Here is a 288,358-nt window from a genome sequence, read left to right on the forward strand (position 1 = left end):
CCTCCTTTGACAGTATCACAGTATCAGCTTAAAGCACTTGTTGCAGGCTGCTGAGTTTGCATATTTTGCTATGAAGTACAGCCAGACTTTTAACCGCTTCGCCTTGGACATTTTTAATCTGTAGCTCTGCTCTAAAAGAACGTACGTACCTGGCCCCGCCTACTATCCTCGGAAACGTAAAATGATTGGCTAGAATCTAAAGTGTATCACAGCTCAGGAAAAAAAAGCACCGAAATAAAGCACCGAAATGTGCGCTGCTTTTCGGTCTGGTTACTACCGTTTATGTCAGAACCGGTGCCATCATGGCACCGGACACCGGTACCCATCCCTATATATGACTGACATAAAATGGTGCTTACAAACCAAAAAAATCTAACAGCTGAAAATAATGACAAAAATTAGTTGGAGAAGAGTTCAGAGTCTTTTATAGTATGTTGGCCTCACAGGAGTTATGCTTGAAGACCTGCAGAGTGACAATAAGTTTAACAGCATTTCTAAACCAGGGGTAAAACAAGGCATAGATCAAAGGGTTTAGACAAGAGTTAATGTAAAAAATAATGATAACAGTAGATGCAGATGGATCATTGACCACATTTTCTTCAGCAAGATAATAGCAGTAAAATGGAGAGTAACATAATAGAAACACAACTACAAGAACCCCCAGAGTCCTGGCTGCTTTCAGCTCAGATTTCTTTGCTTGATTGCTTGAATGCTGAAGTGTGACAGATGTAACATGAGAGCGCATGGCACGAGCTTGGGACACAGCCGCCACAAATACTCTCATATAAAGAACTATGATGACAGAAAGTGGAACAATAAAAGCTAAAATAAGGTCAATAATCCCTGCAATATCACTGCTGACAAACATACACTCTCCGTAGCAGGAATTATACCTGCCCGGTTCAATCAGGATATTCTTTATATAAAGACTCCAGTAGAAAATAGCATAAAACCAACATAAGCACACACTGAGTTTGGTTCGTTTCACAGTAATTCTGGTGCGGTAATGCAAGGGGTCACAAATAGCCACATAACGATCAACTGATATTAGAACTATGTTCCCTATTGAAGCACAGATAATGTTGCCCATCAGATACCAATAAACAGAACACATAAGATCACCAAGTACCCAGCAGGTCGTGCTTCTTAATATTTCTGCTGGCATCAACAGAAGACCCACAAGAAAGTCTGAGACAGCCAGAGAGAGGAGGACGATGTTACTTGGTGTGTGAAGTTTCCTACAAAGAGAAAAAAAAAAGTAATTCATCATTTCAAAAGGTCTTCAGTAAAAATTCCATCAGTGAAAAAGTCCTATTAATAAGGCATGATTCAATCGAGGCAAATAAAATATTTCAGTTGTGATTAAAATACACCAAGAACATGCAAAATTGATTCCACTCATCACTAAGCAATTTCAGTTTGAAGTGTCTGAAGTGTAAGATTAGGATGAAAATAAGACTGCTGACAGCTGCACTGAAAATGTTTTGTCAATCATGTTAAAACCATCTTAGTGAAAATGTTTCATTATTAAGACATGAAGAAGCCTATTCAACTTAACAGTGATAACTGAGACAAAGATATTTATTTATCTAACAAAACGAAAGTAAAAATTAAAAACAGAGATATTTATCAGTTGCATTTCATTATTGTCAATAAAAAAAATCATCTGTGCCTGAAGTGGGAGACTGAAATGATGACGAGAAGGTTTAGAGCAGCAGTGAGCAGAGAGATACAGGAGAACACAATGTTCAGCAGCACGGCTTTCGACCAATGAAGTGTCGGCTTTCTGCAGGAGCTGTTGAGAAATTGTGGAAAACAAAGCGCGGGCACTTTCTGTATCTCCATTAGGCATGTCCAGCTCCTGCTGCTCTGTGATCAGAGCCGTAGGGTGGATTTATCAACCCCCACTCCAATCCCCTCGTCTTCACTCACGTACACACACGCGCACACAAACACACTGTCCCTCCTATTTCTTTGCGCACAATCGGCACTTCCACTTTGTCAGACTCACTATGTCACGCAAAGCGTATTAATGTCTTCTTTATTTGAACTATTAAAACCAGTCCTACAGCTTGTCACTACAGAAGTTGTCATGGTTTAATATCTTCTTAATACACAAGGGTCACAATTATTAATCAGCTTCAAACCATATTCTTTTTTAATAATACTAATCGGAGGTAATTCTCTCTTTTTTTTTTAAGTGTATTTACCACAGATGCTGATGGTACAGGGCTAGAACAGCAACTTTGTTAACCAACTATTTCTTCATATCCATTTGCTTTAACTTTTCTGGTAAAAATGACTGTATTGGGTCCAATGATGAAATGGGAAAACAAGTCCAACAACATGCAATCAGTCTGCTATTAGTTTTTTGACAAGACAAGGTTTCATTGGCACTTTCATGCAGTCTGTTTGCTATGATACTGTACTTATTTCTGATAAATCTTAAATCTTTTGACGTTTGCATCAGATGTGTAGTGCTCGAAAGAGCCAGGGGCTGAAGCAACACCAGCATGAAAACCATACATTGGGAGGAACTCTCTCACCCACGGACTAGGGCGGAATAAATGGAACAAATTTGTAATTTATAAAGTTTGTTAGTTAGTTCTAGTTAGTTCATTATATTAAGCTGATCTAATGTAGTGTTAGTCTATATTACAAATACCAGTTAATTGGGTATTATGGCACCTGTGGTTGGCAGTGTCATTGCCAGTGTTTCTGCAGGTGTCTGTATTTGTGGTCTTTTTCTGTGTGACCTGTATCGCTGATTTTTGATGAGATTGCAACTTCCTTTGTTTTTGACTGACCAACACCGAACAAAAACAAGCTCCAGCGAACCAAGTGAATTGTCCAAAACACAAACACACATGCTGGAGTTCAATAACAAAACACAGTTCAGGAGGCCGGCCTGGAGGCTGACAACTCAGAAGTCCAGGACAATTCATCGTCTGAGGCCGGCCGCGTTGGCGACACAGATCCAAAAGCAGACTGCACGGAAGGCAGCGGTGGCGAAGTGGAAACAGTTCAGGGGGCCGACCGTGCACACGACAGCGGCGGCGACGGGGAAACCGTTCAGGCGGCCGACCGTGCGGACAGCAATGGCGGCGACAAGGAAACAGTTCAGGCGGCCGACCGTGCGGACAGCAACGGCGGCAGTGACACAAGTCTGGAGGCCGGCCACGCGGAAGGCAGCGGCGGCGTCTGGAAGGTCGTCCATATCGACGATGACGCCCAACTAGCGGCCTGGCAGATGACCGCCGATGTCGAGGCGGCGGTTCGGGACCCAAAGGCTGCGTGGCCCCTGCAGAAGCAGAGGCCGGACCAGGCGAGGCAGAAGCAGAGGCCGGACAAGGCGAGGCAGAAGCAGAGGCCGGACCAGGCGACGCTGAGGATGCTGAAGCCGGACCGGGCGACGCTGAGGATGCAGATGCCGGACCAGGCGAGGCAGAAGCAGAGGCCGGACCAGGCGAGGCAGAAGCAGAGGCCGGACCAGGCGACGCTGAGGATGCAGATGCCGGACCAGGCGAGGCAGAAGCAGAGGCCGGACCAGGCGAGGCAGAAGCAGAGGCTGGACCAGGCGACGCTGAGGATGCTGAAGCCGGACCAGGCGACGCTGAGGATGCTGAAGCCGGACCAGGCGACGCTGAGGATGCAGATGCCGGACCAGGCGAAGATGAAGCTGAAGCCGGCGAGGATGATGAGGCTGCAGCTGGCAGCTGGACGGGCTCCTCGGGCCCTCCAGCTGACGAGGCAGGAGGCTGGACGGGCTCCTCGGGCCCTCCAGCTGACGAGACAGGCGGCTGAACCGGCCCCTCGGACCCTCCAGCGGAGACAGGCGGCTGAATGGGCCCCTCGGACCCTCCAGCGGAGACAGGAAAGTGCTGGCCGGGCTCTCCAGAACCCCCAGCGGAAATAGTCACTGAACCAGCGGGCACAGGGGCCCCTGGCACACGCAGGGCTGAACCAGCAGGCACACAGGCCTCTGGCAGGAACGGATCAGAGCCAGTAGGCGCACGGGCCTCTGGCAGGGACGGATCAGAGCCAGCAGGCGCACGGGCCTCTGGCAGGGATGGATCAGAGCCAGCAGGCGCACGGGCCTCTGGCAAACACAAAGCAGCCTGCAGCTGCACAGAGCATTGACTCAGCTCAGGCAGCGACAGCCGGGTGCAGTCCTCAGCTGGCTTCTTAACCTCCAGGGGTCCAGAGTCACACTCACAGTCTCTGAACTGGCCAGCTTTTGAGGACTGATTACAATATTGGGTGGTTTGTCTCTCTGCTTGGAATGAACAGTTGAAAAATACACTGAACAAAAATATAAACGCAACACTTTTGTTTTTGCTCCCATTCCCCATGGGATGGACGTAGAGACCTAAAATTCATTCCAGATACACAGTATAACCATCCCTCCCAAACAGTGGTCACAAATCAGTCCAAATGTGTGGTAGTGGGCACATCTGCTATATTGAGATAATCCATCCCACCTCACAGGTGTGCCACATCAGGATGCTGATCTGACATCATGAGTAGTGCACAGGTGTACCTCAGACTGCCCACAACAAAAGGCCACCCTGGAATGTGCAGTTTTGTCTCACAGCAAAATGCCACAGATGCCACAAGCAATGAGGGAGCGTGCAATTGGCATGCTGACAGCAGGAATGTCAACCAGATCTGTCGCCCGCGCATTGAATGTTCATTTCTCAACCATAAGCCGTCTCCACAGGCGTTTCAGAGAATATGGCAGCACATCCAACCGGCCTCACAACCGCAGACCTCGTGTAACCACACCAGCCCAGGACCTCCACATCCAGCAGGTTCACCTCCAAGATCGTCTGAGACCAGCCACCCAGACAGCTGCTGGAACAATTGGTTTGCACAACCAAACAATTTCTGCACAAACTGTCAGAAACCGTCTCAGGGACGCTCAACTGCATGCCCGTCGTCCTCATCGGGGTCTTGACCTGACTCCAGCTCGTCGCCGTAACAGACTTGTGTGGGCAAATGCTCACATTCGATGGCATCTGGCACGTTGGAGAGGTGTGCGCTTCACGGATGAATCATGGTTCACATTGTTCAGGGCAGATGGCAGCTGAGAATGTCTCAGTTCTTGCATGGCCAGCATACTCACCGGACATGTCACCCTTTGAGCATGTTCCGGATGTGCTTGACCGGCATATACGACAGCGTGTACCAGTTCCCACGAATATCCAACAACCTCGCACAGCCATTGAAGTGGAGTGGACCAACATTCCACAGGCCACAATTGACAATCTGATAGACTCCATGCGACGATGTGTTGCACTGCATGAGGCAAATGGTGGTCACACCAGATACTGACCGCTTCTGGGTCCCCAGACCCCCAATAGCGCAAAAAACTGCACATTCCAGGGTGGCCTTTTGTTGTGGGCAGTCTGAGGTACACCTGTGCACTACTCATGATGTCAGATCAGCATCCTGATGTGGCACACCTGTGAGGTGGGATGGATTATCTCAATATAGCAGATGTGCCCACTACTACTACACATTTGGACTGATTTGTGACCACTGTTTGGGAGGGATGGTTATATTGTGTATCTGGAATGGATTTTAGGTCTCTACGTCCATCCCATGGGGAATGGGAGCAAAAACAAAAGTGTTGCGTTTATATTTTTGTTCAGTGTAGTTCTTTTCGGGTTGGATTGACTCAACTTGTTGTACAGGAGGAGTTGGTGAAGACGATGGCTGAGCTGATAATAAGGCTGATGAGTCTCCTACCAACTGAGCTATTGACTGGGCTATGGACTGTAACATGGTGTCTAATAAGTCTGACTGTGACTGTAACTGGGCTATGGGTAGTGAGGCTGAATGAGATGGAGGTGACGGCTGGGCAGTTAACTGAGCTTCTGGCTGGGAAGCTAACTGGGGTAAAGACAGCTGAGCAGGAGAATGAACAGGCAACAAACAGTTCTCCTTGTCATCTGCTGCACAAAACAAGGCCCCTGAATAAACTGTCCCACAGTCCAAAAAAGGGTCCTTCTCACTCACCACAGCCGGCAGTTCTGAAGTCCTAATATCCGGCTGTGGGGTGACGCGCTGACGGCGTGATCGTCACTTCCTCCCTGCCGACTGCTCCGGCGGGCCGGGCAAAACCTCCGGCGGGCCGGGCAAAACCTTCACCGCCGGGCTGGGTTGGGAAGCGGTAGCGGCTGGAGGTGAAGCTCGTTAAGAATGAAGTCTTGTGCGAGCGGGTGAAGAGAGTCCAGTAGCCAGGAGTGAGAAGAAATTAGCTACTGTAGCCTGGCTTCTACAGCGCGGTGAAACTCCTCTCCCTCTCCACGTTCGAGCCACAGGTTGACCAACCTTGAAACGGAGTCGATTACTTCCTCCCGAAACTCCTGGGAAGGTGCGGATGCTGCTGGGTCCATGTTTGGTCGGCTTGTACTGTCACGGCTGGCGGGGTGAGCCGTGTGGTGTTGGAGGAAAGGAGGACCCAAAATGCAGGCAGCCGACTGATGATATGAGTGAGGGTTTATTTACAGGTGACAGTGGCAGAACAGACAACGAAGCATGAGAAAACAACTGAAGAAACCTAAACTGGCAGAACTAAATGACAAACCTGAGAGCATACAAAAGGGGTGTGGGGCAGAGACAGGAACGGAACACCATAGAACGCAGACGAGCCGACAATGAACACAGACCGACACCCACTAAATATACACACACAAGGTAATCGGGTAATCACACACAGGAGGGAAGAACAGCTGAACCCAATACACATGAGGACCGGAGGAGACAAGCTGAACACAATGACAACAGACACAGACTTTCAGAACAAAACAGGAAATCTAGAACCTGAACCGGACACAAGGGGGGAGGGCACCGAAGAACTAGAACAGAGGAAAATGATCACAAAACACAAAACGCTGGGTCAACGACCCAGGACCATGACAGTGGGTTGATGATGATGAGGTCTTTTGATTACTTACATACTAGTGTAACAAGATGGTTATGGCAGAACCCCCCACAGGACTCCATACACTCAGTTTAACTCTACCTAGTCAGGTAGACTTTCCTAGAGTAATATTGAGACAAATTAAGGGAGATGTGTTTAATTGATAATAGGCAGCATGACCTGGCACTTCCGCTGAACCCTCCACACCTCCCCTGCAGCTCAGCCATAAATCACACCGTGCCACACACACACACACACACACACACCCACTGATCACCTTGAACTTGAACAATTGCAGAGCTGGATACCAATGCAATTAAGGCAGTGACATTATTAATGCACTGGAATGGTCTGAGCAGAGGTTTGAAAGGCCATCTGGTACAGAGACATCAGTATCCACCAGCCTATGGACACAAACACCCATATGCATACACACTCAAACACACTGTCCCTTCTAACTAATAGGAGGTAACAATACTAATAGGAGGTAACTCTCTCTCTATCTTGAACTTGAATGTTGGTCACCCCCTGGATCGCCAAGCACTCTTTCGCTCAGACAACTTCTTGCTGTACACAGTTGATGTCACGGTTCGGCATGGCAAACCGTGGGGGGTGTGGAGAAGGAGGACCCAGGCGCGGTGCTCTATGTACAAGCAGTGCGTTTATTTACAGTGATGGAACTGATACACAACAATAATACATCCCCGTGTGCTCCCGACTTCCACTCCGTGTCTTCTCCCAGTGTTTGTGCCCATGTGCCTGCTCCCTAGTGCCAGTGCACTCTGTGTCTGCTGCCCTCTCATCCAGCAATCCTTCCTGGGAAAATAGAGGCAGTAGTTAGTACCCTCAGTTCACTTGGTAAGCTCACACTCACAAACAGACCAGCTCGGGTGTGGCCAGTCCGCCAGCAAGGCCACACCCACCAGGCCTGAAGGCGCCCGCAGAAACACATACACACACACACATACAAGCAGGGATAACGAGGGACAGCAATACAAAATATATATTATAATATTAGTCCATAACTGATCAGGGATCCTGGGTCGCTCAGACCCAGGACCCTGACAGTTGATCCTTTTGCTGACAAAACAGGTAGGTAAGGGGGCTGGTCAGTAAATAAAGTGATAGCAGCTGACCAGCCCCCCAAAACCGCCTCACCTCTGTTTTTGGTTTTGGGGGTCTGGCAGGATTCGATTGCCGCTGTCTTTCCTGTTTGAGGGTGCACCTGCCCATCCCCAAGTGGTACACCAAATACTGTACCTCCGTATGTCCAAAGCACACTTTTTGGGGGCAGCCAAGAGCCCCGCTTGCCTCAGAGACTCCTGCATCATGGCCATCATCTGTACATGCGCCGACCAGGTGTCATTGTCTTTGATAATGTCATACAAGTAGGCAGCAGCACATGCATGTGCGGTTGCAGCACCCTGTACATGAGAAAGTGGAAAGTGGCCTGGCTCTGAACAAGCAGAGCTGAAAATGAATTGGCAAAAGCCATACAAGATGTAGAAGGTCATTTTTTCCTTAGACTCTGGAGACTAGTTAATTTGCCAGTATCCCTTGGTCAAATCTAGTGTTGTGAAAAAAGAGCAGTGCCCAATCAGTCCCGGAGCTCGTCAATTCAGGGCATAGGATAAGCATTAAACTGTGTGTAGGCCGCACAGAACCATATAGACCCATTCGTAGGATATTCGTAAATTTCACCATGAATACATTTTAACTCCACAATTCTCCGGGCTGAACCAGGGTCTGAGCTCCTTCACCATCCCTCACCAAGTCTCGATGCACATACGAGAAAAAAAAAAAACTGCCTGCAAACTCAGCAACTGGATAGTCATATGGAAAAAGAAGTTTTCATGAGTGTAAATAATCCTTTGAGATCTTATTTCAAAGGTTGCAATAGCTTAGTCAGAACATAAATTAATTTGTTGTACAAACTTAAAGTCACATTACCAAATCATCTTTACTCATGTTTTAGATAAAGCATATCATCTTCCATGAATTTATCCATTTGTAATTTTTATAACAACTCATTCAACTTTTCATAAACTATAGTCTTAAGTTTCATCATACTGGTGTTCCATGGTCAGTATGGGCAGATAATTATGAATAATTTATGGCAGTTGACAATAATTTTGTGACTGATTCAGGTATTTACATTTAATGGAAAAAGGTCAAAGCATGTCCTGTGACTGTTGGTGTGACGCTGTAAAATCTATTTTTATCATTTGATATAAGTCTTTACACATTACATTATATATGATTATATATTGTGTTTAAATGCCATTGTACATCTAAGGTCTATTTTTGCAAACCATGGTATTTTGGAAGTCATTTGGAAGATAATGGCCCTCAGTTTTCATGACATCTCTTTGGCATTTTTGCAGTTACATATGGGTCATGGATCATATAGATTGAAGCATCTCACCAGCAGTCCAAGGTTCCCAAAGAGTATTGGTACTGGCTGTTCAAACTGTTAAAAAAGCCAGGGATTCCTATCTGGCTCTTCTTGACTATAGATCTATCCCCCTTCAGAGTGGTTACAGAACAGCTCAGCTCAGCTTTGCACCACAGTGCTAATACTTCCTTCTCTTCTGGATCCTACCTGGCCCGACATCATTATGTTCACTAAGGTAGAAAAGTTGAAGAGGATGTTAGATGCTAAGGAGTACAACAGGCATCACACTGGCATAGATGGTCTTCCTGTCGAATTTTACAGATCTTTTTGGTCGGTGATGGATGAGGATTTGCTGGAGGTTATCACGAATAGTCTGCATAGAGGCTTTCTGCCTCTGAGCTGTAGAAGAGTGGTCATTACTCTGCTACCAAAGAAGGGAGCTCTATGCAATTTGAAAAACTGGCAACCAGTCTCTTTTCTGTGTTCAGACTGTGAGATTCTTTCCAAAGCCTTGGGGACTAAACTTTGGGATATGATGGCTTCTGTCATTCATGGAGACCAAACAAGCAGACTAATAAGTGATAATATCACTTTAATTCAAGATATTTTGAAAATCTCTAGCTCTTTGGACATAGATATTGGTCTCATTTTTATAGACCAACAAAAAACTTTTGACCGGGTTAAACACCAATATTTGTGGTAAACTTTGAGTGCTTTTTGCTTTCAGCCCAGGTTTTAAAGCAATGATTCAGGTTCTGTACCATGACATTATGAGTGTACTGAAAATTAATGGAGTCTGTTAAGGGTTCAATATTGAGGAGGAGAGTAAAAACGACCAAGCTCTTCTGGACCATGGTTGTTTTTACTCTCCTCCTCAATATTCTTAAGTGGTCCATTCAATTTTCTAATGGGGATGAGGCATGGATATTCTTTGTCAGTGTGATGGCTGCAGTTTCAGCCACACAGTGGCAATATCAGTGTAGAGGCTTATACATAACACTGGATTCACATTTGTCTGTCTTTAAATATAGGAATTAATTTAAAGGACAGTGAATAACTGGTTTTGGTTTAGAATTAGTTTGTTATGTTAGTTTCAGTTAGGCTTTGTGTGTTTTTACCCCTTTTTGTGTTTTTGTGGGCTAATCAGCCACTATTTAAGTTTCCCCTTCATCGTGTTTAGTTAGGTCAGTGTCAGAGTTTTACCCCTGATACTGCTGGATAAAACAGAAACTCACTCAGGAACAAGGTCACACAGAGCTCAAGTTTTCACTCGCGAGGGGGAAGCAGCTGTCTCCAACCCACTTCAACTTGCTTTCCCCCTGCAGGTTGTTTTTATTGGTTATACACATGAATATTCATAAAGCTTGTTGCTGTATTACCTATGAGAAATTACTATAACTAGATACAAAGTGTGATTGTGCTGTGCAAGCGTGATTATACATTGTGTGTGGTTATATGATGGGAGTGCAGCTCTCCCAGATTGTTGTTGGTAGAATCTGTTCTTCTCAAGGCTGCTTGTTCCCCTTATCAAAGTCATGTACGTAGTCATATGCTTAGGTTACCGAGATAGCAAACAGAAGCATTCTAGCTTTCTAAATGGCAACCTACAATACATACATTAAACCTAACAGTCAGCTTGTTTGAGTTATCAGTATAGTTTTTTTGTCAACCTTGAGTAGAGTTCTGTTACTTTGACCTCTTTTATGGGCTCAAGATTTAGATTTTTTTGGTCTTTGGTCAGTGGGTTTTGGTCAGTGGTTGTTGATCAGTGGTCATGAGAATTTGCATAATTATGATGAAGGAACTGACCTCCCAGCCCATTGTCCCTTCAGTGGGCTGGTTTCAGTCATTATGCAAATGTACTCTTAATAAGATTGGGGAAACCTGCAGTCAGCTGAAGAAGTCACTTGGGTGAGTGACGAAACGTTTCTCTCACAAAACGCTACGTCCAGATGAACAGAATCAACTTTTGGAGATTTACTTTTCTGGATGATTGAGAATGCATCAAGACTTTATTCAAGTAATTAAATCGAATGTTTTCTTCTTGTTTATGGAATAATAAATCACCTCACACAGGAAAAGAATTTATGGAAAGACCAACACATAGGTGGGCTTTCACTGCCAAACTTGCACACGTATTATTGGGCGGCAAATCTTAATGCCATCCCTTTATGGCTAAAGGACTGGAATGATAAACTATCAAAACTTGGTACGACAGGGGCATTCACAGCATTGAAGATTTGTATATTATTGATACTGTCACAGCCTGGGGGATCAGCAGGGCGCTCATCAGCTGTTTCTCTCTCTCTCTCTCTCTCTCTCTCTCTCTCTCTCTCTCTCTCGCCTCCTCTCTTTCTCTCTCTTCCTGTATCTCGCCGGGGTTCACGCCCTCGGCCCACGCCCCTTGGAGGAGGAAGCACCTGAGGCTTATTAACGCAACCAGCATTTAAACCAGACGATGACTGCTGTTCTTCACTTGATCATTGTGTTTGACTCGCGTTAGTGTCATCAAGTTGCCAGCTAAGTTTTCCCTTCGTGTTTCTGAGCATTGAACTACCGAACATTTCCCTGTGTACAGACTCCCAGGACTGTTTTCCCGTTTCCCGTGTGGTGAGTGTCGGAGAAAGAGAGCCTGATCATGTGTGTGGATTGTTGCAAGAAGAGCGAAAGTCTGTTTCCCTGGATTTCCCTGGAGCCCCATCACCCCACTTTTGTACATAGCACTATTTCTGCAGATTTGTGTATACGCTCGGTGAACTGTGTAAATAAATTGCTTGTGAAGCTTCCTAATTCAGAGTCCTGCATGTGAGTCCTCATGGCCTTCTCCACCTTCTCACCAAGCTCTTTCAGTTTTCAAGATGAGGAGCCTCCTCTTTCTCTCAACCAAACCTGTTAACGCAACACAACTTTTTTTTATACTCACTGTCTCACACACAATTGGTAAATAGTTTTGTCATTAACCTGGTATTAATATTGCTCATTATAGTTAGATTATTGTCTTGTTATGGTGACCTCAATTAACATCAGGTTTCATCCACACTCTGCAATGAGCAAACAACTTTAACAAGCTGTTTCCCCCACAGTTTGCAGAGGTTCAATTCTTCGTAAGAGGACACAGACATGCCCATCGCACAAATTGTTGATTCCAGTGGCTTGTAGTGAAGTTAGCTTCCAGACATGACAGCCAACTGTGGCCACAGATGGCAGCAGTCTACAGGATGGAGGCAACTGTAGGACATCCTTTGTGTGGCAGAACACTGTTTGAACAGGAACTGTAAACAAAAACAGCGGATCATACTGGAAACCACTACTAAGGTCTTACTGAAACTTAGCATGTTATTCATTTATAATTCCTAATTTTATATCTCTTGGAGATATATCCTTTATATATTTATAAATGCACCATGCGGCTTAGAGTGAAACAGCATTTTGGTACACTGTATACTGCAGGGGTCTCAAACTCGCGGCCCGCGGGCCATTTGCGGCCCACGTCACCTCTACTTGCGGCCCGCATATTGATGTGAAGAAATAGTTGTAAAAAAATATGAAAAATATATTTAATATGAAGGCAGAGTGTTACAAGCACAGCCCTTTAAGACTGTAGCCTTTTTAAATGCACATAGACACTAAGGGTTTTCGGGAGGAGCCGGGCTGCTCTCTGAGAGGAAGCAGGAACCATGCTCTCCTGTGTTTTAAATGCACTTTAGAACAGCACACAGCAACACTACATATGAGCGGGCGTAGGGAGGTTTGGGGTCTTCACTCACCCCGGTTCTGTTAGCCGTCAGATTGGGGTCTGGGATGCGGGGCCTCCCTGCTACTGCAGATAAGGAGGTGGTCCGCTTGCCTCCACCCCAGAGAGAAGGGTTACATCTCCTGGGTCTAGGTGCGGCTTGCCCCTCTGGGGGCGAGGGTACCTGGACCCGGGATATAGAGTATGATTGGGGAGTGCGACTGTCTGTGCAGTGTCTATTTGTGTCTGTCTACACGTTGGGTGAGTGCCGAGTATTTGGTTGTGTATATGGGGGTGGGAACGCACGTTTGTGTCCGCGTGCGCCTGTTTGTCTGTGTCTATATGTCAGGTTGGGTCTTAGACTCAACCTCTCTGGGTACATCGCAGGCCCTCCAAAGTACGGAGGCCTATCTCCCCTCACCACACCCCTTTGGTGGTCCTCCTCGGGTCCTTGTACTCTGGGGCCTCTGGATATCTGGGGCCTGGATCTCCTCCATACCTGCTTAATGCCCTGGGGGACGGGGCTATGGCTCCCCACACTCCCTAGCAGATCGCTACATAGAGAAACCTTTGGAATACAAGCATGCTGATCCACGCAGGTGTACACACAGGTGTACACACGGGTGTTCACAGACGCGACTACACCTTTCTTGGCTGCTGCCTCAAAGCACATTGTGCACTGTCGATCTTGCGTGCTGCACAATATCGTTTATTTTCAGTATCTACTGTTATCTACTGCTAGCTAGTTTATTGTGATGGTGCTGTGTTTATTATGCTGCTCTTTTTTTGTTTGCTTTCTCTTCTGTTTTTTTTTCTCCATACAGGTGATCCAGGTGTTTTGTTTGTTTTTCTTTCTTTCTTCCCCCCTTTCTCACCGTCTCTTCTCCCCTCTGTCATGGTGCTGGGTCGTTGGCCCAGCGTTTTGTGTTTTATGATTATGTCCTTCTGTTCTAGTTATTCTGTGTCCTCCCCCCTTGTGTCCGGTTTAGGTTCTAGATTTCCTGTTTTGTTCTGAAAGTCTGTGTCTGTTGTCATTGTGTTCAGATTGTCTCCTCCGGACCTCATGTGTATTGGGTTCAGCTGTTCTTCCCTCCTGTGTGTGATTACCCGATTACCTTGTGTGTGTATATTTAGTGGGTGTCGGTCTGTGTTCATTGTCGGCTCGTCTGCGTTCATCTGTGTATCTCTGCGTTTTTGGTATCCTCCGTCAGTCTGCATCTCTCTGCTTTTCACCCCGTGCCCTGAGGATTTCTAGTTGCTCTTTAGTTTTCCCAGTTTAGGTTTCCGTTAGTATGTCTCATGATTCGTTGCCTGTTCCTGCCACTGTCACCTGTAAATAAAACCTCACTCATATCATCAGTCGGCTGCCTGCATTTTGGGTCCTCCTTTCATTCCACAACATGACTGCTGCCCCAGCCGTGACAGTACGAGCCGACCAAACATGGACCCAGCATTATCCGCACCTTCCCAGGAGTTTCGGGAGGAAGTGATTGACTCTGTTTCGAGGTTGGTTAACCTGTGGCTTGAACGTGAGGGAGAGGAATTTCACCGCGCTGTAGAAGCCAGGCTACAGCAGCTAATTTCTGCTCACCCCTGGCTACTGGACTCTCTTCACCCGCTTGCACAGGACTTCCTTCTGAAAGAACTGCACCTTCACCTCCAGCCGCTACTGCTTCCCGACCCAGCCCGGTGGTGAATGTTTTGCACTGCCCGCCGGGCAATCTGCGGCCCGGCCCGCCGGATGTGGAATTACCCGGCCGGTCGGAGCTATCCCCGAGAAGGAAGCGACGTTCACGCCGCCGACGCCCATCGCCACAGCCGGGTCCCGAGACTTCTGAGTTGCTGTGGTGAGTGGAAAAGACACTCTGTCTGTTTCGCCAGACCTTGTGACTGTTTATACCGGGGCTGTGTTTTTTGAGTCAGCTGCCCAGCCGTCACCTCCATCGCATTCAGCCTCACAATCCATAGCCCAGTCAATAGCTCAGTTGGTAGACGACTCATCAGCCTTATCATCAGCTCAGCCACCTATTCAGCCATCATCTTCACCAACTCCTCCGGTACAGCAAGCAATGACAGTTCAGCCCATAAAGGACAGGTCAACAACTTCCTATTCTATTTTATTTTTCTATATATTACTTTGGTTGTAACTATCTTTCTCTATAAAATTTAATTGACTTCTACGGTGGCCTGCTTTTGTTAATAGTAACATGAGTAACGTCCAACATTTTCTCCCCTTTAGCATTTGGCATCTTCCCAACTATATAATGTACTACCATAATCTAAACCCAGTCAATAAAACAGAATTTTCTTAAAGCAGACATCAGCGACCCAAAAAAGTCTGCAGCTCCAAACTCTCATGTGAACCTTTCAGTCTCCCCTCCGTTCTCTCTTCTCCTCCTGCTCATGGCAAAGCAAAACAAAGCAAAGCATTCCCCCTTCGCATCCTAACCTTGGTCCCGTCTTTGTCTCAGTGTCAGGTCACATTTCAGTCACACATTCAGTCATTCACTCAAGATATTTGCTGACAGTGGAGACTAATAATCAAATTCTCCACCCTCAGCAACATGAGCTCATTCATTTGTTTTATTTTGTTTTGTTTTTTGTTTTTGGAAAAGAGTTCTTTATTATCTTACAACCTGATCAGATCGACACAGATGGCCTTCTCCTCAGCCAGTTGTAATCTGGAAAAGGTCATCTTAAATTTGTTCTCCCAAAACTTTTACAGCGCTGTTAATTCAATCTTGCAGGCCTGCTTAGAACAAAAATGAGAAAAAGAGAGCTGATTATTAGCTCATCAAAACACAAAACATAATCACCTGCCACGATTTCCCTAAGTGCACTGTTACAATTATAAAGGCCCATTATAGACATGTCCATGTTTAATAAAACTCCCTCTATTGAAATAAGAAAACAAGCCAAACCTAACTGACAGAATCAACCCATCAATAAAACAACAACCCCAAAAATCTTAATCAGAGAAAACTTTTGCTTACTAATCTAACAATATGTTGGCCTCAGGTTCTTCAGCATCCTGACACTCTGAGGTCAACTGACATAATTTCACCTGCTAAATACACAGAAAATCTTGTTAAAAGCCACACAGTTTTGCACAACATTAACATTAATTCCCATTAAGCCCTTTCTAAAAACATTATAACAATCGATCATCACTAAATTCTAAATTTCTTTTCCAAATCTGGAATACTGCACTTAGTCACAGACCTGACCACTTTATTTAATTATCCTGTATTTTACCATTATATATTTTACCAAGCAATTCTTCTCATTCACAGACATGTTGTCAGGCTCAGGAGGGACTCGGAGGCAGACCGTCACTTAAGTTCGTGATTTATTTACACACACAGACACCAGGTGCGAATATATACGGGTGAGGGGGCACAGGAAGAGGGTCTCCGGGGAACACAGGCACGGGAAGAAGAGGGCTAGGTACAAAATCCACTGAAGCTCAGGTAGCTCGGACTCCGGCTTTAGCTCACCAACGGCGGTCCTCAGGCTGGCGAGAATTCTAGCACAGAGAGGAAAGGCAGGTAAGTAGTGGCACGACAGAAACTCGAAAAACGGCTCAGATAGGTGATGACACTGACGAGTGTTACACAATAATCCAGCGAGGAAGCACTCTCAGCAGCCGCCTTAAGAAGTGGGTGAGATGATTGCTTGCAGGTGTCCGAGCCAGGGGCTGGAGCCGTCACGACTCCGCCCCGGTAGAGCGCAGTGCGCGGGAGGGGAGAGAGAGAGATGCAGCACAACAAAAACACTTGTAGCCATACAGAGTCAGCCGAGAAGGCACAGGGTCATGACACATGTTTCTTTCACAGCCAGAAAGGAAGCTTCAGTTCTTTTTTTTTTTTGTCGCCACACATTCAGCTAATTTTCATACTCTCTCCTCTCATAAGAAGTTGCCTTGACAAGAGAAATGCATATTTAAAACATTACCACATAATTAAATTATTATTTTATTTTCTTTCTAGAGTAATAACTTGTTTTGCTCAATTGGCACAAAAGCACTTCTAATTCACTATTCTAAAACTACTTTACACTTCCAATCACTGGTTTATCCTTTTTCCTTTTCACAAAAATCCCTCTATTTTCATGGAACTCCCTGAGTTATTCCTCAACTTCAAACTTAAGTGTGTTAAATCTCCACCATTTAGCATTTATGTCATGTATTCGCATTCATGAATGTAAGCATGTCTTCATTGCGTGTATGTATTTGTATTCAGATTAATATTGAGTGTAAGCTGGTCTTCATTGCCTTGATGTGTTTTTATAATCAGGTTTAATTCATGCATCTTTGCACTGAGCTGTGGATTCAAACTGTCTCACTTCTGATTCTTTCTTAAAAATAATTTCACATGTAACAATTTGTATATGTGTCTTTTCTATTCAATTGTTCAATTCAATAATTGTTAGTTTATTTATTTCTTTATCTCTCTCTCTCTCTTTTTTTTATTTTTTTATTTTTTACCTCTCTGTTGTGATGTTCTGGACATTTCTAAACCTCCATGAGTTCAGTCTCAATCTTCAATCCAATTTCCCACATGCTTTCACTGCATCATGTCTCGGTTCACCTCTCACTGATCCTCGTCCCTGTTCTCACAGTTTTCTGTGTGGCCTCGCAGATCAACACAGGCCCAAATCAGCTGTTTCCTCTCTCCATTCCTTCTCTCTTGATCTTTTCAGTCTTTTCTTGGAGGATATCTCCCAGCATGGCAAATATGAAACTCAGTATCCAGTACTGTCCAGTGCTTTTGCACAGTCATCCCACTGTTCAACTTCCCAGCTTGTAATTCAGAGTGCATGTTCCATCAAGTGTTTCCTTACATGCTGCTGCTGGAGTCTTCAGTGTTATAGGTCAGTTGCACTGTCTTTTTGCCTGCTGTTAATTCTTCGAGTACACGGTGTTCTGTCTGTCTTCTGTCTTCATCAGGAGACTGACTGTCCTTTAAGCTTCTTCTCAGGATGAGGACAGAATGAGAGGTGAAGCTGTCAAATCTTTAAGCCAAAGCCTGGCCTGTTTTCGTCCCAATTCTGTTAATCTATCATTTTGCCGCTGTACTCACGTTTTCAAGTTGAGAAGAGTCCACCTGTATTGACACACTAAAACATTTATTTAATATCATTTTCATTACCATTTCTTAACACTACCTAGATTTTTAACACGTCTCTCTCTCTCTGATTGCACACTCCACATATCAGCCAGTTTCCTTTTATGGGCATGCAAGCTTGTTCACTTCCTGCCAGACACACACACACACACACACACACACACACACACACACACACACACACACACACACACACACACACACACTCTTCTCTTCAGTAAATTTTCATCTACAACCTAACCGAACTCTTATTTTATATTTACAGTCTATAGACCCTATGTAACTCTGCTACGTGTTAATATAAAAAGAATGGACCCTCAGTACACACACACATGCACACACTTTTTTTTTTTCTTTTTTTTTTTTGCCTGTCCCGTTTGGCTCTTTTGCCATCAGAATTGTTGTCTAAAGGCAAAGAAAGATGCCCAACGGATTTACTTTACCAAATTGACCATCCCAGCCTTGCCATAATGGTCCATTTGATTCACCTTTTATTGTTTATTTTATTTTCACTTACTGAACATGGGACAGACTTGACTGGGGGAAAGAAGGGGAGAAAGAAAGAGGGAAAGAGAAACAGCTGAGAAGAGGGACGGGGGAGAAGGGCAAAAACCAAAAACCAACAGAATGAGCAGAAAAAGAAAAAAAAGAAGAAAAACAGAAAAAAAATGCATATATCAATCACCTGGGTCACCTGCTGAGAAAGAAAAAAGAAAACAAGCAGAACAGAACAAGAGTAATAGAATAAACAACATCACAATGATATATGGGAATATGACAGTAAATACTAAATGTTAAACATTATTGTGCAGCACATAAGATCAACAGAACACAGTGTGCTTTGAGGTAGGAGCCAAAAAGGGTGTAGTTTGTGGGTGTGATCACCCGTGTGTACACCTGTGAGCATGGACGCGCTTGTTTTTTGTTTTTTAAAAGGTTCCTTCATGTAATAATCTGCTAGAGGGTGTGGGGGGGCCACAGCCCCGTCCTCCAGGGCATGAAGCAGGTATGGAGGAGATCAAAACTCCAGACATCCAGAGGCCCCCAGAACACAAGAGACCAAGGAAGACCAACAGAGGGGCAGCTGCGCCACTGTCCCAGAAAGAGCTGAGGAGAGTCCCAGATGAGGGCTCACTCAGCAGCCGCGGAGCAGAAGCCAGGGGGAGTTGCAGTGACGCGCCCGTGAGCTCCGCCGGCAGCCAGCCGTGCCTGAGTGACCGAGCCCCAGGCCGAGAGGCCGGGGGCACCCCACCTCCGAAGTGGCCCGAGCGAGCCCCAGGCTCCAGGCCCCGATAAGCGGCCGCCAAGGAGTGAGCCGGTGTGTACCTGGACGCCCATCCCCGGACACAAAGAACCACCAACGCACCGACGTCTGAGGGAGTCCGCCACTGGCAGGGGAAGTGGTGGTAGGGGGAGATAGGCCTCCATACCTTGGAGGCCCATCCCCGGACACAAAGAACCACCAACGCACCGACGTCTGAGGGAGTCCGCCACTGGCAGGGGAAGTGGTGGTAGGGGGAGATAGGCCTCCATACCTTGGAGGGCCTAAGATGTCCCCAGAGAGGTGGCGCCTGACACCCAACCTGACATATAGACACAGAAATACAGGCACACACAGATACAAACATCCATTCCCACCCTCATGCTCTCATATACACTTACTCCACACTCACCCAACGTGGAGACAGACATAAAGAGACGCTGTACACACGATCACACTCCCCAAGCGTACTCTACAAACCGGGTCTAGGTACCCTTGCCCCTAGAGGGGGGGGAACTGCACCCAGACCCAGGTGGTGTTACCCTTTTCCCTGCGGTGGGGGGAGGCAGACCGCCCCGACTCCGCAGCAGCAGGGAGGCCCCACACTCCAGACCGCAGTCGGACGGCCAACTCCTCCTCCTAGCCCCCCCGCTCCAGCAGGTCGCAGAGAATGGGGGTGAGAGAAGACTCCAAACCTCCCTCCACCCGCTCATTGTAGTGTTGATGCATGTGTGTTCTAAGGTGCATTTAAAACCCAGGAGGGCATGGAGCTACCTGCCAGAGAGCAGCAGGTAAGCGCATGGTCCCTCCTGCTGGCCCTCAATGTCTACGTGTATTTAACATTGAGAGGTGGGCAATGACGCCAGGGGTGGGGTGTGCACCCTGATGGTACTTTGGATTCCGTGTACACATGCACACACTTAAATATACTCAGCTCTTTGCATTTGCAAGCACTCACATCAAAATCTTCAATGTGCTTATCAGAGCTCTTTTGGCACAAATCCTGAGGACAATTAACAGTTTTTCCACACATATCACCATTCTTTCAGCTCAGTTTTGTAGCATCATTCACACAATACTTTCATCAGCATTTTGCACACTTCCCTGAGCTTCCTTAAAAGATAATCGTCTCACACACACACACACATACCACACCCTTTTCTCTCAAAACAATGTGCACCTTTAATCATTCATCCAAATAACAATTTTACACTTCATTTATACATTCACACATTTATAAAGACACCGACTGCCAAGATAAATAATTTTCCTTTCCAAATCACAACTTCACATCATCTTCCTTTAGTACTAGTCATCCTACCATTTTGACTTAATTTAAAAGCCTCTAAGCCCAGGTTTGCCCACCTTGCTGGTCAATACACCCTTCTCTGTCCGGGACAAAGGGGCCAGATTTCTGAGTCCTATGTTAATTTAAAAGCGCTCCCCGCAGCTTGACCAATAACTCCACTTAACTAGCGTCCAGTATTTAACTGCGGCCTGAAGCTTTACTTAAAGTTTTACCGGTCAATCCACGTTGAAGTGGTCACGCCTGAAGCCCCGCTTCTTCAACCAAACAGCGCACTAAAGTGGTCCCTGACCACTGACAATTAACCAAGGTCCCAAGTCTTGGCAGTGTGGTCAACTGAGATACCGGAGCGAAGGGGGAGGTTCTCACCTCTGAACTTGTGTGCACTCCTGGGGGTCACACCGCCGTCCTAGATTAATTTAAATAACTTTAAAAACATTACTGGGGACTCTAACACCCAGTTTACTGATGTCCAGGCCCAGCCTTCTGACCAAAAGGGACTCCTACCCTGAAACCAATGTCCAATTACCTACTCTCTAATCTCTTTTCACTTGGCTGAAAAGATTACACTCAACACATCAACTTTAAACTTCACTTTATCATTAACAACAATAAGCTTTTATCAAATATTCCTAGACTTTACTTTACTTCACTCAAAATTACCATGGACATGTCACCCGAAATCTACTTAACAGATTTTATAATTGACTTTAATTTCGCCACTACTGAGCCAATTTGACGGTGACGATCATCAACTCGGTGAACAGATAATTTAGATTTCATCCAATATGCACAATTTTGCTTTTACTTTGAACAGGCTTGTGCCTACCTTTAAATCTTTTTAGACTGGTCTGTTGTCCGCCTCATATCAGATTGTACCTTAAGCTCCGAATTAGTCCTCTCAGCCGCAAAAGAATCCGGGTCACTGCACCAATTATTAAATTCAGTTCTTTGCATTCTTTTGGTGGCAAAGAAAAACATGGCTCAAAGTGGTCTAACTCAAAAAATGATCTTTAATTTTACATTTCCAAAAAAGGAGACTGAGCACACACAGCTCTGAAGCAGCAGCAGCCTGCCTGATGTACATATATACTTCCTCTAGACGTCACGCACACTTTAAGTTTCGATCCAACACTTAGTTTCACTTTCTTTCTGCACCTCATATGCTCTGCAAAAGCATGCAGTTTCCTGTCAGTACGTTTTGGCTCAGACTCTAGTCAGAGCTGGCCCTTTTAGACTACATTAAAAACAAGTAACAATATGCACTAAATAAGCACTAACAATATATTAATTTCGTGACAGCGTGAGGGAGGGAGAAAAAGGAAAGTGAAAAGTACAGGTGCTACCGAGCAGAAACGGGAGATGGAAGCATGTAAATATAAAAATAACCACTGCAGCCAAAAAGAGTGCCTGACGAGCCCAGTAAGCTATTAAGACTCGACTTTACACTGTGTTCGTGTTTTCCTGCGAAACAAAAAAGTTCTGCTGCAGCAGCCTTTCAAAGCCTCTTTCTGTCTCTCGCTTGCAACGTAGACAGTAAAGCTAGTTCCCGGCTACGAGCCCGACACGGAACCCAAAGTAATAGCCAGAGGTCTCCTTACCACGGTTCGGAGCCGCGGACCTGGCCGAGGTAAGAAGAGAGTGCAAACATGTTGAGGCCTGTGTTAGTTCAGTGAGAGATTTATTTGGAAAGAAAACAATTTTCACTTGCAGTCGAAAACTAATGTGTACACTTATGCCTGCATTTTTATTTTGTTAAATACAAACAAAATTGTAGCAAAAGTGCTGCCACGTGTCTGGCCAGAAAGAGCTGTTTATTTGGTAGTTCAATGAAACTACTGTACTATACTGTACTATACTGCTGAGTGACTGTCTTCTGGTCAAATACATTTCATTGCAATGTTGACCCTGCGCTAACTTGCGTATGACAAATGAAACTGAAACTGAAAGGCTTCAGATAGTTAAGAGTGAGGAAAAAAATTGCATTCATGTTTGCAATTTTGTCTTGTTACACAATATTTGGAATTAAATTTTTTAAAAAAAAACCCACTACGTTTTAAGAAATATTAGTGGGTGTTTTCGTTTTTGTTTTTTTGTACTACTTGGACACTAAAGTGGCCCTCCAATGAGATGACGGTGCCAGAAGTGGCCCGCGGCTCATTTGAGTTTGAGACCCCTGGTATACTGTGTAGACCACTGTACTGATAGTAAAGCTCTTGAATCTTTAATCTTGAATCTTATAAGCATCAGGGTTTCTGGAGCTCTGGCATTAGGCTTTTCACTCTGCCTCACATTTTGACTCCAAACCAACTCTGACATCACTGACTGTGAGGTGGGGGCAATAAATCCAGCTGTGGCTGTCAAGCCTATAGTGTTATTTTACCCTAAAAAACTTTTTTTGCTATTTGACATTGTTCTCAAGCTCTCATTATGTCAAGCTTATCTGAGAAGCTTATCTAGTTTTAGCTATCGTCTTTTTATCTTGGTTCTAAAATGTAGTTTGTGGTTCTTTGTAAAGCTGTTCTGGTTTTTTATTCTTTGTATATTGTTGTTATTTTAGTTTTTATGTATTTCCCTTTCCATTTCTGCTGACAGTGTCAGCCAGATCATGACTATGAACCCTGTGTGAAGCAGTTGTTTCTCCCGCTCTATAATACACAAATGGTACATTAAGGACAATAACCACCTGGCGAAATTCTATTTTAATTAGACCCTAAATAGAACTTTTTTTTCTCATGCCAAAAGCACCGCTTGATCTCTGATATTCCAAAATAATCCCCCTGTAGTCATTTTTTACTGTTAATGCCATTGTTTTAGTTTTAGCCTTTATCTAAGCTGAAGTCTTTCAATGTCTTGAGGACCATCAAAATGTATATGAATGTGGTTGGTGTGATGGAAAATTTGTCTTTCCAGTCATCTAACCTCTGTCAATTATTGGTATGTAATTTGAACTGTCTTGTACAAAAATGTATTTGCAAAGATGGGAAAACAACTGACTCTAAGTTGTGTTGATGGCCACAGCACAGTTCATGATCAGGCTGGTGCTCACATGATGTTGAGAATTTAACTCCCAACTGCTGAACAGACAAAGATTGTATCCACACAAAGGGTATAAAGGAACTGCTATGATTGTGCTTTTTGCTGAAACCCTACTTGGTTCAAGTATGTGGATGACACCTGGGTGAAAATCAAATCTGGACATATCAAGGGATGAACCAACACATCAAGTTCACCAGAGAGGATAAGAAAAATTACAGGTTAGGCTTCTTAGACTGTGAGACTTTCATCAGTAATGGGGGACAGTTAAAAGTCAATGTGTACCCTAAACCAATACATACGGATCAGTTTTTAAGGTTTGACTCTCAGAGCAAACACCATCACCAGACATACAGTGGCCAGCAGAAGAACGTCATATCATGGAGGCCCTGAGTAAATGTGGTTATCCCAGTGAGACATTTGTCAAAGCTGGGAAGGCACCTAAAGAAAGCTCCAGGCGATCCAGGAGAGAAAGACAACTGCTGTCTAAGCGAAAACCCTTAGTGATCCTTTATGTGTCAGGATTATCGAAACAGTTGAGAAACATTATCTCTAAACACCGCGTCTCTGTGGCTTTTAAACCTCAACACAAGCTGTGCCAAAAAGTGGTGCACCCCAAGGTTCGAATCCCCTGACACGAACAGAGTAATACAGTGTACGCTGTCAAGAGCCAAGAGGATCGCCATGATTTATACATTGTGAAAACCAAACAACCGCTGCCTAAGTGGATTGTACAACAGGAGAGATAGACAGTGGACACTCTTTCAATGATGAGGATGTACACATCCTGAACAGGAAGAAAGTGAGGAGTCAAGGAGGCCATATACATGAAAAAGGAAAAGACCTTCTTTGAATTGAGGTGGACAGATCTTGTAATGCTGTGATTGCAACCATTCCCCAACTCTCTGAGAATAGTACTCATGGCCATTGTCACTGATCAGTGATGAATGATCAATATCATTGTCTTTGATCTGTGGTTGTTGGGGCGACCGTGGCTCAGGGGGTTGGGAAGCGTATCTGTAACCGGAAGGTTGCCGGTTCGATCCCTGGGCTCTCTGTCCTGGTCATTGTGTCCTTGGGCAAGACACTTCACCTACCACCTACTGGTGTTGGCCAGAGGGGCCGATGGCGCGATATGGCAGCCTCGCTTCTGTCAGTCTGCCCCAGGGCAGCTGTGGCTACAACCGTAGCTTGCCTCCACCAGTGCGTGAATGCGAGAGTGAATGAATAGTGGCATTGTAAAGCACTTTGGGTGCCTTGAAAAGCGCTATATAAATCCAATCCATTATTATTATTATTATTATTATTATTATTAATGGTCATAACAATTACCATATTAATGATGAAGAAACTGACCTCAAAGCTCATTTTTTGCCAGTGGCGCTAGATTGAGTTATTATGCAAAATGTACTTTTTATAAGAATGGGGAAACGTGCAGTCAGCTGAGACTGAAGAAGTCATTTGGATGAGTGACGAAATGTTTCTCTCACTGAAAATACTACGTCCAGACGAACAGAATCAGCATTTTGGGATTTTCTTACCTGGATGATTGAGCATGCATTAATACATTATTACACAATGTAATAAAATTGTTGTGTAACGCTTCTCAAAGTTTTAGCTATAAAACATCTTGTTTAATTTGCATTTATTTATACCTTATTTTGCTGGAATAGGCAGCCAGTCTGTCTATGATGACATCATACACACTGTGTGAGGAGTTGTCGTTATAGGAGTATAATTATACAAATATTGGTGTCGGGACAACAAACACCTAACAAAACTATGACCACTAAGCCCTAAACAGTCTTTTCAATGGCAAAAATGTATTTTTAAAACACAGCTATTGTTACATTTCTTACATTACATTTTATTATTGTTGTATATAGATAATTATATAAAATGAGTAATAAAAGCTTAAGCCTGCTTATACATCTGTCTTATTTTCATTACTTGTCATTTCCAGTTAATGTTAACATAATTTTGGAAAACCTTTAAATTTGGATAGAAAGTTATTTTTATGGTATGACCTATTTCTGTAGGCCCCTTTAAAAATAAAATACATGGTAATATGGTACTTATGAAACCAGTATAACAGTGGTAAATGATAATAGCAACAGACAGAGAGACAATACTAAAGTTAACATTTGTCCCGATTCGTGATTGAGGTGAGAGACAAACGACCACAAGTCCAAGTGCGTCAAAACAATGATTTTATGTGGAGGAAATACACCATCACAATCCTCAGCATGAATCCCCCAAAGAAAGCTTACTCAGAATGTTTTATGTATTATTATGCCCCTTCATGCGTCAAAGCAGATACATAACATGCATAAACTACAATAACCACAACCTTTGACACATTCAAAAAGAGCATTTTCTCCGTCTTGACGCCAGGTGCTTCCTGTTGATCTTCTTACTCTCGCTTATCTCTGGAACATCAGAACCACATCCTACAAAAAACTGTCACTTATGCAGGCACAAAATGCAGTTACAAGCAAAATATGAGTCTATATACTATGTGTGTGTGTGCAGGCAAACTGTGTGTGTCTCGCACTGAGGTCGAGACATCTCAGTGCACTCTGTCTCATGTCTCACCTCGCCAACTAAAGCTTATAACCTCTTACTAGACAGAAAGCCAACTCCTCTGTAACTGAAACTATATGTGTAATATATTGAATAAATGTTTTAATCAAATGCCGCTACTCAAAGCTTAATAAAAAGGATATAAACGAATAAAAAGGATATGAATGAATAAACATGATATTAAAATGATATAATCCCCACACATTCTTAATCACACTGAGCCAAAAGCTGGATAAAGTCTATGTAAAAAGTATTAGTACCTTTAAAAAAGTACTTCATGAAATTTTACTGGCAATTTCCTTCTCGGAAGTGGCATATAATATAAATAATCAAATAAAAATAAGAAATAATAAAATACATTGCCGCAACACTATCATACTTTAATGACATTTTCTATATTTCCTCATTTGTGACAAGGTCAAAATTTTCATTTTCAGATTTCTGAATTTATTGATTTATTGATTTCAATTGTTAGTAGAGTGGATTTCCTTATCTTTTTAAAACATGTTTGCTTCACTAGTGTCATGCTTAAAAATCTGCAGAGTGATAATAAGTTTAACAGCATTTCTAAACCAAGAGTAAAAAAGGGCATACATCAGTGGGTTTAGACACGAGTTAATGTAAAACACAATGATCAGAAAAAATGTAGATGAGTCATTGATCACATTTACTTCAATAAGAGAGTAACAGTAAAACGGAAGGTAACATGCGAGAAACACAACTACAAGAACTCCAAGGTTCCTGGCTGCTTTCAGTTCAGATTTGTTTGCTTGATTGCTTGAACGCTGAAGTGTGACAGCTGTAACATGAGAGCGCATGGAACGAGCTTGAGACACAGCCACCACAAACACTCTCATATAAAGAACTATGATAACAGATACTGGAAAAATAAAAGATAACACAAGATCAATAAACCTTGCAATATCATTAATGACAAACACACACTCTCCATAACAGGAATTATACCTGGCCGGCTTAATTAGAACATCCTTTGTTAAAAGACTGCCGTAGAAGGTTGAACAAAACCAACACAAACAAACACAGAGTTTGACTCTTGCCACGGTAATTCTGGTGGGGTAATGAAGAGGGTGACAAATAGCTACATAGCGGTCAACTGAAATGAGAACTATGTTCCAAGTTGAAGCACAGAAAAGACCGGCTGTCAGATAAGTATAAACAGAACACATAAGATCACCAAGTACCCAGCAGGCCGTGTTTCTAATTATTTCTAGTGGCAGCATAAGGAGACCAGTGAGAAAGTCTGAGACAGCCAGAGAAAGGAGGAGGATGTTAGTGGGTGTGTGAAGCTGCCTAAGGAGAGAGAAAAAAAGAATATATTACACATTAATAATGTAAAAATGTCTTCACTAATTCCATTGGTTTTTAAGACTTAAACTACAATTTCAGCTGAGAAGTTAATTTCTGCCTGAAGTAAGAGACTGAGATGATGACGAGAAGGTTTAGAGCAGCAGTGAGCAGAGAGATGCAGCACAGCACAGTGTTCAGCAGCACAGCTTTGGACCAGTGAAATGTTGGCTTCCTGCAGGAGCTGTTGAGGAGTTGTGGAAAACAAAGCTCGGCTTCTTTCTGCATCTCCAAAATCATACAGCTGCAGCTCTCTGATCAGAGCTTCTTGTCACATAGGGGATTTATCTCGCCACACCTCCACACCCCCTTCACCTCTCCTTCTTCTCTTCCCTACCAACAGAACCTCATACACAATCAACAGATTGTGGTTCTGTTTTATTGTGTCCTCCAGCAACGTACTGATCACTTTCAGTCGTCAAGAACTGAATGACAGTGGCCTCAGCCTGAACGCACACTTTACAGCATCCCACCCGAGACTGCAAGATGATCAAGCACTCTGTGGGTTATTTTTGGGCACAGGAAGCAATGCAGATGATAAAAGAAACACTGCAAAATCTCCAGTGTTAAATTGACACTAGAAAGTGTCTATAGTTGTCCACTCTTTTGAGTGTTAAATTAACACTTTTGACAGTATTAGATTTCTAATAGTAACCTAGTCAGTATTAAAGATTAACAATGACTAACATTAGCAGTGTGTTTTTTCTAACACTGAAATGTTACCAGCATTTTTAGTTATTTTCCAGTGATAGAAAATCAGCACTACTCAGTGTTAGTCATTGTTAATCTTTAACACTGACTAGGTTACTGTTAGAAATCTAACACTGTCAAAAGCATTAATTTAACACTCAGGAGAGTGGACACATAGACACTTTCTAGTGTCAATTTAACACTGGAGATTTTGCAGTGTGGGCTGCAACCAACTCTCTCTTATCCATGTGCATATGCTGACCATCAACATAAACCTGACCAGCAACGGGCTTTAAAGAAGCTTTACTGAAGCCTTTGACAAAGCAAGGGCAGCTGTCGAGCAGGACCACTATGACAGTGTGATTGAGGTTCAGGGCTTTAGCAGCAAGGACCTGTTTAGTGAGGAGTTGTAATACTGTAGTGGCAAAGATGAACAGCTGGAGGCAAGAGACGAGGCAGGATGCTATGGTGTGGAGTCCAGAGCAGTTGTTGGGGGAGGATGAAGTGTGAAATCAGGTTCATTCGCCTGGGATTCTTGAAGGCTACTGATCTAATCCACCCATTCACAGCCTCACTGTGGTCCAGATACATGTCAGTAAGAATCTCATGGAAATAAAGAATTATTTCTCAAAGAGCTTATACTCCTCTTCCAGGCTGACATCGTTATGTGGTTGTGGGGCGGTTGTCACCACTCATCTTGAGGAGTTTGCCCCCTCACATATACTAATGTGCCACAAACATGACTTTAATATCACCAATCATTCCCATTTTATTACGGTGTATCCATATAAATGGCCCACCCTGTACTATGACCACAGAATATGTAGATGAATGTGGCGGTCTGTGGCGTGGGGAGGCAGACACACCTGAGTGGCATGAGTAAACATGCCACACCTGTACTAAAAGAATGAACTAGGTCCTCACTGTTGTTGTTATTAGCGTCTGTGGCTGTGAGCTGCAAAGCTGCAACCAGTGTGTAAACAGTAACAATAAGAAATAAAGTTTGTGAAAAGCGTAAAAGTGGGTGTGATTCCTGTCACAATGAATTACTGTCTACATATTCTACAACAAATGCAGTATCTGTAAAGTGACAATTAGTTTCAAAGCTTTTATGAAAAAAAGGATAGAACAAGGCATAGATCACTGGGTTTAAACAGGAGTTTGAAAAGAACAGACTGATCACAATGAGCGCTGTGATGTTTACAGAGATTTTATTTTGAAAGGTCGAATGTTAGGCGGAAGGAGAGGATAGAAAAGAGGGACAATGAAAAACGGTAGATGAACAAGTTAGCGCTGCAGACTGTGTTGCCGCTGCAAGCCTGCGAATTAAAGAATGGAACTGAGAAATACTGAAGGTGTCATCATTAATGTTTGAGGCATGCAAACATTACAGGAGCTACTGAGCTAAAGTCCTCCCTTATAAGAGAGACACAGTAATATGGGCAGAAACACAGTAGAAACACAACTACAAGAACTCCAAGTGTCCTGGCTGCTTTCAACTCTGATTTGTTTGCTTGATTCAGAGAACACTGAATTGTGACAGCTGTAACCTGAGAGCGCATGGCATGAGCCTGAGACACAGCCACCACAAATACTCTCATATACAGAACTATGATGACAGTAATTGGAAATATAAAGGATAAAACAAGGTCAATAGTCCTTGCAATATCATTAATGACACACTCTCCATAACAGGAATTATACCTGCCTGGTTCAATCAGGTAGTCTTTTGCATAAAGACTAATGCTGGAAATAGCATAAAACCAACACAGACAAACACTGAGTTTAACTTTTGCCACAGTAATTCTGGTGGAGTAATGTAAAGGGTCACAAATAGCCACATAGCGACTGATATTAGAACTATGTTCCCTATTGAAGCACACGTAATGTTGCCAGTCAGATACCAATAAAGAAAACAATTAAAATCACCAAGTATCCAGCAGGTGGTGCTTTTTAAAATTCGTAACGGCATCAACAGGAGACCCACGAGAAAGTCTGAAACAGCCAGTGAGAGGAGGAGTATGTTGCTGGGTGTGCGAAGCTGCCTGCAGGGTAACAGAAAAAATAAATAATACACATTAAAAATGTTACATTGTTTTTAGTGAAAATTCCATTAGTAGAAATGATTTATTAGTAAGGCATGATTCAATTCTTGTTTAAAATACACAGAATGTGCCAAACTAACTTAACTCATCACTAAATTAAATTACAGTCTAAAGATAAACCTCACCTTTCAGCTGAGGTTTATCTATGCCCAAGGTGGGGCAGCGAAATGATAGTGATAAGATAGTTGAGATTATGTCATATGTTAATTATGTCAAAATGTATTTAGTGAAATTGTTTCCTTATTAAGACACGGTGAACCTTACACAACTTAACAGTCATGGTTGAGCCAAAGACATTTATTAGTTTCACTTAATGTATTCTTTGCTAATTCCAATGATGCAAATCTCACTTTTCATATATCTAAACCTTAATCTAAGTTAATTTAAAAGTTGGTCTCTGCCTGAAGTGGGAGACTGAGATGATGGCCAGAAGGTTTAGAGCAGCAGTGATAGAGCAGCAGTGATCAGAGAGATGCATGACATCACAATATACAGCAGCATAGTTGTGGAATAGTGAAGTGTTGGCTTTCTGCAGGAATCGTTGAGGAGTTGTGGAAAACAGAGCTCTAGTCCTTCGTGTATCTCCATCATCAGGCTGCTGCATCTCATCAAAGCTTTTCCTCACAGAGCTCATTTATCTATTTTGTCCTTCACCCACCAGTCCCATCCCTCCTCTTTCTAATGACACAACCTTTGGAGCTTTCTTTTTTTCAAACTCGCTCTCTCCCACAGTCAACTTATAAACCTTTATTTTTCTGGACTCAATGTTGAACATTTCTATACAAGCAGACACTTGGGTCATAATTGTTAACCATCTTCATCTTTTTTTTAACAGTACTAAAATGGGATGACTATTTTATTTTCAACTTATGTCTGCAGATGATACTACAGGCAACTTGAGCAGACAAGCCTCATCTTCCTATTGAAATCTGAACCAGGATAACCAAAGGGGATCACTCAGTATCCAGGAAATCACAGAACTGTGTTACGGAATAAATATATATTCTTAGTGCTTATTTTCTATTTATATTGTTTTATAGAGGCCAGTGTAGAAAAAACGCCACTTTGAGTTAGAATGTGTGCTAAAGGTCACAGAGTACTGTGTAAGACAGGAAACTGCAGAAGACGCTTTGTGCAGGCCTGCAGAGTACAGGAAGTGAAACTAGAGTGCAGCGCAGCAGTTGTTTTGATCAAAACCATGTGTGACGTATGACTGATTATGTTATGCTCATTTGGCTTGTAATGCTTCAGATCTGCTCAGGATTTAGCCTGTGCACATCTACTTTTCCAGAAATGTAGACTAAAGAGGATTTTTGAGCTTTGACCACACTGAGTCGGGTTTTTTCTTGGTCAGTAAAAGAATATAAAGGAACTGGATTTGATCATTGGTGCCGTGAACCCGGATTCTTTGACGGCTGAGAGGACCAATTTGGCCATGAGGCAAACAGAGGACAGGTCCAAATTTAAAGTTAAGCACCACCTGTTAAAAAAGCAAAGTGTGCTTATTGGATGAATTCTAAATTATCTGTTCGCCGAGTTGATGATCTTCACAGTTAAATTGGCTCAGTTGTAGTAAAATTAAGCTAAATTACAAAATTTGTTCAGTGGATTTCTGGTGAAATATCCGTGGTGATTTTGGGAAATTTGTGATAATAACAGTAAAGTCTGGGGAAATATCTGATGAAAATGTATTACTGTTAATGTTGGGTTGAATTTTAATGTTCATGTGTTGTGTGCAATGTTAACTGTGTTGTGTCAGCCAAGAGAAAAGAGATTAGAGTTGGTAATTAGGCACTTGTTTAAGGGATTTGAGTTCCCATTTTGGGCAGAAGGCTGGGCCTGGACATCAGTAAACTGGTGGTTAGAGTCCCCAGTGGTGTTTGAAAATTTATTTAAATTGATTTAGGACGGGGAGGGCGATCCCTAGGAGTGCACACAAGTTCAGGGGTGAGAACCCCCTCCTTGCTTCGGACGTGTGGCAAGACCCTGCGGCGTCAGGATTATCTCAGTTGGCCACTGCCAAGACTTGGGACCTTGGTTAACGGCCAGTGGTCAGGGACCACTTTTGGTGCATTGTTTGAGTGAAGAGGCCGGGCCTCGAGCATGACCACCTCAACATAGAGTGGCTGGTAAAGTTTTAGGCGAGAGATGCTGGTAAAGTAAAGCTTCCGGTAAAGCTGCGGGTGGGGGAAACACTTTTAAATTAAAATAAGACTTAGAAATCAGGCCTCTGTCCGGGACAGAAACGGTTTAATTGATTAATTAATTTGGACCTGGGCTCATAGGCTTTTAAAGTTGTCAAAATTGTGTAGGGAAAACTGGTACCAGTACAGGATGATGTAAAGTGTGGTAAGGAAATGGAAATAATGTATCTTGGCATTTGGTGTTATTTTGTTATACGTATAAACGTGTGAATATATAGGAAAGTGTAAAATTGTTCTTTGGATGCATGATCAAAAGTGCATATTGTTTTGAAAGTGTGATAGAAAAAGGGTGTGGCTTGTGTAAGAGAAGATCTGCTAAAGGAGCTGAGTGAATTGTGCCGCAGAGCTGAGCTAAAAGAATTGTTATGTGTGTGGAAAAACTGTTAATTGTGCTGAAGATATCCGCTTGGCATCTTTCTTGGCCTTAAGACAACAATTCTGATGGCTAAAGATCCAAACGGGACACAAAAAAAGAAAAAAAAAATTGTGCTGAAGGAATTCTGATAAACACGTTGAAGACTTTGATGTGAAGGATTTCGTTTGGTTAATGCTTGCAAATGTAAAGACCTGAGTATATATTTGTGTGAAGCTGCTCAATTTGTGTGTGTGTGGCTGAGGGTGCATTCTTAAAATGAGTACATTAAAAATGAGTAGAGTTACAGAGGGTACAGTATATAGAGAGTGAACATAAAACAAGAGTTCGATTAGGTTGCAGAAATTGATGAAATGGAGTGAGGTGAGGAGTGTGTGTGAAAACCGCTGTGTGTGTGTGTGTCTGTGACAGGAAGTGAAATGTTTGCAGGCAGTTTGGAGGAAATTGCCTGATGTGTGTGCAACGTGAGAGAGAGAAAGATGTCTTAAAATCTAGATAGAAGAATTAGACAATGAATGTGTTGATAACTAGGAAAATTATATTAAAGAAATGTCTTAGTGTGTTGATACAGGTGCCCATGGACTTAGCTCAACCTCGTGGATGAGTACAGCGGCAAAATGATAGATTAACTTAATTGGGACGACAAACAGGCCAGGTTTTGGCTCAAAATTTCATAGGTTCACCTCTCATCCTGTCCTTATCCTGAGGAGAAGCTTAAAGGACAGTCAATCTCTTCATGAAGACATACAGAGCAACACTGTGGACTTGAAGAATTAACAGCAGGCAAAAGCAAAAGACAGCACAACTGAGCTAAAACTCTGAAGGGTCCAGCAGCATGTACGAATACCATCATTGATGGAAACATGTGCTCTAATCACCAGCTGGGAAGTGTACCAGTGACATTATTGTGTGAAAGCACTTGATGGGACTGTCTGAGGTTTATGTTTGCCATGCTGGGAGTTAAGCGGCAAAAGAGACTGAAAAGAGGAAGAGAGAATAACAGAGAGAAAGAAACAGCTGATTTGGGCCTGTGTTTGCTGGAGATTTGGGAGGACACACAGGCAACTGTGAGAATAGGGGACGAGGACGGGTGAGAGGTGAAGGCTGGTCTTGTTAAAGTGAGAGCATATGAAAATTGATGCTGAACTTGTGGAGGTTTAGAAATGTCCAGAGCATCGCCACAGAAAGGTAAATAAATAAATTATAATTTAGTGATGTCCCATAACATATTGTTACACTAGTAAGCAAAACTTTTCTGTGATTAATCTGGCAGATTTTCGGGGTTTTGTTTTAGTAAGAGTTTTTCTATACATGGACATGTCCAGAACTGGGCCCATTATTTTTGTAACAGTGCACTTAGCGAAAACCTGTCAGGTGTCACCCTTATGGTGATGATGTTTTCTGTTTTGATGACTTAGAAAAAAAAGAGCTGATTATTATTTTTTGTTCTAAGCAGGCCTGCAAGATTGAATTAACATTTTTGTGAGAGCAAATATAAGGTGAGCTTTTCCAGATTACAATGGGCTGAGGAGACAGCTACCTATGGGGACCCGATCAGTCCAAAATCATAAACACTTGTTATTCTTTTTAAAATGATGACGTCATCTTCCTGGTGATGGACACTGGAAAAGGTTGCGCGCAGGACTCTATTATCAGTAATATCTCGTGTGAATGCGGGTGAGTGTGTGTGCATGAATGTGTGTGACTGGGCTGTGATGGACTGACGATGGGGACTAAAGTGTTGACTGACTTGACACTGAGACAAAGACTGGACCAACGTTAGGATGAGTAAATGTTGACAAATATTCACAGAAAAGGGTGGATGCTGTTAGGTTTTGTATTGTTGATTGTCATTTATGCTTAGAAATATTTAACCATATATGCTTAGAGGTGTATAATCAATTGTGTAGTGATAGGATGTGTGATCTTTAGCAGGCTACAAAGGCTTGGTGTGCATTCCAGAATGCACACCTACATCCTGGGAGCATGGGAAGAGGTCGTACCTTGTTTTATTGTTTTATGGTAGGATTAACGTAGTTGAGTCTAAGTGCCTTTTACATATAGATGAACTGTTGGATTTTCCAGACCAGCAGGTTAAGGGAAGTTGTTTATGGGGTCACACTCTGACCCCACACACACACACACACACACACACACACACACACACACACACACACACACACACACACACGCACGCACGGTACTCTTTGTTGGTATGTAGACGTCGTATGTTAATGAACCTATGCATATTCATGTAACCTCAATAAAAGAGCAGTGTTACGGGGGAGCGGACGAGAGCAACTGGGGTCAAGCGAAGGAACGGACTTTTGTCCGGTTCTCTCCCGTGCACGAGAAACATGAAGAACTTTGCCTACTTCGTGTCTTGCTTGCTGTGTAATTATATTGTCTTCAACGTTCCAGCGAATAGGTTCAAGCTACAAACCTATCAGATGCTTTGCTTTGTTTTGTTTTTGCTTTTGGCAGGAGCAGGGGGATAAGAGAGAGAGGGGGAGACTGTAGATTCACATGAGAGTGTGGAACTTCAGATTAATTTTGGGGGGCTGATGTTTGCTTTAAGAAAATTTTTGATATCACTCATGTAACCATTAACCATAGCAGGCCACTGTAGAAGTCAGTTAAATGTTATAGAGGAAAATAGTCAGAACCAAAACAATATTCATGAATTACATAGGGGAAGGATAGATTTGTCACATTCAAAGTACAGTTATGGAATAACAAACACTGGTCCAAGTGACCCAGGTTTTTCCCTTTAAAATAGTAAATTATTAAAAAAGAGAGCACAACCGGTAGGGGCATGCGATCTGTCAGGGTTCCTGGGTTGTTGACCCAGTGTTTTCCGTTTTGTCATCTTCAGTTTATTTTCACATCTGTTTTCTGTGGCAGCATACCGCCTGCGTATTGTGTTCCAGTTATTCCCACGTATCATTAGTCAGATTATGTTCAGCTGTGTACTCACCGGTCTTTCATTATCATCCTCACCAGTCTGTGTATTTAAGCCCTCTGTTTCTATTCGTTCACTGTCGTGTCATTGATGTTACGTTGTCCTTCCCGTGTGTTCCCTCAGTTCAGTCAGCCGTTCAGTTGTCTAGCCAGTCAGTGTCCGTTCACCCTCTGTTCACCCACTCCCTATAATAAACCTTCACCTACCTGCCAGTCCTGCGTTTGGGTTCCTTCTTCCTCGCCTCCACACAACGCCTGACACGATCGGACATGGTACAGCAGGAAAACAAGAGCAAAGTAAGAGAAAAAAATAAAAACGGGGTTCTCAAATGTGAAGTTCATGTTAACACACAGGTTTTGTTTCTAGGTAGTTCTGTGGATGTAGGCTCTGGGTGGAGCCAGGAGTTCAAAAGATTTGACATGATAATTAAACTGATTTCATTTTTTAACACAGGTTTGCAGGCCCGGAGCAAATATACTCGAGAGGGGAATCGCTGAGGTGTTCTGAGGAATAATATGACTAACCTTTTTCTTTTAATTTCGTAGATGTGGTGAAGCCTTTTCATTCTGTGTGACACATAAAATGTGTTGGCATCTTAACCTGCTGCTCCAGCATGCAACAGCATAGAGGATGGCAATGGGGTGAACAGACTCACAGAAAATCATAAGCATTGTCCGACAAATTAAAACACCCTCTATGAGCAATTATTTGACGACAACGGGAAGGAAAAACTCCCTTAAAGTGGTATTTAAACAAAAAAGTAACAAAAGGCAAGTGAAGAAGAAACCCTCAGTGCATCATGGGAATCCTCCAGCAGCCTAGTCCTATTGCAGTGAGGGTTCAAGGTCACCTGATTCAGCCCTAAGCTTTCAGCTTTATTAAAAAGGTCGCTTTTAAATGTAATAGAGTGTGTCTGTCTCTCCTATATATTTGTTTAATATCCACATTGAAGGACATATCCTGTTTAAAAATGACTCCAAGACTCCTTACAGAATTATTGAAGGCCAAGGTAATCCCAGAGTAAGTATCTGGTTTGCCACTATTTTCCTCAGATTTTCAAGACCGAGTACAATAAGTTCAGATTTATCTGAATATAGAAACAGAAAATTAGAGGTAACCACGTCTTTATGTCTTCAAGACATTCCTGTACTTTAACCTGGTGTGCTATCTGATTCATGGCTAGATGATGCTAGGGGTCATCTACATAGAACTGAAAATGTACGCTATGACTTTCAAAGATACTGCCTAAGGCAAGCATACATAAGCAGAATGCATAAAGTAAACAGCGTTCATCCTGGCACAGGACTTTGTGGTACTCTGTAATTAATCCTACCGAGTGAAGAAGACTCCCCATTTACATGAACAAATTGGAGTCTATTTGCCGCGTTCTGATATAATTCATATCACTGAATAGCGATGACTAGAAATAGAGAATCGAGACAGAAGCACAAAATGGACCACTTTGGAGAACCTGTCAATTATGGAAAATATGACAAAGTTGCTAGAGCAGTACGGCAAGCCGGTGACAAAATCTAAGGCAATGTGAGACCAGGGCTGACTTAAAACCGTTAAGGGGCGTAAAAAATGCCAAAACATATTTGCATGCATCACCTTCTAAAGAGAGTCACTAAAAGCATTTTAACAAGGAAATTGTCCTTGCGATCAAAGTGCGCTGTGTGGAGCCAGTGCAGCACATGGGAGTGTGCGGTAGGTGGAGCAAATAGCCTGTGAGGTGGGCCGCAGCTGGATCAGGCTCTTCTGGCTGTGCACAGCGCACCAATGTCTTGATTTCCCAGGTAACAGCGCCCACTACACAGGATGCAAGTAAGATATGCACTGGTTTCGATGATTCAGAGGGTTCTTCACAGTTAATTCATTCAGTCCTCCAAAATCTATACAAGGCCTGAGTTTATCATCCTTTTTGCTCAAAAGAAAGAAACTGGTGGCGAGAGGTATGGACCAAGGTAGATTGTCGAAGTGGCTTGAAGTGGCCAGTACCAGCTGTGGCTGCCAAGCCTGTAGTGTCTTGTTGCACTAAAAAACTTTTTTGTCATTTGACGTTGTCCTCAAGCTCTCATTATGTCAAGCTTATCTAAGAAGCTAATCTAAGTTTTAGCTAATCTAAGTCTTTTTATCTTGGTTCTAAAATGTAGGTTGTGATTCTTTGTAAAGCTGTTCTGTTTTTGTTTGTATTGTTGTTATTTTATTTTCATTTATTTCCCTTTCCATTCCTGCTGGCACTGGTAGCCAGGCTCTTTGTCATAACTTTATGAACACTGTGTGAAGCAGTTCTTTGTCCACCTCTATATTATACAAATGGTAGACTAAGGACAATAGCCACCTGGCAAAATTGGGATATGCGAAAAGTTGACCCTGAATAGACCTTTTGACCTCTAAATAATCCCCCCGTAGTCCCCCTGTACCGTTAATAACATTGTTTTAGTTTTAGCCTTTATCTAGGCTGAAGTCGTTCAATGTCTTGAGGACTATGCTGCCTGTTCTCAATGGTGGCAAGTTCAGTATTCTATGTGGCAGTGCCACAGCACTCTATCACTCTCCTTCTTGGTAAAATACCCCTACGCCATACACAGCCTGGAGGTGTGTTTGAGGTCACCAAAAGATGCTGTGGTACCCACACTGGTTCAATGTGCCTTCAGTTTTGAATTAATCCCCAACAGTGTATTAGTGTATTTTAATGTTAAGACTAATATCTCATAATTAGCATCATATATTTGTGTTTTGTCTTTTACTGCACACAGTGCATTGTAGAATAGTTTTGAACTCACACGGATACTAACAGAAACAACACTTCCTCACAACTTCCTCACAGGAATGTGGCCTCGATCATAAATCTGCTGTTATAGTATGCACTATAGGGCTTTGGAGTTGACGTCACGCCGCAATGCATTATGGGAGCGCAGCGCCATTTTCGGGGTCTACGAATCAACACAAACACACTGTGTTGGAACGACGACTACAAGAAAGATGCTTAAAAGCAGCTCAAAAGAGAATGAACTGTTTAGAGACCGATTGCGTCCAGAGGCGAAGCAGCGGTACTTGCAGAAAATAGCGTGCATTGGAAATGTGGACCCGTATGAAATACGGCCGTGGAGTAGAAACCCTGAAGACCAACCGCTATTGACGTAGCCTGACCTTGTCTGTGGAGTCAGCGCGTACAAGTCGTCATTCAAACAAAGGTAAGTCAGCTCGAGTACTGCGAGTGAAATGCTTTTGATTTCCCTGCAAACATTCACATTAGTGCAGCATAAATTCATTCATGAGGGGAAATTACAGTGAGAACATGTGAAGGCTGTTAGAGGGATAACATAGTGAGTTCAGTGCATTGATGAGACATTGTCCTGAAGGATTGTTGTTCTTTATGGTTAAAGAAATTGCACCAATTTATTCATATTTATTATAAATAATTCTAATTATACATCTTGCTTCCATGTTTGTATCCTGTGTCACTAAAAATACATTGTATTTTAGTTTTATACATTGATCAATGACCTGCAGAATCTCCTTATCATATTAAGTGATTCATAATTGTCACTTTATGCTTTCTCCATCTCTAAAGTGATGACATCCTTGCATTACATACTTTAGGTTCATTTTCTGCAGGCAGGTTTCTGACAGAGAACAGGCAGATTTAGAATATAACATGCAGCGTTCTATAGATGGATACATAAAAAAATGAAAAATTACATGTATGTGCTAACTTTCTAAACACTTTGTTACATTTATGATAAAGTAGATTAAAGGCATTTATGTCGGCCTTGGCTCATTAGTTCTTGTCTTTAAATGAACTTTGTCTGTGTGTGTTTCAGGTCCTGCACTCTCAAAGACTGAATGAACCAGCATTGCAGCCATGGGTCACTGTGAGCATCACAGGGAAGGTTGAAGCCGCCCACTGCACCTGTAAGGCCGGAGTCGCGGAGACCTGCACCCACGTCACTGCTCTTCTGTTTAATGTAGAAGCAACAGTGTTGATCCGTGGCACAAGGACTGTTACAGATGAACCTGCATACTGGGTTTTGCTGGGTAATATGACCAAGATACAGCCAGAGGTTGGCCATAAGATAGACTTCTCCTCTTCAGCTGCCCAAAAAAAAGGCTCTCAATCAAAACATAAACAGACCATCTGTAGTGACAGGGAAAAGGAGCCGTCCTCAAAACAGAAAAATCCCACCTGCTACTGTGGAGGAGTTGTCACTGCTATTGGATACTTTGCTGGAACACAGTAAAGCTGTGGGTTGTGGGAATGACCCATAATGTTTTATCTAGGGGTCTAGATTTATGCCCGTAGTGCACTGCTGTGTAAATAATTAGCATTTACTGAATATGTACTGACTGAGTACCACTGTTCAAAAGTTGAATAAAGAAACAAACTAATTTTTGCCTCTTTTTTTTTTTATTAAAACCACCTTATAGAACATCACATCAGTTACAATGTAGAATCCATGTCATTTATAGTTTACAAATGACAAAATGTTTACATAAAATCATGACAGTGTTTACATGATATCACCCACTACTAACATTACTTTATTTACTGTATCTTTTGAAAAAATACAGCAATTTTAACAGCACAAGACTTAAGAATATTTAACAGGAGCAGGTTTCATTTTTCCCTGGTTTTATTATCACACTGTTCACCAAACGCAGCAAACCTTCACCATCTTATCCACCTCTTCACCCTCACATGGAAGAAGTAATCTGATTGGCATGGTGGTATGTTTGAAGCAGAACCCAGTCACGATGTTTCATCCATTTCATAGGCTGGTTTGCTGCAATAATGCCAAATAATTAGCAACTCTATAAATAGAAGGTAGTTCTGCAAAATTACTCAGTAGGATGTTTGTTCTAATTTGCTATGAGCTCAGAGCGCATTGAAAATAAAACTAATAGACTATAAAGAGTGATATGAACATATTTAGAACTTACCGGAATGAAAATGTCAGGAGCACCGACAGATATTTGGAGATGGAAGAGAACTGGATATCAGCTCGTCTCACAGCTGCTATCCAGACTAGACACCTTCGTTTGGTAACATCGATACACGAGCTGCCTCATGTTGCTTCCAGGTTGGGAAAGAATGAAAAGATAAACCATTTTCAAGCTTATTCTCTTGCCGGTCGTGTGATCGAGCATTGCAGCCGACCACACAGCAAATACGAACCATGGCTGTTGTGTGTTACTTTGCTCCCTTTTCACTTGCGCTAGACCCCCAAAATGGCGGATCGGGCCAAAATCCTTTCCACGCCCACCCCTGTGACATCACGCTCCAAAGCCCTATACCCCCCTTTTTAATTCTACAGACCTGGGGGAGGAAAGAGGTGGTTATCATGGTAATAGGAGTGTTGCCTATAGAAGGGTCATCTCCATATAAGGAGATGTCCAGAAAGTTGAAGAAGAAGAAACGTGAGCCCATATCAGACCTAAGGCTACATTGAACTGTTTCAACCAATCATGTTCACGTTCACCTTTTTTGCAATGCAAAAACACACGGAGGGTGGAAACAGGATCCCAAATGTGGACTTATCAGTCCAAAGCACAGATTTCCACTGGTCTAACATCCATTCTTTGTGGTTCATGCCCCCCCTGATGAACCCTGACAAGGCACACCTGTGAAGTGAAAACCATTTCAGGTGACTAAATCATGAAGCTCATTGAGAGAGGGCCAAGGGTTTGCAGTATTGTCAACAAAGCAAATGGTGGCTACTTTCAGGAATCTAAAATATAACACATGTTTACAGTTATTTTTAAGCTTTTTCTTTGCGACATGATTCCATATATTGCTTCATATATTTGATGTCTTTATTATGTATCTACAATTTAGAAAGTAGTAGAAATAACGAAGAAAACATTAAATGAGAAGGAGCTTGGAAAGAAAAGCTTCTGGACTTCTTATGTTTCTTGAAGACATTTTGCCTGTCATCTGAGAGGTTCTAAGAGCAATTAGTGGAGAGTCCCAGATCATTAAATTCTATTGAGAGTGTCCTGATAAGGTCCTGAGCCTCCTATTATTCCTCTGTCTTATCACACGAGCCAAGGTGTGAAAAGTGGTATCTACAAAGTGGTAATAGCTTTGAAATTACTATATTGTTATATTATTTTTTTCTGCCTTGTTACCCTAGTATTACCCCTTTGTTACTGAACTGTATTTTTCTACACCCCCACTTATTATCCAATTATATACATTTCAGTGTATTATGACTCAACTGTAATCAATCGTGCTACCATGATTTTACCTGGATATTAAGTGGTTATTACTTTGAAAACTGAGTGGTAATAACTTAGAAATTACCACATTATTAAGGTCTTATTTTTGCCCTGTTATCCTAATGTTTCCACTTTATTACTGAGCTGTAACAGAAAGTAAGTCATTATTTGTATTATTATTATTGTTTGTAATTTAGTTTTAGTTAACAATTGTTGCACTTGCTAGAAGCATTAACATTATTATCATTACTGTGACACTTTCTGTCATCTTGCACTACTGGTCATACTCATATTTATGTTTTATACAATTCTTCTTATCTTTTTCATTAGCTGTTTAACTTTCTGTTCTTAAATTTATTCCAGCTGTTACATTTATTACTCTCTCTGATTCTGAACACAGTGTTTCTTTTTGTGTATGTAAAAGGCACAATAATTTATCCCAGGATTAATAAAGTTCTTATCTAATCTTAATTTTATTGTACACTATGTTTGACAACACAGTATTTATAAAATACAAATATAACAACAGTGTATAATAACCAGAGAAAACAAGAAAACACGAACCACTGAAGTGAACATTATTGGAGCCAAAAGGTGAATACACTGAAAAAGAAATGGAGTGAGATTTACTAGGTAATAATTAACACATAAAAAACATAAGAAGAATTAAAAATACTTACATATATTTTTCTCGTAATTTTCATTTAGAATATGCACCACAGTCACAACTGTGACAGCAATAGTGATGTTTTTTCTATCACTGTTTAGAACCATAATTCAGTAAGTCAGTCCATTCTCTTCTATTTGCCCATATCATGGTCCAAGGGGGCAGACACATACTATAAACCCTGGGCAGGTGGTCAGTATGTCAAAGGTCAAAAAGTAGAGACAGACAGCCATTCACACCTAGTCAATTTAGAATCACCATGCAAGTCTTTTGATTCTGAGCAGAAGCTGTGTAACCCCACATAGACAAGGGAACATTAAAACTATGCACCAGCTGGATTCAAATCCAGGGCTTCCTTGCTGTGGTGTGTCAGTGCTAACCATTGCACAAGCAGGTTTCGTACTCTTTTTACAGTATGTTGGCACCACTTGTGTCATACTTGAAGATCTCCAACGTGATGATAAGTTTAACAGCATTTCTAAACCAGGGGTAAAACAAGGCATAGATCAAAGGGTTTAGACAAGAGTTAATGTAAAAGATAATGACCGCAAAAGATGCAGCTGGATTATTGATTGCATTTTCATCAACAAGAGAGTAGCAGTAGAGTGGAGAGAAGCATGCTAGAAACACAACTACAAGAATCCCCAGAGTCCTGGCTGCTTTCAGCTCAGATTTGTTTGTTTGATTCAGTGAACGCTGAAGTGTGACCAATGTAACATGAGAGCGCATGGCACGAGCTTGAGACACAGCCACCACAAATACTCTCATATACAAGGCTATGATAACAGTTACTGGAACAAAAAAGAATAAAATAAGGTCAGCAACAATAGCAATATTGCTGCTAAAAAATACACACTCTCCAAAGCAAGAATTATACCTGCCTGGTTCAATCATGATATTCTTTGTATAAAGATTGCTGTAGAAAAAAGCATAAAACCAACAGAGACAAACACTGAGTTTGACTTTCGCCAAAGTAATTCTGCTGGGATAATGCAGAGGGTCACAAATAGCCACATAGCGGTCAACTGATATTAGAACAATGTTCCCTATTGAAGCACAGATAATGTTGCTGGTCAAATACCAATAAGCAGAACACATACGATCACCAAGTACCCAGCAGCTTGTGTTTCTAAAAATTTCCAAAGGCAACAACAGGAGACCCACAAAAAAGTCTGAGACGGCCAGAGAGAGGAGGAGGATATTACTGGGTGTGTGCAGCTGCCTGCAGGGAGACAGAAAAGAATATAATGCACATCGTTAATGTCAACATGTCTTCAGTGAAAATGCTGCACTACTAAGGCATGATTCAATTCAAGCAAATAAGACATTATGACCATGGTTAAAATTCATTCTTTAATCACTAAGTCATATAATGTAAATGGAAGCTTTCACACATCTAAAACTTAAACTGTAGTTTCAGTTGAAAAGTTAATCTCTGCCTGAAGTGGGAGACTGAGATGATGACGAGAAGGTTTAGAGCAGCAGTGAGCAGAGAGATACATGAGAGCACAATGTTCAGGAGCACAGCTTTGGACCAGTGAAGTGTCGGCTTCCTGCAGGAGCTGTTGAGGAGTTGTGGGAAACAGAGCTCGACTCCTTTCGGTATCTCCATCATCAGACACCTGCAGCTCTCTAATTAGAAATTCTTCTCATACAGCTAATTTATCTCACTCCTCCCACCAATCTCTTTCAGTCTAAAACATGACCCTCCTTTTCTCTTCTTCCTTTCCTTCACAATTTCATTTTTTTAACACTGACTGTCTCATTCACGCTTGGTTAATAGATTTTCTTAGATTATGGTCAGTTTTTTGGTATTCTCTGTTTGGTTCTTAGTTTTATTTTCCATGTATTTCATGTATTTTACATTTTCAGCTTTATATATTTTCTTTCACATTTTGAACCTTAGTTATTGTCTCTGACCAGCATGGTGATGTTGTGGTTTGCACTGTTGCCTCATAGCAAAACTGTCCTGAGTATGAACCCAGCCTGGTGCTGATAATCAAATGGATTTGATTAACTGATCAGCATTAATGTGACCACATCTATAAACCCAGGAATGGCAGTTTACTGGTCAACATTCTGGTGTCTGTTAAAATATTGCCAGGCAGAAAAAACATCAGCAGTTATATTAGAGACTGAACCTTTGATGGACATCAGTCTGGGAAAGGCTGTAACAACTTTTTAAACAGTGTGACACCCATCATTTTACAAATGTTATTTACAAGTGGAAAACCTTCAAGACACCTGCCAATCCACCTAGAAGTGGACAGCTCAGCAATTTGCTCCAAGGTCAGACTATGCAACACTCAGTTAAACTGAAAAACACCAAAGACCTACATCACCAAAGACCTACTGTTTTTCTGCTTTTGTTTTCACTTTTTGTGAAAACCAGACATCTAATACCTATCCAACAGCTAAAGCTTGGCTAAAATTCAACCATGCAACAGGTTGTGCTTTAAAATATGCAATTTTCACACGCGTGAAGCAGAAATGTGGGAGGAAGTACTGCCAGACGGTATGTTTCCAAGACGGCAGGTGTCGATCTAGCGTTTGAAGAGAGAGTCTCCCTTCTCTTGGGAACGCAGGCATCTGTTTAAAGCAAATGGATTTATTTTTAACAAGTCAGGGGTGAAACTGTTCACCTCCAACTTGTTTTATTCCATACGTCATCCATCTGTGCTTGGTGCCAAGGCTGAGATAAACGAGGAGTTATCTCATAAAGAGGAACAAACAGTACTCCAAGAACAGACAAAGCCCAGCAGAAACCTTGAGGAGGAGCTCCATCTGCCCCCACCCGGGAAGAGCCTCAGAAAGGAGAGACATCTGAGGCAAGAAGAGGGGTCCCTATTTGCCTCCAACTCTCTCAACAACACCAACGACCAGGACCAGGACCAGGGACCACGATCTTCCCCGGTCCCCCAGGAACTGTACTAAACTGGTTCAAAACATACTTAGAAAACAGGAAATACTTTGTATCAATAGGTAACTTCACATCTGAGCAGACAAGTATCACATGTGGAGTTCCACAAGGTTCCATCTTGGGACCCCCTCTGTTTAACATTTACATGCTCCCACTGGCACAGATTATAAAGAACAACAAAATAAACTACCACAGCTATGCAGATGATACACAAATATATATCACAATGTCACCAGGAGACCAAGGCCCTGTACAGGCTCTTCGTAAATGCATTGAGGAAATTAATGACTGGTTGTGCCAAAATTTTCTCCAGCTAAACAAAAACAAAACTGAGGTAATAGTCTTTGGCGCCAAAGAAAAACGATTACAGGTCACCAGAGAACTTCAATCTATACATCTAAAAACCACAAACCAGGCGAGAAATTTGGGTGTAGTGATGGATGCAGACCTAAACTTAGAAAAACACATTAAGACAATAACAAAGTCAGCTTACTATCACCTCAAGAATATTTCAAGGATAAAAGATCTGATGTCTCAACAGGACCTGGAAAAACTAGTCCACGCATTCATCTTTAGTAGGCTTGATTACTGTAACAGCATCTTTACAGGTCTACCTAAAAAATCAGTCAGACAACTACAGCTCATTCAGAACTCTGCTGCTCGAGTCCTCACTAAGACCAAAAAAGTGGACCACATCAGTCCAGCTCTGAGGTCTTTACACTGGCTGCCTGTCCGTCAGAGGATAGACTTTAAAGTTCTGATGCTGGTCTATAAAGCTCTGAATGGTTTAGGACCAAAATACATCAGTGACCTCCTGACCCAGTATGAACCTTCCAGATCCCTCAGGTCATCTGGATCCAGTCTTTTATCAGTTCCCAGAGTCAGAACCAGACACGGAGAAGCTGCATTCAGCTTTTATGCTCCTTATATCTGGAACAAACTCCCAGAAAGCCTCAGATCAGCTGAAACACTCAGTTTATTTAAATCCAGGTTGAAGACTCACCTGTTCTCAGCTGCATTTGAATAAAGCACCAAATCCACACTTTTAAGCTTAAACTTCAAAAAGTTACATTTTAACTACTGATTTTATCTATTGTTCTGATTTTATCTGTTTTGATTTTTTTTTTTTACATACTGTTTTGTTTGTTTGTTTGTTTGTTATTTAGTTAGTTTGTTTGTTTGCTTGTTTTAATCAATTTTAAATCATGCTTTTTATTTGTTTTTGTTTCTAATGTCTCTGTAAAGCACTTTGAACCACCTTGTTGTTGAATTGTGCTATACAAATAAACTTGCCTTGCTTTGCCTCTATTCACTGTGGAGAGCAGAGCAGCGTCGTAAAGGACGCTGTACACATTAGTCATTACAAAAATGTATTTGACATAATATTAAAATTAGGGATGGGTATCGTTTAGGTTTTATCCGATACCGGTGCCAAATCGGTACTTTTGAAACGGTGCCGGTGCTTAAACGGTGCTCGAACCGGTGCTTAAAGAATGGAGAACACAAACTTTGTCCAAAAACCTCTCATGTTCAGCTGGGTTTTTTTGTAAAAAGATAACAATGTCAGCCTTTTCTGCAGCTATGTGGCATATATGGTATCACTCTTGGCTGGAAGCAGTGCTTAAACAATGGAAAAAACATAAACTTTGTCCAAAAACCTCTCATGTTTAACTGTTTTCCACTTTTTCTTTGGTCATTTTAGCCTTTTTGGCAGGGTGAAGGGAGTATCTGCCATCAAACAAGAAGACAGCCGCATGTAGCTATGATGATGTTTGCTAGTTCACCTTACCTGCATTAATGTAATAACGTGGTTAGCCTACTCAACGTAAATTACACACTAACAACATTAAGCTACTCACGCAGAGAAGAACGGCTGCTGCTGCATCATCATCCTCATCATTTCTGCTACACTGGCAGGGCTAGGGGCCAGGACTCTATTCTTCGGGTTTTTGGGGGATGTTGCTCCGGGTCCGATAACTGGCAATCCACCCGACGTGCACGGTGTGAGGTCTCGCAGCAAGCTATCAAATACGGCGCATTTCTCGGCTTTTAAAAAAAACCCGCTATGCGTCGCCAGCTGTTTAATCGGATTCTTGGTGTTACCTCCTTTGACAGTATCACAGTATCAGCTTAAAGCACTTGTTGCAGGCTGCTGAGTTTGCATATTTTGCTGTGAAGTACAGCCAGACTTTTGACCGCTTCGCCTTGGGCATTTTTAATCTGTAGCTCTGCTCTAACAGAACGTACGTACCTGGCCCCGCCTACTATCCTCAGAAACGTAAAATGATTGGCTAGAAGTGTATCACAGCTCAGGAAAAAAAACCACCGAAATAAAGCACCGAAATGTGCGCTGCTTTTCGGTCTGGTTACTACCGTTTATGTCAGAACCGGTGCCATCATGGCACCGGACACCGGTACCCATCCCTAATTAAAATGCTCAAACAGAAAAACATTAAACATAAATATATAAAATATAACTATTTACAGAGAGACAGGAATAAAAAGGACCCAGCTTAAAGTGGAAGAGCCTCAGGGAGAAGGAGGAGAAAAATAAGAACACTGTTTCTGCCCTGGAGAGCCTGCTGACTCATCACAAAAACACTGATTGCTAGAATGAATGGCTTTGGCTGGACCTGCCCCTTTGAACTAGGTCAGAGTATCACATCACAAGGCTCCTGTTTGTTTGTTGCAGCACGACTTGACGCTGGAGTTCAGATTTTTTCAACTCGAGCGGTAGACGCGATAAGCGTGAATGCACAAAATGCACCACACAAACTGCAGCACGTATTTTACTTCGCACTTCAAACGTGTCAGTCGTGCTACTTGGATGCGCGAATCAGGCAGAAAAGCATTTTTGCGACGCAAATCTGCTTCTTACAGAGCCCCGCAGGGGACATGGGAGAAAAAAAAATTAAGACAGACTTTTGCAAGGTCTCGCAAAACTAACTCGGGATCTCGCAAAAGTTTTGCAAGATCTTGCAAAACAAACTCGGGATCTCGCAAAAGTTTTAGCCGCATTCTTCGGCCTTCGACCTCCCGTTAGCTCGAAGCTAACGGGAGGTCGAGACCTACTACAGCCGGGAGGAACACCATTTTCCTGGCACATCGTGCCTCGACCTCCTGGTCGGCTTCGAGCCGGCGTCCGAAGAATGCAGCTAAAACTTTTGCGAGATCTCGCAAAAGTTTTGCGAGATCCCGAGTTTGTTTTGCGAGATCCCGAGTTAGTTTTGCGAGATCCTCCCATGTCCCCTGCAGGGCTCCGTAGCTTCTGAAATCATCCCCCACTCGCGCTTCATCGCGCTGCTCCATTGACTTTACATGTAAACCTGAAGCTCTGGTCGCGTCTATCGCGTTCGGTGTGAACGCACTGTAAGGACACACCCAGAAACATTGTTTTCTCCATCAAATGGCAATTTTATAAAAGAAGTTTTACTCATGGCAAGGTTTGATCCCATGATGCAAGAGCACATTAACCGTGTCCAGCAGCCACACCAGCTATCTTGGTCACCATGTACAAAACTCGTGAATTTGTTTAGTAGTTTTAGTTAGTAGTTTAGTATTAGCCACACTGGCCAGCTGTCAGTTGTGATTCGGATTGTGTCATTACAAGAGAAGCCCCATGTTGAGGAGTATTTTATGTTTTTGATGAAAGCTGACTGTAATGTTATGTGCACATTGAGAATTTTAGCATCTCCTAGTGGTTAGCTTGGAGACTGCGGTCAAGTGAATTTTTATGTGGTTTGGCTTGTATTCCTATTGGATGTTTAGAGTCACATGAGTGGGGTGATACAGGAAGAGTTTCCTATTGGATGTTTAGAGTCACATGAGTGGGGTAATGCAGGAAGCCATTTTAGTATTGGGATTTGCACAATGAGGCGTACCAGAAGTCTCCCTGTTTAATCCTTAAGCATCCACCTGTGTTATGCCATGGAGAAGCTTTGTTTGTAAGTTTGAATTGTGTTTCATCTTTATAAGTAGTGAGTGTTGTATATTTTATTGATTTTATGCATATTTGGAGAGATGTATATATAAATGCCTAGATCTGTTCACCATGTGAAGCAAATGCATAATTCTTTATTGAGCATATTTCTTTTTGTATTTTTTGTAGTTTCACAAGTTCTGGGAAATCACTGTAAGTTGTACGTTGATGAAGACAAACAAGTAAACAGCCCTCAACTTTACTTTCACGCCTGACTCATCATTCAACGCTTTCAGTGCTTACGGCATATGTTTAGCTATCTGTCACTTCGTGTACCAGAACCACGCACGCAGGGGACAGAATAGTGAAAAAACAGCATCACACCTTGGATAATACAGTAAGTCTGGATAGCAGAGACCGCTAACGCTCATTAGTCTTCCTGCCTCGTTTAGTTTTACCTTGCATGCCGAATAGTCATCATGGACAATAAGCCAGATACAGAAGATCAACAGAAGACTAGATCTCCAGGAACATCTGTGAAATCATATGTGACCAGATCTGTTGCTAGTTCTTCTAACAGCTCCTGCAAGTCTTCAGCAAGCCTAGCAGCTGCTAAAGCACGCGCAAGAGCTGAAGCAGTGCGTGCTCGCTCCACCTTTGTCAAAAAAGAAACTGAACTCATGGTGGAAAAAGCCCAGTTGAGAGTAGAAGAGGCACGCATGGAGGCTGCTCTGGCCACACTGAAGCAAGAGAAAGAAGTTGCAGCGGCTTTAGCTGAGGCGGAGGTTTTGGAATCAGCCGTAGCAGAACTCGGCTCTAAACAAGATCTCAGGGCAGCGGACATCATAGGAATTCCCCCTGACTCCACAGAAAAAAGAACAAATGATTATGTTGAGTGTCACTCAAGAATGCACTCTAGTCAGCTGTCGTTGCCCGGCCTTGAGTCCCATAAGGGGCAGGGATAGCTCAGTAGGTAAAGTGGTCGCCCCATGATCGGAAGGTCGGCGGTTCGAATCCACTTAACGGCTACCCTGAGGTACCCCTGAGCAAGGTACCGTCCCTACACACTGCTCCCCGGGCGCCTGCTTAGTGGGCTGCCCACTGCTTCACTGAGTGAATGGGTCAAATGCAGAGAAAAACAAGTAATTTCCCCATGGGGATCAATAAAAGTATCCGTTATTATTATTATTATTATTATTATTATCACCTCCAGTCGGCCACGCGATTTCTCTCATGCTCCACCACTCCAGGACAACGAACTGAATCCCATTCGTACAGCCATTGATGGACTGAGCTCCACTCCAGCTCGTGTCAAGAGCCATACTACCTTTGAAGAAAATGGTATGAAGCATCCATCTGCTCAGAATTACCCTGGGATTTATCCATGTAGTGTCACCCCCCTGCAGGAACCTCAACCACACACACATCCTCTTAGAATGCAAGCAGCGCAGCCCTCTGCTCTGAACCATACCGGCATTAATGACTTTGCTGTATACATGGCTCGCCGGGAACTTGTGACAAAGTTGATGACAAAGTTTGATGATTGTCCAGAGAATTATTGGGGCTGGAAGTCTACCTTCATGAACATCATTGAAGGGCTAAAACTCACCTGCAATGAAGAGCTCGACCTTCTCACTAGATGGTTAGGTCCTCAATCATCTGAGCAAGTCAGGAGAATCAGAGCTGTTCATGTCAATGACCCCGCTGCAGGGCTCAGGATGGCGTGGATGCGACTTGAAGAGAACTACGGGTCTCCTGAAATAATTGAGAAAGCTCTGCTGGACAAACTGGAGAGATTTCCTAAGATCAGCAACAGGGACCCTCTCAACCTGAGAGAGCTTGGTGACTTGTTAAGGGAGTTGGGGTCAGCAAAGTTAGAAGGTTGTTTGCCTGGGCTCGCCTATCTGGATACCTCTCGCGGCATTAACCCAATAGTGGAGAAACTGCCGTATGGCCTTCAAGAAAAATGGATGACACAAGGCAGTGCGTACAAGCTGCAAAACCAAGGCCAGTTTCCACCATTCTCATTCTTCACTGACTTTGTCTGCAAAGAAGCCTGCACTCGTAATGATCCAAGTTTTGCATTTAGCTCATTTGGGATGACGACAGTGAAACCAGAAAACTCACCTAGAAGGTACACGCATTCCAGGAATCACGTCTCATCCAGCAAAACAGAGATTACATCAACATCTGCCATCAAGCCCACAGAGTCAGCTAGCAGTAAGTTGGATGTGGACAGTGTCCGATTCACAAAAAACCCCACCCTCTAAAGCGGTGTAGGGGCTTCCGAGCTAAGACACTGGATGAACGCAAAACGTTCCTGCGAGATAGTGGAGTTTGTTTCAGATGCTGCTCCTCAACTGAACACGTTGCTAAAGACTGCAAAACAATTATTCACTGTAAAGAGTGTAACAGTGACAAGCACGTCACAGCACTTCATCCAGGACCAGCTCCATGGGCTGTCAAAGACCCTGAGGATGAGCATGGCGGGGAGGAAGATGAAGCGGCTTCTCCTGACATAATCTCCAAATGCACAGAAGTGTGTGGAATTGCCAATAACTCCCGCTCTTGCTCTAAAATCTGTCTCATAAAAGTGCATCGTAGAGGACAACCAGAAAGATCTATAAAAGTCTATGCCGTACTTGATGACCAGAGCAATAGGTCTCTTGCTCGGTCCAAATTCTTCGACCTGTTTGGCCTCAAGGGTAGCGATTCTCCCTACACGCTGCGTACATGTGCGGGAGTCACTGAGTTATCTGGCCGAAGAGGAGTTGGATTTGTTGCTCAGCCATTGGATGGACGTCTCAGCATTCCTCTTCCCACACTTATTGAGTGTAGCCATATCCCAGATGATAGATCGGAGATACCTACTCCTGATGTAGTCAAACACCACCCACACCTAAAGTCTATCACTCATCTCATCCCTGAACTTGATCCAAATGCGCAAATTCTCCTTCTGCTGGGTCGGGATGTGTTACAAGTCCATAAAGTGAGAGACCAACGCAACGGGCCCAATAATGCACCCTATGCCCAAAGACTGGACCTTGGCTGGGTCGTAGTTGGAGACGTCTGTTTGGGTGTAGCTCACAAGCCGAAAGCAGTTAATGTCTACCGCACTAACGTTCTGGAGAATGGGCGTCACTCTCATTTCAGTCCATGTCCCAACCACCTAGTTGTGAAAGAGAAGCTTACAACAAGGACAGGCATAAGACCTCTCAACTCTCAAACCCTGTCACACTTTCATCCTCTGGACAGCCTGTTTCAGAACTCTGATGATCATTTACTTGGCAACAAAATCTTCGAAAGAACAGAGAATGACAATGAAGTTGCCCCATCTATTGAGGACAAACGGTTCATTCAGTTGATGAATAATGAGATGTTCATAGATGATGCTAACAGTTGGGTAGCTCCCCTTCCCTTTCGCATGCCAAGACCACGGCTGCCTAACAACAGAGGACAAGCTCTGACTCGTTTCACCAGTCTCTGCAAAACTCTAGAAAGGAAACCTGAGATGAGGAGACATTTTCTGGCTTTCATGCAGAATATCTTTGATCGAGATCATGCTGAACCAGCTCCAGCACTCAACGATGGAGATGAATGCTGGTACCTTCCCAGTTTTGGCGTCTATCATCCACGCAAGCCTGGCCAGATCCGAGTTGTGTTTGATTCAAGCGCTCCTTATCTTGGCATCTCCTTGAACGATGTGCTGTTGACAGGGCCAGACTTAAATAACACTCTGCTGGGAGTCCTAATGCGGTTTAGGCATGAACAGGTAGCCATCACAGCAGATATTGAGCAGATGTTTCACAGCTTTGTTGTCAGGGAAGACCACAGGAACTTCCTCAGATTTCTGTGGTTTAAAGACAATGACATCACGAAGGAAGTTGTGGAATATCGTATGAGAGTCCATGTGTTTGGCAACCGCCCCTCTCCAGCTGTGGCTACTTATGGGCTTCGGAGAGCAGCTTTACATGGAGAGGGCGAGTTTGGGGAGGGGGCAAAGGAGTTCATACACAGGAACTTCTACGTTGATGATGCACTCAAGTCACTGCCATCTGCAACAGCAGCTATCAGTCTTCTCAAGGCAGCCCAAGGCATGCTTGCCATCTCCAACTTGAGACTTCATAAAATAGCATCCAATTGCCTAACTGTCATGCAGGCTTTCCCATCAACAGATCATGCAAAAGACTTGAAAAATCTCGACCTGGACAAAGATTCACCTCCTTTGCAGCGAAGTCTTGGATTAAGCTGGGACCTTGTGAATGACACTTTTACATTCCGTGTTGCCAGGAGCGAGAAGCCATTCACCCGAAGAGGAGTTCTTGCAACTATCAATAGTTTGTTTGATCCACTTGGTCTCGTAGCTCCCGTTAACTATTCAAGGAAAGCTCTTGTTGCAGCAGCTCACTCGTGACAGCAGTGACTGGGATGCTCCCCTCCCGTCTGAAAAGGCAACAGAGTGGATTACCTGGAGGGATTCACTGCAGGATTTGGAACAGTTTGCAATCTCCCGAGCCTACATTGCTACGTCCCTGTCCACTGCACAACGTACAGAGATCCATATCTTCTCGGATGCTTCCACCAAGGCCATTGCGGCTGTGGCATATCTCAAAGTGGAAGATGTGGAAGGTAAATGTCATGTAGGTTTCATAATGGGGAAAGCCAAGTTAGCCCCCGTGCCATTCCACACTATTCCCAGGTTGGAATTAGGTGCTGCTGTTCTGGCAGTGGAAATTGCTGAGCTGCTTGTGAAAGAGCTGGACATTAGTCTTGATAGTCTGAAGTTCTATACTGACAGCAAGGTGGTGCTGGGGTATATTTACAATGAAAGCAGGAGATTTTATGTGTATGTCAGCAACAGAGTGGAACGGATAAAGAAGTTCTCATGCCCTGAACAGTGGCAATATGTCCACACTGATGAAAACCCTGCAGATGTTGCCACCAGGTCAGTGCATCCAGCTCGTCTCTTAAGCACCAACTGGCTTACAGGTCCACGTTTTCTGAGACGTTCTGGGGACATAGACTCAGGTAAAGAAACATCCTATGACCTCATTGATCCAGACTCTGATACAGAGGTCAGAAGCCACATTACTACTGTTGCAAACCCCCATAGGAGTATGGGGTCGCATCGATTTGAAAGATTCTCCATGTGGCAACCCCTTGTCAGAGCTGTGGCCTCCCTAATCCACATCGTCCAATCCTTCAGGTCTGAGAAGGATAGCAATGGGCAAGACTGCAAAGGTTGGCATCACTGTTTGAAGCCACACAAAATGGATACACTGTCGCAAGCAAGGCATACCATTATTGGATGTGTACAAAAGGAGACATACCAAGTGGAAGTGTCTTGTTTGGAGAAAGGCGAAGTAATTCCCAAAAGCAGTCCTCTGAGGAAGCTCAGCCCAATTCTTGATGATAGCAAACTTTTAAGAGTTGGTGGGCGGCTCCAGCATGCTTCAATCGAGACACATGAAAAGCATCCTCTCATCATTCCTGGCCGCAGCCACATAGCTACTCTACTTGTAAACTACTACCATGAGCGGGTTCACCATCAAGGCAGAGTTTTTACTGAGGGAGCTATCCGCACGGCTGGCATCTGGATTGTAGGGGCAAAGAAATGTATCTCCAGAAACCTGCACAAGTGTGTTACATGCAACAGACTTCGTGGTAGACCCGCAGAGCAAAAGATGGCAAATCTTCCACCTGATCGTCTTAGCACTGAACCTCCATTTACAAATGTGGGCCTGGATGTATTCGGCCCCTGGAATGTCTCCACCCGTCGCACCCGAGGTGGTGCCGCAAACTCTAAAAGGTGGGCAGTACTCTTCACGTGTTTAAGTGTTCGTGCTGTACATATCGAGCTCATAGAGTCAATGGACACATCGAGCTTCATTAATGCTCTACGGCGGTTCTTTGCTATGCGTGGTCCTGTGAAGATGATCCGCTCTGACTGTGGCACAAACTTTAAGGGGGCTTGCAGAGAACTTCAAATTCTCCTACGGGATGAAACCGATATCTCAAGGTACCTCAGTGAGGAAGGATGCACATGGCTGTTCAACCCACCTCATTCTTCCCATATGGGAGGAGTATGGGAAAGAATGATTGGGGTTTCGAGACGGATTCTTGACTCTATGCTTTCTCAGATCAGTCCCTCGCATCTCACTCATGAAGTGCTTTCGACCCTTATGGCTGAAGTAGGAGCGATAATAAATGCAAGGCCTCTTGCTCCCATCTCAAGTGATCCAGATTCACCGTTTCTTCTGACTCCAGCAATGATCTTGACACAGAAGGTCTGCACCCCTCTTGCTCCTCCAGGATCATTTGAAGCTACAGATATGTATCGTCAGCAGTGGAAACGTGTTCAGCACTTGGCGAATACATTTTGGGAGAGATGGAGGCGAGAATATCTCTCTACTCTTCAAAATCGAAGCAAGTGGCAAAATAGTCAGCCCAATGTCAAGGAAGGGGACTTGGTGTTGCTCAAAGACCCTCAGGTAAAAAGAAATCAGTGGCCAATGGCTCTTGTCACCAAGGCTTACCCAGACAGCGATGGAAAGGTCAGGAAACTCGAACTGAGGGTCACGAAAGGAGGTACCATTAAGACCTTCTTTAGACCAGTAACCGAAGTAGTGGTACTTTTGTCTATCTGATTATCTACCATGGACAGTCAATGTGTTATTTTCTTTAGCTGATTGAACTGCTAAGAAATTGATAGTGGTATTGTGTTCAATACCAGGCGGGGAGTGTAATGTTATGTGCACATTGAGAATTTTAGCATCTCCTAGCGGTTAGCTTGGAGACTGCAGTCAAGTGAATTTTTATGTGGTTTGGCTTGTATTCCTATTGGATGTTTAGAGTCACATGAGTGGGGTGATACAGGAAGAGTTTCCTATTGGATGTTTAGAGTCACATGAGTGGGGTAATGCAGGAAGCCATTTTAGTATTGGGATTTGCACAATGAGGCGTACCAGAAGTCTCCCTGTTTAATCCTTAAGCATCCACCTGTGTTATGCCATGGAGAAGCTTTGTTTGTAAGTTTGAATTGTGTTTCATCTTTATAAGTAGTGAGTGTTGTATATTTTATTGATTTTATGCATATTTGGAGAGATGTATATATAAATGCCTAGATCTGTTCACCATGTGAAGCAAATGCATAATTCTTTATTGAGCATATTTCTTTTTGTATTTTTTGTAGTTTCACAAGTTCTGGGAAATCACTGTAAGTTGTACGTTGATGAAGACAAACAAGTAAACAGCCCTCAACTTTACTTTCACGCCTGACTCATCATTCAACGCTTTCAGTGCTTACGGCATATGTTTAGCTATCTGTCACTTCGTGTACCAGAACCACGCACGCAGGGGACAGAATAGTGAAAAAACAGCATCATACCTTGGATAATACAGTAAGTCTGGATAGCAGAGACCGCTAACGCTCATTAGTCTTCCTGCCTCGTTTAGTTTTACCTTGCATGCCGAATAGTCATCATGGACAATAAGCCAGATACAGAAGATCAACAGAAGACTAGATCTCCAGGAACATCTGTGAAATCATATGTGACCAGATCTGTTGCTAGTTCTTCTAACAGCTCCTGCAAGTCTTCAGCAAGCCTAGCAGCTGCTAAAGCACGCGCAAGAGCTGAAGCAGTGCGTGCTCGCTCCACCTTTGTCAAAAAAGAAACTGAACTCATGGTGGAAAAAGCCCAGTTGAGAGTAGAAGAGGCACGCATGGAGGCTGCTCTGGCCACACTGAAGCAAGAGAAAGAAGTTGCAGCGGCTTTAGCTGAGGCGGAGGTTTTGGAATCAGCCGTAGCAGAACTCGGCTCTAAACAAGATCTCAGGGCAGCGGACATCATAGGAATTCCCCCTGACTCCACAGAAAAAAGAACAAATGATTATGTTGAGTGTCACTCAAGAATGCACTCTAGTCAGCTGTCGTTGCCCGGCCTTGAGTCCCATAAGGGGCAGGGATAGCTCAGTAGGTAAAGTGGTCGCCCCATGATCGGAAGGTCGGCGGTTCGAATCCACTTAACGGCTACCCTGAGGTACCCCTGAGCAAGGTACCGTCCCTACACACTGCTCCCCGGGCGCCTGCTTAGTGGGCTGCCCACTGCTTCACTGAGTGAATGGGTCAAATGCAGAGAAAAACAAGTAATTTCCCCATGGGGATCAATAAAAGTATCCATTATTATTATTATTATTATTATTATTATCACCTCCAGTCGGCCACGCGATTTCTCTCATGCTCCACCACTCCAGGACAACGAACTGAATCCCATTCGTACAGCCATTGATGGACTGAGCTCCACTCCAGCTCGTGTCAAGAGCCATACTACCTTTGAAGAAAATGGTATGAAGCATCCATCTGCTCAGAATTACCCTGGGATTTATCCATGTAGTGTCACCCCCCTGCAGGAACCTCAACCACACACACATCCTCTTAGAATGCAAGCAGCGCAGCCCTCTGCTCTGAACCATACCGGCATTAATGACTTTGCTGTATACATGGCTCGCCGGGAACTTGTGACATCCGGGATGACAAAGTTTGATGATTGTCCAGAGAATTATTGGGGCTGGAAGTCTACCTTCATGAACATCATTGAAGGGCTAAAACTCACCTGCAATGAAGAGCTCGACCTTCTCACTAGATGGTTAGGTCCTCAATCATCTGAGCAAGTCAGGAGAATCAGAGCTGTTCATGTCAATGACCCCGCTGCAGGGCTCAGGATGGCGTGGATGCGACTTGAAGAGAACTACGGGTCTCCTGAAATAATTGAGAAAGCTCTGCTGGACAAACTGGAGAGATTTCCTAAGATCAGCAACAGGGACCCTCTCAACCTGAGAGAGCTTGGTGACTTGTTAAGGGAGTTGGGGTCAGCAAAGTTAGAAGGTTGTTTGCCTGGGCTCGCCTATCTGGATACCTCTCGCGGCATTAACCCAATAGTGGAGAAACTGCCGTATGGCCTTCAAGAAAAATGGATGACACAAGGCAGTGCGTACAAGCTGCAAAACCAAGGCCAGTTTCCACCATTCTCATTCTTCACTGACTTTGTCTGCAAAGAAGCCCGCACTCGTAATGATCCAAGTTTTGCATTTAGCTCATTTGGGATGACGACAGTGAAACCAGAAAACTCACCTAGAAGGTACACGCATTCCAGGAATCACGTCTCATCCAGCAAAACAGAGATTACATCAACATCTGCCATCAAGCCCACAGAGTCAGCTAGCAGTAAGTTGGATGTGGACAGTGTCCGATTCACAAAAAACCCCACCCTCTAAAGCGGTGTAGGGGCTTCCGAGCTAAGACACTGGATGAACGCAAAACGTTCCTGCGAGATAGTGGAGTTTGTTTCAGATGCTGCTCCTCAACTGAACACGTTGCTAAAGACTGCAAAACAATTATTCACTGTAAAGAGTGTAACAGTGACAAGCACGTCACAGCACTTCATCCAGGACCAGCTCCATGGGCTGTCAAAGACCCTGAGGATGAGCATGGCGGGGAGGAAGATGAAGCGGCTTCTCCTGACATAATCTCCAAATGCACAGAAGTGTGTGGAATTGCCAATAACTCCCGCTCTTGCTCTAAAATCTGTCTCATAAAAGTGCATCGTAGAGGACAACCAGAAAGATCTATAAAAGTCTATGCCGTACTTGATGACCAGAGCAATAGGTCTCTTGCTCGGTCCAAATTCTTCGACCTGTTTGGCCTCAAGGGTAGCGATTCTCCCTACACGCTGCGTACATGTGCGGGAGTCACTGAGTTATCTGGCCGAAGAGGAGTTGGATTTGTTGCTCAGCCATTGGATGGACGTCTCAGCATTCCTCTTCCCACACTTATTGAGTGTAGCCATATCCCAGATGATAGATCGGAGATACCTACTCCTGATGTAGTCAAACACCACCCACACCTAAAGTCTATCACTCATCTCATCCCTGAACTTGATCCAAATGCGCAAATTCTCCTTCTGCTGGGTCGGGATGTGTTACAAGTCCATAAAGTGAGAGACCAACGCAACGGGCCCAATAATGCACCCTATGCCCAAAGACTGGACCTTGGCTGGGTCGTAGTTGGAGACGTCTGTTTGGGTGTAGCTCACAAGCCGAAAGCAGTTAATGTCTACCGCACTAACGTTCTGGAGAATGGGCGTCACTCTCATTTCAGTCCATGTCCCAACCACCTAGTTGTGAAAGAGAAGCTTACAACAAGGACAGGCATAAGACCTCTCAACTCTCAAACCCTGTCACACTTTCATCCTCTGGACAGCCTGTTTCAGAACTCTGATGATCATTTACTTGGCAACAAAATCTTCGAAAGAACAGAGAATGACAATGAAGTTGCCCCATCTATTGAGGACAAACGGTTCATTCAGTTGATGAATAATGAGATGTTCATAGATGATGCTAACAGTTGGGTAGCTCCCCTTCCCTTTCGCATGCCAAGACCACGGCTGCCTAACAACAGAGGACAAGCTCTGACTCGTTTCACCAGTCTCTGCAAAACTCTAGAAAGGAAACCTGAGATGAGGAGACATTTTCTGGCTTTCATGCAGAATATCTTTGATCGAGATCATGCTGAACCAGCTCCAGCACTCAACGATGGAGATGAATGCTGGTACCTTCCCAGTTTTGGCGTCTATCATCCACGCAAGCCTGGCCAGATCCGAGTTGTGTTTGATTCAAGCGCTCCTTATCTTGGCATCTCCTTGAACGATGTGCTGTTGACAGGGCCAGACTTAAATAACACTCTGCTGGGAGTCCTAATGCGGTTTAGGCATGAACAGGTAGCCATCACAGCAGATATTGAGCAGATGTTTCACAGCTTTGTTGTCAGGGAAGACCACAGGAACTTCCTCAGATTTCTGTGGTTTAAAGACAATGACATCACGAAGGAAGTTGTGGAATATCGTATGAGAGTCCATGTGTTTGGCAACCGCCCCTCTCCAGCTGTGGCTACTTATGGGCTTCGGAGAGCAGCTTTACATGGAGAGGGTGAGTTTGGGGAGGGGGCAAAGGAGTTCATACACAGGAACTTCTACGTTGATGATGCACTCAAGTCACTGCCATCTGCAACAGCAGCTATCAGTCTTCTCAAGGCAGCCCAAGGCATGCTTGCCATCTCCAACTTGAGACTTCATAAAATAGCATCCAATTGCCTAACTGTCATGCAGGCTTTCCCATCAACAGATCATGCAAAAGACTTGAAAAATCTCGACCTGGACAAAGATTCACCTCCTTTGCAGCGAAGTCTTGGATTAAGCTGGGACCTTGTGAATGACACTTTTACATTCCGTGTTGCCAGGAGCGAGAAGCCATTCACCCGAAGAGGAGTTCTTGCAACTATCAATAGTTTGTTTGATCCACTTGGTCTCGTAGCTCCCGTTAACTATTCAAGGAAAGCTCTTGTTGCAGCAGCTCACTCGTGACAGCAGTGACTGGGATGCTCCCCTCCCGTCTGAAAAGGCAACAGAGTGGATTACCTGGAGGGATTCACTGCAGGATTTGGAACAGTTTGCAATCTCCCGAGCCTACATTGCTACGTCCCTGTCCACTGCACAACGTACAGAGATCCATATCTTCTCGGATGCTTCCACCAAGGCCATTGCGGCTGTGGCATATCTCAAAGTGGAAGATGTGGAAGGTAAATGTCATGTAGGTTTCATAATGGGGAAAGCCAAGTTAGCCCCCGTGCCATTCCACACTATTCCCAGGTTGGAATTAGGTGCTGCTGTTCTGGCAGTGGAAATTGCTGAGCTGCTTGTGAAAGAGCTGGACATTAGTCTTGATAGTCTGAAGTTCTATACTGACAGCAAGGTGGTGCTGGGGTATATTTACAATGAAAGCAGGAGATTTTATGTGTATGTCAGCAACAGAGTGGAACGGATAAAGAAGTTCTCATGCCCTGAACAGTGGCAATATGTCCACACTGATGAAAACCCTGCAGATGTTGCCACCAGGTCAGTGCATCCAGCTCGTCTCTTAAGCACCAACTGGCTTACAGGTCCACGTTTTCTGAGACGTTCTGGGGACATAGACTCAGGTAAAGAAACATCCTATGACCTCATTGATCCAGACTCTGATACAGAGGTCAGAAGCCACATTACTACTGTTGCAAACCCCCATAGGAGTATGGGGTCGCATCGATTTGAAAGATTCTCCATGTGGCAACCCCTTGTCAGAGCTGTGGCCTCCCTAATCCACATCGTCCAATCCTTCAGGTCTGAGAAGGATAGCAATGGGCAAGACTGCAAAGGTTGGCATCACTGTTTGAAGCCACACAAAATGGATACACTGTCGCAAGCAAGGCATACCATTATTGGATGTGTACAAAAGGAGACATACCAAGTGGAAGTGTCTTGTTTGGAGAAAGGCGAAGTAATTCCCAAAAGCAGTCCTCTGAGGAAGCTCAGCCCAATTCTTGATGATAGCAAACTTTTAAGAGTTGGTGGGCGGCTCCAGCATGCTTCAATCGAGACACATGAAAAGCATCCTCTCATCATTCCTGGCCGCAGCCACATAGCTACTCTACTTGTAAACTACTACCATGAGCGGGTTCACCATCAAGGCAGAGTTTTTACTGAGGGAGCTATCCGCACGGCTGGCATCTGGATTGTAGGGGCAAAGAAATGTATCTCCAGAAACCTGCACAAGTGTGTTACATGCAACAGACTTCGTGGTAGACCCGCAGAGCAAAAGATGGCAAATCTTCCACCTGATCGTCTTAGCACTGAACCTCCATTTACAAATGTGGGCCTGGATGTATTCGGCCCCTGGAATGTCTCCACCCGTCGCACCCGAGGTGGTGCCGCAAACTCTAAAAGGTGGGCAGTACTCTTCACGTGTTTAAGTGTTCGTGCTGTACATATCGAGCTCATAGAGTCAATGGACACATCGAGCTTCATTAATGCTCTACGGCGGTTCTTTGCTATGCGTGGTCCTGTGAAGATGATCCGCTCTGACTGTGGCACAAACTTTAAGGGGGCTTGCAGAGAACTTCAAATTCTCCTACGGGATGAAACCGATATCTCAAGGTACCTCAGTGAGGAAGGATGCACATGGCTGTTCAACCCACCTCATTCTTCCCATATGGGAGGAGTATGGGAAAGAATGATTGGGGTTTCGAGACGGATTCTTGACTCTATGCTTTCTCAGATCAGTCCCTCGCATCTCACTCATGAAGTGCTTTCGACCCTTATGGCTGAAGTAGGAGCGATAATAAATGCAAGGCCTCTTGCTCCCATCTCAAGTGATCCAGATTCACCGTTTCTTCTGACTCCAGCAATGATCTTGACACAGAAGGTCTGCACCCCTCTTGCTCCTCCAGGATCATTTGAAGCTACAGATATGTATCGTCAGCAGTGGAAACGTGTTCAGCACTTGGCGAATACATTTTGGGAGAGATGGAGGCGAGAATATCTCTCTACTCTTCAAAATCGAAGCAAGTGGCAAAATAGTCAGCCCAATGTCAAGGAAGGGGACTTGGTGTTGCTCAAAGACCCTCAGGTAAAAAGAAATCAGTGGCCAATGGCTCTTGTCACCAAGGCTTACCCAGACAGCGATGGAAAGGTCAGGAAACTCGAACTGAGGGTCACGAAAGGAGGTACCATTAAGACCTTCTTTAGACCAGTAACCGAAGTAGTGGTACTTTTGTCTATCTGATTATCTACCATGGACAGTCAATGTGTTATTTTCTTTAGCTGATTGAACTGCTAAGAAATTGATAGTGGTATTGTGTTCAATACCAGGCGGGGAGTGTAATGTTATGTGCACATTGAGAATTTTAGCATCTCCTAGCGGTTAGCTTGGAGACTGCAGTCAAGTGAATTTTTATGTGGTTTGGCTTGTATTCCTATTGGATGTTTAGAGTCACATGAGTGGGGTGATACAGGAAGAGTTTCCTATTGGATGTTTAGAGTCACATGAGTGGGGTAATGCAGGAAGCCATTTTAGTATTGGGATTTGCACAATGAGGCGTACCAGAAGTCTCCCTGTTTAATCCTTAAGCATCCACCTGTGTTATGCCATGGAGAAGCTTTGTTTGTAAGTTTGAATTGTGTTTCATCTTTATAAGTAGTGAGTGTTGTATATTTTATTGATTTTATGCATATTTGGAGAGATGTATATATAAATGCCTAGATCTGTTCACCATGTGAAGCAAATGCATAATTCTTTATTGAGCATATTTCTTTTTGTATTTTTTGTAGTTTCACAAATTCTGGGAAATCACTGTAAGTTGTACGTTGATGAAGACAAACAAGTAAACAGCCCTCAACTTTACTTTCACGCCTGACTCATCATTCAACGCTTTCAGTGCTTACGGCATATGTTTAGCTATCTGTCACTTCGTGTACCAGAACCACGCACGCAGGGGACAGAATACTGACGAATCCACAGGGAAGCATCTCACATCCATGATTTTAAACAGTCTGGAAGAGCTGAAAATTCCCTTTCAGGACTGAAGAGGTCATTCATATGACAATGGGGCTAACATGAGAGGAAAAAAACAAGGGCATTCAAGCCAGGCTGCTGGAACTGAATCCTAGAGCTCTTTTGTTCCCTGTGGAGCTCATACACTGAATTTGGTTGCGGCTGATGCTTCAAAGGGATCTATTGATGCCACAAGTTAATTTGGGATTTTTCAAAAACTTTACAATTTATTTTAAGACTCCACTCAGAGATGGGCCATCCTGAAAAACATGCTAACATTAGACTAAAGATGTTGTCTGAAACAAGGTGGGAAAGTAAGATCAACAGTGTTGAGCCCCTGAGGTACCAAGCATCTGCAGTGAGAGAGGCTTTAATGGAGGTGAGAGACCACACCAAACCCTCAGTTATAAATATTGAGGCCCAGTCTTTGTCTGAGGAGGTGGGATCATACAGATTCAGCATTTGTTCAGTGGTGTGGTATGACATCCACCATGTGAGCAAGCTCATGCAGTCTCCCAACATACATGTGCATGTAGCAGTCAATCTCCTCAAAAAGACAGAAAGAGGTCTCCGCAATTACAGAGCAACAGGCTAATCAGCTGCACAAATGTCAGCCAATGATATGTGTCAGGACATGAACATAGAGGCTGTTCTGCAACAGAAAAGACTGAGATCTACAAAGCAGCACTTCTCTTACGAGTCATTTGGTGAGCCATTGAGTGATGCCCCAAAGAGCTGGAGGTGACCTTTTTTTAATGTTGTTGTTGATGCTGCAGTATCTTCCATCCAAGAGAGATTCACCACTATGGAAAACATGGGAGAGAAATTTGGAGTACAGACACATTTTTCCAGAAGAGGGAGTGTTTGCACAGGGCACCAAACAGACTAGGACCGCCCCTGCATCTTTTAAGTACATTTATAACTCTGTGTTATTGTAACTACGTTAAAACTAATCCAGTCCTTTTGGGCCACTTAAAATATGTTTGCAGAATGATTATTATATTTGTTGCAATTTCTACTGTCCTCTTGGACAGATTACTCTTTAAAAGTAATTTTAATGTCAAATGAATAAATGAGAAATAAACATCACTGCCAAAAACTGATTGCAGTTTCTACCTTGTTACAGGAATGTTGTTTGTGGCACAAGATGACTCGATGTCACCCGAGAGGGATACATTTGACATATGTTTCACATATTATAGACCAAAAAGTTGTCTATAGCAGTTTTTGACAAATACCGGAAATTAGTTTATGGAAGACATGACTTTTTGACACAACACTGGCTAACTGACAACACAGTTATAAGCTAATATTACGGTTGAGTATTATTGCACCTAACCTTAGGCTCCAGTATAATAAAATTCTCACTTCTCCTCTGATAATGTGATGTGATGTCCAAGATGGCGCCGAGTATGGCAGCCTCGTCGCGAGCTCCCCCAAGCAACAGCTTTTTTCTGTGTTTAATTTTACTTTTCCTTCATTTTTTCGCGAGTAGCACATGTCTCCTTGTGTACGACCGACAAACCTTACTGGACATAAAAGACGGTCTTTCTTATAACTTTCCGGAATTCAAGTTTTGCAACACGGACGCTCCGTTTGCAGACCCCCCATTCATCTCACCTGAGACGCCTTTGTTCTCTGGCCCTGGAGGCCGCAAACGCCGACGCAGAGGGAGAAGATCTGGCGTTCTGGTTCGACTGAGACGGCGCACTAACAGACCACCGTTACCCAGTTTATTACTGGCTAATGTGCAGTCTCTGGAGAACAAGCTGTGCGAGCTTCGGGCACGGATCTCATTCCAGCGAGAGATGCGGGACTGCTGCGTGATCTGCCTCACAGAAACCTGGCTATCGGACAAGGTACCGGACTCCGCAATACAACTACCGGGGTTCTCCGTGCATCGCGCGGACAGGTCACAGGATCTTACTGGGAAAAGCAGAGGCAGTGGTGTGTGTTTCATGATCAACAACAGCTGGTGTGATTATGCGAACGTGCACCCGGTCAAATCCTTCTGCTCACCGGACCTGGAGTACCTGATGATTAAGTGCCGGCCATTCTGGCTACCGAGGGAATTTACAGCAGTGATTATTACGGCTGTTTACATTCCCCCACAAGCCGACACTGACCGAGCACTCAGGGAACTGTACAGCGCGATCAGCAGCAAGGAAACCGCACACCCAGAGGCAGCGTTTATCATGACCGGGGACTTTAATAAGGGAAACCTGAAGAAAGTCTCACCCAAACTCCACCAACGCATCCATTTTAACACTCGTGGAGACCGGCTACTCGACCACTGCTACACCTCTTTCCGGGATGCGTACAAAGCCCTCCCCCGCGCCCCATTCGGCCAATCAGATCACCGCTCCATCCTGCTCCTGCCCGCCTACACGCAGAAGCTGAAACAGGAAGCTCCAACCCGGAGGGCGGTGCACTGTTGGACGGACCAATCGGAGTCTGCGCTGCGGGACTGTTTTGATCACGCGGACTGGGAAATGTTTCACGTGGCTGCTAGGGACATTGATGAGTACACAGACTCAGTCTGCGGATTTATCAGGAAATGCGTGGAAGATGTCGTCCCATCCAGAACAGTTAAATCCTTCCCAAATCAAAAACCCTGGATTAACGGAGATGTTCACGCGGCACGGAGCACCGCCTTTGCCTCCGCGAACACATCGGACTGAAAACACGCACATTACCAACTCCGGAAGACGATCAAAGCAGCCAAACGTGAGTACAGGGACAGGGTGGAGCAACAGTTTGACAACCCTCGGAGTATGTGGCAGGAACTAAACACGATCACAGACTTTAGAGGGAAAACCAGCACACCGCAGACCACGGCCTCTCTGTGTGAGGATCTAAACGTATTCTACGCTAGATTCGACACAGCAAACACCATGAGACCGGACAGTGTGCGCACCGCGGATGACATCAGTGCGCACACTGTGTCTGAGGAGGATGTGCGGAGGTGCTTCAGGAAGGTGAACGCACGCAAAGCTACTGGTCCGGACGGGATTCCCGGCCGCGTCCTCAAGTCATGCGTGGCTCAGCTGGCTGGAGTGTTCACACACATCTTCAACCTTTCCCTCTCTCTGTATGTAGTCCCAGCCTGCTTCAAAATGGCCACCATCGTCCCTGTACCCAAATCCTCCACCATCTCCTCATTGAACGACTGGCGACCTGTAGCCCTGACCCCCATCGTAAGCAAATGCTTCGAGAAGCTGGTCAGGGACTTCATCTGCTCTGCACTACCCGACTCACTGGACCCTCTACAGTTCGCATACCGCCACAACAGGTCCACTGATGATGCCATAGCCCTGACACTACATACTGCCCTGTCACACCTGGAGAAGAGAGACACGTATGTGAGAATGCTGTTTGTAGATTACAGCTCAGCATTCAATACCATCGTTCCCTCGAAGCTGGACAGGAAACTGCAGGATCTAGGACTGAGCAGCTCCCTCTGCAGCTGGATCCTTAGCTTCCTGTCTGACTGACAAGTGGTCAGACTGGGCAGCATCACCTCATCCCCCATCACACTGAACACTGGTGCTCCACAGGGGTGTGTACTGAGCCCTCTCCTGTACTCACTCTACACCTACGACTGCACAGCCACTAACAACTCCAACATCATTGTGAAGTTTGCGGACGACACTACAGTGGTGGGTCTTATCACCAATGGTGATGAGACGGCTTACAGGGAGGAGGTCAGTGCCCTGACCCACTGGTGTCAAGACAACCATCTCACACTCAACGTCGCAAAGACAAAGGTGTTGATAGTGGACTTCCGGAGGTGCAGAGAAGTACACACCCCCATCACCATCAACGGCGCTGCTGTGGAGAGAGTGAGCAGCTTCCAGTTCCTTGGTGTACATCTGGCTGAGGATCTTACGTGGTCAGTACACACAAACAAAACAGTGAAGAAGGCGCAGCAGCGCCTCTTCTTTCTCAGGAGACTGAAAAGATTCGGCATGAGCCCCCGCATCCTCAGGACCTTCTATCACTGTGCCATTGAGAGCATCCTCACTGGATGCATCACCACCTGGTATGGCAACAGCACCGCCTACAACTGCAAAGCTCTCCAGCGAGTAGTGCGGTGCTCTGAACGGATAATTGGAGGTGAGCTTCCCTCCCTCCAAGACATCTACAGGAGGCGGTGCCTGAGGAAAGCGGGGAGGATCATCAAGGACTCCAGTCACCCCAGCCATAAACTGTTCAGACTACTTCCATCAGGAAGGAGGTTCTGCAGCATCCGGTCCCGAACCAGCAGACTGGGAGACAGCTTCTTCCATCAGGCCATCAGACTGCTGAACACGTCATAGACACCTCAGCTTCACTACTGGAACTTTAACATTATGCACTCCATACTGTACAGTAATGCCACTGTTTTGCACATGTCTCAACTCTGTATATTTTTATATATTTTATTTATTGTTTACTCTATTTAATTTGTAAAATATGTGTACACACACACACACACACACACGTAGAAAAATATTTAGTATACACATCCAGAAATGCATATACTATTATATATTGTACATATATTTATTAGTTTCAGATGTAGCCATTCTTGTATTTTGCTTGTTTACATTATTGTATTTTGCACAACTCTGTTGCTTGTGAAGCTCGCACACAAGAATTTCACTCACATGTGCTGTACCAATGTGATGTGACAATAAAAGTGATTTAATTTGATTTGATTTGATAAACAATATGATTATGTAACCAATATGTCAGCTAACCAAAGAATAACTGAAACAATATCTGTAACAACAGAGGACAATTTATTCAGGGTGTGACAGCACTTTACCACCTGTGTCCAATATCTCATACAAATTTCTGGACCGGAGCACATACGTCCTTTAAGAACTCTTGGACTTCATCACAGCCTCTCTCACATCCGCATTACATGTGTAGTTTAAAGGAAACCTGTTACATCCTGTGAGGCTGTGGAAGTGTGTGGGCATGGTGTTGTCCTCTCCCTCTCCCCCCCCCCTTCTTTCTTGCCCCTCCCCTTGTTTCTCTCTGCTGCTCATCTGCCCTCGTTTATCACCAATTACCCTCCAGAGGTGATATAAGCTGGAGGAGAGCAGTGTGGGTGTGTGAGAGGCTTAAACACAAGTGAGTCTCAATTTGATATTAAGTGAACATATTGAGTCTTGGTCCATGGGTTGTAAAACCGCAACATCCTCCATCCGTAGTAAGAGAATGAGTCTGTGGCAATAACCAAAATGTCTCCATATAACCTTTGTGAATAAGAAAATAGTTGGCCAACAAACAAAAAAACCATTGTATAGAGTTAAATATGAAGCATGTCTGTGAGTCGTCTTGATGCATCCTCAATCGTCCAGGTAAGTAAATCTCCAAAAGTTGATTCTGTTCATCTGTACGTAGTGTTTTCAGTGGGAGAAACGTTTCATCACTCATCCAAGTGACTTCTTCAGTCTCAGCTGACTGCAGGTTTCCCCAATCTTATCAACAGTACATTTGCATAATGACTGAAACAAGCCCACTGAAGGAACAATGGGCTGTGAGGTCAGTTCCTTCATCATAATTATGTAAATTCTCATGACCATTGATCAACAACCACTGATCAAAGACCACTGATCAATTCCCAACAGAATTAGTTTTCCCTACATCAGGAGCACGCACTGGGCTGCCCAAATCACGGACAAACAGTATCCCACATTCTTGATTTTTAGTTCACAAACACTTCTTACTTCTTGACTAACTTCTCCTGACACTTTGGAGATGTTGGTTCTTTATACAGTAAAGTCACAGTGGGATACTAACAATATCAGGCTGATCCTGTCACGATTTGTTCCCTCTGTCCAAATCACAGCAACAGTATCCCACAGTTGTTTGTTTTTGAACCCATTTTGCACAGAGAGGCATTTTTTGAAAAATGTATTGATAGCAATGTTGAATATTATTACACAGAAAAAAAGCAACTACACCTAAAATAATTACACCATGACGCCTCTGCCTTTCTAAATGGAGGGACAGTAACTGCATGTGTATATGTAAGCGTGTAAAACCTGCAGATAGTAAGATTAACAGTAACAGTATTTTGTCTGTATCCGCCATTGTAGAAATTCTTCTCATGTAAACAGCGTGATGTAAAAAAAAGGCACACACCTTTGACGTTGCGTGACGAACACCCAATTCCTTCTCCACACGTAAACGCAAAAACTGAGTTTTAAAAAATCTCAGTTTTTGGTGATTTGAAACGCCGTTTAGGTGTGAATGAAAGGTCCAAACGCATAGAAAAAGCTGCATTTTCAAAAATACCTGTGTAGGTGGGGACGTTATCTAAAAGAGTTATTAGTTTATTTTATTGCTCCCTGTAATTTATAGCAGTTTACTTTTATTTGTTTAATTGTTTGTTTTACTACCACTGCACTATCAAAAGATGATGATTCCTTTTTGCTGTCTTCCTGCAATGCACTGTTGGGAACAGCAAGCGATGCAGCTGATGAAGGGAAAGGAAGCAAAAGCGGGGATAAACGACAATGGGTCTTTTATTAATCAGCTTAAATTTTCTCAGAACTTCAAACCTTCTTTATATTTTATCTGAACTGAACGTATGTTACTCTCAGTTATTTTTAAACACATTTCTGCAGAACATACCAGAGGCAGCTTGAGCATATAACCCTCCTTGAAGCCTGGACCTCAACTAAAGATGATCCCCCTGTATCAATGAAACCACGGCCCTTTCAGATGCCACTGCCTGCTGATTCAATAGTTTTGCCAGGAGAGCATAGGGCAGAGCCCACGTCCTTGCTGCAGAGTCTGGTGTAGGGCTAGAATATCATCTGTGTTAACTTGATGTCACCTAATGGCCATTGGTTGTCTTTTGTCACAAGCACCTTGTGCTTTCGAGCGCTGTGCTTAGAAAAGGCTGTTTTTATTGTTTCGTGTGTATTTTCTATCAAAACTCTAGTTTTATGTGCCCTGTCAACACAATTAAACTGGCATATAGTTTGCAGTCTACACTTTTAACACAAGTTGAAATGGAGACCACAACCGGGGCTGTTGTGGACTGGCGCTTATCCTCCTCCGGGGAAACAAATCAAGCAATCTCTGGGTTTAGCCAATGTAGCAGAATGAATATTATATTTCAATACTGGCTTGTTGATCCTGCTACTAGCCAATCACATTAGATGGTGCTGCTATAAATAGTAGCTGCCATCTGAGCATCCCTGACTCGCTCACCTGCTACTGTACGCATCCAGGCCACTTGACTTCTCTAGCTGTTACAGAGATCACCTGTGGATGATTTTCAGCCTCCCATCGAATGCTGGTTGTGGCTGCAGAAGCCTCCAATGGGTCACTTTGTTTACAAATTGGGCAATGCTGTGTAATCGAAAGAGTGGGCCTCAGTGGGCGGCTGATAGCTACATTTACAGAACCGTACATGCAATACATAGGAACCTGTTAATGTGCATGCTAATGTTTTTAATTATTTAATTAGAGCAGTCATATGTATGAAAACTTAGATACAATAATGAGAAAAATACATAAACCACAGCACCACAGGGAACTGTGCTGTCCCCTCTTCTCTTCACCCTGTACACCTCTGATTTCTGCTACAACTCTGAATTATGCCATATTCAGAAGTTTGCAGATGACACGGCCATCATGGGGTGTATCTGGGATGATCAGGAAGAGGAGTACAGAAGTCTAGTGAGGAACTTTGTCGCATGGAGTCACACAAACCACCTGCAACTCAACACCTCAAAGACTAAGGAACTGGTTGTGGACTTCAGGAGGTCCAGAGAAGGTCCTCAGATAGAGGGGGAGGAGGTGGAGGTGGTCAACACATACAAGTACCTCGGGCTGTGGGTGGACAATAAACTGGACTGGTCATGCAACACAGAGCACCTGTATAAAAAAGGCCAAAGCCGACTGTACTTCCTCAGGAGGCTGAGGTCTTTTAACATCTGCAGGAAGTTCCTGAGGATGTTTTACCAGTCGGTGGTTGCTGGAGTACTTTTCTATGCTGTGGTGTGCTGGGGGAGCAGCACAGCAAAGAAGGACTCATCCAGGCTGGAGAAACTGGTGACAGTGGCAGAGAAAAGGACACTAAAAAAACTGATGGACATTATGAACAATGCTGGGCATCCTCTGCACACGGCCATTAACAACCAGAAGAGTCTGTTCAGTGACAGGTTGCTTCTCCCCAAGACAAGAACTAACAGACTTAAAAACTCCTTTGTCCCACAAGCCATCAAACTGTTTAACTCCTCTCTGGAGGGGAGAGGGAGGGGAAACAGGAGGACAAAGGAGGGGGGAACAACTAAGCTGTAGTGCCTCTTCACCTCACTGTACAATACCTTGTGCAATACTTTTTGTAAATAGTCAACGGTGCAATAGACTCAATACTTGAAATGTGCAATTCACTTGTATTTTTATTTTTATTCCTATTTATTCTATTTATCCCCTTCGTATATTTTATTTATATTTGTCTCTGTATTTATATATGTGTGTGTGTGTGTGTGTGTGTGTGTGTGTGTGTGTGTGTGTGTGTGTGTGTGTGTGTGTGTGTGTGTATATAATATTCTGTAACTCTGTAACTACTGTCGGTGCTGTGCTTTTTGGAAATCGAATTTCCCAGAGGAACCCACCCGAGGGATTAATAAAGTTCTATCTTATCTTATCTTATCTTATCTTATCTTATCTCATCTTATCTAAAGTACTGAAGCTAATTTATTCTTAAACTCAAATACAAGTAACAAATGACAGTTTTCACATAAAAATTATTTGTAATGTTTCTACCTAAATAAGAAAAAAGTAATCAAATAAATTTAATTTGCAATTTTCTATCTGTCTGTGTTTTGAATAGAACAGAAATAAATACAAATGTGCTAACACTGATTGCACTGAATTTATAGTTAATCCAGTAAATTGGATAAACATTGTAGATAAACAGGATGTTCAGATAAATTTAATTGCATGCATCATGATACAGTAGAAAGCAATTTTACATTTCTAGGGTAGATAATAGATTAATGAAGTTACAGGTTTACTATATTATGGGAGCATGATTTTGTCTAATTAGTCTTATTACAGTATGTTGGCTTCACTAGTTTCATGTTTGAAAATCTGCAGTGTGATGATCAGTTTTACAGCATTTCTAAACCAGGAGTAAAACAGGGCATAGATCAAAGGGTTTAGACAAGAATTAAAGTAAAAGACCATGATCACAAAAAATGTAGATGGATTATTGACCATGTCTTCTACACCAAAAGAAAAGCAGAAGAATGGACAGTAGCATATTAAAAACACAACTACAAGAATTCCAAGAGTCCCAGATGCTTTCAACTCAGATTTGTTTGTGTGATTCAATGAACGCTGCAGTGTGACAGCTGTAACATGAGAGCGCATGGCTCAAGCCTGAGACACAGCCACTACAAACACTCTCATATACAGAATTACGATAACTGGAACTGGAACAAAAAAAAGATAAAACCGTGTCAAAAATCCCTGCAATATCATTAATGATAAACACACACTCTCCATAGCAGGAATTATACCTGCTTTATCAGTACATCCTTCATATAGAGACTGCTGTAGAAAATGGCAAATAACCAACACAGAGAAACACTAAGTTTGACTCTTGCCACAGTAATTCTGGTGGGGTAATGCAGAGGGGGACAAAAAGCCACATAATGGTCAATTGATATTAGAACTATGTTCCCTGTTGAGGCAAAGGCAATGTTGCCAGTCAGCAGTTTTGGGAAGGTTACTTTTAAAATGTATTCCATTACAGATTATAGAATACATGCCCTAAAATGTATTCTGTAACATATTCCGTTATGTTACTCAATGAGAGTAACGTATTCTGAATACTTTGGATTACATTTTACAGCTACATTTATGTATGGAAGAAATATAGTATCATCAGAATTCAAGTATTTTTAGACATTGAATTTATGACACTGAATTTTTATCCTCCAAATTTCCCTGCAAAAATTCACCTGCAAAAAAGTATTTTTTTTAACAAGTATCCTATTTTCTAAAGCACAGCATGTAAAAGGTAGCTCGGTTAGCAGGATGCTAGCATGTAGCGCTTAGTGAGACACGCCTCAGACGAGTTGAGCAAAGACCCCGTCTGTGTACTTTATACGTGAGCAACGGATTTAAATAAAATTAACGTTTCAAAAGACAAACTTGAAGATAAAAAACAATATAATTACCGGAGAATCGCCAGGGTTCGCCACTTCCATCTTGCTGCTCCTAAATTCAAAACTGCCTCTGCAGTCAGGCAGGGGAGGCGTGGAAATTGAGTTAGTCAAACGTTTTCCTTAGTTTGAGTAGATGATAAAATAAAATAAAAATAAATGGGATTTTAAGTAGGACTAGGCGTTCTGTAATGATCTCTATTTAGGAGAAAAACTTAATCACTCACCTTTAAACAGCTCTCTTTTAGGAGACAAGCTGCTGGCTAACGGTGTCATGTGATCAAACAGAGTAATTTAATTGGCTGAGAGCCGCTGGACTCGATCTAGTGCTGATTGCTCTGGCTTGGGTCATTCAAGTTCATCACTTTTGCAGTTGAATTTTTGCAGGTGAATTTTTGCAGGTGAATTTTTTGCAGGTGAATTTTTACAGGTGAATTTTTTGCAGATGAATTTTTGCAAGTGAATTTTTTGCAGGTGAATTTTTGCAGGTGAATATTTTTGCAGGGAAATTTGGAGGATAAAAATTCAGTGTCATAAATTCAATGTCTAAAAATACTTGAATTCTGATGATACTATATTTCTTCCATATTTATGTACTATTGCTGTGTGATTTATTACTGTTACTGAAGGTCCGCGGCTCCGAACCGTAGTAAAGGGACCTCTGGCTAATTCGGGTCGTGTCAGGCTTGTGGCCGAAAAATAGCTTTACTTTGTTGTCTGGGTCAACTCTGCTTGTGAGAGACAGAGAGAGGTGTTGAAAGGCTGCTCCAACGGAACTTATTGTTTCGGAGGAAAACACAAACAAAGTGTACAGTCGAGTTTTAATAGCTTACTTACAACTTGGCTCATCAGGCACTCTTCTTGGCTGCAGTGGTTATTATTATATTTACATGCTTCCAGCTCCCGTTTCTGCTCATAACAGCTCGTACTTTTCCACTCGCCTTTTTCTCCCTCCTCGCGCTCACAGACACATAACGAGTATGGCAGTCTATTCTCCCTGCAGCACGGACTACACTGCCCATGATGCTACATTCTGCCTATCCAGTTGTTCAGTGATGACGCGACGAATCCTACTTCCGGGCCTAAAGTAGTCTGCGTTTAATATGGCTTTTGTGTTGTTAACATGTTTAATGTTATGTATTTTCTTCTATTTGATCTCAAAAAGCTTCTAAAACAGTCAGTGATCACTGTTGACCTCCCTCGGCTTTTATTACCACTAATCTAAGCTCAGTTTTTAAAACCTTATGATGTAACTACAGCCCAGCCCATGCAGCAGTATATGAATGACTAACCTCGTATTGTGGATGGATTATCTCAGTTGTTCTCCTGGCTGAAGTTTGGTCCTTTTACAGCATCCTGCCATGCCATTACATTTGTTCCTGACCACTGAGAACACTCACGTCAACTTTTATCGAGTGGGAAAAAAAGTTAGCTTGTTTATATTATGCTAACATAGCTGTGTCGCTAGCGGTCACGTAGCACATCATTATATACCAGCTAGCCAAACTTCAGTAACCCTACAAACGTCACTGCTGTTTAGTTTTCTGTCTTCATTTTTGTTGGAAGTGATAGCAGAGCTGTACGTTTTAATTTGTTTCCAAAACCCCGCAGTCAGGACATGCTATATTGTATTTAGATAGAAGCTAGCGAGCTAACTCCCTGCTAACTTCTAACTCCGTTAAATGTCATAAATTCTGTTTTCATGGATGCCTGGATGTGTAAAGCGCTTTGGGATTCTTAGGGACTAGTAAAAGTGCTATACAAATACAGGCCATTTACCATTTACCATTCTAGTATCAGCTGATGTTTGTTGGAGCCACAGCTGTAAAGTTGCTGCTCATGATATCCGTTTGGATATGTGGCAAACATGAAGGTGAAACCAGGAGATGTCCTTACTGAGAGACAATTAACACCAGGATCCTTTTCTTGGTAGGTGAAAGCTGGTAACTGTGCAGGGGCGGATCTAGCAAAATTTTGCCAGGGGGCCAGGTTGGGCATTAATAAGAAAAGGAGGGCACAAAAAATACGTTTCTTTCTTATTCTCATTTAAAATGTCTAGCTTTTAACAAATAATTATCCATATCTTACAACCAAAATTTTTATCTGATGTCAAATGTATAGAAATCTATTATTGTACATAGTAATTTTTTTGGAGGATCCCAAAATAATTTCTTCAGAAGTAAGAACTGTATATGATGGCAGTGTTTTTCCACATTTTCTAGAAACTTCAATTAAGTTTTATTCTTTCTCATCTGTCTATCTCCTTTCACTTTTTAAAGGTTGCCATGTTAGAAAAAATATGTTGCCCTGCCATGCTGTTTATTGATGTGGTAAATGAATAGTTTATGAAAATATCACTAAATCTGTCATTTATTATTTTTAATATTCAGTAATGATCATGTCTCACCTCTAGTCTTCTCTGGCTTAATTTTAGGTTTCCACCATGTGTAGTTCAGGAGGTTAACTCGACCAACTCTTTGGGTTTCGGCTACTGTTTAGAATACCAGAATAGGGAGGATGGTGTAGGTTTAAGTTTATTAGATTGATACATATGTACCAACAAGACAGTGCACATCACTGTCACAACGACATTTGTTTTTATTCAAAGGCTTTATGGTTTTTGCTGGTGGGCCGGTCTCTAGTCAAAATGCCCGGGCTGATTTTTTGTCCCAGTCCAGCCCTGCCTGCCACAATATGAAACAGGAAAGTACCGCCGTATAATCCATTTATTTCAACAAAGTAACTGTATTCTAAATACCACCTTTTTAAACGGTACCTCTAACGGAATACAGTTACTCATATTTTGTATTTTAAATACGTAATGGCGGTACATGTATTCCGTTACTCCCCAACACTGCCAGTCAGATACCAATAAACAGAACACATAGGATCACCAAGTACCCAGCAGGCCATGTTCCTAAAGATTTCAAATGGCATCAGCAAGAAACCCACAAGAAAGTCTGAGACAGCCAGAGAGAGGAGGAGGATGTTGGTAGGTGTGTGAAGCTTCCTGCAGAGAGACAAAAATATATATATTCAACAATAATCATTTCAATATATCCTTACTGATATCATTTTAAAGGAGGTCTTTTACATTAGTAAAAGACCTCCTTTAAAAAGACATGATTCTTTCTAGCCACATGAAACATTACAGTCATTGCTAAAGTACATCAAGTATGTGCCACATTCATTACACTTATCAATCAATCACTGTGTTTCTAAACTTTAAAATCCATTTCATTTAAAATATTAACTTTGTGCCTGAAGTGAGAGACTGAGATGATGACCAGAAGGTTTAGAGCAGCAGTGATCAGAGAGACACATGACAGCACAATGTTCAGGAGCACAGCTTTGGACCAGTGAGGTGCCGGCTTCCTGCAGGAAGTGTTGAGGAGTTTTGGAAAACAGAGCTCGACTCCTTTCTGTATCTCCATCATAAGACAACTGTAACTGCTGCAGCTCTCTGATCAAAGCTTTCCCTTATAGAGCTCTCCTTATCTCTACCACCAACCCCACCTCTACCTCCACCTCCCCATCCTTCCATTTCTGCTCTTTTTCTCTACACAAACTGCTGAGGTTTCACTTTTTTAAACTCCCCATCTCACATGCAATTTACAGTGCTATCTTTTAAACCCATCTATCCATCCATCCATAAGAAGCCCAGACCTCCCTCTCCCCAGCCACCTCCTCCAGCTTGTCCAGGGGAACACCAAGGTGTTCCCAGGCCAGCCAAGAGATATAATCTCTCCAGCGTGTCCTGAGTCTGCCCCGGGGTCTCCTCCCTTGTGGGACATGCCCGGAACACCTCACTCAGGAGGCGCACAGGAGGCATCCTTGTCAGATGCTTGAACCACCTCAACTGGCCCTTTCGATGTGGAGGAGCAGCGGCTCTACTCTGAGCCCCTCCCAGATGGCAAGCCGTCCTATCCCATCTCTAAGGGAGAGTCCAGCTACCCATGGTGCTGATCCTTGTTCCCGCTGCTTCACACTCTGCTGCGAACCGTTCCAGTGCAAGCTCAAGGCCACCACCTGATGAGGCAAACAGAACCACATTGTTAGGTTAATTTTGATAATAGTTGTCATTGTTGTATTTAAATTCAACTGGTGGGGGAGGCTGTTACATCTTGCAGGAGCTCCAGGAACTCACTCTGCAGTTTTTAGATCTTGCCACAGATTCTCGATTGGATTTGGATCTGGACTTTGACTGGGCCATTCTAACACATGGATGTGTTTTGTTTTAAACCATTCCATTGTTGCCCTGGCTTTATGTTTAGGGTCATTGTCCTGCTGGAAGGTGAACCTCCGCCCCAGTCTCAAGTCTTTTGCAGACTCCAAGAGGTTTTCTTCCAAGATTGCCCTGTATTTGGCTCCATCCATCTTCCCTTTTTTTTTCTTCTTCTTCTTTTTTTTCCCGTTCTTTTTGGATGTTTCTCATGATGAGCGGAATGAGGTGCCCTTTGCACTGAGAAAATATAGCATTTCATGATTGTCTTCCTGCTGAACACTCATGCAGATTCTTTTCACTGGATATTTTGCATTACTGAAGAGATATGGTGGACAATTTGAAAATGTACAAAAAGTTTGCATTTATTTAAAGGAAAATGAAGACAGTTAAAATGTTGTGAAAAGCATGTAATGTCAATAAGATTTATTTTTTCTGGTTCAGAGGTCTGTTGCAATTCCAACAAAAAAGAATTTTATGTACATAAAAGCTCAAAGAAGATGCACCTAAAGATTTCCTCATTTTATTTAGCGTCTCTTAAACATTGTAAATGCTCCAACCTTATATTCCTGAACTTCAGTCATGTTCAGTCAAGTCAAGTGAAGAGGTCAAGTGGTTTCCACACTCTTCACAAAAAATGTTTGTTTTTTTTAATCAGGGAATAATAATAATAATAATAACAATATTAAGATAGATAATAAATTAATAATAATTCCACTATAATCATTCTTCCTCTAATATGATATAAGAGAACCTGTATCTCATTTAGATGATGATTGTATAACATAATATTAGATCCAGACTTGATGGCATTTCAATGTTTTGCTATATGAAAATGCAACTGAGAAGGATATTAAAATTCACATTTGTCCTTCCTGACACAGTGGCAAATGTGTTTTTCACAGCCTCTGTTTAGATTGCAGTGTATCAACCAACAGTTGCTATTTAACATTAGTTGCTAAATGTTTGTGAAAATGGCAGATACATCGTTTATCCATATTTCTGTATATTTGTTTCAACTGCAGTTGGTAGTGGAAGGCTAGAGTTCTTTTATTTGTTGTAACACTAAAATGTTCCATTAATACAAACTTCAATTTCAGTGCCAAATGCATGCTGTTTCCAGAATTTAAAAAGAACTCTATGAATAATACCACACACTACATAGCAGTTTGTAAATGATGGGCCTGAATGACCCAATCACCAATCAGAGCCTTAATGTGGGCTGGGTTCACTCATAACCAGCCCAGAACTGCAGCCAAGGAAAAACAATTAGAGAAAAGCCTCTCTTCCCCTGTGGGTATATTGCTAGCGGAGAGAGATAGGTTTTGTAATAGATTTTTGTCCGTGTAAAATGAGATGCTGACCTCTAGGTCCAAGACATTCAAAGACATCCCAACAGTGGTACAGCACACTCCCACTGGGGCTAAAGGATATTCATGCAGGACATCATTCTCGCACTTGATGTGAGTCATACCTCCATCCATCTTCCCATCAACTCTGACCAGCTTCCCTGTCCCTGCTGAAGAGAAGCACCCCCAGAGGATGATGCTGCCACCACCATATTTGACAGTGGGGATGGTGTTTTCAGAGTGATGTGCAGTGTTAGTTTTCCACTACACATGCTTAAACAGTGCTCCGTGGGATGTTCAAGGCTTGGGAAAACTTTTTGTAGCCTAAGCCTGCTTTAAATATCTCAATAACTTTATCCCTGACCTGTCTGGTGTGTTCTTTGGACTTCATGTTGTTGTTGCACCCAATATTCTCTTTGACAACCTCTGAGGCCGTCACAGAGCAGCTGTATTTGTACTGAAATTAGATTACACACAGGTGCACTCTATTTAGTCATTAGCACTCATCAGGCAAGGTTTATGAGCAACTGACTGCACTCCGACCAAAGGGGGCTGAATAATTACGCACACCCCACTTTGCAGTTATTTATTTGTAAAAAAAATGTTTGGAATCATGTATGATTTCGTTCCACTTCTCACGTGTACACCACTTTGTGTTGGTCTTTCATGTGGAATTCCAATAAAATTGATTCATGTTTGTGGCTGTAATGTGACAAAATGTGGGAAAGTTCAAGGGGGCCGAACACTTTTGCAAGCCACTGTAAATATATATATATATATATATATATATATATGTATATATATATATATATATATATATATATATATATATATATATATATATATACACTGTATAACACCCAGCACGCCCCTGCGGGCGGTTTATCCTTCAAGCTCGGGTCCTCTACCAGAGGCCTGGGAGCTTGAGGGTCCTGCGCAGTATTTTAGCTGTTCCCAGGACTGCGCTCTTCTGGACAGAGATCTCCGATGTTGTTCCCGGGATCTGCTGGAGCCACTCGCCTAGCTTGGGAGTCACCGCACCTAGTGCTCCGATTACCACGGGGACCACCGTTACCTTCACCCTCCACATCCTCTCGAGCTCTTCTCTGAGCCCTTGGTATTTCTCCAGCTTCTCGTGTTCCTTCTTCCTGATATTGCTGTCATTCGGAACCGCTACATCGATCACTACGGCCATCTTCTTCTGTTTGTCTACCACCACTATGTCCGGTTGGTTAGCCACCACCATTTTGTCCGTCTGTATCTGGAAGTCCCACAGGATCTTAGCTCGGTCATTCTCCACCACCCTTGGGGGCATCTCCCATTTTGACCTCGGGACTTCCAGGTTATACTCGGCACAGATGTTCCTGTACACTATGCCGGCCACTTGGTTATGGCGTTCCATGTATGCCTTGCCTGCTAGCATCTTGCACCCTGCTGTTATGTGCTGGATTGTCTCTGGGGCATCTTTACACAGCCTGCACCTGGGGTCTTGCCTGGTGTGATAGACCCCAGCCTCTATGGATCTTGTGCTCAGAGCTTGTTCTTGTGCTGCCATGATTAGTGCCTCTGTGCTGTCTTTCAGTCCAGCTTTGTCCAGCCACTGGTAGGATTTCTGGATATCACCCACCTCCTCTATCTGCCGGTGGTACATACCGTGCAGGGGCCTGTCCTTCCATGATGGTTCTTCGTCTCCCTCCTCTTTCTTGGGTTTCTGCTGCCTGAGGTATTCACTGAGCACTCGGTCAGTTGGGGCCATCTTCCCAATGTATTCTTGGATGTTCGTTGTCTCATCCTGGACTGTGGTGCTGACACTCACCAGTCCCTGGCCCCCTTCCTTCCGCTTAGCGTACAGCCTCAGGGTGCTGGACTTGGGGTGAAACCCTCCATGCATGGTAAGGAGCTTTCTTGTCTTTATGTCAGTGGCTTCTATCTCCTCCTTTGGCCAGCCTATTACCCCAGCAGGGTACCTGATCACGGGCAGGGCGTACGTGTTGATGGCCCGGATCTTGTTCTTACCATTCAGCTGACTCCTCAGGACTTGCCTGACCCTCTGCAGGTACTTGGTGGTTGCAGCTTTTCTAGCGGCCTCTTCATGGTTCCCATTCGCCTGTGGGATCCCCAGGTACTTGTAACTGTCCTCTATGTCTGCAATGTTGCCTTCTGGTAGTTCAATCCCCTCAGTTCTGACTACCTTCCCTCTCTTTGTTCCCTCTCCTCTCTCACTGAGGGGGTTCAGACCTATGCAGAACAGCAGTGGGGACAGAGCATCTCCTTGGTAGATCCCGCACTTGATGGTGACTTGTGCTATGGGCTTGGAGTTGGCCTCTAGTGTTGTACGCCACATCCCCATTGAGTTCCTGATGAAGGCTCTTAGGGTCCCATTGATCTTATACAATTCTAGGCATTCCAGTATCCAGCTGTGGGGCATTGAGTCATAGGCCTTCTTGTAATCAATCCAGGCAGTGCACAGGTTGGTCAGTCTGGTCTTGCAGTCTCGGCTGATTGTTCTGTCTACCAGTAGCTGGTGTTTTGCGCCTCTGGTATTCTTGCCAATTCCTTTCTGTGTCCCGCTCATGTATTTACCCATGTGCCTGTTCATCTTAGCCGATATGATGCCTGACAGGAGCTTCCATGTAGTACTGAGGCAGGTTATTGGTCGGTAGTTGGAGGGGACCGGTCCCTTCTGGGGGTCCTTGAGGATCAGGACTGTCCGGCCTTCGGTTAGCCATGCTAGGTGTCTCTTGTCAACTAGCAGCTGGTTCATTTGTGCTGGCAGGCGCTCGTGGAGTTCAGTCACCTTCTTCAGCCAGTAGGAGTGAACCATGTCGGCACCTGGTGCTGTCCAACTCTTCATATTGGAGACCCTTTGTTGATGTCTGCCACTGTGATGGTTACTGGATCCATATGGTCTTCCAGTATTGTTCCGTCTCCAGCCTTGGTGGTGCTGTTCTCATATTGTTCCCCTGCCACTGAGAGTACACTTTGGCTGGTTCTGTGGAGAACAGCTGGTTTATTCTCCTGCCTTCGATCTCTCTGGTATACCTCTTCAAGCGGCTGGCCTTGTGTAGTGCACTTTTTATACTGTACTCTCGGTACAGTTTTTATTTTTCCTGCTTTTGTCTTGCACTGTCCACAATGACAACGCAGATTTTCCACTTCTGGGACTAATAAAGACAGATTTGCTGCGTTTGTGTGTGTGTGTGTGTGTGTGTGTGTGTGTGTGTGTGTGTGTGTGTGTGTGTGTGTGTGTGTGTGTGTGTGTGTGTCTGCAACATTTGCATTTGCATTTGTCCATTGTGACATTTCTCCCATCATCCAAAAATGGCTCCATCAGTTTCATGACCACATTCTCTGCCAACCTCTCTCCCTTCTGACTACTGGAGTCCTTTCCCAAGTAAGGAGATGCATTGGAGACATATTTGGTCTCCAAATCCATGGCCATCCAGAACTTGATCCCAAATTTGTCTGGCTTGGTTGCGATATACTGTATGAATGGACAATGAACCTTGGTAGGAAACAGCTGTTCATCTATGGTCATGTGTTCTCCTGGAGTGAAACTGTTAACACAGTTGAAGCGTGTCCAGATGTCAGAGATCGCCGCAAATTTGTCTGTTTTCACCCGTTCTGCCCACGTGTCCTTGTCATCAAATCAAAGGTGTTGCGTAATAGAAATTAATGTATCTCGAGGCATTGTCTCTTTGATTACTGGCACCAGAAATCTCAATGCCACTCATGTCATTGTATTAGCAACTTTTCATTCTGTTTTCACACAATTTTTTATAAATAAAACAGACTTGTGTTTCCATATATTTTGAATGTGTGTCTTTCATATTTGCCGGTCAGTCAATGTGTGGGATACTTTGTATAGATACGGCAGGCATTTCTGAAGGTTGTAAGGTTTGGCCTGCCTTGGATCTAAAATAAAAAAGACAGTAATTCTAGTGTTGAAGCATGTGAGGACCACAGACTTAGGCTACATCCACACTAATGTGTTTTCATTTGAAAACGTATCGTTTTCTATCCGTTTTGGCCTCCCATCCACACTGAGACGGCGTTTTCCCCAAGGAAAAACACAGCGTTTTGAAAACACTCTCGAAAACGCATACATTTCAAAACAGAGCTGTCCTGTCTCAGTGAGACACTCGAAAACGATGACACATGTTGGTCATATGATGCAGTCATGTGGCCACTTAAATCAAGATGGTGGACGGTATCGGACAGCAGTTTTAGAACTGCAACATCATCGTTTTTGGCCATTTTAGTGTTGACGTCCAACTCTTGAAAACAACTGAAAACACTAGTGAGGATGCGGAGCGTTTTCAGACTATCCGGGCTAGTGTGGACGTAGCCTTAGCCAGGGATTTGTTGAAAATCGAAGTGAACACACCTTCGGTGATTCCGTCTGCTCCTGCCGCTTTCCTTGCCCTCACTCTCCTCTGCGCCGCTCTGACGTCGTGCTCTGCGATGATGATTGTTGGTCCCTCTCTGATGAAGTCACCGTCCTCAGTTGTCAGGCAGTAGTTAGCATTAGCCACCTGGCTAACCTCGAAATGGGCGTAGAACTGGTTCAGCTCGTTGGTGAATGCAGAGACAGCGCTGGTCGGCAAAGTATCCCTGGCTTTGTAATCTGTGATTGTGCGTAGTCCGTGCCACATGCTTCGTGTGTCACCCTGGCTGAAGCGAGACTCCACACACTCCTCATACCGCCGTTTGGCATCCCTCACTGCACACTACAGTTCGTATGAGGACGCTTTGTAGGCGCTCATATCGCCAGTGGCGACACCTGCTTTGTAGGTGGCGGTCCTGGCATTCACTGCAGCACGGATCGATCTGTCCACCCAGGGTTTCTGGTATGGGAATGTCACGACTCTCGCAGTGGGGATGATCTCCTCTGCTAGCATGTTTACGAAGCTTACTGCTACATCCGTAAACTCATTGATGTCGACTGCGCATGCTCTGAACATGTCCCAGTCTACATCGTTATGCGTGTCCTGTAGTGTCACTCTGATTGCGCAGTTTCACCTCCCTCGTGGTTACTTCATCCCTCCGTATGTGTTGTTTTTACTTCGGGTTGAGGAAAATGGCGTTGTGGTCAGACTTCCCAAAAGCCGGGTGTGAAACAGTCTTGTAGCCCTGCTTGTATGGCGTGTAGCAATGGTCCAATATCCTGTCTCCCCTCGTCGGACACGTGACACGTTGGTGAAAGTTCGGCATGACTTGTCTGAGGTTTGCTTTATTAGTGTTGTTTTGAAATGCACTCAGCACATCATGTAGTTCAGACAGAGCCATATCTGCCTGCTGCCTCAGTCTGTTCTGAACGACAGCGCGTTTAGCCCGGCACTTCTTTGTTGTATGCCTCGGGTGAGCGTCCTGTCCATTGTTGATGGCGTAGTATTTCAATCGGCCAGGATGGGTTGGGTTTAAAAGTGTCCAAGATTACACGTGCAAACCTGTTACCGATGTTATGAAGTGATCTGCTTTCATAAACTATAGAACTAGAAGATTACTGCTTTAAACTGGTAATAGTCCCTATGAAATTAAATTATTTGTTCTTATTATTTCAGGTTTCATATGGGCAATTGAAATCCTTGAAAATGCCTGGATTTTAATATTGTCTCTTTTTAAGGTTTGAAAAGTGCTTGAATTTCAGATGTGGTGCTTAAAACAGCTTGAAACTATATTGCATTCACCATTTATCTTTTTTTCTTATCAGATAGAGAAATAAAATTAGTTACAAAGTCTACGAAGTTGTCAATAAGTAAATATCATACTGTTTATATTATATCTGTGTATTAGGAATAAACTTTAAAAATACAAACAAACATCTGTCTCCTATTTTTGTGTGTCAAGAAGCATTAATTGAGACTTATTAATTTGCCCTTAATGTAAATTATTGTATGGTGTTTGGTGCAGTTTTCTTGTTTTGTGGGGTTGGGGTTTTTTTCAACAGGAGATGAATATCTCTAACAAGTTGATTTGTTCACATTTGCACATCTTAATTTTTAAGTGAGATGTGCATTTTGAGTTTATACACAATATGCATACAAGGCAACCTTTTCCTTTTCCTTCACATCGTCTTCCAGAGGTTATACTACGAAAACATACATTCTTTTGGGAGGGATATTGTGCTGGAAAAGTTTGAAAATGGCCCTTGAAAGTGCTTTAAAAGTTTTTGAATTTGAAAGCAGGCAGATGAGTGATTACAGATCTTCCTTACTGTACTTACACATAACCTTCATTTAAAGTGACATGAGGCTTTCAGATTGACGAGAACATGTTGGCATTAATTAGTTGATTAATTTTAATATGACTTTGTTACGTTACAGTAGCATTATAGTAACAAGTTAAAATATTCCTGAAAAAGTATCATTTTCTTTTGTCATATGATCAAAAAAAAACCTTGATATTTATTACTGAATATTTACGTAAATTTAATAAACAATGACATGAACTAATATGTACTAAAAAAATACAATACTATTCCCTCAAAAGTAAATGTTTGGCTGAAATCTCAGCACAAATCTCACCATAGTCATGATGATGATGATGCACAAGGTTCACAAACAGGATAAAAATAAAATTGTCTCTACTCAGTTTCAGTGTGCAAGCATTAATGGTGTGACACATGACTAGAGTGTACAACGTAAAGGCCCTGAACTCAACTTATTCTTAACCAGTGTGACAAAATATCAAAATGTCGTAATATCTAATAAGTCTATTGTCCAGCATAGACCGGGAAATTGTAAACTTTCAAATTCAATGTAGACTGTTACTAATAGTTTGCAAAAAGAAAGAAAATCTTTGCCTAAAATCGCAGATGGAAATAGTGAGAATATATTAGAAGAAAATTGCAGCACACTTTACATGAACTTGTTCTCAGCCTATCCTACTGTATCATTTGACATTCAGTACACAGCAAACAGACAGTATCCAGTTTAATTGCTGTTTATTCAGGCTACTGTGGGCCATAGACAGAGCTCTCAGTCAATCACAAGCATGTTTCTGTAGATTGTCTGTCATAGGTAACAGAGATTACTGACTGGTATCCATTTCATCCAGTTTATTACATCATATCAGCAAGTGCTATATATATACAAAACAGTTGCTGTGTATGTTGGAACTATTTCTATTGGCCTAAAACATCTCTTTTATTTTCATGTGATGAAGGCCTGGAAAAATATGTATGATAACATAGTGCTTATGACATATGAAATTTAAAAAGGTATATGGCAAACACACAAAATGAGCCACTGAGGTTAAACATTTTAGCTTAAATTATTTTCAGCCAAAAGTACTAAAAAAGTAGAAGTGATAATTGAGACCTAATGATTTCCACATGGCAATTCCTTGTGAAAATCCTTTCCTTTTTGACTTTGAACTCACGCATGATCACATTAATTTTATTTTCATAATTTAAACAAAGCTTAAGAATTATGAATTTCCTTATCAATTTGTTTTTGATGCATTTCCAGACTGAACTGTATCAATTTACTGGTTTAAAATCTTAGTGGAGCAGCTTTCATTGTATTTCTATATTATGTTGACCTCACTGCTGTCATGTTTAAATATCAGCAGAGTGATAACACATCTAATAGCTTTTCTAAACCAGGGGTAAAACAGAGCATAGATCAATGGGTTTAAACAAGAGTTAAAATAAAAGACAAGAACCACAAAAGATGCAGATGAATCATTGACCACATTTTTATCAACCAGAGAGTAGCAGTAAAATGGACAGTAGCATGCCAAAAATACAACTACAAGAACCCCCAGAGTCCTGGCTGCTTTCAGCTCAGATTTGTTTGCTTGATTCAGTGAACACTGAAGTGTGACAGATGTAACATGAGAGCGCATGGCACGAGCCTGAGACACAGCCACCACAAATACTCTCATATACAAGACTATGATAACAGTAACTGGAACTATAAAGGACAAAGCAAGGTCAACAATCCCTGCAATGTCATTAATAATAAGCACACACTCTCCATAGCAGGAATTATACCTGCCTGGTTCAACTAGGATATCTTTCAAATAAAGACTCCAGTAGAAAATAGAAAAAAACCAACACAGACAAACACTGAGTTTGACTTTCGCCAAAGTAATTCTAGTGGGGTAATGCAGAGGGTCACAAATAGCCACATAGCGGTCAACTGATATTAGAACTATGTTCCCTATTGAAGCACAGGTAATGTTGCTGGTCAGGTACCAATAAACAGAACACATTACATCACCAAGTACCCAGCAAGCTGTGTTTCTAAAGATCTCTAATGGCATCAGCAGAAGACCCACAAGAAAGTCTGAGACGGCCAGAGAGAGGAGCAGGATGTTACTGGGTGTATGAAGCTTCCTGCAGGGAAACAGAAAAGAATATAATGGACATTAATATTTTTTTTAAATGGCTTAAATTAGATTTTCATTAGTTAAAGTATGTAGTAAGATTCAGTCTAGGTATATAAAACTTAATAGCTGGTTAAAATACACCACTTCAATCATCTCAATCTTAATCATAAAATCAAATGCCATAAATCATAATTTTCTGAAATTTAAGTTTCTAAATTTTAAAGTATAGTTTCAGCAGAGAAATGTATCTCTGCCTGAAGTGGGAGACTGAGATGATGACCAGGAGGTTTAGAGCAGCAGTGATCAGAGAGATGCAGGACAGCACAATGTTCAGGAGCACAGCTTTGGACCAATGAAGTGTCGGCTTCCTGCAGGAACTGTTGAGGAGTTGTGGAAAACAAAGCTCAGCTGCTTTCTGAATCTCCATCATCAGACAGCTGCAGCTCACTGATCAGAATGTTTTCTCACAGACCTGATTTATTACACCACCACCCAGAGACATACACACACGACACACACAAAAATGTCCCTCCTCTTTCTCACTAAACCACAGGTATCAAACTCCAGGGCCGGTGTCCTGCAGGTTTTAGATGTGTCCTTGATCCATCACAGCTGATTTAAATGGCTAAATTACCTCCTCAACATGTCTTGAAGTTCTCCAGAAGCCTGGTAATGAACTAATCATTTGATATTGGTGTGTTGAAACAGAGTGATATCTAAAACCTGCAGGACACTGGCCCTTGAGGCCTGGAGTTCGACACCCCTGCGTAACACCATACTTTCACTGTTCACTCGATTAATAATCACTAATTTTACATTGATCTGAAATTCATGATATTGGTTATTATTATATTATGTATTGCAACATGTGCCTGCTGTGAGATTATTATATCATCTTATGCCACGTTATACCCCTAATCAAAGATTGTGAAATTATTATGTAGTTTTAGTTTGCATTATTCTCCTGACTTGGAAGAAGGTGACAACTATTACATTTATTGGACTGCTGATTTATTACATTAGACTGCTGATTTATTGTGAATGAATGAGATTGTTTTATGATGCATGATACTGCTGCATTAGTCAAAGTCAAAGTCAAAGTCAACTTTATTTGTCGATTCTGCCACATGTACAGGACATACAGAGAATAGAAATTGTGTTACTCTCAATCCCTAGATAAATTATAAGAGATACAGTTTTCAGAGAATCAAGGCCTTATTTGTCTGGTTAGAAAAGAACAGAACATACTGCACAGGAAGCGAAGGTCATAACTTAGGCTCACTGAGAGAGAGAAGGAATATGGATGTTTAGGTTTTATGACTAGGTGGGGGCCTCCTGAAGCTATAAGAATGTGAGAAATGGTCAGACACGTTGAGATCTGCTGTTACCCTCTTCAGCACATCTCCCATCTGGATGTATTGCGCAAGAGTGTTGTATGGAATAATGACAATGGTATGGAATAAAATGATTGTTGACTGAGCATTTATACACCGAGTGTTGTCCTTCATTCAGCCCAAAGATTAAAGAATTGAGAGGATTTAACACTGCTTAAAATGTCATGGTCCAGGCAGGACTGGACTTTTTTCTCTTTTAACTCAGGTTCTGTCATTCTTACCAGGGTGACAGCTGAACTTGACAGTATGGGCCCAATGTCTGAGAACAAACACTGGAGGGAACAAAAACACAGTCAAGTCTTTTTCCTGGGTCAGACTCATCCTGCTAAGCATTATGGACAAGTGTCTCAATCTCCCATATTAGTGAGCTGATGATGGGTGATGGACCAGAAGGATTGGGGCACTGATGATGGGACAGAACATCTTCTTTTACATTGCAGGTCTGTAGGCAAAAGCAAGGTTAAATCTAGTAAAGAACAGGGTATACTGGGCTTGATGAGCATTTAGTTGCTTAGCAAAGGCACTCAAGGATTTTAATTATCCATCCAAATGACAAAAGCTTTCTCAGCTCCTTCCAGCCAATCCCTCTATTTTTCCAGGGCATTATAATTTAGTTCTGTGGGACAGAGACAACGGGAGAAAATGGCACAAGGGAACGTTTTACCTTCTCTTTGCTGAGGAGACAGAAGTTAGCAAACCCAAGAAAGCACTGGCAATGCTTCTGAGTACCGGTAAGGGCCAGTACCTGCCTACACCTTAGCTGGGTCTGCCTTGATCTGCTCTTTCTCTATGATGAAACCAAGAAAAGAGACTGAGTCGCATTTCTCACCTTTGATGTAGATTTTATTTTCTAGGAAGTGCTGCAGCACCTGGTAAACAAGGACTTAGTGTTTCAAGAGAGTCCTTGAGAAAATGAGGTTATCGAGATATAGAAAGACAAAATAGTTTAGGTAATCATGGAGAACATTGTTAACAATAGCCTGAAAAACACCAGGGTGATTGGTTAAGACAAAAGGGCAGTGTTGGGGAGTAACGGAATACATGTACCGCCGTTATGCAATTAAAATACAAAATATGAGTAACTGTATTCCGTTACAGTCACCGTTTAAAAAGGTGGTATTTAGAATACAGTTACTTTGTTGAAATAAATGGATTACACGGCGGTACTTTCCTGTTTCATATTGTCGCGGGTCAGGACTGTTTGGGTTTTGTTTGACAGCTACGTTCTGTTGTTCCAGGCGGCAGCGTTGCGGTTGCCATGGTTACGGGGTGACGCTCTCGCTCTGCGTGTTTCCTGGGTGAGAGAGCACCTTTTTCTTGTTGTTGTTGTGCTAAGCTAATAGGCAGAATGCTACATCTCTAAAGAATGTAGCATCATGTGCAGTATAGTCCGTGCTGCAGGGAGAATGGACTGCCATACCCGTTATGTGTCTGTGAGCGCGAGGAGGGAGAAAAAGGAGAGTCGAAAAGTACGAGCTGTCATCGAGCAAAAACGGGAGCTGGAAGCATGTAAATATAATAATAACCACTGCAGCCAAGAAGAGTGCCTGACGAGCCCAGTTGTAAGTAAGCTATTAAGACTCAACTGTACGCTGTGTTCGTGTTTTCCTCCGAAACAATAAGTTCCGTTGGAGCAGCCTTTCAACGCCTCTCTCTGTCTCTCACAAGCAAAGTTGACCCACACAACAAAGTAAAGCTAGTTTTCAGCTATGAGCACAACACGGAACCGTATTAGTCAGAGGTCCCTTTACTACGGTTCGGAGCCGCGGACCTTCAGTAACAGTAATAAATCACAGCAATAGTACATTCATGTAGTTGTAAAATACATGATAATATGTTAAGTAATCCAAAGTATTCAGAATACGTTACTCTCATTGAGTAACGTAACGGAATACGTTACAGAATACATTTTAGGGCATGTATTCTGTAATCTGTAATGGAATACATTTTAAAAGTAACCTTCCCAACACTGCTAAAGGGCACGACAAGATGCTCGAAGAGAGAGATGAGTGGAAAACTGCTTTTAACACCCACCTCAACCACTTTGATTAAGACCAGATGATAAGCTTTTTGTAGATTGAGCTTTAAAAAAAATGTGGCTCCTTGCAGCATTTCCAAAGAGGATGAGAAAAGCTCCTGCAGTTGTTGCATGATTAAATCTCCTGTAGCAATGGGCCAGACACCCTATACTTCCGAAGCACTTCCCATAGAATACCCCGAGGGACCGGGGTGTTCCTTCTTCAAGTCCACAAAATACATGTAGAATGGTTGGGCAAACTCCCATGCACCCTTAAGTATCATGGAGAGGGTAAATAGCTGGTGCACTGTTCCACAGCCTGCAGAAAACGGCATTGTTCCTTCTGAATCCAAGGTTTGACTAACGTACGGGCTCTCCTTTCCAGCACCCTGACATAGATTTTCCTGGGGAGGCTGTGATACACTACAGCAGGCGCATACCTTCTGGTCCCTCTTAAAATGGCCTGTATTTATATAGCACTTTTCTAGTCCCTAAGGACCCCAAAGCGCTTTACATATCCAGTCATCCACCCATTCACGCACACATTCACACACTGGTGATGGCAAGCTACATTGTAGCCACAGCCACCCTGGGGCGCACTGACAGAGGCGAGGCTGCCGGACACTGGCGCCACCGGGCCCTCTGACCACCACCAGTAGGCAACGGGTGAAGTGTCTTGCCCAAGGACACAACGACCGAGACTGTCCAAGCCGGGGCTCGAACCGGCAACCTTCCGATTACAAGGCGAACGCCCAACTCTTGAGCCACGATCGCCCCCTTAAAGATAGATACCACCCCGGTATGTCAGTTCAGAGGTACTGTCTCTGATCTCCACACAGCATTGTAAAGGCATGTCAACCAAGACAGCCCCACAACATCCAGAGCCTTCAGGAACTCAGACACAAAAACATCATCCACCCTGGGGCCTTGCCTCCAAGGAGTTGTTTAACTGCCTCAGTGACTTCACCCACGGTGATTGATGAGTCGTCCCGTTCATCCCCAGACTCTGGTTCCTCTACAGTAGACATGCCAGTGGGATTAACGAGGTCCTTGAAGTGTGTGTGAGTGTATACATACACACACACACACACACACACACACACACACACACACACACACACACACACACACACGTAGATATACATATTTAGTATACACATTCAGTAATGTGCATACACTCTTATATTGTACATATATTTATTCATATCAGATATAGCCATTCTTATATTTTGTTTGTTCTTATGGTATTGTATTTTCGCACACCTCTGTTGCTTGTGAAGCTCGCACACAAGAATTTCACTCGCATGTACTGTACCAGTGTACCTGCACATGTGATGTGACAATAAAAGTGATTTGATTTGATGTGTACATGTATATATTGGTTTGTTGTATATGTCTGAAATAAAGATATAATAATAATAATAATAATTAATAACAATAACTAACTTTTTTTCTAACTTTAGAGATGTTGCGCAAATGGAAGAACGCAGTCTTACATATTTGTTTAATATGTGCATTGAAGGACATGTCCTGGTCAAAAATGACTCCAAGGTTCCTCACAGTGTTACTGGAGGCCAAGGTAATGCCATCCAGAGTAAGAATCTGGTTAGATACCATATTTCTAAGATTTTCAGGGCCGAGTACAATAACCTCAGTTTGATCTGAATTAAGAAGCAGAAAGTTAGCGGCCATCCAGGTCTTTATGTCTTTAAGACATTCCTGCAGTTTAACTAATTGGTGTGTGTTATCTGGCTTCATGGACAGATAGATCTGGGTGTCATCTGCATAGCAGTGAAATGTATACTATGTCTTCTAATGATGCTGCCTAAGGGAAGCATGTATAATGTAAAAAGAATTGGTCCTAGCACTGAACCCTGTGGAACTCCATAATTGAGACTCCATCACTATTTTCTCCTCCACACACCTTTTCTGCTTTTACCTCATTTTGTTTTCATCGTTTTTCCTATTTTCTTACTTTTTTTTTTTTTTGCTTGAATTACTTACACTCTTAGTGTTTCCTAATATGCTGCTCAAATGTGAGACTAATTATTACCACATAATTTGATAAATATCAAAGGCAGATTTTAGATCACCGTGTAGCACTCCTTTTTGGTAAGCTGAGTTCAATTCACTGGCCAGGCCCAGGCCTGATTAATGCCAGAATGGCTGAATCAAGAAATCACCTAAATAGAAACTGCCTGACAAAGTGAACAGCATCTATGGGAGAGTTCCAAAGTGAAAACCACCCTCGCTGATCAAAAAGAACACAAAGTCTTAGTCATTTACAAAAAAGTCATTTACAAAAAAAATGACATTGACATTTACAAAGTCATTTACAAAAAAACACAAGACTATTGGGAAAATATTCTTTGAACTGATGAGGAAATTTTTTTTTGGAAAGTTTGAATCCCATTACACATGATGTAAAATTAACACAGGCATTTTATAAAAAAACAAAAACAACAACTTCCTATTAGTAGTTAAACATGGTGGTGGTAGTGTAGTGCTTTGCTGCTTTGCTGCCTTAGGACCTAGACAACTTATCTGAATTGATGGAACCATGAATTCTGCTACCAGACAATCATGAATGAGAATATCCAGCCATGAGTTTGTGCCCTGATGTTCAAACACACTTGGGTTAACAAGCGGGATAATAATTCAAAACAGACAAGCAAGCCCACCTCTGAGTGGCAAAAAAAAGGAAAAAAGTTTTGGGCTGGTTTCAATCCCAATTCCAGATTAAAACATATTAAACATATTAAAATAAAAGAATGGCTAATTGAGGGAGAATTAACATGGACACCCAATCTAGGGCCTCCCTCCTTCTCCTTCCAGGACGGCCGCACAGATATCGCCGAGATGTGTGGCCTTGGGTCCTCAGTACTATTGTGGGCTGCGGATGGACCAGTTTTCCTAGACTTACACTTTACACTCTCTCTATTTCTCTCTCTGACACTCACACAAACACACACACACACACACACACACACACACACACACACACACACACACACACACACACACACACACACACACACACACACACACACACAGCAAAAACGTTCTTCACTATCTATCTATCTATCTATCTATCTATCTATCTATCTATCTATCTATCTATCTATCTATCTATCTGTCTGTCTGTCTGTCTGTCTGTCTGTCTGTCTGTCTGTGTGGTCTCTGGACTCTTGATGAATATGGGCCTAATTTCTGTTTTCGCTGTAATTCTGTGTTTGTGTCCCAGGAACATCCTCTCTACGTACACCTAAACCTTTGGGTGTTCATAGCTCTTCAGCAGTTGGCCTCTGTGCATGACTGATGTCTCAGTGCAATTTTTACTCTTTTTCATTAAAATAGATTTAAGTTTTTATTTGTTAATCCAAATAATCCATAATAAAGTTGAAGTTGTGGGCTTTATAAATCAAAACAATGACTTAAAGAACACAAGTGCATTGCACAGAGCCTAAGGGAACTGCAGAGCAACATTATAACTCTCTGAGGAGCTGTGCTGTGACAATCTGATCCTTCTCTATTATAAAAATATTACAGAAATATCTAATGACTGGAAGTGATGACAGAAAACTTTCCCAGCTAAGAAACTTCTCAACTGAGATTGCATCACATGTTGATTTGTGAGACTGCATCATGTGTTTATCCTGAAGCTTGTTTTTTTCACACCTCTGATTGCAGCGACACCTCAGAGGCGAGATAGCATTATCTGATACTCACCCATGCGGGTGTGAAGCATGTCTTGAGGGTTTCATTGCACGGCCATTAGGAGCAGCTAATGGGCTATGAAACATTCTTCATGGAGCCACAGGTTAAGTCTTATGGGAACTTGTGAGTGTTTGTGTTTCAGGTCTGCTAATGGCCATAGAACACAGGCAAGTGTCACAGGTACTGAAGTAAAAGTTAACACTCATCTATTAGTTTTTATTTAGCTGGGCTCATTAAGACTGCACAAACAAGTCCACACAGAATTCACTTTAACTCCTCTTTTGTCTCAAGTTTTTTGTTTTTCTTCTAAAAGTTTGTACCAAAGACCCAACACAGTCAGTGTGTCTTAGACTAGAGTTTCCCCCATATGTGACCTGTTATTACTCTTTATTCAGCAACTGCTTGTATTTTTCATGCATTCTTGTGACTTCATAAATATTTTTCTGTGGCCCTGCAAAGAAACTGAATAACAGACTCCAGTGTCAATCTGTTGAGGCAAGCAGCACTTGTCTAGTGAAGTCTAAAAATAGACATCAATTAAAAAGTAACAAAGGGCAACCAATCTCTGTCCTTTCATCACAAACAGTGTTCATATCAGACCATATGGCCTGTTTGAGTCCACCCTTTAAAATACTGCCATCTTGTGTCTGGAAGCGGGGTTAAGTCTGCTTTACTAATATTCTATCAGAATCTCCGTGAGGCCTGTGCTTTCAGGGTATGTCTGTGTCCCATTAGCCAAGATTTGAGCTAGTCAAGCCAGGCTGTTTCTGGTTGTTTGTGCATGTACAATATGAATAAACCTCCGGTCTTGCACAGGAAACTGACAAGCTGCTACTGGCTGATAGCAAGTAAACAAGCTTCTGTGATTCATTGTGGTAATAGATCAGTTTCCTCTTACTGACCAACATGTGTGATATTAAGTGAGGCTGTTAGAGTATAGTGTGAACACATTTTTATATGAACTTCTTTGCAATGTTAGCAAGGACACAGTTGATGATGAAGAGATGTTCCATGTCCAGTTTGATACAACAGACAAGTTTAATTAAAGCTAAACAGGTGTCAGGGTTTCTGGGTCGTTGACCCAGTATTTTCAGTTCACATTCACTGTTTATCTACTGCCTGTTCCACTTCCTGTTTTATTGTGTTAGCCTTGGTCTGTGTGCATTATGTTCAGTCCTCTTCCCATTTATCATTAGTTCATTATGTTCAGCTGTTCACTCACCTGTCTCCAATCGTTGTCATTGTTAGTCATGTATATAAGCCCTCTCTTCCCTTCAGCCCTTGTCGTGTCATGGATGTTGTTCCTGTCGCGTGTTAAGTTCAGTCAGCCAGTTAGTCTACCAGTCCATTAAGTTCAGCCAGCCATCCTGTCATCTTTTGTCTCCGTTTCCAATAAACCTCATTCTGCACCAAGAGTCCTGCGTGTGGGTCAGCTGATCCTCGCCTCTGCACACGACCCCTGACAACAGGTTCAGACTCCACCAGCACTTTAATTTCTCTGAGAGATTTGTTGGTTCACCAAATGTACGGATTAACCACCTTTAAAATTTTAGTCCTCCTGTATTCGCAATTAACCATGTCAAACAATGTTCAAGCCTTTTAGTCATATATTTTGATTTTTTTTTTTCTTACAATCAACATTTAGGCCTGTGTTTCTGAGCTTGAAGGATATTATTTAGAGTTATGTGTTCTTGAGCCACTTAACACTGATGGCAAACATTTTTTTTTTTTGCATAAAAGCAGCTTTTTATTCATTGAAGTGCAATTTGCCAATAATACACATGCAGTGAGGTTTGTGCATACTGTTTTATTGTTTCATTTTTCTTTACCATGTCTCTGCTTGCCTTTCTGTAAACGACCACACACCAATGGCAGAATACTAGCCAAAATAAAATCATAATTATAGGGGAGGGTTTAAGAAAAGCCAAGGCACTGAAGTGAAAGAGAAACACGATGCAATAAAAACTGGTGGAAATGATTCATAACATTTTTAATACCAAATGCTTACACCGTATTCTTTTTGCAAATATTGCCATGTAAAAAACTAAATTCAATCTCACTGTATACAGGAAGTACATGTTAATACACATTGACTTACATTATATTACCCCCAAGATTCATTGCTGCACCATAAACCTGCCATTTTATTCAAAACTCCAGGATCAATCTGTTATTTTACACAATAGTGGAGAAACTAGGTTTGGCCCTTAAAATGTGACGCCCTACTATTCTGACCAACACGGATTTCAACACAGTTTAACAAAGAAAATATAGATGTTGACAACTATTAAAAACTGGGGGGAAGCACTAGAATGGCTTCTGCATAATTCAAGTTTTCAGTTAACCTTATCTGGTGATATGTCTTAATAGTAGGTGCATGCAAAGTGCTAATTCGGCAGAATAATTAGTATCATATCTGACCGTGATTTCTCATGGTCAGAAATGACAGACAGAATTCTTGGGAACAGATCTCTGGAAGTAAAGGAAGTGTACTACTTGCAAAGGGATAAATAATAATTGCAAGCACACTTTGCAGGCCAGAGTTCCAAGATTTAGCAAACAGGATGGGTACAAAAGTATTAGGAGGACGTATTAGGATGATACAAAAGCAGTCTAAATCTGGGCCACCTGGTCCAAGAGGTGGTGATAGTTGACAGTGCAATTACTCCACTAAATTATAATTTCCTGTTCTGACACATCATATTTGGGCTCCACGGCTTTTCAAATGAAAACATTTTGCTCTACTACAAATTTCTGACGGCTAGCGGTACTAGCTATGTTTCATTTTATATGATAAGCCTATAATATATAGCCACTGTTGGGTTGAACAAGGAAATGGCAAAGTTCTCAATAACTTTTCACAAGTAGAGTTGTGGAAATTATTTTTATTTTCATTATATGAAAGGACAGTATCACAATTGTAATGTGCACACTGCATCCTGGACAGAAACAGTTGCATTTGAAACATCTGCTGCTGCTAAAAGGACATTGACTTTCTGCAGGCATGCTGTAGACTTTGTGTTCATATATAAATTATGAAAGAAAATTAATGTGCCCTCTTTGGGGATTCGTGTCAGTGTTTGTGGGACTGTAGCTTCAGGTTTGTATTGTTGACTGGAATCTACATGAAAAAATGCATCTCAGGCCATGTTATGGAATAACGCAAAAGAGGTTAAATAGTTAGTGTACCTAGTGGCTTTCTTCAGCAAGAGATTAAGTAAGTAATGTGTAATATATTATTTCTGTTGAGCAACAATCCTGACATGAAATATCGCACATGGAAACATCGCAAGCAGCTATTGAATGGATATGCTGTCCATCAGCATTACACTGAAAAGTACATATAACCTGCCAAAAATGGGAAAAACAGTTTTGCATAATTTAAGTGCTTTATCTTGTTTTTTGAGGTACAATCACTCTCGTGCCGATCAAATTTCCATAGGAAATATTAAGTCATGTAAAGGAATATGCATGTTTAACAGTGTGGTTTAAGTAGTAAGAGATAAGCAGGATGAGAGAGCAGAAACTTACTGACATATTAAAAGTGTTTTTATGTGAAGTTACAGAAAAGAAAATGCAGCTAAAAAGTGTTAAATGAACCACTGCAACACAGAACAGCTGCAGCTTCAGGTGTCACTCTTCATGGATTCATTCCGACGGTCTTTCCGAGACTGGATCCGTGCACATTTTGGACACTTTTTCACCACAAAACACTTTTTGTGAAAGCAGGCTTTGCACTCTGTGAAAGACAGAAGATATTCATAGGTTTTATGTATCCTGCATATAAACCCAGTGGCAGCATATTACTTGTTATATTTGTGGGGGGGTTGTCAGAAGAATATTATGAAGTTGTACTAAGTCAATCCTGGTTTTAGTCTATAGAGGAACACAGACTGCATCTCGCTTTGTCTATGCTCACCTGGACAGCGTTTACATATGTCTGTCTGAAAAGGAAAGATGATGTCTTTCTCTCTGCAAAACTCACAGATAAAACCTCGGGCAAGACACAGCTGTGTGAAAGAAGTGAGAGAAGAAAGTCAAAATGATTTAATTTCATACAAACATTCACACGTTTTCCTCCTCTAAACATGTGTTGTATTCCTGGCTGTATTTAACTGAAATATTGTCTGAAATGTTGCGTACTTGTTTAAACGGGCACAAGGATAGGAGTCGTGAAAAGCTATTTCTTTAAGTCATCATTTACATATTAAGTCAGGTGAATGGGCCTGAGATCTACAATCCCTAACTTTAAAATACATTTAAAATTAGAAATGCTTTTAATTTAGGTAAGCGGCAATAATATTTAATTACCAAATGCATATCATCAGCACTGGAAAATAATAACACTGTCCTTAGGTAGAAATGTACTGTCTGTACTTTCTAGCTAATAAATAACATTAAAGAGGCCAGGAGCCATCTGGTTCAGAATGACTGACCTCACAGTTTTCCACATGAGTAATGGCAGACTGCAGCACTGCTTTGGCCTGTGGAACCAGCTGACCCTTCTTCACCTTCTGTAGGTCATCCATGGAGAAGAGGTTTGACTGCTCCCTCAGATGAGCAGGGAGATGCTCCAGCTCAGCCAGCACACTAGGACACAAACACAGGGCAGATTAAGTTACTAAGTAGTTACTAGACCGTGTGTGAACTAGTAAATCTTATACCTAGCATACAGTCACGGCCAAACTCTTTATTTATTTACCATTAAAAGGTTTTTGAAACTTAATAAATCCTTGTAATAGTTCTTTAATATGTGATAGAAACATAAAAAAATACTCAGCAAATTTAATGAAAAACACATTTTGATCCACTGCCAAACCTGTAAATGAAGTAATGTCTTTATTTTATAAAACAAGGACATGAGCTGTTTATACATACATACAATATATATCAACTTTGTATTATCTCCAAATGTTACCTTTGTGATAATCTGCAGGCTTTTAGCAGCTTCTTGATTCCCAGCAGCTGATCCTGCACCTCCTGATGGGAGGATAGAGGGACATGTTAAAAAGGAATACAAAACTAAATGAAAACAACCTAATAGTTTGTCATTGAATTTCAGTATCGGCTTTGAAATCTAATTCCACAGACTACTTACTAAATACAGTAAAAGAATAAATAAAATGCCAGGATTCTTCCGATGGCTATCGATATGTTTTTAAATGTGAATGATTGCTTTCAGGCATCTATGATCACGGTAAGCACAACAGTAATAATTTAGTCATTAACTCACCCTAAACCTGTCCAGTTCTTTCACTTTACTGTACAGATTTTTACCAACACAGGTCAGGTCAAACAGAGGCTGCTGCCACACTGAATCCAGCAGCTGTTTGGAGAAATCACTCACAGGGTACCTGAAATATCAGGATTATTGTGAGTTATGATGATGTTACAGGGTTTAGAAGTGCACTGCAAGTTATTTAGAAGTAATTTACATTTACAAGACATTTAATCATTTCAGTTTTCTATATGAATTAACTATACATTTAACATATGTTAACAGTTACTATAATATGTTGTCTGATTTGATCACCTGCCAAAATCCCAGCAGGACAGTACTCGACCCGGAATCACAGCCTCTGAGCCGCTGTGACAGCAGTCACAGAAATATCTGCAAAAATGAATAACAACAGATCAATGATTCATTTGTAATAACTTCATTATTTAAATATAGATGGTTTAATATCTGATTGCAGGAAAACTTAGCTCATATTTGGGTAATAACATGTTATTTTCCATACCTGCCGAGGTATTCACAGTACCGCAGTTTCTTGATGTACCCTGGTGGGAGACAGAGAGTCTTATATTTGGTTTTGCTGCTTGTTACATTGTGAAGACATGGCTGAGGCCTGTGTTTGGTATTTACTGGTACTCAACCTTGATTACTATAGACAACAATGATTTCAGTGAGGAACAGTTTTTTACATTTATTTATTCCTTTTTAAGAAATGACAAAGTTACATTTCACAGAATGACTTTGAGTTTTAGACAAAAATGCTGAATACAGTTGTATTAGTGAAGTGCATGACTTATAAATCTCTCTGCTTTTTCGGTAATGGAAGCATTTTCTGACTATAGTTTATTCTCCTGTGGAGGGATTAAAAATGGTTTTATGAATGCGAATGTAATGTTCAGATAAAAACTAAAACAAAAATCCTCTGCAATTCATATTATGTAATGCAGTACTCACTGGGCTCCACCTCGGTCCCACAACCTGCACACAGGAAGTGTTGCGAAGCCACTACCTCGCTTCGTCTGAACAAAGAAAAGAAACCCACACACATTCAGCTCTAAATACACAATCATTTATAGCATCAGAAATAAACCATTTTTCCGCTGCGCTGTTGTGTCATCACATATAAATGAGACCTGTGCGTTGGCTGGACCGTGAAGATGATCTGGAAACGTGGTGGTGCCCAGCTCAGGGATCCTCTCATCCTGGTACGCTGTCGGATCTCTTCTGTCAGGCTATCGCTGCTCACCGCCACATTTTCTGTACCCGGCAGCTGGTATGAACAGGAAGAACAGAGGATACTTGTGGTCATTTCTGGAGTCCAGTCCCAGCAACGTGTAATAAATATGCGGGAAAGTTTTCTTTGTCATCAGCCACCAATATCTTATTATATATTTATCTTGCATTAAAATACCAAGTTGAGAAAGTGTTATAGTCATAGTTGATTTGTGGTTGCTGTTCTCACCTCCTGAAGCGAGCTGCGAAGGCTTTGCCGGCCACGCTGAAGCTCAGTAGAAGGGAGCCAACTTTTTTTGAAATCCAACACCAGCTGCTGGGCTAGCTGCTCAGCACTGCACCATGGACATCATAGATTTAGTCAGATTTAAAAGAACAAGCGCTTACATTATTAAAATGCATGTTTACTGAAAGGAATAGGTTTTCTTACTTTTTTAGAGACTCTCTCTGAGTTAGTGTATGATCAACTCCACAGTCTGAAACAGAAACACATAATATGATGATTATGTTTATTCTCGTTTAATCCAATATTAAGAAAATAATTTCTATATTTAGTTGATATAATAATGTATATGTGTTGATAAATGTCATAGAAAAAAAACAACGTTTAAAACAATCAGTTCCTGATATAAAGTCAGTGAACACTAGGGGGGAAACAAATACTGTAGGCTTCAAATTTCCAAGCGCAGATAAAATCTAGATACGTTCACAGTAAGAAAGCACTTTCTGCTGATCAAAGCATGTTTATATGAGTTCTTTGTTGCTTTTGACTCAGATGGAAGATTGGTGGAAAGGAACAATCAACCTGTTGATACCATCTTCACAGCATTTAGGCTGTAAGAAATTAGTCATCCTGTAGCTTTTTAGTCTGGCTTTTTGTCTAAAAACATTATCCGGACAAAGTTGGGACAAAGGAAGATGTAGGACGACCCATTCCTGGTCAAAACAATATGTTTGATGAGGAACTATTTAAGGAATGTGTGTTTCATTAAAAATAGAATTTCTTACCTTCGAATCCGCTGTCAGTGGAGAGCACAGACAGAGTTTTCATTTGATGTTTAGGCTCATCCTTCCCTGCTTCCTCCTCCGCTTTGTCCTGTGTTTGCTGCTCTACACATGGGTGTGTTTCTCTGTGTGACATCTTCATGTCTTCATCAAGATGTCTTCGCTTGTATCTCTCTCGTCTAGGATCAACTCTGCTGTACTTTACTTTATGCCTGTGTAATCTAAATGTCTGCTTCTGTGGCGAACTCTCCTGTGCAGAGCTTTTATGTCTTTCCTTGCACATCAGGCAGTTTGTGTCCATCGTGGAACGCCACTGATCTAAGCTAAGAGTCCATTTTGCATTTTCGAGCATCTCCAGCACCATGTCCACCACAATAAAATGAGCGTTTTCCTGCACACAGACAGACACTGGTGAGACGCTGCTGAGAGCATTTGGCACCTGTCTGCTGGCACAAATCTGGCTGTGATTTCACATTTCTATATTTAATGCCAAACACTATAGTAACCCGATTAAAGGCATAAAATGAAGTAATTCATAAGTAATTCAATAAGGTAAAAAAAAAAAAAAAGTTCAGTGTCTTAGATTTACATTTACATGGTCTAATAGTAACAGATGGATAAAGATATGTGTTTATTAATGGCATGCTAAGGAGGATTGTTGATATATAAATGATAAGTTAAGCACTTGCTAATACCTTACTGATGTTTAATAGTGGGACATTATTCTACCACCTTTAATTTCATATATCTGTAGCTTATAATTTGCAGTTGTATGACTCAGCCAATAATTTTTAAAATAAGCAGCTTGTTTTACAATAGAAAAATAAAGGGGTGTGTCATTAGCGTTTTTATATTTACTTTTATTAATTTCATTGCAAAATAAATAAAACTGTGAATGACTGTTGGGGGGAAAATGTAATGTACCTTTTCCAGTTCACAACTGGTCTTGTAGATCTCTGCAGGGGATGCTGGGATATCACTGCTGCTTCTTTCTTTGCTTTGTTGTGTTGAGGTAGCGCATCCTGATGAAACACACACACACACATAAATAAACTGACTGGGTTTCTAGCCTTTTTAACATTTATATGTTTTCAGTGTTGCTAACGTCAGGTTCATATTTGCATTCAGTGCACTCAGTGTATCACTGTTACTGTCTGCTCAGTTCTATATTTTTATTCTTGGGCTTTATTGAGAGTATAAACGTGGGTATTCATAAAACACTAAAAAGTTTTCTCAAGATTATGCCAAAGGAAAAGGTGGCAATATAAATGTGTACAAAGGCCTACAGTCAAAGCCTGGAGTAGCTTTACATGTTTCACAGTTCAAAATAATCCCTATTTATCGTATACGTTTTCCCTGAATCCCTGAGTTTACACTCATGCCTTGAATCCAGCTTCTTTCTGATGTCCTTCTCCTCACAGAACTTTCTCTTATTCTTTTTTTTTACTTTTACACCTTACAAGTACAGTGTGACGTCTGGGTTTTTATGAGTTGTTGCCGTCAACTTTTATGTCTCTTAACTTCATCACGCTGAGATTCAGAAGTGTTTGTGGTACATTTGAAAGACGCCATCCTAAATAATCTTTTCCCTTATTAAAGAAAATCTGCAGCTCAAAACCGGGAATGAAATCATAGAGTTAGTGTGTTTTTGGACATGGTTAGTCTCCTTATAGGCACAATAAAACTGCCAGCCACCCTTTACTACTTGACACAGCTGAAAAATACAAAACAAAAATCAGTAAACCCCAGTAATGCTATTTTACCTGGTGTGTTGTTGGGAATGCAACTACTCTGGGTCCGCCTTTTATGCTCCTCAGCTAATCCCTGCTGACCACTGTAGGGAAGGTGGAGGCTGGGAGTCAGAAGCCGTTTCAGATTTGATGAGATAGAGGTAGAGCTTTGCTTTTTAGCCTTCTCCACTGCGAATGACAACTGATAGGAGCTCGGTTTGGATTCCAGATCCTCCCCACTGCTGGATGTCGACCACTCCTGGGGACCCAGAGACGGTGAACCAAAGACAGGAGATGGTGGGTCCGAGCTAAAAGCAGAAACATTTCACTTTAGATGGAGAGGTTTCAAAACAATGCAAGTGAAGATCATCCAAGAAATAAACACCAAATTAAATGTTAACCATTAAAAAGCACATATTGTGCATCACCTGACAAGCAGCTGAGTGGCATCAAATGTTTACTCATCACTTTAACAAGTAATTAGTTGTTAGTAGTTAGTGTGAGCAGTGAAAATAGTATGTTCACTGTATTTTCAACAGAAACATGAGGAATATCCTGTTTCTTCTTTTTACTTTGAGGCATAAAACCATAGCTGCAGAAATAAAATAAAGGTCTCTTTATTTACTCATTTCAGTTCCTGTTTGCTCATAGGCTCTTGGCAACCACACAACTTTCATGACATTTACCATAAAGTATCTCAAATGTCAAACACTGTGAGTCCTAAGCAGTAAACACTGGCTCCTGCTGCAATTATTCACAAGAAGTAAAGCTTGTTGTTTACATATACAGCATACTGTGTAGTGTTAACATGAGCTTATTAGTTTTATTGTGTTACTTTACCTCCAGCAGCCAGTTATCCCACAGTAACTGAAGTCTCTAAAGCCTTAGCGCCATCAAGTGGTGCTAGATTAACACTGTGGTAAGCAGACTGTGCTATATTCCTATTCACTATTAGGTATGAGGTGACCACAAAGCAACAACCTAAATGTGGGGCAAAGAGTGTGTGTCTGTGAGACAATGTGGGACAGCTGGTGAAATGCTAAGAGAGGGCCTGCACTTTTCATGTGTGTAATTTAAAAAAATAAACACACAAACTAAAGGACAAAAATACTCATTCATATGAAGGAAATTTTCCCAGCCTGCTCACTGAGGAATGCAAGGTTGTGTTTTTCATGAGGCTTCTTTCGCTTGTCTGTTCCCTTTTTCTATCCCGATAACTAGGAACTGTTGTGCGTACTGAGCAGTCTGGTGACTTTTGGTTTCAGCAGGACGGCATTCACACAGCACCGTGTCTTATTTAGAGCAATACATATTTTGTAAAATTGGCGTGTGCTGTGTTTAGTTCGCGTTACAGCTGGAACTCAGTGAAGCTGCATTTCCTTTTCTCTGAGTTCGACTCCACTAAAAAAGGCAAAGTTGTGACTTTAAGGTTATTTGTTTCTTTTCCCCATTTATTAGCTTAGTGTAGACAGTAAGTGAATCTGCATATTACCTAGATACATATACGGTGAATAATGTCTCCATAGGTCAAAAAACACTTTTTCTTTTACAAAAATGTACTTTTGGTGTAGTTATTAACAGATTCACCTGACATGGAAAAGCTTTGAGACCAGGAGGAAGCAAAAACAAAGATTCAAGGGAGCCCAACTTTGTGTCTTCCTACTGCTTATCACAAATCAAAGGATTACATCAGGAAGGGCCAAATCAAACATGCAGATCCATCCACTGTGGACACCCTGTGGGAAATAAGGGTGCAGCCATATAAACTGAAAACTTAACTCTAACTCTCCTTTAATTAATTTTATAGTTATCAGATCTATACATGACTAATGATACCTTTTTGTGAAGCATCTTGCAAAACTAACTGAAGTGTCCTAATTTTTTGCTAAAGGATGCATAAAAGTATGCAATATAGACAGTTTAGTGAAGTGTAGAAGAGGCAGAACAGGTTAGTTAGCTGTACCGCTGTGGAGGTTCCAGTGATGCACTATGTTGGACTGGTGCAGGACAGGCTGTGGTGCACATGTTAGGTATTATTTTAATAATTTCTACCTTTGCTACTAGCTTCATATTGTGTAGGACTGGGATGGACCATTAAATTTCCCAAGGGTGGGACTGTTGTGTTGAACTGCATCAAAAAGCTGAACTCAGTTCGGCTCAATATTAATATTATCTCTATAAATGGCCACTGTCTGTTAAGAGTAGATGTTACAATTTGTCAATGCAAATGTGAAATAAGCACATGCCAACATTGTATCACTATAATCAACATTCCCACAAACAATTGTGGACAAAGTGTGTTTTGTAAAATTTCCAGATTTTCTGTTTATAGTTTAATTACATCATTTGCAGTTTTGAAAATGCAAAGGAAAGTCACATCAACAGCAAATGCAAGATTTGCTTTCCATTGTGCATATGAGAGCTCTGGAATGTCCTTGTCACAAAATTTCTGCTCTGTTTTTAGCACTTTGCCTACGCTGAGCCACCTCCCCCATGTGTGGGAACCTATGTCACCATGTTCAGTCTGATGTGCCTACAAAAGTGCAACAAACTGTCGGTGATTCAATGCTCCTGCCCTGATGAAATTGACTATTTTAGTTACAGCATCAGAAACCTGATTCATTTTTAGCACTGACTTACACTGCACGTCCTGCTGTATGATACAGTTCAAAAATACCAGTTCCTGTTTTTGGTTAATTTCATTTTGCATCTGCTTCAAAAGCAGATTTGAACAGCCATAGTTTGTAACATCAGCCTGTTTGTCCCATTGCAGAGCTTGCCTCTCCAATCATGCCTTTCACTCAACACATTCCTGATAGCTCCGCTGTCCACTTTTCAACTGAAAATCCAGATTTCCTGCAAAGGTGTTGAAAGACTCTTGATCTTGCTTGGAGAGTGGCATATTCTTAATTGCTCCTTTCCTCTCAGGTGCAAAAGAATTCACCAAACATTCACTGATAAACTCCCCATCAGAGTATGAATTACAGTTTTAGCGATTTTGTTGGAAGTAAAAATAAAAAACTGGATGATTAAAGATTGTTAAAGAAAAAAAGAGAAGGGCTTGTTGCTTGTGTAGCTTTGCTAGCAAAGGTTCAGATGTCGAGTTCTTGTATTTCTCAATCCTTAAACATAGTAATCTGCTCCAAAAACCACACACATGGCTTTACCTGTGACTACAGTAAATAAATACTTAGAAGACTGTGTGTTAAAAACTCTGCATCAGGGGGTCTCAAACTTAAATGAGCTGTAGGCCACTGCTGCTACTGTCATTTCATGTGAGGGCCACTGTAGTGTTCAAAAAACAAACAAATAAGAAAACACCCACAAATATTTCTGAAAATCTAGTGTTTTGTTCGTTTTTTTAATAATTTCAAATATTGTATCACAAGACAAAACTACAAACAGGAAGACTTTTTTTGTGACTCTTAAATAACTGAAGCCTTTTATTGAACTACCAAAGAAACAAATCGGTAAACTGTTTCTGACCAGACACGTGGCAGCACTTCAGCTATGATAAGAATGCAGACATAAGTGTACACATGAGTTTTTGACTGCTAGTGAAAACTGTCTTCTTCACAAATAACTCTCACTAAACTCAATCCCTCAACATGTTTTTACTCTCTGTTCATATTGCCTTCATATTAAATAGCTTTTTGCTTTTTAAAGGACTTATTTTAACATTGCAGTCAACAACAAACAAATCTTCCCTAAAAAAAAGGTAACTTCAAGAGCCAAATTGTATTATATTTCTTCACGTCAATATACAGGCCTCAAGTAGGTGTGACGTGGGCCACAAGTGGCCTCTAGGCCGCAAGTTTCAGACCCCTGCTCTATATTCTGCATCAGTCTTTCTGACATATTTCAGGGCCAGCAAACTCGAAGTGGCATTTACTTGCAGACATAAATGCATGTTTTGTTTTGTTTAGTTTTTTCATATCATCTTCACAGCAAAAGAAACTAAGTTCTATTGTGATTTCCCACAAAATGTAAGGACTGTTTGCTGGCTGAAATGGGACAAACTGGGTGTATATCTATCTATATTATGCTTAAATCCCAATTTCCAATTGGCCTCACACTGGCAGGGGCAACCAAATGGGCCAGGTGGAGCCCGGGGCCATACCATACTCTGGGCTGATCTAGAGGTCTGGAAATCAGCCTTTTAGCTCTCTGCTTATGTCTTATTTAAATCGAGTTAGCCCAAAGAACAGAAAATATCAGAATAACAGCACAGCACCACTACACCCAATTATAGGGTTCCCCCACCAGCCGAATCCCATTTTAACTCCTGGTCCTAAGTATCTGAATAATACAAGTGTTAACATGTTTTATGCCACCTACAGTTTACCTGTGCGTACTGAACTGTCGCAGTAAAATCATGTAGCATGCAGCTTTGTTCAAGTGGACAAAGTTGTTGCTTTGTGTGGATTCCAAACAGCTAATGATAAAAGTCATTCATGAACTGTAGCACTCAAGAGAAAAGACTGAATGACTCATGCACAACTCTTACTTCAAGTTTGATACGATAGTTACTGGTTTGCCCATCATCACAGCTTACAGCTTATTTTAGAAAAGCATCACCTAACAAAGCACCTTTAGAAACGTAATATAATCGTTTAGGCTTTGTCTTTTTTTACCCATGAAACCCTTCCCTGGTTTCTTCACCCCCAATGAATAACAACAAGACTTTAGAAAAGTATCTATCTTGCAGTGTTGCCCTTTAAAAGTTAGAGTCACTCAGAATGTGGGAGACAGTTTCAATATGTTTGAGGAGGCATTGTGTTTTTTTAAAAGCACACTGCACTCTGATCGCTCTACACACTGCTCAGCCACAACAGATGCTTTAGCTGATAGGTGTATCTCACCGCACTTTGTTATTATTTCTTATATAATTAGTCGTATATTCCATCTATGACACATGTAGATCTGTGTTTCTTGGTCATTTTTTTATTTGTTATGCAATCATTTGTAATAATGATATTGCTGAAATGTTTTGTAATGCTTTGAACATATATAGTGGTTACCTGGGACTAGATGTATCATTTACTCCTCCGTGCCAGGAGATGGGCCTGCTGCGTCTGGAAATGACCGGACTGCTCCGGGGAAGGTGGAATTTTTTATCCTCTGGATCCAAAAGAGAAAGTTCCTCTTTGCTCTGGATGTCAGTATCTGTCAATACTATGTTGCCTTTCTTACACTCATCACTCAAACCCTCACTGCTGTGGCTGAGTCTGTCTGACTTGGAGTCAAGGAAAGATTTAAAATTGAGGCAATTGACTTTTGTCTGCTGGTGGTGATGGGAAGATGATGAATTTGCTTCTGCTCTGTCAGTTTCTGGTGGTGACAGAAGGAGAAGTGGGTTAGAATCCATAGCAGCTGACTGTTGTGTTTGGTAGCAAAGCAAAACAAGGGAGACAGCAAAGAAAAAGTTAGGCCTGATCAATATGTATTCCAAAGGCATTCTTCGTTTTAATTGCACGTAGATTTTTGGAGCTGGAACCAGAAACAGAGACTGTTCTGGAAAAGATATGTCCAGATAATTTCAAGCTAAAAGCCTAGAAGTTTTAAACTAAAGCTTTGCGATAAATGTTTCAGTAACTCTCTGGTGTTTCCTGTGTGGTGGCGGTCATACGTCTTTCAAGATGCCTAGAACAGAAGGTTTACAAATATGTGCTGGATCTTACCTGTAGATGCCATTGCAGGGCTTTTTGACTCCACTATGTCCACATACCAGCTGACATACTTGGAACTATACAGAGAGGAGGACATGGTGCTGTGGCTTCCCATCTGTGCAGAAAAAGAGAGGCATTGTTTCTCAATTACTTTGAAGCAAACTTCCTGCTGCTTTCAGAGCAGAGGCAACACAAGTACCAGTTGTGTTATTGACTAATGGTTGTACAAGATCAGAAAGTATTAAATGTTCTGTAATATTGTGTAAGTTATTAAGCTGCTGAAAATGTTGGGAAGGTTTATTAGTTCTGCCACAATTTGGAACTGATGAGAATAAAAATAAATAAATAAATATACATATTCATTAGGCAAGGATATGCAAGATTGTAACCTAAATCTTTATCATAATGCAAATTTTAAAGTGTGAAGGTATCTCAGGGGAGAGTTAAAGATTTTTCAAATTTAAAACAATTACAAATACACTGTCATCCGAACTCCCAGTGTGGAGCAATGCATGCATTTCCCAGGAAATGTGGCATCATAGACTTTTTACTTGTGCAAGTCACAACTGCACAGAGTGTGTAGCTGAATTATTTCATTAGCTCAAAGTAGAGCAACTGTTTGTCTGTGCCATCAACTTCTCTGGATGTTCTCAATTCTTTCAACTGGCAAGTTATAAATATTACTACATCCACAGATGCTGATAACTGTTTGCAAAGGGGATTTAAGCATTTATGTAAAGAGTTAACAGAGTTAAGTGATGCATGTGTTTATATACACTATTCTTAATGACTTGTTTTGCTGCACAACTACTATAATGAAGAAGATCCTTGTAAAAAATAATATGTTTTTAAAAGTTCATACCAGCCTTATGAATTCAAATGGAGGAATTCAGTGTATTAAAAACATAAAACATCATACTAAAATAATGAGAATAGCAGAGTATTTATGTATAACCATCGTTCAGAGGTATTTGGGTGTTTTTATAATGATAGTTTCTAAAACTGAACCAGAACATGGGTGTCTTTTAGGTTACAGCAGATGGGGCTGAACATCAATCGTTCATTTCAGTTGCTTTCAAAGACCTCACAAACTCTCCTGGAAAACAGCTACTGTGGCCAATACTTCATAAAAGCTAATACATGCTAGCAAAGTCTTTAGTTCATCTAGAATTAGAACAGTCTCAGCCGAGAAACTCCAACAACCATGTGCAGAAAGATCTAAGATCTAAGCTTTCATGCTTTGTAAAATAACCCAGCCTGTGCAGTGTGGGTGTGACTCTGATAAAAAAATGGGTGTTGGAGACATCACTCTGTGAGAATTAGCACTATCCTGTACGCAAGACAAAACATTAGAACTACGAAGCATATCAGTCTACATAAAGGTTATTGTAAAGACCTGACAGTGAAAGGTAACACTGAGAAACTTGTTAAATTAATGACGTTTAAAAAGTTATTTTATTGTTTGAACTCAAATTTTTTTTAAAAACTCGAACGCTTATAAAGCCAACTAAAACAAAATAAAAATACCCAGGACATGTCTTTAGTTTCAGCTGCTGTCAATACAACCAGATAACTACAACTTACAACTTAACTTTTTTTTTTACATGACTTACACGTTGTCAGGGTTCCTGGGTCGTTGACCCAGTGATTTCAGTTTGTTCATGTTCAGTTTGGTTTGCCACATTAATGTTCTCACTTCCTGTCTTTTCCCGTGTCAGCTTGTCTCCCGTGTCATTAGTCAGATTATGTTCAGCCCTGTACTCACCTGTTTCCAATCATTGTCATCATTCAACCTGTGTATTTAAGTTCCTCGGTTTCACCAGTTCTCTGTCGTGTCATTGATGTTAATGATGTATGTCTGATGTCGTCTGTATGTCCAGTCAGTCAGTCAGTCAGTCCTTTATTCATTCATTCAGTCAGCCAGCCATTTCCTCCCTCTGTACTGTTTGCTCACTCCTTCGGCAATAAACATCCACCTTCACCTACCTGCCTGTGAGTCCAGCGTTTGGGTCCTCCTTCTCTCATCCACGACACTACCCTTGACAGAATGACACGACCCCGCGTTGTGGACCCAGCGGACCCTGAACTTTTCGAGCGGCAGGAGGCAGCGCTCCTTCGCTGGACGGAGGGGCTTCGGGGAAAACAGCGGCTCTTCGCGGAGAGAGAGCACGTCTTTGAGGGGACTCGCCTGGCTCTGGGCGGGCCTCGGAGACGCCACGTTCCCCCACCTGCTGCCTCAGCTGCACCGGAGCATTCGCCGCGGAGAGTGGGCGTCACAGCCCAAGCTTCGGCCGCTCGCTCTCCCGCCGCTTCGCTCCTCGCTCGCCCGCCAGCCTTTTCACTCTCCAGCCTTTCCGCCTCGCCACGGCACAGCGGCTACACCTCCCATCTCGGCTCAGCGGAGGCTACCGCGCCAGAGGCTCAGCCGTTTACCCGGCCCGCTTCCTCTTCCCGGGGAAAGCGGCGCACACGCCGCCATAAAACGGACTCTGTTCAGCAACTCCCGGTGGTGAGTTCCAGTGACTGTTTTCCACACCCCTCATCTGATTATCCACTTAAAACACACCACAGACTCTTTTCCGATTCATGGGGAGTTTCCCTCCTTGAGGATGATGTGGACTGGGAAGATCTTTTTTGCTCTGGCTCCCCAAAGACTGTTCAGTCAAAAACTGTAAATAGTGGTGGCAGAAAGACCGGAATACAACCCGATAGACTTGTCAGTGTCACTCACCCAGTCGTTATTTCCACTCCTATCAGTCAGCCTACACCCACTCCAGTGCCAGCTCCCAGGAGGAGGGCAGCTGTGACCCAGTCTACCTCCACACCCGCTCCTGTTTCTCGGGTGGGGGTGACTGGTGTCCAGCCACCTTCTGTGCCTGTCCCAGCGCCCAGGCTGAGGGCAGCCAGAACCCAGCCTGACCTCCCTGGAGGCTTGGAAGAGCTAACCGGTCCACCTACTACTTCACCCTTTCATCCACCTCCTGATCCAGCTTTTCACGCCCTCGCAGTATCACTGGTTAGACTAGCTGAACTGTCCCCTGCCCAGGCACCAGCCTTACGAGCCCAAGCCGTAATTTTATCTCCGTCACTAGCTCACTCTTTAGCTCAGCCATTAGCCTCACCGGCCTCTGTTTATCCGTCAGTCTCCTTAGTCCAATCAGTTCCCTCACCTGCTGTCCAGTCAGTTCAGTCACCTGTAGCTCAGTCTCCACCTGTCCTCCAGTCACCTGTAGCTCAGTCTCCACCTGTCCTCCAGTCACCTGTAGCTCAGTCTCCACCTGTCCTCCAGTCACCTGTAGCTCAGTCTCCACCTGTCCTCCAGTCACCTGTAGCTCAGTCTCCACCTGTCCTCCAGTCACCTGTAGCTCAGTCTCCACCTGTCCTCCAGTCACCTGTAGTCCAGTCTCCACCTGTCCTCCACTCTTCTGTAGCCCAGTCTGCCGCCCAGTGCCCTGTAGTCCAGTCGCCTCCTGTTTCCCAGTCACCTGTCCACCATCCCGTCCAGTTCCCGGACCTGCGGCCACAGCACCCAGAGCCAGCTGTGAGCCTTCCTGCTTCTCAGCCAGGGGTTTCCGCACCCGCTGGCCCGGCCGCTCCTCAGCCAGGGGTTTCCGCACCCGCTGGCCCGGCCGCTCCTCAGCCAGGGGTTTCCGCACCCGCTGGCCCGGCCGCTCCTCAGCCAGGGGCCTCCGCACCTACTGGCCCGGCCGCTCCTCAGCCAGGGGCCTCCGCGCCTACTGGCCCTGCCTGTCTCCGGCCAGAGGCCTCCGCGCCTGCATCGCCCGGTCAGGCCTCTGCCTCAGCTGCACCCACGCCCGGCCCGGCCTCTGCCTCAGCTGCACCCACGCCCGGCCCGGCCTCTGCCTCAGCTGCACCCACGCCCGGCCCGGCCTCTGCCTCAGCTGCACCCACGCCCGGCCCGGCCTCTGCCTCAGCTGCACCCACGCCCGGCCCGGCCTCTGCCTCAGCTGCACCCACGCCCGGCCCGGCCTCTGCCTCAGCTGCACCCACGCCCGGCCCGGCCTCTGCCTCAGCTGCACCCACGCCCGGCCCGGCCTCTGCCTCAGCTGCACCCACGCCCGGCCCGGCCTCTGCCTCAGCTGCACCCACGCCCGGCCCGGCCTCTGCCTCAGCTGCACCCACGCCCGGCCCGGCCTCTGCCTCAGCTGCACCCACGCCCGGCCCGGCCTCTGCCTCAGCTGCACCCACGCCCGGCCCGGCCTCTGCCTCAGCTGCACCCACGCCCCGCCCGGCCTCTGCCTCAGCTGCACCCACGCCCCGCCCGGCCTCTGCCTCAGCTGCACCCACGCCCCGCCCGGCCTCTGCCTCAGCTGCACCCACGCCCGCTGCAGCCTCAGCTGCACCCACGCCCGCTGCAGCCTCAGCTGCACCCACGCCCGCTGCAGCCTCAGCTGCACCCACGCCCGCTGCAGCCTCAGCTGCACCCACGCCCGCTGCAGCCTCAGCTGCACCCACGCCCGCTGCAGCCTCAGCTGCACCCACGCCCGCTGCAGCCTCAGCTGCACCCACGCCCGCTGCAGCCTCAGCTGCACCCACGCCCGCTGCAGCCTCAGCTGCACCCACGCCCGCTGCAGCCTCAGAGCCTTCGTCCGCTGCAGCCTCAGAGCCTTCGTCCGCTGCAGCCTCAGAGCCTTCGTCCGCTGCAGCCTCAGAGCCTTCGTCCGCTGCAGCCTCAGAGCCTTCGTCCGCTGCAGCCTCAGAGCCTTCGTCCGCTGCAGCCTCAGAGCCTTCGTCCGCTGCAGCCTCAGAGCCTTCGTCCGCTGCAGCCTCAGAGCCTTCGTCCGCTGCAGCCTCAGAGCCTTCGTCCGCTGCAGCCTCAGAGCCTTCGTCCGCTGCAGCCTCAGAGCCTTCAGCCTCGCCTGGGTCTGGAGCTAAACGGCCATTTTCTAGACCGCTGGCTAGGCCTCTGGCCGGGCGCCATCGCCGTCGTGGGCGGCCCACAGACCCTCTTCGCCTGAGTGGCCGCCGTCGCCTTCCGCACGGCCGGCCCCCCGACCGCCTTCGCCTGAGTGGCCGCCGTCGCCTTCCGCACGGCCGGCCCCCCGAACTGTGCCCACGTCGCCGCCGTTGCTTTCCACGCGGTCGGCCCCCGGACCAGTGCTGTCGCCGTTGCCGTCCGCACGGTCGGCCCCCTGAGCTGTCTCGTCTCGGCCGCGGGCCGCGTGGACGCCCACCTGAACTGTCTCGTCTCGGCCGCGGGCCGCGTGGACGCCCACCTGAACTGTCTCGTCTCGGCCGCGGGCCGCGGGGGCGCCCACCTGAACTGTCTTGGTGTGGACTCCGTCCCTCCGTCCTGGGCCCCCTCCGCCCGCCCTGTTCTGGTTTTTTTTTTTTCTTCTTTCTCTTTTGGCCGTCGGGTGCCGGCCTTTGAAGGGGGGGGTACTGTCAGGGTTCCTGGGTCGTTGACCCAGTGATTTCAGTTTGTTCATGTTCAGTTTGGTTTGCCACATTAATGTTCTCACTTCCTGTCTTTTCCCGTGTCAGCTTGTCTCCCGTGTCATTAGTCAGATTATGTTCAGCCCTGTACTCACCTGTTTCCAATCATTGTCATCATTCAACCTGTGTATTTAAGTTCCTCGGTTTCACCAGTTCTCTGTCGTGTCATTGATGTTAATGATGTATGTCTGATGTCGTCTGTATGTCCAGTCAGTCAGTCAGTCAGTCCTTTGTTCATTCATTCATTCAGTCAGCCAGCCATTTCCTCCCTCTGTACTGTTTGCTCACTCCTTCGGCAATAAACATCCACCTTCACCTACCTGCCTGTGAGTCCAGCGTTTGGGTCCTCCTTCTCTCATCCACGACACTACCCTTGACACACGTAGTCAGTTCTGCCTAACATAATGCAGAGGTTAGTTGGTGATTTAAAAAGATAAGAACTTTCCTGACATCACTGTAGCTTATTGGTCCTGAGTTTAGGGCACCCTGATGGCCAACTTCTGCTTTTTTACTTTTTTTTTTTTACTTCTACCTGGGAATAAATGACAAGGCCTGCTAGAGGGGGATTTTAGGCTAAAACATGATCCATGACGATCAAATTGAGGTGTCACAAGTGGTTACTGGTTACATTGGTACTGAAGTGTTGTGAACCGAATGTCACCGTCTTTGAATCTGAATAAAGCTGGAATGTTTAATCAAAGATGAGAAATCAGCGTAAAACACAAAAGAACTAAATTAAATGAGAAAATGTAGCACTGAACAGCCTTCAACGTCATTAACAGACCTCACATCCAACTAAAACTACAGTTATTTTATAGTCCACCCTCTGTATCCTCATAACACACATATACAACAAAATGTATCCCCAAACAAATCTAAGAAGTGGATTTCAAAGATTTGAGATTTTTAAAAAAAGGAAGAAAACAGCCAAAGATATTTCAGTGCAAATACAAATGTATTACTCTCAAAGCGACACAGAAAGCAGTTTCTACATGAGCCCTGCTGATTAATCTCTCTTATATATCGCTCATATATCTTCAAGGAGCTGCTTCGCTTTAATCAGCAAACAGAGCTTCCTGTATGAATGCAGAAGTAGATTCTAATTGTAAGTGATAATGTCTAAAATATTTCCCTTTTTTGTTTCAGTCAAAGTAAAAAGCAACACGTTGGAAGCAGAGAGAGGGGGGAAGGCAGACAGCAGAAGCAGCACTGACCAGAACACAAAGCTCAGGCTACTCACCAGTTAGTGACTCGAAGAGGAAACCTGTCAGTCTGGTGAAGGGAAGACTAATGCGAGTCTTCAAAAAGCTGCGGCAGCTGGAGAGAAAGGAAGAGGGCTGGTTGGTTTTCAGCACTTCCTGTATTTAAATCAGGTTTGTATTTTCTGTCAGTGCTGGGCTTTTTTTCCACTAAGAACAGAGACACCAAGAAGCTCTCAGTACACCGCACAGCACCTTACCACAAAATTACCCTAAATATGTAATCTGCCACTTAAAAAAACACAGGCTTCTGACTTTTTCTCAACTATTTAATAACAGGGAGTTGATTCATTATGTATTAAGTCATGCTTTTATTTTAGGAGCGTTCATAATACATAACACATAACATATAATTAAAATATTTCTTGTTTCTTTCATTCTAAAGAATGAAGGAACATTTAATGAAATATAATCAGATCGATTATAGGAGCAAAAGTGTTTCCTTAAACCCATTGCAGGTCTTAAATGTTGTGTTCAAAGGTTCCTCAATTTAAACACCGTCACAGACGCGAGTGCAAAGGTTTCGTTCAGCAGCATATCTTACGTGACATTTCTCAGTGCTCAGCAAAGGCTGGCATGTTAGCTGGCAGCTGGCAGAGGTGAAAGAGGAAGTTCTAGTACAGAGACAAGTATCAATGGCCGAGGGTGTTGTTGAGACGTGATCAGATTGAGACACTTACCTCCAGTCTTTACCTCCAGGTGGCAGCATTTCAGAGCCCAGACATAGCTCAACGTCAGTTGACATTCGGTTGATATTTCAGAACAATTGGTATTTCAGATATAAAGGATGCAACCAGGAATTGTCTGTCTGTCTGTGACAGACAAGCGAACCTGTCTGTGTTCACTTCATATACTGCATTTCCATGGAGGTTTGGATGTTTCAGTAAACTGCTGCAACATTTCCTATTTTCCTAGCAACATGAGAGATAGCATAGAACTTTTGCACAGTACTTTAGACACGGTCAAGTCGACTGGTGAAATTCAAACCAGGTTCTGAAGGGGGGAAGTGATTTAAATGTTTTCGTGATGCTCAGGACTTTTTCAGTTAATTTTTAACTGCTGTAACAAAGAGACCTTACAACTCTGGGATGAATAAAATATATTTCAACTTTGCCATGTCTTCTCTTTAAGGGGTAACTTGATCCAGTAGACAAAGCAAGACGAGTCATCTGAGAAAACTCTTATAAGTCTGATTTTAAACTACAAGTCTAAATGTAATGATTCAGTAAATGTTGTAAGTAAATATGGCTGTTTTTATTAGTGATTATGAAATAAACATTACAACTCATTTGTTTGCTTTAATAAAAGATAAAGATAGATGACTGAGTCTTTTTGGGAAAGAAACACCGAAATCTTAAACCGCAGCACTTCATTCTTTCAAGCATGAACATCCAGAGATGATTTGAATTTCACTTTAAGTGTATACTATTGCATATTTGGTGTACTTCCTCATTTTTTAGCTGGTGAACATGAATACCAGACTTTGTAGTCAACAACAACAACAACAACATATGTTTTGATAATGCCATTCAAAATGCCATAGAAAGTAGGGACTTGGTCTGGAGTCAGTGTCGTCTATTCCTCTGTTATTTTGTGGCTTAATCAGATCTCTTTCATTGTTATGAAGACCACATAATTGACTTACAGTGAGCTCAACTTTTTTGTAACATAGTCACTATTTTGGGGGTAAAAAAAAAGTGCTTAAAAAGGAAACACGAGCTACACATTTCCTGAAACACACATTTTTACATCCTGGTACCTCATTGACATGACATCACTTTATGTCAGAAAATTGTGATATCAGAAAGAAAAGAAAGCTCTAACTGGTAAAAACGTTTTTTGTGAGAAATATTTGAGTCGCTTCTTAAACGTCTTCCTTCCACTGCTTCGTGTTACTCCCCTCTTCTCTGCTTTGACTTTTATGAAGATAAAAAAGGACATATGTAATTATACCCATGTGGAAAATAAATAGTAAAAACTTATAAAAGACTTGCATAAGATGTGGCCTACTTCATACAGTGAATCATAGAAGGCTTATATGATTTACTCATGAAAGTGGCCACTTTCTCATTACTTTCATATATTGTTTTAGTAAGTATCCAAAACATCCAAGTTTCATTTATATAATTTTTCAAGGGCTCTTATATCTGTTTTCAGTCCTGTATGCTTTTCACACAAGTTTCACACAAGACAGATACAAACTTTATAAGATTTATATATATCTTTTCCATATGGTTAAACTGTGCATGCAAAAAGCAAACTGGCTAAAAATTTGCAATAATTATTGAGTTTGAGTTAATCTGTAAGATGTGTTGTGTGTTAGGTTAGCAAAGGTCCTCACAAGTATGTAAGTATGAACAAGTGATGGTGCTCAGTGTAATCAGGGGTCAGCACTGTGCATCATCTGCTGATGCAAGCTTGTTATGTAATGAGCTGACTCAGCACTTCCTTCTGATTCCCGGTGGGACTCTCTCATTATCACTCATGCACACACACACACACACACACACACACACACACACACACACACACACACACACACACACACACACACACACACACACACACACACACACGCTTCATGTACACAGGATGGTTGTAAATAAGGGTTTTTGGCCTGCAGCACGAATCAGTTTCTCTCCTCTCATAGAGCTGCTTTCCGGTGCTTTAATCTCAAACAATAAAATTTGATCAAATGTATATTTATGGTTCATTTATTGTTCATTTGGAACTGGTGACATTACTGCTCATAAACTGCAGCAGTGGTGTTGCAGATAGTGTAAATATGACATTAAAAATGAAGAAAAAATTGTGAAGGTTTGTACCAATTGTTAAATCTAAAACTTACACAGAGAGAACTTACATTACAAGAGAACTGTAGTTACAATCTTCTATACACTTTTCACTGCATTGTTAGTAGTTACTTATTCTTATATCCTTGCTAAAGGTAACTGGTGTGACCTGGATATCTTGGTCTCAGCAGCCACTTTAGTCAAAAGGAAACCACCATAACTTAAGCACAGGCCTAACTGCAAAATAGGACACCCAGCCCTTTAGTCTTTAAACCTTGTGTTTTAAAGCAAAATGAAAATTTCTGAGATAACTAACTATAACAGATATAACAGAGATTAAACTCTATGAGAAAGCTTCAGTGCGCGAAATGTGTTTGTCGCTTTTGTCCAGCAGAGGTCACTGTTCATTAAATTTCAGCCCCACTTTCATTTTCACTGCCTTTCACGGGCCGCAAAAGGCTAGTGCGCAGCCGCACTGAGTGAAAAAAAAGAAAGAAGAAATGCGGCGTGAGACCGGAAACACTGTTTTCAAAATAAAAATCGTAGCGCAGTAGAATATCGTCAGTCATCTTTATATAATAGATTATAAGAACAGAGTTGAGGCCACATAACCACTTACACAATTGCATTAACAGTGCTTTACTTATACATTTGCAATCATGGTATATTAATTCCCCCTCGTATCTGGATTTATAACCACATTTCAATGGTAAGACCTTTACATTTGTGTCTGAAATATTTAATTTGAAATTTAAAAAATGAATATCTAAATTATACCCGAAACGGCTTCGTATTTATTATTTCATTCCACCGTAACATTGGCCTGGTCGGTGTACAATTTTGAAATTTGTTCCCCGGATGTCGCACCGTCCAACTGAGACGCTTGACGACACGCGCAGACCTCCAGGCAGACGCGGCGGCGACAATCACGAACTCAGAACGCGCGGCACGGCCACGGACGTCTGTGAAGTCAGTGTCCCGCTGTTTACCTGAACGTAGCCAACCCCGCGCGCTCTCTCGGACATAACCGATACACGGACACGCGCAGCGGAGAGGCGGAAAATTATGGCGATGTTGGGACCGGAGTCGGCTCGCCCCCCTCTGGGTTCTTCTCCGTTAGTCCAGGCTCACATCGGCAGCGCCAACCTGCCTCCCAACCGGGGCTTGGAGCGGGCGCTGGAGGAGGCGGCGGCCAGCGGCGTCCTCAACCTCAGCTGCCGAAAACTGAAGGAGTTTCCCCGGACAGCAGCCAACCACGACCTGTCGGACACGGTGGAAGCAGGTAGGTTGTTCTTTGGTGTATTGCACTCCCCCAACAGCCCATCCCGGTTAGCTTTTAAGAAGGGGGGGCACACCGGTGCTGGGCGGTAACTGCTCCCCGCTATAAACGCGTCACGGCGGCGTGGAGACTCCTTTAAGTAACCGCTGGACGTTATTTACAACATTGGCATTTCCGTTATCCACGAGGACTAACTGAGCGTTTGCTCACGAAGCTGCACGGGTGGTGTGCCGAGCCCTCAGCCCTGGTGGTGTTTGCAAGTTGGAACTTTGGCTTCACCTGAACCGGATGCACAGTTGACTTTAACCCCTCCACTGAGTTGTGTTTAGCCTCCTGACTGGCCTCATTGTGACCTGAGATTTGTTCATTATTGAGAGAACAGTCATAGGAAAAGTTTCAAGTTTCCAAATGACTGAAGCCCTGTGTTTATGGAGGGCTATAGTGAAAGTGGGCACTGGAGCATTTATCACTGATCCGACTGTTCAGTGGAAATCCCCACTACTTCCTTTTAATCCATTACAAGATGTAAACAGGCATGGAGAGTTGGCTGAACCCCGACACATTCAGTCTGTGCTGTTTTAGGCACAACATAGCTATTTTCTTTCCAACCCAATCCCCTATCACGTTAATTACCAGAACACAAAATGTTATGTGTGTGAAGTTTTCTAACATAAAGGTAAACAATAAAAAAAAAGATGTATTTTTGCGCTGTAAAAGCTGAAGGAAAGGGTCTTTAAGAAAAGCAGATGTTGTTTTATATGAGGGTTCTTTGTTACAAAGAAGGCTTGATATAGGAGTCATGAGTTTAAATGTGTTTGCGCTCTAACAGACCAGTTACCTATCCATGTCATAGACTGTAGGTAAAAGATGGATGTAGCCACCATGCAACCCTCAGTTGCTTACTGAAGACTGATTATGAAGTCCTGAGCTGAGTTTTTTGTTATTGTTGTCATGTTTTGATACTAGACAAGGACAAAGGGGTGGAGCTGACTGTGAAAGAACTATGCATACACCTAGGGTGATGTCTTGTGATTCATAAATAACTAGCTAATTAGCATACCCTAAATCAGGGGTGTCAAACTCAAATACACAGTGGGCCAAAATTCAAAACTGGAACAATGTTGCGGGCTAACATTAATATTTATTGAAAAAAAAAATATTTATTGAAAAAAAAATCTTCCTCCAGATATAAGAATGAATCTTTTCTTATGGACTCAAACAAGTTTTGCTGAAAAACTGAATATGGAACAAGCAAGGCTTAATACTAAACGATATATATATTAGCTGTGTAATATCAGTAGGCCAGCTCTAATAATAATTTGGTATGGCTTCGCGGGCCAAATGTAATTACACTGCAGGCCAAATGTGGCCCACGGGCCAGAGTTTGACACCTATGCCCTAAATAATCCTGATTTATGACTCTAAAAATGATAATAATTTGGATTTAAACTTGAACTTTATTCAGTATGATCCAAAATCAACAACCAAGCCCATAAACTCATCAGGAAAGTGTTTACTCTGGTCAGAGAATAAAGGAGTCGAGGGCAATTTTAATGAACTTCTGTACAACATATGTACATATATGTAATAGCTTCCTGTCTGTGTGCTGGTAAGGCTTAAATTTGGCTCTGTGGCTGCATTAAAGGACAATAATATGACTTGCTAAGTGAAACAGGCTTTTCAGAAGTTTGTGCCTCAGTCTTTGTGAATAAAATTATAGTGTGGGTTTAATATGTTATGTAGAACTAACTAGCAGTGTTCTGTATCTTTGCAATATATGTGTACAGGCTATAGAAGCAGTTAGCTTATGAAGTAGCGCTCCACTCTCTTTTTCATATGTGATCACTTAGGACTTAAAAATAAATAAATAACATGGTAGCAGCCAAAATGCTAACATTGAGCTTTCAGTGTAAGGTCCTAAACCAATGGCTGATGGCTGCTGGTGGCTGCATCCGTCTTCTAAATACAGTCTATGATCTTGGTGTATAGGGCTTTGGAGTTGACGTCACGCCGCAGTGCATTGTGGGATTGCGGCGCCATGTCAGAAGGCCACAAATCAAAACAAACACACTGTGTTGGAAGCGGGACTGCCAGAACCTTGCTTAAAATCAACGCAAAAGACAAAGGGCTGTATCGTGACCGTTGCGCCCAGACGCCAAGAGATGGTACTTGGAAAAAATAGCGTGTGGACCCGTATGAAATAAGGCAGTGGAGTGGAAACCCAGACAGCCTACCGCCGTTGTCCTATCCCGATATCTTCGCTTACCCTGTCTGTGGAGTCAGCGCATACACGGCCAATCTTTTTTGGAATTATAAATTCCTGGAGACACACATCTAGTTCTAGTTGGGTACAAGATTTGGCCGTTTTTAAGCCTCCACGTTGTGAGTACGTTGACCATATGACCAAGATACAGCCAGCTTGCCAGCTGTGCGTTGCCATGTAAATAGTTTGCATTTCATGTGTATGTACTTGCTAATTACAGGTGAACAGATCTTGAATAAAAAAAATAAACATACTTTTCTTTTCTGTTTCATATTTCATATGCCTGCAATAATGCCAAATAACTCCGTCAACATGACGTGATTCTATAGCATCACACATTACGATGTTTTATCTAATTATCTATGACCTCAGCGCATTCGAAATACACTAAAAGCCTATTAAGAGAGATATGAATTTATTTAGGACTCACCGGAAAGAAAATGCTGCGAGCAAACCAACAAAAAATTGGGGATGGCAGAGAACTCGATATCCGCTCATCTGACCGCTGCAATCCAAGCCTGACATCTTCGTTTAGTAATATCGGATACATGAAATCCCTCCCCTTGCCTCCAGGAGGGGAAACGATTAAAAGTGAGCCCATTTTCCAGCTTCTTGCCTTCCCTATCGTGTGATCTAACGTTGCAACCGACAACGCAGCACGTACGAACCATAGCTGACACTTCCGTGTACTTTCTTTGGCCTACTGTCATGGTGGGAGGGGGCGTGGCCCAGCTCCCGTGACATCACGCTCCAAAGCCCTATATTGTGAGTCTTGATAAGTATGGCCAGAAGCAGGACTACCTTTATCCATACTGGGGTTCATGATTGGCATTTTCTTATTGATACATACCAGGTCAAACGGAGTATAGGATATAAGGTGCAGGTCTCTGTGGTTATCAAACAGTCAAGTTTTCATCACTGACCTACTGCCCTGATCCACATAAGTTTTCAGTGTTCGCTCTGACATCATGTGGATTCATAAGGTTAGATTTGGGGGCATGGTGGTTAAGCTGATTTGCTGTACTGTGCAGGCATTTTATCTTTCAGCTTTTAAAAGTAGTAGAAACACTGGGTTAGACACGTGCTCTAAATGTTGCCTGCTAATGCCGTTGGCAACAAAAACTAAGTTGTGGCTGTCTTTGCTCTTCAGAGTAAGTGAATAAATGGGTTGGCTGTGCTGCAGTGAAGACAAGTGACGTTACTTTGCTGCACTTCGGTCTCTAACTTTGTTTATGTACACTAAAAAAGAAATGTGGATTACGTAACTGCTGCGGAGCTCACGTTTACAGAACCATACACCCACCCACCCACGCATGCATGCACACACACGCACACCGCAGCAGCAGTATGAAGTCAAGCGATAGAAGTGATGGCAGTAAAATGAGAGTGTGAAGATTGTGTGCTACAGTTTAACAGCGTTCCTGCAGTATATATTAGGGATTCCTGGTCATGGACAAGACTTTGTGATCTGGGATGTTTTGTGTCACTTACATACCAAATGACCTTTAGAGAATCCTTCTTATAAATCTAAGAGGGTGCTTGTCCTGCCTCTTATCCCTAAGAGTCAGTCAAGAGAAAAAAAGAAAGCAGGTAAAACTGGGCCCTAACAGTTTGCAAGCTGTAGATGTTTGTGTAATATGTGTCAGGACGCTGAAGGCATTTTCCTTTAAAGTGACAAGATGTTGTTGTACAAAAATGTTGTTGCAGAGATTTATAGAATTGCTGTCAAGGGCCATTGAATCTGTTCTGGCAGCACGTGGTAGCAAAACTTCTTACTCCTAACACTCCTAACACTCTGTTTATTTTTTCTCTTTAATTTGATGCCAGTTTATTTAATGCTTTCTTACCATGACGGTCTCAAGGTGCATCATCCTGATGTAGTGGCTTACAGATCCATCCTGGAGGAGACAGAAATCCCATTGGGGTTGTGTCAGGAAGGGCATCTGGTGTGAAAGTCTGCCAAAACAAACATTCAGCGTTACCTGCTGCGATGGCTCTATGAATGAGGGATTAGCCGAAAATAGCTTTTAAGGTGCATTATCTTAACCACTTCAGGAAACAGAAGGAGGTGTCAGATTAATGAGATTAATGATTTCATGTACATAGTTAGGTCATAAGTGTTTATTTAATAGTTTGTTGAGTTGTCACAGCAAATATTTGGCAAATAGGCCAAATGAGAAACAGTCTTTCTTTCCGTGTAAAAAAGTTGAACTACATATTTAATCCTTGAGTTATCTTTATATGAGGAAAAAGAAGGCCAGTCTCATCAGGACATATCAGTTTTTTTCTGCACAATAAGGAAATGCTGCTGCAGGAAATGAAAGAACTGTCACAACTCTCTGGCTTTAAATTGTAAGAAACAAAACATGTAAAATAAGAGAAAAGGTCCTGATGCTCATTATACAATAGATAAAAGCTGTAAAACTTAGTCCAAACATATGCCTTTCATCACATTTCATCACATTTTCCAGAGCTGTCCACTGGGGCCGGATTGGAGCATTTGGCAGGCTGATTCTGACACCCCCCCCCCCCCCAGGCCATATGTATGACACCCCTGTTTTAGGATAAAGGAAGGGTTCAAAAAAGCCAGAGAAAACAGTGCAGCCATGAGGATTATCAGCCTTACGGGCTTCATGCATTAAGATACGTGGGTTCAAAATATCTGTATCAGCCAATATTGGCCTTACTGACTGGTACCTCCTGCAAATTCTGGCTCAATACTCGAAGATCATGGGATAAAGGGATAAAAAATGATAAACATTTGGTTGCATGTCAGCGTATCGGTGTATCAAAGTTAGAGCAGGGCGATATGGCCAAAAATATTTATCACGATATATATTTGAAAATTTGCGATAACGATATAACCGACGATATAATTGATGCGAGACAAAATACAACTCCACAACATTACTAGCGCAAAAAGACAACCTTCCATTTATTTTCACTTAAACAAGAAGCTGGTTTTTATGTACATTAAAGCTTTATAAAAATGTAACAGTGCAAATGCAAATTCCTTGCTGAAAGTTTAACCAAAAGGCATTTCCAGTAGAAATGGGCTGACATATCCTGAGCATAACCATGTATAATATCCACTGAAGTTAAAAAGAGGTGCTTTGCAACATTAAACTGCAGTGTGCAGTACGCATTTTTCGGACCATAAGGTGCACAGGATTATAAGGCACATTAAGCGAAACAAAGCAGTCAGATAAATCAAACTTTATTAAACTCATTCTTCTTGCTTCCTCCACTTCTGTACCATTGATTCATTAATGTTGAATTCTCTGGCAGCTGCTCTATTCCCATGTTGCTGCAGTATATTAATGACTAACCTCGTATTGTGGATGGATTATCTCAGTTGTTCTCCTGACTGAAGTTTGGTCCGTTTACAGCATCCTGCCATGCGATTGCATTTGTCTCTAACCATGAAGAACCTTCACGTTAACTTTTATAAGTGGAAAAGTGTTAGTGTTCGTCCTCCAGCTTCACTGTTTATGTTATGCTAACATAGCTGTGTCGCTAGCGATCACGTAGCACATCATTATATACCAGCTAGCCCAACTTCAGTAACCCTACAAACGTCACTGCTGTTTAGTTTCCTGTCTTCATTTATGTTGGAAGTGATAGCAGAGCTGTACGTTTGATTTTTTTTCAGAAATCTCTCAGTCAGAACATGCAATATCATGCTTAGGTAACTAGCGAAACTAGCGAGCTAACTTCCGCTAGCTTCCTGCTAACTTCTAACTCCGTTAAATGTAATAACTTTTGTTTTCATGGATTCCTGGAAGTTAAACTTTATAGTTACACCTGGTAAAGCAGCAATGCTGATCGTTTTATTAAAGATGAAAGAATTTAGACAGTTTTTAACGCTCAGTGATGCTGCAGTGTTCGTTTGACCTGAAGAATACGGAGTTTAGGACCCAGATTACTCCCAGATTTAAGAGCATCTTAGTCCGACAAATATGACAATAACAACGGCCGCTTGCATGTTCTGCAAAAAAATGTGCTTTGTTGTGTATCTGACGGACAAACACCAAACCAGTTCCACATCACGGAAGTTGCACCATTTTTACAAACCAATTCTGGTTCATCTGTTTCACTCAACAATCGGCCATGTGCGTATGAAAACAAAGGCACTGCGCATGCGCGTTTTACTCCCATTCTATCGCGATATTTCATTTTCCTATCGTTGCCTAACATTATACCGGTATTACCGTGAACGGTATAATATGGCCCAGCCCTAATCAAAGTATCTCTGGCGCTGGGAAAAAGAACCGAAGAAGCTTGAAAATCCTGCTGTAGACATTTTGGAGTGGATATGACCGACATGCTGGTGTGACAGTAGTAAACAGTGGCCTGTTGAGTTTTCTGTAGTGAAGATGGAGGCGTCTCTGATCACACAGCAACTGTGATCAGTTCCCATGAAAAGAAATGAGATGAGACAGAACAAAGTGAGTCACTGTGACAGACGAGCGTGCTGTGGAAGCACTCGTCTTTAAATGCACACATGCACACGCGTATTTATATAAATCAGCTAAAGTGCACACAGAAGCAGTGTGTCAGAGTCGACAGAAGTGCAAGGACTCACACTGTGCTTCCTCCTAGTTTCATATCAGCAGCCGCGCAAGTCTCGGCTTGTAGTGAAACACAAGCTGGAGCTGCTTTCCTTACAGCCTCCTCCCACTAATGGCTTCTCTCAAACTAAGAGGTGGCTTTTTGTTGGAAAAGAGCTACTTTTAGAGTGTTTACAGTCACTCGGGTGAACCACGCTGAAAGGCGGGCTGAAGAAACACAGAAAGATGGCGGGTTTAACTTCTTTCTGCAGTTGCTGTTTTGGGCCTGCTTCTGCCTGTTCTCAAACCTCTATTTAATACTTAATCACACCTGATTCATACAACACACAGATGAAGAAGAGATTTGAAACATCACATCATAAAGCATCATTATAATTTTGTATGGTGCTGAAAAAGTATAAGGCACATTTTCAAAAGCTTCCTCGTGGAAGATGTTGCACATGGTTGTGATCAAGGAAGAGGGACTGAAACAGTTATAAAGGATAAAGAAAAAGAACACTGAGAACGATCAGAGGCTGATGTTGATTGTTAACAGGGTAAAATGTGGTATATCTAATTGAACGTGAGATAAGATTTATTAATATGACACGCTCAGGGAGGGGCTGCATATGTGTGGTTGCAGGTATTTATTTTAGGGTAGATTATATCACTTGTGTCCAGGAACTGAAAGGTGAAGGAAGGTGATTTTCAAACCAAACCAACCAGTCAGTCTGCTTTCAAATGTGGTGGGATCAACAGCAACTACCAAACCGTGTGGTGTGTGTCTGTTTGTGTGTTTGGGGTGTTAAACATCCCTTAACTGCCAGACAGTTAAAAGATAAACAGAATGACATAATGTTTAGTTCTGAGGAATGACAAAATTTTAACCGCAGATTTTATTTATTTATTTTTTAAATCGCAATCATCCACAGCAATAACACGTAACTGATTTTGCTTTCATTTTATGCGCTTACAAATCCTCTTTTGTACCGTTCCTGATATAATTGCTATATATAAAAGTTCTAGCACTCAGGGTGAAAGTGTTTGGGAAAAATCTGAGAACTTGAAGGGGATTTCTGTTTAAAGATGATTCCAGGAAAGAGGAAGAGAGTAGGGAGATGATTTTTTTCAGTAATAAAACTGATTCTTTCTGGTCACCACTGTACAGTTGTGAGAATGGCATGAATATTAGTTTTCACAAAGTCTGTTTATGTGAAGAGTCAATATTTGCAGTGTTGGCCCTTCTTTTTCAAGAACAGTTGGCCCTGAGATGCTGTCAATCAACTTCTGGGCCAAATCTTGGCTGATGGCAACCCATTCTTCCATAATCAAAGTTTGGAGTTTGTCAGAATTAGTGGGTTGTTGTTTGTCCATCTGCCTCTTGAGGATTGGCCACAAGTTCTCAATTGGCTTAAGGTCTGGGGAGTTTCCTGGCTATGGACCCAAAATTTCAATGTTTTTTTTCCTGAGCTACTTAGTTATCACTTTGGCATTATGGCACGGTGCTCCATCGTGCTGAACCATTGTTCCTTACCAAACTGTTCTTGGATGGTTGGAAGAAGTTGCTGTCGGAGGATGTTTTGGTACCATTCTTTATTCATAGCTGTGTTCTTTGGCAAAATTGTGGGAAAGCGGCCCCACACATGAATAGTCCCAGGATGCTTTACTGTTGGCATGAGACAGGGCTGATGGTAGCGCTCACCTTTTTTTCCCCAGACATCCTTTTTTCCAGATGCTCCAAACATCTTTATCAGAAAAAACGACTTTACGCCTGTCCTCAGCAGTCCACTCGCTGTACTTTTTTTTACAGAATATCAGTCTGTCCCTGATGTTTTTCTTTTTGTTTGTTTGTTGAAGAGAAGTGGCTTCTTTGCTGCTCTTCTTGACACCAGGCCATCTTCCAGAAGTCTCGGCCTCACTGTGCATGCAGATGCACTCACACCTGCCTGCTGCCAGTCCTGAGCAAGCTCTGCACTGGTGGCACTCAGATCCCGCAGCTGAATCATCTTTAGGAGCCAGTCCTGGTGCTTCTTGACTTTCTTGGGCACCCTGAAGCCTTCTTCACAACAGCTGAATCTTTACCCCTGAAGTTCTTGATGATCCGATAATGGTAGATTTACGTGCAATCTTAGTAGCAACAACATCCTTGCCTGTGAAGCCCTATTTATGCACCGCGATGATAGCTGCATGTGTTTCCTTGCAGATAACCATGGTTAACAGGAAGAACAATGATTTCAAACATCACCCTCCTTTTTAACACATCCACTCTGCTATTCTAACTCAGTTAGCATGACATAATCTCCAGCATGCATTCCCACAAAAGATCCACGATCTAATTATTTTGCCTTCTCAATAACTAATAATAATAGGCTTAAAGTTATGACTGTTTTCTACAACAGTATCAGAGCTGCAGCATCATCTGGTGGCAGATGGCCACGGCCACATAACATGTGACAATTTAATGACCTTGGCAATCAATTAAAATATTAACACTTAGATTCACCGAGTTGTACGTCCTGTACCTTCTAGTGACAATAACGATAATTAGTCCTCTAGTGATGGGCTAATGTATAAGGTGATCAGTTCAATTCAGTTTCATGTTCTTTGTTGGCTGCTCTACTTGTCAGCAGCCGTGCACTGATATCTAGCCCGAGAGCTAACATGGCATGGAGGAAACAATCAGCAGAGGGTCATCAGGATCCAGCTCCACGGTTAAGTGTAAAAAATGTTGACTTACTCATAAGCCCTGTACCTCACTGAAAAAGGGACCTGGAGGTATTCCTTCAACACCGGTGTCTAAATGGTCCTCGGCTATGGAGCGCTCGTTTTGTAATAAATGTATCACTAATATACAAACATGTTTATATCTGGAAGGCTTGAATCAGAGGTGTACAATGTATGATGGGGCTATGAATTATTCAGTTAATTTCTTCATCAATTAATCATCTTCTCCTCATATTACTACATAGATGCAGAAAAACACTGTAGCTGTCTCTGTGCTGCTGTGTGGTTGTGTTACTGTCCTACAGTGGACACACTGATGAGCTTTTTGGTATTAATGCTCTGCCTGTCTGCTGTGGGTTTTATGTGTGTGAGCATGTGCTTCCCACCACATACCCAGCTCTAGACAATACACATTTCTGCAGTGTTTGGCAGTTTTTTTTAGTGGACAGACACGAACACACAGGCACGCACACAAAGAGCTTTACAATATGTGTGTAAACTGACAGCAACAACCTCCCTGCGTTTGTCAGGTGTACTGTGCAAATTTTTATATGGAGTTAAAAAGTTCAAATTGTTCTCCACTTGTACTTAAATGCATTTGCACATAGAAGCATGTTCATCAGTATATCTGCGATTTATTCTGTTAATAGGCAGTTTTTTTTGTTGACCATCAACCCTAACGGAGTGAGACATTCTCTGACCATCAGCAGGTTGGATTGCCATATCTCAGCATTTTTTATTGCACTGTGGTTACTTTCCAAGTGTGTACATGAAAGGTGGAGGAAGTCCCAGAGCACAGACCAAGTTACCAATCAAAAGTGACTACAATAATAATAATAATGATAATAGGTTTTTTTTTCATTTTTTGTTTAATAGCCAACCCAACTGAAATCATGCCTTTAAATTATGTAGATCAAATTTTAGTTGGGACATTCACTATTTGCAGCAAGATGCTTTTGGAAAATTAGCTGCACAATACACAGTTAATAAATGCTTGTTTTCTGTTGCTATATGAATGCAGTTTATTTATTTCTACTAATATTTCTTTACTTTAGACTTTTCTTTGAGGAGGAATTTGAGAAGTTTGTAGTGGTGCAACTGCCCAAACTTTAAGCCACGATTGTATTTTTTATCCTAAAACTGCTGCATGAGAAGCGCTGTCACTGAACTGGTGACGTTCAGGGTGTACCCGCCTATCGCTATAATGTCAGCTGGAATAGGAGCAGATGCAGAGTGACTGGGGGAAAAGAAAATGAATACAGTAAAACAGCAGTCCGGGGTTTGCAGAGGTCTTAGATGCTGAAATTATTTACAGGGAATTTTTTTTTCTTTCCAATTTAAGTATGTTTTCCATATTTGTTGAAGAAATCTGTCAACACGACGTGTACTTATAGTCAGGTCTATTTATTTCACCAGATACCAGATGTAACGCAGAATGGGTCCTGACCCCGGGTCTGTAAGCAAAACTCTAAAGGGCCCTCCGACCTGACCAAAGAGCCATTTGCCATTGTCGCAGGGAGGACAGGTTTACTCGATCGCTCTTCCCGCAGTTTACTCTCATGGTGATTTTTCTTTTTTTCTGAAGAAAACAATATTTTTTTTCTTTTTCTCATAGAAACTGTAAACAATGATGTGGGGTCCTTGTATAATTTGTGGGCAACTTGCTTATTGATCTGACTATGCAATATTTTACCAGTCAATAGACCAACAAGCTGCCATGTTGGCCCGATAGTGGTTTACAATATTATAGAAGTCATTAATGATACAGAAAGAGTGCAATAAAGGTTTGAAGGATGCAGCTGTGTGTGTGTCTGTGTGTGTTTAATGTGTGTAGATGGATGCATAATGTGTGCCTGAGGCATGATTTATCCCCCATGACATTACCACCCTCACTTCCTATACCTCAGTGCTGTTCCTTCCCTTTCAGGAAGCGTTGGATTTCCAGGAATGTGTTGGGATGTGGGGTTAGAGGAGGCACTGTCTGCTCAGTGTTCGCGCCACACCTGAACGTAGTGACAGCTGTGACGGAAACACACACCCTCAGATCCTCAAACACTTTTATATTTGGAGGACAGAGTAACCACAGCAGAGTGGTCTTTTGAAAGTGTCAAAAAGCACAATTTTAATTAACACATTTTAACAATTTAGGGAACCAAAAGACAGAAGTGCATGCTTTCCTTCCTTGTGATTAGATGCCTTAACATTACCCCTCACTGTGAGCTTCACCTTCAGCCGCCTCCTATTGATTTGTTCTCAGAGGACTCTGAGAGGGAGGACCAGCGGCTCATGCATATAGAATGAGGCAGTTAAAGAAGCACTTAATGGAGCATTTAATGGTTTTCTCTCTGAGAAATGAAGAGCTACAGAGACGCCAGTCGGAGAGAGTGAGGAGCTCAGGGACATCAGAAAAGAGCTCAGTGGACTGAGATGGAAAGTGCAATCTAACAGGACCGAGTCCAGGTTCTGTCAGCTTGGATCAGCGCATGGATGGGCAAGATTTTTGGAAACTGGTTTCACCTGATATATTGACAGCTCCTCAGAATATTTATCAAGTTTTTTTTAAATCATCCATCCAAAATGGTGATGTGATCCATCAGCTACTGCAACCTTCCCTTCTCTTACTCTGAAAGTTCAGCTGCTGCCAGTCTTCAGTGTCATTCAGCTGTGTTGAGTCTCTTGTCTTGTGGTCATTGTTCTCATCTGGAGAACCACTGCATGAAAGTTTAACATCCGTCTAACATCAGCCAGCAGCAAGTGCTGAGCGTTTTCTCATGCTGCTACGCTGTGTTCACAGAGTCTGCTTACATATCTTAGCATGCCTCCATACTACCACCACGAATGTAGGTTAATTCTGAGGGGAAGGATGATCTGATATCGTCGTGTTGTTCCCAGGTCATCATGAAAATCTTGTTCCAGGTTCAACATTGCAAGTGACCAATCACATTGTTGTGAAGTTATTCTTTTGCGCGCCAAGCCATTCGTGCATTTATGAAATTCCAGTGTTGCAAGGACTATATCAGTTCTGCTTACCGTTTATTAAAGGGTTAGGGTCAGGGTCCGTTGATCGGCGGACAGAGGCGGTTTCTCGCAGCTTAAGTACAGTTTTTTTTTACGGCGGTTTTTCCCGAAGTCGCAAAAGTCTGACATCACAACATTCTGATTGGTCACTTGCAACTGGAACAACATTTAGTATGATGATCTGGGAACAACACCAACACGACGATATCAGATCGTGCCTGAGGGGAAACACTGTCGTGTTTACTAAGTTAAAGGAAAGACAGTGGCTTGATGCCTTGCCTGAATACGTGTGTGTGTGTTTGTGAGAGAATATTGGGCAAAAACACTGAGACATAGAAAAAAGCACTTCTATGAAAAAACAACAACTTCATTAATGGTGGAAAAAAGATTCCTGATGAAGTAATAATGTCTTAGTTACAACTAACAGCGGTTTAGGAAGGATCTCATCAGAGGAGGCCATGACATATGGAACACTTGATCCCTGAGCACACCTGACACCTACCTATGAGTAAGGATATAACTTCAGGCTGTGACATCTTTTTACACAGTGAAACTGTCACACTGATGTCACATATTACATCATCTCTGAGAAATTCTGTGTAATTGTACAAAAGACAGCAAACTCAGACAAAGTTCTAAAATGAGGTCAAGCTAACATTGAAGTTAGATCTGCCCAAACTAGGGATGTTCCTGGTGACTAATTTCTTACTCCATTATGAACATTATATGTTATACTCCAGACAAATGTAGAAGTGGATAGGAAAATTGATAGATCACTTCTGGATACATCAGCTTTTTTAATATAAGATAAAGAATAGAATAAACATAATGTCTTATTATCTCTCAGGTTTGCCACCAAGGACCTACTGTTCTAGGTTACTCAATTTTACAATCTCTTTTTTCCCACCTATTTTACAAAGTTGTTTGTCTACTGTAGTAGCCGTGGCAATGTCACTATTATCAATTAATTACTCATTAATAGTGATGATAATGGTGAACTGTATGTCTGTGTTTTATTTTATTATTGTAAGTGTAGTTAATGACAAAGATGTCCAGAGGCTTGCAGACCTTGCAGAGCTGTAAGTGTCTTTGCACTAGCTTTGCTCTTAGTCAGTGGAGCAAAAGCTAACCTGAAGATGGGTGGAGTTGTGATAATGATACTGTAAGGCGGGGAAATGAGGGTGGAGATGCTGGTTTTCTCACCAGCACAGAGGAGGGAAGTAACTGCTCCCCACTACATTGTGTTCAGGAGGCAGTGCCTTGGAGCTTTTCCTGTTAAGGAAGCCCAGTATCTCCCCACCCCCTCACCACAACTGTAAAGCGTAGCCGCAGCTACAGCTGGACTTATATAATTATTACTTTATGGCTGCCTAATGCAATGCTGATTTTTTTTTTTTTTGTTCTCCTAGTGAAGTAAAACACAGCAAACATAAATTTAACAATAACACTGGAGGGTCACATACTTGCTGGCAGCTCTGAGAGGCTATCATTGGAGCTAAATGCTAACTTCTGTAAACTAACACAGTCCTTTTGTGGCCCACATGTGCTGCGCTTCCTGTGAGCGGCCTTTTGGACATTTACTGATAACGAAATTGAAATATACTTTTTCCACTTTGTGTATGATACCTCGGCTTTGGGTGTCCACTAATATCATCGCTCTGAGGAAGAGCCTAGCAATGCTTTGCTCTTTAATTTAGCATTGATTGGTTATTAAAAGGCCCTGCGACAGACTGGTTATCTGGATGATATGAGGAAAGCCTTCGATGTGCAGTTGCATTATTCAGAACACCAGTGACAGTGACTTACAATGTTGCTTAAGCAAAAGTCATTGAACTCGGTTTAGTTGAAATCATGCGATACACTGTAGCCCCTCTGTTTTAAGGTGGTCTTTGGTATCAAGGCCCTCTTGTGTTATAACATTAAGGTCAGAACTTCCCAGTCAAAGACTCTGGGAGTCTGTGACAGGTTAATATTTCACAGATCAAACAATTATTTCATTAATGGTGGGAAAATATTTTAAGTAACCATTAGTTACGGCTCTAACAGAAAGGATTAGGAAGGATCAGGAGGGCATGACTTGTGGGACACTCGATCACTGTGCATATAAGGAAAAGGTTTTTGCTTTTGATACCTGACACTTACCCGTAAGCCAGGATTTGACTTGAGGCTGTATCATCGCTTTACACATTGCTTGACACTGATGTCATACATTACATCATGTTTTAAGCATTTTTCCCCTCTTCTTCTTTCATGTTCACGTTTTGTCCTGTAGTCTACTATGTGCTTGCGATTACGGCAGTGCAGCATGTGTGTGGTCACATCTTGTGCGCCTGTGACTGAATTAGATCTTTTGAGGCTTTCTTCTATCAGTGTTTGTCATCTGCTGCTGCGCGCTGCACAGATCAGACATGTCTCTGAAGCTGCTCTGTGGAGCTGAAAATACAAACACACTGACAGACCAAAGACCAGCCTCAGTCAGCTCATGTAAACCTGCTTCTCCTCCTTCAGCACATGGATTTATTACCTCAGGTTTGGCAGGGTTAGCTACCACCCTTCACTGATTCATGAATGGCGGTTGCAGATGTTAATGTTAACATTTAGACATGTACAGCAAAACAGAATGATTTTTTTTTTAAAGCTTTTGCTGCTCATTTAAAATCTTCCGCTAAAGAAATTCCAGAGAAGTGCAATGTACTAATGGTCCACATTTGCTGCAGGTGAAACACTGTCTTGCTGTGTGGTGTCCTGGAGTAACACTTACACCCCCACCCCAGCAGTCATGACATGGGAAGGTCCAAGGAAAATACCTAATTATTTGAACCACTCGTCTGCATCAGGACGTCCCCACCTGCATTCTTGTTGGATAGTGTGCCCCTCTGAGCGGTCTCACTAGATAACCTTGGAAGGGAACAAATTTCCTTCCTCAGGCCTTTTGCAATCTGAAGGTCACTTCCTTCTGTTCTCTGCTGCACAGTGCACCGTGTGATTACACGTATAAACTGTGTCTGTCTGTGTGTTAATTATTGTGAGCTCACTAAATCATCACTCTGCTATAGTGTCATTGTTATGCTTAGGGATACGCTCAGTTCTGGTTTTATACCAGTGGTCAGCTGAGAGAAACTGCTTCTTTTGTATTTAGTTTGTTTAGCTTCACATTGACTAATCACACCTCATCCAGCTCACTTACAGCAAGCTTTTTGTATTGAAGAGCAATAACATAACCTGACAGTTACAGATGAGCCTGGTGCCCCTATTCTTAATGGTCTCCTCTGGACCAGTTAAAGGGGGTGTCTTATATATTTTTTTGTCTTTTTTTATGTTTTCTGCTCTCACTGAGTCTGACCTTTTGGCTTACAGGATCTACTTGTACATACTCTAATCTTATTATTAGAAATGCTGACTATGTTTAATAGGACCTACAACCCTGGGGCAGCACACACATGAAGAATCAGTCAAGCGATGGTGGCATTCGTCTTCCTCCGATGGTGCCTCTGGAAGTAGACAGACGTAACCTTCATCACCAAATCCGCTGGTGCCGCACACTGGTATTGCCCATTCTTCTCTATGGATCCGAGATCTGGGTCATCCTCTACCACGACCTCAACAAGCTCGAGGTCTTCCAAATGCGTGTTTGCGTTAGATTCTCCAAGTGTCCCTCCGCGATCCCCTCAGCAACAGTGCAATACGTAGTCAATGTCACCAGGAGCCCTCAATAGAAGAGGTGATGGAAAAGCAATGATTGCAATGGTTTGACCACGTCTGCCGCATGAGCAGCCGTCGCTTGCTATATCGCCCTACTCTGCAGCAGCACCTCGCCCACTGGAGAATCAAGCATGGCATGCCCAAGAAGAGTTGGATCAAGCAAATTGAAAACAATCTTAAACAACGACGTCTAACCCTCAAGCAAGCAAAGGTCAAGTCCAGAGATTGCAAGGCCTGGAAGTGCATAGTTGACTGGGATGGAAACCGTACGGCACCCCCTGCCAACCGTCAACCAGGGACAAAAGAAGAAGAAAGATACACGCATGAACTACTTTGTTAGGTACACCTGTTCAATTCAGTGTTAATGCAAATACCTAATAAGCCAATCAGATGGTAACGTAGTTCATTTTGACATGCAGACATGGTCAAGATGACCTGCTGAAGTTCAAACAGAACAGCAGAAAGGGAGAAAAAGGTGAATTAAGTGATTTTTGAATGTGTTATGATTGGTGCAGCTGCTGGGATTTACACTAGTAAACCTTTACAGAGAAAAAAGAAGCGAAATATCCAGTGAGCAGCAGTTCTCTGAGCAAAAAATGCTTTTAGAAATGTTAAATATTGTTCTGTTAATTGTCCCTGAGGTTAAAGAGGAATGGAAAGACTGGTTCAAGCTGATAGGAAAACAACAATAAGTCAAATGACCACTCGTTACACCCAAAGTATGCAGAAGATCATCTCTGAAAACGCTCTACGCTGAAGCAGATGAGAGATTCACATCATTAATGTTCACAGTGTGTGAATGTGTATGTGAATGGGTGGATGACTGGATATGTAAAGCGCTTTGGGGTCCTTAGGGACTAGTAAAGCGCTATATAAATACAGGCCATTTACAGGCCATTTACATCATTAATGTGCGGTTCACAAATCTGCTGAAACGGTGATACTGTCATGTCAATATGGAACAGAATGTGGGAGGACTAATGTCTCTAGCACCTTGTTGAATCCATGGCACAAAGAATTAAGACAGTTATGAAGGTGCAACCTGGTATGAAGCGTCCAGAGAGTGTATACGAGAGAAAACGAGGTGAAGCATGCGTGGTCCCCTTTCAGACGATTATTTGGACACCAGTGCAGTTCTGCTTTTTGTTCATGTAGATCTGACACCTTCTGCAGTTTGTAGTCTGTTATATGGTGCCACAGTCCATATAGCACTCTAGTTTATAAAAAGAAAATTAACATATTCAGTGGAGTGGTGGCACAATGGATTGCACTGTTGCCTCACAGCAAGAAGATCCTTAGTTCAATTCCACCATCAGGCCGGGGTCTTCCTGTTTGGAGTTTGCATGTTCTCGGGTACTCCGGCTTCTTCTCACAGTCAAAAGACGTGCAGTTAGTGGGGATAGGGTTAATATAGGTGTGAATGTGAGTGCAAATGGTTGTCTCTATGTGTTAGCCCTGCAACATACTGGCAACCTGTCCAGGGTGTACCCTGCCTCTCGCCCCAAGACAGTTGGGATAGGGACCCTGAAAAAGTCATTCAGTGAAGTGTGACCTATTGTGATCCAATTAAATTTTCGTGAAATTTTAAAAATGTGTACTGCATAATAAAAAAATGAAATTGCATCCCAGCTTTAAAACAAAATGAGACCACCTTGTGTCTTTCTAAATCAGAGATGTACAGTTTTGGTCTGTCCTGACAGACGCTTTGAATAAATAAAGAGGAACTCTCTCATCCCTCCAAATGTAGGCCAGATTCACCCCCAAAACCAACACACACACACCTCTCTCTATCTCCCACTTAAATCCTCTTGGCATCATACTGTCATCCAGACACATACACACACATCCATATCAATAACCAGTTCACTGTGATGAGCGCACACACTTTCCATACCCTTCTGCTTCAGGCTTATCCTAATTCACCATGAAGCACATCCCAGCATACATAAATAAGCGTTCACATATGCTCAAACACATACGCACACACATGCATGAAATAAAATAAATCCACATCCCGTCTGATAAAGAGCTTGTAGCATTAAGTCACATAACGTAAAGTCTGCTTGGATATAAACTTGACTGTTTGGCTCTCTCACCTGTCCAAGTGTTACAGTAGGTGAGGCGTTTGTGATGTTTGTGGATGCTAGAGTTATATTAATGATTCTTTATTTCTGACTAGTGTTGTTGTTGTAATGTCTGTGGGCTTCATCTTTTCCTCGTTTGAGGTTGATGCTAAGAGAGTGTTTCATTTTTTCGCCTCTGTGCAGACTTTGACAGACAGGATTGTCGAGTTGGTGGGTTTTTTGTGGCGTGCCAGCCAATCAGTGTCTGGGCAATTAAATTATTTAGGAAAGCTTTGAATGTCTGAAGGAGGAGTTATGAAGGGTACCCCGGAGAATTAACATGCTGTACCAACTAAAAGCAGCACTTTTTCCAAGCTGAAAACGGCATCATTAAGCTAATGATGCTAACTAAGGAAATCAGTTTTCTGTGAGGGACAGAGCCCCTCCCTGGACGCTCCCTGCAGTTGTAGTATTTTGAATTTGAAGGCTTCATAACCTAACATTTCTACAATGCCAGGAATCATGTCTGTGTGTCAGTGTGCCAGGGTTTTGGTGGGAGTGGGTGCTGTTTTGTAAGCATGCCATCCCCTGCAGCCCTGCCAGTGGCCACACACACACACACACACACACACACACACACACACACACACACTTGGCCTCACAGTTTAGTGATATGCCGACAGCAGAGAAAGATGTGGGTCAGTAGTGGGGGGTTTGTTGTTGCATTTGATGATGATGATGAGTGTGAGTGTGCGTGTGTATGTATATGTGCCTGGTGGGTTGCCAGTTTGAGGAAACTCCCCCTCACTAATCCTGTTAATGTCCCTGCCTGCCAGCTCTCTTCCCCTTCTTCCTCCATGTTCCTTTTTTCTCGCTATTTTTAAAGGTAACATTTTTTCCCCTCGCCATCTCTCACACTGTCTGAGTTCATCTTTACTGTAAAATCTCCGCTTCTATCTCTCTCCTCCCTTTTTTGTAAAACAAGTAAAACCTCTCTTTTTTTGATTGTTCGAGACTTTCAGTGTTTATCTGGGTTTTTTTTATTCTGTTCTATGTATTTTTTTTTAAGTGTAGGGTCTGTTTTTGACTTATTGAAACAAATTTGAGTGGGTTTTTGTGTCTGAAGCTTCTCCATGAAAATAATTTGCACATCTTGGCTTTCAAATGAGAAACTTTGGTAGGAAAAAATAATAATACACAATGAATGACAACTGTTGGACAGTTTGTTTCTTGAAATCAGTGAAATTTCAGCATTGGTTTGGATTTTAAAAAAAGAGTCACATACAGTGTATTTGTAATCATCACTGACTGTCACTTTTACTCCCCTGTCTGCCCTGACAATAATCACACCAACTCCCTAAATCTAAATACTAATCTGTGATTGTCAGCTGGTCACTGGGTCAGACAGACAGATCCCCCAGCTTCTCTCTCACACACACACACACACACACACACACACACACACACACACACACACACACACACACACACACACACACACACACACACAAAAGCTCAGAGGCGGTACATTTTCCTACTGGTCTGTGCAAAAGAGGTGTTGTACTTAGTCCAAACTATACTGATTAAAACAGGCTAGCGTCTTGGAGTGTATATATTGCCTCGGCTTTGTGTTAACATGTGAACTTGCATAGATATGACTGAATGTGAGCATAGTAACTAGGGCTGCCACGATTAGTCGACTAGTCACGACTACGTCGACTATCAAAATCGCCGACGACTGATTTAATATTCGACGCGTCGTTTGAAGATTTGTAAGATCACAAAAGAGGCAGGAATAAGTAGTGGGACTTAAGAGTGTAATAACGGACTGAAACAGAAGATGGCAGCACTGCATGTACAAGGATGCCAGCTGCCGTTAAACCCCGAAGAAGAAGAAGTAGCTCTGTCCCAGAATTCATAGCGCAGCCCAGCTCAGTTTCCAACAATGGCGGCAGCTAGTTAGTTTTAATATTACTCTTATTATTCTTTCTGGGTCACAAAATAAACGTTTAACATATTTTCAGGCTAGAATGTAGCTGTGTAAACCTCAAATATCTGCTCTGTTTATCAAGACACCACATATTTTCAAAAGTGCTCCGACGTTTTTGGAGACGTCTGTTACCCACTAGCTCGTTAGCTAGGCGGGGGCAAGGCTAACTAGAGCCGTGAGAACACCGGACTCCCGGCAAATCGTTTTCAAACCCACCGCCGTCTTTCGCTACTCAGGTTAAATATATATAAGTCACTTAGATAACTTAAAAATGTTATTGTTTGGCTTTTTTAATATTTTATTTGTTCCTGAGTAAATCGGTTTGGCTGAGATTAAAGTTATAGTTTTTACACAGCTGAATAAACATCAAGCAGACAACTGATTATCAGAAGTGTGAGATGCTCAAGAATATACTGCGGTGTCCTGTTATATTTTAGATAGCAAGGAGTTTATTAAACTTCACCAAAACAATCTGCAGATTTCATTAAAATTTAATAAACTATCATCTTGTCTTTATTTTTAGTTAGCACATACCTTAACCACTTAAAGCTGTAAGCTAATGATAGTTATATAAGAGCAGATGCATGCTGGTGCAATAAGCTGTAGGTTTTACGTCCAATGGATGCACGATCTGATTAGTCGACTAATCGCAAAAATAATCGGTGACTAGTCGACTATCAAAATAATCGTTTGTGGCAGCCCTAATAGTAACATAAAACTTTCCTTCTCTTTGTTGCTAAGCTGCAGTTGGGACAAACTTGCAATGTCCCTCCCTCGGTCAAAACACGGCAGGAGTTTATTAGGAATGCACCAATTGTGAGATTATAGGCCAGTAGCGATCTAAACAATAATTTGATCAATAGGGGAGGTGTCATGTTTCAGTTGTTTTATTTGGTTTTCGTTGCTTTTACACCCCCCTTTGATTTGACTATATTTAGTGTGCCAGTATCAATAGAGGGCATATGAATAGGTGCATTCATAGGATTTGGCCTCTATTTACACTAATGTGACACTGATGATATCAGACAAACAGTATCGTATATTCTGAACTCAGGATAACCGACTATGCCAAAGGTAGTACTTTGGTCTCAACAGTTAAACAGGAAGTGTCATCACCCAGTAAGTAGGGCACAGTGGTTAAAAAGACTTACTTTAAATGACTCCATTTGGTGCGCTAGAGAATCTGTAATATTACAGAACTGACAGTGGACACAGAAGGTCAAACTTGCATGTAAATGTTGCTAATTCACAAATCATTTCACTTCACTGCTCGACTATTAACATTACAACATGGACTGTGTCATATTATTTTTCTAAGGACTTAATTATGTAATACTGTGGACCCAAGTTAGGTCAGTGTGTGTGTGTGTGTGTGTGTGTGTGTGTGTGCTTGTTCGTACATGATAAAGCAGCAGACTTTGGGTGTTTTCCCCTGGTCCTACTTTTCCTTCCAGATAGGCAGAGAAGCGAGACGGCAAGCGCCGAAGCAGCAGGACGATGAAACATTGTCCCCCACTGTCGCATGAGTGAATTATGGCACAAAAAAATAAAACACACAGATTGTTGTTTTTAGGTCTGCTTTGTCCTTAAAAGGAATTAAGCCCTTGCCTGTGTGTATGTGCTGGTAAGCCCTTTTGCACGCTGAACATGACTGTTCTCAGAGTTGATGTGGGTAGATGTTCATTTGGACTGCTTGGGCTCTGTTATGTAACAGTCGTTTCAGTTGTTCTGGAGAACAAAACATAGAGATTCAGAGACAAATGGAGCAAGGGGAACGGGTGACCAGGCAGGAGGGGGAGTGGCATGGACCCTCAAACAAAGTCTCATTTCCTTTTTCTTTTTAATGCGTGAACACATTCTCTCAGTCACCAAATCCCTTAAGGAGGATCCAGCTGAAAAGCCAAAATTACTCTTCAGGAGATTTGTTTTCACTGTAACCTTAAGGGGACTTCTCAGTTAATTTTTAAAATGGTGGGAAGTGACAGCAGGGAACAATGATTTTATATGTGAATCTTCCATTGATTTGGTGCTGCATGTTTGTGTCCTGGGCATCATAATAGGAAATATTTATGGACTTTGGCACCACCATTGCTGTTATTTCCTTGATTTCTATTTACATAGATGAATGCAGCTTCCATAATATGTTGAAGGATGCAAACAGGAAGTTTACATCCTGTTGTTTCAGTAGGTACTGCTCGGTCTTTCCTTTTTCAGTGTTTTTGCATGCATATCATTTTAGCAGCGAGAACGTGATTTGTGTTGCAGGGTGTAAAAGTACAAGTGCAAATTCTGAGCGCACTATTAAAGAAGTGAAAAACAAAAGAAAAATGACAAAAAAGAAACTCTGTGAACCAGTAAGGTTAGTCCATTTATCTAGATGAGCAGCAGTGGAAAGTCGCAGTTCTATGCAGAGACGGCACACAGATTTGCAGACTGTTGTCTACATACTTTAGCTCAGTGAAGCTCTCTTAGGACAAGCAAGGCAAGCAGGGCTTGCATCAACTCTGCTTGCCTTTCTGTAAAGTCACAGCACACGACTGCTTTAGGTGTTTACCGTCACCAGCGGGCACTGTCAGAAATATGTGGGACAGCCACGGTTTAAAGTCGGCAGGAACAAACAGTGGTCTGGAGTCTTCAGTTCACAGGTACAAAAATCTGATATTAGATCAAACAAGCTGATTTTTTGTGTGCTGCAGCACATGAAGTGGGGCCATCATGAGCCATAGGCTTACTATCCTATCCTCATCCATACAACTGTCAGTGAAGTTGTGGTTGTGGAACTTATGCATAAACATATCCAGCCGTCATCTTGTTTGGACTTTATGCCATAGGTAAGTCACTTGAAAATGACCTTTCTGAATAGGGCTGAACGATATATCGCATTTGCGATAATATCGCGACATGATCAAGTGCAATTTTCTAACCGCAAAGGCTGCGATTATACTCTGGACATGTCCAAATTCATGGGCTGCATCCTCCTGAGGCCGCATTTGTAGACCGATTACGTCACAGCGACGCGCCGAAGGCTGTCCAAATTACTACCATATCCCAGAATTCATAGCGCGGCCCAGCCAAACTCCAGTTTCCAGCAATGGCGGCCGCTACTGAGTTTTAAAATTACTCATACTAATCTTTCAGGGTCACAAAATAAACTTTTAACATATTTTCAGGCGAGAAAGTAGTTGTGTAAACATCAAATATCTGCTCGGTTTATCAAGATATCCCATATTTGCAAAAGTGCTTCGACGTTTTCAGAGGCGTCTGCTACCCACCAGCTCGACAGCTAGCCGGGAGCTCGAGGGTTACTGATGCGGCCGAGAACGGCACAACTCCCGGCACATCATTTTCAGATCACCGCGGAGTTTCGCTGCTCGGGTTAAACGTAATATATAATTCACTTAGACAACCTAAAAATGTTATTGTTGGGCTTTTTTCAGTGTTTTGTTTGTTCGTGAGTAAATCGGTTTGGCTGAGATTAAAGTTATTAGATTAGATAAAATAAAACTTTATTAATCCCCCGGGTGGGTTCCTCCTTGGTTTTCACACAGCTGACTAAACGTCAAACAGAAAACTTATTAAACAGAAGTATGAGACAGTCGAGAATTTACACCAGTGTCTGGTTATATTTTAGATAGCAAGAAGCAGACGGCCGAGTTTATTAAACTCCACCGAGACAGCGGTGACGCTAATCAGAACTAGCGTCACCGGACATTAAAGAAACTGATGGACATTATGGACAATGCCAGACATCCTCTGCACACGGCCATTAACAACCAGAAGAGTCTGTTCAGTGACAGGTTGCTTCTCCCAAAGACAAGAACTAACAGACTTAAAAACTCCTTTGTCCCACACACCATCAGACTGTTTAACTCCTCCCTGGAGGGGAGAGGGAGGGGAAACAGGAGGACAAAGGAGGGGGGAACAACTAAGCTGTAGTGCCTCTTCACCTCACTGTGCAATACCTTTTGTGCAATACTTTTGTAAATAGTCAACAGTGCAATAGACCTCAATACTTGAAATGTGCAATTCACTTGTATTTTTATTTTTATTCCTATTTATTCTATTTATCCCCTTCGTATATTTTATTTATATTGTCTCTGTATTTATATATATATATGTGTGTGTGTGTGTGTGTGTGTGTGTGTGTGTGTATTATATATATATATATATATATAATATTCTGTAACTCTGTAACTTCTGTCGGTGCTGTGCTTTTTTGGAAATCGAATTTCCCAGAGGAACCCACCCGAGGGATTAATAAAGTTCTATCTAATCTAATCTAATCTAGCCTTCTGATTAGCTAATCAGAAGGCTAGACCGTCCAATTTCACGCCTTTAAATTTTAAAGGCGTGTTTGTGTGTGTGTTTATACAATTGCTATTATGTTTGCACTTTATGTGTAATGTTACTGACTGCAGAGATCAGTAAGATGTGTGTATTTTTTATTTATTAGTTTTATTTATTTAATATTATTTTTTAATTTAATGACTGTCTAGTAGTTCACAGATGTCGAAAAACTGAGTGTGGTAAAGCCACTGATTTTTTTTATGTATATTTCTGCAATCTGCACATTGTACTGACTTTCATTTTAATGTTTACACCAGGGTTCCTTGTCAGCACTTTATGCTCAGATGTTTGTAAGCTAAAAATAAACTATTGTGTATGTTCAAATATACTGTTGTGATTGAAGAAGTTAAATAAAAATGTCAGTCATCAATTCATGCATCACCTCATGTCATCATAACAGAGGTCTGTCTTCCAGGAAAGAACAGTTTAAAATTAATGTAATATAGTATTGGCCATACTATATGATGTATTGCTTGTCTTTGTTTAATAATACAGAAGACAAAGACCTTAAAAAATAATCGCATATCGCATCGCAATCGCAATATTGGGGCAAAAAATCGCAATTAGATTATTTTCCATAATCGTTCAGCCCTATTTCTGAACAGGAGATCAGGAGAAGTTTGGAAATGGATTGGATTGGTTGGAATTCAGAACAGGGGACTGATAGTGAAATGGTCAATCTCAGAAATCTATTCCCTTCTACTGATCCAGTCTAACAATCTGTACAGCACATCAATGTAAATTTAACCGAGACGTATGCTTGCACATATGGGTGCCAAGCATTGTCTGTCTGTGCTTGAAGGCTTTAAAGATGGAAACAACTATCACAAATCATGTTGGAAAGTCTGTTATTATCTACAGCTTTAATTAATTCTCAGCAGTGCATTCACAACTCGGCGGCTCAGGTCTGAAGAAGTCAGTTTTGAAGTGGTCAAGCAGTCAAAACAAGTTTCAAGTTGGAATAACCTGAAAACTTTCACTGATTTGACTAAATTTTTGAATTTTTGAATGCATCACCATCTCTTTGTCTTTAGAGTAACTTAAGCCCCATCTTGCCACCTCAGGTTTCCTGCAGCACCAAACTCCAACCGCATTGTGGCCTGTGGTCATTCTACTTCTGTGAAATCATTGACCAACAGTTATGTATTCATTTACAGTTAGATTTATACTGTTTCAAATTATAGCTGTCAAGGTCACAGACTCTGAAGCAGTGTACACCAGTGTTATCCTTTTTTTTAAATATATTTTATATATTTTGATGCATCCTACATTTAAAATTAAGTTTAAAACAAGGCATTACAGTAAAATACTCAAACATTTTATTTTATATTAAAGAGAAAATCGTTGTGTGATTACAAACTCGGTGAGCCACATGCCAGTATATTAGATTTTTAGTCACTCACCACTGTTTACTGCCAAGTTACTGTAGATCATTTTTAAATAAATTTAAAGAGAGAGGAATGTTCTGGTGTGTGTGTGTGTGTGTGTGTGTGTGTGTGTGTGTGTGTGTGTGTGTGTGTGTGTGTGTGTGTGTGTGTGTGTGTGTGTTTCTGCCATAAATAGACATTTTTAAAACCAATGTGATGTTTACTGCTGGCTGTTTTTGTGAATGTGTGTGAGCGAGGTTGCGGCAGATGGACATGGGTTGAGAAATAGGTCATGCAGAATTCCTGTGGGAGGACACACACATACACACTGCATCTATGTTTAGAACTGGAAATGCTTAGACAAAAGCATGTTTTGGCCACAAGATGCACATTAACCACACACACTCAAGCACACACGCTTACAGCAGCTGCTGATGTGTACGGGATCACACACATGTATGTTTGCACAGATATGACTCTGCATTCATGCAGAAAGTTGTTGTCATGGCAACCACGGCTCCTGTCATTCCACTTCCTTCACTTTTTATTTTGTCTTTTCCTCCCACTTTACTATTTCCTGTGTTTCATTCTTGTCTTTCTTTATTTGTTTCTTCATTTCTTCTTTTCTGCTTCCTGTACCGCATTCTTAGTATGTGGTTTCGTTTTTTTTTTTCTGTTTTCCCAAGGGACTCCTGAATATATATTTTTTTTAACTTCAAAGTTTTGTTAGGAATCATCATCAGATATTTCAAGAGTCAAGCAAAGGCAGGGGAGGGATTGTCAGCAGCAGTAACTCTACTAGCTTCAGGGTTGCAGATGAAGAATTGCTAAGATTGCTTCCTTAAGGGCCATCAACACAGGAAGAAACTTGCTCTTTGCGTGCGTGTGGCTTTGTCATGGATGGGTGGTTGCTTGTTCACATTCTAGGTTCTGCTTGCTTAGATAACCCTCTGATGTATTTGCTATGTCTCATGTCAATCAGCAGCATTCTGAACTCTCAACTTTGATTCGGTTGCTTTGAAGCTGAAAAAAGGTTAACTTCTCAGTGGCTAGTTTTTGTCACTAATATGTCAGGGAAGTTGCTGCACTATCTAGTCACTGACTATCTGTGGTCTCTGGTCACCACATTGCTGCTAGCTATAACTTAGTGTTTTCATATCTATAGTTCGTTTACTTTGGTCCAATTCAGTTGATGAATTTGTAAACTTGTAGCTTTTTCCCGTGGTTTGGTTTCTTTTGAGACAGAAAAATCCAAGCGATATCTAAGTGAACCAAAATGCATCACTACAAACCAAGTAAGAATGGTTTTGCAGTCACACATTTCAGTTTAAAGTATCTGGGGTGGAGCAACAAAGGTGCTGTGTTCTGGACCACTGGAGAATATTACGTTCATTTCACAGTGACTTGCTAACTTGTACTGTGCTGTTGCATCCAAGAATGCAAAGGATTCCTGGCTACCAGAAGGAGTTTTGCTTAAACTTGCAATATACACCTGGTAGTTGGGGTCTGATTGTATTCGGATCACCTTCAAACCATAATTGAACCACTCTGGAATTTGTTACGACCTGAACAGACACCACCACAGACACTGCATTAGCCTTATTAGCCTAAATGAACGGAACTGTTGGTATCCACCAGGACACAGGCTGGTTAGAGGTTCACATTTTTAGTCATACTGAATTTATAATTTCCACTTTATTCTAAAAGGTGGCTAAAGCTATAGTTTAGGATGAGCCTCTCTGTGATCGACAAATAACTAAGGCGTGGGAATGTGTTACATCCAGTTTCAACACAACAAGATGGTGACAACTGAAGTGATGTCATAGTTCTTACATCTATACACGGTATATGGATGTAGCAACTTCCAACATTGACCACATATCTAAAATGGTGAAATCTGTTGCTGGTGAAAGAAGACATTTTTCACATGATTTGCTTCCTATAGGGAAGGGCAGTCTTCCTCACGAACTGTCCAATAGTCAGTGGGAACAAAAATCAAAAGGGTGGTTTGTGGTTATCAAATATCAGTGTATTCGTTTCTTGGTGTTTTGGTTGGTGTCTGAGTATCTTTTCAGGGCTGCAGCAGTTGGCAGCAGCAGTTACTATAACAAAGCTGGTTTTCATCATTGTCCTCATCAGCAGTAACTCAGTCTGAGGCAGCAAGTTTTTCGCCCAGTGGCACCTTCAGCATCCTGGAGCTACTCCACCCATCTGAGAGCCGGCTGTTTCCTTTGTAGGCAGCAAGTGATGAGAAAACCGCCAAGAAAAACCCCTTCCCCTTCCTTCCCTACAAACCAAGTGCTTCCCTTTTTGAGGACCCTCATTCACATCATGCATCAGCTGCGTACTGTACCCTCATCCATCATAGCTACCTTCTTATTAACGTAAAGCTGATTCTAACCTGAACCTTCAAACCCAGTCTTACACATCAGAGTCCTTTCATGGTCTAGTCCACTGGTGTCTGCTCTCTGAGGTTTGTGTACTTTTTTTTTTTTTTGCTGTTATGTGTCCGTGGAAAATTCATGGGCCCATTATTACTTTACGATAACAAACACGGCATTATTATTGTTCTAACTGAATGCTTACAGCTGCTGTCCATTCCAGCTGTTACACTTGTGTTAAACATAACTCCACAGAACTTTACAAGCTCTGTTCAGCTCCAGTATACTGCTAATTGACAAAAATAGAAAGTGGGATGGAACTACTGGATAAAATCATCAAGTAAGTTTGGAATAACAACCACTCATTCAGAGTTCAGTGCAAAATATTTTCTACCTCTAGCCACAACAACCCTCCAAGTGCAGCTTTAATTGAACGTTATTTAAACACAACATCAAAATGTGAAATATTGTATTTTGTTATGTATATTCAAATTTAAGAGGTATGTGACAGTAACAAAACACTTGACAACTGAAGTGACCTTATTACTGATAGTTGACTGGGAATTGAAATGTCATTTCTGTCTGAAGATTCAACTTCCTCAAATGTTTCAATCTACATATCACCACAAATTGTTAGAAACTGTGTGAAAATGTCTTGTGTGTGTAAAAGTTTACACGAGTGAACAGTTATAGCAGTAACCACAGAGTTATTTCAGTGTTCACTCTAGCTTTTGCTCAGCTGTATAATCCCTGACTCATCTCCCCTCGTTATTATTCTGTTTTTTCTCATGACATTTTCTGTCCTCTCTCTCGCTCTCTCTCGCTCTCCTTTTCTGTGTTGTTTTCGGCAAATGTGTTGGTTCTAGTTTTGAACTCTACACCTTTTGTTCTAACGCCGCACTAAGTATCTGGTTTAAAAGTGTTGCTCTATACTAGTCTGTTGCGTTTGTGTGTGCCTGCCTGCACATTTGTGTGTGTGGTGTAAAGCCTGTCATTACTGTACTACAGGGAGGAGTTCCTGTCCAACCAAAGGATGCAGCTGCATCACATGCTCAGAGAACATTTTTACATTCGAGGTCTTCAGACAGGCGCAGCCTGACTCTGCAGAATTCAGAGTTAAACCGTCAGGAGCCAGCAGTCTTTGGTAATATGAGAAACATATTCATGCACTCTCAGCCAATACAAATGCAGCAAATCTCTGACAAGAATGGTAGCTCACAGGCAAAACATCTTTCTTATCTGCACTGGCCAGAAAAATAGTGACAGTTAAGAAAATTACGATGATGTTCATCACCTTATTTCCTGAAAATTCAGTCTCTTAAGATACAATGCATACTCATGTAAATAGCTATAAGTCTTCAACCAAAATTTTAAAAAACTGGACTCATGCAGGAGGTAGACAACAGCAAACTACGTCCACTACTTTAACACTAGAACTGTGATCTTTTTGTGTTCAAAACCTAATTTTAAAACTATAAAGCAATTGTTTTTAATGATAGCCTTAACTTGCATGCAAGTTAGACATGCAATTCACAAGCAAGAAATAGCTATCCCTCAGTCCTCCTGGATTCAAAAGGATAGTTAAAAATAAAAGAAAAATACAGTATGGCAAATGTAATGCCTTGCAGAATACTGCTTGTAGAATGATAGTCTTGTGTTTGTGATCTGTCTTGTCGGTTTCGTGCTGCTGAAGTGAATATTTATTTTAGTGTCACTGCAGGAAATTGTTTAGCTAAAGTGGTTAGCCGCGGATAGTCTGTAAACTCCGGTGACCAGTTTGGTTCATGAATGACAGGCAAAACAATAACCAGATACGTGACTATTTACTTTTGGTATATGCATTTTAAAAAGCAGAAGCATTAATCAAGAACAAAGCATAGTGACAGCATAACATTACATGGCGTGGTTGAAAGTAGGGGCACAATACTGATTTATACAGAGTATGTATTACGCTACAACAAGTTGGGGTTATGGGGATGTCTACGGAACCGGCGTATAATGATGGCTAAACTGAAACACTTTACAGTGGATAATAACTCCAGAGTAGCTTATGTTGCAACCAGGCAGTAATAATGGTATTATTGTAGCTATGCTTACGGTTGGATGCATGCTTCAGCAGATAACATGCTCTGTTTTTGTTTTTGGATGATTTCAGTCAGATTTTTTGCAAACTTAGTAGTCTGCTTCCTTGAGAATTTAAGTAAATATACTACATGTAATTGCTGAGTAGCACAACTATTTGGTGTCCCTTTGGTCACATTAGTTAATGCTCTGCTCTATGTGGTGGGTAAATAAGCAGGCTAATGAATTTAAAAGTAGCTAAACTTAAACAGATGTGAACATGGTCATTCTTTAGATCTTCTTTTATTTCCTCAGTCTCCCTTCCTTCCTTCCTTCGTCCTTTCTTCCTCACCCCCACCACTTCTCCCTCCCTCTTTGTTGTCGCACTGTATTATTGTTAGATGACAGAGCTCTGTGTTAATCAGTGGGCAAGAAAACATTCTCGTGTCTCAGCTGCACAGCCTCCACATTCTTGCAGTGGCTGCAGTATCTGTATAGTACAAGTCTTTGTATGACAAGCCGGGCTCTCACAGTTCACGTCACTAACACACTTACTGCTCTTTATCTCTAATGTCTTTCAAATAGTTTAGCTAGCTTTATATATTTCTCACAGATTGTGTCAGCCTGTCTTTTTAATAGTTGTTGTTGTTTGTATTTTATGTTGTTTGATTTAGTTTCTCAGACGTAATGGAAGGAAAATCGTGTCTCAGCTTTGTCAAAAAATAGACAAAAAAAGGGTTCAGTTTTCTGTTAGCCTGCAGGCTGCCTCATGACCCTCATATTAACTCAAACAGTTTATGTAATTGGGGAAATTGGATTACTCTGAGCAGAGCACAAAGTATCAGTGCATGCTTGGTAAGAACTAAAAATGCCCTTACACTTGTTCTGTCTTAAAATGCAGTGTGAAGCTGAAACACTACGTGAGTGCACACGTGTTCCTAATGAAGAACACGGAAAGAGCTTAAAACATATTAAACTGTAGAAGCTGTCATCAAATTTTGGGGTTATACTTGTTGACTTCTGACATTGGTTTGCCAGGTAGAGATGTCTGACAAATTAAGAGCTCTAGCTCGATTTGTATCTCAGCTCATGTGGAGGTTTTGAAGTGGTGTGTTAGACTGTCATCCAAGTTGGTATTGAGAGATCTAGAGAAACAACAGCGAGATGCATTAAAACTGTTCTGATGTTACATATGCCTTACAACAGATACTGTGATATCACAAGTGCTGCAGACTGCCTTATTGTGAAAGACACGATGGCAGAAAGCAAAGTCGAAAATGTTGGATTTAAGCAGCCGAGGAAAGTAACTGAATGTCGTTACCTGCTCCCTGCACATATGCTTCTTTTAGAGAGACACCAGACAGAGTGTAGAGCCATTTCACTACCACCTCAGATTGGTGGTCAAATCGCACATCTGATCCATGTGCAAGCCTCACTGCCCACTTCACTGACACAGTAAAGCACTGTGCCTTATTCATTCATGTACTTATTGCCTTGGAGCGTAACCAGACCACATTTCTTGAATTTGTACTGAGGATATATGCAGAATGTTTTGTTTTTTATTTCTTTTTATATTTGTAGGATTGTGTCCTCAAAACTTTAGTTTTTGTATTTTGTTACATATATTTATGTTATTTGATTAAAGCACAGCTGTGTAATGGTCTATGGTACAGTTATTATGTTCAACTTCAGACAGAACATAAATATTTAAATTACAAATTACCCAGATATCTTAAATGAAGAGTAAAAAGGAACTGTTAAGCCTAACAGATATAGTGATTTATATGGTCATACATATTGATATTACTGATACAAAACAAGTTATCATGGTAAGGTGGGTGTTTTTTTTCCATATTGCCCAGGCATAGTCACATGGTGTCCTAAACATCTTATTAGAACCCTTTTTTTTCATGTTTTCATTTAATTTTTCACGTCTTTTATGCCAAAATCAAAATCCCCAGCAAGCATATGTAATGTCTTCACAGTATTGTGTTGACCGTACTAAATCACTGTCACTGCTCTGATGTGTCTTGACTCAGTAAAACTGAATTACATGAAATTGTATCCTCAAAGACTGCACATTAATGTAACACTCACAACGCTGCTGCAGTTATGTCCAGTCTACTGTGCTGACGCAAGTCAATAAAACTTCCTTCAGATGGATTAAAAGGCTTTTAATAGGAAACATCTGCACAGGAAACATTTTGTTAAAAAAAAAAATACGAAACCCGCCTTCTTTATTATCTCTGTGCTGTCTTTATCCCACAGTTGTTGTTGAATTATTTTTTTATTGTGAAGGATCAGTTTTGTATTTCAAAGTTTTTTTTTCTTTTTAAGGGAAAAAAAAGGTGTAACTGTTACGTTAACTTTAGTGGACTAGAGTTCATTAGGTACACCTGGTTTACTGTTCGTTAACGCAGATGCCAAATCAGCCAATCACCAATTTCAGTCAATGGCAGCAACTCAATGTATTTAGGCTTGTAGACTCGAGCAAAGACAAGACGACTTGCTGAATGTCAAACTAAGTGGAGAAGACGGGCTAAGTGACTTTTAATCTGGCATCTTTGCTGGTGTCAGAGTATTTCAGAAACTAACTGTGATTTTCCTGCACAGCCATCTCTAGGGTTTACAGAGACTCCAGCGGGGATAATACAGCATGCCACAAGGCTCAAATCACCTCAAACTGGTTTCTTGAACCTGACAATAAGTTCACTGTGTGTAAATCGCCTCCACAGTCACCAGATCTCAGTCCAGTAGAGCATGGTGCATTGTGGATGTGCAGCCAACGGGATCTACAGTAACTATGTGAAATCTCTGAAGATTTTTCCAGCACCTTGTTGAACCTGATCTTGAATCTGTTGCAAACAGTTGCCCAGTAAATGATTAGTCTCCTGGTATCGCTGACTGGTTTATACACATTCATTCATTAATCAGTGGTTTCCCTCCTCACACCAGCAGCAGTGTAGGTGAAGTCTGGCTCTAACAAATTGTGGGGTATAAACAAGGAAGCTCAAGAGATAAAGTATCAGTTTTCACAGTTGAATTTCATCTAATTGCAATGTTCATAATCCCGCACGTTGTCCTAGATGTCTGAGTTGGATTGACAGTGAATGGGAGAAAAATACACATGTGTTGTTTCACATCTTAAAAAGATGCTGAATCAGGTTTAGGCGAAGTAAAGTCATTGTGTTCCTGCAGCAGGCTTCTTCTCTTTCTTCTTCTTAAGTCAGAGGTCACACAGTGGCAGCAATAGGTCATTTCCTTTTTCATATGAGAGGGAGAGTGTTGTTATTAACACAGGAAGCCCCACGCCTGCTTTTCAGGGTGTGGCGTGTGTGCGTGTGTGTGTGCGTTTTGTATTTACAGCATGAAGACTTGTAGCTTTTAGGAATACCCCCATAAACAGGATTAACTATCTAATGGCTCTGTAATGGGTTCTTGTGAAACTAATCCAGAGCTTAAATTTGCAGTTGACTGGGAGTACCTTGTTATTGTTTAGCAGCATCAGGGCCTCGGGATGGAGATTGTTTAAAATGGTTCATTAGGCATTAAACCTTGAATAAAATGCAACATACAAAAGTGTGGGAAAATTGATGTCAGAGGGCTTAAAAAAAGATGTATGGCTGAAAAGGACTACATTTAAACAGCAGGTTTCGCCTTTACGCCCTTACTGGTTTAGTTGTAGCCTCAAGCTACGTTCACATCATACCTGAGTTACCATGTTTAACATTTTCTTTCTTCTTACATCAAAACGCAAGTAATAACTGCAGCTGAAGTTTGAAACTTATTTGCTTTCTTTTCTTTTCTTAAAAAGGGTATCTACAGTAGAAAAACTCTCATCACACTCAGTCACACAGTGGCTCCTTAAATATCAGTCATGAACTTTGTAAAGTCAATTGAATGAACTGGATGGATCATCCCCAGAAATAAGCCCATTGTCAGTGATACTGGATCCTGCCTTTTCACTCAATATTGCACAGATGTCCAATCCAAACAACAATTCGCTGCATCCCTAAAATATGTTGTTGCCATAGTGCCACGTCCATCCATCCAAGTGTAGGATTTTAACAGGTGCCATCAACAAAACACGAAACTTCAGAAACGGTCACAGGTGCGTCTGTGTAAACACTCAGTCAGGCCTGAGCGCTGGTATTGCTGATATGAGTGAAAAGAAGATCTATGTATGTCATGGACTAAATGTCCTGAGGCCTGCATCATCACTTGTGTCACCTTACATGGCCTCACATATAGATACAGGCCAATGTATCTTGACAGATGTGTGTCTGTAGGATCGACATGTCCTTAATCTGTCCCTGTGTGTCTCGTGGTTTATAGTAGGTCACTGCTGCTTTGAACGCATTACAGTTTCCACAGTGTTGTTTTGGAGATTAATAAGAGCATTAACGGTGTTGAACGCACCTTACGCTCACACTCACACATACGCCCTGCCAGTAATAGCTTTGTGTTGTTGTGAGTTGAGTCAGCTTGCTGCCGTTTGCTCGCCGGATGAAAGCAGGACCGGCGGGCTCTTTGTTTCTCGTTCAGTGTTTTAAATAGCACTTCCTGTTAATGTGTGATCCATGATGCAATGCGTTCTACGTGTGGCTGATGCCCAGATGCAGATGTGATTTTCTTTTTTTCTCTTTGTTTTTTAAATTGATGAAAGCCTGCTACACTTGTGCCTCAGAGGAGCTGTTTGTACAGTTTGGTGTTTGTACTATTCACCAGCTTACAAAGCACATTCAGTAAAAGTGCCCTATTTTCATTGTCATTTATTTTTGTAGACATTTTTATGATGGAAAAATATATATATCTGTTCCTGTGTGTCATCATAGTTAAGTCAAGGGACAGAATTTGTGTGAAGGTCATGGTTTTGTTACTGCATTTTTCTGCATATTTCTTACCTGGTCTTCCAGCTTAGGCTTGGAGGAGGTGGAGCCTATCCCAGCTGTCACTGGTTGAAAAATGGCCCACACCATCTTAGCAACATTAGCATGGCATTGGCAGAAGCTAATTGCTATATTAGCTATATTATATGTAATGTGACACTTTCTGCAACCAGTTCAGCTCCCTCTACAAATAAAAAACACAACTGCTGTGAGATGATTTGTTGCTTTGGCCTGTTTAATATCAAATAAAAGAATTCCGGATTACTCCTGGTTGTTAGGCAGTACCTCTCTTGTTCCATAACTCTGGAACATTAGTATAACAAAAAAAATAGCAACGAGGTCTCTGCTCATAGTCTTGCTGGATATTAATTGAAAACCGTGACTATAAATACTGAATACAAAAGTACAACATGACTTTTCCCCGATTGTTTCCACCAGAGGAAATGAACTCTTGTGCTGTTCTTGCACCATTAACAAAACAAAATGTGTTTTTCAAGAGGCTCAGAGTTCAGCCTCGGCAGAACAATGTGGAATAATTGCACTGACATTTCTTGGCCTTACTGGGTTGCTGATAACTGAAGTTGATATTATTGTTGCTGAGTTACGGCAGGAAGTGATGTCAACAGTCCTGGCTTGAGCAGCTGACCTGAGTCCTCATGTCAAATGCTGAGTTCCTTGAGTCTGACGTCAGTCGTACCTCAGATTCACGGTCCTCTGCTGGCGTCTCTGTGGTGCTCCATGTTACAAGGAAAGAGAGAATTTAGTCCAAAATCTGCATGTTGTACAATAAACGGAGCGAGAAATCTTAATGCATGTGTTATTGTTGGGTGTGCAAATAGGTGTATAGTGCATTACAGCAAATTGTTGTAGGTCCAGCTCCGACGAGAGTGATTACAAAGTTTTATATCGTACTGAAATATATTTAATTACCTTATGAGCAATGTTTTACCTAGACTTTAACACCAACAGAAAATAAAACACAGCCCGGGTTATCCTTCTGTCATCAAATAAGTCACTGTATTTAATCAAAATTGAGGACTGTATGAGTTATGTATATGTTAAATCAGGTTACCATATTTTTAATGAAAACTACAGTGTATAAAAAAAATTGATGGAGGCATTATGAGGTCACCCATTGATTTGTGGACTGTTTGGGCTGTCGCAGTCTTGGCCCTTTGAAACTACACAACAAATTTAGGGAGGAACTGACTAAGAACCTCAAGTCACTACAGTGGGGCAAAAAAGTATTTAGTCAGCCACCGATTGTGCAAGTTCCCCCACTTAAAATGATGACAGAGGTCAGTAATTTGCACCAGAGGTACACTTCAACTGTGAGAGACAGAATGTGAAAAAAAAATCCATGAATTCACATGGTAGGATTTGTAAAGAATTTATTCGTAAATTAGGGTGGAAAATAAGTATTTGGTCACCTCAAACAAGGAAAATCTCTGGCTCTCACAGACCTGTAACGTCTTCTGTAAGAAGCTTTTCTGTCCCCCACTCGTTACCTGTATGAATGGCACCTGTTTGAACTCATCATCTGTATAAAAGACACCTGTCCACAGCCTCAAACAGTCAGACTCCAAACTCCGCCATGGCCAAGACCAAAGAGCTTTCGAAGGACACCAGGAAAAGTATTGTAGACCTGCACCAGACTGGGAAGAGTGAATCTACAATAGGCAAGCAGCTTGGTGTGAAAAAATCAACTGTGGGAGCAATCATCAGAAAATGGAAGACATACAAGACCACTGATAATCTCCCTCGATCTGGGGCTCCACGCAAGATCTCATCCCGTGGGGTCAAAATGATCATGAGAACGGTGAGCAAAGATCCCAGAACCACATGGGGGGACCTGGTGAATGACCTGCAGAGAGCTGGGACCAAAGTAACAAAGGTCACCATCAGTAACACACTACAACGGCAGGGAATCAAATCCCGCAGTGCCAGACGTGTTCCGCTGCTGAAGCCAGTGCATGTCCAGGCCCGTCTGAAGTTTGCCAGAGAGCACATGGATGATACAGCAGAGGATTGGGAGAATGTCATGTGGTCAGATGAAACCAAAGTAGAACTTTTTGGTATAAACTCAACTCGTCGTGTTTGGAGGAAGAAGAATACTGAGTTGCATCCCAAGAACACCATACCTACTGTGAAGCATGGGGGTGGAAACATCATGCTATGGGGCTGTTTTTCTGCCAAGGGGACAGGATGACTGATCCGTGTTAAGGACAGAATGAATGGGGCCATGTATCGTGAGATTTTGAGCCAAAACCTCCTTCCATCAGTGAGAACTTTGAAGATGAAACGAGGCTGGGTCTTCCAACATGACAATGATCCAAAACACACCGCCCGGGCAACAAAGGAGTGGCTCTGTAAGAAGCATTTGAAAGTCCTGGAGTGGCCTAGCCAGTCTCCAGACCTCAACCCCATAGAAAATCTGTGGCGGGAGTTGAAAGTCCGTGTTGCTCGGCGACAGCCCCAAAACATCACTGCTCTCGAGAAGATCTGCATGGAGCAATGGGCCAAAATACCAGCTACTGTGTGTGCAAACCTGGTAAAGACCTATAGTAAACGTTTGACCTCTGTTATTGCCAACAAAGGTTATGTTACAAAGTATTGAGTTGTATTTTTGTTATTGACCAAATACTTATTTTCCACCCTGATTTACGAATAAATTCTTTACAAATCCTACCATGTGGATTCATGGATTTTTTTTTCACATTCTGTCTCTCACAGTTGAAGTGTACCTCTGGTGCAAATTACTGACCTCTGTCATCATTTTAGGTGGGGGAACTTGCACAATCGGTGGCTGACTAAATACTTTTTTGCCCCACTGTATGCATGCCATGTCTTAAAACATGGCATCACCATCTATTGTACTCAGGGCCGAACTGAAAACCCATTCAAACTAGCAACTTGGGCTATGCCTACTAAGTTTATGGAGGAGGTAAACTGTTTTCTCAGACTTCCATCCAGTCAGACCGTTTAAAGAGCCACTCCTCTGATTTTTACATAAGAAAAAGGACACATTGGATTCATTTTCAGACCTTTATGTGAGTCTGTGGTGCTACCTGTCTTTCAACTTATTTTTGATTTTTATTACAATTAACACACCAGATGTCAAAGTTTGTTTTTGTTTTTTAAAATGTTTAATATTTCATTCAACTACTACTCAAATTGCTACCTTTGCATCTTTTATTATTACAATGTGCCCTTTAATTGTTCTAAACGTTGTTTTTCTTGGTTTCCATTGCAGACCTGTCAAAAAACCGACTAACCGACGTCCCCTCAGAGGTATGCCATCTGGTTGCCTTGGAAACACTAAACTTGTACCACAACTGCATCAGGTCCATCCCAGACAGCATCATCAGCCTGCAGTCGCTCACCTCCTTAAACCTCAGGTACACACATCGACACACTTGGTGTCACTGCTGTTTTACGATATGGGAACATTTTCTGCAGCAGGGACTGAGGGAGTGAAACCTCTGTTTTATGAACATCAAACCCATTAACTAGGTATTAAACAACACTCTGTGTTTTTGCATAAATGCAGTAGAATAATGTGATGCTGCATAATTTTAGCATATTTTAAATACTTTCTTCAGACAGATGGAGTTTTACACTCACTGATGCTGCATCACAACTGTTGAGCTGCATGCTTTGATTTCTAAAAGGTTCCTGATACAGTGGTTCCTTTTCTCTCATATGCTAAAATACAATAAATATACAGTGTATAGTGTTTTAAGTTATGTAAAAATTACATCCAGAATTCTTTATATTGGCAAAGAGGGCGCCACAGCAGGAGCGTGCTGTTTATACTCAGTAGTGCCTCTGCTGGTCAGAGCAACATCGTTATATGATATTCAGATGCACTTAATGCTGTGGGAAGGTAAGGAGTAAGACATTGTGCATTTCTTTCTTACTGTTTGTCATTGTGGGTGAAGCCATTTGACAGATGTACATGGTTTGAGATCAGTTTGATTTTGTCTTTTTATTCTGCTTCTTCTACCCTCATGAGAATTTGACAAAAAAAGAGAAAAAACGAATGCACAGTTGTACAGTTCTGTGCGTCTTGCACAATACGTGGGAAAACTAGTTCTGAGAGACCATAACCTTGTCCTTATGGGTTAGGGTGTTGTAATTAGTTGTGACAACTAAAGAGAAGCCGTAGGTAACGCATTATATCAGTGTCCTCACAAAGACAGAAGGACCTGTGAGTGCGTGTGGCTCCTGTCAGATTTGAGGCTCCGCACTCTGAACACAGCATCAGACTGAATGAGAGTGACAGAGCATAAATAAAGCAGTGTTATTGTCCTTTAATGTGGGCAGACTCTGCTATTGTGTGTCAGCTTTGGGTGGTAGCGCTTTCAGTGTTCGGCCCATCTGAGCTGTTGTACTGCTGCCTGGGGTCAATGCAGGTGTGTGTCCGTGTTTGTGTGATGTGCCAACAATGCTGCAGGGTGATCATTTTGCCAAGTGTCTCACACAGCTGATGTTCAGTGAACTGTTAGTTAACTGTAAACCTTTGATACACTCGGCTTATGTTGATCTTCACAAACTGTGCTGTTCTCTGCCTTTAAAGGTCAAGGTTTCGCCACTCTCTTCATTGTATCATATCTGTCACACTCTGCAAGTGAAGGCGGCCTGAAATGTTTTGTGACTCTACATCTCAAAGGTTAAGTGTTTGTTGTATTTTTTTGAAGACACTCTAGTTCCCACCTCTCTCCCCTGGTTTGGTTTGTGCAGGGTAGGAGAAGAGGTGTCAGTCAAATAAACTAGCAGGTTCTCAGTCTTCTAGGTCATGGTAGCCTTGAAAGCTTGAACACAAGGAGGTGACTGGACATCTTTAGGTTTGTAAAGAAGTTTCCCCTGTCATCCAAGAGGCTTCTTCAGCTACAAAAACAAATTGGTGTCCCAGGTATTTCAATACTAATGGTTGATTGTCCCCTTTGGATATGTTCCTGCGGGCCATTGACTCATATGACCGCTGTTAGGGCGGTTTGATATGACGATATATATTGGATGACGATATAAAAACGTCTATCATTTCCTGTTACGCTATCGTTTGTTTTGTGGTGTCGTAAAATAAACTGTTTACAGCAATATTTTTTCATCGTTTTGATGGTCACTGTAGTGGCTATATTAATCTCTTAAACTTCTCTCTTTCTCTTATATTTAATATAACCACACTACGGACGGACAAGCGACTGTTTTTACGTCCGCTTGTTTGTTTAAGCTTAAGATCCTGTTGAGACTTTTCAAAAAAAACTGAATCACGTTAAAGAGTATGCAAGAGTTTACAAATGAGAAGGAAAAAAAGAGCCGTCAGGTGCTAAAAAATAAACCTTAGACTCAAATGGTGGCCGTTACAACGTATGTCTAAAAACTAGGGGTGCAACGATACTCGTATCGATATTGAACCGTTTGATACAGTGCTTTCGGTTCGGTACAAAATTTGTAATTTATTTTATCAACTTTTCTTCTGACGATGCTGTCTGTGTTGAGCGCTCAGTGGATCTGCGTTCGACTACTCCGCCTAGGCTGCACTGTCGAGCGCAGATCCACTGAGCGCAGCGCAAGCTAGCAAGACAGAAGCTAAGCTCGTTGCAACATGGCAACTGCCTCAACGCTACCTGAAATTGAACCTCCCCCACCCTCATTCAGATCTGGCGTTTGGAACTATTTTGGTTTTCATGTGAAGTATGACCCTGATGGACAAAAGTAAACCAGTATGTCGGATGTGCCACGCAATGCTCAATTACATTGGTGGGAACTAGTGCGTTAGCCCAGTTAGCTCGTTAACGTGTTGACGCCGTCCAGCCCCACGCACGGCGCGAGCCACGGTAACTCACTAATGGAGATTTGCCACGTTATGGCGTTAACGTCATTTTAACGAGATTAACGCTGACAGCACTAGTGGGAACACAATGACTGCACATTTACGCCGACATCATCCTAGTGCAAAGACAAGTGGAAGCAGACAAAAACAACAAGCACGCATGCTACAAACTTTACCCGAGTCATTTAGACAGCCGTTAGCACATGATTCTCCTTATGGGGACCTGATATGTTTAATATTCTGCTGAGAATATAACCCAGAAGAAGCGGATAGTATAGCTTTTATTTTGGAAAGAGACATTTCTCTGTAATAAACTCTCTTTTCCAACGATGAGTGATTTCTCGATCTATCTGATCGAGAAATCACTTTTTGTTGTTGTTGTTGTTTCAGCAACATTAAATTTAAAAACTGTACTTTTGAGTTCAAATATATATTTATAATTTTAATACATGACAAATTAAAAAGGCATGAACATTTTTTTGTATCGAAAAAATATCGAACCGTGACACCAAAGTATCGAACCGAACCGTGAATTTTGTGTATCGTTGCACCCCTACTAAAAACGTATAGTGTCATGCATCGGTTAAAACACTCGAATGCAGGTAAAGGACGCCCAGCTGTAAAAACTTCACGCAAGTTGAGTTGCCTGAGATTAACAGAATTTACAGAAAATATTACATTTTTGTGATTTATATCGTTGTCAGGACGATAAATGTTTTATATCGGGAGATGAGATTTTCGTCATATGGCACAACCCTACCCTCTGTCATATGAGTCGTCACATGGACGAAGGTGCTGTCAGTCGTTGTTTTTCTTTTGTTTGTTTTTTTAAAATGACCTCTAACAAGAAAGCCTCATTTCTGCTGTTCAATACCGAAGAAATATAAACTTTTTAAAATTATTCAAAACACTTAGCTGTGTCTCTAATTAAACCTCTGTAACTTTGCTCTGCTTCACGTCAGCAGCATCAGGTAATGTTCATATGTTGAGTCATGGTTTTCTTCAGTTTTTGATCTACTGCAAAATATTTTCAGGTTATCTGCTATAAAAAGCCAGGGAAGAAAAATTTCCTTCATGTTTTTCTGTGTTTTATCCTCAGGTATTTTAACACAAAGGCATCTGCTGTGATGCTTGCACCTCTGATGAAGTCTCACAAGTGTCATCTTTGTTGTTATACACAGATATAAAAATATGGATATGTACTCATAAATGATCAGAATTATAATATTTCTGACTGTCTGAGTCAAAATCGAATAAAACCTTGTGGATCGGAATCGAATCGAGTATAGAAATCGAAATCGATACCCAGCCTTAATGACACTCCCAAGTTCCGAGGTATCTGGAGCATGGCATGAGGTTGAAACGGCTGTGAGACCTTTTTTTTCTCCTTTCTTTTTTTTTTTTTTTAATGCCTTTTATTGACAAAATACATGGGAGTTTACATCAAAACACATACAAAACATCCCTCAAAGTTCATTCACAATCATATACAGGGCCCGCAAAATTTCAAAATTCCTGGTAGCCCTTTGGGCAGGCATTCTTCAGATTTTGGTAGCCCAAAATAAATTTAAGTAGCCCAAATAAAAAATAAGATAATTTTTAAATAAATGAAACAAAACATCAATCAAAAAAAAATTTGTTAATACACAAATTACAACAACTGTATAAAAATTAGAATCATCAACTCAAATATTTGGTTCTAATTGAACAGAAGTTTCTGTGAACGTGTAAGAACTTTGTAGAACATGAATCAGTCTGTGTCAGATCCTCAATCTGAAATTTCCACTGAAGTCACAGATGAGAAAATGGCACTCGACGTTGAGGGCATAGCATCTCCTTCATCAGCTTTCTCTTCCTGTGCATTGCCCTCCATTTCACCTCCATTAATCGTCACTCACCAATCAGTACTGCTGCTCTTTATACACAGTTTGTGCTATTGTAAAATGAAAGTGAAAGCAAAAAACAAGCACAAATTCAAACGCGATTTCAATACGTGACATATTGAAAGAGGCTCATCGATGCCAATGCCATAATTGCCCAGCTACGTTTGCGAAAGAATGCAAAAGCACTGACATATTTTTCCTTCCTATGATAGCCCGACGGGCAGGGCTGAGATAGATTTTAGTAGCCTGACTGGAAAAATCACTAGCGATTTTGACATTTTACCTTTCCCCAGCCTATCATGTGACCTACTGAGGTCACCCGAGGCAAGAAGTGAGTTCATCATGGAACAGAGGTGGTGGCTTACAACACCAGCTCTCTGCCTCCTGCAATGCAGTCTTAACATTTCAACCACTTCAACCCCGACTCACACCTTACCTCAGGTGCAGAAAACAAGCTGTTTGCAGGTGTGGTGTGTAACTTTGAAAGCTTTGTGCTTTGTTTTGAAGTTCCTGCAACTTGACATCATCCTGAAAGAATTGGAAGAAAGCAGTTTTCTTAAACCACACTTTTCCCACGCTGTCACACTCCCCCACCCTCTCCCATCATCATCTTGTTATTTTTTTGGGGTGTATGTCTCCCAGTACAATGCACAACATTACAAAGAGACTGTGAATACAGTTAGATTTTTTAAAAGTAACTTTTATTCTTACTTTCTTTTCTTTTCTTTCTTTCTTTCTTTTTGCCGTTGCTCCAGTGCAGCCTTTGTAAAGCTACGACTTTAAAGTAAAAATTCTTGGAAAAGCCCATTAGTAGCAGTGTGGAACATTGTGCTGCTTTGCCAGTCATTGTGCTGTCACTGACTACATTAGTAACTTAACTTAAGTTAAGTTAACTTAACGTAATAAAAAATGAACTGATGATATGATTTGAATGTTGATCTGCTCAGTAAACAACCAGACTGCATGAGCCCATGCTTGCAAAGACTGAAGTACCAGAAGTATGTCTGTGTTGAATATTTTTAAACACTGCAGCAAGTCTTGGTTGCAGAAAGGAAGTGTAATATCACATTTAGGCTTTAATACACACACAGACGAATAGGATGGACACTCTGCTTCCTCTCCAGGATATTTTTAGTCTTTAAAGTCCAGCAGCTCGCTGGCACATCTGAAACGCAGACCTCTGTGAGTGTTAACTTTTGTTTACTCATAAGTGCTTTTATTTTTTACAACACAAGGAGATTGTTAGTATATTTCAAAAAGTAAGACTTGTTGTGATTATGTATTTTTTCCTCCCTAAAATTTGAAAATGTCAGTTTTTGTAAAACATAACATTATACTACATTGTGATTATTTTGAGTGCCGTTAGTCCAGACCACAAATATGCATTCAAAAAGATTGACTTTGCTAGGGTGTTGAAAACAAATCCCAAATATGGACCACACAGCTACAAATATTTTGTGTGCCCTCTTTCCTCACAGTGTTTACAACATGTAAAAGGAGAACAGTCCTGCTAGTGGTGCTTTTCTTCTGTTGTCCTAGTTACGGGGAAAAATATCTGGTTTTATCCGGTCCTGAGTTTATATGAAATTAAAGGGAAAATATAGCTGATGATGTGTATCTGCCACATTGCATGTAATTCGTCGTTTAATTAATTTAAACACTCTAAACAATATAATATAGCTTTGTTCATTGTGTTACACATTTACATGTGAAACACAAATTTCACTAGATATTTTACAATCCTATAAAAAGCTAGGTACACCATATTATTCAGGACCCATAGAAGCTCCATTAGAAGGAGGAACTGAAGAAGCTTCTTGGATGAAAGGTGAAACGTTGTCAAGAAACTTCAAGAAGTTAAGTCTCTTTTCTTTCCAAGCTCCTTAGATAACTTAAAGTAATCATTTTTTGTCTCTCACATAGTTGCCCACTATTACTTTACATTTAGGTTGCAAACAGCTCCTTTAAGATTCTGCCAAACTTTTTTCCTTTGAAGGCCATGGCAACAGTTCTTTCCTTTTTCAAACATTCCTTTGTAGGTTTGATGATCTGGTGTTTTGAGATCATTATCCTTTTGCACAACCCATTTTTGCTGTCAGACAGATAGCCTCACATTTGACTGCATAATAATTTAGTATAAAGATGAGTTTATGATCAGTGCAATAACTGTGAGGTGTCCAGATCCTGTGGATGCAAAACAAGCCCAAATCATCATGCCACCACCACCGTGCTAGACAGCTGGCATAAGGTATTTATGCCACTATGCTGTGTTTCATTTTCAGCAAAAGTGACACTGTGCATTCTGGCCAAACATCATTTCACTTTTGTCCTGTCTGTCCAAAGGACATTGTTACAGAGGTTTTGTGGTTTGTTCTAATGCAACTTTGTGAAGCTAGCTGTGCTGCCATGTTTTTCTTTTTGTTTGTTTGTTTTATTTAGAGGGAGAGGGGAGGGGCTTTGTCTAAGTATGCTGTCTTGAACTTTAACATTTAACATGCTAACTGAGGCCAGTAAAGTCTTAGATGTAGCTTTTAGGGTTTTGTTTCTCTGAAAATTGCATTGTCTGACCTTGGGGTGAATTTGCTGGGACATCCACTCATGGGACGATTGGGACATGTTGTTAATGCACACATGAAGGCTCCAGACCAGCAAACTGCTAGCATTTCTGTTTTTATAGAGGTCCTGAAAGGTGCTGATGAGTCAAGTCTATTTGATCATCAGCGCCTGGCTGCTGCTTAACCTCTTATTCCCTATAGAAGTAGTAAGGGTGGACCTAGGGGTGGGCAGTAAGGGTAGCTCAGAGCACTACTGTGCCAACATGTAGCTACACAGAGCGACTCTAGATATTTAAGAGTATCTTCAAAGGGTGTGGATCTTATTTCTGGGTGGGTTGAATTAGTGTGTTTGGATTATTATTTGGAATCTGTTTCATCACTGAGATGTGCTCTGTTATACTATTATATACGATGCATATTTGAATTAATAGTTATTTGTGTAATTAACCTGTTCCATTAAAATATACTGTAGCTACTTGTACCACACCCAGTCTGCAGAGAGGATGTCAGGCTGTTCCACCTCTGGAGCTTTTGCAACATCATAGTATTAAAGTGTAACATTCTTTTTCTTCAGTGTCGGAGTATGTGTGGGAACAGCTGCATAAACTCATTTATACTGTATGTTTCCTGATTGCTATTTTCAGAACCCCGAGTCAGACGGGGTTTCGCAGTCTTGTGGTGAAAATGCGTGCGTGTGTGTGTGTGACTAATGAAGGACGGCTTCAAAAGGAGGAGCGACACCTGTTGTATTTTTTGGGATTTCCTGGAAATTTCATATATTGAATTGCCTTCTCTGTAGCTGGCCTTCCAGCTTGGACACTACAGATTTTATTAGACACGTGTAATCTGTTATTTGCACTAGATGTGACAACTCTCCACTTCTTCCTTCAAACTGTACAGGTCAGTCAGGCACCCACAGTGTAGAGCATGAGTACAATACCCCTGCTAGCTTTGGTCTGGTAAAAGTTGAGTAAAGTTAATTCAAAAGTGGTCGTGTCCTGTTTAGAAAAGAGAGATGAAGGTAAAAAAAAAAAAAAGACCCTAAGACAATAGACTGTTGCCCATCCATAGCATAACTTCCTCTGTACAGCGTTTCCTGCAGTGTGTCTCCTCTTGTAAAAATAGTAAAAAGACATCTTTGTTTTCATATTTGTGTGTGTGTGTGTGTGTAGTAAAAAGGAAACATTGCTGTGACATGTTTATTTCTTCCTGAGGGTTGCTGTAAGGTGCAAACGGCAACATAAACAGACTCGGGAGTAGGAATGGGTATCGTTTAGGTTTTATCCGATACCGGTGCCAAACCGGTACTTTTGAAACAGTGCCGGTGCTTAAACGGTGCTCAAACCGGTGCTTAAAGAATCGAGAACACCAACTTTGTCCAAAAACCTCTCATGTTCAGCTGTTTTTTTGGAAAAAGATAACAATGTTAGCCTTTTCTGCAGCTATGGGGCATATATGGTATCACTCTTGGCTGGAAGCAGTGCTTAAACAATGGAATAAACACAAAACACCTCTCATGTTTAACTATTTTCCACTTTTTCTTTGGTCATTTTAGCCTTTTTGGCCAGGGTGAAGGGAGTATCTGCCATCAAACAAGAAGACAGCCGCATGTAGCTATGATGATGTTTGCTAGTTCACCTTACATGCATTAATGTAATAATGTGGTTAGCCTACTCAATGTAAATTACACATGAACAACATTAAGCTACTCACGCAGAGAAGAACGGCTGCTGCTGCCATCATCATCCATCATCATTTCTGCTACACTGGGAGGGCTAGGGGCCAGGACTCTCCTCTTCGGGTTCTTGGGGGATGTTGCTCCGGGTCCGATAACAGGCAACCCACCCGCAGTAGATGTGCACGGAGTGAGGTCTCGCAGCAAGCTATCAAATACGGCACATTTCTCGGCTTTTAAAAAAAACGCTATGCGTTGCCAGGTGTTTCATCGGATTTGAGGTGTTACCTCCTTTGACAGTATCACAGTATCACCTTAAAGCACTTGTTGCAGGCTGCTGAGTTTGCATATTTTGCTGTGAAGTACAGCCAGACTTTTGACCGCTTCGCCTTGGGCATTTTTAATCTGTAGCTCTGCTCTAAAAGAACGTACGTACCCGGACCCGCCTACTATCCTCGGAAACGTAAAATGATTGGCTAGAATCCAAAGTGTGTCACAGCTCAGGGAAAAAAAGCACCGAAAAAAAGCACCGAAATAAAGCACCGAAATGTACGCTGCTTTTCAGTCTGGTTACTACCGTTTATGTCAGAACCGGTACCTATCCCTACTCGGGAGTGAGGAATTCTTCCCTGCATTCATCGTTAACTCTCCAACTGTAATCTTAATAACGCATTGAATGATTTGGTGGTAAAATATTCATGTAGCTCTTCTCCCTTTCAGTCACATCCCACTGGGCCGTGTGGAACATAAATGTTTAGAAACAAAGTTATAATTGCGTCATGATCAGCTTATCAGCTTATAGTTCACCTGTAGTCCAATGTAAAAGGAATGGCTTTTACCGTTTTAATCTTTTTTTATTTTAAAGCTCTTTAAAGATACTAAGTGGTGTAAGAAAAAAACCACATGAGCACAAGTGATCCCCTCGACTGAATGATATTTGTGTTTGCAGTCGTAACCAGCTGGGCTCCCTGCCGGCCTGCCTGTGTGGTTTACCTCTGAGAGTCCTCAACGCCAGCAACAACAAGCTGGTCAGCCTGCCCGAGACCATTGGACAACTGCAGAGGCTCATGGAGCTGGTAAGGCTGTTTTACCACTTGTGTCACTGTGTTGGTTTATTCCTGTGGCACTCAGGAGTGAGTAATAATATTTCTATTTTTGTGTTTCTTTGTCTGTATGTGAATATCTTATGCTCCAGTTGTGCTGCTCACTGCTTTTATCCCAGTCTGGAGAGGATTTATGGCTTATGTTTTTTAGCCCTTCTTCAGTAAGCTTTATGTGTCACATGAAATTTAGGGACATACGTCGTCACTCTCTTTTTATATTTCCTTGGCTCATTCTGATGTTACATTTGTGTCTTTTTTTCTGAAAAAAGATACAAATCAGATCAGATCGTCGATTCTGTGACCCTGAGTAGTGCCCACTCAGGGTCAGAGAGGAGTTTAAGTATCTCGGGGTCTTGTTCACGACTGAGGGGAGAGCAGAGCAGGAGATCGGCAGATGGATTGGGACATTGGCTGCAGATGCTGTACTGTTCTGTTGTGGTGAGGAGAACTGAAGCTGTTGATTTACCAGTTGATCTACGTCCCTACCCTCACCTACAGTCACAAGCTCGGAGTAGTGAATGAAAGAACGAGATCACGGATACAGGCAGCAAAATCTGAAGGGTTGCTGGGCTGTCTGTTAGAGAAAGGCTGAGGAGTTCATTTAATCGGGAGGGGCTCAGAGTAGAGTCGCTACTCCACACATCAAAACAAGCCAGCTGACGTGGTTCATGGATCTGACTAGGATGCCTCCTAGGTTGAGGCCCTGGGGTAGAACCAGGACATGATGGAGAGATTATATCTCTCTGTTGTTCTCCCTGAGGAGCTGGAGAGAGGGAGGTTTGGGCTTCTCTGCTTAGAGTGCTGCTCCCAGGACCCTGCCTTGGATAAGCAGAAGAAATGAAATGGTATTTTCTTCTTAAACTCATAATAAGACATTTATTTTTTACTTTTTCCTCCACAACAGCATCTCTTATTCTAAATCAAACAAGTCTCACAATAAAGTGCTGCATAATATATACAACTGATAGTGATTCAATTCAATTCAATTTTATTTATATAGCGCCAAATCACAACATAAGTCGCCTCAAGGCGCTTCATAGATACAGAGAAAAACCCAACAATCATATGACCCCCTATGAGCAAGCACTTTGGCAACAGTGGGAAGGAAAAACTCCCTTTTAACAGGAAGAAACCTCCGGCAGAACCAGGCTCAGGGAGGGGCGGGGCCATCTGCTGCGACCGGTTGGGGTGAGAGAAGGAAGACAGGATAAAAGACATGCTGTGGAAGAGAGACAGAGGTTAATAACAGATATGATTCAATGCAGAGAGGTCTGTTAACACATAGTGAGGGAGAAAGGTGACTGGAAAGGAAAAACTCAATGCATCATGGGAATCCCCCAGCAGCCTTTGTCTACTGCAGCATAACTAAGGGAGGATTCAGGGTCACCTGATCCAGCCCTAACTATGTGCTTTAGCAAAAAGGAAAGTTTTAAGCCTAATCTTGAAAGTAGAGATAGTGTCTGTCTCCTGAATCCAAACTGGAAGCTGGATTTTGACAGAAAAATTGACAGAAGCCCATCTGCGGGATATTTCACTTTATCCAGTGGTGGTGGTGGTGTGCTGTGATTAGCTCATTCACAATGTGCGTGATGCTGACCGACCTGATCTGATTGGGTCAAACTTGTGAACAGAGTGAATTTTTACAAGGACTGACAGAGCTGTGCAAACAAGGAATCAGCAGATGGCAGCACTGGCAGATTGGTTGATGAGGAAGATATTTTCATGACCCATTACACTGTCCGTTTTGTTTCAGAGGAGAGTCAGTATGCCACAATGATGCTGTTTTAGCTCTTTACATGGAATATTGCTGGCAGGCAAAACAATCACATTGCTTGTTAGCACTCCTGTGCAGGGAGCAGAGGCTAATGAGAATGACAGTCATCATCCTGGCCTGTTAGCTGAAAACGGTCTAGTTCTGGTCAGCAGCAGGACAATCGGGGCACATCATCACTTTAAGTCTTTTTAGGGTGAAAATGAAATAAGCTGAAGTGTCGTGAGCCAAGCCTGACTCTAAACTAAAGCCCCGCCCACATATAAAGTGATTAGCTCATCGCACATTGTCTCTTCTAATTGATTCCCACTCCTTCATATGTCAGTCAGAAGTGTCCTTCACTTCAGCTAAAAGCAGCTACTGTCTGCTCAAACAAATCTGAGATAACTCAGAACCTGGAAGCTTCCCATTGCTTACTGTTATTTCACTTCTTGTCAGTGTGAGTTTAATTCTTTGTGCTCAGGCAACTACATCACTGCTCTCACCTCTTCTTTATACCTGGACTCTGTATATGTGTGTGATATGGTATTAAAGTCTTATTGCTTATTAACTTTCCAGCAGCGTCCTCTCAGCATGAAAACCCAGCTCGACTTTGCACCATCTGCTCAGCTGTGACGTTTGCTCCCGTGCTGCCGAGAGCATTTCAAACAATTACTAATCATAAATATTAACCGCTCACTCCCCTCGTTTATTTTTGTCCTCTGCAGGACATCAGCTGCAACGAGATCACAGCTCTTCCTCGTCACATCGGCAGACTCAAAGCTCTGCGCGAGCTAAACGTGCGCCGAAACCTTCTCTGTGTCCTGCCAGAAGGTGAGTGCCTTTTTTCCCCCCCAGTATAAGGCAAATTGCGGTGTCCTGTCTTTCTTGATGACTTTCAGAAAGTGAAGGCTTTCAGCTATCTGTGTCCTAAAGACTGGTGAATTTTGGTTGGAAATCTTTGTTTTGACTTTAGGTGTGTAATTAAGGTGATTTATGTTCCCTTTAGGCAGCGTTTAAGCCTTTTAATTTCACTTTTCTTTTGATCCCACCTTACCTCTGCACCTTACAGAAGCCTATTGTGCACTCCGTGCTGTGACTCGAGGATCGGAAAGTCAAGTCTCATTTAGAGTGAAATTCAGAAATGGAATAATCTCTTCCATATGCAAGACTGGGAGGTGCATCTGAGACCACAGAGTCCTCTGCGTGCACTGCCACACCCATCCTTGGGCCTAAAAATATACTTAACCCTCAGTGTGACCGAGGAGCGACCTCCAGCCCAAAAGGTCTGAAATAAGTCAGTGACACAGAGATGAGCAACAGCCACAAAGGTCTGGTGCTCATCTAGTGAGACAACGCCCAGTCTGACTAACTGATAGGCTGGAGAGAGACTGGCTTTTACATGGCGGGCAGCCATTTATAAACACCAGAACAACTCTGCATGTAAGGCCAGTACCAGTACCCAAATACAATCTGACTACAGTATTTTTTTTTAAGTTAGGGCCTGAGCTTATAGCTGTTTTAGTTATTAATGGGTCTGTTGATCTTTTTTTTCCTGTTTTGTAGTCAATATAGTCAAGATATAAAAAAAAAAAAAATCAATTTCTGTCTTCATTGTCAGTTGTCCAGCATTTGGATAGTCTGATAAACAGAGTCAAGACATGGAGTCAGGCCAGCAGATAGTTGATCAGAATGATAAACAACAGCAACTCCAATCGCTTTATTCAGCCGGTTTGGATTTGTTGCTCCAGTTTCCTGAATTGTTACATATCCCCATCCCCTCACCTTTATGACCATCTCCTGGATTGATTGATGAGCTTTGAACTGGTTCAGAAGCTTAGTACCACGGTGCTGGGGGGAGGGGGGCTTCAACCAGGCAGACTGGACGGCAGCCCCGACAAAGGGAGGGATGTTGTTTTTGATTTAATATCTGTTGAACTTGTGCAGCTCTGAAGAGTCCCTGAGATAAGACCACCATGACTGCTGAGGGCTTTTTAACGGTCAGCCAAGCTCAGGGTGGCAATAGCATAAAGTCAGAGAGTCAGACTCTAACTAGAAGATCAGAGCTGGTAGGAAAATGATCTTTAAAGCCAGAATTATCATGGCAGCAGCAGCAGCTTTGGTTAGCAGCATAATGCATCAAGGCTGCAATGGAGCAGACTGGTGTCGTCAATCCTTTATACATTTCATATTCCTTCCAGTGACATCAGAGGAGGCTTCTGCAAGTTTGTACCTCAATAAGTAATAAGTCATCTAATAATGCTATTAGCAGCTATTTATCAACCCAGAAAGAAGAAAACATGGATGGTCTTGTAAAAATTTAGTAATTTAGTTATAACAAAAATCTGCATTGTGAAAAGAACTACGAGCCATGTCTGAAATCTTCATCTAGTCTCTAGCCTGAGTGACTCAGGCCCAAAGTGTAACATCTAAAGTAAATCAGCAGTTATTGTGTTTTATTTCAGGCACAGCTACTTTGCAGATTTCTCATCAGACAGCCACAGTTCACTAAGACCAGGAAAATGGTTCATATCAGCCCAGCTCTCAGATCTCCAGACCTGTGAGGTGGTGTGCAGCAGTCAGATTCGATGCTGTGCATATCTGAACATATGTAAACAGACTGCTAGATAACTTGAGGCCTCAGTTCTTTTAAAGTTTTCTGTTTATTGTTCTTTTAAAAAAGATTTAGGAGTAATTTGCAAGTTTTTTCCCGTTTTTGTATACCGTTGCAGGTTAAAAACTTTGTGAACCCTAGTATATTTTGTTTGTGTTTCAGCACAAGATCTAGAACCTCAGATTTTGAGTCCAGTCCTACGAGTAGATGAAGGGAACGGAGTGAAAAGAGAATTTGTAGTTTGTACCTTTTATAGGAATTGTCTCCCCTGCTGTCATGATTGGCCTGCTGCTGTTGTTTTTTTGGTTTTAAAGTCAGATGGTTTTATAATAAAATTGTTAGAGCACTATAGATGAAATTTACACATTTGTCCTGAGTGATCTCAAGGCATAAGGGAACATATGTTTATGCATAATTTAATCGAGTACTGTATAGAGAATATTTTTATCCAGTAACCAGAGGAATGCTTTCTGGTGTCACCACTCACACCATCACATGTGCTTAGCTGACATTATTACCGCCTACACGTGGTTTTAATTATGAGAAACTGTCTAAACACTCTGTAATGATCATGCTGTCAAAATTGATGGGTTCCTGAGCTGCGCATCATTAGCAGTCTGCAGGATATGGTTCCCCCATTGGTTTCTGCCCACAAACCCAAACATCCGTCTGAGGATCTGTAAACACACACATACACTCACATAGAGAATTTCTTTTGGACATCTTACACTGGGAAAGAAGACAAATAAGGACAATGCGTTTGGTGGACCAGGAGTCCGGAAAGTTTATACATTTCTTGTATATGACTGTTTGCCAGTCTAGGTAAAGGCACCATTAAAAACCTTCACAGTTTATCCTCAGCTAAAAGAAGAAAGAAAGAAAGTGTGTACATTATTGTACTTTATTGAGCCCCGTGGGGAAATTGCTCTCTGCATTTAACCCATTCACTCAGTGAAGCAGTGGGCAGCCATTGGGCGCCCGGGGAGCAGTGTGTAGGGACGGTACCTTGCTCAGGGGTACCTCAGGGTAGCTGTTAAGGGGAATCGAACCCCCGACCTTCCGATCATGGGGCAACCACTCTACCTACTGAGCTATCCCTGCCCTAGGTTTCAAAGGTTTCAAAGAAAGGTTAATTATATAACTGCAAAAACTTAGAAAAGATAGAGAGATAAATTGCTTCACAGTGAGAAATATAATGCCTTTTTAACATTTAGATGAGCTTACAGTGACTCTGGTAATAAATTCCAAATCACGTAATATCAGGGAGAGCCAAGCAGCTGGGGAAAACAGGCATTGGATAACATTAGCAAGCTAGTAGTCTGAGTGCAGTTCAGGGTAAGTTTTAGATCTGTGTTAACCTTTTGAAAAAATGATTCTGTGTTTCTGTTTCCCATATTTATGATATGCTCAAAGAAACAGTTTGATATTTTGAAAAATGCATTTGTTCCCTTTCATTCATTGCAATTCTCGCTTTCTAAAAAATTACATTCTAAATCGACTAATTGTAGATTTAGGCGCAAAGAGACCTCATTAACTGAGCTAAATATCATTAGCTCAGTTAATGTCAACTGCACTCAGTGAGTGCAGTTGAAGTGAGCTTCAAGGTCTCTAGGTTCCTGTTGTTATAATAAGGTTGGGTACTTGGAAGCTAGCTTCAAGGTTGAGTTTATGGGCATAAATGACCAGTAGAGTGCTTACAGCAGTCAAAAATGAAATCCCATACCTGTACACTTCTTTAGGACTGGAAGTGTTTTTGCAACCACAGCTATTGCAATCGAATGCCATACAAATAAGGCATGCAAGTTTAAGGCACCTCAGCATTGGCTTCATTTATCTGCCCACAGAAGCTACATTCATCTCTTATACTGTCTATGGTACCACCATAAGGGGGGTGGTGTTATGTCCAGTTGGATCTCATGGTAGCAGTGTTGTATCACTGTTCCAGTGTAAAACCCAATACCGTGGGAAGAAATACAGAAATACATAGAGAAATGTACCGTGTTTAGTTTAAAAGCTGGTTCCAAAGCTTGCTGCAACCTGGAATCTGTAATCAAGTGTGTGGTCAACCTCTTCATCTAACTTGTTAACATATTGGGTACTCTGTGAAGGTGTGCACGCTTGTATATTGACTCTACATAACTCTTTAAACATAAAACAGGCACTTTTGTTAAATTACAGCTTAGTCACTCCAGTAAAACGCTGTGTAAGAGAGGTGTTCCAGGTTTTCCAGGTTATTTTGGATTTAATGAGGAATAAAGTTCACATGAAGAGAAACAGTTTGACTCTGGGCTGCTAACAATTACAAACCTAGTCTGAAAATAACAACAAGAGCTGCATTGTGTTATCTGGTGGGAAACATGTTGGTGGTTTTACCCATGTGAAAGTGTAAGTGTGTGTAGTCTACTTGAGATCAACTAAATCAGCAGCAGGGGGGGTTTCCACTGTCACTAAACAAACTGCTGGTATCGGTCTATTTTAAAATCAGGTTGTGTGTGTGCTGAAGCCTCTTAGTGTAGTATTATGGAAAACACCTGAATATCTGTAATTCTATGCAAATCACTGAAGCGTGTGCATGTCAGCAGAAACTAGATAATGCATGTTTTTCCATGTCCCACACCTGACTGGGCAGGTGGTATGGTCTATGCAGCTGATGCAGGAGAGCGGGCATCTTGCTCTGACCATTTCATATTAAATAAATGCCACTTTTTCAATATTCCTGCCCAAATATGTTGTTCTTTAGCATCTATTTTAAGAATTCCTGGTTCAAAATAACAAGAATTCACTCATTTCAGCCTGGTTAAGGTTGCAGGTTGATGCAATCTTTCTCATCGGTGCCATCAGAGAGAGGTCTAAGCCGTCTAAAAATAATTCTGCAGCAAGAAAATTCACAAAGAGCTATCTTCAGACGCAAGAACAGAACAAAGTGTTCTGGCAGAGATCATCCGACCTCCACAGATCTCACCATCATGGAGTCAGTCTGGATTACATGAAAACAGAAGACACTGAGACATGCCTAAGTTCTCCAAAAGTGATTTTCCACTCGCTGTTCCAGGAACATTAATTTCCCCCCCGAAAAAACTAATGTTCTGGAACTTTCTGGGGAGTGAAAGTTCATCCAGCACATTGTGATTAGCATTTTCACAGCAGGGGTAAAGTCCCGGGAAGATTAAATCCATTAGTTTGCTGGCATTTCAAAGGTGCAGTTTGTCTCAAATTTTGAGTGTTGTCTTCTGCAAAAATCAACCAAAAGGGTCAGACTTTAAACCTCCTGGGCGTCTCCATTCAAGTTATTGTTGGGCAGAAAGTAAAAGAAAAACAAACATGGTTTGGGTAAAAAAAAAAGATAACCCTGAAGTTTTCTGATGAGATATAATCCCCTTATGTGCTGCATTGTATATCACATAAGCCAAATCAAAACAAATCTGCTCGCTCTGAAGGAGCAGATGACCAGAGCTGTTTGCCTGATGTTTGTGCGTTTGTGTCTTCCTACAGACTTGGCTGATCTTCCTCTGGTGAAGTTCGATTTCTCCTGTAACAAAGTGTCCACCATCCCAGTGTGTTACAGGAAGATGAAACAGCTCCAGACTCTCCAGTTAGAAAACAATCCACTGCAGAGTCCACCCGCACAGGTACATAAACAAACACACACACACTTTTGTCTTAATGTACTTTATATCTTCCACTATTCTTTGTGTCTGAGTCATGATTCGACATAAATTCTTGGTGCACATCTCTGAAAATTAAACCTACTTTATTTTTTTAGATACCATCCTAATATAAGAAACAGACATTCATAATAAATTTATATTTTTAAATGTATCATTTCAGCTTAATGTTCCTGCACAGGGCTATTATCTGGCCATTACAGCAATCATCATGATCATAGCAGCATAGCAGCAGTATTGCAATAGGTAGTATAAAGCTATGTACCTGCTTTTGGAAATGTTAAGCACGAGCAGCTGCAAGAGCTAAAAAAAGACACAAGTGACTCAGCAGTCTTTGTGAATAAAGGCTGAAATGATGTAGAAAACAAAGCAAAGCTGGACTTTTACTTGATGCTGATTTCAGTCCCTTTTCCTCCCATTATTCAGATCTGTATAAAGGGCAAAGTTCACATATTCAAGTATCTGAGCATTGAGGCATGTCGCAGCGAGAAGATGCCTGACTCTCTCTACCTGCCTGTCATGGGGCGAATCAACTTATCAAGGCCCACCACTGGCAGGTCAGTTACCGTGGTATCACACAGCTGGGGGGGATTATCTTCTCTTCATTATCAGCGTCTGCTCTTGTAGTGCAGTTAGACTGTACGTCTTTGACAACGTTCTGGTGTCGAAATGTCAATTCTTTATCATTAAAGTGAATAGGGTTGCTAGCGGTTATGTAGCAATGCAATTTTTGTTGTTTTTTCATTAATGGTATTCTGGGTGAAAATAACAGAGCAAGATGTTGAGTCTATGTTGACTTGTGATGGCAGTGTTGCCTCATGGTTCCAGTACCTAAAACCAGACACAGTGATAGAACTGTTTCTGTTTGGCTTCTTGTCTGAGTAGCATGATGATACTGCAGCTAGTGATGGTTTTAGTTTTAAAGCTAAATGATGGGTTTCAAAATTAGCATGGGATGTAACCTGCAAGAATTCAGCGACTTAATTGTTTTCTTCCCCCTCCCAAAGTGTATAATCCGAGCTACAGTGGCTGCTGCAGGACAAACGTGCTTTAGTCAGCAAAAGAGCCATAGTGGCCACGGCTGGCCACCATGTGTCTGCTACCAATTGTGTAAAAAAGACATTTTTATATTTTCTAATATTTGAATAATAGCAACATGTAACAATAAATCAAAAAAAAGAAATACTTTTAAAAATAAATAAAAAGTGATATGTGTCCACTAAATATTTGCAGGGTTTAGCTTTTTTTTTTTTCCTTGAGTCACCTCAAAAAAAATCTGGTTAGGCTCAGTCTGCAGTTTACCTCAGCTGTCAATGCTGCGTGAGAAGTATCCGCTTCTATTTACTATGCAGGAGACTGTAAAACTTTGTGAAAGGGGTCTGATGAGTCAGTAAAGCTCACTTCTCTGTGATCACAGTGATATTGGTGTGAGTTTTTGAGGATATCCTGAACTTTTCTGTCAGTATGCGTTGCATGGTGTTGGTGAAAATTTCATTGAAGTGAGGCTAACATTGTTGGACTCCGAGGCTTAGCGAATAAACTCTTGTTACGATGTGAGAATATAAAAACTGTTTATCAGAGGGAAAGTGTTATTTCTAGGACACTTGACTCTGGCATTAGTAGGTGTGATGTTAGCTTAAAGCGATTGTTATGTAGCCAGCTTGTTCTTAGCTTTAAGGTTAGGGAGGAGAGGATGGACTTTGATCTGGATCTTTGTCTCTTTCCTTCGTGGGTTTGCTCCGTTGGTAAAACACAGGTATGATCTTTTATATCTTGAGTCTGAAGGTGCTGACGCAAAATAAAATTTGTCTACGAGTTCTGTTCTCCTTTGATGTACTAAGTTTATGAGAATGCATCATTTTGTCCTAAGAAATAATTACACACTTATTAATTTATATTTATGATTACAACATTTGTTTTATTAAGTGGCCTCAAAGAAATGACTGACTGTACCTTTAACCTGAACAAAGGTTTCTTTCAGTTTTGTTAACCTGACAAAGAGAAAGTATACTATATATAACTACTGACATGGCATAATGGAATAGAATAATCTTTTAATTGTCCCTCAGGGGAAATTTGGGTGTAACAGCAGCAAGAAAAAGCTATAATTTGACTCAAGTCGTAAAATCATGAACTTTTGAAGCTTTTTCTGTTTTTTGGTTCACATCTGAACTGTATTCCCAGTCCTGGAAATACTCAGTTTTATTGAGTATTAGTGTACAGGATACATCCACATCCCACTCCATCATTTGTTTCTAGAAAAGTTTAGGACATATGAGAAAACTAGCAAACAGAGAAAACATTTGAGACATTTGTTTCAAATTTTTGTGACTTTTAGGTTATTTATGAATGCTGTAAGTTGTTTTAAGCTTTGGACTGCCAAGATAGTTGCCAGAAGCACATTACATCACCCCAGGGCCATTATTTCGTATGGTTTTAACAACATTACACGTAGACAGAAACTGTCTGTGATCTGAGCTTGCTCAGTTTCTCAGCCTGTAGCCAAATCCTCCATTAGTCAGCTGAAACTGATCCTTTCTCCGGCTCCCAGCTGGGTAGCAGTGACAGACTGCCATCATACTGAAAGGTTTGTCCAAAATCTCATCACCGGTGTGTGAGATGTTCTCTGTGACTGATGAATAAAGGAATTGGGAGTGAATACAGGAAGAAAACATTTAAGTAGACAAAGGAATGAAAGACTACAATCCTTGAATGATGACACCTAGTAAGGACATACAAAAAAAAGACTGCACATATCTCAGGGACAAAAGAAAGACTTGTTGAAGCAGTCAGAGAAATGGGTTGATGGACTGCACACAGTGATACAAAGAAAAGAAAAAGAAGTGAGCTAAACAGAGTGAATAACAATACAAACAGGAAGCAATGTAAAAAGAAAGAAATTGACAGATGAAACAATGGTAGGAATACAAACTAACAAACAAACAACCCCTGCAGTGCTGGCCACCTATAAACTAATACTCATGGCAGCACAGGAACAAGCTCTGAGCACAAGATCCATATTACACCAGGTAAGACCCCAGGTGCAGGCTGTGTAAAGATGCCCCTGAGACAATCCAGCACATAACAGCAGGTTGCAAGATGCTATCAGGCAGAACATACATAGAACGCCATAACCAAGTGGCCAGCATAGTATACAGAAACATCTGTGCCAAGTATGGCCTGGAGATCTCGAGGTCAAAATGGGAGACGCTCCCTAGGGTGGTCGAAAAATGACCAAGCTAAGATCCTGTGGGACTTGCAGATACAGAAGGGCAAAATGGTGAAGGCTAACAAGCAGAGGAAGACAGCTGTAGTGATAGCTGTAGAAGATGTGGAGGATGAAGGTAACGGTGGTCCCAGTGGTAATCATAGCACTAGGTGCGGTGACTCCCAAGCTAGGCGAGTGGCTCCAGCAGGTCCCGGGAACAACATCTGAGATCTCTGTCCAGAAGTGCACAGTCCTAGGAACACCAAAGATACTGGACTCTCAAGCTCCCAGGTCTCTGGCAGAGGACAGTTTTGCCTGGTTACGCAAATTAGCATTAAGGCCTTTACACACAGTTTCAAACTTATACACAGGGTGGGCCATTTATATGGATACACCGTAATAACATGGGAATTGTTGGTGATATTAAAGTCCTGTTTGTGGCACATTAGTATATGTGAGGGGGCAAACTCCTCAAGATGGGTAGTGACCATGGTGGCCATTTAGAAGTCGGCCATCTTGGATACAACTTTTGTTTTTTCAATAGGAAGAGGGCCATGTGACACATCAAACTTACTGGTAATGTCACAAGAAAAACAATGGTGTGCTTGATTTCAACGTAACTTTATTCTTTCATGAGTTATTTACAAGTTTCTGACCACTTAGAAAATGTGTTCAATGTGCTGCCCATTGTGTTGGATTGTCAATGCAACCCTCTTCTCCCACTCTTCACACACTGATAGCAACACCGCAGTAGAAATGCCAGCACAGGAATCCAGTATCCGTAGTTTCAGGTGCTGCACATCTCGTATCTTCACACCATAGACAATTGCCTTCAGATGACCCCAAAGATAAAAGTCTAAGGGGGTCAGATCGGGAGACCTTGGGGGCCATTCAACTGGCCCACGACGACCAATCCACTTTCTAGGAAACTGTTCATCTAGGAATGCTCGGACCTGGCACCCATAATGTGGTGGTGCACCATCTTGCTGGAAAAACTCAGGGAACGTGCCAGCTTCAGTGCATAAAGAGGGAAACACATCATCATGTAGCAATTTCAAATATCCAGTGGCCTTGAGGTTTCCATTGATGAAGAATGGACCCACTATCGTTGTACCCCATATACCACACCAAACCATCACTTTTGTTGTTCCAACAGTCTTGCAGGGATCCATCCAATGTGGGATAGTGTCAGACCAATAGCGGTAGTTTTGTTTGTTAACTTCACCATTCACATAAAAGTTTGCCTCGTCACTGAACAAAATCTTCTGCGTGAAGTGAGGGTCATCCACGTTGAGATGCTGCAGTAGCTGGAGTTTGTAAGGGTGCCATTTGTGAGTAGCTAATATCCGCCGAAGGTATGTTCGACTAATGCCTCTCTCCAGTGACATGCAGCGAGTGCTACGCTTCGGGCTCTTGCTGAATGAAGCTAGGACAGCCACTGATGTTTCTTCATTAGTGACAGTTTTCTTGCGTCCACATTTTGGCAAATCCAACACTGAACCAGTTTCACGAAACTTAGCAAGCAGTTTGCTGACTGTAGCATGGGAGATGGGTGGTCTCGTAGGGTGTCTTGCATTGAAATCTGCTGCAATGACCCGGTTACTGCGTTCACCAGATATCAACACAATTTCGATCTGCTCCTCACGTGTTAACCTCTTCGACATGTCAATGGCTGTGAACAAAGAGAAACTTGTAAATAACTCATGAAAGAATAAAGTTACATTGAAACCAAGCACACCATTGTTTTTCTTGTGACATTACCAGTAAGTTTGATGTGTCACATGGCCCTCTTCCTATTGAAAAAACAAAAGTTGTATCCAAGATGGCCGACTTCTAAATGGCCACCATGGTCACCACCCATCTTGAGGAGTTTGCCCCCTCACATATACTAATGTGCCACAAACAGGACTTTAATATCACCAACCATTCCCATTTTATCACGGTGTTATTACGGTGTATCCATATAAATGGCCCACCCTGTACACAGTTAAAGCGTTGTTTCTTTGTGAGAAAATTCATCTTTTGAAAAAATGCAATGTGGAAAAAATGAAGTTGACATCAAGCGATGATGAGCTGGTCCTGATGTTTCTAAACAAGAAAAGGAAGAAACAGAGATTCTGGGTTCATCCGGTTCTCATGGGGCAGCAGCAGCAAGGAGAATTTCATGGTTTGATCCAGCACTTGAAGTTTTGTCATGACCGCTTTCATACATATTTTAGGATGTTGGTGGCACAGTTTGAACTCTTGTTGGCAGAGTAGGGAACAACATCTGAGGAGGCAGAGAAATCATGTCAGACAGTCGATTGACCCGGAATCTAGCTGTGTGTCTGAGGTAAAACTGTATTATGAAACTGGAACAGTACTCACATCTACAGAGTACAGTATAGAATGAATTTATGTCATTTCATCCATCCTCCAATCCAAAGTCGGGGGATTACCAAAGGCTTTAGGATTAAGGACTTCTAGTTTGTCTAACCCAAGCGATGTAATGTCAAAAAGCAAAGGAATAAAGAATAAAATATTTAAAAAGCTGGTGGGCAACTGGTGAGGGCTGGAGGGAAGTACGGTAAAAACAGAAATACATAGGAAATAAAAATTCTGCCTCTTCAGGTCCTTCAACACTCAGCTTCAGCTGAGTTGTTTTTCCTGCCCACATGAAACTCTCCCAGGATGTGGGCAGGAAAAACAGTTTCTGTTCTCCTGTAGTTCACACAGACTCTACACTTACATGTAAATCAGGTTTTCCTTTAGCTTTCATTCTTGTTCATGCTTTTGTCACTTGTCTTCTTGATTTCTTTGATTAAATAAACTCCACATGACACACAAGATAAAAGCATCAGCAACATCCAAGGTATGAAGGGGTGACCTAGAGGGAGCGCTGATATTGTGTGGATATAGAGTCATACATATAAAACGCCAGAACAGAAACCAGACTGACAAACTACAGCACTGCAACAGGTCTGCTTTCTCTTTCTCTGACGGTTAGTAATTTTCAGATTGGTTTTAAGCTCATCATTTGTTGCAGCTGTCATGCTTTGCTGTTTGGCAGATTTCCCCCCCATTTTATTTCTGCTGTAAAGACGTTGGGAAAAGCTGTAAACTCTTTAATGCCATCAAGTTGAGGATTCTGACTTGTCTGTCTATGGGAATTAATTTGGTTTTGGAACCACCTAAAGTGGCCACTCCAGAAATAACTACCGTATATTTCGGACCGTATATAAGGCGCACCAGATTATAAGCAAAACAAAACAGTCAGATAAGTCGAACTTTACTCCACTCATTCTTCTTGCATTGATTCATTAATGTTGAATTCTCTCTGCTGCTCTTTTCCGATGATGTTGCAGTGTATTAATGACTAATCTGGTATTGTGGATGGATTTTCTCAGTTATTCTCCTGACTGAAGTTTGGTCCGTTTGTATCATCCTGCCATGTGATTGCTTTTGTCCCTAACCATCAGGAACCCTCACGTTAACTTTTATCGAGTGGAAAAATGTTAGTGTTCATCCTCCAGCTTCACTGTGTTTATGTTATACTAACATAGCTGTGTCACTAGCGATCACGTAGCAAATCATTATATACCAGCTAGCCAAATTTCAATAACCCTACAAACGTCACTGCTGTTTAGTTTTCTGTCTTCATTCATGTTGGAAGTGATAGCAGAGCTGTACGTTTTAATTTTTTCAGAAATCTCTCAGTCAGAACATGCAATATCATGTTTAGGTGGAAACTAGCGAGCTAACTTCCTGCTAACTTTTAACTCCGTTAAATTTAATAACTTCTATTTTCATGGATTCCTGGATGTTTTAACTTAATTGTTACACATGGTAAAATAATGCTCCGACAATTCATCAAGCGGTGCGCCTTCATAGCTTACCAAAGTAATACTAAAACATTTTTTGGCAGATCTTTGAGTGCTGTGTACCACATAAAAGCAGTTCGAGGTCAGTAAGCAGAACCACTGTCGAGTAAGCACTGTAGATTTTTGAGAAAATTAAAGGTTTTTAAGTGCGCCTTATAGTGTGGGAATATGTTAAACCCCCCCCCCCCCCCAAACCCAGTAAGTTGCTTATTGGTTTATACATTAATATGTCAGTTTTTTGGCTCCATATATTTTCAATTAATACCAGAAAACAGCACCGCCTGCTGATTGGCATTCCATCGATAATCGATTGCATTTAGATTCAATACACAGTTGGTGACGTCACTGATTTTATGGGAAATGAACTGGTACTTATAGTGGTTTCCATTCTAACTGAGCACTCAAAAGTGCTTTATGCTACAGCCTCACCCATTCGCACACACACTTTTATCTCACACTGATAGATGCATCAGGGGCAACTCAGGGTTCAGTATCCTGCTCGAGGATACTTTGGCATGCAGACTGGAGAAGTGCAGAGCGGAACCACCAATCTTTGAATTGGTAGACGAGCCGTTTTTGATTGGCTGTGTTTTCCATGCAGGGTTACTGAAATTAGACCAATCCCTGACTTTGACAAGCTATGATTCTGAAAGACAGATTATGCTAAAGTTCAACTTCATATTTATTTTAACAGAAGTCTTCTATTCCTGCTCTATGATTTCTTCTTAGTCGTCTTCTGTGATCCTCAAATGCTTCCGATTCTTTTTTCGTCTTTCACTGAAACATTATTACAAGCCATCACTCTGAATTTGTTGTTTCTCAGCTTTGTTTTTCATAAACATGCAATGCCACTTTCACTCAAAAAAAGGCTGTGGATAATAAATTAGTACGCTTCTGTGAGGTGCAGTCGTTTGCCGTCTCACTCCAGAGGAAGCTGAGAACAGAGTGATGCTATTTTTAAAACCCCATTAATACGATGACCTTAAACAGAGCTAGATAAAAATGAAACCCAGCATGGCTCCGTTTATGGTTTACCAAATGAAGAAAGAGTGCCCCGCCAAAGTAAAACAACACAGTCCAAGTTCCAGATCTGCTCATAGCATTTGCTTATGATGGCATATTTTTTTGGCTATTACACGAGTTTTAGTCTTTTAGTGACATGATGAGGATGTCAGGGGGTCAGAGGTCACAGAGAGATGGATGAACCCTAATTTGTCTCAGACTTAAAGTGACCTGTGTGGGCTATTATGAAGCAACTGCACTTGTAGAATCATGATCAAGGAGATGAGAGGAGAGGAGTGACACTGTTGCTCACAGAAGGGTTATTAGAAAATGCTGTGTGTGTGTGTGTGTGTGTGTGTGTGTGTGTGTGTGTGTGTGTGTGTGTGTGTGTGTGTGTGTGTGTGTGTGTGTGTGTGAGAGCAATTCCAGTGCCTCATTATTGTTCAGTTGCTTGGAGACTGCCACAGGCCAGTGTTCACACGGCCAATTAAAGTTCCCCAGATGCCCTTGTATTTGACTCCTGTGTGTTTTCTAAAACACTGATTTTTAAAACCTTTTTTCAGATCTTCCCTTGATCAAATAGGGATGTTTTATCACAATAGAACAAATATATTCTATTTGTTCTATTATGAATAAATAATAAACATAATAGAATTTGTTTAATAATGCTTTAGATTTCAATATTATACAGAGTATGACAGGTCAGTTTGTTTAAGAAAAGTCTTACAGAAAAAGTTGATTTAAACTCTATTTGAAGGCTTACACCTTATTATTATTATTATTATTATTATTATTATTATTATTATTATTATTTTAACTATCATATTAACCACTCAATGAGCTTCTTTATTGTTTAATATTATTTTAGGCTTCCTCTGTCTGATCGCATCAAGTCGTTCTATTCATAGGCCAGAAAAAAAGCACTTAACTGTCTAAGTAATATAAAACATTAAGGAAGCTATGACTTTAAATCAATGAAGGATTAAGTATAGGAACTTCATGCCATCCATGGGGCTTAATAGAAAGCTTGGCAGTGAAAAACATGTGACATTGGATTGTTTAAGGTCCTAAATTAAATTTTGCGTCCTAAGGTTCAGAAACTTTGCTTAGGCTGCTGCCCCTCAGCTGTAAAAGGCTGACGGAGTATTCTTGTCACTCCACCGGGCAGGCTGGGCGGGCAGAGTGAAAACCTAACCTAAATTTGTGAATGAGATAACTTGAGAATGAGGCAGTGTAGGAGCTTCAGATTGATACCATAGGTGTGTCTACAAAATAAATCTTGAACACGTTTGAATTGCAAAGTTCAAGTTTCATTGAAATCTTGTGAACCCAATAACTCCAGAATGAGCTTGAAATCAATAACACAGGCACGTTTACAAATCATCTCAGACTACTCTGAATCTCTGTGACATGAACCTAAAGTGAAAGGTCAAAGTTCAAGTTTTCTGAAAATCTTGTGAATGCGATAACTCGAGAAGAAGGTAATGTAGGATTTTCAAACTGATGCCATAGGGGTGTCTACATAGCAGGCTGAGCTGTACTACTGGTGGTTCAGATGGGTCTCTCTTTAGTCCTGTCACCTCAAGAATTTCTCCTCATTACACATTCGGCTGTCTTTACATGTGTAAAGTTAAAGAATGCCGAGAAGATGCATAAAAATACTAAATAAATTCCTGAAGAATACTTCAGGCCTGGGAGAGGGTACATGCAGACATGCAGTACAGTGATGGAAGTGAGGATGATGAAGGCTTTACTTTGTTTGCTGTGGTCTGTGTAGTTCGGTTGTAGGTTTCATTTTTAAATGTTGATTGCAGTGACGTCAAAAAAAGTTTTTGTTTAACCGGCTTACACCTGTAGATGCCCTGAAACTTTCATGACAGCAGTTAAAGGTTAAATCCAAACAGCCAATCAGAATTTACACAGCAGTGTGAACGCAGCATGAGAAGCAGAGAGGGGAGGGGGAGCATTCTCTCTCTGTCTCCCTCTCTGTCATTGTGGCTCCCTTGCTCTTTGTCTCGCCTGTGCATACACACACACACACGCCTGCCTCCTGTGTGTGTGTCAGGTGTGTGACCTGTGTCTTGTGTCTGCAGTGTGGAAGACATGGAGCAGCAGAAGAAGCAGGACAGTGACTCAGGAGTCGGCAGCGACAACGGAGACAAGAGACTGTCTGCTACTGAGGTGTGTGTGTGTGTCTCTGCATCTGTGTGTCTCTGCATCTGTGTGTCTGTGTGTGGGGGGGGATTTTGTACATTTGTACCAATATGACTGTAACATGTTCAAATATAGGTGTATAGTTATGTGTGTGTATGTATCCATGCACAAATATGCGTTAGACATGTACTTAATACACTCATCTTTACTCCTTTAATCCTCATTTTCTAATCACACCAGCTCATCGTTTTTTTCCTCTGTAAGTCGGTGTATCTGAGTGAGTGCGGTGACATTAAAAGACGGACCCGTTTAGACGTCACTCACTTTTTCTGCAAATTGTTATTTCTTTTGTGGACTTGTGAGTAAATGATTGTGAAAAATGGCAAAAAATGAATTGTTACATTTAACAGTAAATTGTTAAAGAGCATTATTTAAGATGAATTAATACAAAGTTGAAATAAATGACAAATAACTGAAAATTTTAATATTTGACTTTGAATTTGAGATTCTTCTGGATTTGGTCTTGAAATGAAATACTGTTAGAGCGGAGGCACTTTGGCCTCATCTTGTAATTAGGGGCAACTTAACGTTTAGTTGAAGTTATTTTCTTCATTTGAACTGATAAGCTAAAAGTTTTTCTGTCTTTCGTAGTCTTTATCCGTGCAGTGCAGAGGAATTTTGTAGGATTCTGTAAACTGACGTCACGTCGCATCAGTGGGAGTCAGAGATCTCCTTTTCATTTTAGAATGAACACATTTTTTCTTTGTTACTAATTCACACTTTTGGTCATTGTTGAGATAGAAAGCTATTCAAGGCAGCAGCCAGCTCCAGGTCTGCGAAACTGAAATTATAAACTCTAATTTGCAACTGATATGCTTTTCCTGACCCAAAACTACGAGAAAAGTAATAAACTACAACTGAGAACGTTTACACTTTTAACACTCATCAGTTGTTGTGTTCTTGTGTTGAGGTTCTCACAGTTTTGTTTCAGCTCTGAAGCCGTTTCATTGCTTGTTTCAGCCGTCAGATGAAGACAGTCTGAGCCTTAATGTGCCAATGAGTCACATCACAGAGGAGGGAATCGGCAAAGACGACTCGAGTGAACACATCAGCTCTCTGACAGGTACACACACACACACACACACACACACACACAGAGTGGCCAGCATGTGGCGATGGTAGACAAACTGTATTATGCTATCTATTGTCACCTGGTTAAACTCTCTGGACAGCCCGGATCCATGTGAATGAATAGTGTGTGCACGTGCGCTCTTATTACTCATGCTTTGGGAGCATAAACATCATCTGGACTTGACTCCGTTGAGAAAAAAGCATAACCAATTTGAGAATGCACATTGAGTGATTCAGTCAATGATTATGGAAAAGAGGAAAGAGTGAAGTAATCAACAGACTTGCACAATTATTTATCTGCTGCTGGATTTGTTCATGCAGCATGAAGCAGTGCTCAGCACCATCTACAAGTCAGGAGATCCCGTACGAGCCCTGCCATGCGATGTGGTTCAGCAGTGTACAAACTGAGGGTTTAGTAGTTTTGCTTTTCTAACCTGTCAGCTGTGTGTGTAAAAGTATCTGGGCTGTTGAACTCTATTAAAGAACAGCAGCAGCTCCCCAGACACAGTTTAAATAGACTTCAATCAGCCTTAATTAGGTTAGAGCTGATGGAGGGTCACATTTACTGAACTGAGATGAGTGAAAAGAGGTTATTTATATTTCTAAACAAATCCTTAATCCTGGCATCACAAAGATGTTTTACATATTATATATTTGACAAATGTGTTGTTTTTAAAATAGCAGCAAGCTCCTGCTGTGGTTTTTATTATTTATCGCCAATTTTCTTGTGAAAAGTTTAGAAAATGAATGAAATTTAAACAAACACAAAAAATTAGGGAAAGAATTCTCAAAGGTTTTAAGAGCTGACTTAAGGGCTAACTCACGCACCTGACCTGCTTTCCTCCAATCGCTTCTCCTGCACATTCTGCCACTCGACATCTGTCTTGGCAACGGCTCCGGGCAGATATTTGTGCTGCGTTACGCATGACTGACTAAAATTGATGGAGCTGTGACGTTTACAAGTCCCTTTATAACTTTGGTTATGCAGGTAATTATAATCCTTCATGGGTTCACTTTCATGGGAGTTGTGCTTTTGTGCCCATATTTTTCATATTCTATCAAACCTGTGGTGCAGAATTCTACAGCCTACACTTCAGCTTAAAACTGAGAGTTCATGTTTCCTTCATTTCAGCAGACCCAAACTCTGACTCGGTGCAGCTGATTGAGGAGAGCCCTACGGAAGCCCTGAGAGACCAGAACAGAGACTCTTCTCTCAGCACTCGCTTCATCAACTACATCAAGGCAAGAGCTCGTGTTGTGTTGCGTCTGCACACCTCTGAGTGCTTCAGTTAAAAATTGATGCAGTAAATGGTTCACTTCATGCATAATGCCTCCCTCTGATTGAGGTTATGTAAAACTATTATGTTCACTGGGTTACTTTATTCCAGCATTAGTTACGCTGCCTGTCGTTTTAGGCTCATGCGGTTTGTTTAAATGGAGCCTGCAGCATAAACTGTCACTTTATGTTAATCTCAATTAAAATTCCTTTTAGACTTAAAAGTTTTGCTTGAATTGTCATGAAGAGAGCCAGCTCTACTTAGTATTGGAGTTCATCCACCTTTTTTAGCTTATTCCAAGTTAAAAGTACAAACGGGTTTCACATCATCAAAACTCAGTTTTTACCTCTGCCGATGTTATTCTCCAGTTGCACATTGCTTCTAGTCATTGAATTGGCCGTGAACTCCTCTGTATACCAAAGTACTCTACAGTCAAATTGCAGAATAAAGACTTGCTGTTAGAAAAGAGTAAGAAACAAGAAAAGCATAAAGAATGGAAGGAATGGATGAAGAAAAAGGACTCTGTTTTCTAATTGTACGGAGGAGAAAGTGGTAACGTCTCTGAGCCGGACTGTGGATCATGTGATTTCTGCAGCTGTTGCTGATTTGCGTACGCTTGTCTTTGCAGGGTAGGACGGCAGCAGACTTCGACGAGCCCCTCAGGATAGAAGAAGACTCTCACTGGTCAACACAACAAACGTAAGTTCGTGAGCATAGTGTCGTTTCGATTTCCACTTTATGACTCACGTTTAGTTTCTCCTCATTTATTGGTAGATTATTGTATTGTATGTCATAATTAGATATTTTTCTTCTACTTTTATTAGCACAGGTTATTCAGTATCTTTTTGCAGCATCATTCAAAATCAGTAGTGATTTTTTTGTGTTTCTTTCTGTTGATTGATGACAATTTAGAATCTACAAGTATCCTCTGAGGGATTTTACCAGCTGTGATTTTATGATATGGCACCATCATCACCCGTGTAAATACACTGTACATATACATGACTCTCATTTCTATCTTTGTGGCTGCAGGTCAAAAGTCACAGGGGGCACAGAGCTCCACATCGACATGATCAACCAGCTAAAAGAGGCTGTGGAACTGCTGCAGGACCCCAGCAGGTGAAAAACACCAACAGCTGAGTGTTAGTTAGAGCTAAGTGACACCACAGTGAGTCTATAAGAGTATCCATAGTCTGTTTCCCTTTGCTGAGTAATAATTCATATCTGCAGCACTATGTTACCACTGCTGAACTTACTTAAACTATGAGAGAATTAAACTTGACTGAAGTCATGTTTTTGTTTTTAGTTTGTTTTTCTCATTTGCAAGCCAGCACTCTGTGGCATTACTATTGTGTTTTGTGCATCAGGGTGAACACAGAGGAAGATTTGTCTGGAGTCCAGCTCTATCCAGTGGAGATGGTCACAGTGGACGAGTCACTCAAGTAAGATTCCATGAATCTGCATTTAAGACTACTTGTATTATGACTGTGGAAAAGGTTTTGGCCTGATGGACTGAGGGGAGAAATGTTTTTGTGTTAAAAATCTCTTCTTTTTTTTTTTAGCTCCGAAAGCATTCTACCTCTATTTAATTCAGTTCGGTTTTATTTATATAGCAGCAAATCACAACAACAGCTGCCTCTAGGTGCTTTATTTTATAAGGTGGAAATCCTACGACAATACAGAGAAAACGCCAAACAACAGATGACCCCCTATGAGAAAGGGCTTTGATATAAACAGGAAGCAAACCTCCGGCAGAACCAGGCTCAGGGAGGGGAGCCATTGGGTGAGGGGAGGGAGATGGGACCAAGACACACTGTGGAGGAGAGCAACACATTAATGATGAGTAATGATTGAGTGAAGAGTGGTGTATGAACACAACAAAAAATCCATCAGTGTGTCTTGTATGTCAGACTTGATTACTCTGTATCATCTTCTCTGTCAGCCCACAGTCAGTGACAGCTATCATTTTATTAACGTTCAATCGATAGCCTCAATTTGTGTAAGTAAATATTCTAGGCATGATCAGAAAGTCCTGGAAGTTGAACTGGGCTAATTAAACAGGACTATGGGCAGAAATCTGTGCCATCAGAAACTGAATTTGAATAAGTTAAATTTGAATTTGAATTGCTCCGATTGAATCTGAATTGTAACTTGAATAAATGCTTTTGAAAACTGAATTTGAATTAGTCTAATTTGAAATTGAATTTATGGTTTGAAAATGATCATCACTAAATTGAAATTGAATTTATATTTTGAAAATGAATTGATTTGCTTTGAAACTGCATTTTATCCTTTAAAAATTCAGCTCTCGGATAATTTCAGTTTCACTTCTCACCATTCAGTTTCAGTTCTACAATTCAATTTCAGTTCCAAAATTCAGTTTTTTGGAACTTACATCCGGTTCCGGTTCAAGCGCAGATTAATAGAACTACGTTTTACTAGCGGACCGAAAGTGTTACTGACGGGAATCTACAGCGTCTTTAGCTGAATTAAGACTTCAGAAGTCATTCGTCATGTCGAATGACCAGCGGATAAACTCTCAGGTTGGTAATAAATGTATTACATGTATAAGAACAAGCGTCATGTTAACAAAAGATAGCCGTAAGGTAACTGTTATGCTTATTGTAGCTGTTAGCTAAAAACGCTAATTTAGCGTAGTTTGCCCTGAATTCAGCTTTGACAACAAATATGATCGACTGTTTCTAGTAGAATTCCAAAGTTGTCATCTTGTACCCTCTCAGAGTGCCCCTCTGTATGCTTGCAGAGACCCCTACAGTAGGGAAACATGCAAAACGGTGTCCAAACCTTTGTGTTTTAGCTTTATTTATGTCTTACACAGCATCCCAACTCTTTAGCTAACTTAATAACTTTAGCTAAAGTGAATAGTTAGTCTAATTCATTAGTGCAGCATTACTGGATCACCTCTGTTTGAAGTGATATAATATGATGTACAACTATCACTGTGTTTAACTACCATAATAATTCTTAGGGTACTGAGTGCATGCTTAATTAGATATATTTTTTAAACATACTGCTCCATTACTATGTTTGACAGGCTGAAGTTGTCGGGTCACCTCCTAAATCGACCATCTTTTACAGGTGTTTTGTGCCAGAAATGGAGTGTCCACTGAAGACTGAAGATACTGAATCTCTACGCCTTGCCATTGATCCCTATTGTGCCTTCATCTAGACAAGAGACATTAACTTAACCACTCTCATATGCTCTGTACCTACACCACATTCCCTGACAGTCGTAGCTTGGCTCATCTGAGGGTGAAATTATAAGAATGTGTTATTTTGCAAAGTGCTCTCTAGTGTTCCTAAATAAAATATGGCATTGATGTCATTTCTTTTGAATTAATCCCTTCTTCTGAAATATAAGAACCTCTTCTGGTTTTAATGGCACTTTGGATTTCCTGACTTTCTGTTCCACTTCCAAACCCAAATAGATGCTGACAAGCTGACACAGTAACATGGAAGAGGGAAAGACGTTGGAAAGGACTACTACAAATAAACCTAATGCCTAACAATGAAAAGTGTAAAATAAGAACAACAATAATAATAATAATAATAAAGATAAAAGATGAAGTAACAAGTTTTTAGTTTATTCCAAATGATCATCCAGATGTCTGTGACATGTGATGACAAACACCATAATGGAAGGCCTTAGTCATCACATGCTTAAACTCATATATTTTTGCATATGCTGAACAGGCAGTCAGACATGCTGTAACTGTGGGGTAGAAAACAGCATGAACACCATACGGCAGGGGTCTCAAACTCCAGTCCTCGAGGGCATGGAAAAGTTGCATGACTCCAGTCCACCCTTGAGGACTGGAGTTTGAGACCCCTGTCATATGGAATATGACAGGTGTGGTTGAACTGCATGAAGACTCTGACGTTTGTCTCCTCTTCTGGCAGGACAGGAATGTGGCCTTGTCCTGTGAGCCACAGTAAGGATGTACTTAGAGTAGAACTGGACTGTCACCGGCCTCAGGCTCTTCACCCTTTTCAAAGACAAAGCAGTCATTTAGATAAAATATTAGATATTGTTTACCTGTAAATGCACAAAGAGAATTTAGAAATGTAATTATTGTCAAGAGTGAACAAGCACTGATAGTGTAATCTACAGCTGTGGCCAAACGTTTAGAGAATGAGAAGTGTTGTTTGCTTATTTACAAAGTTTGCTGTTTCAGTGATAGTTGTATATCATATTATATCACTTCAAACAGAGGTGATCCAGTAATGCTGCACTAATGAATTAGACTAACTATTCACTTTAGCTAAAGTTATTAAGTCAGCTAAAGAGTTGGGATGCTGTGTAAGACATAAATAAAGCTAAAACACAAAGGTTTGGACACTGTTTTGCATGTTTCCCTACTGTAGGGGTCTCTGCAAGCATACAGAGGGGGTACTCTGAGAGGGTCCAAGATGACAACTTTGGAATTCTACTAGAAACAGTCGATCATATTTGTTTGTCAAAGCTGAATTCAGGGCAAACTACGCTAAATTAGCGTTTTTAGCTAACAGCTACAATAAGCATAACAGTTACCTTACGGCTATCTTTTGTTAACATGACGCTTGTTCTTATACATGTAATACATTTATTACCAACCTGAGAGTTTATCCGCTGGTCATTCGACATGACGAATGACTTCTGAAGTCTTAATTCAGCTAAAGACGCTGTAGATTCCCGTCAGTAACACTTTCGGTCCGCTAGTAAAACGTAGTTCTATTAATCTGCGCTTGAACCGGAACCGGATGTAAGTTCCAAAAAACTGAATTTTGGAACTGAAATTGAATTGTAGAACTGAAACTGAATGGTGAGAAGTGAAACTGAAATTATTCGAGAGCTGAATTTTTAAAGGATAAAATGCAGTTTCAAAGCAAATCAATTCATTTTCAAAATATAAATTCAATTTCAATTTAGTGATGATCATTTTCAAACCATAAATTCAATTTCAAATTAGACTAATTCAAATTCAGTTTTCAAAAGCATTTATTCAAGTTACAATTCAGATTCAATCTGAGCAATTCAAATTCAAATTTAACTTATTCAAATTCAGTTTCTGATGGCACAGATTTCTGCCCATACAGGACCAACTGTCTCACAATTTTGAGTTTGAATTGAATTCATTCATTTAAAAGGAACAGTGTATATTAGTGAACATATTAATCTTAAAATGGCAGAATTAGCAAAAAAGGCTACTTTTCATCTGTAGTCCTTTGCTGTAAATGGGCTGAAAAAATGGCTATTACAAAGAATTCATCATGCATCTTTGTAGAAGACAGTTCAATGCCGTCTTGTTCCTAAGATGCTTCTAAACCTAAATTCTGAAAAACATAAAATAAATGTCTTTTCTTGTATTTGGGCCAATATGGTCGTTCCTGAAGATAAATGTAGTTCTGATTCTGTACACTGTTTTATGTAGGGTCATGGTAAAGTAGATCACTTGCCCTTATTTTCCTTTTTTTTTCTCCTTAGCGGGCAGGACAGTGATGACGGCGCCACATCACCAAAGGTACAGTATGAGCTCGTTAGAGCTCTTTAGCTCTAACACACATACATGGCATACATGTTTCTTAGTTTCTGGAAGGACTTCCAGGTTGGTTCAAACTCCAGTTTGTTGGCCAGTAATTTATAATAAAATAGCAACATTCACTGTGTCTGAAGAGTTCTGCTAAAACTTGGATTTTGAGCTTTTTGTTGGATTTCTGGGTCAGCAGGTGGCAGTGATTTTTATTAATGAGAACTTTCAGGAAATGCCTGGTGGCTCTTCTCTTTGACAAAAGCACCAGAGGAAGTTTCAACAGATGAAAATGTTATTTTGGTATAAACATTTTAGAGGAAAGAATTGGTACTTGCAGCCAAATAACGTTCAAACTCTCCTTCATTTTTCCTTCATGATCCCTGAGCCATCCAAGCAGAACATGTAGGGTCATTTAGGGGGCTAAAGACCCCCTAATATACTGAAGGCATAATTATAGTATAATATGTGATATATATAGAGAGAGACTAGAAATGAAGAAACCTTTTTCTGGCCTTTTCTTATAGTATTTCAAGTCCTATCCACTACCACTAGGTGGTCCAGTTTGCAAAGACACCTCTCTTATCTAAAAAATGTATTAATGACTATCCTCAACTGGTGGAGCTCAGCAGGTGGAAAAGTGTTGTGCGTTCCTAGATAAGTAAAACCTGTAGGTATGCTAGTAACAGAAAATACTTACAGCTGAAACCTTTGATGCGTCCTGTAGCAGCACATGGATGAAGGTGGCTGTGAGTTCCAGAAGAAGAGACAGATGATTCTAGAAAAGGCCAGGTTTGAAGCCCAGCTTGCGTGCCGGGAGTATGAGTGGCATATGTCGATCAAGGTAAACGTAGCGCCAGACCTCTGGATGTAGTCTCTGTCCTCCGAGTGAGCTGTCTACGGTCGTGCTTCGCAGTGATCCAACGGTCGTGTGTCTGTTTGCTGTGTTAGCTGCCGATCACACCTCTCTGAGCTTTTCACGTGTCGCATTTCATCCAGCAGCCTGATCCACATGTGCACAGAGAGGGAATGTGTTTCTCTGTTGCTACATGCGAGTCTCAATCTTTCACCAGTTACTCGCAGGCTTTCTTGGGAAATTACTAACTGGCTAAACTGAAGGTGGGTTTACTGAAAGCCTTTGTAGTGCACAGTAGAAAAACAAGTGGCTGGTGTTTTCTCTCTCCCATGTTAGTGTGCAACATTCATCTGCTGAAGTGGCTGTGTGACTTTGTTTTATAATTAACACTGTTTCAGGGTTATTTTTGTAATTTCATGAACTATATATTATGATGTTTACTATTTATTGGATTAACACCAAAACTTTGTTTTTTTATATTTCTGTACTACCTCTATTTATTTCTGGGTTAAAGCATCGGTTAAAACATCCAATGCTTAAAACAGTAATACCAGAATTTGTCTTTCTATTGCTTTTTTCCTTTTTCTTTCTATTATTGTAGGGTCTTTACCATAAAGTGCCTTGAGGCAGCCGTTGTTGTAATTTGACAATGGTTACAAATAAAAAAATAAAATTGAATTCAATTGAAAAATTGAATTCTGTTGTAAAACATTCCCTATTTCCTCAAATTAGATTAGGAATGATAGGTTTCTGTATGGAAGACACTGAATTGAATGTACCATTAAGTTTATGTTACATGGGGTGTTTTGGGCAAGGTCTGTTTACATTTGCAAAACTTATGGATGTTGTCTAAAATGTTATCCTGTTTTGTCACAATTAATTGTTCTTTGTTTTCTCCATTATGTTAACATTTTTTCTTGTGTTTAGCTAGCTAACTTAATGTGTACAATAGCAAACCTGTGACACTATGAGTGCAGTGGGTTTCTGCTTTGATGGTCATCACTCTTTGTACAGGCCTGTAAGCAGCACTGTATTTAGAACAAATGGAAATCAAAGAAGATATATATTTCAGTGTGTTCTGCATATATTTTAAACTGCTGTTGTTCACATAAGAAATGCAAATTCAGATCAGATGTTATTACCAGGTGAAAATATGGAAGACCGTAGGATTTTTTTTTTTTTTAAATAAAAATAAAACAGTCTTTGGAAAAGAATATGTTCCTCTTCAATTTTGTTGAATTACACACCTCTGGAGCGTTGGTGCTGACACTAAGCTAGTCTGCTGTATCTGTGTTTCTGCTCACCATATGAGTTGAGTGATGGTTGAAGGTAGAGGAGGCAGGAACTGAGTGGAGTGTTGTTCTGAGTTCAATTTTAGGCCACTGAGCTCCTGTTAGTCTGCACAGGTTCATCACAGGAGTGAATGTGTTTCTGTGTACTTTATCTCTCTCTGTGGAGTCATTCATAAGTCTGTGTCATTGAAAACTGCACATGAAGCACAGGATCAAGAGTGTCCAGCATTTTTTCATTAAATTGACTAAAATAGGACTGACTTTAATTTTTGTTTCCATTTCTGTTGTTGTAGCGAAATGACAGATCTCCAGTGAGCGGACCTCCATCCTTCTCCAGCCCACCCTTTGGACTGAAACCTCGTTCGGGTGAGTCAGCTGAGATAGTGGACCAGGTTAACTGGAGTACCAGATGTACAGGTTAACAAATTGGGGTTTTTTTCTGGACAGAGTATACTTTCAGTTACCACACTGTGATAATTTAATGGCATTTACTATGCTGGTCGCTGAAAAAAAATGCACAGTCTGAGTGTAGGATGAACACCTGATTTTGACATGAGCTCTGTTGCTCTAGTCATACAGTTTGTAGCTTATGTAGTTTTAATTTAAGCTTAGCCTAGAGCTCAACATTCTAATTGATATAATCCATATTGGTTAAACAAGAGTGTAGGAAATTGTCTTTCTTTTACGTGGCTTTATATGGCTTTAAAAACCCTAAAAGCAAAACTTTCTACAGGTGGGTGAAAAAGCAAACGCACTTAATTATTTTTCTTCTAAGGCCCTAAAAGGGTGTCCGCTTTAATACACTGCTGGAAACGTCATCATAATAATGTTGGTCCATGATAAACATTAAAACTGACATTGTTTGAGCGTTCAGCTAATGCTTTGAAAAACTCTTGCTCACAAACCAACATGTATACCTAAATTTGACTAACAGCAAACCTAATTTTGTAATATATTTATTATTTTGTAAAAATTAACAACTTGAAATGTTTACCATTTGTTCCAGAATCTTATACAGAGTTTTATACAAACTAAGGCATTTTTTCCCGAACATTGCAATGCTATGACATCATAACAGTGTGACTGGTCAGTTGATCCTGGACAAACAGTATTGAACAACACCAACACGGGCATATCAGATACACCGCTGGAAACCCTGAACTTAGTCATTAGCTTAAAGCGAAGCAGCAGCAGTCATGTTGTGGCAGCTTGTGGCCCCTGCTCATCAGCTTTATTTGCAGAATGATAGAAAGCTTCTGCCCATGCTTTATTATAGTTGGCAACCATCCAGCTTTTGTTTGCTGTTACCAGTGTGAAATGATGCTAACCGCTAATGAAGCTAACATGATGCTAACAGCATGTGAGAGTGATTTGTAATGTGAAATGCCACTAATCTTTATTTTGTTTTGTGCTGTTTTGTTTTGTGTCTTGTCATCTCATTCTGTTTCTTTGCTTCACCTTTTTTACCTTTTCTGATTTACTTGTTTGTTTGCTTTTTGCCTTTTTTTGTGGCACTTTCATTTCTCCTGCATGACCTTTGATGTTTAAAATCACATAAACACTCATTTAATCTGACCTGCCTGCATTTTTGAATCAATACCTGCTTCATTGATTCCTGAAAACTAATTCACACTTTCTCCTGGTGATTTTTGCTGTTTTTCGGGGTGTGTTTTTCGTGGAATGAACTTTGCCTTGCTGTACTTGGTTCACCTTGATGCTCACCCTACCACCACCACCTCCTCCAACTACCTTCCTTGCACTACACACACCCCCCACCTCCTGCGTCTCTGAACACTTCCCACTTCCCACCCGCCTGGTTGTAGCTCCACCCTCGCTGCCCTGCTCGCCCCCGCCTTCCTCTCTCGACCCCTCCCTCCTCCCACAGGCCTCGCCCCTCCATAGAGATACACCTCGTAGCCATGACGACGGAGGCAATCACAACCGGGGTAGGTCCCGCTTTATCTGCTAATTGGCCAGATGACACACATCTGGGCTGAGCTGTCTGCTGACAAACCCTGGGTAGGGACCGTTTTCTCTTCAAAGCCAGAAAAGCCTGTCATTACTGGTCTTTAACTTTAAAGGTGGTCTTTAAATGTGTTTTAAAAAACAAAAAACATTTTGAATTTAGTCTTTTGTCTGTTGTTTTTCTGTTCATTAGTCCACAACTTGTTTACCATCCTATGTCATATCATATCATTTTATTTAACACCAGCAGCACTCACAAAAAGTGAGCGTATCAGAATTGGTTTTCAGAGTAATTGCAAAGACAGCTGTCATCGCCCCCCCGTCCTGAAAAGGATAAGCAAAGAGGATTGCTAATTAATTAATTAACTAATTAATTAAGGTTATATCATTGGGAATTACTGATCTATACCAGGTTTAATTTCAGAGTTCCAGGAACAGAGCCATTATAAATGAAAAACCAACCTGATTTGAATTTGGGCGATCTCCTCTTGCAGTCACCTCCAGTCCACGTAAAGGAACCATTTCCAGCACAGTTGCTCTTGTTCTGTCTCTCCATGGAAACCCCATTATGACTATATAACTGTCAACTCTGACTTCACCACAGCCTTCAAACTTTCACAGCCATGAGTGTACACATCAGCTTCTCTCCATCTGAACAGTTTAGTTTTGTTAGGTTCAGTTTTAGTTGTAACAAGGCTTTATATCTGTCAGAATAAGCATTATTGATACACATGTGAAGGTCCTTTAGTCCCAGTCATGACATGCTAACCATTCACAGCCTGGTTGTGCTGACAAAAAAGACTAAAACTAAAGGGAATTCCAGGATATTTTTGTATTTTTCTGTACTGTTTTTCTTTTCCAAGCTCTGTTTTTTACATTTTTATTTTTATTTCAAACCAAAATGTTTTCCCCACTGAGCTTTTAGTGCAATAATATAAGGGTGACCGTTTTAGCACACTGGAGGCTATTGAGGAGGCGCATCGCAGGTTGCAGAGAGATATTGAAAAACAGCGGCTGTGCTGTGGAAGCCATCCAGGCATGAAGACAATGGTGTTGAATGAGAGATCGGGTATGGTTTTTTATTTTTGATGAAGGAAATCTCGGAACAGATTGTTCTCAATCTAGCTGTGATCCTCGATAATGCTCTGAGTCTTACGTTGTCCTTAGTGGCAGGGAGGCGCTTGCCAGTGACGTTCTCTGCTGCCTCCACCACTCTCTGTAGCTGTTGGCATAGCAACTCTCACTGTGGAACTGTGTACCCCCCTTAATGTTGCTTCCTGTAGTTCTCACTTCTCAGTCCAGTGTACCAGCTCAAATTTTGGGGAAAAAAGTCTCAGCTATTTAGCAACTAACTGACAATATATTTATTAGTTTTAAACAAGTTTTTGATTTGTTCTTTCTCAAATATTTGTGTGGTCTGATAAATTTGTTGAGCACAGTACCTCAAAAAAAGAATTTGCCTGTTGTACCTGCAGAAATATGTCACAAATAATTTTTATAATCTTTTAGAGTTAGCCTGAGTGGCGATTGTGAAAGAAAAAAGGAGTAAAGGAGCTGTGGCTTCCTTCAGTTTTCCTCCTCAGTTAAAGAAAAAGCAGTAATGTCTGATGATGTGGTGTTGGGCTGTCAGCAGGCATCTGAACATGCAGACATTTAAACTGCAAACACTGAGATTTAAGGTGAAGCTGAGTTTTTTATAAATTTCATTTATTTTTTAATCTTGACGACAGCATTTTGGACAACCTTTTGACACAGAGGGTCTGAGTTTGTGTTCACCTGTGGTTTTAAGAAACTTTATTGTCATCTCATCAAGCTGCGACTCACTGGCTCCTCTCGTTGGTGCGAATGGGGACAGCAGCTTCCTTTCCTTTGAAATTCTGTCACAGCTTTCTCTTAATTTCTCTCGTCCACTGCCACTGTGTGTTTCTTTGCCTCAGACCACATGTTAGGGTGTTTCAGATTAGATGCTCTGCATGCACGCACGCGTGCATACGTTTGTGTGTTGAAACAGCAGACTGTGATCAAAGACGAGCTTCACCGCACTCTGCTTTCATCTCCAGCTGTTCCCGTGTGTGTGTGTGGTGGCTGTGGACCAGCAGGCGCACGTGGTAGAAGTTAGAGCTGATGCCATGATTTGTGCGTGCGACTGCAGCTGGCTTGTGTAGAAGATCTAGAAGGTCTGAAATTTACATTTCTAAGAAAATAGCTATTGTAACAAACCAAGTGTTTTGTTGCTTCTATATAAGTGAGTGTGTTCTAATGACTGAGAATCATCAAATGCAGCTTGCTGATTCAAAGGAAAACCCCAGTGCCTTACAAACTGGGGTCTAGTAGTCTGACACCTTTGCCCCACAGTGCAGGAACCACATGTGATCCACAGGTGGCTAACCTGGGAGGAAATTTGCCCACATGGGAGAAATGTGAGATTACGCAATGTGCACAACCGCGCAGTTCAATCACAGGTACCCACTGTTTGCCTGAACATGCGTGTTTGCTGGACTGAGTTTGATCTGGCAGTGTTCTAAAGAGCTTCTTGTCAGTCATACATAGCTTCCCCAGTCCTCAAGTGCTTTCATAAATGCTGAATGAGGTTGATTTTTGTGGAGGAAAGTCCATGATGGTCAGGGCAGACTTTTTGGCCATGGAAGTGATTGGAACGCCTAAATTCAGTGGTTTGAATGGGTGAGTGTAAGTTCTTGCACTGTAGTGTATAATATAGTGTATGTTGGCAAAGCTGTCTGCTCTGCTGCATATGCACTGAGCTGGGCACACTGAGTAAACCTGTTACTGGTGGACCTTACATCTTACTGAAGTTGTCCTTCTTGCACTTGAGCAAAATGAAAAAAATGTTATTATTAGGGTTTTTTTTTAATGCGTTAATACAAAGAATCCCAGCATTTGTTTTCACTTCTGTTCTCATACTTCACTCCAGAAGGAACAGTTCTGTTTTGTGTCGGCTTTGTCGTGACACTGCCTGCATGTGTTGTGAGTTGAAATGTCTTAAGTCTAACCATCACATGGCTTGCAGCATCAGAGACCGTATTAGGAAAGTCTGATACACACACACATACAATTGGAGATGTATGCGTCTGTGCATGTATGAAGTATCAATGAGTCTGGGTTTCGTGTGCGTCTATTTTCGGTTCCTATATTTTAAGCGTCAGATAATGGTCCCTAAAGGGGTATCCTACTTCCACTGGAATAGAGTCCAAGATAGTAGATGGATCACAGCCGTGTCATATTTTATTTATCTTCATCAGCACCAGTTTCAACTGTAGACCACAAAGTGTGGACATGTTTTGCCTGGTTGTGACTTTAGGACAGGGTTCACACTTGGATTAACAGTCAAGTTTGGCTGGGTCATTTAGCTGTAATGTTTAAGGTTGGGTTAAAGGGGATGTGAAAATGCAGTGTGTCGAGGAAGGTGCTCACAGAGCTAGAAGTTATTTTTGTGCGGCCCAGAAGAGAGCTGCAATTTAGTCGTTTGGTCCATAAAAGGCTTTGATATATCGCGGCGACTCTTAGCTGTGAGCTGTTCACACACTCGCTGTAATAACTCTTGAATGTTCACAAATCTGTTACTAACCCTCAGAGACTCTTTAAACTTCACTTTCTCACCACTTTCAGTTTTTAAGTCTGACTCATTTTCATTTCACTCTTGTAACATTTTACATGTGTTTCCCTTTTGTGCCCTCGCTATATAAAAAACTTTTCAAGTGTACTGATGCTGAACTTAAAAGTACAGTGATTCGGTCTGTTGATGCTAACTTTCACACTGTAAGCTATCTGACTCGCGTCTTTGAGCTGCTGCGCTCTCAGTGTTTGCTGTTGTAAGGAGAGCATCATTAGTTATCTATCAGTGGCTTCCTGAAACTCTTTTTGAAGCACAACATTTCTACACGAGCCCCTTATGTGTAAGCGTGATAAGATGGTGACTAATGGTCCGTAATGGGTTCAGGCCTCAGGGAGAATGACATCATGCTCCCATCGTCAGTGCGCCTGACCTCATTAGTGACCAATCATCACCTTGTGTGAGTGACTTCAAGTGCAGATGCATGCACAGACTGCGTGTGATCAGTCTTTGAATACTTGTCTTTTTAAACATGTAACTACCATCATTTTTAAAAACTATGTGCCGGTTTTAAAAATGGTTATGTAAACCATCAGAATCCATAAAAAATAATCAAAGGACATTTGGATTACTTGATGGAATTTACTGCAGGTTACACTAAAACATGTTTTGTTGCAAATGTTTATTTTTTCTTCCTCTTTATACATATGAAAATGACTTCTGATCTCATTTACACTGACTGAGGCAAAATGGAAAAGTGTTGTATGGTCAGACAAATCAAAAGTGGAACTAAAGAGGAGAGGAACCATCCAACTTGTTATCAGCAGTCAGTTCACAGGTGTGCATCTCTGATGGTACGATAGCAGCAGAAATGTATATACAGGTTTTAGAGCAAAGTCCTTCATATTTCAGCAAGACAATGCTAAACTGCAAGTATTACAGCAGCGTGGCTTCATAGTGGAGAATCTTTCACCAGTTACAATCTTTCCACACATTCTGAAACGTAAAATACAACAAAGAAGCTGTTTAGCAGCTACAATCCTGTATCAGTCAGTCCAGCAGCTGCTCTCCTCAGTTCCCCAAATTTTATGGACTGTTGCTAAAATCCGATGTTACTACATATATGATGTGAATTGAGATGCTGCAGTGCGGTAAACCCAACTTTTTTGAGACCTGTTGCTGCCATCATATTCAAATTGAGCTAATATATTTTTTCTGTGTTATGCTATAAATAAAAGGATTTATGAGATTTGCATGTATTTGCATTGTTTTAATTTACATTTTGTACAGCGTCCCATCTTCTTTGGAATCGGGTTTATGTAATCAAAGGCCAGGAGCGTTTAATCAATTGTAATCAAAAGGCAATCAGCCAGTCTTTGATAGTATACTAACCTGATTGGATACCCTTCAGATGTGAGCAGTTACTGTGTAACAGCCTGTTATATCAGCTCCTGCTGTTTTTTTAACGATTCAATCATCCAAAGTCAATATTCATTGCTTTTTGTGTTTATCCTTGGAAAATGTGGTTACCTTTGCTTTTCAAGTCTTGTCTTGTCAAGCCTGCGTGTGTCTTTTTCATCTCATTTCACTCTCATTATTGGCGAATTGGCCTCAGTTCTACTGCCCAAGCCGAGGCCTGTAGTCCTGGAGGAGACGGCAGGGTTAAAAGATGGAGCTAAAGTGAGAGCTAAGAGGAGGAAATATAAACTCTGTTCCGCCACAGTCATGGAGAATTTGGGGTCCTTGGGCAATAACATGGGCGTGCTTTGGTGAGCTGACGTTTCCACTGTACACTTTCACACTAGCTTCAGCCTGAACCAACACACTGTTTGGATCCCTCTGTCAGCTGATTCAGAGAGCATCCAGATGACTTAAGGTGAATGATTATGGATAATAAATGGATCTCGACCACCTCTGTACCACTTAATGACAAGCAGCGGAGCCGTGGACATTATGAAAGATGGCTGCAGCCACCATGATGAAAGATGTTCCACACTTATTCTTCTTTGATTAATATTATTTATTTATTGCTTTTATTGTAAACACAGCCTGGGATGCTCTGTCAGTATTGCTGCAGTTTGTAGTCCAAATTCTGCTTAGATTGTGATAGTGTTTAATTTTTTATGTTACCAGTTACAAATCAGGAGGGTATTTGGAGGAAAACGCCAACAAGCAGGACTTTGAAAGCCCCCCCATGGAAAAAAAAACCTTCAGAGAAGAGGCACAGAAACAAGATGCTACAGGCTCAGAATGTCCAGATGGCAGAGAGACAGAGAGATATTTAGAGAGAAGAAGAGGAAGATGATGAAGAGGAGGGAGTGTTGAGCAGCTTGTAGCATGACGTGACCCAGAATATAAACCGAGTGAGAGAAAACCGTTTGCCCTTCACCATATTCCCCTTCCTCTTCGTCTCAAACAGAGAGCTCAGGCCAACCAAATGATTTTTCACACTAAGACGGTATTCCATTATCCTTTAGTGGACCCCAGCTCCTCCACCTGCTGTTTCCCCAGAGGAACTAGGCTCCAAGGTCCAAGTAGATTATTTTACCAACTCAAAAAAAACGTCAACTTGATCAGTGGGTTTAGTCAAAGAGCTTCATTCAGTTCCAGAGGAATGTCAGTGTTGACAGTGCAGAGTTGAAATGTGGGTAAAACTGTTGAAAACATTCACACCCTGAAGCCCTCTCATCTTCTCCTCCTCAAAACATGAGATGACTCCCACTGAAAAGCCTGGAGCTCCCTTCTGTGGTCGCTCAGTGGAACTGCACATTCACAGGCAGTGTTCAGCTTCATTCAGCTGTAAGAGGCTGATGTATGCGTGTGGAAAATAGGACAGTGAAGAGGTGAATGATTCAGAGTTTAGCGGTGTGCCTTTCATGTGTGTGGGTGTGTAGGAAGAGACCAAGTGTGTTTCACACTCTGTCCTCCTACACACGCTAAATAAAAGTGCATCTCGTCATCTGCATTTCTAATCCGAGCTTCTCTTCACTTTCTGCTCCAATTGTTGATATTATTTAAATTGAAGCTGGAACAGTCCAATCCCAGCAGCTGTTTTGATCTTTAATTTATGCTTTTAGTTGTTTTTTTTTCAGGCAAAAGTAAAGCGACTCTGCAAATATTTACATATTTATTTTAATCTCCTCAAAAGAACGAAAGAGCCGCCATCTGTCTGCTATTTTTGAGGGTAAACTAAAGATCTGGTATGTGGGAATACATATATGTGTGTGTGTGTGTGTGTGTGTGTGTGTGTGTGTGTGTGTGTGTGTGTGTGTGTGTGTGTGTGTGTATATACATACATACATATACATATGTGTATATTGTTACATTTACTCTCCAGCAGAGAAGCTGGAGAGTAAATGTAACAAGGGTGGGGTGTTGATGGTGATTTGCTTTTTTGCTGAGAGGCAGCAGGACAGTAAGCAGACAAGAAACTTTAGAAGGACTGGTATCTGGGGCAGCAGCTGGCTGAGTCTGACTGAAGGGAACACATCCACCTGCCAGGCCCTCGAACACTCACTAATTAACACGTCTCTCATCTGTTTCATGTGTTTTTTGAGACACAAAAAGATAGTCGACTGTCTCCCTGCTTGAGCCTCAGCTCAGTAGGCCTGGTAACTATTGTCTGATTAATAGATCAGCACATTAAAAATCTGAGTGCCTGGAAGGTTTTTGACTCTTTTCCAGGCCTTGAAAGACCACAGCACATGAGAGACACAGAGGACTTAACGTTTAATAATCCATCTGTCTGGGCTTTTTTTCCCTCTACAAGCTGTTTATTGGAGCCCTAATTCCTCCTCACATGACGGCTCCTGTGACAGAGCGGCAGCGAGCAGCATGCTGAGCTCTGACTGCACGAGTGCATGTGAATGCTGTGCTTGTGTAAACTTTCCACAGAACAGTTTTTTTTTCCTCTCACGTCAGTTTGTGTCACACACTCATTCTGGGATGTTTGTCTGCATCAGGCTGCACAGTGGATGAACTGAAGTGCAGCACCACGGCCCAGTATTTAAAAAATGAACATTACTTTTAACTTTGACTCATGCAAAGCTACTGTAGTAGTCCTAGGATACAAATATGGAGGTTTTTTTCTGTCCCTTTTCCCAGGTTTTGACAGACGTTCTTTTCTCCGTCGGTGCTCCAAAGTCTTTGTGGATTTTGATCCTGCTGTGTGATTTAGTTAAAAGGAGTCTAAATTTGTGTTTTAAAGACCTGCTACTGCATTTTTAGTTTCAGTAGAATATTTAATATCTTGCAGTCTATCAGCTGCTTGAGAAGGTCTTTGCTCATTGTTTAAATGCACTGCTGGTATTTATTGTGGCATATGATTATTAGATTTCCCGCCTCCAGTGGCAGCTTTTCAGTCTCTGCTCATCACGGCAAATCTCTCCTTCCTCAGACGTCTGCTGTCCTTGTTTTATCTCTAACTGGTACTAACTGTGTACTCCTGCAGATGCTTAATGTGTTATGTTCCATTTTCTTTTGTTGTTGCTGCAGTGTTCCTGCGGAGCCACAAGAGCCTGGAGTCTGTGGATCCTCAGTTCACCATGAGAAGAAAGATGGAGCAGCTGCGGGAGGAACTGGAGCTCATGGAGCAGCTGAGAGATGTGAGACAAGCTAATGTTCTTTTATTTTTTTATATTATTTGAGTGGGGGGTGGGGTGTTATAGATCTGATATGAGCTTATGTCAAACGTATCCAGCCTGCATGACTGAGGTTAAGCAGGTTTTCACCCTGGCCAGACTAAATATCTGTCTCCATAAAAGCCTTCATTGTATCTTAACTGCAGATTTGGATCATAAACCCGGAGCTCCTCTTCTGATTTAAAATAAGTCTGACGCTCTGCATGGAACCACAGGGTTTTGTTTGTTGTTTTGTTTTCTTAGCTCAGCATTTTATCAGCTCAGTGAAATCTCACTGAATGAAAATTGCAAAGATGTAAGAATATATGTTATATAATAATAATAATGATGATGGTAATAATATACAATTATATCTTTATATTTATGACAAGTGCATCAAATGACCTGGACGTTTTCTTTAGACATATATTTGTTTCTGTAAGCCACAGGTCTCAAACATAAAATCAGACCGGAAAACACACTGAATAAATGCATTGAATGGCTTTGGAAAATTATGAAGAAGGGCATGAACTTTGGACTTTTAACTGTATCTTTAGTTTTACAACTTTTGCTACTGGTAAAGACCTCCCACATAGCCATTTATACTACACCAAAAGTAATAAAATGATAGATAAGCAATTAAATAACACAAAAGTTCCTGTTTTCTTACTACCCACTGTAGGTACGTGACAGATGGACAGTGTGCTACCAGAACTTTCTCTGTAAAAGAGTCGTGCTTACAGGTTTCTTTCATGCACTGCAGCAGTATGTCTTTGTGTAGAAAAACTGAAACATGCTACTGAAATTGGGCTTGTTTTTGGCACTTTTAGTTTGGCCTCTTGGGATCAGAAAGGGCTGTATGTGGCCTGCATGTAAGTCAAATGTATGTTGGAATGTGATGTAACCAACAGACTTAAGGATGGTTGTAATTAGTTAACCTTTAAACTAAAGAAAACTTTAAAGCCTGCCAGCTGTCAGGGAAGTCCTGTTCTGTTTCTTTATGGTTCGTTTTTTTTTTTTTTTCATGTGAAGGAACCCAGAGCTAAACTAATCTCCCACTTTGCATTGTGTTTTGCCACACTGAATGTGATGCGTTCAGGTTTACTGTGACTCAGAGTTGTGCTATTTGGAGCGCAAAAGAAAACACTCAAACATTCAGTAACTGCATCTTTGAGCTTGACCCCATCAAAGCTACGGTTTTCGGGCAAATTCAGATTTTCAGTCATCTAAGTGAGTTTATGGAGGTTTGTTTTGGACGATATCATCAGGATGTCTGATTCTGTTTTCTCTCACTGTATGATACTGCGATCCAGTCCTTTTTACTCACACAAAGCTGCTTGCATTGTTTGCTCAGAGCATCGAGAGCAGACTGAAGGTCGTCCTTCCTGAAGACCTTGGTTCGTCTCTGATGGACGGCGTCGTGCTCTGCCATCTGGCCAATCACATTCGCCCACGCTCTGTCGCCAGCATCCACGTCCCCTCACCTGCAGTGGTACGTCTCACTGACAGTTGCAACCTTTGACCCTTCGCATAATCACTGGATGAGCGTTCAGTTTCCCAATATCCCCTTTAAAGTGTAAAAAATACAAAGTTGTGTTTCTAAGTGTAGCTCAGTAAGTTGTTATATTTGTCTTCCAGCCCAAACTCAGCATGGCCAAGTGTCGGAGGAATGTGGAGAACTTTCTGGATGCCTGTAGAAAAATAGGCGTACCAGAGGTAAGAAGTGCATCTTTGTACATTAATAACACCTTTACTAGAAGCCATGGCCTGTCTGAACTGGGGGCGGATTTCAAGTTGAATGACTTCCAAAACCTACTTAAAGTCTAATCAGTTATTACACACCCAGAGTCTGAGTCTGTCTGACGCTGCAGTTATCAGGTAATACCATGATGGCTACTGTGCAGCCCCACTGCTGCTGAAGGACATTTTCTAAGCCTGTGCTGGGATTTAAACCAGCAACCTCCAACCTGAAAACGCCCCCAGTTCTTCAGAGAAACTCCCAACTGAGTCCATTTCAGCCTGATTCAATGGGTTGTTGGCTTGTTGTTGACACAATAAGTCAAAAGAAGTGTCCTGCAAAAATCAGATCTCTTCAGCATTAGGGCTATGATTTTACTTTAATGACACTGTAGCATTGGCACCTTCCATTTCCTTGTAATTTATATCAGAAAGTGAGGTGAAAACTACAATTAAAGATTTTTGCCAGACACTAAATTATAAACCAGACATGGAAGGAAAGCTGATGGTTCTGTGTGTCTAAAAGCAACTTTTTGCAATGTCATCCTTGAGCAGTTAGAACTGATAACACAATTGCATTATTTTTTTACCTTTATGCCACTGAACAATAAGTAGAGCAGTCTGACACAGGTTGAACCCAAATCTTACAAAAACTTGAAAACCACTCAGCTTTTTCCCACGGCTGGTTAAATATCCTTTCTGCCTCCTTTTTGTTCTTTTTGTCTTTTTTGGCTGTCTAATGGGGTCGTTTAACTTCAACAATGCTGACTCATCACCACTGTCATCGCTGCCTGCAGCTTACAGCTTCCTCCATCATGACAGAAGTCAAAGTGGCAGCTCCAGTCTGGTGCAGAGCATGCTGGGCTGATTGTGTTTACTCCTTGTGCGTGAACACACTTGTAGAAGTTCAGATTTGACTTTCCACCTCTGCACTGATTTAAGGAGTGTTGTCCAGACTGAGAACATATGATGTTTCATGCAGGTTTTTGTTCATAGACCCTGTGTGGTGGATTCTGAAAATAAAAAATAATAATAAAACAGATTTAAAGTGAAAGTTCAGCAGTGTGCACAGTGATGAGCTAGATGTTAAATGCACACTTGATGGTACTTTTTATAAAAAATAAAATCGCTTGAAACGCCTTAAAAGGAATTGAAGCCCTTTTCAAAATAAACTTAAACTATAGTGAGAATGTGAAGAGACAAACACTATGAAGTGTGTCTGTGTGTCGTGTTACAGAGATGTCTGCCGAGTCCATATCAGCCTGGAGTAGGTTCCAGATACACTCTTGTGTAATATCTCTTTGAAACACAAGATGGTGCTCAGACCCTTTAGTGCAGGGGTGGGCAACTCCAGGCCTCGAGGGCAGGTTTTAGATTTCACCCTGGGTCAACACACCTCGATTAAATGATTAGTTCATTACTAGGCCTCTGGAGAACTACAAGACATGTTGAGGAGGTAATTTAGCCATTTGAATCAGCTGTGTTGGATCAAGGACACATCTAAAAGCTGCAGGACACTGGCCCTCGAAGCCTGGAGTTGCCCACCCCTGCTTTAGTGGTATTGGCTCAATACCCCCTTGAGACATTCCAACATTTTTCAGGTTAGCCTTCAGCCTCGGGCAACAGTTTTTTTTCTAGTGACCAGATCGAAACTAGGTCACTAGAGAGAACTGTGTATTCCCTGACTGGTTTAGAAGTGGCTGCAGGCTGACATCAACTGCAAACAGGGTGCTCTGAAACCCTTGTGATTGCTTTGTTTGCTGGTGGATGGCTGCAGTTGCCTTTAGATTGATGGAAGACACCAACCTGTCTGCCTTTTAGTCTTCAAATTCGAACCCAAAAACATTTGCCTTCAAAGTAAGAGTTGTGCCTTACCTCTGCAGCAGATGCATTTCAAAAGGAGCAGCTTTTATGTTACACTCTAGCAACCACTTGCCAACTTGTTGAAGAATACACATTCTTGTCTAGCAACCAGTGGATACCAGGGGGAATCACTAACTGGCCTTTTAGAATGAGGACTTAGGAACTGATTTCATGGCAACTGCCAGCAAACACATTTTTCCCTAGCAACTGAAAGCTGGACAGATGGTCACTGACTGCTCTCTAGGTCTGTGACTGAGGTCTTAGTAACATGAAGTTACTAAGGTCAAATACCAAGATGGCATAAAAGTCAACTTTCAAGACTGCAACCTGTGGATAGCTACCCCAAAACCTTTTGTTAAAGTGCTGCCACCTTATGGTGAATGACTAACTTAAAGCCAGTAGCTGGTTAGCTTATGATAGCATAAAGACTGTACACAGATGACCTTTTTTTTCTGAGGAAAAACATCAGTTTGTCATTTTGGCAGCTGTTTCGTATGCATTTTGGGTCTCCGTAGGAAACATATTTTTGTGCTTTCATTTTTTATTCAAATTATGTGAAGTTGAGTTTTGACACTCACGGTCTTCCTTATTATTAAGGCCGATTATACCTTATTAGGTTGAAAATAGCTCAGCATTTGAAATGCCGCTGTCTCTCCATTGTCCTTTGTCACTCATCAACCAATCAAAATTAGGAGAGGGCAACATTTACAACATCTCAACTGCAAATAATTGTAGAAGAGAAAACTTAGGCTCGCTTTTGCTAGATTCCTATAATTTTACATAACAATAAATGTTTGAAATGTGTGCTGTGGAAATGAGATCATGGACAACTATAATGCAGCATTAGTCCAAAGACCTGGGTCATTACCAAGGTACTTATGTTTCCCAGCAGGCTGTGCAGAATTAAAGTCTACAGTCAGGAAAGAAAAGTAAACACAGAGGGGTACACCTGCTGTTACATCCCAGCACACCTATAGTTCAAGGCTACCTGGCAGGCGGACCTTGTTACCACTATACTCATCCAGGCTGGCTGTTTCTGCTTGTTTCCAGTTTTTATCTGTAGCTTCATACTGCAAAGCAAGATCAGTCTCAAGGAAAGCAAGAAAAACTACTCATTCTGCTTTTCTGCAGCTGTAGAAACAGAAAAAGACTGGCTTTAGAGGTAGAACTGCTACAGATCTAGAGTTGAGGTCACATTCACAGGCTCCATTTGCCAGTTTAAGAGAAACAGGAGTACGGATTTTTAACACGGTGCTGCTCAAGGGTGCAGGTTATTAGGGGAAATGCAAACATTAGATTGTTTTTTCTGCAATCTAGCATTAATGCAAAAAAGTAAACAGCAGCATGTGTGAGACGTGTCAGGGTTAATTGGTTATTTTATTACACTTTATGATTGGTAGTTTGATTTTTTTTATTTGATGTTATGTTGATATCTGTGTGTTTGTTTTAGGTTTGTTTTTTTGCTCTCTTATCTGTCAGAAAATTAAAGTTCAAAGGTTTAACCTGCCTTGACCTTTTGACCTCCATCTCTGCTTGCTGGCTGTTTTCTGCCCTCTGTGTTCGCTAGCCGCCATTTAAGCTGCAGCCTGACTGCTTTACTAGTAACGCTTCTGCAAAGCTTCCCTGCGCTTACGTGCTAACAGCTTCTATGCTAATGCGCTGGCCTGCTGCACTGGCTCTCCCATTAGCCACCTCACCTCTTCATCACTGGACTGCTTACTGGGAGGACAAAGGGTTCTGCAGAGGTTCTGAGCCATCCTCTCAGTAAGCATCCCTCCTTCCCCTGCTTGCCTCACCACCAGCTCCTTCACTCTGTGACCTTTGACCTCTGTATCCATTGGTTAACCTTCTGCCTTTTCTCTTTTTTACTTTCCGGCTGGATCGCACCACGTATCCCTCCTCCTTTCCCTTGTCTTCTTCTTCTCATCAACCTTCTTGCTTTTTGTGGAGAATATTTAACCTTTTTCTCATTTCTCAAACTTCAATCCATTTTTTTTATCTACACACTTATGTTTTCCTTCACTTGTTGCCTTTTTTCCTCCTCGTGTCTTTTACCTTTCCATCATATTCTCTCATTTGTTTCATCACACATTCCATTTTATTGCCCTATATTTCTCTTTCTTCTCTGTCCTACTTCATCTTTCCCATCTTTGCTCCCTTCATTCCTTCTCTTCCAACTTCTCCCACTATTTTTCCTCCTTCCTCATTCACTTCCTCATTTCTTCCCTCCTTTCTTCCTAATGGGGGCAACAGTCGTCCCTCTGCTCACCTTATGACATCATCCAGTGCCGCCTGCAGCCGGTTCGCACCACGGTTCGGGCGCTGGTTGCCTTGGATCCAGACAGGAAACGGGAGGAGGCAATCTCAGCTGCAAACCCCACTTCCCCTGGGGCATCAGAGACTCCCTTATTAGTTTCTGTAACCACTCAAACTCCGCCTCCTGCCTGGCAGATCTGGGACCTTATTGGTTCGAGCTTAGTTCACATCCTCTGCCTTGTTCTGCTCTTCGTGGCCTATAGTTGGACCGAGCTGACGTAACCGTGACACCTGCAAGCTCTGCCTTCTTTCTGCCCAGGCTCCTCCTCCTTATTTCTGCTGAATTTGTGTCACACGGGTGGGAAAAATTTCATTTAGTGGCTCTAATCACTCATCTGTTATTATTCGGTCAGTGTTGCAGTAATTAAGTGTTAAATTGCATTCTGTGTGGTGCTAAAATAAGAAAGAGGAATACTTCCCATAAACATAGTGGTCGATGCAATGAGTCTGTTTTTGGAGTCACTGATGGTCAGCCAGTCACCAAATGTAACCATGGCGATCTGTCAAACAACAAGCTCAAATAAACACATGACAATCTAATTTCCTCACATAGAATCTATAATATTTCTATTATTTTTAATGAGCACCATCCCATGTGACACAAATGCAGCATCAGCATGAGTGGATGCCTCTTCTTTTATCCTCCTTTTATCCTTCTATGACGTCTTTGCAATAAACTGACACATAACAAAAGCAGGGCATGCAGAGTAATAGGTTATCTGAAGTCAATGATGTCTTATCAACATGTTGGCCAGCAGAGATAATCACATCTGTGCAGGACCGAGGGCTTATTGCTTTTCTCTGGGTCACGTCAGTCTGGGGCTCTGAAACGGTTGAATTTCACTGAAATTTCTTGCAGAGGGAGTGAATATGCCAGTATTTGTACCACTTCCATAGCAGTGATCAGATTTTAATTTTGGATTAGTGGGCAGTATTTTGCAGCCTTTTGGAGGTCTAGTGGTGAACTGACTGAAAAAGAAGCTCTGAAATATTGTCTGAAAAGGTGTGATCAAAGAGTTCTGGAAAGATCACTATAAAAATCCTAAACCATGCTGCATTTAAATTTGGCCCCCTCTTCACTTTCAACCTTATCGTCTATTCTTAGACAATTGCTATTTATAGGTTTCTCCCTGAAAGTCCTCTTAGGACCATTTGCTCTGTAAATACATTCACCACAGTTTTCAGACCAGTGAGAGCCCACATTACAATCTGTTTCAAACTTTCAAACCTTATTGTTGGTGATGACATTTAATGCTCTGACTAGAACTGAGCACTTCAGTTTAAGTCCACAGTTCCAAGGTCCAGAGGAGGCACTTCAGGTTTGAAGAATGACGAGAAACATGCTGCATTTTTTTCTGAATTGTTCACATTGTTGAGCTTCATGGATTCATACCCCAGAATCAAATACTGAAACTTTCTGGGGCATTGAAGGGAGACTATATGGTGGAACCAGCCTTATTTTGTAGTGTGTACTAGCTAAATGCAGGAGTTCTTTGTCCACAGAAAGACTACCTTCACTTTGGTTTTCCTTAATGCAGCTTGTCCACTTGTCTTAAAAAAAAAAGAGAGAGACTAAATATATCAGTGGATGATCAGTCTTTGAACGCACTGGAGGAGATCCAGCACCCATTAGTGCAAGTGCACAGGGACAGAACAGGACTTTAGGGAAGGAGTCTAAAAATAGTCTGTACTGTGAAAGCGGTCCAGAGGTGCACAAGAAGATGAACTTGAAGTGGGGCCAAACTTAAAATGGGAGTGCTTTTTCTTTTTACATCTTTTACATCACGGGCGATCGTGGCTCAAGAGTTGGGAGTTTGCCTTGTAATTGGAAGGTTGCTGGTTCGAGCCCCGGCTTGGACAGTCTTGCTCGTTGTGTCCTTGGGCAAGACACTTCACCTGTTGCCTACTGGTGGTGATTAGAGGGCCCGGTGGCGCCAGTGTCCGGCAGCCTTGCCTCTGTCAGGGTGGCTGTGGCTACAATGTAGCTTGCCATCACCAGTGTGTGACTGTGTGTGTAAAGCGCTTTGGGGTCCTTAAGGACTAGTAAAGCGCTATACAAATACAGGCCATTCACCATCTTTAAAAGCCTTTACCAGGTTTTTAACCTGCACTGGTGTGGTGGTTTACATACCCTCAGTCAAATTACTTCTTGGTCTGTTAATAAAATGTCCCTGTGCTAACAATAGCTGATGATGCTTCTTGTGTGTATGATTTACTTTAAGTTAATGTGGGAATTGATACCCCAAAGAACTTTCCCCGTCTTGTAAGCTTCCAAACACCACCTACTCCACTACAGTAGCAGAACAGAACACATTCACATTATGATGGTAGTCTGTAAATATGGAAGACACAGTCAGGTTTTGAGGTCAGACAATTAAGATGTGATTAAAGTGGAGACTTTCAGCTGCAATTCAAAGAATTTAATGAAATTATTATATTAATTGTTTAGAAATTATATTTTATACACAAATCCCCTTTCTCAGAGGCTTAATATGTGGTGATTGCATAGTAAAACTAAAAAACTGTTCACAGCCAGGTAAGGTTTACTCCTTCAGTATTCCATGACAGATTAGGCAGATTATAGACCTGTTTTACCTAAGACACGAAAATATAACGGCTGTAATCATTCAGTTGTATTTTATTGAAAGTGAAAATGGCAAGAACTTCTAGGAACTGGGATTTATTATAAAACGATATCTTTTAAAAAATTCTCATAACTATAAATACAAAACATTTAAAGTAAAACTAGTGCGTGCATTCAGAGCAGTGATAGGAAACCTTGTGTGTGTGGGACTTCACGTCTTTCCCACACTCAGGGACACTTTGGGTGCCCTTTTGATCTTAACATCCACCAGCCCCTCTTTATATTCTCTCAGTTAGATCTTTTATTTCAGTTAAATAATAAATAGATTATAAGTTGTTTGTAGATTATTGTTACACTGCAGGTGCAAATGTAATGTACTTGGTTTCATGTAGCACTTTTCTAATCACTAAGCACTTCATTACCTTCGCTTCCATGGCAAATTCACCAGTCACCATGATACCTGTGATAGTTCCCCCATTAACTCTGTCTCCAGTTTACATTAAAAATACTCACAGACATGGCATATTCCATATTTGTCCCACACTGGGGACTCAGTCTCAGTACGCCTGAATGTGCAAACATTTGTAGCATCTTTACAATATAAAATTTTAAAATCTTCTAATTTCACTGTGTTCTGGGTTACTTTAGGTGAAGTCGATCAGTTTTTAATGCTGTGCAATGTCAAAACAGCTCAAAATTCACCTTAACAGTATAAAGGTTAAGGAGGTGGGAGTATCAGGTGTACAATCAATGAACATCTCCATGAATGGAAATACAGAAGGCTAACAAGAAGGAGCAAATCACTGGTTACACTTAGAAACCGTTAGCCCAGGGTAGAGTTTGTCAGAAACATGTAAAAGAGCCTGCACAGTTATGACAAATAGTCCTTTAGACAAATGAAACAAAGTTCAACAGTATCAGAATGATGGGGAAAAAAGAGCAATGGCTCATGATCCAAAGAAAACCACATCACCTGTCAAACAGCACAGAGGGAGTGTTATGGTACCGACCTTTAAGATCACCATGACTGATGGTTGATGATTTGATTGCTGATAAAAGTAGGATGAATCGTGAAGTGTACAGGGCTGTACTCTGGTCAGATTCAGCCAAATGCAGCAAAACTGATCAGACAGCGTAACACAGTAGAAATTGACAATGATACAAAGCATAGCGTTTTCTCAAGGCAAAGAAGTTAGATATTCTTCAACTCAGTCATCTTAACCGAGAAGAGCAGCTTTTCAGTTACTGAAGATGAAACTGAAGACACAAAGACCCAAATGAAGGTGGCCACAGTAAAGACCGAGCAAGCAAATGCTGTGAATCCAGGGCTGGAGCATAACGGTATTTGTTTATATCCATAAATGACTTTGTCATTGACAGCAAAGTATTTTCATCAATTTGTTGAAAACAATCTTTATATTTCAAATCGTGTAAGTTTGTCCACTTACTTTTGAGCCTCTGAAAGTGGTTGACTGTAAAAATGCAATACTTTTGTTAAACACCTTGAATTAAAGCCGGAAGTCTGCACTTCAGATACACAATTTTGCCTCTGTGCACCACTGTGGTGTACAAAGAAAATGCCACTGTATTAAGACGGGCTGAACTTGGTTCTGACTGGCTCTGGGAAAACCGACCCAGTCAACGAGCTCATTTGTATTTTATAGTGTTGTATAAAAATCAGGCAAAATCTCAGTTAAATTAATCTTCATGTTTTCTTAAATGGCATCTAATCTCACGCTGCTGTATTTTTACTGCATGTCACACTACAATGAGTGTTACAGTTAATGATAATAATGATGCCATGATGATTTGTCAAGTATTAACTTGAATGTAAAAACTGCAGACCTCCAAACTGGCTGCTACAGTACTGCTGAGGTCCTGTTTTATCATATGTGAACTTTTATCCGACTGCCCCCTGCTCTTTTGGAGTTTTCTTTTTTAGACTGACTGAAGTTACAGACTTGAATATGATTGATCCCGAGTATCAGAATGGGTGAACTACAGAAGCACAGGTTTCCTGTACGGAGACGCTCACCATTACAGAGCCACACAAACAGTATTTGCTCTTTTCCTGACGTCTAAAGTCTTGAAGCAAACGGAAGCCATATTTCACTTGTTGATTATTCAAAACCAGTTGGATGTATTTTCATGTCTTTGTTTGCCTAAAGGATTATTTAAAAGCTCTATTTATGAGATGTGTGATGTTTTGAAACTTGAGGAAAATGTGAATTTTATTTATTTTTACGTTTGTCCGGCACCTGCAGAGAGAACATTTTAAGTTACATCACTGAGCTCTGCTGCACCCTGATATGCAATGTGACTGTTTTTGGAGAATATTTGAAGGGCTAAAGTAACCCGATGAGTTTATAAGTTATATATTAGTCTTCTGTATATGGAGCAGTTGCAGACTGTTCTGTTTGAATTGAAAACTAAAGGAATGTGGACATGTGCCCACTGAATCTTTAAAGACACAACTATGCCTGACAGCTCACTGGGTGAATGAGAACAGAGGTCTTCTCCAGTATTTATAGTTTATAGTTGTGATGGTATGAAAATGGTAAATATCTTTATGTATGAATGATCGCCATGAAGCTGGACAACAGATAAGCTTTTGAACAATGTGATTATTTGAAGTAGTTTACTGCTTGTTCAAATTCCATGAAATGATTTGAAGAGTAAATGTGATTTGCTGTCAATGCCACATTCTCTGCACAGATTTCATGTAAGAACGATTATTTTTATGACCTGTGTATGATATTAGAACTTGTTAAAGATCAGTAATAAATACAGTTTAGGGATTTTTTTTGCTCTTCGGTGTCATTGTTTAGGCAGCCATAGGTCCATCCATGTGAAATAAGAAATGGTCAGAGTACAACTAGGATTTGATATTGAAACCTTTTCAGGTCTAACATGTGGAGGTTTCATGTGCTCATTTCATTCCCAACCATATTCAGATCTACACAGATTCAATAAAATCACAAAAAATAGAAAGTGGACCAACGTCAGCTGTCATCTCCATGTTCATTTTTTTTTCATGACCTACATCCGGTTTAGCCATATGCAGACTGATGCACTGCTTTTATGTCTGAATAAAGCCACTTTTCTACAAGAGTTCTTTTTTCTCACACATAGTGTGTCAACCAATCAGATTGGACGAAGAGGTGACATTTAAAAAAACTGGCCTTATTTTGGACATTATATTGCAAACAGGGACGTTTGACTTGCAGATGTATCAAAGGCAGACACATTGTGCTCATTTACAATAACAATTACAATACTTTTAGTTTGATGCTAGTTAGTTAGGGTAGCTTTGCATAATTCATAATTCAAAACAATCCTTAATTATACCACAGTGGCTTTGGTGCAGCTCCTGAGTTCATACCACTCCCTTTAAACCAACATTCTTCTTACTGGCTGCCACTAGCACACAGTAGCTCTGAACAAGGCTGTGCGCCTGTGTCATCACAGGTGGGCAGTAAAAAAAAAAAAAAGAAAGAGACATAGCTTCATGGTTGGAAAATAAAGCTAATGGTGAAGTGCATTACAACTGCATTCTATCAGAAGGCCACCGGATGGTGATAGCTGTTGTTGCAAAAAGACTTCTGGCCTTTAGAAGATTTCAGGAATACACCTTCCTCTCTTGTGTTTTTTTATTATGACTCATATTGGGTAAAATACTAAAGTTTATTTAGTAAATCTCAGTCTTGGAGGATATATCTGTGGTATGAAAACATGCGCTCTTTGATTAACATCTTGTCAAAGTTATTAGCTAATGACTTAGGATTGACTAATGATGTCAGAAACTGAGTCCACGCTTCAGACTGCTCCAACTGAACTGTCTGAGTGTAATGGACGGTTAACTTAACATCACGTGTTGCATCGTTATACATATAAACTCTAAACTAACTCTCAACAGAAAAGCAGCACTAAGCTAAGACGAAGCTAGAGTTGCACGTATTGAATGTGCAGACATACGTGCAATAACAGACGTTAGATTTAAGTGTTGACTAAACCCAGTGCCGCCTTTGTCTCTTTCCTGTCTCTACTTCTGCTCCCACATTTCTTCCTTCCCTCTCTCTCTTGCTCTCTTTCTTCTCTCCTGCTGTTTTTTTCTCTCCCTGCTTTTGCTCTTGCAGGACAAACTGTGTCTTCCTCACCACATCCTGGAGGAGAAAGGCCTGGTCAAAGTGTCCATCACGGTGCAGGCTCTGGTGGATGAAGCCTCCCCCAGACACTCTGCCCTGACGTGAGCAGTAAAGATGGGCGGAGCTTCAACCGACTGACACGTACCACAGACACTCACCCAGATGAAATCGCTCATGTGATTTCACACAACGCTAAAAAAAAGCCTCCGATCCTTCATGAGCTTAAGTAACAGAGTGGTTTTTTTGTTTGTTTGTTTTTTAAAATAGTATTCAAGGATAAAAAATGGTGTTAAGGGAACTAAACCCATCAGAAGTGTATTATCTACTAATTCATAAGAGGACAGTTTTTTTGGACAATTAAGATTTTACCATCGTGCCAAGCCAAGGGTGTGCTAGGAAACTCAAATTATCTTTTTTGTTTGTTTGTTTGTTTGATGTCATCTTCTTACACTGGTTGGTACCAAACTTTTGAACCATGAAGACCAATGTGACAGAAAGTGAGATTGGATTTTGAGAGTAGAACCAGAAAAGTTTGGGGAAAATATCACAAATAACGTGAGAGAAAAGGCTCAAAGTTTAGAAAGTGTCATAATATATTATAAAAAAAATATAGATTTATTCTTTTGAAATAATAATTTTAATCTTAAATCTGCAATTTGGGGAGGAGGGGGTTTTATAATTCTTCCATTCAATTATTTACCTCAATTTTCTTTCTTTTTTATACAACTTAATTGGTATATTCTTTAAAAAAAATGCATCTGTGTTCTCAAAATCAATGTTTTCGTTCTCTGACTGTGGCTCTGGTAATGTGTTGTTTTAAATCCACGATTGAACTCTAAATTGCGAGTGGATTGGCTGGAGCCAAAGCCTTTGTGGCGTACTGCAGTTGCACCAACTTCACCAGGTTATATCATGGTGTCTATGCACATGTTAACAAATGATTTTTATTAAATTATCAGTTATGTTTCTACAGATTTTTTTTTTCCTACTGAGGTTTCTGGTGAAGTGTTTTTGGACTGTGTGAGTAATTAGTGTGTTGCTCTCACTACCCTGAAAAGAATAAAACCAAAATACTTTAGTCTTAATGTAGAGGGAGTCGGCTTTTACCTGCAGTTTGTATTTAAACACGAAACTATTTATAATATAAAGAGATGCAGAGAAAATCCGCTTGAGTTGTTATATACAGTCAAACGGAAAGAAGGCCAAAATATTTTTCTCTAATATATTTTAGGTATAACTGTATGTGTTTTATACATTTTTAGTAGTATGACTTTGTGTGGAGCTGTCTGCTCGTCCATGAGGCAGGTCTGAGTGTGCGTTAGTCTGGGGACACTAATCTGTGTTTCTCAAGCTTCTGATGGATTCCAGGTGATTATTTTCTTACCCTCTATCCTTTTACGCGTGTTGGTAGTCAGTGCTCACATAAGGAACCTGGAAACGTTTTCAGACTTGGTCCGTGAAGCTCCTATTGTGGTATTTGTCATGAGATGCAGTTTGCTAATGTGCCAAAACATGTGGTGGTAGTGGAACAAATGAACAAACAAAAGCAAAAACCAGTCAGTGTTTCAAGGGAACATTATGCATCACTGTGGTCATGGATGGATTACTGAACAGGCCTACAGTTACAGGGACCCACGGTCAGGGTGGCCCAGCTCAGAGCCCCAATTTGAAGGGATCAGCTAATTTCATCTGGAACATTAAAAAGAAAAAGAAAACACAGACCCAGGGTGACTACAAAGAGATAAAAATCAGTGACAAAAGGTCACAAAACAACCCACCAAAAAATGGTAATAACAGTGACTCACCATAACTACAAAGAGACAAAAAATGAATGCAAAGAAACAAAACCAAAAGTACCCACAAAAAGATAAAAAAACTGACTCCTCATAACTACAGAGAGACATGACTACAGCCAGACAAAACAAAAACTACCCGCAAAGAGACACAACACACTCAACATGACTACAAAGAGACACACAATAACTAAGAATCTGCATCTGTAGAGACAGATAATAAAAAACAACAGATGGTCACACCACAACAACAAAGAGACAGAAACTAACCACAAACAAACAAACAAGCTTTATTTGTTACATACACAATCATACAGAGTACGACATGCAGTGAAATGTTTTGTGTCCGAGCTGCGAACAGGCTGCAGACGTAGCCACGCCATTCCAGGGCTTGGTTTTTTAGCATGGGCGGTCTAGCCAGGACCCTTACTGTATACACAACAAGTGACTACAAAGAAACTGCAAAAAACACCACAGAGAAACATTGCACTAATACACACAAAACGACTTCAAGAGACGACAAATAGACAACATCCATGAGGACAAACAGACTGACCAAAAAAACAAACCCATTATACTGTAATAGACTAGAGGCTCTGGATGATGTCATTCTCCACTGTAGAAAGGGTCTGCGCCCGGGGGCCTGTTGTTGAGTAATATGTCTATGTCTGAGCTTCAGGCCTCGTAGACCACCTGAAACTGTATGTGACTTTTATATTTCAGGTGTGTGTGAAGACGAGATTTTCATGTAGCCATCGCCCTAGCTCAGACAGTCTCAGCTAGTTAAGACTCTACCATTTTTTTAAACTCTTAAAACACTATGTTAAAAAAAACATCCCTAGGTTTAAAAACTTGAGTCTAATGAGGTTTTTGCTGCTTAGCAGTCAATATGAAGATGTTAAAATGAAACGCTCCTCTGCTGAACAGTTGAGCACATGAGGGGCTCGTGAGTGAACTGGTTCTACCCTCTGAGGTTTAGGCCAGAGCTGTTGGTGTGTGAGATCAGAGACTGTGTGACTCAGGGTAGGTTTGGGTTTACTACACTGTTGGCCCTTCATTCCACAGCCTGCTACGTCAACAGTATCTCTGTGTGTGTGTGTGTGTGTGTGTGTGTGTGTGTGTGTGTGTGTGTGTGTGTGTGTGTGTGTGTGTGTGTGTGTGTGTGAAATCAAGGCAGTTGCTGGTTGGTCTTTTGAAACATGTGGTTGTGCAGACCTGGCTCAGACTGAGATTTTAAAGGGGTAGTAGGAAGTATTATTTTGAATAACATTATTATGGACTTTGATCAGCCTCTGCTGTGTGATTGCATTGATACACAACAGTTATGTTGTACTGTTTGGCAGATTTACTTGTCAGACAAGTGCTGGACTTGTTTCTGAAACTAAGGTTTATGCTATATAGCAAGTTTAACAAAGCTACTTTTTCTTTGCATTAGCTGGCTCGGCAAAACCTGAAACCACAGTCATCACATATCACAACACTGTTATCAGCGTCCTGGGTTAACACAGGCGTTCTGCTTCAGGCTCCGGGTGTGCTAGCATAAAAGTGACTGTGGGACGCCTGATTTGACTGTTTTTATTCACAAAATAAACCAACCATGTACTGCCTACTGCAGTCTTATCCAGGAATGTACAGGATATAAAATAAATGACCAGTTAGTTATATGTTTAGCATAAGTTACCATGGTCATTAGACCAGATTTTTAAAAAGGGCTGCACTTGAGACATTCGCTAACCCAAATCTTCTTACTGCCCCTTTAAAACAAGCATTACATTATGTTTTCCTCCTAAATGCCAGAATGTCACCACATGAAACAGCAACATTCAACAACATTGTATGAATGGGGGATTACATTTTTGGTTTTTTTGGGGTTTTTTTTAATTGTTTGTTGTTGTTTTTTCCTGTGCAGCTTGGAATCCAAAGCTTGAGCTACTTAAATATTCAGCAGTAATTAGAAAGAACTCCATAATAAATAGATAAATGCTTCCACTGGATAGATTTGACAGTTGCCAAAACAAACCTTTTTCTCTCCTGTGATAAAACATAAAGGATTTAATGTAAATGTGCTGTATGCCTGTGTACATATTATTTATCACAAGGATTTTTTGTATTGTTGAATTTGTTTGTTCATGTACTGTATATTTCACCATGAAACACTCACATTAGCAAATAAAAAGCTCAATGTTTTTTTTTAACCTAGAGATTAAGTTTGTTTAAACAAAAACAGACCATAATTCTTCCATCAATAAATCCATTTTTCTGCCACTTATCTGTGCCACAGGGGCAGCGGTCTAAGAGGACCGATCCTATCTTCTCTGCTACCAGCTGCTATCTTATCCAGAGGGAGACCGAGGGGTTCCCAGGCCAGTCAAAAGACACGATCTCTTATTTTAGTCCGATGTCCTAATCATCTCAGCTGGTTTACATAGACTGCGGGGGAAAATTACTCAGATTGACGATTTCTGATTGACGGAGTTATGTGTTTAAGGGAGAGCTCAGACATCCATCAGAGGAACCTCATTTCTGCTGCTTGTATCAATGATGTTGTTCCTTCAGTTGCTGCCCTGAGTTCGTGAACAGGGTAAGAATGTACTCATTCATCCCTACAATGAGCTTTAGCAACTGTGGATCAGGATGCCAGTTCCCCTACTGCTCACTTTCAACCAGCCCACAAAGTACTGAATGGGGTGCCACCCCCTACTGGGAGTGCCATCACTACTGGGGCCCCTACTGCGGCTACTGCCCCTGAACCCCTCTCTCAGGTAAGTTAACTGGTCTGATGGCTTCTTCTACGTAGGGGTGTTTTAAATCATTCTTAGCCTGTCCCCCTCACCCTACCATTGCTCCTGGGATCATGCAGGCATGCATACCCCTCCACTCCATAATAAGTTGTTGATTCATGCAGGGAAACATACTTATTACATTCTTAATAACAATGTAATAAATATTAAATATAACACAGTACAGTGAGAAAACTACCACTATGAGGATTAGCATGTCGGCTTTAGCTGTGACATAAGTAACAGAGCCGGATGATTCCAGCGTGCTTATTTTGAATCTCTATCTGCATTTCTTCACATAATCATGCCATTTTCCACAGATCTGTGCACATCATGTCACAGCGTTTTGGGAAAAAGCAATAAAACCAAACTGGCTGCTTCCCCAACAGAATCTGCACTTTAAACTTGTATTTATATCTTTGTTTTGGCAACTGAGCAAATCTGAAGTCACCTTTGAAAATGAGATGGAGAGTTAAAGGGCCAGTGTGGGGGGTTTACTGGGAGCTATAAGTAGAAATGTAATATTTACTTGTGTTATTATAGGTCACCATCAAGTGTGAGATCAGAAGGAACAAACCAAACACTGTCTCTTAAGAGGGCTAAAGAGTGGCGATGCCACTAAATCCTACACACTGATCCTTTAAGGTTCCAAACGTGACGCTGTTGTAAAATATGTAAATGTGTGCCTGCTGAACCTAAAGCAGTGTGTGTTTTTGTTTTAAGGTTTCATCTTTTGTACAAATCTATTGTCCAGAAACAGCCTGTACTCACATTTTTGTACTTTGACTGGGAGCACATTTATTTTTTATGTGACTTATTTTCAGGTTTGTTGAAATTTGGATGTAACATACCCTTTTGTAACGCTTTGTGAACCTTTGTGTAAGTTTTTGTTGTACAGCAACTCAAATCTACATGCATGAATAGTCCCTGTAACGTCGCCTTAACTGCTGTGAATACTGTATATACTGTACTGTATTTCACTTTATCAGTAAAGACCTCACCTGAAATAAAAGTCTGTTGTTGGCTCATTTGTATAAGTTTTTTTTCTCCTCCCTTGAATTTCTCTAAAATTTGACTCTATTGATGCATCATTTCTGATATTGAACGAGTCTCCTCGGTCAAACTGGACAGCATTAATATAGCATGGTTCTTGGTGGCAGGAGAAACTAGAGTACTAGAGAACGTGCACATCTTACTTAAAGACCAAGTCTGGGTTTGTACCAGGCAACAGTGCTAACCACTAAGTTGCACTTGGCAACGGTAGGGAGGAAGATTTTACTTTTAACAGGTAGAGACTTGCAGCAGAACCAGGCTGACAGATGAGCAGCCATTTGATGAATTGAGGATAAAGGAGGACATAATCAACCCAAAAGGCTTGAAACAGTGAAATATCCCCAATAAAATCTCTAAATGGTAAAACATGAACTCAATATTTATTTAATTAAAAGGAAAAATGTCAAAGTAAGTCCTTACATGAAGTTTGGAAAACTTCATATACTGTATTTTTGAGCTTTTTTTTTTTATGTATATTAGCCATTCTGAAGTTTAAAAAAACAGCATGCATCACTACAAACGGATGTTTCTGTTACTGTTTTTATGACCAAAGGATGCAAGAAAGAAATGTTAACCCCTTAAAGCTGGAATTGACTTTGAAGCTCATTTTAAGCTTTAAAATTGTCTTAAGGGCCGATTATATAACTGCAGTCACAAAGATGAAATAATCAGTGCCATCTAATCTTAAAGACCTCATAGTACCATATTACCCCAATAGAGCGCTACACTCTCAGACTGCTGACTTGCAGGCACCCACTTAAGATTAGCCTTAAAACGTTCCCGGTTGGTATTGCTGATGGATCAGGTGAACCTTCATTACACTGCTTGACCCAGGCTGCTGCTTCTTCACTCACCTTATTTTAATCTGTGCTTATACACCACTTTGCATTTAATCACTAATAATTACTAAAACTGCCTCTCTTCCACAGAGTGTCTTTTATTCTCTCCCCCAATCAAATGCAGCAGATGGCGGCCCCTCCCTGAGCCTGGTTCTGGAGTTTTTCTTTCCCACTGTCACCAAGTGCTGGTTCATCTGGTGGTTGGGGTTCCTTCTGTATTACTGTCTTTACCTTCCAATATAAAGCTTCTTGAGTCGACTGTTCAAAGTTGGTGCTTTAGAAATCAAATTTAAATAAAAAACACTCAACAGCAATGCAATGAAGACAAAACACCAAAATTTATCAGCAAGATTTATTTTTTTATTTTATTCTTATGAAAGACTGACCAGTCTCCGCTCTGAGTCCAGAAGAAAATCCACATGCTGGCAGTCGGGTCACAAGAATACTTCCTGATATTAGAAACGTGGCTGTAACCACACCTCCCCAAAAAAATACTAAACAGAAGTTTCTCTTCTTTTCACAGTGAAGGCACAAAGGCTTCTAAGTGGGACGAATTGTCAGTGAGCTGACATGCTTTGTTTAGTTCCCAGAAACGGGTGAACTCAGTGCTACAGGAAGTCGGAGGAGAAATGAAACAGAAAAGGTGAATGATGGCAGCAGGGTCAGAGTGATCTGGCTGTTCAGGCATTCAGGTACTTGGCGTGGTGTTTGATGTGGTCGTTCATGAAGGAGTAGATGAAGAAGTAGCTGTGGTCATAGCCCTGCAGAAGGAAACAGCATACAGTGACACAGATCAGGTGTTGCATAAATATGAAGATCAAAAATAAATAAACTTCATTTTCTCAGCTGCTGTACGACTTATTTGAAGACATTTCTGATTTCTCTGACAAGAATCAGAGCTTTTACTTTGTAGAGACTACAGGAACTGACCGGCTGCAGCCTGAAGACGACAGGGATTTTCTTCTCGGAGCAGACAGCGATCAGGTTGTCGGGCAGAAGCTGGCTAGCTGACAGGAACTGGTCGTCTCTGCCTTGATCAATGAGGATGTCGAGCTGAGGACCGGAATACGAAGCTGCCAACACGGTAGCGTCGTACGCCTGAAAGAAATAATGACGAGTTGCATAAGTCACATGATCATGCTCCATTATCACCCGTTTCTTCTGCTCTGGTGGCCAAACTCTCCTCGTTGAAACTCTCATTGACTCTTCATCCAGCAGCTTAGGGGTCATGTTTTAGTAGGTTCTTTGGCCACTAACTTCAGTGCTCTTACCTCCCATGTTGACCTATCAGGGCCCAGGTATCCTGAGAAAGCTTTCTGTCCCCAGGGACACTGCATCGGGTTACAGATGGGAGCGAATGCAGACACAGCCTGCAGGAGACACATCAGGATCTATCAGCATCTTTCAGTTATTCAGAATGTGTTTCTACTGATGGAAAGTGAAGAGAGAGGACAGCCGAGGCTGACAGGATGCAAGAGTTCTGGTGATGTGATATTTTGTGACAATAAAATGTTTCCACAGAGATTCCTGAAGTTTTAATGAAACAAATCTGATAAAGAAAAATGATTTACTAGTTTCACTGGTGTTGGCTTTTTAAAAGAGTACTTGGGCAAACTACATAACTGAGCAATTGAGACATGAAAACCAAATCTCATACAACCAAAGAATCCACCACACCTTACGTCTCTTTGATTCTCGGCTCTTTACCTCACAGTATAAAGTGCCTTGATGGCAACAAATGTTGTGATTTGGCACTTTATAAAATTGAAAATTTAATAAATGCAATCGCCTGTATAATCCCGTCTATCTGAGCCTATCTACACATCTTCATTAGCTCTGATTTTCATCACAGTTTTTGTCCTTATGCGTTCGTTTTTTGCACCATTTTTATCAAGGAAAAAAAAAAAGAAATGGTCGTTAACGAGCAGATTGCTTCCAGCGTTTACGCAGCTTTACTTCAATTAGACTGAAGTCAGAGTCGTTAGCAAACATGTTGTGTGTAGATGTGGAATATTTCAATTAGTGTGTCCAGATACACTTAAAACATTTAATTTAATCTGTCTGATAATTGGAACAGTCAAAATGACATACACAGTTCACAACTTTTCATTATCCCTGGCACATAACAAAAATTATTAAAAGGCATAGCAGAAGCAGACTGACAAATTAATGACAGGAAATGTTATTTATGATTAAAAAACAAAATAAAAATGAAAGCTAATTTAAATCTATTAGAGATTATAGAGATGAACCAATTGCCCTCATTAATGAAGCCTTTTCTCTTGTACAAGTGAATAGTACAGTACCTTGTATTTCCCCGGGTTCTTCAGGGCACAGATGAGCGCCCCGTGGCCGCCCATTGAGTGGCCAGAGATGGACATCTTCTCTGGGTCGGTGGGGAAGTTAGCGTTGATCAGTTTAGGGAGCTGACAGAGACGAGGCAGACTATTTAAATCACAGGAGCTTTAGGAAAAACAGGTGTTGCTGGACGTGGAAGACTTAAATCCGTCATACCTCCTCGGTGACGTAGGCATACATGCGGTAGTTGGTCTTCCATGGGTCCTGGGTGGCGTTGACGTAGAAACCAGCACCAGTGCCAAAATCCCAGCTCTCATCTTCGCCTTCGATGTTGCAGCCACCTTAGGAGGGATGACACATGGTTGGTCAGTCACAAAAGCTCTAAAGATGCTGAAGCCCCACCATAACCTTCATAGAGATTTCACTGAGCAGAATCAAGACTTCAAAACAAACCGTGGGAATCAGCACAAAGACGTAAGCGCACTCGTGCTGAGGTGCTTACTATCAGATGGTGAACTTACGGGGGCTGGTGTCTGGAGCTACGATGATGATGCCGTGCTCCGCAGCACCGAGCTGACTGCCGGCTTTGGTGATGAAGTTCTGCTCCGTACACGTCAGGCCTGCAGAGAGACAGTGAAAACTGATGAGCCGCAGTCACCGCTGCTCTGAACAGGCATGATAGCTTATGATCAAATCATCTTCTGAAGGCTGTCCAAATACGTTCATTTGATTTCATGCTTCACGAAAAAGTTTTTAATCAATATCAGTCAATATTTTAACATTTTTCACAAAATTCAACAGTTAGGCTGTGTTTAAGTTATCGTTCATACTACAGTCATTTAGAAGGAGAACCTGAGTGATTGAGCCACGTAAGGATAACAGTGGTCGAACACCACAGAGTGAACAAAATTACTGCAACAATTAGTGCGACTTGAGATCTTGTTGCCTATTGATTGGGAGACCAATCTGTCAACAACTGTAAAAAAAATAAATAAATCCAATGCAGTTACCTGGAAATCACTGATTCTTCCTCGTCACAATCTAATGTGACTGAGGCTTTACTGTTACAGTCACAGTGAACTTTTATTTTCTTTATAGATTTTCACAGTTTGCATAGGTATTTCTACATCCCTAAAAACATAATATAGCCATGCATTTATTACCAGATTTGCTATTATGCCACCACCGTTTCACCCTAACATTTTAAACATATCTCCATTACTTTTAGCAAACAACTTTAAGCATTTACAGTTAACCCTTCGTCTATTATTTCTTTTTAACCATTATGTTGAAGCTACTTTTAAATATCTTTGCCACTACTTATAGATGACTTTACGCTGTTAGCTACTTTTGGATATTGATAAATATCTTTTTTTTAATTTTTAGCAATTAAAAATATTGAACAATCTATTAACTGCTCTCAGCTATTTGTTTCTTTCAGCAAACAATTTATCCATTTAATTTTAGCTAATTCTACAGTCCATAACTATACACCTATCGCTTTCAGCCAATCATTTAGCATGGTTAGCGAACTTAAAAATCTTAAGCTAACAGGTATAAATTTGAGGGTTTTTTTACTAATTTGATTTAACAATTCTTTACAGTGAGAAAATGTTCAATTCTGACTTAAAAAATTGAAATCATCATCATTTTCTTTTTCTCTTTTTTAACCAAACTGAGACTAATTCCAGCTTTTTGCCCTCTCAGGTCTATTTTCTCTTCTTCAGTTAAACAAACAATGCATTGTTTAGCACCTGTCATACATTATACCGAGTCAGGATCTTCCTGTTGACTTATTTACTAATCTTTTAAACAGGAGAAAAACTCCTCAACTGATCTAAGAAAACGTTTAACATTTACACACCTTAATCTAATGGATCAAGGTAAACAATGACTCAAAAACTCACCAGAGAGCCAGTACATGACGGCACACTTGTCGGTCTCAGCCTTTGGAGGCAGATAGACTGCAAACTTCATCTTACACTTCAGCTCAGTGCTGCACAGAGTAAATACAAACACGTTAGTGCAGTCTTCTTACACATTTATACACTTTTACACACATGAGAAAGTCACTGAAGGTGAGGCCAAAGGAGTGTCTGAAGATGTGTCGCACCTTTCATGTTCAAAAACCTTCTGGAATCCGCCAGCGCACTTGTTGGAGGACACTAGTGTGAGGGCCATCTTTGATCTGAGGACATACAGCAGCAGAGTAAACGCAAACACAGTGTACTCCTGCTTAAAGTCACTCAGACTACATCCAGCCCACATTACTCAACCTCCCCACTGGGTGAGATGGTTTTGTTTCACAGTAATGTACACATCTCTTATATCGGGTGCAAATGTGAAGCACTGCATTATGGAAGTTTAATGATGCACACGAGGATGTTTCTTGTACTAAGCACGCTTTTAAAGAGCAACAAATGACACTGTTTTTTAATAATATAAATACAATGAGTGCAAACTGAATTAATATAGGATATAATATCTCTATAAAAGGTGATAACAAAGCTAAAATACAAACTGAACTTCCTGAACACACTCTTTATGACGTCTGTGACAAACTCCAGCCTCCTGCGACCCTGAATTGGATAAACGGATGGATGGAGGCCATATTATGCATTTCCTTATTTTCTATCATGTAAATACTTGTACAATGAAAGCTCAAAGTAAACATGATAGAGTTTGAAATAATGCGTTCAGTGTCTGTACAAGCTCAGCTGTCACGCAGCTTTTCCTACTCTTAGCTCTTTATCACATCAAAGACAGCAGGTGTCGCTAATATGGTCATCTAGGCACTGAAGCTACCTTCTGTTTGCAGAAGGCAGCCAATTAGAGGAAAGCAGGGTTAAAGGGGGTTGTTTCAGTCAAAGGATGAGCTGAGGAGCTAAGCTGAAGCCACATTTGAAGTAAATAAGAGGTATTTTGATCATGAATGAGCGGAGTCTAGGAAGATCGAGGGGGAATATAGAGCTAGAAATGAGCAAGTCTTCGAAATATGGACTGCCTGGCTTTCATATCCTACTACACCCTAATCTTTATGTGTAATAAGGTATTGTGATGTAACTGTTAGTTACTGTCCACTTGGATTGGACTTGGCTTAGTTATTAAAACTATTTATTGGCAGCAGCACTGATAATAAGTCAGGTTAAGAAGCATTCCCATTTAAAAGAACTTAAACACTCCATACATGGCTCCATGAACAAACAGGTGAATGCTCAGCACCAATCTGAGAACCTTTCGATAAATGAGGCCCCGGATTTGATAAGCACAAACGCAGGTAGTCCAAACACTAAGCAGATGCAACTGATGTCGCGGTGGTTGCGATTAACGTTCAGGCTTTAACTAGGACGGCTAAGAAGCGTCCGTTACCTGTCCACTGTACTCACGAGGCGACGTCGCTGCAAGTACAGTCGGCGAACTCTGAGAAACAACGGTAAGTCTCAAAGTCTAAGGCAGCTGAGCAGCAGCTTACAGAAAATGTCAAATCTGACCACAACAGCAACGAATACAACCACAGGTCAGTGTATGGGCTGCTGTCACCCTCCAGCCTTGGCTTAAAATAAAGTCAACCCCTGGTACTAACGACAGTGACCAAGGCAAAGCACCTACAGTACAACATTCAATCCAAATTACGTCCTGCATGACGCCGAATTAAACATAATCGCTTTCTATACATGCAACATGTCTTTTAAGCCATTCACACTAAGCTTTTGTTAAGATTTTACACAGACGGAGTTAAATTGGTCAGCAATAGAATAAGAGTTGGGCGTGCAAGGATTAGCAAGTTAGCCCATGTAGATATCTTTGAGTGGCATTTTTAATTTCTGTCTAAAGTTACATAAGTGAAAACACGGGGACGCAGCAAAGCAGCAGCAGAACACATGACTAACACATACCTTATTAAATCAATCAATTTATCAGTGTAACTGGATAAATTGCTAAAGTCCCCGCCGATGCCGTGCAAAGCACAGAGTCCACAGTACGACAACGTCAAGGTTGACGTGATGACGCCACCCCCTAGAATATTGCAGGACTTGATGTAACCCTAGATAGACGCTAGATGGCGCCGGTGTTTATCAGGAAGAATGCTGCATTGCTAGTCACAGAGCAATAACCAGTAATACTTAACAATATTGTTTGTATTGTTCATTATAATATCTTTATTTTACTTGTTTATCGGAATAAATTCTTAATATATTAAGAATTAAATCATATACCTAAATCATGTATCATATTTTAGGAATAAAGCTGTAACATTATAAAACACAATTAAATGGCAAAGGCCTTAAAAGTCGTTTTTTTCACTGTTAGACCAGAAGATAGAGGCTTTTCATAGTGTCATGTTGTAACATTTATATTGTAATAGTGTACTCCACAAATTATAATTCATTCCAATTAGTCTGGATTTGTAGGTCTGCATAATTTGTAGTAAACCCGAGTGTTTTAGGGGGCACCTGCATTGCCCATGAATGGATAAATTTCTCTATTACATGTAAGAACTGGTAACCTCTCTTTTCCACTTTTCAAAAGCAGAAGAAATCTCACTCTTTGATCCAAGATAGACAGAAAATTGCATTTTTCTTCCTGTTATTTGTTTAAATTGTGTATGAAGTCTCATTTCACTCCAATAAAGTCTGTCTATGTTTATCTGATTGTCTCTGTATGTGTGTAATTCTGTTTCTCTGCAACTCTCTCAGTCTGTTTTACACCACCTCCCTAACTTCCTGCAGGTTTGCATCTCCTTTACTTTTCTGTCCATATCATCAGTTTTTTCCTGTAATCTTCACTCTCTTTTACCGTAAAGCACAACTTAGATTGTGAATAATTTATTAAATACAAACAGAGTACACTAATACTTGTGCCCCGTCTGTCTCTGTAGCTGCTTCCTAAATTAGACCATTTCAAATCATCCACCACCCCCTCATCTACCCACCCCCCAACTGAAAAAAACCCACCACAGATTAAATTCACTCAGCAGCCTCAAATACACTCCCAACATGATTATGGTTACGCCTGCAGCCATGTGCTCTTGAGGACTCCATTGAAAACCGAATTTGTCACACACAAACAGTTTTCCTGCTCATAATTCCATCGGTCACACAGTCGGCTAGGTGGAAGGGGAAAAAAAGTAACGTTTCTATAAAAGAGATAATATTTTCAAAAGTAATGTCATATTTTAATAATTATTCCACATTTTTATTTTGAGAATAAAGCTACAATTTAGCATTCCAGATTTACAAAATTACTGGGAATCTAGTCTTAATATATTAAATATTCACAGATACCTAGTTCAACTCTAAAGGCTAAAAGAAAAAAAATTCTCTTCAGTTTTCATATTATTATTTGCTCGTGTATGAGATCAGCCGATTCCTGTGTCATCCCAGTAAGGCTAACATTTTGCAGTCGAATCCATTGCTATAAAAGCATCATCAGGTGATGAGAGCTGATTTGGCTTCTCTGAGATGCAGAAGGCAGAGCTTTTGTCCCTGCATACGAAGTGGGGCTTTCATCAGTAATCAGCACCGTGACTTGCTGTGGAAGTGCAGGTTAACTACCATTCTTTTGCAAGGAAGAATCTGACAATCTTCATAGAAGACCTTACTTTATTTCACATCATTTTTCCTTTATTTAACCAGGTAAGATATCACTGAGAGTGATATCGCAGAGCGAGACAGAGGGAACCAAGCATCTAATGTTAAATATACATATCATACAGACAACACAGTCTATGATTAAAGCTAATGTCAAACTGAAATTTGATGATAGTGTACAAATAAGTGGTCAAAATGAAGTACACAAATGAGATTCAAGATCCTTTCCTTACTGGCATTCACCACCATTTGCAGATTTTATATCATGTATGATGAGTTTATAGTGGAGGAACCAAGTGAAGGACACGAAGGAAGGCGAAATGAAACACAAAAAAAACAGTTTTTTGGCTGTTTATCAGTTCCAGTTCTTCAGGAATTGTTGTCCAGACTTCTTGAAGGACATTCAAAGCTCTTCTTTGGATGTTGGCTGCCTTTTGTTCTGTTCTCTGTCAAGATGATCCCACTCTGCTTCAATAACGTTGATGTCTGGGCTCTGAGGAGGCCGATCCATGACTGAGTGTGTCTAGTCTGTAAAAGTATGTTTTTACTGCACTGGCAGTGTGTTTGGGATCAGTTGTTACCAATCAGATGCTTTCCAGATAGTAATGCATGGTGGATCAAGATCTTACATGCTTTTCTGTGTTTGTAATTCAATCAGTTTTGACAAAATCCACAGCGCCCTGAACTATGACAGAGTCTCCAATGAGTTTTACAGACGGCTGTAGACATTCACTGATATATTTCTCCTCTGACCTCTATAGAAGTGAACTAGAATTTTCAAATTTGAGTTCATCACTTCATTAAACCTGCTGTCAGTGATTCTTAGTCCTGCTCTCATTTCCTTCCTTCTTGACAGCAACCGTTCCAGAGACCGTTTCTGATGTGGCTTCAGGGATCAGTAGTCACGTGCTATACATGGTAGGTTGGAAATGATTGGGCTAAAACTGCATAGCTAAATGTATATAAAAGCATCCACAGTCAATTTAGAATCACCAGTCAACCTAAAGAGTATGGAGCCTGGACTATGGGAGGAAGTTCAAGCACTCAAAGAAAACCCCCCCTTGCAAACCCAGCTGACCAAGTGGCTTTGCATTAAATAAGATATATGAAGTTTAGTAACTTTAATATGCAATCTGAAAATGTTACTGGAGTAAAATGAGAAATCTTTAAATCACATCTTTAAGTCACACTACCCAACTTTCTTTCGCAGAAGCTCAGTTTGACTGGGCTGTGTTCACCTGAATGTCTAATGCAAAGTGAGAAGGCAGAAAATCTGCTTCTCTTCTTCAGGATAAAATTTTTTATTTTTACAAGGGTTTTACCAGCTTGCTATGCACACACACAAACATTCACATGTACACACGTGCATATGTTCTGCTGAGAAACCTTTGATCATGGTATTCATGTGCATGGTTAATTACCGCTATCCCCACCCAACAATCAGTGCTGCAGATTGTTGGCTCAGTCCAGCAGGAAAATACACGCAGCGCACCACAAAAACTGCTTAGGAATGGCTCATTGAACACAACATACTGCCCGAGGTGTTGACCCAGCCTGCAAACGCTCCACATTCCAATTTGACTGAGCATCACGATCCACAAGCAAACAAGCTGCACCCACTGGGCATGTGCCAGACGCCATAGTACACCCCAAGAGGTCCCCAGCAGGTCAGCTGTTTGTGACAGCATAAAAGAGGCCCACACAATATTACACAGGTAGCTTACTGTTGTACCACATGTGCCCGAGAGAAAACAACAGAACAATAACGCAAAGAGGCCAAAAAGGCACACACACACTCACACATACAGTTGTCATGAATCCCACTCAAGCAAGTTATTGGATTCTGTTTCAGTCTGATTAAAATCACAACATCCTGACACGTGCCGATAGACTAACGATTGGCTTCTTCTCTATATTGTGAGTTTGTGTGTTTTGTGTGCTGGCGTCACTTGTGCTATGGGTGTCTGTTTACAGTCAGGTTGGCATGTTATGGGGACTCGTTTGGGAAAAGTGTCAGGGCTCCAGTTTTCACAGTACAAAAAGACCAAAGACTTCCACAGGGAAACACAAAAGACCACAAAAGAAACTCAAAATGACAACAAAGGGACCCAGAAATGATTACACAGCGACAAGAAATTACCACAAAAAGACGGGAAAAGCACAAAGGAATACAAACTAGGAAATAAGACACAAAAGGCAACAAAGAACTGATCTACTGCTCAGAATAATGGGGCACACAAAAATAACACTCACATGTTGATGTTTAGCAGGTGAATGCTTAGCATGTTCACTCGTTTCCTAAAGAACACCAGCTTTGGTGCTTAAGTAGCTCATCCCATTTGAGTTTAGCCAATAGGATGGCCATCAGCTGATATCGGGTAGCACGGAGATCAGCTGATACTGAGATGTTTCTCGGGCTGCCAGAACCAAAGCTCTGCTTGATTAAAGCTCCAAGGGGTGTGAAATATGCCAATAGAGTAACTGTCGACCGTTTCAGTGTTTGCATATAAATGATGAATTAAAAACCCGTAAGAAATGAAAACATAATTCAGTTTCCATTTCCTAATTCTGTCTATTAATAAGGAGCTAATAACTGGATTGGACATGTGATCTTTTAATTACTTCATTTAAATGCAAATTTAATTAATCAATTCATTGTTTTAATTGGCTTTTAAAAATGGTAATTTCATTTGACTGATAGTAAATGAACACTGGAAAACTTTTTAGTATTCCATTGCTTCACTCTCGACTCAGGCAACCACACAAAGACACAAAAGCCAGACCAGAGAGAAACTGCTAAATGAGAAACACAAAGAAATGCAAAACATCTACAAAAAAGCACAGAAAGAAATGAGGCAGAAAACAACTACAGAGATACATAAAGTGGCACCCAAGAGAGAAAACAAGTCTACAAAGGTGTCTTGTTGCATGCTCAATCATCCAGGTAAGAAAATCCCAAAAAGTTGATTCTGTTCAGCCGCTCACTGTGGGCTAGTTTCATTCATTGTGCAAAGGTACTGTTTATACAGTTGGGGGAAACCTGCAGTCAGCTGAGACTGAAGAAGTCACTTGGATGAGTGACGAAATGTGTCTCCTACTGAAAACACCAGATGAACAGAATCAACCTTTTGGGGTTTACAAAGGTGCACAAAACAATCCTGCAGAGACACACAATGATTACTTTTGGAGGGGAAGTGACAAAAAATAAATAAATCCACAGAATGAGAACAAAGAGAATTATCAGGCTAAAAATCTAGATCTGACTAAGGACGTAGCTTAAGGGTTTACACCTACATCTCCTAAGATATCCGTTTGCTACTTTCACCATTACTGCATAAATCCAGGATGATTTATTTGGGAGAGGATTACATAAACCACTTAAACAGGATGAACCTGTAATTAGACCGAGTGACTGGTTTGATGGGACTGGTGTGACTGGTGACATAAGCAACTCTACTGGAACAGGATGGGTTGGTATTATCATCATATTATCAAAGTCATGAAGCCTTTGATGCAGAGCTAATCACATTGGATCGAATGGTTAATGGATTGAGGCTGAGTCTGAGTGCTCAGCTTGGCTTACTAATTACATGTTCCACCACGTTAATCGAATAACACGCTATCACTTTACCAGTAGCCACAGGCGGACGTGGGACTCAGGATTTTACATTCATAGGGTAATTTGCCCTTGTACCTGGCTTCAGGACTATTAAAGGGATAACAGATGTTCACCTGTCTCTTCTATTAAAAATCTTGAGGGTTGAAACATGGTCTTATCAGACAGTTCAGGGCTTTTATTCCCCTTAGGGCTTCCACTTTTTCTGAACTCTGCATTTGTCTCAATAAAAGGAGCTACAGAGGATTCTCTGTCAAAGTGGTAATTGAATAAGCTACCAAGGTTGAGGCATAATAGCTAAAATGTAATTAGGTGTGAAAAAGCTAAATAGGTTTATTTGCTGTTTGGTTTTGTGCATTGCAATAGTTACAGACTAAAGTTGATGTTGAATTCCTTGTATTATAGCATAATTTAGCCTTCATCATAATAAAAACTTTGGCTTTTGTTATCCTGATTCCTGACACCACATGTTCTCTCATTCCACAAGATGAGTTCATGATGTCGCACTGTAAGTGGGAGTGCTTTAATACTCTATCACAGACTGCTGTGTGACGAGACACAGGAAAGCCTGAATGTCACTCATCTTTCTCCAAAAGCATTTCTCGAATGTCCTTCAGAGTAGCATCATTTAGGACCTGAAGGCAGAGAGGACGGTTGAGACATACAGTGGGGCAAAAAAGTATTTAGTCAGCCACCAATTGTGCAAGTTCCCCCACCTAAAATGATGACAGAGGTCAGTAATTTGCACCAGAGGTACACTTCAACTGTGAGAGACAGAATGTGAAAAAAAAATCCATGAATCCACATGGTAGGATTTGTAAAGAATTTATTCGTAAATCAGGGTGGAAAATAAGTATTTGGTCAATAACAAAAATACAACTCAATACTTTGTAACATAACCTTTGTTGGTGTAGTGACTGGGTGCTTCACATGTTCTGGCATCCCAGCAGCTGCGAGGCGACCACCAACTCTCAAAACTCCGTCCTGCATCACGGGATCAAGTTTCCTCAAGTGACTAGTCTTTGTCACACACTTGCCTTTCTTTAACATGGTGATCTCTTCTTGGAATTGTTGACTTTGACAGAACTTGATGATCTCTGTCTCAGCTTGCACCAGATCTTTCAGGGTAAGTGTTGTCTGCATTGATTCATTGTCTTGTTCTTTCTGTTTAACGTACGTCTCTTTCCTTTTTTCACATCATCGTAGCAGTAAGTCTTTGAGTTTGATCATCCATGCCACAGCTCTCCTCACTCGATGCCAGCTGGAGTAGTGATTGATCAGCTTGTTCAACGTGTGAACATTCTCAGCTGCATTTGTGAGATGTACCATGGTTGCATGCCTCACTTCGCTGTCATCTTTATCAATCCTTTCCTTGCCAGGTCTTTCTGGCCACTGTCTTTCTGGGGTTTTCAGGAAAGCTGGGCCGTGGAACCAGCTTAGATTCTTCATGAGCTTAGATGGTGCAAGCCCTCTGGATGCACAATCAGCTGGATTGATTGCTGTACCAATGTACCTCCACTGCTGGGGATTTGTTAGCTCTCTAATGACCGCAATGCGATTGGCCACGAATGTCTTGAAGCGAAGATTTTCATTTTCAATATACTTCAACACAGTTGTGCTGTCAGTCCAGAATGTAGATTCAAGAAGATTCATCTGAAGCTCCTTTCTTAACATTTTGTCTGTCTTTGCAGCAACCATAGCTGCAGTCAACTCTATTCGTGGAATAGTGGTTTGCTTCATGGGCGCCACACGGGATTTTCCCATCATTAACGTACAGTGAACCCGTCCGTCATTGCTAGTCATCCTCAAGTATGATGCTGTTCCATATCCACTTTCGCTCCCATCAGAAAAATGGTGGAGCTGTGCTGTTGCGACAGGACCGAAGTCCAATGGTCTCACACACCTGGGTACGGTTACCTCTGACAGCTGGCACAGCTCTTGTAACCACTTGTTCAACTTATGACTGAGCTGTTCTGGAATCTCATCATCCCAAGCAAGACCCTCCCTGCATAACTGCTGCAAGATCATTTTTGCAGGGAGAGTTCCTGGGGAAAGGAATCCCAGTGGGTCGTAGATGGAGCTGGTGACGGAAAGTTTTCCACGTCTCGTCACAGGTCTTTCTTTGATGTTAATCCTGAACTTGAATGCGTCAGACTCAGGGCACCATAGAACTCCTAAAGCACGTTCCATAGGCAGCAGGTCATGGTTCAAGTTCAGGTCTCTGACATCTTTGGCTCTCTCATGCTCAGGGATGAATGAGAGCAAGGCACGACTGTTGCTTGTCCATTTCGTTAGGTGAAATCCTCCACCAGAACACAATTCAGTGAGGTCTGTGTATAACTCCATACCTTGAGTTTCCGTGGCAACAGACTTCAAGCAGTCGTCAACATAAAAATTTTCCAGAACTGTGCTTACAGCTTCAGGTGATGATTTGCTGCGGTTCTCCTCTGCTGTTCTTCGCAGTGCATAGTTGGCACAACTGGGAGAAGAAGTCGCACCGAAGATATGCACCATCATCCTGTACTCAGTGTATTCTTCATGGAGTGCAGGATTCCTTTTCAGCTTGCGCTGAAGGCTCAGTGCACGCTGTAACACTGCACTTCGATTGTTCGGCATCTGAACGCACGACTTCTTCGTAGGAAGACTTTTATGGAATAGTGTCCATCAGTGAGACGAGTAGAGCTTGACACAGACTCCATGAAGTGGTGGTCTTCTTGAGACATTCCTGCTTTATCATCACAGTGACGCTCTGGAAAGTCGTGGTTATACTGTCGTACAAGCAGTTGTTCCACGTTGTCGATGGCTATTCTGTTCACAATAGCACATGGTTGTACATCATTGGCTGCAGTATCTGTTTCTCTGAGTGGTCCATTCAGAATCCATCCAAGTGCTGTCTTTACGGCATATGGACCATTGTCCTCACTTGGGATCACCTTCCATGGCTCCAATATGGTGTATTCTTTAGTTCCAATGAGAAGCTCCACTTCAGCCTCAATATGAGGCAACCGCACCTCGCGTAGGTACGGCCACTTGTCAACCTCTTTCTGGAGTGGGATGTTCTCTCTGGAAACAGGAATACTTTTCTGTGTGAAGACCTTTGACAGTGGGATAAAGTTGTTGTCTGCCAGACTGCTGACTTCCAATTCTGTGAGCACATAACTCTCCTCTCGACTTTTGGAATTAATGGTCCTCAACGTTAGCTCGGTTCGTCTGCCTTGCACCTTCAACTGCCTTGCCAAGGCTTCGGTGCAGAACGATGCAGAGCTACCTGGGTCAATGAAAGCGTAAACCTCCACAGCCTCGTCACTCTTGCAGGACTTCACCCTTACAGGTACAATGGCAAGCACGCAGCTGCCTCCAGCCCCAGTACAGGCACTTGTCTCCTTTTCTTCAGACAACCCTGCTGGGCCTTTAGCAGTGCTACCCATATTGACCTCATCGGGAGGCTTCTCTTCCTCATAACTTGAGAAGTGCAACAAACTTGGATGCTTGAGTGAACAAACCTCGCACACCATCTTCTTTTTGCAATCTCTGCTCATGTGACCCTTTAGCAGGCATCCAAAGCAAAGTCCGTTTTTCTTCAAGTAGTCCACTCTATCCTTATGAGTCTCCTCTCTAATCTTGTAACACTCTTGCAGTGTATGAAGTTTCCCACAGAACATGCAAGGTCTTGTGAAGGCGCAGTTGAGTGACAGGTCACTCTGGTTCTTACTCACTCTGCTTCTTTTGTCCATTTCTGAACCTTGGTTAACCTTGATAGCAAAGCTGCTCCCATGTCTAATGTCTTTCTTCAACTTATTTCCTTGCTGTGGCTTTTTCATAACCTTGTCTGACACTGCTGTTTCAAGATCGCCAAAGAGTGAGTCGGACATGATCTTTGCTTGGCGTTCAACGAAGGCCACCAGCTCTGTGAATCTTGCTCTGTTGCAGCGCCGCTCCTGGATATCATATGGATGGATTCTCCAGCGCTCTCTTATTTTAAATGGCAACTTGGAAATGATGACCCTCATAGTTGCAGGGTTGTCCATCTCTTCCATATAGTCCACATCCTCCATGGCATTACGACAGCTCACCAGGAATACAGAGAATGCGCTCAACGCCTTTCCATCTTCAGCCTTAATTTGTGGCCACTTCGATGTCTTCTCAATTAGCGTGCTAGAAATCTGTAACTCATTTCCATATTTATCTTGAAGCAGCTGCAGAGCCCTTTCATACCCCCGATGTTCAGGCATATGCTGACAACTCCTCACAAGATCACGAGGCTCGCCTCGAGTATACTGCTCCAGAAAATATAGCTTGTCTGAATTGCTATCAGCTCTGGTGTCAATAGCGTGCATGAATGCCCTCATAAACGACCTGTACTCCAAAGGATCTCCGTGGAACACTGGCACATCCCTTTGTGGTAACCGAGCCAGCTGTTGGTTCTTTACAAGCATCTCTGTGATATCTGCCTGTTTCTGCATAACTTGATAAAGCTCACTTGGTCTGGTCTCCTGAAGTGAGACACCATCTTGGCGTTGGCTCGGCCCCTGCAGTGGAGTTCTATGTGTCTTAGGTATGGCCCCTGCTGCAGTACCTGGATCACCAGGATTCCTTCAAGAGGCAGACCTCTCTATCTCTGTTGGCTTCCCTGGTGTGTGTTTTACGTTGCCATGACCATTTTCGTTATTCATCTTCAGGAGGTCACGACGTGGCATTACCGTAAGTCTGGTTTCACTCACTTGAGACTTAACCCCTTCACATTCCACATACACTTTCACTTTGGCAGTAGACACAGCAATGGCTGTTTCAATTTCCAGTCTTTCCTTTGCAGCTTTAATTTCTGCTTCTTGTAACTCTAGAGCCTGTTTTTCTTTCAGAGACGCTGCTCGTGCCATCAGAGCTGCTCTGTTAGCTTCTTCCTTGACACGCTCTGACGATGCTGTCGACACCCTTGACGTGTTGGATACTTTAGACTTGTTTGACACTCTAGATGTTTTTGACACTCTGGATGCACTGTCCATGGGAGTTATCTCTTGATCACATGTTTGTATTTCAATCCATGTATTAACTCTATTAATGAACTGCAAACATCGTTCTGACATTGGCTGAAACCAAAGTTGTTGGTCAGCCTCCTTTTCCTCCTCATCTTTAATACACAGCAACACTGCATAATTGCATTCTTGAAACTCTTCATACAACTTCTTGTAAACTTTCAGTGCCTCTCTCACATCATTTACAGCCGGCAGAATTTCATGGCTCAAAAGTCGCTCAGTTTCATCTTCTTGTGCTGTCACTTGTCCTAATTTGCCTCTTCTCACCTTTGTGAGCTGATGCAGTTTGAACTCCAGACCTTTGTCTGTCATCGCCCTCTGGCTGTCATCACGCGTAACTACACCCACACTGTCATTAATGTCGTCCGCCAATGTAATTATATAACACCGCTAAGCCGTAATGATTTTCTTCGGCACAGCTGTCGGGTGGTGTACTGCACAAACTCCTTTATGCTACTTCCACAGGTAAGATGCATCTGACAAAACACTTTTTACTTAGCTGTTCGCCGTGTTGTTGTGTGTAGGCATCCTTATGCCGACAATCCGGTAACTTTTCTATGTCTCAGTCGGTGGCTCCACCGCAGAAAACATTCCTCCATTACTCGCTAGTTTTTTGACTTTTATGTAGTGGCGAATTTCTGTCCCAAGCTTCGAAAAAATAATTCTTCCACTTCTTAATGTGAGCTGTTCAGATTTATTTCTGACTCGTACATACAAACAAAAGATGTCACGGTCAAAAAACTATTTGCTGCTACAGCGCACATTTCCATTGCCGTCCTGGCTCACTCTAACCTGCTACCACACATGCGCTGTAATGTTTTCTTACCCGATACAAATTAAACGCGCAGCATTTATTCTCTAACAACATATCATACAAAATTAAACATGTAACATAATAACTGAAACAGTATCAAAAATATTTCTCTATAGATTGGCTCTAACAGTTGGCAATAACAGAGGTCAAACATTTACTATAGGTCTTTACCAGGTTTGCACACACAGTAGCTGGTAATTTGGCCCGTTCCTCCATGCAGATCTTCTCGAGAGCAGTGATGTTTTGGGGCTGTCGCCGAGCAACACGGACTTTCAACTCCCGCCACAGATTTTCTATGGGGTTGAGGTCTGGAGACTGGCTAGGCCACTCCAGGACTTTCAAATGCTTCTTACGGAGCCACTCCTTTGTTGCCCGGGCGGTGTGTTTTGGATCATTGTCATGTTGGAAGACCCAGCCTCGTTTCATCTTCAAAGTTCTCACTGATGGAAGGAGGTTTTGGCTCAAAATCTCACGATACATGGCCCCATTCATTCTGTCCTTAACACGGATCAGTCGTCCTGTCCCCTTGGCAGAAAAACAGCCCCATAGCATGATGTTTCCACCCCCATGCTTCACAGTAGGTATGGTGTTCTTGGGATGCAACTCAGTATTCTTCTTCCTCCAAACACGACGAGTTGAGTTTATACCAAAAAGTTCTACTTTGGTTTCATCTGACCACGTGACATTCTCCCAATCCTCTGCTGTATCATCCATGTGCTCTCTGGCAAACTTCAGACGGGCCGGGACATGCACTGGCTTCAGCAGCGGAACACGTCTGGCACTGCGGGATTTGATTCCCTGCCGTTGTAGTGTGTTACTGATAAGATAAGATAAGAGATAAGATAGAACTTTATTAATCCCTCGGGTGGGTTCCTCTGGGAAATTCGACTTCCAAAAAAAGCACAGCAACGACCGAAGTTACAGTTACAGAATTGTTATATATATATATATATATATATATATATATATATATATATATATATATACACACACACACACACACACACACACACACACACACACACACACACACACACACACACACACACATATATATATATATATATAAATACAGAGACAAATATAAATAAAATATACAAAGGGGATAAATAGAATAAATAGGAATAATAAATAAAAATACAAGTGAATTGCACATTTCAAGTATTGAGTCTATTGCACTGTTGACTATTTACAAAAAGTATTGCACAAGGTATTGTACAGTGAGGTGAAGAGGCACTACAGCTTAGTTGTTCCCCCCTCCTTTGTCCTCCTGTTTCCTGTTTCCCCTCCCTCTCCCCTCCAGAGAGGAGTTAAACAGTTTGATGGCGTGTGGAACAAAGGAGTTTTTAAGTCTGTTAGTTCTTGTCTTGGGGAGAAGCAACCTGTCACTGAACAGACTCTTCTGATTGTTTATGGCCGTGTGCAGAGGATGCCTGGCATTGTCCATAATGTCCATCAGTTTCTTTAGTGTCCTTTTCTCTGCCACTGTCACCAGAGTGTCCAGCTTCATGCCGACCACAGAGCTAGCCTTCCTGATCAGTTTCTCCAGCCTGGATGAGTCCCTCTTTGCTGTGCTGCTCCCCCAGCACACCACAGCATAGAAAAGTACTCCAGCAACCACCGACTGGTAAAACATCCTCAGGAGCTTCCTGCAGATGTTAAAAGACCTCAGCCTCCTGAGGAAGTACAGTCGGCTTTGGCCTTTTTTATACAGGTGCTCTGTGTTGCATGACCAGTCCAGTTTATTGTCCACCCACAGCCCGAGGTACTTGTACTTGTTGACCACCTCCACCTCCTCCCCCTCTATCTGAACCAGCAGTGGACCTTCTCTGGACCTCCCGAAGTCCACAACCAGTTCCTTAGTCTTTGAGGTGTTGAGTTGCAGGTGGTTTGTGTGACTCCATGCGACAAAGTTCCTCACCAGACTTCTGTACTCCTCTTCCTGATCATCCCAGATACACCCCATGATGGCTGTGTCATCTGCAAACTTCTGAATATGGCATAATTCAGAGTTGTAGCAGAAGTCAGAGGTGTACAGGGTGAAGAGAAGAGGGGACAGCACAGTTCCCTGTGGTGCTCCTGTGCTGCTGACCACAGTGTCAGACGTGATGTCCTTCAGCCTGACGTACTGTGGTCTGTCGGTGAGGTAGTCGGAGATCCAAGCCACCAGGCAGGGGTCCACCTCCATTCTGTTCAGTTTTTCCTGAAGCATACAGGGCCGGATGGTATTAAAGGCACTGGAAAAGTCAAGAAACAGTATCCTGACCGTGCCTTTTCCCCCATCCAGGTGTGAGTGGGCTCTGTGTAGGAGGTACAGGATGGCATCCTCCACTCCGACACCCGCCTTGTATGCAAACTGTAGTGGGTCCTGGGCATGTTGTACCTGTGGTCGGAGGAAGTTGAGGAAGAGCCGCTCTAGAGTCTTCATAAGATGTGACGTCAGTGCCACCGGTCGGAAGTCATTCAGCTCATTGGGCCGGTTCTTTTTGGGGACCGGGACGATGCAGGATGTCTTCCATAGGGCGGGCACTCTCCCCAGTCGCAGACTGAGGTTGAAGACTCGTTGTAGCGGCTCCCCAAGTTCAGCAGCACACGCCTTAAGCATCCTAGGACACACCTTGTCTGGGCCTGCTGCCTTTCTGGGGCGAAGCTTCCTCAGTTGCCTCCTGACCTGATCCACTGTGACACTGGGAGATGTTTGGGAGGAGGGGAGGGGGGGAGATGTCTTGCTGCTGAGAGAGGGATTGGAGGAGGGGGGTGTCATGGTGTCAGGAAGGGGGGGAAGCGAGGGAGGTAGGAGAGTGGGGAGAGGACTCTGTAGTGAAGGTGAGGGTGAGGGTGGGGGGGTTGTGAGCTGGTCAAACCTGTTGAAGAAGTTGTTGAGTTCGTTTGCCTTCTCCACAGTCCCCCCCACTGTGCTTTTCTTGGTGTTGTGGCCTGTGATGGTTTTCACACCATTCCAGACCTCCCTCATATTGTTCCTCTCCAACTTCTGCTCCACCTTCCTCCTGTAGGTGTCCTTTGCTTCCCTCAGGCAGCGTTTCACCTCCCGCTGTGCTGCTTTCATCTCCTCCTTCACTTTGCTCCTGAAAGCCTTCTTCTTCATGTTGAGGACAGCTTTGACTTCCTGTGTTACCCACGGTTTGTTATTAGGATAACACCGTACCGTCTTAGCAGGGGCGACTGTGTCCACACAAAAGTTGAGGTAGTCTGTAAGACAGTGTGTCGCCCCCTCTATGTCCTCACCATGTGGGCTCAGGAGCACATCCCAGTCTGTGGTGTCATAACAGTCCCTCAGAGCATCCTCCTTTTCTGGGGTCCATCTCCGGATGGAGCGCGTTGTGACAGGCTGCCTTTGGACGAGGGGTGTGTATTGTGGCTGTAGGTAAACCAGGTTGTGGTCTGACTTCCCTAGTGGGGGGTGGCTCTGTATGCATCTCTAACATTAGCATACAGTAGGTCAATTGTCCTGTTGCTCCTTGTGGGACAATTCACAAACTGGTGAAAAGCAGCCAGAGTAGAATCCAGTGTGGCATGGTTAAAGTCTCCAGATATAATAATGAAAGCCTCGGGGTTTTGTGTCTGAAGTCTTGCTGTGACTGTGTGTATTTTCTCACAGGCAGCTGTTGCGTCGGCCCTCGGAGGGATGTAAACACACACACAGATCACATGACTGAACTCCCGAGGTAGATAATATGGCCGCAAGCTAACAGCTAGCAGCTCCAGGTCCGGACGGCATACCGAAACTTTAACGGAGACGTGTCCAGGGTTACAGTATCTGTTGTTAACGTAGACAATGAGTCCCCCACCTCTGCTTTTTCCGCTGGCCTGCGTGTCCTTATCGGCTCTCACGGATGTGAAACCGCATAGGTCTACGTTAGCCTGCGGCGTTAGCTTGGTTAGCCACGTCTCCGTGAAGATAAACAAGCTGCACTCACGGTATAGTCTGTGGTTGTTCAGAGCGCACAGTTCGTCAATCTTATTCTGTAACGAGTTCACGTTGCCCATGATCACTGTCGGGATTGATGGTTTGAATCGCCTCCGGTGATCCGCTCTCCTCGCTCCAGCTTTGCAGCCTCTGTAGCTCCTCTTTAGCTCGGCCGGGATGTTGTGTCGCATGCCGGTCTGTCCCTTTGTTCTTAGTGCCAGCAGCTCCGCTCTCGAATAGATGAAGGAGCTGGTTCCAGAAGTTTTGAAAAGTGCATTATCCATCTTGTATCGCTATATCTAAGAGGTATAAGTAGAGGAAGGTGAAAAAACTTTGAAAAGCCTAGTCTAAAAAAGTTAAAGTTAAGAAAAAAGGTGCGGTGTTGCAGAGCTACTTGGAAAGGCTGCCGTCACTCCAGCGCCATCTTGGCTTTGATGGTGACCTTTGTTACTTTGGTCCCAGCTCTCTGCAGGTCATTCACCAGGTCCCCCCGTGTGGTTCTGGGATCTTTGCTCACCGTTCTCATGATCATTTTGACCCCACGGGATGAGATCTTGCGTGGAGCACCAGATCGTAGGAGATTATCAGTGGTCTTGTATGTCTTCCATTTTCTGATGATTGCTCCCACAGTTGATTTTTTCACACCAAGCTGCTTGCCTATTGTAGATTCACTCTTCCCAGTCTGGTGCAGGTCTACAATACTTTTCCTGGTGTCCTTCGAAAGCTCTTTGGTCTTGGCCATGGCGGAGTTTGGAGTCTGACTGTTTGAGGCTGTGGACAGGTGTCTTTTATACAGATGATGAGTTCAAACAGGTGCCATTCATACAGGTAACGAGTGGGGGACAGAAAAGCTTCTTACAGAAGACGTTACAGGTCTGTGAGAGCCAGAGATTTTCCTTGTTTGAGGTGACCAAATACTTATTTTCCACCCTAATTTACGAATAAATTCTTTACAAATCCTACCATGTGGATTCATGGATATTTTTTTTTCACATTCTGTCTCTCACAGTTGAAGTGTACCTCTGGTGCAAATTACTGACCTCTGTCATCATTTTAAGTGGGGGAACTTGCACAATCGGTGGCTGACTAAATACTTTTTTGCCCCACTGTAGATCTGCACACTAAAACTGTCTATCCTGATGTGTATAATGAACAGCTCCATTCTTGTGCAAACACGTATTGATACCTCAAGCATCCGCATGAGATAGTGTCTGCTGTTTCAATAAAAAGACAACATACAAATACATCTGTGTCAAAGTGGCAGTGCCCTCTATTGTCTGTAGTAATTATGACAGGAAAGTCAGGTTACACTGTACTCCCACAGTGACTGTACCACAACCAGTGTTGGTTGTTACCTGAAAAACGTAATTAGTTACTAATTACTTCTCCCAAAAAGTAATCTCGTTACTTTACTGATTACTTATCAGCGGGGGGATCCAAGGGTTTCTCTGTGAATTTCACATTCCCGTGCTCAGCAATTAAGGTTTAATTTTTCACTGTAGAAAGAAGTTTTCTTCGCACGTAGAGTGTACAGCGGATGCTAATGTTTTTGTCACTTTTCATGGGAATAAAAAAGTATTGTAAGTACATCCATGCTTTAAATGCTGCATGGTCGTACTCTCTCCCGCACTCCATATTATCCACTGTTGATCTGCACACGTCTGTTGCTGCCACGGACGTCGCACACTCGTAAGTCATTGTCATGAGACACTCTCACAAACAAAATCACAACAGTTTAGTAACACAGTAACGCAGCATAGTTATGGGAAAGTAACAGTAATGTAAGAGATTACTATTGCAAAAAAGTTATTTTGCAATAGTAATCTCTTACGCTACTTGATACTTGAAAAAAGTAATCAGATTACCGTAACACGTTACAAGTAATGCTTTACTGCCAATCTCTGACCGCAGCAATAATTGCAGCGATTTTAACATCATACAAGAAAATTAGTAACTAGTGGGCAATAAAATGTGTTTGTGAAATTCATCAAATAAAAAATAAAATGATCACATTTAACTGGGGCCGCTTATTATACAAGTGTACGAAGGAAAGAACCAAGGTTCAAGGTTCTTTATTTGTCACATGCATAGTTATACAAGTATAACACACAGTGAAATGTAGCCTGACACGCTCCTCGACATGTGCAAAAATTGGGGGGGGGGGGGGGGTGGGGGGGGGGTGTAGAGGAAGAACATTATATATATATATATATATATATATATATATATATATATATATATATATATATATATATATATATATATATATATATATACAGACATATAGTATATACACTGGGTGAATGTGCAGTAGTAGCAGCAAGCAGGTGAATTCTGTACATTAATATGAATAGACATCTGACTATTTTACAGGATAGACAATATAAACATATTTAAAATTAAAGGAATTGAAATGTACATTGTGCCTTGGTTTAGTGTCTGGAAGAGTCCTGTCTCAGTCAATTATAGATGATGTGAGAGGGCGGGTGTGTGTGTTTAGGGCACGGATGGCTTGGGGATAGAAGCTCCTCTTGAGTCTCTCTGTCCTTGCCCGGAAGATGCGGAACCTTCTACCAGATTGCAGAAGTTGGAACAGTTTGTTGCCAGGATGGGACGGGTCCTTCAGTATCTGCGCTGCTCTAGTCCGGCATCTCCTGGTGTAGGTGTCCTGAAGCGGGGGGAGAGCAATCCTGCAGCAGCGTTCTGCTGTACGGATCACTCTCTGGAGAGCTTTTTGGTCCTTCACACAGCTGTTCCCAAACCACGATGTCATGTTCTGTGTGAGGATGCTCTCCACAGCGCCTGTATAGAAAATCCTGAGGATCTTTGGAGAGACCCTGAACTTCCTCAGTTGTCGTAGGTGATACAGGCGCTGCCTAGCCTTTTTGGTCTGGACCTGAATGTGGGCAGCCCATGTCAGGTCTGAGGAGATGTGGACATCAAGATACTTGAAGGACTGCACCCTCTCCACTGGAGCTCCATTGATGATGATGGGCTTGTAGTCTCTGTGCTGACCCCTTCTGAAGTCCACCACCAGCTCCTTGGTCTTGCTGACGTTCAGCTGGAGGTGGTTGTCCTGGCACCACGATGCCAGATTCTTCACTTCATCCATGTAGGCCGCCTCATCGTTGTTGGAGATGGCACCCAACACCAATATGGAAGTTGAAGGAAATTTCCGTCCCGGGTTTCCTCCGTGGCGTGAGCGATAAGCAGAGTTTTGTCCTTTCCTTATAAGATTCCTAATTATTCAAAGTAACACTCAGGTATGCCGTTCAGCTGGGTTAGTTACGACGTCGGGAGCAGTTAGGAGAACAAAGTGATACAGAGACTGTTCAGGTTGCTTTCCCACAATCAACTCGAAGGTTTATTCATCAGACAACAGTTTATATAGAAGAAAAAAAGGTTTGTGTGTCAGCAGGTTCTCAGTTCAAACCGGTACAGACCAAATAAGGAAACGTCTTCCTGCCTTCTGAGCAAAGAAGTATCCTTTGTGTAGTTTATCAGTTCAGCTACAATTTTATGATCATCCCAGCAAAATACACTCCTAGACATAGAATACAGAGTTCTTTCATTAGTGAATTCTGAAACAAACCACCTGGCCTTTAACAAGCCTTTTTCTAAGAGATAAAGAAGGGAGGATGGGAGTAAGGGAGTGATCTCTGTGGTGTTTTCAACCTTGAGGTACCATCCTGTGATTCTTACACATTAATTCTTGGGTCACAGAGAAAGAGAAAAACAACTAGTAAATGGGCCTTATTGAGTAACAGTTTTCCTGTATAATATCACTATAAAACAATATCCTGTAAATGCTACCATGGTATCAAAATATCACAACAGAAGTGACGTGTTCATTTGAGCAGACTGACAAATGTCAACTATTCCTAACGAACACGCTGACAGAAAATGATGTTGGCAACACAAACATCAGTCTCATAATAACATAACATAACATAATTCTCCCCTTCTCTTTGCTTTAGCCATAGAACTTCTTTCTGTTGCTCTGAAATCCGTCTCTTCCTTTCATGGAATTATTCGTGCAGGTGTTGAACTTAAGGTATCCCTGTACGCAGATGACCTTCTTTTGTATGTTGCTGACCCCATATGTAGTCTTCCTCCAATTTTATTTGTCTTGGAAAAAATCAGCTCTTTTTCTGGCTATAAAATTAATTTGCTCAAGAGTGAATGTTACCCTGTAAACTCTTTAGCGTTAACACTTGAGCAGTCTGACATTCCTTTTAAGCTCAGCCCCTCGGGGTTTAGGTACTTGGGAATTAATATATTACTGCCTTTACTGTTTTCTGAGAATTTTGCCCCCCTGGTTTCACAATTTGCATTAGATTTCTAGAGGTGGAATTCCCTCTCACTGTCACTAATTGGTAGGATTAATATTATCAAAATGAATGTGCTTCCCAGATTTCTCTTTTTATGGCAGTGTATCCCCCTATTTCTGCCCAAACTGTTTTTTAAGTCCCTAGACCAGATGGTTTCTTCGTTTTTGTGGAATGGAAGGGCCCCTAGACCGAGGCAGTTTACGAGTCATTCCATGAAAATGGCACAATTTGAGTCCCTCTCACCTCTTATGGTGTATTTCATCTATCGGGTCACCAAACTTTCTATTTAAACAGCTTTACATATATATTGAAATGTACCCTTTAATACAGTGTGAAAAAACTGAACTAATTTCTATCTCTTTATGGGAAATAATACAGTTATTTCATTTGACACCACCTATTTTGTCATGTCCCTCATGGCCTTGATGAAAGTTTACTTTGAAAATACCAAATAAAACTATTTAAAAAGTCAATACATTTTGGTATCAACCTAAACATCTATTTGTGCTCTTTTGCTGTTAATATTTTTTTTTCAAATTTAATTGTTAATTATTTATTAAAATCACAATTATTCCTGTACCTGACTAACCCTTCAACCCCGTTACATGAATGATCCCACCCCCATAAATACAATGGTGTGATCCAGAATGTCATATACATCAGGAAGTGACATCACTGAAGTCTATGACGATGATTTGTATCCAGGCATCATTCTAAAAATACAAACAACACAAGTCCAGGTCAAATGCATGCATCGTGTTGGGTCAAACCGATTGTTCTGGCCGCATCAGGATGATATCCTCTGGTACCTGTTTGATGATGTCCTTGAACTCATTCCACCCCCACGGGCTGTGACAAAGTGTGGAAGTCTTGAAAGAGGTGTGGAACCGACTCAAAAGATGAATTCATGAAACAAAAGGCACATTCATGCATATATACAGACACACACACTGATGCAGGCACACACATGCAAAAACACTCTGGCACAGACACAGACACATTGAAATCGTTAACTGATTATTATTGTTATTACTTCAACCAGTTCATCAAGTTTAATTGTATGTTATTGGAGCAAGGATGAGGTGACTTTTAGCACAACTCATGAGGCTCTCTTATGCCTAGACACACACACACCCACCCACCCACCCACACACACACACACACACACACACACCCTCACATACAATGACTCTCACCTCTAATGGGGGTCTTTCCCTACCAAATTTTTTAATGTATTACTGGTCTTCGCATATTCATAAGCTGACCTACTGGCTAAATTCACCTAACCTGATTTGGTGTAAACTTGAAATTAAATCAATTTCTCCATATTTTTCACCTGCCTCCCTTATCTATTCATCACTGCCAATTAAAAAATCTTCTGTTGCTTCAAATCCCGTAGTGCTCGCTACACTTAAGATATGGTTTCAGTTCAGGTCGCATTTTAAATTCATATCTCCCTCTACCAGATTACCATTGTTAAGGAATCATCTATTTTCCCCTGCCACTACCAATGCCACCCATTTGATGTGGCACGAAAGAGGCATAAAAACCATGAGAGCCCTTTACAAAGATGATGTCTTTCTTAGTTTCTCAGAGCTATCCTCAAAATTTAACCTACCACTTTCTCACTTGTTTCTCTATTTGCAAATTAGACACCGTGTCTCATCACTGTTTCCAAATTTCCCAATTCTCCCTGCTGATCCACCATGGGTTGACCTTCTGGTTGTTAGGCCTAATCAAAAATCACCTCTATCAAATATATATTGTATGCTTAATGCGACCGAATCGGATTCATCAGGTAAAATCAGAATCGTCTGGGAGTGTGAATTAGGTGTCGAACTGTTTGAATCATGGTGGGATAAGGTGAATCTCATCATGCGTTCAAGTACACCATGTGCTACAGCTTATACAGTTTGAAGTAATAAACAGAGTCCATTTCTCAAAATCCCGTTTATCTAAAATTTCTCCTTCAATTATAGACCAATGTGACAGATGTCACACCTCCCCTTGCAATCTAAGCCATATGTTTTTCTTCTGTCCAAGTTTGAACAAATTTTGGAGTGATTTCTTTTCCGTACTTTCAGGGGTTTTTGGAATTCAGATCTGAGAAGACTCTAATTGCTATATTTGGAGTTCCAAGAACCCCTCTTAATATAACTCCCCCGCAAACTGAGATCTTGGCTATTTGTCCCCTTCTTGCTAGATGCTATTTTACTTCTTTGGAAATCTCCCATGCCTCCATCTGCATTGCAATGGCTTAATACTCTTCGTGTCACGGTTGACGCTGGCCAACCGTGGGGATGTGAGGAAAAGGAGGACCCAGGCGCAGAGCTCTGAATACAAGCAGTGCGTTTATTTATAATGTGGTTAAAAACAGATGCACAATTAATCCCCGTTGCTCCCTTGACTCCCGTGTGTGTGTCCCACTCCGACGTCCGTGCTCGTGCTCTCCGCTGTCGTGTTTCTGCACACCCCATGCGTGCTGTCCTTCTTCTCCACGTTCCTCCTGCAGGAAAACAATAGAAGCAGCCGTCAAACACTGACTCCCGCGGGCATACATGAGCCGCAATCCCATATACTGCGACACAATTTCTCCACACACTGTGACTTTGCGTTTAACTCAGTGATCCCACATCAGTGAGAGCTCCATCAGTCTCTTAAATAGCTCCCCTGACGAGCCCTGATCAGCAACAGGTGTGTGGTAGGGCCTTCAGGTGTGGCCAGTCCTCCAGCAGGGCCACACCCACCAGGCCTGAAGGTGCCTGTAACTTGGCTCACAGAGAACAGCTGCACACACATACACACACACACCTGCCTACATACAAATGTGGATAGAATAGTAGCACAGAGAAGAAGACACATCAAATAATAATAATGATAATAATTATACTCCACACTGCTCACGGACCCCGAGTCCCCGGAACCGGGTCCGTGACAGTCCGGACATTATTGAGGGTGGAGAAGATCTCACTCAGTGAAATGTAGTTCTGCAAAATTTATCCACAAGTGGACACCCTTTGTGGAATATCTCAAATCGTTTCGTTAGTATTTAGAACAACGCAATTTACCCACCCTGTGACTAGATTGAAAAGAATTTGAAATTTACTCTTTTTTAATGTAGGATTTAGGATTTAAGCATCCCCCCCTCCCCTTCTATTCTTTTATTTATTTTTGAAATTTTTTTTTTATTGTTTAATTTTAATTTATTTATTTAACATTTTTTCTAATTTACTCACATTTTTTTCTTCTTTTTTTTCTCAATTTTCGGTTCTTGTGTGCGGCATGATGTTTCTTGTATTTTAATTTGTCTTTTGTTTAACAAGAAAAAGTTAAAATGATTGGGAAAGAAATGTTTGAGAAATGATGTCATGTAAGATGCATACAATACAATGTATATAAGTTTGTATAATCTCTTGATAAACAAATAAAAAAAATTGTTTCCCTTTATACTGGTTGGGATTAGAAGTTCGGGGAGGAAGGATAGAGCGTAAAAAGTGGCATGAACTGTTTCAGTGAAAGGCCAGCGTTATGCTCAAATGATCTCACGTGGTTTCAGTCTTTATCTTTTCTATGTGGTGCAAATAATGAAAAATGAAAAGTCTGCATAGAGAAGAGGATGGGGTGGATGGGCCAGTCTCCTCCTATACTGTGATGACTTCTTTTCTCTGTAATCTTTTTCTCAGTAAACTATATTTTCTGTTTTAACATTATTGCACATTCGCCAAAGCACCAAAACAAACCTATCCAAAACCCATCAGAAACACTTCGTTTAAAACAAATTAAAAAAGGAGAATGCAAAAAAGCAAAACATCGGAAAAGTCTTTTCTCAAAGCACATCACTGTGACTCACTTCAACCCTTTAAAATTTGACGAGAGTCATAATTACTAAGTATGTCATTTGTGTATTTTGGTGAAATGATTCTGTTTTGTTTTTCATTTCTACCTTTTTTGGCGAAATATATAAATGAGGAAACAAAATTCACAACGAGGCCAGAATAACCTGAAACTATCATTTAGTCGAACATGTTGCCTACATATTTATACATGACACATGCTGAGGATTAAATGAAGAAAATGCAGCTAATCCTCACAAAACCCAACAGGATCCAATGTGTCTGTGCCAATCTGTAGACACACTAACAATTGATCAGCATGGTGTCGTGTGGTGTGAGCAGCTGAGAATGATCCACTAAAACTTGTTTGAGCTGATTACTACGGGGCCCTACAGAGCCCCGCAAGGGACATGGGAGAAAAAAAATTAAGACGGACTTTTGCGAGATCTTGCAAAAGTCCGTCTTAATTTTTTTTTTCTCTCATGTCCCTTGCGGGGCTCCGCAGATTACAGCTCTTTTGACTGCCTGACAAACATTATTAGCATGAATGACACTTGTGTCTGAGCTATCAGGATATGACCACTGCCTCTCTGAATGCTCGACAACCTTTCTTTAGACTTTAGTTTTTCTTCAGACTGGTGGTGGGAATGGGTTAAATTACTGCCCAAGTCACATTCACAAAGATTACTCAGCACAGATTACAGTTTTTGTTTATTCTGAATCTCCTAGAAATGTCCCACTTTACATTTAGAAACAGTTTAAGAGGCTTAGAAGGCTTCCATAATATTATAAATCTACCACTGCCTTTGGATGCATACTGACATTTTAAGTGACTCTAACTTGCTAACACAAACACTACACAAAAGCGTCACACTTGCAAAATGATGAAATGGCATGGACTTATAGAAGGTTACAGGAAAAATACCTGGATCTGTTTTGCTTTGACCTCAGTAAAAACATTTCTGATGGTCTTTATTTTGATCATTCTAAATCAGTATACACCTAAAATTGCACAAATGATGACTCTAAGTGTTTTGTTGAATTGATTTTAACATTTTTCATAATTGCTTGGTTTGGAAATGCGAGGACCAAAGATAGCACAAAGTTATGAGGGTAGCCAACAAAATAATAGATCTCCCATAGACCTGCCATTAGTGAGCAGCAGGTAGTGCACATGCCCGAGCTACTGTGGAGAGACAGGACCGACCAATTAAAATATGAAATACCAGCCCAACCTGCAAATCATAAATGAGTTAGTACAATTAATGTTTGGTAAAGCACTGGAAAAAATTATAAAGTGGATGACAGAAAAGAAGCTATACAGAGCTCAGTTAAGAAAAACGAACCGCTAGTTTCAAGAAACAAGAACAAAAAATGAAGAAACACAGTGCAAGTCTAAGACATGGAGACAAAAGATCAGCAGCTCCAGGTAAAGCTCGATGAAGTGCTGGGAAGAAATAAAGAACTGCTTCAAGAGAAGGAACAACAGGACACTAAACAGACAGAACTGCAGAGCAAGCTTCAAGACATCTAGAAAAATAATGAAGGCTTGAAAGCAATGTTTGGTGTATCAATAGAAATAAATGCAGAAATGCTTCAAGAGCAGGAACATCCAAAGACAATTCACAGAGACATGCAGTCCAAGTTCAAAGACGTGGAGAAAAGACACTTAAAGTTATGTTTGATGATGCTCTTGAAAGAAATACAGAGACGCTTAAAGAGAAAGAACAACAGGAAAAAATGCTGAAAGAGAAAAAACTTACTCTCCAAGCATTTGAGAGGAAAAACACAGAACTGCAAGTATTTTATAATGAAGACAAAGAAAAAAAAAGAACTAGAAAAGCATCCTCGGAGATGCAGAGTGGGATCCAAGAAGTGGTGAGGAAAAATGCTCAGCCGTAAAAGCTTACAGTGCAGAAACTCTGAACTGTAGGAGCAGAATCAACAACAGGAGAAAACACAGATGAACAGAAACAGCTTTTTGGGATTTCCTTACCTGGATGATTGAGCATCCATCAAGACATAGATCTTGGTCTGTTACACATTTGTTCCAAATTTCATTAATGTAGCTCAAAATATGTATTTGTAGTACTTCATTAAAGATGTTGTAGGTGGCACTATAGAGCCATCTTTAAAATTTCTATGTCTGAGATTAATAACATACATAAATAAACCAGACGTGATGGTTGTGGAAAATTTACTGCGTTTTTGAAAATGTTTAGCCCCTCAAAAACCCGATTTGGAGGAGATACAGTAGGTAGTAGTAATCAAAAACATGTGGACGACAACTTGACTACAAGATTCAAAGGTGCCAAATATTTAAACTTAAAATACCAGTTACCATAAAGCACTCACATATAAAGTCTTAAAAAAAGGCAATGTTTCAATGTTTAAGTCCCTACCTCAAATTAGCAGGAAATTCCTGTACTAGCACAGTGGTTCCCAAACTTGTTTTTGCTAGGCCCCCCTTTGTTTTACAAGAAAATCTTGTTTTCAAACTCCATTGCAGTTTACTTCACACCTCAAACTGTTTGCCAACAATTAAACAAATTTAGTAAACTGCAATAAATTACAGGTTGCAATAAGATAAACCACCAATAAACAAACCACCTTTATGGTGTAATTATTTTATGTATAGTTGGGGTTTTTTTTGTTTTGCTTTGTTTTTTTTTTTTTTTTACTGTGTAAGAATATTCAACACTGCTATCAATACATTTTTCAACAAATGCCTTTCTGTTTAAAATGGGTTTAAAAGCAAACAACTGTGGGATACGGTTTGTTTGTCCCTGATTTGGACAGCCCAGCGCGTGCTCCTGAAAGGGGAAACAAATTCTGTCGGGGATACCTACCCTGGAACCGCCAGTGTGCAGGTGAAGTCAAAGGCAAGATATGCCTCATCATATTTTCTAACTTTGGCGTGGAAGGAAGTTGGTTTGGAAGCATATGTGGCGATGCTCCAACCTCTGCTTTGCGTTTTTGTGGGAGCCCCGTCAAAAACCTGTCCATTATCGTAGTGGTCTCCAAGTATTCTTCTTTTGTTAATTCAAACCCCTCCCCCGCAATGGCTCTGCCCCCCCCCACACACACACACACTTTGGGAACCACTGTACTAGCAGAACATTGCAGGACTGTACTTGTGCTTTTTCATCCAAGTCTGAAATGTGATCATTATTTACCTCCATTTACCTTCATCTAAGTTTTTTATGATTTTAACGGTGACCTTAATTAGGCTACGTTGTGCATTTCACTCATGCTGCTGCTTTTCAATAGATGCCAGTTGAGTATTAGAAATTTAAAAGGAGCACACACAGAGACTGGAATTATCTGTTTGATCTCACATTAGCCAATATGCTTTGAGGTACAGCATGAATATATATGAGGATATAAATAATTCCTGCAGGATCTGGCCCCTTTACACAACACGTACATATACTCTCTGTCAAAGCCAAATCAATGAGACTTCAAAACCACTCAAAAACCACTGACTTTATAGCTCCAACTTGCATTATTTGAAAAAAAGATTTACTGAACATGATTTTTAGATCCATGCCAATGATTTATTTCTTTATCAAAATGATTTAAAAAAAAGCATAGTAGTGGTTCCATGTAATTCAGAGTTAACGATAAACAAATAGTCGTGCTTTCAGTGATTAAAATCAATGGCTTAAACATCAGTCACAGCTGAAAGAATTTGTTTTGTCTATAACTGTGACTGATTAAGGTCATATTACATTTTGTAAGTAATCAATTTAGTAAAACTAATAAATCAGAAGATCTCACTACAACTAACCTTTTTCTTTTAACTACATATATTTAAACTTTTAAATGTCAGGTTGCATCTGCAAGACTTCATTTCCTTGGCTGTCAAAATTGCTGCAGACAACAGGTGTATTTAAATACTAATTGTTTCTTTTTTGTAGATTAAGCGGGGACCTCGCTGTGCTATGGCCGGCGAGTGAGCATTCTCCAGTCTTTTAGCCTGTCTGGTGTTTGCCCACAGCTTGGGTTAACGCAGCCAACAAGGCTCCGCTCGTAGCTTGGCTACATTGGGGAAAGGTGTCAGAGTTCCAAGCATACGCTTACACCTGTCAGTACTGTGATGCAGAAGCAAATAAACAGTGAAAGGGGAATTTAGGTTGCGGCTAGTGCCGGCTACCTGTTAGCACTTCCTGGTTAGCGTGTGGCCCCGCCCCCTTGCTTGGTAGCAGAAGTATGGCAGCCTACACAGGTGCTGCTGCTGCCTGATTGGTCTGGTGAGTGCCCTGCCTCCCAGCATTTGTGGTCCCCTGCCCGCAGATGGTTGCTGCCATGCATGGCGGTAGTAGTTGCCTTTGGCCCATCCCCGATAGCCTGTGTTGAAGAAGCATCCATCACCTCGAGCTGCCACTGGAGTGGGGCCTCTCAGAGAACCCCAGGCGTTGCTGTCTGGCGTTGCTCGCTTCTTGCAGGGTTGCGTAGCCAGTAGGGTTCCCACTCAGCGGCTCCGTGAGCTATGCTTCCTCACCTCACTGTGGCCCTGGGATTCCAGGTTCGGGCACTGGGCACCCCAGGTTCCAGCTGGAGATCCTTTGGACAGTGTGCACACGGGCTCATCCTAGCCGACCGCCCGTGCTTTCTAGCGTGCTAACAGCGTGGTGCGGGTTTACACGCTTGTCAGAACTCGCTGTGTCTGACTCTTCAGCCAGTGAGTGAGAGCAATGCTGGTTCCCTGTCTGGTGCGTTGCACAGGCCCGCTCAGTGAGCTGGGACTTTATGACTGGGGGTGTACCTTCGGGTCGTCTCCTTGCTCAGCCCTCCACTTCAGCAGGACAGGCTGCCAGCCCCAGGCTGCTGGCTTCGGCTCTGTGGATGGACAGGTCTCATCCCTAGCTTGACCTGCTACTGTAGGCTGTGCTCACCTGGCGTGCTGCCCGTTTCGCTGGCTTACACGACAGTCGGACCTCGCTGTGGTGAGTGAGAGTTCTCCAGCCTGTAGCGCCGACTCTGCCTGCCATTGCCCGCATGTCGTAGGCTATGCGACCAGCGGGATACTACTTGGCAGCTCGGTGTGCTGCACTCCCTGGTGGTCTTCCTGGGCTGAACTTGAGCGGCCGATCACTTGCGGTCCTACATCCTGCATGACCGGTTCGGGCCAGTCTGGCGTCTGCAGACTGCTGCCTCCAGCCTCTGGCTTGGCCTTCGCGTCTGGCGAAGCCCTGACCGGGGTGGTCTGCTTATGTGCAGTTTGTCAATGGTTCATTGGCACCTTCACTCTCGGTGGTTCGGTTGCACTGTCTCCTCGCAGGGTGTCTTACAGAGTTACCCCGTACATATGGAATATGTAACGGTGTGGAGTCTCAATATGCTAGAGAATGTACGGTTACTGTGTAACCTTGGTTATCTTAGTGAGAGACTATCTCTCCACCATCAGGCCCCTCGGAAATGTGTTCCGATCAAACTATCACCAGTGTCTGCCAGCACTGGAACAGAAGACTCACAATCCATGAAAAGCTGGCTACTGAATTTCATACACAAGTTGAAGTATTTAAAGGAGGAGCATGAAATGAAAATGAAGATACTTTCAGTAGAACTAGAAGTGAAGATGAAGGAGAGCAAGATGCAATGGTCTCATTATACCAGCAGTGAATTTTTTAAAAAGTTCATTATATCATATTGTATGACTCTTTAATATAACAGACACAAATACAGTTTAGATTGGAGTAATTCGACCATGATATGTGAATTCCAGCGGAACAATGAAATGTCAAAAATTGTTAAAGGCCTTGTGTGTGGTTTGTTGGAATTGAAGGTACAGCTAGATTGTCTTCTTCTAGTATTGGAGGTTCTGGGCATCCATGCTGTTTCAGGTAAGAACAGCTTTTGCAATAATGACAATGCAGCATCTTCTTGGCATGAATCCAAGTGTATTCCGAAGTCACTGAAAACGACTCTTTCAAACACCAAACATGCGCTCCACTAGACTCCAAGTGTGCATATGAGCTTGATTGTAGCACCTTTGCTCAGGTGTAATGGGGTTCAAGTATGGCGTAAACAAAACATTTCTTTGAGCATACGCCCTGTCACCAAGAAATAATCCATTAGGATCTCCTCTTTCAAACTACAGCATACAGTGATGAGTTAAGTGAAATCCGGGAATCATGAGTGCATGAGAAACTGCATTAAAAGGCTGTTTAAATCTAGGACTAGCTTTAATCTCTATTTGGGAAACCGCCCCAAAAAGAGTTTAGGACTGCAGCTATAGATTATTTTAGTAATTGAGTAATCTATCAACTATTCCATTGATTAATCGAGTAACCAGATAAATACTTCTCTTGTTAATGAGCAGTAATAAATATTCAGAGGAGGAAAAACACAGGTTTATCAAAATGAACTGCTCATTGATTTCCATTTTAGAAATTGCAATATTTTAGTGCAACCATCTGTCAAAAAACCAAAAAAACCAAAAACAAGTTAACCCTTTGATTGTATTTATGTGTTATATTAAATAAATTTTTTAAAGACAATATTTTGTTAAATGCAAAAATGATGTATGAGAGAGCTATGCTGTAGCACCGTGAGACACAGACGAGAATATCAGCAGTAGTGAACATTGGCTGTATTCCAATTAAGGGTCTGCAGCCTTAAAGGCCACATTTTAAGGCCGATTACGTCACCGCGACGCGACGAAGGCTGTCCCAATTCGAAGGCTGCTCGAAATGCGGCCCTCAAATGCGTCCTTCATTTCCCTGAATTTTAAGGACGTGGCGGTGTAGACTTCGTGGCCCAACATATCCCAGAATGCATAGCGCGGCGGTGGGTGTGGATAATTTTGCCGAAAAAAACGGTGGATGAGGGGCGCCCGAAGAGTAAACTTTAAGTAAGTACTGAAAATTATGTCACTTATTTATGTGCAAATGTTTAATAACGAAGAACATGAAAACATTACTGTTGGCCACATGTCGGCAAAGTTATGTGACATTAGTGATGTTTATACAAACTTGGTTTTAAAGCCTTTACTTTAAAATATACGCCGTTCAATAGCTGAGCTTAATCTTACAGAGAATGATCAAAGCTCATGTAGAAACAAACAAACAAATGAACAAAAGATTTTCTCCTTCATTTCTGTCAAACAATGCTGTATGAAACGTTTCCAGCTGTTAGTATCATGTGTTGCGAAATCAGTTTTACCCCGGTTCTTTTATTCGTCGAGGCATCCAAAGATGGCACCGGACTCAGTAGTCATTTTCACAAAACCTTTATTCATCTTTACTCATCTTCATTTAAGCATGCATCTTCTAGAAGGGAAGACGAGGCCGGTGTGTCCCTCTCCAAATCTTCACCCCTTTGTCTGTGAAACACAGTTTTGTAGGGGCGACCCCATCATAAAACCCCCCACGGTGTGCTGCAAACTCTGTCTGTGTTTATGTGCACGAGCACATGAATGCCTACATGTGCGCGTTCCCACGTGTCTATGTGAGTGCTCGTGTGTGACTGTGTACGCATACCTGTGTGTATGTGTGAGTGCACATGAGTGAGTGTGCGTGTGGATGTGTGTGCGTGACAGTTAAAACACTGTGGGTGTAGGTGACTCCCTAGAGGTCATAAAACCCATCTCCCTTCCAAACCACAGTTATCCAGTTACAAATGTTGAGACCCCCACCCAAACATTCTCTGGGGAATTTCCACTCAGCATTAACTCCTCTCTGTTTTACTTTCACAGTTCAAGTGGGGGAGGGGTCTCCTACAATCTACTCCTAAGTTCACGACACAGTGAGGCCTTTATTATATTGACGGCAGTGTCAGTGTCTCTACAATAGTTCTACGTTCTATAATAACACATTTCTAAACTCTAAAATCAGCTAAACATTCTACAAGTCCCCCTTTTTATCTGCCCTATGGCAGATAAAACTAAATCTCTCACCATACTGTTTTCATACTGTGACTCCCCATTTCCCAAAAGTGGCATCATGGTGTCTGCCTTAGGATCAGACTCTCCCACAGCACGATTGATGAGTCTTACGAACAAGGCTCTGATACAAGGCACACAACAACACCCACATGCCACTAATACTGCAATAAAAACAGACAAAGAAACCATAATTGACATAATGAAACCTTTCCATTGCCCAAAGACAGAGGTCATCCACGCTTCCAGCGGGTCATCTAATCCAATGCTCCTACATTGTGGTGGACAACGTCTTTAGGCCTTCCAGAACTCGGGTCACAGAACCGTCAGGAACTGTGTTATTTGGAATGAAAGTACAATAGATATCCCCAAACATCGCGCAAACGCCCCCTTTTTCTCCCAACAACATATCTAACGCCATCCGATCTTGTACTGCCATTAAAGATGTTGGACTCAACTGTTCAGCAAGCCCTTGTTTTAATGACAGCACAAAGATCAAATGTATACGAGATTGTGGACCCTTTAACGTAGTCCAACTCTATAATAATCAAAACACTCATCTGATTTACCTGTTTCACTACGTTTGGTTCGCTTCACCGTGGCCTGTGATGGTGGAGTCACTGGAATGGATTCAGGTCTGTCTCTGGGCAATTCACTTATAAAAAAAAGCACAGTTACAATAACAACAGTCACACTACCGTTTCTCTCCAATTCCCCTCAGCCAGCCTAAAGAAGTTGACATAAATTAAATGTAGATAAAAGGCTCGTCTGTTTACATCTCTCCCTCACAGAAGGCTTCTCTGCAGAGCATCAAATCTGCATGGCAAAGTGACACACTTTAGGTGATCTTCATCCTTGGGAAAAGTGGTGTCAACTATTTCCCAGTCTCCTAGTATTTGTGCCTCACACAGAATCACAATTCCATCGCTGGACTTCCTCTGCGCTGTCACTTTTAGAGCTTGGCACGCTCTCTCCATCCCTCGAGTTCTAACGTCCAACGCTGCTGAAGATTTAAGGCAGAGCACATCGTACACCTTAGCTGTCTTCCTCAGCGTCAACATTGAATCTTTCATTTTATTTAAAATCTTGCTGTGGGAAGTCTCCTCTTGATCTCCTGGAAGCTCAGCAGCACAGCTCTCTGTGTGATGTCTGCTGTGCTGAAGATGATCTCTGATCCTCCTGAAGCCTCTCTCCTGGCCTCAGCCCCCATCTTGTGGACAATCCTCTCAGTCACTCCTTCTCGTCATGGCACCTCACGACATCTGCAAATTAAAAAAATGACACTCCTCTCGCCACACGGCTTTCGCCATGTGTCAACTCCCCAATGGACATGTACAAGAATGTTGCACATTCTCTCTAAAACAATCTCCAGGGTTTCCCACTTGGAGCAGCCATACTCCAACCTGTAACCCTGTGTAAAAACATTAATCAGCAGTCACACGTTAAGCTTGTTTAACTCCCAGCTCCACCTGGAGCCTGTAACCTGGAAGACGAATCTGTTAAATCAAACTTCACATTTGCAACCAAGTATAGATCATGAGAGTGATAAAGTGCTCAGCATAACAGACAAGTATCATGTGCAGGTTTTCTCCAATCATTAAATCACTATTATTACCACAATTTGTCCCAAATCATGAATCATCCCAATTTATTCCACAATTTAATCTGTGACTTTCCTTAAACAATGTCACTCCACCCATTTTATCACTATGAGCTCAATAGCCCATCTTCAACTATTCCATAAACACTGCATCCCTTATTTGTTTTTCTCATGTCACTTGTCCGCTACTGCTGAATCCTCCACATGCACTCTTAAAGAAAACAAACATTAGCAACACACATGGATCGTGTGCTGGGCAGGCGTCAGCCATCCACATTCCAGAGGTGCCGTAAAAAGGCCATAAAATTAAGCCTGCTGTAAAAAAAAATGACACTGGTTTCAACACAGGAAATTTCTCACGTTATTCACATCGTCAACGTAACCTTCAACATTTTCCCAACAACACAGTGTAACAGCATCATCAACTCATAACCTGTAGTAGAGAAACAAACATCCACCAATTGTTCTGTTAGAAATCACATCATCAAATCACATGAAGAACTGTAATGCTGTAGAAAAGAGAATGCAAATGTTAGCGCTGCGCAGGTGTGTACACACTTTCTCACAGTAACTTCTGTGAGCAACACAAGCCCATGAATAACACACCCCTGGTAGATTCACAAACATAGAAAATGGCATTTACAAGGTTAAACCATCACGCAACCTCGGATGTTGCTGTCATCTTTCTGCTCCTGTAACAGGAAACACATAAATTCATCCACCCTTTTGTCCTGTCTAGGTGGAGGTTAACCTTGAGTCGTGGTCAAGTCTTGTCAGCTTTTACCAGTCAGTCAGTTTGTTTTTATTTCCATTCATACATTCATTCATTCTTTCTTTGCTGATAGTGGAACCTGTCGTTGCATTTAGTTTCCACTCTCAGCAAAATGACGTCATTTCAAAAAGAAAAAGAAGAACTTTAGTTCGGATTACATCGCTGAATCCTTTTTGAACAGGAACTTACTTTCTAATTGTCCCCAGATAAGTGACTTTCTCCTGAGCCCATTTTAATGTGGAGAAACTCACTTGTAACAATTTTCTCGACAAAGTGTAGCACTTTTAATTCCTGACGTGCAGATCTGCTTAAAAGAAAAGAAATTCACAAACAGAAATCAGTGCACTGTTCAAAAAATAAAATGAAAAATAAAACTGAAAAACAAAAGAAAATAAAAAATACAGAAGCCCGGTCTTAGGACTTGTCACAGAATATTCTTTCTCTTATAGGTGAGAAAACACCAAATCTAAAACTTGGTGCCATGGTAAAACCTTCCCCATACTTCAGAAACCCAAAACAAAACAAAACAAAAACAAAAAATCTGCTAGTTTCACTCATTTAAACTCTGGCTGCAGGATTCTGTTCACCCCTGCTATCATGTTCCCCAAAATAATACTAATTCAGTCGTCTATGTATCAGTTCTCAACCCACTCAATAAACCAGACAGGATGATGGTAACAGCATTACCTACTTAAAATTGTGTTTGATCTTCATTACGTGTGTGTGTGTGTGTGTGTGTGTGTGTGTGTGTGTGTGTGTGTGTGTGTGTGTGTTAGTCGGGTTAATACATTTTCTGTTTTTATGTATCCTTTTATGTACCTTCCCCCTTTTTTCTGAAACAAAACTCCGTTCACTCTAAATTTTGTTTCAGAAACATCTAAATGAAAAACTCTGTCATAGTCAGGCACAGCTAAACCCCAAATGCTTGCAGGTTACCATAGGCAACCACACTGTGTGTTGTCAACCCCTTCTACAAATACCCTCTTTTAATGTGTAACACTTTGTGTATGATTTTTTGTTATCTCTGGTGCATATTATCTGCATGTGTGGTGTCACCTTTCCATTTTTTCTAACAGTACGGTTGCATACCTCAGTGCTTGTCTTCCTCCCCGTTTTGTGGAGGTCTGGACACTGTGTCAATCCTCCACTTCCAGGCAGTCGCTTGTCTCCCCGGATTCCTTAACCCAATTTGATTTCCCACACTAAGACAGCTGCCTCAGTCCTCTTCTGCTCCTTTCCTTCTCTCCCACTTTTCAGTCCAATGGCAGTCAGTTTTCTTCAGCTTTGTCCCGTGTATCTCTTTGTCCCACTGTCTCTTTCATTGCCATCTCGCTCCAAACATGGCAAATTTCAAACTCAGACAGTCTTCTCAAAGGTCCTTCACACACAGTGAGTTTGCAGCTTGCTGGAAACGCATCTCCATCCATCCAATCTAGATGGTGGTTCTTCTCTTTCTGATGCCGTTTGCCCACAGCGCTGCTGGACCTCTCTGCTCAGGACTCTGGTATTGTCTCTTGGACTTCTGTCCACTGTTGATGTTCATGCTCGTGCTTCTGGAACTGCACTCGGTGTCTTCAGGGAGAGATTAGCTTCCTTGGAGCTTGCTTGTTCAGGATGAGGACGGGAAGCTGCAAAACAATTCAGCCAAAAATTCTGGCTGGGTGTTTCTATTTTTTCTAATAATTTTAACCTATAATTTTCTTCCGACTGCTGCCCGTGGAGAATTGTTCCAGGTCCGTTCCCCACCTGTAATCGACAGACTGAGAGACTTTCATTATTCACTGTGACTGCATATGTTTTCATCACTCCTAAAGGCACACATCTCTACTTATTTTGTTTTGAACTCTACTGACTTTAAACCCCAAAAATGAAATTTTTATTTGTTCTTAACCGCAAATACAAAAATCTTGATGTTGCTGTTAATTATTTTCATCCACAACACTCCAAATTATGTTTTCTTTTGTGTCCAGCAGGGGAAGAAGGTGACCTGCAGTGTCACTGCTTCCCCCAGTTGGAGACAATTTCCCACTCACACTTCCACACTTTTTATTTTCTTTGTTTTCATCATTTTCTTTCTCTTTTTTTTACCCCATTGTTTTACACCCACACATTAACCTGTTAACTCACTCCTCCAACCTCATTTTCCTTTCACCCCAACAGCTCTCATACAGTCAGCAATCAAATTCTCCATTCATCCTTGAGTACTTGGTCACCTTTAAATGTCACTGTTAATTTTATCAATTTATTTATCATTACTTTAATGCTAATCCACTGTTTATTTTTTATTTACTTTAGTTCATTTTCTCCTATTTGATCACTATGATTTCTTGACTATTATTATTTCACAAAAAATCAACTAATCTACTTTGTCTCCCTCTTTGTCATCAAGGAATTCACACACACAGGCTGATCACTCGTCCCCACCTTTTCTTTCTCTCTCACACACACGCACATTTTACTCTTCGTTTGTTCCACCTGTGAACCCGCCCCTCGAGGCTGGCTCACACACACCTCATGCTTCTTGCAGTCCCATTCAAACTTTCTGGGAGACACTTCTTCCTCTGCTTATTCCGGACAACGCCCTAAACGGCGTGCACCTCACAAATTATTCAAACTGTGCCACGGACTCGATACCGCGGTTTCTCTTCCCCTAAAATATTTAAAACCAAATTCAACCCCCCAATTGACTTCACAGTTTGCAACAACTTGTGACACGTTCTCCTGCCGCGATTTCTGCACACCACAAACACACACTTTTAGACACAAATTATTTTTGTTACTTTAATTGACTCCCGTACTTCAGACAAGACACAGACTCTAACTGCGCTTTCACACACACACGCAATCTACACACACTGCAATCAGTGGGCTGAGCCAAGCAGTCGTACTCTCACTAAGAAGCAACTTGCTCCCACTCTCATGCATGTTATCAACCGCGACTAGGATCCAACACCTAGCTGTGAGCTATCTCTCTGTTCGCCTCGTTTCACGATCTCAGCTCTGCCAATTCCTCTCTGGGCCTCGAGCGAATGCCAGGTCACGGCACCAAAACTGTTGCGAAATCAGTTTTACCCCGGTTCTTTTTATTCCTCGAGCATCCAGAGATGGCACCGGACTCAGTAGTCATTTTCACAAAACCTTTATTCATCTTTACTCATCTTCTTTACTCATCTTTTACTCATCTTTACTCATTTTCATTTAAGCATGCATCTTCTAGAAGGGAAGACGAGGCCGGTGTGTCCCTCTCCAAATCTTCACCCCTTTGTCTGTGAAACACAGTTTTGTAGGGGCGACCCCATCATAAAACCCCCCACGGTGTGCTGCAAACTCTGTCTGTGTTTATGTGCACGAGCACATGAATGCCTACATGTGCGCGTTCCCACGTGTCTATGTGAGTGCTCGTGTGTGACTGTGTACGCATACCTGTGTGTATGTGTGAGTGCACATGAGTGAGTGTGCGTGTGGATGTGTGTGCGTGACAGTTAAAACACTGTGGGTGTAGGTGACTCCCTAGAGGTCATAAAACCCATCTCCCTTCCAGACCACAGTTATCCAGTTACAAATGTTGAGACCCCCACCCAAACATTCTCTGGGGAATTTCCACTCAGCATTAACTCCTCTCTGTTTTACTTTCACAGTTCAAGTGGGGGAGGGGGCTCCTACAATCTACTCCTAAGTTCACAACACAGTGAGGCCTTTATTATATTGAGGGCAGTGTCAGTGTCTCTACAATAGTTCTACGTTCTATAATAACACATTTCTAAACTCAAAAATAAGCTAAACACTCCTACACATGGTTGCTAGGCAACCTGGGCAGCGCAACGCAGGCTAGACCGTCCCATTTCACAAGCCTCGCACTTCCGGCCTTAGCGGTCTTTAAGTACGCGGCCCTTGAGGATCGTTGAGGCTGCGTACTTTAAGGCTGCAGACCCTGAATTGGGATACAGGCATTGTGTACCTGTTAGCACTTCCTGGTTAGCATGTGGCCCCGCCCCCTTGCGTGGTAGCAGAAGTATGGCAGCCTACACAGGTGCTGCTGCTGCCTGATTGGTCTGGTGGCAGGCAGTTGAGTGCCCTGCCTCCCAGCATTTGTGGTCCCCTGTCCGCAGATGGTTACTGCCATGCATGGCGGTAGTAGTTGCCTTTGGCCCCTCCCCGATAGCCCGTGTTGAAGAAGCATCCATCACCTCTGGCTGCCACTGGAGTGGGGCCTCTCAGAGAACCCCAGTCGGACCTCGCTGTGTCTGATACATCAGCCAGTGAGTGAGTGTTTATTCCTTGACACCTTTTAAGGTTACAACAATGGGAATTATATGACCGTACAGTTTGCAACAGTATTGACGGGTGTTTCAAGCGCGTTGTTAAGGGAAAATCCAGTAACAATGCACCGACTCCCTCCAGCAGTAAAGGAACCCTGTCCTCAAAACGAAGCCACCCTGAAGACTCACTGATGACTGCTTCTCCTGAAAACAGCGACAGCGTGGACATTTTGGCATCCCTAGATAAAAAACTGTCTAGTTTTAATGCAAACCTGGCCCTCGTGGAAACCTGCATAAAGATTTTCAGGTGCTGTGCGAGCACGTAGAGTTCAGCCAGCAGCAAGTGCTGACAAAACCCCCTCAAAGAGTAGGTGAAATCCCTTACCAAGGGAATGACTTGACTCTAGGAAGAAAACAAAAAAATCAAAGAAACTGTCATTTAGCTCCAGGCTCGCATCATGAGGGACAACTTGGTGTTTTCAGGAATACTACAGAAGCCAGAAGAAAATCCAGAAACAACGGAGAGAGAATTCATCCAAACCCACCTAAAACTCCAGGAGGACGTAGTTAAAGCTGTATCTTTTCATCGTACTTACTCCCTGGGAGGCAAATGTCCAGATGCACGCAGACACAGACTGATAGTGGCCAAATTTGTTCACTTCATGAACGACCAGTTTCCCAAGGCGATCCTGGAATGACGCAAGGTCTTGTTCCTGATCTGAAAAAGTTCATTCAAGGAAAACTTTTTTCTGATTATTTTTTCACTCTTCTTTCCCACTTAGAGAAATCTCTACATAGGAGAATTAATGCCATTCTGATCAGTATAGGCCATTTTGTTTTTTTCTTGTTATTTTTAACCACCATAATCATTTCTGGAATGTTGTTTTGGTGACTGCACCATTTTATATCTCTTGTCTTTTCTCTTCTCTTTCTGTACTCACAATGTCTGCTTTGCCTTCAATGATGCAATTTACCACATATACACATACAACATACGGCACAGACACACACACACTCACTCAGACACACCAATATACAACACCAATACATACACAGCCGTACAAGGACTGGATACATGGAATGTACATGGAGTTGGTTCCAGGGAAAAGCGGTTTAAAATTACTAATCGGTTAAATGATTTGCAGGCAGAAAGTGTCTTTCTACAGCAGACTCAAAACATCTGCACACAGACTTACTTCTCCATAATTTTCTCACACGTACTCAGCCTATTAAACAAAACAAAGAGGCGTAGCCATATTAAAACAATAATATGAATAATAAAATAAAGTAAATAAATAAAACAAAAACATTAACAAAAGGAGTCTACAGAGAGTCTACAGTGCTCCTTTTGGGAAAGCAAATATGTTCAGCAAAATTAAAACATTCACACCATAATTCTGCTTGTTACAACTATTGGACAGGACAGGTTAATAAAATGTATTAAAACAATGCAGCATGTACATGTATGCCTTCAAAATTGTGTTTAAGTGCAGTATTTACTTTTTGCTAATTATAACATCTGAGAGGCAGGCTTGTCTAGTCAGCATGTTATCATTCCCAGCGAGTCAATAAATGACATTTTACCAAAGCCACTGTTGTGATTCATTTATTAAAAGCAGTCCTGGGGTTATGGCATTAAGGGTACATCCAAAAAGGGGGGGTGGGGGGGCAAGGATGTTTAGACTACCATGATTTTTTTCCTAGGGCAGAATTTATTTGTTTATAAAACAGTCATCTCAAGGTGCTCCTAAACTAATACAGATAAAACCCCAACAATCAGATGATATCCCATGAGCAAGCATTTGGCAACAGTGTGAAGGAAAAACTCCATTTTAAAAGGAAGAAGCCCCTGACAGAACCAAGCTCCGAGAGGGACAGCTGTCTGCCCAACTGGTTGGGGGTGATGGCAGGGAGACAGGACAAAAGAAGAGAGCCACAGATTAATAATAACTCTTGATAAAATGCAAAGTGGTGTATAAATACATACTGAGTGAACAGGGGTGAATGAAGCACAAAATGCAGACCTAAAACACTTCCGTACTAATGATCAGATACTAAAAATGCCTCAATTAAAAATGACAACAAGAACACTGAGTGTCAAAAATTATTTTTATGCATCAACAAACAAACAAGTCCACTCTGCAGGTGGGGGAGAGTCATAAGAGAGGTGGAGAATAAACTTAACCTGGGTGTCTACTGTCTTGTGCAGTCTGGGAGATGATTGAATGTTAGGGTGAGTACAGTTTCCTCTGCGGTGGGGTCGGGTGGGCTGCCCCGGGTCCTGTGGGTCTGGGCGGTCCTGCTGCCGTAGGCCCCGATCTGAATGGGCCTGGGCTCCCTTGCCTTGGTGGGTGCCGAAGAATGGGGGTGTCTACTGGGGTCAGTGGGGGAGCTGGCCCCAGGGAGGGGCATCTTGCTCCTCCCTTCTTTTCCTCTCCATCCCCGGCTGCCTCCCTCTTCCTGCTCCAAAACACAAACCCACACAAGTAGGGCCATGGGGTGCGGGTGTGTCACCAGGGTGCAGGAGAGGCATCCCCCCCCCCCCCCCGTCCCCTTCTGGCCACCTGTGCCTCAATTTTATTCCACAACTTAGACATCCACATTACTCACACTCTCATAACACATACATATAGGGCCTTGAGGGTGGGCACGTTAACGGCGTCCAGTGGACGGTCTGTGTATTCAACCCCACCTCTGGCGCCGGTGCCCACCTCTCAAGTTTAAATCCATGTAGACATTGAGGGTTCTCGGGAGGGGCCGTGCTAACACCTGCTGCTCTCTGGCAGCAGCACCATGTTCTCCCGTGTTTTAAATGCACCTTAGAACAACACGCAGCAACACTACACGGGACGGGGCTATGGCTCTCTACATCCTCTAGCAGACCATTACATGGGGAAACCTTTTGAATACAAGCGCGCTGATCCACACAGGTGTGCACATGGGTGTTCACTGTTCATAGACATAAACTACACCTCTATTGGCTGCTATTTCCAAGCACATTGTGCGCTGTCGGTCCTGCTTGCTACACAACAACATTCAATATTTAGTATTTACTGCTGTTTACACTTAGCTAGATTAACGTGATGGTGTTGTGTTTAGTATGTTGCTCTGTTTTTCTGATCGTTTTCTCTTCTTTTTCTCTTAACAGGTGATCCAGGAGATTTTTTTCCTCTTCTTTCTCTTTTTAAGTGCCCTTTCTCACTGTCCCTCTTCCCTTCTATTTTTCTTTTCCTTCATCTTTCTCTCTCCCTTTCCTATCCCTCAGTCATGTCTGTCCCGTCTGTAACAACTGAAAATAAAATAAAATAAATAATAACAACAAAGGTAGATCAAATGGACCAATACGGCAAGGCCGTGATGATCCATTTGGCAAAGTAAATCCATTGGGTATCCTTGTTGGTCTTCAGACAACAATTGTAACGGCTAAAGAACCAAATGGGACAGGCAAAAAAAAAAAAAAAAAAGTCCATAATTATGGTGTGTAATGAAAAAGCTTTGAGATCGCCTATATAAAGCAAAACCATACATGATCTGAATTTGGAAAACGTCCCATTCACATCAATTCAAATTAATTTTTTTCCAACATTACGCAGTTGGTTTGTTTGCTTCCACTCTTAAGCCCTGTCCATAAATAACAAGATTTGCATGTTGTATTTGTAGGTTTGTTGCTAGTGGAACTTCAAGCTTCCAGTTATGTAACCTCTGGTAACTTTTATTCCAATTGGTAGTCATTTCAATTACTTTTCTCAAGGTGCACATTCTGAACAATTCAAGTCTATGCTACAATAATGCAAAAGTGCACAAAATTCAATCAAAGTTGAATGAAAGACAACAGAAATAGTGGTGCAAAAGCTCAAGCGAACCCCCCCCCTCCCCCCCCCCTCATAACACACAATGACTGCTAATAGCAAACATATAATTATAGTATTATATATGATTAAAACACCTCAACTTCAATCTTTTTCTCCTTTATAGCACAGACAAATCTGCTCTTTTAAGTGTGTCTCAGTGCAATCCTTCATGTTTTGCTTTCTGTCACTTCCACGGCTGTTCCATCATATTATTGTCTACCCCAAAACACACCGAGCTCAAATCACGTTTCCTGTGCTTTTGGACCATTTTTGTATTTGCTGCTGAATTCTTATGTTGTTGTGCATTTGAACTCTCAGGACCAAAATAAAATTCTATTAAGTTTACTAGTTTACCAAACCCTTTCGAGTACATCAGTTCAATATAAATGAGTGTTATATGCAAGCACAACTGGCTGCTTTCTTGACCTTCAGTGTCCTGAGATAAAATTACTGGCATAAAGTACTAAATGGACAAATTTTCAGTTACATTAGTGCAGCGGTTCCCAAACTTTGTTTTGCTAGGCCTCCCTTTGTTTTACAAGAAAAATGTTTGTTTTGTGCGGGCCCCACACTTTGGTGAAGGTCTGAATTAGTGTTGAGGCTTAGAAAAGAGACATGAACATATGGCGTTCCAGTTGTGAAATAAAAAGCTTCCGGTCTACATTTATTTCCGAACACTGGCCCAGTAAAAATTCCTTTCTGTCACTCTTTGTGATGGATTGTTTCTTGGGTTTATGAGCCATAGGTGTGAAAACACATGTAACGCCAGCCACCTTATGTGTGACGCGTTTCTGGGAAATATGAAAGACTGCGAGGAGAAACACTTACTGTTAATAAACAGTCAATTTCCTCCTCTGCTTTCTTTGTCCTCATTTGTCTCTCATTTCCGTTGAGTATTTCCTACCTTTTGATTCACTTTAGGCCATCTAAAAGATACTAACAGAGCCCTAATGAACTGGATAGTTGTGGCAACATGGACTTCAGCCCAATGGGACTTGTTATATTCCAACATGCTCTCCTTATCTCGTTACACTATACATCCAGCTGCTGTAAGAGTCATTTCTGTCTATTCTTGTGCTTTAATGATTAATGGCTGCTGTTGCAGCTCCATTAAAAAAGAATTTCACAGAGAAATGATAAGAGTAATGTGTCAGTAGAGGCAGAAAACACTGTTGTTCATCTGAGACATGTTTCTTTGGGGCTCCAACAAGAGCTTAGGTTGGAGTACAAACCATTATTTTTAAAGGATCCATTTGAAGTAATATTGTCCAACATTTATGACACTAATGAGAGGGAGTAAGATGCAAAAGTGGAAATTAAAGGAGTAGAGGTAGTGAAATTTAAATACCTGGGGTTACCTATCCAAAACAATGAACAGTGCACATCCGAACGTGATCCATAATTTGGCCGTCCAAACATGACCCAACCTGGACGCCTATGACTTTCAACATTTAATTTATGGGGGGTTAAAAATGTAATGTTACCAACTTTGTGTCATAGTGTAGTAACTGAATACCAGGAAATCGCTGCAAGAAGATTAACTTTCAGACAGAAGCTCGTTTCAGTTTTCAAGGTGTGATCGGAAAGGAAAAACCTGTTAAATTCTGGCACCATATGAGTCATTTTCCATCACTCAGCCTCTGACATCCACTCACACACTTTTCCTTGCAGCGGTGGTCTGAAGGAACGCACTATTTGAGAACCCAGATTTAAAAACGGTGACTTCACCCCTTGCTCTCAGTCAGACTTAAGTCCACAGCGTCTGACTCAATGGATTTATAACCGAGAAAGAAAGTGACATTTATAGGAGTTTATTGCATTTTCCTTTTTTATTCCTTTATAAAATGATTTTCTCAATTTTCCCATCATTGTCTTTCATCCATTTTCCATCCTGCTGTCTGCTTTTCATAAATGCTTTTTTGTCAACTGTGTTTTCCTCTTTATCTTGGTCTTTAGATGTGGTCCTTATTCTTCCCTTCATTAATTTGTGTCCTCTCTCCTCTCTTCTTTTAATTTATCTCCCCTATGTCTTTCCTTTCTGCTTTATCCTTCTTCCTCTGTGTGTTCCCTTTCACTTCTTCTAAAACATGTTAACATGTCTATCTCTGTTTTTAATGTAACCCCCATGTGTCCCTCTTATTTCCCGTCTGTCCTTTTTTATTCCTTCTTACCCCCGTCTTCCTTCACCAGCAGTCTGAATAAGACGCTTTTAATGTAATGAAAAATGGAGTTTCGTGCTTAACTCGCACTAAAAATTGATGATGAAGTAAAATAACAGCTGAATAGATAAATGGATGCATGGATGTAAATGCTGAAATTCACTGGCAACACTACAACGCTTCTATTGATCTGCTTTGTCACAGGAAAGTGTCAGCTGTGCGATTCTTCTTTTGCAGTGGGCTCATTTAGTTTCATAAAAAATAAAAATCCCAAATGTCAGTTTACCAAACTGAACATTTTCACAAAATTAGATCAATCAGTGCAACAGCTACTTCCTCCTTTCATTCCCATTCCCTTGCTGAGCTTTTACTGTTAATGCCAGCTGATTTAGATTTATTTTCACATGCTAAGCTCTTGGTAAGTCTGCTTTGAAAGGTTTTGTGTTAATAAACTCTGTTGTTATTAATGTGATCTCAGGTCAAAACCTTCCTGCGGATGATTCATTAAAGCCTTCCAGGCCAAATATCCTTGGTTGCTTTGTCCCTGTTTCTTTTCTAACTGTATATCACATTAAGAGAAGGTGGATTGTAGTCTTATTTCTGTGCACATGCAATGATAATCAAGTTACATTTTAGTTTAAAAGAAAAAGGGGAGAAGGTGCTTTGTTGATTCTAATGCTTATAGCAAAACCACTAATAAGTAGGTTATCATTGCAATAAGTTTTCCAAGTTAATTACTTTTGTGCCTTCACTGAGACTTGGCAGACTGATGTTTTCAGTTGCCAGTGTCCGGCAGCCTCGCCTCTGTCAGTGCGCCCCAGGGTGGCTGTGGCTACAATGTAGCTTACCATCACCAGTGTGTGAATGTGTGTGTGAATGGGTGGATGACTTGATATGTAAAGCGCTTTGGGGTCCTTAGGGACTAGAAAAGCGCTATATAAATACAGGCCATTTACCATTTTACCATTTTCTCCTAGATGGAAACCATCTAAAATGCCCCAGAAAAAAAAATCACAAATTCCCAATTTCTTTGCAGTGTCTAAGAGGCAAATCTCCTGTGGATAGAGCTGTGGGAACACGGGAATGCCACGCTGCAAAAATGTGACATCAAATGGCATCATCTGTACACCACAACACTTTCAATAAGAGTTCTGACTTTTCCTGACCTTTTCCTGTCCCCTATTTGTATTCAGTGGGATTCTGTCTGGAAGGAGAAAAACATGGCTCCAGATGGTAGATTTCATCTGCAGAGCAAGTGAAGGCTGTGGATAAGGAAACCAGCCAAACAGAGTGCATGTTTAACATCTAACGCATGATGTGGACATCTTTATTCCAAGGCTTTTTTACATGACTTAGCTTAATGTTCTCATAAAAAAATACACTAATAGAAACTTAGCAGGGACTGAAATAAAAGAATGACCCCTAAATTAAATGGGCTGTTAGTCACCCATAACTACTGTATTTACCGCACTATAAGGCGCGCGTAAAATCCTTAAATCTTCACAAAAATCGACAGTGCGCCTTATAATCTGGTGCACCTTATGTATGAATTTTGGTTTGTGCTTACTGACCTCGAACCGGTTTTATGTGGCACACTATGCTCAAAAATCTGTCAAAAAAAGATTTTTAGTGCCACTTTTTGGAGCATTACGGTTACCGTTGCCAGGAGCCTCGCGGAGTAATACGTACTGTGCTTCAACACAACATTACCGTGTTGTGTGTGTATAACGACTCCAAAATGGCACCCGCGAAGAGACACGCTTACGAAGCTGATTTTAAACTTCGAGCAATTAGTTATGCAGAAGAGAATGGAAATAGAGCAGCTGCGAGACAATTTGGCATTAATGAGTCCATGGTGCACAAGTGGAGGAAGCAAAAAGATGACCTAAAACAAGTAAAGAAGACCAAAAGGAGTTTCCGAGGGAACAAGGCACGATGGCCGCAGTTAGAGGACAAAATTGAACAGTGGGTTATTGAACAGAGAACAGCAGGTAGAAGTGTCTCTACAGTCTCTATTCGACTCAAGGCAACAGCGGTAGCACGTGACATGCAGATCAACGACTTTCAAGGGGGACCTTCTTGGTGCTTCCGTTTTATGAAAAGGCATAATCTCTCAATCCGCACACGAACTACTGTCTCACAGCAACTGCCAAACGATTACAAAGAAAAGCTGGTCAATTTCCGCACCTGCTGCCAGAATAAGATCACTGAAAAGAAGATCCGGCCAGAACACATCACTAACATGGACGAGGTCCCCCTCACCTTTGACATCCCCGTGAACCGTACTGTCGAGAAAACAGGGACCAGTACGGTATCTATACGCACCGCAGGGAACGAGAAGTCATCCTTCACTGTAGTTCTGGGCTGCCAAGCTAATGGCCAGAAACTACCACCCATGGTCATTTTCAAGAGGAAGACTTTGCCAAAAGAAAAGTTTCCGGCCGGCGTCATCGTCAAAGCTAACTCAAAGGGCTGGATGAACGAAGAGAAAATGAGCGAGTGGCTGAGGGAAGTTTATGTCAAGAGACCGGATGGCTTTTTCCACAAATCTCCGTCTCTTTTGATCTACGACTCCATGCGCGCCCATCTCACCGAGGCTGTCAAAACCCAAGTGAAGCAAACTAATTCGGAGCTTGCCGTCATTGCGGGTGGATTAACCAAAGAACTCCAACCACTAGATATTGGTATCAACAGGTCGTTCAAAGTTAAATTACGAGCTGCGTGGGAGCATTGGATGACAGAAGGCGAACACACATTCACCAAGACAGGGAGGCAACGCCGAGCGAGTTACGCCACTATCTGCCAATGGATCGTGGCTGCTTGGGCTAAGGTATCAGTCTCAAGTGTCGTCCGAGCTTTCACGAAGGCTGGAATAATCACTGAACAGCTAAGTAACAGCAACGAGACTGATTCAGATAATGATGAGAGGGATCCGGGCATGCTTGATGCCGAAATTGCCCAGCTGTTTAACTCAGACACTGAAGGTGAAGAGTTTGATGGATTTGTGGAAGTTGAATGAACTGGAAATGTAAGTGTATTGTTCAACATTTGATGTTTAACAGCTTAACAATGTTAATAGTTACTGTGAATGAGTTGGTTAAATTTTAACTCATCCGATTGTTTTATTCTGCTGAATGCACTTTAAACGCCTTTTAATCTGGCGTGAGAAGGATCCGGGCATGCTTGATGCCGAAATTGCCCAGCTGTTTAACGTAACTCAGACACGGAAGTTGAAGAGTTTGAGGGAATTGTGGAAGTTGAATGTACCATACTGGAAAAAGTGTATTTTTCAATATTTAATGTGTTACAGCTTAACAGTGTTAAGAGTTACTGTGAAATGAGCTTAATAAAGGTCGAGTTATCTTTTGTTTGTCTTAATGCGCCTTATGTATGAAAACAGAGCCAGTCTTCAACAGTGCGCCTTATAATCTGGTGAGCCTTATAGTGCGGTAAATACGGTATATAAAATGTATTTTATGTAATAGAGAGAACTTAAGAATATTGTTTGAATAAATGACACTCATACCCGTCTACGATAATGTTGCTCTAGTTTGCTTGCAGCATATATCTCAGAACAATAACGAGATAAACACTACAATACCCCACTACTGAATGCACTGAGAATCCGTTATCTTGTAATAACTGAGAAATTAGGGCTGGGCTATATCATACCGTTCACGGTAATACCGGTGTAATGTTGGGCAACGACAAGAAAATGAAATATCGCGATAGAATATGGGTAAAGCGCGCATGCGCAGTGCCTTTGTTTACATACGCACATGGCGGCGACACAGAATGAAAAGAGCGAAAGCGGATCGTTGAATGAAACGGACGAACCAGAATTGGTTTGTAAAAATGCTGCAACTTCAGTGGTGTGGAACTGGTTTGGTTTTCGTCTGTCAGATATACAACAAAGCAATATTTTTGGTAGAGTATGCTAGCGGGCCGTCGTTATTATTTTTTTTGGAAAATACGGCACACTTAAAATCAATCCTTTGATTTTTCTGAAAATCGACAGTGCCCCTTATAATCCCGTGCGCCTTATGTATGAATTCTGGGTGTGTTTACTGACCTGGAAACGATTTTATGTGGAACACGGCGCTCAAAATGTTTCAGTACGACTTTGCTAAGCTACAAAGCCGCACCGCTTGATGGATTGTCGGAGCATTACGGCTATCGTAGGCAGGCGCCTCGCGGAGTGATACGTACTGTGCTTCAACATAATATTACCGTATTGTGTGTGCATAACCTCTTTTTAAGTTTTGTGGATATTTTACATGGTTATGCTGAGGATATGATGGCCAGTTTCCACTGGAAATGCCTTTTGGTTAAACTTTCAGCAAGGAATTTGCATTTGCAATGTTACATTTGCACATAAAAAACAGCTGCTAAGTGAAAATACATTGATGGGTTTTTTTTGCACTAATAAAGTTGTGGAGTTGTAAAGTATTTTGTCTAGTGTCAATTATATCGTCAGTTACATCATTATCGCAAATTTTCAAATGTATATCGTGATAAATATTTTTGGTCATATCGCCCTGCTCTATGGGAGATCATCACGTTTTGTACCAGTATCAGTTTAATGACATGAACGTTTATTTGGAGGTGACCAATGCCAGATACATGCTGCATAGCTAAGTAAAAGCTAGTTTGTCATGTATCGCCATGTAGAAGGGAAATGTTAATTATAGTGGAGCTTTGCTTTGAGCAATTACATGGCTAATATTTTGCTTGCACATATTGAGGTAAATTTAAATATATTAGACCTTTAGTTTGTAGCATTTGTCGTGCTCTTGAATACTTAAGTGTAGTTTCTAATTTAAGATCAAATTTTAATTCCAGCAGAAGTGGAATCAGGTTAGCTGGTAATTTAAGTAATTAAATAATTTTTCAAGCTACTGTTACACACCGGCCCGAAGCCGGGGTGCAACACAACAAAAAGATAAAACCCGAGACATAATAACGACAAAAAAGAAAAAAAAAAAAAACACACCACGGCAGAATGACGAGAGTTGGTTAATTTATTCACTGAACAGGTAGCGAGCTTCAGGGTGGGCGATGCCAAAACAACAAACAAAACACACTAGAAAGAAAAACAGAGCTAACTTACCTCCCACGATTCCAAAACAAAATACAATTCTCTAACCTGTCTCCCTACCCGAAACAGGAAAAAAGAGGGGAATAAAAGAAAACGGCTTCCCACCCCTACAGCTACCAAGCCCAGGTACAACCCTTTTTCAACATTAATATTGCAGCCCCGTGCAGTCACGCACCACAACGGTCCCCAGTCACACAGCTCACGGGGAACCAGGAAAAAAAGTCTCTTCACCGGCCCAGTCCAACCCCTTTTGTAGCTGGCCTCTTTCCTTCCTCCACCAATGGGCGGCCTCCACCTGGAAACAAGCATCGCTGAATACAAATACAAACAATAACAACCCCGTACCACAAATAATGACCCTGGGTCATAACACTACCAAACTGGTAGCTAGCAACAACATTAGCAGGCAAAACATAACTAGCCAAAAGCCAGGATAGCTTACACATATGTTAATTGGTTACTGGAAGGGCCTGAATTCAAGTCCACCGTTGGGCCATTTCTAAAATACTGCTTTCCTATCCGTTTTATTATCATGCTAAAAATAAAGGCTAAGCTTTTTCTTAACTATGCTGCATGATTCTGGTGACAAGTGTAACAATAATTTATAATCTTAGCAGATAAAGTATTTGAAAGTTGAACCAATAAGTTACTGGTGGATTCCAGAGATTAAGATAAATTAATGTGACATATTTAATATTTTAATAGGAGATTCTACTGTGAGATCTTGTAGTTTATCTGTGTTAGCAGCTAGAAGCTAACACAGGTAGCGCCTGGCTAACTTTGGCTCCTTCCTGGCTAACATTGTCACATAAACACTTTCTATATCAAAATGTTGTCAGTTTTTTGTTTTGTTTTGTTTTGTTTTTTGCCTTCATATGGGGTTTGCATTGGAGTCTAACTGTACCGAGCATTCCCTTTGAATACCAAAAATTGACACATCCTTGGTATTCTTAAAGAAAATTTGACTTGGTTCCCTCAAATACAAGTGCTTCCAAAGTAATAGAGTCGGTTAAGGAAGGTCTCATACTTTAGTTATGTTAAAATTCATTCAGGCATTAGGGGAAAAAAAGCTTTTAAAACATGAAAAAAATATTACCCAATACACAATTTCATAAATCATTTAAAAAAAACAAACAAACAACCATACCTTTCTTTAAAAAGCTAAGGGCCTTTCTACTCACTTTCAAAATACATCCACACCTCTACGGCTTATGTTTGTCCTCACATTCATCATAAAAAACATGTACAAGAGGAGGCTGTGAGCAGGCTGACCTTTGTGCTGGTCACTGGGTCCAGTCTGCTTCCCTCAGCTCTCGTGTCGCTGCCAATTACAGATGCTTCCCACACGACTGACAGGACCGGAGCGGCCAATCACAGCTAATCATTGTCATTCAGGAACAGTGCGACAGCAACTGTTTCCATGGTACCCTGACGCTACATCAAGGCAAACTAGATCCCATCAAAAGTATCTGCAGACACTGTAGCATACACACTCACTCACCATATTTGGTTTTACATGAACAGCTTATTGCGCTGTCAGATGGTTTTATTTGCTCTAGCTAATGCGTGCACACACAAATACGCAAACACACACGAGCTGCTTCTCTGTTTGTTTGATTGACAGCTTCCTCTCCAGCTCTGAGCACGCTCCATCTGTGAGAGCAGCAGGAGAGACTAAAAAGGTATTTCATTATGTTGGATCTCAATGCTTTGCATTGTTATTGCTTTCGCGTCCACCCCACCCTTGGTGGAGTAACATCCAAAGCCCCTGATGCCTGAAACATATGGTATTTCAGCCTTTGCATCCTCTCCAGAGTAAACCAACCACATTGGACAGTGAGCTCCAATGTCTCCCATTGATGCTGCTCTTTCCTGTGCTAAATCTGTGACATCAGGAAGAAAAGAAAAACAGGCACCTGCAAAGTCACAATGTGAATAGTGGCATCAAACAAATTAATACAAGAAAATAGGACTTAACCATAAACTATATATGAAGACGACTTTGACGCTCTGCATAAACATGAAGCCAAAATATCTGACTACAATCTTGTGGAAAGTTCTTAAGACTGAGTACTGAATTTGGAAGCCAGGAGTGACATAAAAGGACCTCCTTAATATAGATTTCAGACACACAACTGTGACAGTGTAAAAAGGTACCATGACATCAACCACTGGTTTGATGAGACTTAGGCGTGTGGTAGATTTTCGAAAAAGGAGGTGTCCTGTTTCCTATTCTGGAGGCTTGAAGTGAGTGTTTTGACTGTTCTCATTTTGGTTTCAAATAACCAGATGTGACAACAAGGGATGCGTCTGACTGTGAAACTATGACTGTGACTTGTCACTCACAATTTGTTAGCCAATGTGCATATCATAAATAATCCTCCATTTTGAAACATAGTACAAAGACTTGCAAAACAGACTTAATGCATCCTACAAGGCATCCCAGTGCATGACCAGTGCTTGAGAGCATCTCTGTATTAATAACAACAAGCAGGCCCCATGGTCCTAGCAGGAAGCAGGTATTGTCATGATCTGCGGAGGCAGACCGTGCGGAAATGTGTGTGGTGGACCCAGGTGCGAACACAAGCGAAGATACAGGAGTGGATTAAACAAAAGCGAGCCTTTTATTATGGCTGATGAAAGGAACAAACCAGAGTGAGGGCAGTATAAGAGTAGTAGCTCAATAGAAACCTAAACTGGACATAAACTATGGAAAGGCTATGGCTGGAGATACGGAACACAGGGGGTGGGAACACAGACGACGCGACGCAGACTACATGAAACACAGAGACTAAATACACATGAGGGATGATCAGGGGAAGTGGTCACACATGGGAGCACAGCTGACACACATGAACCATAACGACAGGACAGGAGAGGTGAAACTGAATACACTGACATTGAATACAGACTTTCAAAGTAAAACAGGAAACATGGAGATTAGACATGACATGAATTAAACATAACCACGCAGACGTGACACATGAACCAGGGAAACTTAGTACAGGGGGAGATGACATAAACAACTAAGGAACAAGACTAAACAGTAGGGCTGCTCGATTATGGCAAAAATGATAATCACGATTATTTTCACTGAAATTGAGATCTCGATTATTTGACGATATTTATTTAACCCTTTAAGACCTACCATAGAACCAAGTCCGCCAGAGCTTATATTATTTTTTTTTACATATTGTAGTGCCATTTTTGGGAGCATTTCAAGTTGCTATACATCAATACAACTGTTATAGCCCATATTTTAATAATATGTATGCATTAAGTCCATAGTAATTACATTAATTGCTAAAAAGTGCAATAAACTACAAAAAAATTGAAAATCGTTTTTGCTTTTTTTTTTACATATATTTCTACTTGGGGAAATTTAAGAGGCTTATCCCTCAAAACTTTAAATACAAAAAAGTTGCAAAAAATAGTTTACAACAACAGGAAATTTATTTTGAGTGTCTTCACAGTTTTATTTTGGAGATACAGCAATTTTTATATACTGCAGGAAAAACAAATCCTATGATGCAAATTTGCAAAGAAAACAGCATGTGCATCAAAATAAACTATTTCCAGCAGTGCAATTCGAGTTCTAAGCATCCCAGAAACTATTCAGAAAAGTCAAACATGACTTATAAAAACACCAGTATAGGCTTTTAAGGCCTACAAGTAAAAAACTACATTTTCCGTGAAAATGATGTCACTTCTGGTTTCGGACAGGAAATGGCGGACATGCGATAGTTCGAGTTGACATCTTTTTCAATGTGGGAAGTGTTATGAACAGATGATCGGATCGGCAAAGCGTGTTTCTGGAATATTATGTTTTTGTTGCTGCAAGCGCTTTTTATGCAATTTTTGCAAAGCTTTATGTGGAAGGAAACCGTGACCGAGGACAAGCTGATAGCATAAGATGTAAGTACAACTCCTCCGGTTTCATATGCAAAACAAATTATTGCGCTAGCTTACACGGTTCCGGTTCTACAGGGATTTAAAGGGTTAACAATAAAAATGTATTGAATAATGACTTTAAAAAACAATATAAAATAGTGTGCAAATACTGATAACAGTGCAAATGTTTGCAATATAAAAAATAAATAAAAAATGTAAACATCTATGTTTAGTGAACCTTGCAGTGTTGCTCTGTGGTGCAGCTATGACACCGTAGCAAAGTTTACACACTATGTCTACTTGATCCACGTCTGACTCCGCAAACCCATAATGTTTCCACACCACTGAAGTTTTTTTTACCTCTCTTTTCAACCAACGGCAGTCACTCTCCTCTCCAAATAACTTCTGCTTAGCTTTCCGAGCTTCCCTTGGGTCCTCTTAATTGTTGTGAGGTGTGTTCAAATGCAGAGAGGTGCGCTCGATTTGTCACACGGAGCAGCGCGAGAGTAAAGCACGAGGGAGGGGCTAATAATCGGCTCAGTCATTTTTAATAATCGTTGAAAGCCCAGATCGTAATCGTGATTAAAATTCGATTAATTGAGCAGCCCTACTAAACAGCAATCAGAAATTAACTAGGTGCACTAAGCTAAGGCACAACAGAAATACAAAAGATACATGAACTCAAACACTGGGTCGCTTGACCCAGGACCATGACAGGTATGTATGGAAGAAATATAGTATCATCAGAATTCAAGTATTTTTAGACATTGAATTTATGACACTGAATTTTTATCCTCCAAATGTCCCTGCAAAAATATTCACCTGCAAAAATTCACCTGCAAAAAATTCACCTGCAAAAATTCACCTGAAAAAAATTCACCTGCAAAAAATTCACCTGAAAAAAATTCACCTGCAAAAAATTCACCTGCAAAAATTCAACTGCAAAAGTGATGAACTTTAATGACCCAAGCCAGAGCAATCAGCACCAGATCGAGTCGAGTGGCTCTCGGCCAATTAAATTACGCTGTTTGATCACATGACACCGTTAGCCAGCAGTTTGTCTCCTAAAAGAGAGCTGTTTAGAGGTGAGTGATTAAGTTTTTCTCCTAAATAGAGATCATTACAGAACGCCTAGTCCTACTTAAAATCCCATTTATTTTTATTTTATCATCTACTCGAACTAAGGAAAACGTTTGACTAACTCAAAGACAATTTCCACGCCTCCCCTGCCTGACTGCAAAGGCAGTTTTGAATTTAGGAGCAGCAAGATGGAAGCGGCAAACCCTGGCGATTCTCCGGTAAGTATATTGTTTTTTATCTTCAAGTTTGTCTTTTGAAACCTTAATTTTATTTAAATCCGTTGCTCACGTATAAAGTACACAGACGGGGTCTTTGCTCAACTCGTCTGAGGCGTGTCTCACTAAGCGCTACATGCTAGCATCCTGCTAACCGAGCTACCCTTTACATGCTGTGCTTTAGAAAATAGGATACTCGTTAAAAAAAATACTCCGCAGATATTGATAGATAGACGAACACTGCAAATATAATGTTGTAAACGAAAACGGCCTTTGGTGAAGTGGTAAAATACACCATGAATAAAGCCATAGAGTGAATGGCTGCCATGGTTGCAGAACAGCCTGATTTAATGACAAGAATGGGGAAGAGTGAGGCGAAGTGAACCAAAGCCACAAAACACGGTCAGACAAGGCGGCAAAAGGGCAGTGATCTGTCCGTCAGTATGAAGTTGGTGTGTGCTTTGGTGAACAAAAACTCCAGACTGGTAGCAGGAAGGTGGGAGACTCGTGTTTCACTGGAATAGTGGTGAATTAAGACATCCTTTGTTGGGGACATTTAGGTGTAAATGCATCCATACAGGCAAGACAGAGGCAGACCAGACAGTGAAGAAAACAAGGCAAACATTAGAAATATTAAAACGGAAATATAGGATTAATATAACATACAATTGGGGAAAATGTAAGGAACACAATGTAAATGATATTGTAAAGTCATTAAAACAGCATACTCTGATTAAAAGAAACAGATAATTGGGTAGGATGATGATGATAATAATAATAATGTTAAAGAACATGTACAAGATGGGTATGTATACTTGTAGCCAGAACTTAACTACAAAGTTGTAGCATGCCAGACCATCTTGATTGAATGTAACTTCGCTCCACACAAGTTTTATGGTAGACATATCCATATTGGTATCTAATAAATGATTAATTCTTAGATTTTATCAAACATTAATTTATAAATTGTTTCTGTCTTTATGTGTTTGTTTCAGATTATGC

The 288,358-nt window shown here is 41.7% G+C and overlaps 6 protein-coding genes and 1 long non-coding RNA gene across 13 annotated transcripts in view; 2 read left to right on the forward strand and 5 right to left on the reverse strand.

Moving 5' to 3' along the window:
* Positions 1–424: 424 nt before the first annotated feature.
* LOC308410450 (trace amine-associated receptor 13c-like) lies at positions 425–27,961 on the reverse strand (the record flags this gene model as incomplete). The annotated part of the gene is made up of 2 exons (XM_080903784.1): positions 425–1,238; positions 27,795–27,961. The coding sequence occupies 2 exons, from the start codon at positions 27,959–27,961 to the stop codon at positions 425–427; spliced, it is 981 nt and encodes a 326-aa protein (XP_080759910.1).
* A 653-nt stretch (positions 27,962–28,614) lies between these two features.
* On the reverse strand, positions 28,615–44,571 carry LOC308410451 (trace amine-associated receptor 13c-like; the record flags this gene model as incomplete). The annotated part of the gene is made up of 4 exons (XM_080903785.1): positions 28,615–28,860; positions 29,815–30,264; positions 43,971–44,178; positions 44,396–44,571. The coding sequence occupies 4 exons, from the start codon at positions 44,569–44,571 to the stop codon at positions 28,615–28,617; spliced, it is 1,080 nt and encodes a 359-aa protein (XP_080759911.1).
* Positions 44,572–87,498: 42,927 nt separating this feature from the next.
* On the reverse strand, positions 87,499–88,732 carry LOC308410452 (trace amine-associated receptor 13c-like; the record flags this gene model as incomplete). Its single annotated transcript, XM_080903786.1, has 2 exons — positions 87,499–88,312; positions 88,560–88,732. 2 exons carry the CDS (start codon positions 88,730–88,732, stop codon positions 87,499–87,501), a joined length of 987 nt encoding a protein of 328 aa, XP_080759912.1.
* Positions 88,733–98,320: 9,588 nt separating this feature from the next.
* Positions 98,321–125,297, reverse strand: rubcnl (rubicon like autophagy enhancer). Of its 2 annotated transcripts, XM_080903442.1 has the most exons (18): positions 125,204–125,297; positions 117,004–117,080; positions 110,319–110,421; positions 109,659–109,968; positions 104,671–104,945; positions 103,832–103,929; positions 102,911–103,298; positions 102,333–102,378; positions 102,132–102,237; positions 101,803–101,939; positions 101,624–101,688; positions 101,175–101,214; positions 100,967–101,044; positions 100,667–100,787; positions 100,352–100,413; positions 99,870–100,023; positions 99,353–99,443; positions 98,321–99,172 (listed from the first exon to the last, which is right to left on the reverse strand). In XM_080903442.1, the coding sequence occupies exons 3-18, from the start codon at positions 110,419–110,421 to the stop codon at positions 99,060–99,062; spliced, it is 2,187 nt and encodes a 728-aa protein (XP_080759568.1). In that variant the 5' UTR covers positions 117,004–117,080; positions 125,204–125,297; the 3' UTR covers positions 98,321–99,059. The 2 variants fall into 2 exon arrangements, with proteins under 2 accessions (XP_080759568.1, XP_080759569.1); XM_080903443.1 differs by lacking the exons at positions 117,004–117,080; positions 125,204–125,297 and having other exon boundaries at positions 110,319–110,499.
* Positions 120,355–224,086, forward strand: lrch1 (leucine-rich repeats and calponin homology (CH) domain containing 1). Of its 3 annotated transcripts, none has more exons than XM_080903445.1 (19): positions 120,355–121,096; positions 159,702–159,846; positions 169,347–169,473; positions 171,979–172,084; positions 177,357–177,493; positions 177,956–178,086; positions 187,693–187,780; positions 188,774–188,876; positions 190,020–190,126; positions 190,790–190,860; positions 191,194–191,280; positions 191,529–191,603; positions 195,647–195,683; positions 198,131–198,203; positions 199,661–199,783; positions 207,868–207,977; positions 209,347–209,484; positions 209,631–209,708; positions 220,629–224,086. In XM_080903445.1, the coding sequence occupies exons 1-19, from the start codon at positions 120,880–120,882 to the stop codon at positions 220,740–220,742; spliced, it is 2,067 nt and encodes a 688-aa protein (XP_080759571.1). In that variant the 5' UTR covers positions 120,355–120,879; the 3' UTR covers positions 220,743–224,086. The 3 variants fall into 3 exon arrangements, with proteins under 3 accessions (XP_080759571.1, XP_080759570.1, XP_080759572.1); XM_080903444.1 differs by having other exon boundaries at positions 120,356–121,096; positions 190,017–190,126; XM_080903446.1 differs by lacking the exon at positions 199,661–199,783 and having other exon boundaries at positions 120,630–121,096; positions 190,017–190,126.
* Positions 224,087–227,761: 3,675 nt separating this feature from the next.
* esd (esterase D/formylglutathione hydrolase) lies at positions 227,762–233,409 on the reverse strand. Its single transcript, XM_080902822.1, has 9 exons — positions 233,297–233,409; positions 231,514–231,588; positions 231,308–231,396; positions 229,922–230,020; positions 229,617–229,741; positions 229,409–229,528; positions 228,374–228,472; positions 228,033–228,200; positions 227,762–227,863 (listed from the first exon to the last, which is right to left on the reverse strand). Exons 2-9 carry the CDS (start codon positions 231,579–231,581, stop codon positions 227,783–227,785), a joined length of 849 nt encoding a protein of 282 aa, XP_080758948.1. The 5' UTR covers positions 231,582–231,588; positions 233,297–233,409; the 3' UTR covers positions 227,762–227,782.
* Positions 233,410–287,096: 53,687 nt separating this feature from the next.
* LOC308409491 overlaps positions 287,097–288,358 on the forward strand; it is a 2,016-nt gene continuing 754 nt past the window's right edge. Inside the window, exons 1-3 of one of the 4 annotated variants that reach the window (XR_013974017.1) lie at positions 287,097–287,146; positions 287,304–287,359; positions 288,352–288,358. The exon at positions 288,352–288,358 is cut by the window's right edge and continues 88 nt beyond it. This is a non-coding gene — a long non-coding RNA (uncharacterized lncRNA). The other 3 variants (XR_013974018.1, XR_013974019.1, XR_013974020.1) reach the window with 3 other exon arrangements.

The sequence above is a fragment of the Rhamphochromis sp. 'chilingali' genome, assembly GCF_963969265.1.
Source record: "Rhamphochromis sp. 'chilingali' genome assembly, chromosome: 14".
NCBI classification, from domain to species: domain Eukaryota; kingdom Metazoa; phylum Chordata; class Actinopteri; order Cichliformes; family Cichlidae; genus Rhamphochromis; species Rhamphochromis sp. 'chilingali'.

What these genes read in the sequence shown, in the direction of transcription:
- esd (XM_080902822.1), bottom strand. Translation starts at nt 231,581, where the DNA reads ATGGCCCTCACACTAGTGTCCTCCAACAAGTGCGCTGGCGGATTCCAG. An exon ending in AGAACCCGGGGAAATACAAG is followed by an intron (nt 228,473 to 229,408) that starts GTACTGTACTAT and finishes TGTCTCCTGCAG; the next exon opens with GCTGTGTCTGCATTCGCTCC. An exon ending in CTGATAGGTCAACATGGGAG is followed by an intron (nt 228,201 to 228,373) that starts GTAAGAGCACTG and finishes TATTTCTTTCAG; the next exon opens with GCGTACGACGCTACCGTGTT.
- rubcnl (XM_080903442.1), bottom strand. Translation starts at nt 110,421, where the DNA reads ATGGGAAGCCACAGCACCATGTCCTCCTCTCTGTATAGTTCCAAGTAT. An exon ending in TCCTGCTGGGATTTTGGCAG is followed by an intron (nt 100,788 to 100,966) that starts GTGATCAAATCA and finishes CTGATATTTCAG; the next exon opens with GTACCCTGTGAGTGATTTCT. An exon ending in CATATGTAAACGCTGTCCAG is followed by an intron (nt 99,173 to 99,352) that starts GTGAGCATAGAC and finishes TGTCTTTCACAG; the next exon opens with AGTGCAAAGCCTGCTTTCAC.
- lrch1 (XM_080903444.1), top strand. Translation starts at nt 120,880, where the DNA reads ATGGCGATGTTGGGACCGGAGTCGGCTCGCCCCCCTCTGGGTTCTTCT. An exon ending in ACACATCAGCTCTCTGACAG is followed by an intron (nt 188,877 to 190,016) that starts GTACACACACAC and finishes CCTTCATTTCAG; the next exon opens with CAGACCCAAACTCTGACTCG. An exon ending in ACGTCCCCTCACCTGCAGTG is followed by an intron (nt 209,485 to 209,630) that starts GTACGTCTCACT and finishes TTTGTCTTCCAG; the next exon opens with CCCAAACTCAGCATGGCCAA.